This window comes from Camelus bactrianus, chromosome 9 (assembly GCF_048773025.1).
Source record: "Camelus bactrianus isolate YW-2024 breed Bactrian camel chromosome 9, ASM4877302v1, whole genome shotgun sequence".
NCBI classification, from domain to species: Eukaryota; Metazoa; Chordata; class Mammalia; order Artiodactyla; family Camelidae; genus Camelus; species Camelus bactrianus.
In genome coordinates, this window is record NC_133547.1 from 68,401,921 (window position 1) to 68,690,278 (window position 288,358).

Below are 288,358 nucleotides of genomic sequence, written 5' to 3' on the forward strand. Positions count from 1 at the left end.
TGAGGAATAAAAATCATATGATAATCTCAATAGATGCAGAAAAGCCTTCTAATAAAATTCAGCATCCATTTATGATAAAAAGTCTCCAGAAAGTGGGCACAGAGGGAACATACTTCAACATAATAAAGGCCATATATGACAAACTCACAGCTAACATCATACTCAATGGTGTAAACCTGAAAGCATGTCCTCTAAGATCAGGCACAAGAAAAGGATGCCCACCCACTCTTGCCACTTTTATTCAACACAGTTTTGGATGTCCTAGCCACAGCAATCAGAGAAGAAAAAGAAATTATAGAAATTCAAATTGGAAAAGAAGTAAAACTGTCACTGTTTGTAGATGACATGATACTATACATAGGAAATCCTAAAGAAGCAACCAGAAAACTACTAAACCTCATTAATGAATTTGGTAAAGTTACAGGATACAAAATTAATACACAGAATTCAGTTGCATTTCTACACATTAACAATGAAATAACAGAAAAAAATTAATGAAACAATCCCATTTACCATTACAACAAAAAGAATAAAATGCCTAGGAAAAAACCTTCCCAAGGAGTCAAAGGATCTGTACTCCAAAAAACTAAAAGAATCTGATAAAAGAATTTGAAGATGACACAAACAGATGGAAAGATACACCATGTTCTTGGATTGGAAGAACCAATATTGTTAAAATGGCCATCCGACCTAAGGCAACATACAGATTTTATGCAATCCCTACCAAATTACCAACAACATTTTTCACAGAACTGGAACAAAAAAAAAGTTAAAATTTGTATGGAAACACAAAAGACCCCAAATAGCCAAAACAATATTATGAAGGAAGAATGGAGATGGGGGAATCAGGATCCCTGCCTACTACAAAGCTATAGTAATCAAAACAGTATGGCACTGGCACAAAAACAGACACACAGATTAATGGAACAAGACAGAAAGTCCAGAAATAAACCTATACACTTATGGTCAATTAATCTATGACAAAGAAAGCAAGATATACAATGGAGAAAAGACAATCTCTTCAATAAGTGGTGCTGGGAACACTAGACAGCTACATGTAAAAGAATGAAATTAGAACATTCTCTAACACCTTATATAAAAATAAACAAAATGGATTAAAGGCCTAAATGTAAGACCAGATACTACAAAACTCCTAGAGGAAAACATAGGAAGAACACTCTTTGACATAAACCACAGCAATATTTTTTTTGAACCAGCTCCTACAGTAACAGAAATAAAGCAAAAATAAACAAATGGGACCTAATTAAACTTAAAAGCTTTTGCACATCTAAATATACCATAAACAAAATGAAAAGACAATATATAGAATGGGAGAAAATACTTGCAAGTGATGTGATTGACAAGGGATTCATTTCCAAAATATACAAACAGCTCATACAGCTTAATATCAAAAAAACAAGTAACCCAATCAAAAAATGGGCAGAAGACCTAAATAGACATCTTTCCAAATAAGACATCCAGATGGCCAGCCAGCACGTGGAAGGATGCTCGACATCACTAATTATTAGGGAAATGCAAATCAAAACTACAGTGAGGTATTACGTCACACCAGTCAGAATGGCCATCATTAAAAAGTCAACAAATAATAAATGCTGGAGAGGGTGTGGAGAAAAATGAACCCTCCAACACTGTTGATGGAAATGTAAATTGGTGCAGCCACTATGGAGATCAGAATGGAGATTCCTTAAAAAACTAAAGATAGACTTACCATGTAATCCAGCAGTCCCACTCCTGGGCACATATCTGAAGAAAACTATAACTCAGAAAGACACATGCACACCAATATTCACAGCAGCACTATTTACACTAGCCAAGACATGGAAACAACCTAAATGTCCATTGATAGAAGACATGGATGGACCTAGAGATCATCATTCTAAGTAAAGTAAGCCAGGAAGAGAAAGAAAAGTACCATATGATATCACTTATATGTGGAATCTAAAAAATAAAAAAAAAAAGATAAACATGAACTTACTCACAAAACAGAAACCAATTCACAGACATAAAGAACAAACTTATGGTTACCAGAGGGTAAAGAGGGGTGAGAAGGGCTAAATTGGGAGTTCAAAATTTGCAGATACTAACTACTATATATAAAATAGCTAAACAACAATTTTATACTGTATAGCACAGGGAACTTTATTCAATATCTCGTAATGAGCTGTAATGGAAAAGAATCTGAATATATATGTATATATATATACACACACACACATGCATGTATATGCAACTGATTCATTTTGCTGTACACATGAAACTAACATCATAAATCAACTATCCTTCAATAAAAAATAAGAACATTTAAAAATTACTGAAATATAAAATAATTATAATATTAATGATATGAATATTCTCACTATTTAAAATTATCTAATGATGAGTATTCACTATGTTCCAGGCACTGGGATAAATACTTTGCATTCTTTATACAGATGAGGAAACTAAAGATAAAGGAATTGTCCAAAATCATCTTTGTTAGTTGGAAAATGACAGAACATGAATTTGAGTCCAAGTATCTATGACACTACAGGTCATCCCCTTAACTGTTATTTAATATTTCCCTGGATATGCGATTCTACACAGTCTGGATCCACTTAGCTTTCCACCATGTCTTTGTGAAAACCTCTCTCCTTCAAGAAGGCCACATATTTTATTCCTTGCTACTCTGATGTAACAAATTGTTCCTGGAGTTCCCTTGTTCCTTCTTCATTCATTTGGTGATATTCTCTTACTCCTTTTTCAACATTTAGTTCAAATGTTATCACAAAGCCCAGAGTCCCTTATAAAGAATTACTAAAAAGTAAATTAATTAATCAAACTGTACCCTCCTCCCCTTCTCAAAGCATAAGTTAAATACTGGTTGGCATCATGTCTATGATCTGAATATTCTGTGTTCATGAATTGGAAGAATTAGCATTGTTTAAATGCCCATCCCACCCAAAGCAATCTACAGGTTCAACACAATCCCTATCAAAATTCCAAGGCATTTTTCACAGGACTGGAATGAATAATTCCAAAATTTGTATGGAACCAGGAAAGATTCCAAATATTCAAAACACTGTGGAGAAAGAATAACAAAGCAAGAGATATCACACTTACCAATTTAAATTATACTACAAAGCTACAGTAATCAAAACAATATGGTACCAGCACAAAAACAAATGCACAGATCAGTGGATCAGAACTGAGAGCCCAGAAATAAACCCACACTTTTATGAACAATTAATTTACAGCAAAGGAACAAAGAACATATAATGCAGAAAAGATAGTCTCTTCAGTAAATGATGCTGGGAAAACGGGACAGCCATACGCAAAAGAATTAGACCACTATCTCACGCTACACCCAAAAATTGATTAAAGATGGATTAAAGACTTGAATGTAAGACTTGAAACAATAAAATCCCTAGAAGAACACATAGATGGTCACCTCAATGACATCTGTTTTAGCAACGTCTTTCTGGATCTCACTGGAAAGGCAAAGGAAACAAAAGTGAAAATAAAGAAGTGGGACTATCAAACTAAAAAGCTTCTGCATAACAAAGGGAATCATCATCAAAACAAAAAGGCAACTTAACTTAACTGCAGAAGATATTTGCAACTCATATATCTGATAAAGGGTTAATATCCAAAATATATGAAGAACTGAGTTCTGCAATTCAACAACAAAAATCTAAACAACCCAATTAAAACTTGGGCACTGTATCTGAATAGATGTTTTTCCAAAGAAGACATACAGATGGCCAACAGATATATGAAAAGATGTTCAATATCACAAATTATTAGAGAAATGCAAATCAAAACCACAATGAGATATCACCTCACACCTGTTAGAACTGCTATTAATGAAAAGACAAAAAATAATAAATGTTGGAGAGGGTATAGAAAAAAGGGAATCCTCGTACACTGTTGGTGGGAATATAAACTGGTGCAGCCTTAATGGAAAATAGTATGGAGATTACTCAAAAATATTAAGACTAGAACTATCACCCAGTTATAGAGCTATGGCTCAGTTATTCAAATTCTGAGTATTTATCCAAAGAATACTAACTCAAAAAGCTACATAAAACCCTAAATTTATTGCAGCATTATTGATAATAGTCAAGATATGGAAATAACCTGTGTCCATTGAAGGATGAATGGAGAAGGAAGATATGGTATTATACACAACAGAACAGTACCCAGCCATAAAAAAAGAATGAAATCCTGCCACTTGCAACAATATGGACGGACCTTGAATGTATTATGCTAAGTGAAATAAGTCAGACAGAGAAAACAAATACCAAATGATTTCATTCATATGTGAGATCTTAAAAAAAATAATAAACCAACAAAATAAAACTCATAGACACAGGTTACCAGAGGGAAAGGGGGTCAATTGTTTGGTGATGAATGGTAACTAGACTTGTGAGGGTGATCATTTTGTAGTGCATACAGATGTCGAATTATAATGCTATACACCTGAAACTTATATAATAAAAAAAAAAATAAATAAAATAAAATAAAGCAGGCAAGACTGAAAAACCCACACTGAGTTAAAGAATGAGTCAGTGCTTCTACTGATTACAGTGGATCTGGAACCAGAAAAAAAAAGTTAGTATTTGCAGTCTGATGATTCAGAAATATAAAAACCCACAGAATAACCAAAGATCAGTAAAACTATTAAAATCATTCTTGCAGAGGAAACATCAGCTTTATTTTATAATTTCCTTCAAAATTTGGATACAATCATTATCATTTAAGCTTGTTGTGTAAAGATGAGAAAAACATTCATTATTTCCATACATTTTCAAGAGCTGATCAACAAATGTACTAGGAGATGCAAATATACTAAACGAAAATGAGAATTGGAGATATGCTGCTCAAATCCCACTTCAAGAAAATATTTGTTGTCCAGGGGCAAGCAGAGTGATAGGTGGCAACCTCCAGCTCTTAGTTTCACAGGGTCCTAACAGTCCTACCTACTCAAGGTCCTACTCTTCTGGGAGCACCCCTGGCCAAGGCCTAAGCCAAGTATAGTACAATTCCCACCCATTTCTAATCTCCATTCTGGAGCGCCCCATGTGTTACTACCCATTACACTTTTTGTACTACTTACTCTGTCTTGTCCGGTTTCCCAGAGAACCCAACCTGTTAATATTAGACAGACAGACAGACAGACAGACAGACACACACACACACACACACACACACACACACACACACAATCACCAGACCAGGAGACAGGAATGCCAAGATCCAGAAAATCCAGGTTCTCACATCGTAAATATTACGGGGGTTTAGGAAAACTTAAGAGAGTTTCTGTCTTTGGAAAAAAAAAAAAAAAAACACCCTAGCCCCCAAGAAATAGTGAAAATTCTATTCTTTCTATGGTCTTCTCCCCTCCACACAAGAGGCTACTTTCCTTGTCCTCATCACAGCTAGAGATCCAGATAAAAATATTTCACTTTGAATTCTTGTCCTGTGATGTGTTTAATTACTTTGCCCTCAAATTCCTTGTCTGTACTGAAAAAAAAAAAAACACTAATGCCAAATTACTTTATGTAAAGTATCTAATTATTTCATGTTAAGTACCAAAAACTAGGCTGGCATCTAGTATGCACTTAATAGAAATTAGCTCCACTTTTTCCTAGAGGAATTACTCTCATTTTTTCACTTAATGTTCAAATATTTCTATTCACTAATAACAACTTATAGTATTAAAAGTATCATATTCTATACTTTCTCCTTCTGAGTTCCAGGTAAGGGATCTGTTTTGATCATCTCTGTGACTTACCCAATTGTTCAACAAAACTGATGTAAGCTAATGGGATCTATTTTGCTCACCAGAGCCCAATACCAAGTACTCACAAAAGCCTCCCAGTTTTTCTCTCCAACTACTGGACATTTACCTCCAACCAATGGCCATTCAATCAGAGGGCTGTCAATGGGCAGAAAGATGACTCTGCTCCTGCTCTAAGACAGCGCCTGCGTTTACTTCCTGCTGAATCGGGGTCCCCAAAGAATATATTTTAACCCTGAAAGAAAACTAAACTGAAGGATCTGGGAAGTAAGCCTACACTCAGCACACTCAGCTACACAGCTGTTTCCTTTCATTTGCTTATTCCTCATGCTACTCATTCAACAAAAAGATTTTAAGACTGTATACATGCCAGGCTAAGTTAAAAAAAAGAAAGTTTTCTCCTTGACTCACCCGCTAGCCTCACTCCCCAGCTGTAGTCGTTAAAGAAATTTGGTACGCACCTGTGCCCATGAAGGTGTGTACATAGTTATACATATGTGTGCAAATAAAGATCCATCTACTTTTTACACTCAAGAATACATTATAAATGCCCTCTTTATATTAGTATATGTTTTACTTAATTTAGTTGTACAGCATTTGAGCTAGATTTCATTTCTGATCTCCATCCCCTAAACCTCTCCCCCCACTCAATCTGACACTTTCATCTGTAATAGTTTTTCCTCTGTATTAGCCTTCTATTTCCCCTCTGGCCAAAGACTCAAGTAATAATTACCTTACGGGTAATTCTGCCAAAGAAGGAGAGACTATCAAATAGTCATCTTTGCTATGTCCTTAGATTTCTCTTTTTTAAAACTGTCTGAAGTTCAACTTCTGTCCCTCGACTTTTTTGCTTCAATTGTACTCCTGGGGCAAGAAATCATAACGTCATCTCTCACAAGCAACTCATGGTGACTTGCAGAGCAGCAGAATTTGTCAGAAGGGCAAATCTGTATCCCCTTCTGACTCTCCACCTTTGCCCTGGCTAATATATCCACTGTCCCTGTTCTAAGGACGTGAGTGACACAGATGTCTTCAGTCCTGAGTGGGCTGTTCAGGCTACGCCTTGAAATAGGTGCTCGTCCTCATTTCAGCACAACTACTCCCTGACAACGGCACCTGTCCCCTGATGGGGCACTGCGGCGAGATTACGGCGCTACCCTCAGCTCCTTCGCTGTAGCTCCGCCTCCTTATTAACAAGGAAAAACAAAACGAGAAAGGAGGAAAAGAATTACTCCCTTTATTTTCTTTCCTGGGCCTTTGGAGCTTTGCTGAGCCATTAAAAAAAAAAAAAAGAAAAGAAAGAAACCATGAAAGGGAATTGCTTTCAACTCTGAAAATATTCACCTTTTAACACAAGGACTCTGCCCTTGAACTTCAAAACTGTGTCCTGCCTAAAAGATCAAAGAGTTTCTGAGGTAGACTTGGCCTCATGGTTTCTGAGCACTTTTCCTGTTGATTTACTATTCTCATCTTTACATTTTTTTCTGTGTGATCTAGAGAATGGATTGAACTGAAATATAAGGTGCCTTTATAAGAGATATTCAGAGGCATTTGAGAGGGAAACCCTCTGACACAGATCTGACATTCTCTCCATTTATATGATAGAGAAAACAAAGTCCATAAAGGTAAGAAGGCTCTGTTGAGCGTGGCTTCCAGCCTGCCCACCAGTAGGATAAAACTCAGGCTTTCTGGTTAGTGACAGATGTGTGGGAGTCATCTTTTTTTGGTTATTAGTGTTCAAGTGTACTGTGAGGTTATTGGAGACAGGCTCAGCAGATATATACAGTTCTGTTAATAATTGATACCTGAATATTAAATAAAAGATTATTTCTAAAACAAATCCAGTAAAAAAAATACTGCAATTATTAGCTTGAAAAACTCTAGCTAAAAGAAGTAGTATGATGGATGTTACCAGGCACTAGAAATATATTATTTAATATACTTGAGGGATGAAAACTGCAGATACACTATTGCTATAATACAATAGTCTCAGATTGATGATCAGTAAGTAATTGCTCATTTAAGTCAAAATAGCCTAGTACTTGCCTAACCATATAAACATTGACATAGAGTATCTAGAATACTGTGGAACTTATCCAGTCTTAAAATATCTACTCTATCGTACCATTTTGACAGCTGAGAGGCCTAACAACCAAAAACATTTCAAGATTTGCTAGATACCCTTGGGAAAATTTGAGAATTTACCAGGTAGCATTGTTCTGACATACCCACATCCCATCTTAACTAACCTTATAATTCTATATATCTACATAGAAGTATAATTATACAGAAGTACATTAGAAATATAATACACAACTTAAGAACAATTACATTGATTGACTCTGTGCAGCACTGATACCACCTCTAGTGTTTACTAGTTTTGTGGTGTTAATAAGGTAGTCACACACAGTGACTGTAAAATGGGGATCATCTGTAAAATGGGGATGTTAATTTCTACCTACAGACTTGATGCACTGAATGAAGCTAAACTCTGGATAATCAGACTTCCTGTCTGGTACTCTCTGGACCCCGTCAGGAAGGGACATTGTGAAGTTCTCCCACGTGACCTATTTCCATGTGGCCAGTATCCTTAATAAACCTGCAACAAGATGCACAATTGTAAACTCTTCAAAGCTGAAACATGGAGGAGCAGGTAAGGAGAGAGAATCCTATCTCTTAATGATCACTATTAGCATAATCCATCACTATAGTCTCAAACTGCTGTACTACTGCGCAAAGCACTGCATTGTACCCACCTTTAAAACTGTGCTAGTGGAAGTTGAAACCAAGATATCTGGAATGGAAATCCTTGTTGTACACTAACTAGTCTTGGGATCTAGAACAAGTCATGTTTTCTTACCTTCAATCTCTAACTCTGGTAACAGGTGATATTATCTGCCTAGTACAATGTCCGGGACAGAATAGGTGTTACTTATGAAAATGAAAGCCAAAATTGACTATTCCCTTTTATTTACCACTGCAGGGAGTACTTTACCGGTGGTGTCTCATTTTATCTTCACAACATCCGTATGGGATAAGTATGCCTGTCTCCTGATCAATAAAATGGGGATAATGAGGCCCAGAGAGGTTAAGTAATTTTCTCAATGTCACACAGGAGGTTAGACTACTTAGATTTAAATTTCAGCTCCAAGAACTCCAAAATCTGGGCTTTTATCTACCATATTACACTTCCATGGCTTACCGAATAAAAGGAAAAAATGAGGTTTCTATGTAACAAGGATTTGTGTGGGGGGAAAAAAGTATTTCTTTTATTTAAAAAAGCTCCATAAATAGAAGGGGTTATTATTATCACATATCTGAAATTGGGACAAAAAATGAAAGTATTTAGTTAGTGAGATAAATTCCTATATTCCCTAAAGAGTGTTGGATCTTCTTAAATAAAGGAAAAGGATAATTTCTGGTGATACCATTTGCTAAGATTTATGAATGAAAAATAAAGAAAAACTATCACACATTTCTCTGTTTCTTTAAACATCTCATGCCATTTTCTTGTAACACTTAGGACACAATTATATGACCCAGGTTCTATATGTTTTTCCATTTAATCCTCACAGTTCAATTCAATATAATTCAATTAAAAATTAATTGAGCTTTCATTATGTGCCATCCATGGTGCTATTTGTTCAAGACACACTGAATGACCAGAGGTATATGCCTGCCCTGATGGAGTATCCACGTTATAGAGTTTAAAAAAAAATCCTCACGACAAAAGCTGTAAGACAGTATTATCATCAATTTACACATGAATCTGAGGCTCAGAGATTTTCTTCATAATTATGTGGCTAAAAAGTGTTGATATTAGCATTCAAAAACATTCTATCCCAACACCCTTTTCACTATACAACCCTGTCTCATCAAGCTATTGGTCCTTACTAAAAGCAAGTGAGAGAATTTAGGGATTCAGTAGAAGGGGGAAAAAAAAGAGTAAAATAAAGCAGAACCTCTTTTATCACAAGGTATCCTGAGCCCAGAAACACTGACCGCATGACCGGCAGGTCATTTCTATTTGATGTCAGATGGAGGTGTTTAAATTCTCAGTTTCGAGATTGATTGAAAATCAGATCATATCATACTGCCTGCCAAATCTGAGCTTTCAGCTATTATTCTCCTCTTAACTTTTTTTTTAAACTTTCTCCTACAACAAAAGAGAGGTCTGCTCTTCTTATTCTTCAATTTCCAACAGCTCTTTCTGGGGATCGTAAGCAATTGACAAAAGAAACAGACACTTTTTTTTAAGTGCTTTCCTCTTAAAAATGTGTACTCTATTGAGAAGTTTAGGACAAATCATAATACTGTCATCTCTCAAATATTTAATAAAGGTATCCAAGGAATTATTTTCAAGGCTTTCCTGACCTGAGATGTTTTGGCCAAATTATACAATTTCAGAAAACACTTACAAAAACTATGACCAGATAGTAAAACATAGTAAATTTACTGCCCACTTTTATCTATCTCAAGGGAAAGGACTCTAGATTAAAGAAAAATCCTTCATTTTCTACTTCAAAAAAAAAATCTATTTTATGTGGCCCTTGTCTTCACTCTAATTTTACCTTGTCTTTTTATCGGTGATATCCACATCTTTTATTTGATTCATCTCACAATTTAATATTTACCCTATTTTAACAATACATGAGTGTTAGACAGAGGGGTGGTTCTTCCCCACTTCAGAAGTTTTGTTCCATGTGTTGGGAGCTCCTCTGGCTTCTGGCCTCCTCCCCCCGACTGAGTCCTCTTCTGGATAAGGAGCACACATTTGATTTGGGGATTTGGAAAGATAAACTGTGTGTGCATAATTCATTCCCTTGCTCTTTCCTCTCTTCCTTCTGAGCTGAAGCTCCTTACAGAAATTGTATGTTGTACTCTGTTCCTATGGGGTTGGGGTTTGTCCCAGACCAGCGTTGTGTAGGACTGGGTGATAAGTCTGTTTAATTTTAAGTTTCAGTGTTTGAAAGATATTCTTCCTAGATATATTAGGTATATTATTTAATATCAGCTTGTATTTGTAGTAAAAAAAAAAACTATATTTTGTCCCCATTCATGTTATTCCCTATCTTATAATTTGGTTGGTACCAAATGGCAATGGGGAAGAAGGTTTCTATACATTAGACCACTCAAAAAACCTAAACAGAGAAACCAGAGGAACAATTATTCACAAACAAAATAGGAGAATTCCCCCTTTGTATAAGCATCAGAATTTCAGAAAGAGTCCTATGGAAAAGGAAAATATGAGTCAGTAATCCCAAGGGAAAGCAAACTTCGATCCCACTGCATTTTGGAATATCTGTCTTTAATCTACCCCCCTAAAAATGGGTCCCTAATTTTATGGAGGTGAAGTGGGGGGAGTGAGAATAAGGGGCTAGGGGAAAAAAGGCATAAGATAAAGGAAAAAGAAGATGATTCAAGTCCAACTGGGGAGGAAAGGCTACAGAGTTGCCACATTTTGTGCTCAAAGTTGTCAGTATGTCACAAACAATGGTACAGTAAGTACAAACATTTGCTCTGAAGCCACAATGGCTGGATTCAAATCCTGGCTCTGCCTCAAAGCTGTTTGGTCTTGGGCTTTTCAACTGACCTTTCCGAGCTTCAATTCCCTGTCTTGAATAAAACGTAGTATCTACAATATAGACTAATTGAGAAAGCTCATTGAAACATATGCCATCAAGCATCATACATGAACATACTAGGGACTTCTTAAATGTTGCATGGCAGCATCATGATGTAAGGAGGATGGGTTTGTTAGAGGCTGTGTACTGACAGTGAAGGTGAAAAGGTGACCACTGTAGTGTTTGGGCTTTCTGCCCATTAGAATATGACAAATTCACGACCAAAACCAATAGTGAACTCAACACATAAGACATATCAAGAGTCTTGCTCACAGAGAAAAAAAAATGTGACAATGAGTGTGTAAATGTCCATGTATGACTGAAAAATTGTGCTGAACACTGGAATTTGACACAACATTGTAAAATGATTATAAATCAATAAAAAAAAATAGAGTCTTGCAATCCTCCTCTTCTTAAATGATACTTCAATCCCAACGTAATGAAGTAATTATGTCTGGATTAAGAGAATGTGTTATAGAACGTGACGCTATTGCACACTCCTATGACTTGGCCTGCCCGCTCCACTTCTGCCTGGAATGTTTGTTATCTATTATATGAGACCAAGTCTCTAAACTGGCCTAATAGCATTAATGATTAAATTAGAAATTGTTGAAGAAAATGCAATGCATAAAATAATGAGAGCAATATTCATTAAAGAATATTATTATATGTATCATTTTCTAAATTTTTAAATTCTTCACTGGATTTTTTTTTTATACCACCAATAGCAGTGTGTGAAAGCTTGCTTCTCCCTAAATGTAGATACTTCAGTGAACACACCTGCTAATGACTTTTAAGCTAAATTATGACTGAAAAACCAAATACATGACATTGGCCATGCATGCTATTATCTATTTAGATAAGACAAAAACAAGCCCTGGAAACTACTAGATTATGAAATAAATAAAAGAAAACATTTTAAAAAAATTTTTCTCCAACAATAGATGATTACAGTACTGCATGTGTCTGTTCCACTAGTATAATGCTGCTTCTTTCTGGTGAGAGTTAATTCTTCAGGTCCAAAGACTTTCTCTTAAAAGGATAAAGATACAATCTTGTCCAACAGACATGCGAGATAAGGGCTTCGTCCACCGACTCCTGGAAGAATCCTTTAATTCCAAGCAGGAAACCCTTTTCAGTAATTGTTAGACTTTAAAAATGCTTGAGGAAGCAAGTTATACTGAGAAAAGAAATTGGAATAAATGACTTTTTTATTACACAAATGGGTATGTAGTTAATGATTCTAGTTGCTTCCTGTGTTTTGAAAAGCATGGCTCCCTAGACCCTCAAAGATCATATAATATAGAGGAATTTTAACCTGGGGTCTGTAGATCCACAGAGGGGTAATAGATGGGCTTCAGACGGCTTATTACTCCTTCAAATATCTGATATCTGATGAGTTTGGTGTGGTTGCATTTATGAATTTTCCTGGGAATGTTTTGTGAGGAATTTGGAATATAATAATTTTTTAAAAAAAAAATAACAAAAAACTTAATAAAGAGATTAAGTACCACTAAATTACGTGCCCAGTCAGCCTACTGCTACTGAGCCCACTAGGTATAAGTGATGAAGTCCTGCAACATATTAGGTAATTCAAGTTTTTTCACAAATCACATGAGATTAATTTGCAAATCACTAGCAGGAGAATTCATACTGAAAGGCTAATACCAATGGTATTGATTTTTATCTATAAATAAGTAAGTCTTTCCTATGTTCATAAAAGTTCCCTATTCTATCTTCATGGTAAGTTGGAAGTGCTTAATGTCCTAATTCCAAAGCAAAGTCACATTTTTTCTCCTTTGATTCCATCAGGTAACTAAGTTTGATTGGAGAATTAATAGCAGTTACTATGCACATCTTTGAATTTTGGATAATGATCTAAATATGAATTATGAAAATTAACAATCCAAGTGTCTCAACTCTGAACTGCAGATGCGGCAGGCAGTATTCTCCTACAGGTTTAAGGATCTGCTTACAGTAAAGGGAGAGTGCAACTGCCTAATACTCAAAGAATACAGACTTGGAAGGATAGCTTTCCTCTCTCCCGGGAAAGCAGCGGCTGGCATACTCACTGCTTTAAGCTTCAGTGAGAATAAAATTAAAAAGGAAGTGAGCTTCAAATCCTAGGCTTCTGGTTATAATAATAATAACTACTTACATACTCTTCTTTCCTTCTGTAAATAACAATTCATGTCAGTCATCAGGACTGTGTTTGACACACAGAGTGTAACCAATATGCAATAAATGGTAGACTTTTTGTTATTGTTATAGCATTCTTAACAATAATTGTATTAATTTTTTAGCATTATTCTCATTTTATAAATGAAGAAACTGAGATTTAGGAATCTTAGGTAACTTTAAACAAAGCACAAAACTAAAAAGTGTCAAAGTCACGACATGAACCTAGGCTGAAAGAAAAGTAGCTTTAAGAGGAAGAGAAGTGGAGATTGAGGTTTGAACACGTGAAGTTGGAGATAACTGTTGGACGTCCAGGTGCAGGTATTGAGTAGATGACTGGGCCTGGAATTTAGGAAATTAAGTTGGAGACACAGACTTAGGAACAATTTTCACGTAGTTTGTAGTGAAAGGGAGATGGCTGAAATCTGAAGAGGACAAGAAGGAGATTAAGAGAGATGACCGATAATAGAGTATCAACGTTGAAAATGCTGATAGAAGAGTATCTCATAAACTAATTTAAGTAAGAAAAAAGTCAGAGAGAGAGGAGGGCAAAAAAGTGAATCTAGTATCGGAGACGCCAAAGCAAGTGCAAGTTTGAAGAAGGGACTTGAACAGCATCCAGCACTACAGGGAAGTCAAAGGAACAAGAACTGAATAGGGTCACTTGAAACGCAGATTATTTTCCAGAGCAGTGCCAGCAGGGTGGCTGAGGGAGAAAGCACACTGCAGCAGATTTAAAAGAAAACTAGGCAATTAACGTTGAGAATACTATTTGTAGGAGGAGCTTGCTAATGACAGAAAGGAGATTAGTAGGGGGGAAAGATGCGAAATACCCTCTTTGATCTTTTTATCCCCTCACAGGAAGAAAAATGGACTTCAGTATACTGACGGACTGTGGAGGAGAGGCAGATGAGAGAGAAGATTAAAAGGGCAGGACAGGATGGCTCATCAACCAAACAAGCTCCCAGATGAGATACCAGGGGTGAGTTCACGAGCACAGGAAGGCAGATTAGCCTCTGTCCAGAGACAGAGGACTTTCTCCCTGAAAGGGCAGAGAGTGATCCTACAGAAATAGAAAAGCCCATGACGTGGCAGCAGGTGGGTCCACGCTGCACAGCCTCAAGCCAGGACTTTGGCTGAGAGTACTAGAATAGGGAGTTGGAAGGGAGCATTCAAATCTGGAACGGATGCTTTGGGCATCGAAAGGTAGTTGACCAGAGGTATGTGAAGACTTGTTGAATAGCCCTTAGTGTGCATCTGAGGAGAAAGAAGGTAAGTCTGAAAATTTGTGTAATTCCCTCTCAAAGCGCAGAAGTCGATGTGTAAGAAGTGAAAAGGCAGAGAGATGTCAAGACTGGTTATTTGGTGCTCAAAACTATCCTGAAGGGAAGCATTGTTATTTCCTCCTTGCATATGGGGAATCATACTTTACCTAAGTGATGCAGAATAGGCGACGTTGAGTTCTGATCTCATACCCTTTGCTATGTGCACACTCCCTGCATGCGTGGTTGTCCACCATGAGAAGCTAAACCGACAATTTTCAATAAGAGGGCTCAGTTTGTATAGAAGATAAATATTTACCTTCAAATAGGGCTTTTAATAACCATATGTTCCAGGAAAAGGCTGGCTCTAAGGACAATGGAAACATCATGGACTTTAGAAGGTTTGCGTGTGTATCTCTCTCTGTATGCACGTGTGTTTTAACTCTTTTGTGAAAACACATCTAACGTAGTGGAGCCTGCTTTGCCTTCAATATGGACTCCTTTTGTTCAGATGTTATGGGGGCATTCGCCATTTCTCCTTATTTATAAAGAATAAAGGAGGAAATATCTTTGGGTTTTAATCACCATTTTGTGGTTAAATCCTAAGTTAATGGATTTTGAGTGCTTTTGTCTCTCAAATCCAGCCCATCTGATGCATTTTAAGAAAATCTCAAAAATGGGTTTTTAATTAGGAAAAGAAGACAGATTGTGATGGAGCCTTTTTCAAAAAGATGGAAAAAGGAGTCAATGATTTCCTTAAAAGTCAAATATTTAGTCAAAGTATTTTTGGCCACAATGGCCCCTGACATGCATAGGATAAGTGTATTAGGATATGCAGTGTTAGCTATTAAACTAAACAACTCCTGAGTCTCAGTGGTTCAGATTTATCTCTTGCTCATCCGAGAGGGAGTGGCTCTTCTCCAGTGGTGACTCCGAGACCCAGGCTCCTCCCGTGCTCTGTGAATTACACACTGCCTCCACATTGGCCACTGCATGGAAAGAAAAATCATGGAGGAGCATATGGATGAGTTTATGGCCAAACTTTGTAGTGGAATGCACTAATTCTGTCCCCATTTCATTGGGCAGAACCTAATCATATGACCCCAATCTAACTGCAAGTGAGGCTTGGAAATAACAGTAATCCTTCATGCCAAGAAAAATAAAAAAGTCCATTGTCCATCTAGTTAATCTTACCCACAAGTAGACCACTAGATCACTTTTTTTTTATGGTAAACATGAGCAAAATTTAAAGTTATAGGAAAAAATCTAACATGTATGAGTGATTATGTGCACTAAACGAAATGAATGATTATCAGTGACAGTTTTCATTACCTCTCTTATAAATTATCACCTTCCATTTCAACTTGGGCAGATTGGACAATGAGAAACAGAAGCTAAAAGAAAACTAATGTTTACTGAGAATCAAAACGAGGCAGAAAAAGTCTCAAAAAGGTTGGTGAAAAATCCAAGGCTATTAAGAAGTAGACCTTGGAGTCTACCAAAGCCTTTGGGAAGCCAACAGCCTTACACGGAATCACAAGCATTAGAATGTTTTTCTTTTTTCTTTCATGTTTAAGTAACACCTACATTTTAAAGTTTACTTTAAGGAATATTAGAGCCTTCTTCCAGCCTTCAAACATGTTGTCCTCTATATCCGGAATGTTCTTGGCTTAGGTGTATCCCATTCATCAAGTCTCAACTTAAAGAAAGACTCCCTGAGAGGAATTAATCTTCAAACCCTGTCTATGTGTCTGTCTCACTTTATTTTTGTCTCCCCCAGCATCCTTTTTGCCTACCTACATCAAGTTGTCATTTTAAAGCGAGAAAGCACCACAAAGGGGAAAGTCATGTCCTCTCTACCTGGATGAAAGTAGTGAGGGGGCTAATAGCACTCATTTACTCTTCTATACCCAGTTTTCCCACCGTAGCTAGCATGTTGTAGGTGCTTGATAAATAAATGAATTAATATGTTGACAGTTTAACACAGTCCCTGGAACACAGTATTTTTCAATAATTGTACTATAATTACCAGTTAAGAAATCAATGTTTGGAAAAGTTAAGTAATTTGTCTTAGGTACACAAATATGAGTAAATAATGAGTATCTGACTCCGAAGCCCAGGATTTTCTGCTACACAACGTGGACACGACTATCCATTCTGGTTTTCATGATCTCTTTACAAGGGTGCGCTGAATGATGAATCATGGATCACTAGTATCTTTGTTTATTAGCAGTAAATATGCCCAGACCGAGATGATTCCATGTGCTACTTTAACCTTAGCTTTAATGCTAAAACTACAAATGCAATTTGATTGATCTTTAAATTTCTTTTTAATTATACAAGGCCATTTTGGGAAACAATTTATCTAGCACATGGCTTGCTTCCACACATCAAACTAGGTGCTTTAGGTATCTTTGTAAATCCTTACAATAGCCCTTTGTGATCATTCTAAAGATGAAAAATACGAAGGCTCAGAGAATCTAACTTCATGCTCTTTGAAAATGTACAAGGTGTAGGAGAGCTAGGATTTAAGCCCAGGTCTGCATCTGAAAGCTGTAATTTTTATGATATATAAACATAGACTGTCTTTGGGTCCCTGCAACTATCTCTGATATTCATGAGGCTGAATGGTTTCATTGGTATTTCGTGATTTAAGTCTGACATAGCAGAGACTTACCCAAATCCTGACATACATGAGGACAAATACAGCCTGAGAGGCAGAGAAAGATTTATTATCTATTTCCCCTTTTTTCTATTTCTTCTCAGAAAACTTCTATACGTGTTTTCACTATTAGATAAGCACAGGTAGTTGTGTTTCTATATGTTTGTGTGGTGTTCATTGCATATTTAAGTCTTAAAGTGTGATAAAAAGATGTATGTCTTCTGTTCCAAATATTGTTACTGAAACCTCTAAAGAAACAGAGAAAAACAGAACCATTTTTCCATTTCCCTCTTCCATTTGTAGTTGGATGTTAGACAGGTGGTCCTAGTAACAAATGAGTCATTCTTATGACCAAGAACCTGAAAATCATGAGGAATTATAAACCACGAGACTGCAGCTCATGTCCCAAGGGAAAGGATACAGTGAGAGTTTTTGGAGTTGTCAAGAATTCATTTTACTCAACAGCCCCTCTCTCTTCCTTTTAGCAGCAATTTCTCTTGTAAAATGTATGGAAACAGCACGGAAGTGAGACTTATGATAAGAGGCATTAAAATAATTTAGGAAAGTGTGGTAATAAAATCACTTTTATGTGTTTTCATTACATATTGACAGTAGATTAAAATGGACTCATTGAAAAGACTATAGAATCATAAGCATAGGCGTTTTAAATGCTTCATTTTTAGAGAACATGTGAATTACATTTTTAGGGTAAGACATTTAATATGTCTCTGCTCAGCCATTTGACCGGGTTTTCACTGTTTAGTAGAATTAATTTATTAAATTTATTTATTAAACTATTATTTCATTAGCACCTGTTTCATAGGCTTCCTTTATAGATGCTATGCTTGGGGTGGACTCTAAGAATATAATTAAGTTTCTGCCTTAAGAATTTCACTATTTAATAATAACACGAGAACAGGCATGTGAACAGATCATGATTTTTAAAACAGAAACCACTTTAAACTAAATCAAGACAGTATAGTGTGGTGTTAGGTATGACTCTTGGGTCTGGGATTTACTTCTATGTGACCTTGGACGAGTAATTAAAACTTGCCGTGCCTCTGAAGTACCCTCTACAGAGTAGGCAAAGCATATTTCCCATTGATGTTAGCCTTGGTCACTTGACCTGCTTTGAGTAAAGGACTGTTAGGAGACATAACATGAGCAGAGGCTTTAAATGAGCTGTGTGTTTGCCTTAGCCTCTCACACTCTTGCCATCTGTCCTGAGGAGAACATGTCTCAGGTGGTTGCAGATCCAAGGTGAATGAACAAACAGGTAGAAAAATCTGAACCTAACCACAGCCTAGAGCCAAACTCAGCAGAGCATCTGGGGGTATGCAGATTCTTGAACAATAAAATACGCGTTTGTGCTATAAGCCACTAAGATCTTGAGCTTGGTTGTTACACGTCAAAAGATGATGAACACATTATGCATCAATATAAGAAAAAAAAAGTATTTTCCAATGAATAGAGGGGATTGGTTCTCTTTTTCTCTCCATTAGATTTCTGATGCTTACAGGTTTAGAAAGTGTCATTTTTACAGCCTTCAGTTAATGTCCCTGTGAGATTTTACCGATGCTGTCTAACAGGCGTAAGATGAAATTCAGCATGTCCAAAATAGACAGTTATCTAGCATCCCCCAAATTGCCAAAGCAGATTTAGGAGAGAAGGTTTTGAAAAGACTTTTGAAAATCTAGACATGGATCAGTAAAATTTTGTAAATACATTTTACTCCAATTGGGCACTGTCTAACACTTCAGAGATGAAGACCTTTATGAGAACATGGGTGTTATATTTATTAACTAACTGCCTCTAGGAAACTTTTCCTTGCTCATTTGGAACATTTTAATAAAAATCAAGAAGAAACAGACAGAATACCTGTACTGATTATTGGAGAAGGCTATCTGCCTGGACTCAGTAATTTTTGCCTCTGTAAATTTTTTAAACTACGCAATCTAACATGCCTGAGAGGCCCTTGGCATGTGCCAATCAAACCTCAGAGAAACTGTGTCGTTTCTCCTTCATCTTACTCTCCTCTTCCTCCTGTTATTCATACACAACAAAACATGGGGAGAATTTTTTTAAAAAGGAGAGAGAAGAAGAGATGAAACATCCCAAAAGGTCAAAAATCAATGAACCTTTTACAGATGGGACTCCTGGGAAACCCACACACTTTGCTTTTAGCCAGGGTCTCAGACAGCTTCTTGAATACTTGGTTTTTGATGATATAAATCAATAATTTCTTTAAGGGAGGTCCTCTGGGGACCAAGGGATGCTACCTTTGAAATATCAAATAATCTCCACTGGTGCAGGAAGGGCTTCTAAGCCTATTCTGTGATTATGCAATGCTACTTAATAGGCAAAAATTACATTTCAAGAATAATGACTGTCACTTTAAGACATCCTGCCTTATCCAGATTGGCAAAAGGGTGGGAAACAGGGGCTCGCATATGTTGCTGGTGGAAAAAAATCCTTGATAAATATTTTCTTCGCATACAATGTGAAAATTCAAATCATGAATTAAGAAAAAAAACCGCATACACTTTGACCACTGGATTTCATCCTAAGCAAATAGTCTTCAGTGTTGTGAGGGATGTAACCTTATGAGTCTTCACTGCAGTATTATTCATTTGGAAATAGCCAAAAGTCAAACCGAATGGTGGGTGGGGTAAAGTATCTGAGCCTGAATCAGAACGTGATACTCCAAATGATTTTTGCAGAAACTATTTAGCAATGCTGCATGGCATTTAAGGTTTAGTAGAGCAGCAAGCTACAAAATACCTTAGTAAACATGCATACAACAATCCTCTTCTTAAAAAGCATAACTAGACATAATCAAGGTTAGTAAGATAGAAATATATTAACAGAATATTAATATCTCTGGGTGTAGGATTATGAATGATTTTCATTTCCTGCTTTGTGCCCTTATTTTGTTTCTCATCAAACGTGCTATAATGACTATGTACATCTTTGTAATTAGATGGTATAATAAAGTGCTAATTTTAAACAATTATCCCTAAAGAAAGGTTTCTAACTCTCAGCGCTATTGACACTGGGGACTGGATAATTCCTAACTGTGAGGGGCAACTTGTGCACTGAAGGATGTTTAGCAGCATCTCTGCCTCTACTCACTACAGGTCAATGGGACACTGGACACCCTCGCAACACACACACACACACACACACACGACATCCAGAGATGTAGCCAAACATCACCAGATGTCCAGTGAGAGTGTGGGGCAAACTGACTCCCAGCTGAGAATCACTACTTTAAAGCCTCCATATAAGAATGAAATCCAAAAGTCCTTTATTAAAGGTTGACACTAAACTAAAGAACCATTACTAATAATTATATATTTCTGATCTTCTGATTTAAGGTACAATAAAGGCACTGCATTCAGGTCTCCTTGATGATTTTGAGAATAAGCCACTCCTCAACAGGCAGGAGCCATCCTCTGTGGCTCCCATTTTCTTCCCCATGTGAGTTCCCTGCTGTGCTCCAGAGAGCCTGCATGGCATTGTGAGGTCTTCTGTAAGTTAGGGATACTCCCATCGGGCAGTGGGGCATGAGGATGTGGGGCTGGAGCCCACAAGTGCATGAACAGCGAGGCTCTCCTCTATGAGTATTTGCTTAATTACCTATACAATGCAGTTCCTGTGTCACAGGGAAATAAGGGTATTTGTCCAAGATTCCATAGCTGGGTCTGAATTCTGATTCTGACTTATCCGGACTATTTAACCATATGAGGCTCTCTTTGCCATTTCCATCACTTCACATGAAAAACATGTACGTGAAATGATGTGCTGCCCACCACACAGGGGTGCTATGAGTTGCATACAAGTGTATGCATGGAACTCTTCCCAGCATACTTCAAAGCACTGAAGACGTATCAGGAAGTATTGTGAATAACATTATTATTATGTTTAATCTGTGGTAGAGGCATTTCTGCCTCTAAAGCTAGGAAAATGTGCAGAACTTCAATTCAATTGCATATACAGAATTAGGGAATTGGATAAGAAAGCAGTTTTCATTGAGTGTTAGTCATTGTTCCTGATAAATCCATATTTTTTGTTTAAAGAAATGTTTAGGTCAAATATCTAAAATGAACAAACTTTCCTTAGTGGTAAATGTGGAAAAATGTACAATAGGGACCTGGGAGTTGAAAGATACACAAATTATACTAGTTAACAAATGGTGGTGTAGTGGTGGTGGGAGGCTGGGGTTTCTAAAACTAAACACTATTATAACACACTGCCATTATCACCTCATTTCTGCTCTAGAAATCTATTAATATAATATGTTTGGCCAATCAAGCTACTGTTATTATAATGAGTAACCATCAGATTCAATTAAATTATAGTTATAATATCACATTGCATTTTAAGACTTTAAATCAGTGCTTTAAGCCCTTATGGTATTTCTTTACTCTTAAAACAACTCTGTGAAACACTCAGGGCAGTTCAGCTGCCAGCATGCCGGTGCTAATTCGTGACAGATACACATCAGGGGAGCATACATCTGACATTTATGTCCTTCTGCACTGTATTTCCCTCTGTGATTGCCACTGGCTGGGCAAGGACACTCAGACACGGGCCTCATACCCCAGGGCTTACTACTTATCTAAAGTGACGTTACAAATCTCCCAACACAGTGAGCTGCGTTCACTCAGCTGCACGTCTCTAACAGTCTTGCTGGCATTACCTTCACAGACCATGAGGAAAATCTAAGCAAGTTTTCCAGACTTTGACAAATGGAGCAGAACATTCCTGGACTGAGGCTCAGTGGAAGGTCACAAAAGGTGTGACAGTAGAAAGCCAGCTCTAGACCTGGCTTTGGGCTTCTTTTATTTCCTCCAGCAGACAGCCCTTGCCGTCATCTCCAGGCCTTCAAGTGTGTTATTCACTCTGCCTGGAACCCCACCCCAACCCCAGTGCTGCAGCCCTTCCCTCCACCCACCTTCACCTAAGTAACAACAGCACATCGTCAAGGGTCTGCTTTCCAAGCTGTCCTGCACTTTCCCCAGCTCAACTCCCAGGCCCGAGTTGGGTGTCCTGTCTGTATTCTAGTCTCCTCTTCATATAATATTTATAACCCTCCGGTGATTTCCTTTTCTGGAACAAACTGAAGGAATGAAAACTCTCTTGGTTTTCCAATATTTTGCACCATGTCTGTGCAATATGATAGATTTTGAATATAGATATACAGATGATTCCAATACACATCTTAGACGACTTCATTATCTGGCTTTCCGTATTTGTTAGATTTTGCTGTTTAGAGTAACACCCCAAAACCTAGTGGTTTAAAACAGCAATTATTCACTTGCTTCAGGCCTCTCTGGATCTACTGGGTGATCATTCAGGTCTGAGTTGGCTCCACTAATCCTTCCTGGAATCCGTAATAGGTCAGCAGTTAACTGCAGCTTAGCCTGGGAGTCCTCCCAAGGCAGTCGCAGGGCTCCCGGGAGCAGCAGAGGAAGGAAGACACCCACGTACGAGAAGTCACCAAGTCTCTGTTTGCACCAGAGTTGTCCCATTGGCCACGGCAGGTCACTGACCCAGAAAGCCCATGTGCGAAGAATGTGGCAACAATGAGATGTGAACAAATTAGGTGCCAACCCCGCAGCCTCACTACATTTTTGCTTCCTAATACATCCTATAAATGATAGTTACAGACACCTCCGTGTCCGCCAACATGAGAACCGTCTTTACGTTATCAGCAATAAATACAATGTGCCCGTGCTCAGTAATGCTTACAATGATTTACTCCTGAGAGAAGCAGTGGTGGAGAAGAGGAGAGGAAATATATTAAGCAAGCAGCCTCAAAATCATATTATGCATCTCCTACTAAGCCACTCTCCAGGAGCAGAAAGAACTCACTTTACAAGATTTTAAAATCCAGTTGTTTGTACCATCGAAACAAAAATATGTCCATTACTTGAAATATGTTGATTCACTCATTCCCTTGCCTCAGCCTCTTGCCTTAACCCCCGATGACATCAACCTGTGACAGTGAAGTGTACGCTTCCAGCAGTGGCTTCTCGGCCACCAAGTCCCAGTACAACTTGTTTGGTAAAGCTGATTAGAAGTAAACGTGTGTCATTTTTAACCAGCCCTCTCCCTTTCTCTACACATCCTAAATCCCTTTCATCATCCAGCTCTCCTTTCCCAAGAAATTACAGGCGGTATTTACAGCCTTAAGTCTCTTAAGCCAACTTCAACTGACCATGTCAGCCTGTGTTCTCAAGCTTCTTTCAGAGAAGGCCCTGGAACACAGAAGGATGTGTTGACGAGTATGTGGCTCCCTGGGGATGAGCCAGGCATATCTGTAATTCTAAGGAGAGTGTAATGAGGAAAACTGGTGGCATCCTGAATGGCTCACAGCTGTTCTGGAAGCTGATAAATAAGATGCTCGACAGGCACTCCCTAATTGGAGCCAGTTTTTCTTAAGTGGATGCACAATACGGTGCGGGCCTGGGTGCTGGAACGCCGATAGTGTTCACGTGTAACTTAGTTTGTCTTGTAAACAGTTCCGATTTCAAACGGTAGTGACTTCTTTGTTCAAAAGGAGGGGGGGAAAGGTTCACTCTGTCAATTTTTTTTTTTCACACTAATTAGAGGCGAGCGTGTGGTATATTCCCTGGTGTCATTCTCTACAAAAATGTCCTGAGTTTGTAGCCTCTCCCTTCCTTCTTTCTTTTTCATTTTTTTCCCTTCCTTCTTTCTCTCCCTCCCTTTCCTCCTTCTTTGTCTCTTTCTCCTCCTCCTGTCTTTTTCTCTCTCTTTTCTTCTCCCTCTTCTTTCAGCCCTTCCTGTCTTTGGAGGCACCAGTTGTCCTGTGCTGGGGTCAAAAGCCCTGAGTTCACGTTTCCCTTTAAGACTCCGCCATTCAACCCTAGTGCTGGGATTCACTTGCTTGAAGACTGTGGCCGAATGGTCCTTTTTAAAAAATGTCTGTAATATTTTAATTTTCATCTAAGAAATGTCTAAATAGCTTCTATAAGAAGGTAAGAGATATCCTATGCAGGAAAACACTTGAATGGATTCCTCCCAAAACTGTACTCTTACAAAAGCAACTGGAAGGAGCTGTCCTTTTCTGGGTGACATGCCTCCTCTGCAGGAAGGAGAAGGCATCGCCTTCGTGAGGGACTGAAGCCCCTCCTCCACTACCTGCCATGGACCTTCACCTTAGCGCCATTCTCCAGCAGACAGCTGCTAGAAAACTGGTTTAGAAACTATTCATTTTTAAAAAATAAATTTCATGACCAACACACTGTGTAAAATTCACTACGCTCTTGTCTCCTGATGTTTAAGGAGTGTGGGAGGAGGGTACAAAAAAATCTGGAACACATGCATTTTCTAAGAGAACACAGGCAGTCCCTCCACAAGTGTAGACTTTTACTAGTTCCCATCTTAATAAAGTAAGAAATCCTTCCCAGCATATAGGACACTTCTGCTTTGAGAAATATTAATTACCACACAGCAATATGTTTTGTTTTTCCTTATGGGACAGTATGCACCCATTTTATCTATAGCATTGCAACCCTTCACTCCTGCTAACGCAGTACAGACAAACCCCAGCCTTGAAACTTCATGTGACAATAAGCAGAGCTTCAACCATCTGGGCCATATTGTCCTCCCATAAATATAATTACTTGGATGATGATATGTTCACATCTCACCAGCCCTCCAAGATTGGAGTGGGAGTGGGAAGTCCATTCTTCTACACATTTACTGGCTTTCAGAATTTGTGGAGGAAGAATTAGAGTCTCCATGAGCTCTCGAACGAAGTGGGACTCATGAGAGGCAAGGATAGCATCCTCCTGACACTGATTCCTTTTTCCCAAGTTCTCATGTGAGATATTATGTGCAAAGGTATAGTAAAACTATCTTTAAGACAGCAGGAGAGTCTAATGTGTTCATCCACCCACCAGCCATCAAAGCATCACTTGTGGTCCAGGCACTGATAAAAGCTAACGATACAGAGATGAAGAAGATACTGCCTTGCCCTCAAAAGTCACACAGTCCTGTGAGCTATGGCCTGGAGACTAAGGCCAAAAGAGAAAAGAAAATGCCATCAGGTACAGTCAGATCGTCTTAATGGTCCACCTAAAAGTAGCTCCTTCTGATTTGGGAGTTAAGTTATTTTATGGACAGCCATAATTTTTAAGCAGGAAGTGCCTGTACCCCTGTCATTATACCTCATCCCCAGGGAACCACAGTAGACATTTATTTAGATTAATTCATCTTAAATACTCATCCAAACTGATGATAATTTTTCTCCCACCTGGCTCAGTTCCATGGGAAAATGTTAAAGTCTTAACAGGAGGAAAGACAGAGAGTTCTGGATCCTGATGACATTGGCATAATATTTTAGAAAACATCACATTTCCAAGGGTCATCATGGATGGAAGGAGAGCAAGCTCTAACACTGGATTAGCTAGAGCCAGTCACCAACCTGCTGATACATGGAAGTCCAGACAGGTTTAGAAAAATGTTCCTGATGAAAAATAAAGTTGTAGTTGTGACAGCCACGGGATGACAGGAAAGCCAGAGAGGCAGGAATTGTGAAATCCCTCTCCTATATCATTCGTTAGCCATAAATATACTTCCCCCTCCTCTGAAGGCTAGAGAGCATAGAAAGAGATTTTCCTTGACACACTCTTCTCAACTGAAAAAATATATATATAGTGGGATTTAGAGGAGCCAGGTGCACTTTGGCAGATTATTTTAAATAAAAACATTGCTTCATCTCTAAAATGAGAAAAAAAACATACTAAATTGCTTACCCTACAATGGTTGACTCAAATAAAATTGTCATCCTAATACATATTTGGTGGTTACAATATATCTGGTGAACCATTTCACATAATACCATCAAGAGATCCACAGAATACACATTATTATTATTCTCATTAAAAATGAGGAAACCGAAGAAATAATAACATGCATAAAGTTAACAGTTGATCAGTGGCAATACAGATATTACAATGCTATGCTTTACAAAGTTGCATGGATTGGCTACATGAGGGCCACATTCTGCCTTTAATAAAACAATAAAGCAAATGTTGGCTCCACTAATTTTAACATCCTCTGATGAGTTAAAATTAAAACAAGAACACAAGGACATTTATTATTAATTGAGTATTCATTCATTTTTCATTTGGGTAGACATAATCAAAAGCCAAGTAGTGACTTCCTTGTGCACTCAATTTTTTATACTGTGTTTATAACTCCTTGAATATTGCAAATATTTATTATGGGCATCCCTGGAGAATCAAAGGTGCTCGACGGAGGGATTTCTAAATATCACGATCCACTGCCGAGTAAAAACACCAGGATACTTCTACTGTTTAAAGGGTCAGAGCCACAGGGTCTGTCAAAGGGTCACTCAGCACAAAAACAAGGCAGAAGGTTATCCAGTTTCTGGAATAAAGTAGCAGCAGGTATAATCTTCTCCAACAGAGAGAAAGAGGAGGCAGGAGGAGAATTTCCCCAGGGTAAGCAAAACTACATCACAAGCCAGAAATGGCACCAAAGACAATTCTTACACAATGAAAAATCAGCTTTAACTGAACACTATAAAAAATCAGCTTTTCAAGTATTAATTTCCATACCAACAAGTCAGTTCCATTTTATTGAATATTTGTGGGTTTCCTACATATAATGCAACATACTAGGTCCTGGGGACTTTTTAAAAAATGAATAAATGTTGTCTTCTTGCAAAACTCTTAGTCTAGTGATAGAAACAGGCAAAGGTCAGTTCACTGAAGGACTTGTGTTCTCCGCTAAAGATCTGGGACTTCATCCTGGAAGAAATGTTACTTACGCACCTGAAAGGCCATGTTTTAAAGCATGTAATGATCTGGTAGCAAAATGGAAAACAGAATGGAATGTGCCAGGATAGACATATGGAATTCTCTTAGGAAATTATTGCAATGGTCTGACCAAAACCTCACGAGAACCACACTGTAGCAGCAGCCACAGGGATGCAGGAGACACAATGGACCTGAGATACTTTTGAGGTTAAACACAGCTAGAATTCATGATTGATTGACATGAGATACAAAATAGAAAAAAAAGAACATTTAGAATGACAGCAAGCTTTCTGTTTCAGGTGCCTGGGATGTAGAAAAAAATGGAGATAAAGAATGGAGAGGAATTAGTAAATGGTTGGTTACTGGAAAGATGGTGAACTACACGTTGGATTTGACTTTGATGCACCTGGGGACATTCAAAAAAAAGAGAGATTTTACTATAACATAATATCTGTGAATATTTGGGTATAGCAAGTTATGACTTGTTCCAAAAATCCATTCCTTTAATATTTTTTCTAATTATTTATTCTAACTTTCATGAGCCTCATTAGCAAGAGGCCCACATCCTATCTATTGAGCTTCCTCTGTTTTTTGAATCCTCTAAGAAATTTGGAAACTTAGGCCGAAGGAAATCAATTACAGTTCCATATGCCAAGTAAAGGATATGGGTGGTTCACCACACTTTGTTTCTCATGCCTGCATGATTTCCCTAGTTCCTCTTGGCCTAAGAAATGATGTTTTCCCACTGTCAAAAAAGAGATCTCAGAACGAGCCTGCAAGGTAACATGATGCCTCTTCCCAAAAGCTAAGCCTATGAAAGGCTGACGCAGGCTAGGACTTCAAAAAAAGATCTTCAGGGCACTCTATCATTCTCCGCTTATTTCCCTCCAAGCCCAGTTGCAGGGGTGACTCATTCCCAAAGAAATGATCACATGAGCTTCCTCCTCCTCCAGGACTTCCAGGTCCTTGAGCTGTTCCAGGTGATCCAGTCTATGTACCTCATGTTCTCCTGATGTTTCTCTTCTTCCTTGACAACCATCTTGGTTGGGACTATCCTTATTAACAGAGAAACAACAACTCATCATGAAGTCCAGAGAGGGGAGTGTAGGCTTTCAATCTCTTACCTCCCAAAAGTCAGTAAAATTGTTTCACAGCTTTGTATATCTGAGGTCATAGGGAGTAATATCCATGATCAAGTTCGAAGAATTCCAGATTCAACTATAATTCCACAGACAAGGACTCCTTACATTATTATCACTAAGACAGGGTAGACCTACCCCTAATAAGAAAACAGTATATACTTCCACAATGGACGTAGATCAGATGCTGTTTCAAGATTTCTTTACTTTACTAATAGACTGGACAGAGAAGAGTTCTATACAACTGGCTCCTAACCATTTGTTTATTCTCCTGTTACTTCGGCCAATGGACCTGCTGGCTAAGGAAGTTTGTGGTTTCCCAGGTATGAGCTGAACAAAACACTCCCCCAACACTGTTCTCTTGTAGCCTACCCTTCCTTTCATCAAACTATACGGATATTGAACAACTAGAGGAACAAAGACTCTCATTTAATGAGCAGCTGTAATGTTCTGGGCACTGTCCTCAGCAATCCAGAGTTGTGATAAAAGGCTTCCAAGAGATGTTTGTGTTTAAGCAGTAGAAGCTGGCTAGATTAAGAAGGGGCCCCATCCTTCCTGAAAACTACCTGAATCTTCACAATTAAGCCAGCTCCATTCTATCCTTCAGGAAAATATCCTCTTGGATAGAAAGTAGAGTAATTCTGCACAGAACAGGGGAAAATGGACTTGTTAAATGCAGAATGTGTCTCAGGAGGATATTTCTTGGTGAGGGCTTTGGATTCTCAAACTACAGAGATAAAGTACTGCAAAATAAAATTTCTAGAAGAAGGGGTTAGCATATAATGTGCATTAACATTCGGCATTTGAAGAATAAGACCTTTTCTTTCAGTAAATATTCCATAAATCATCTCTGTTTTCCTGGATCTTCTTAACTGATACTTAGCTCTTCTATGAAGCTGTGTTTATGAGTATGGACCATCTGAGAGCGTGGACTGTCCATTCAAGGAATGTCTTCTGTGTTGACTCTAATCTATCTTTAACAGAGCAACAAATTCCTATTTAAAAACTATTTAGCTAAATACCCCAGAGATCAAATACAATTTCCTTTACTTGCTCTCACACTGTCACAATTCTAATTATGACACTGTTGGGAATACTCACTTTCTTAAAAAATGCAAAATGCGACATAAAATTTTATGAAGCAAATTATTGCAGACATAACTATTCAAGGGTGCGGTGGTCCCTTTGCAACTCAGTTTCCTTGATCAGTATCCTTTTACACTTTATTTTATGGTCAATGTGATGCTTCATTGGAAAAAAAAAGTATATTAAAAGTAATTTATTAAGATTAAATTGCTTCTTTAGAAGGCACAATTTTATCTTTCTCATATTACAAGAATCCTGTCTTAATTTGCTTCCTATGCCATCCCTAGTGTGAATCTAAGGATTTAATGGAGTACGGATTGAAGGCTGGTATCGATTAAATGATTAATTTTATATTTGAAGGATTGGTTTGTTTGATTTAGGAGAAAATTTCAATGGTCAATTATCCCTGAACTTTCTCTATTTAGTCTAAACTGCTGGCCAAATAGCAATTTCCATTCCTCTCTTACCACTGCAAATTGAAAAAGACATCTTTGTGATTACTCTTGATATATTAAAGGTTAATATTGGATAGAAATACTGTTGCCCATTCCACAGAGAACAGATGCTTTTCCTAACAAAGCTAATTATTTAAAGTATTAATATCTTAAAATACAGCTCTCTGAGTATACATAGTCATGATGGCCATGTGTTCAGTCAACCCCACTTATCAATCATGCCATGTCTTATCTATTGTCTGCTACTTTCTGAGGACACTTAGAGTGCTCTGTAATTGACATGTTTTGTTTGAGGTCTTTTGTGCATCTAAGTGGCTACATCCAAACACAGAACAAGACTAGAACAGGCTTTAGTGCTTGAAATAAAATTTAATGAGATTTTATTTGAGGGTTTATTTTAAAAGATTAACAAAATTATCAGAAACAAGGTTAAAAAGGATGGTAGAGTGAATACTATGGCACACAAAGTCATAAGGTTTGGTTTTTATTTTAGTTTTTTGCCTTGACATATGCTAAATGCATGTGAATTAATTTGAGGCCATTTCCCAACATCAAAAAGTCTACAAATAATAAATGCTGGAGAGGAGCTGGAGAAAAGGGAACCCTCCTAACATTGTTGGTGAGAACGTAAATTGGCATAGCCACTATGGAGAACAGGATGGAGGTTTCTTAAAAAACTAAAAGTAGAGCTACCATATGACCCAGCAATCCCACTCCTGGGCATATATCCAGAAAAGATAAAAACTCTACTTCGAAAAGATACACACACCCCAATGTTTATAGCAGCACTATTTACAATAGCCAAGACATGGAAACAAACTTCAATGTGCATTGACAGATGAATAGGTAAAGATGGGGGGGGTGTGCACGCACGCGCACATGTGTACATGTATGTATATATAAATGGAATATTATTCAGCCATTAAAAAGAATGAAATAATGCCATTTGCAGCAACGTGGATGGACATAGGGATTATCAGACTAAGTGAAGTAAGTCAGACAAAGACAGATATCATATGATATCACTTATGTGTGGAATCTAAAAAATTATATAAATAAACTTATTTACAAAACAGAAATAGACTCACATAGAAAACAAATTTATGGTTACCAAAGGGGGAAAAGGGGTGAGGGATAAATCAGGAGTTTGGGATTCACAGATACACACTACTATATATAAATTAGATAAACAAGGACCTGCTGTATATCACAGGGAACTATATTCAACATCTTGTAATACCCTATAATAGAAAAGATCTGAAAAAAGAATATATACGTATATATACGTATATCTATAACTAAATCACTTTGCTGTACACCTGAAACTAACTCAATGTTGTAAATCAACTATACTTCAATTTTTTAAACAATTGAGGCCATTTCTAAAGTGACCTAGAATCAGAAACAGTAAGGGAAACTAATCTAGAGGGATTTAAATGGATGGCTCCTAAATCCCAGTGAGAGCAATGGATGTGTCTAAGTTATGCAGAAAATGAGTGATAAAACTGGCCCAGAACTCAGAGCAGGAAAATTTCATTTGAAAGTCCTTCCCAACTCTAGAATTCCATGCTTTTCTTTTAATGCAGGTTGAGTGTCATCACAGGGGAAACAGCCGAATAAGAAAGGTAAATTAGTTGTGCACATTACTAGGAGTTATTTAATATGCACCTGTGATTTAATAGATAAATGGGGAGAGATAGACTAAGAGAGAAAGAGAGAAGACGGAGACAGAGAGGGAAAGAATATGCTATACACCAGGCAGTGAGTCCCTGCCTTTGAAAAAGCTTACAATCTATTCAAAGATAAAACAAGCATATATGAATATAATGCAGTGTCTTAAGTGCTCTGATGGGGAAATTTAGGGTAATACAAGAGCATATGAACTGTTATCTAACCAGACAGGGTGATCACAGATACATCCGAAGAGGAAGATTTATCTCATATCTAAACTAAAACTTAACGGACGAGTTGGAGTTAACCAGAAAGGAGGAAAGGAGGGAAAAGTGTTTCACACACATGCAAAAGTCAGGGAGCAACCAAGTATAAGGTAACTTTGATAAAGTACAGTATTATGGATGAATCAGAGAGTGAAGGCAAGAAAGGCAGGAGATAAGATCAGAGAAGAAAGAAAGCATTAGATTATGAAGGGACCAGCAAACCATATTCAATAGCTTGGACATTATTCTGAAAGGAATGATGAGCCATTCAAAGATTACAGTAGAGCAGGGCATTATCATATTTGATTTTCTAAAAAATTTCCTTGTTGGAGCATGAAGAGTGGATTGCAGGAAAGTAGAAATGGAAGGCAAGTCCTAAAAGTCACAAAGATGAATTTGAAAACTGATAAAGATATACAGGCAAGAGACTGATGGTGGTCTAGAAAAATTGTGTCACTATGGAAATTCAAAAAAGGATTTGAAAATATACAAGAAGTAATGGACAGAACACAATGATGTGTGTAGTAAGGCATTATGGGTGAAGTCCAAGTTTCCTGACTATGCAAATGGAAGATGACCAGACCATCCACTGCATCCAGCATGGCTGGAGGAAGAGCTACTTTCTGGGACAAATGATGTGCTCAATAATTGCCACGTTGTTTGAGGTTCTTTGTGCATCCAAGTAATTCCATATCCAGTGGGCAGCTGGAAATACACATATGAAACTCATTACAGGGATCTGGACAGGAAGTAATGATTCAGAAATGACCAAAATCAAGTCAAGAACAACCCAAGACAGTCTGTAGATTGGAGTGAGAGGATAGCTAAGTGTAGATCCTTGAGGAACAATGCACGAGGCAGGCAACTTTAGTTATTTGGAAAAAAAACACTTTTTTTTTTAAATGGTGTTCCTTACAGAAAAGATCCACTAGAGGTCAAATTTAAAAATAAATATTTTAGCTCAATTTGTGCATTGGTCTAATTAATGATGCCTAGTCTTGTAAAATCTCTTTTTTGGAGGGAGGGGGTTAAAAACAATGCAGAACGCTGGGGTATGTGACAGCTTATAGAAGTTAAATGGCCTTCTTGAGGCTCAGCTGCCTCCTCTATAAAATGAAGAAAAAAAAACTATAACTCAGAGAATGGTTGTGAAGGTTACGTTTTGTTACAATTGGTAGAGTTGGAATCACTTCACATAGTACCTGGTGCATAATAGGGTTCGGTAAGTGTCAGTTACCTTTCTTTTCAATAGTTTATCCAGATCAGCCAAATAAACTAGTAAAACATAAGTAAGGGGCAGAACAACAAAAGCTTTTATCTAATCTGCATACATACATCAAAGTACTTTTTAAAATTAGATCCAGTCTCATTTGTTGAATTAGTGTCCCCGCACATGGCGAACATTTGCTTTCTACTCCAGCTCCAAAAACGAAATTGTCTATTTATATTCAGGGTCGACTTGGTTTCATGGAGCCACAATATAGTCAATTTTTGCAGTTCATTGACTTGGCCACTGGGTAAGCCAAATCACCCATTAAAGTACCATGGTCTGGTTATTTAAATTGCACAGATATAGTGCAACTAAAAAAAAATGAAATAAAATTGCATTCTGGATTATATAATTGGATTTGGCATTTTACATTTTGATTGTTTTGCTATAGGTTTAAGATTGGTATTACTGACAAATGAGCATATCTGCTATGCAATTTAAAATGCTGAAAAATGAAAATATGTTATTTCATGTGGTCCAGCTCATGCACAGTAAATTCAGGATAGTAATTACAAGGCTTTAAAGGTAAGAATAACTCAGGTTAAAGGTTCACTGCTTCTCAGTGACCCAAGTCTTGGATTTGAGGAAGCCATTTCCACGAAAGATATTAGTCAGTGATTCTCCCATGTTTCCGGTGATAGAGCAATTGGAAATTATGATGCTCTGCAGAACATCATAAATTATAAAATGTTAAACTTAAAAATAATTAAATACATTATTTCTATATAATTAGATACCATCTTATGTTCGTAGGAGGTGGTATGAAAGTGGTGAAGGTCACAAGTTATGAAATCAGCCTGCAATTTACAAATGGGGAAACTGAAACAGATCAAGTAAGCTCCTGACCCAAGGTTGTACAGTTATGAAGCGGCAAAGCCAAAATTCAGGCCCAGGCAAAACTAATGGCTACTCTATCAAAAAGTATTTGTAAGATTTAATAATGTAAGTCATGGAAAGTATTTAGCACAGTGTCTGGCTATTGGTATCTATTGATATCAATACCTTTACTAACATACGTGACATTGTAGATACCAATATTTTAAAAACTAAAGCAGGAAAAAAATACAAGTGAGGAAATTTCATTCACTGTATTAATTGTCCTCCTGAAATTCTGGAAAAAGTTCCTTTTGTTAATGACAGAATGGGATTTCTGTTAATGGCAGAATGGGATTGTTGTTATATTTCATATGTGGTTACCACTGTAGGAAATTTGTGTTGTTTGATTGAAAGAGTGGGTTCTAGAGAGAAACTGCCTGGAATCTAATCGTAGCACTGACATTTAATAGCTGTGTGACCTTGACAAGTTATATAACCTCTCTGTTGCTTCAGATGTAAAGTAAGGATAATTATAATATTAACCTGGAGAGGGTTAAATGAGTTAATATGTTAATGTGTGTACAATAGTGGCTGGAATTAGTAGAGACTCAATAAACATTAATCTATTGCTATTATTACTATTTCCAGAGAAGTCCTCACACAGTGTAGAATCATTATAAATACAAAAATAAAGAACTATTTTTAATACCAATATATAATACACATACATATAAAATCAGAAAACTGCTGTCCCACTGTGAATAAATCACTTTTAAAAGTCAGGCTACTTTTATATTTTTCCAATTAGACTTTAAAAGAATACACTAACTCTCCTTTGTGCAGACAATAATGACAGAGGGGAAAAAAAATCCCAAAAGGTACAAATGATGTTATAAAGAAAAAATGGAATTGCCAGTACCTTCTAACCTGAAAAGCGCCCCCAAGACACACACGCACACACACACACACACGTACATATGTCCCCCCTCTCAGGAATGTTTTCCCCTAATTCTTCACATGTCTGCTTTTTCTTCATCCCTCAAGTCTTGCTTGAGTATCACTTTCTCAGAGAGAACATCCCTGACCCCCGTTTAGAAAAAGCTTCCCTTTTTTATTCACAGTCAAACTTCCCTCCTGTTTATTTTCTCCATAACACAAATAACAATCAGTAATTATTTTATTTGTTTTTTCTTACCGTCCTACTAGAATAAAAACTCAATTAAGAGTGGGATTTCTCTGCATTGTGTCACTGCTCATTCGTTTTGCCTAATCCACTATTTGGTACATATTGGCACTTAAGAAGTATCTGTTGACTAAATTAATAAAGGGAATAATATATTTATATTCTGCTGGCATTTGGTGCTTGATCTACAGAAAGATCCAATAATAATTGGGCCCTGAATTCATAAAATACAAGCTCTGACATTTCTGATTCTTGGCTTGCAGAGAGCTCAGGAACTGGGAGGAGTGGGGTGGGGAGGCCTCAGGGGACAGACCGAAGAGCCCCCTGCCTTAGAGAGGTCATGTGATCACACAGGGGAGTTCAAACGAAAGTCTGCCGGCACTGGGTTACTCAGAGCCTCTGTCAGCTCCTGCTTGATCCTGAAATAGACTCTTAAGTGGTCTCTTTGTCTCGGCTTCCTCCACAAGGCTGCAGCCAGGTCCTTCTGAAATAGAAATCTCACCAAGGCTCTGCTCTGCAGAGTCTCCACAAGGCTTACTGAATAAACGACAAGCCTTGTGGCAGAAACATCAGGATGAACCTCCTTTGTCAGGTTGCACCATTCTCCAATCTTCTCTTTCACGGCTTTTCCATGGACTCAGAATCAGTGTGATAGAAGCACTGGGTGGAAGAACCGCGATCCCAAGAACATCCCTCTCTCTCTCATTTTTCTGTGGCTTTGCACATACTGTTCTTCCGCCTGGAATATTCACCTTGTTTAAGTACTTCAGGTTCAGAAAGGAATACCACACACAGACATCTGTCCCTATGTGTGGCTGCAGATAATACTTCCTCTCTTTTCTTCATTGCCTTCCTTTGGATATATATCAGTTGGATAACACACACACACGCACACACACAAAGTCTCAGACACCTTTATTAAAAATAAGCATTGGGCTTCTGAAAAAAGAGTCAAACATTCATATCTAGGAATAAAAATAAGGTCCTGCTACAATATAGTCTGCACCACCTTCCTGGTTATCAATTGAGACAGTCTTTTACACTACAATGTAGAGTGTTACCAATTTCCTTTTTTTTTTTTTCAACATTATGCTTTCCGATTAAACCCCGAAGCCTCTCAGTGGAATTTCTAGTGAAGTCATCTGTCCCTTGATGGCCACTCTCTAGTTAAAATATACAAAAAAATGTCAGAAGCTTCAAAATTAATTTTGTTATTGTCATCGTTGTTTCTGTTGTTCCTCATTAAGCGAGTTCAGATTCTGGGATAGGACATTCTTCTGTAGTTTCTGCAGAATAAAAAAGCTAGGCTCTGCTGTGTGTTCATATTTCAATATTCAGTTATTAAGAAACCAAATATAAGTCATTGTATTGTATATGAACCAGGAAAACTGGAGAGGGAGATGGAGTAGGAAGAAGGAATGAACACACAGAAATATACGTGATGGTGTGTGTGTGCCTGTGTATATTTATAAATCATGTTTGTGAATTGTATTAATGCAAAAACTGGACAAAAACTGCATATACAGATATATGTGTATATACATATATATACAGCTTTATACATATTTATACAGTTGATTCTTGTTGCTTACTGTAGTTATGTTTTATAAAGTTCCTGTAAACACTGAATTAGCAATACTGGACCATTGCTCTTAGGGTAAATACAAAGTTAGTTTCCTGGGAGACTCTCGTCACAACATTTTCATCAATTGATTAATACATACCTTGTTGGATGTGCATTTCTGTTTAAGGATACTTTATTTAATGTATATTGTTGATTTATTAACATTGCATGTACAACCAACAGCTCTATAACCCAAGCCTGAATAAAGCTTATCTAACGTATATTTTCTCTAAAAGGCACATCCCAGCCTTCTTGTCTTTAGGAACACTAGACAGCACTTCAGCAGTAAGCTTTGGGCAATCTTATACAGTGAAATCACCAATAAAAGGCACAAAAATGTGGAAAATGTGGCACTAAGTAGACCACGGAAAGGACTTGTTTACAGTATGAGAGCTGAAACAAGGCAGAGCTGTGGCCTTGTTCAGACTCAGCAGGGAAATGCACACTGGGTGACTCAAGTATTTTTTTGCTGCTTAGAGCATGTGTATGTCCACAAATGACCGAAAAAGCACTTCAAGTGTTGATTTGGGGTTTACAAATATATTTCAATGAGTAGGTGAATTCACAACTACGAAATCTATGAATAATGAGGATTGACATATTTGTGTATGTCAATACATAAGATTTTTCTACATAAATGAAATCTATAGGGTCAGTGTTCATCTTGTATCCTATTTGCTCAACATCTAAGAGGAGCTAATAAGTGTAATTAAAATAAAGAATGAAATGTATATGCCTTTCCCAGATAAGCTATCTAATCATGATCCTTGAAATGGTGGCTAGAGGCTTTTTTCCAAAGAGGTTAGGTTTCTATTACTTCTATTAACATCATTGCTTTTTCTAATGATAAAGATATCTATTATCATTAGTAAAATATGGAAAAGAAAGATAAAGTACAAATCATCAGTCTTACTATGATAAGATAAAGATCATTAAAAATTCGATGTATTTCTTCTCCATGTTTATTAATGCAATTTATATAGGTATGTAAACATCTTTAAAAATAAAATTGGAATTATATTGTTTTCCATCCTGCTTTTTTAAAAATTAATACCATATCACCATCCCCCTTGTTATTGTATTTCAGCTTTAGATTCCTCCCAACCTCTCTTTTCAGAAGGACATACCCATCTGAGATTGCTAAACACACCCTAGGCTCAGCAAGCTGCTGCCTTTGCTGAATAAATGCGTATGACGGCCTCTACTGGAGAGACTTAGAAGAAAAAAGTATAAACACTGTACTGCTTGACTTTTTTCTTTAATTTTTGTATTCCTTGAGAGATTCTCACTTAGATAAAATAAGGAATCATTTCCAAAGGTGCAAGGAAGCTTACCCTAAAATAGATTGCCTATATCATAATTGACCTTTGCATAAAATGCATGCATTTCAGAGCAATTCAGCTCAATCAAATTTCCTAGGCAGACATACCACACAATTTAAATGCTAGAATTAAAGTTTTAAAATGTACATTTCAGTAACTCTCCAAAAGCCAAAAAGTTCAGTCTCCACGTTCAATCTCTCAAGACATTATTGTTTTCCGATACAATGAGAGTTAATGTCTGTCGTTGTGAATTACAAAAGGTATTCTGTGCTAGAAGAAAGGAGCAATCCCCACTCTTTTGTTCCCTTAGGTGTTGCATGATTATCTTAAACAGGCAATTACTAAGCAACCTTAATCAACTATCACAGCAAAATTTCCAGACAGGCTCAACTGATACTTAAAATTCCCAATTTTTCTTTTCTAATATTTTACCCTTTCTCTTAACAAGAAGAAACTACATAGTGGCAAAACCAAAGAAAACCGAGATAATTATGAACAATTAAATGAATTAAGTCCATTTCTTAAAATGCCATAACATATACATAATTGGTTGATTATGTGAAAGGAATTAATTCACAAAAAAGTGTTACAGAGGGCAAAATTAATATGTCATATACTGTCAGATTCTGTAAATGCCTTTTAAATTGCCATGTTATCATTAAGTGATTGTAGAAATTAAGCTAATCCCAAAATATATCCAAAAAGTTCATCATTAAAAGTCATTTAGATATTAAAATGAATTAGATTAACTTGGGAGATAGTTTTAACCTTAAATTAAAGTAAATGCTATTTCTGGTCCCCCTAAAAGTGAAAAACAATACTGTTAATGCAGTTAAAAGTATTCAAAATCTTGTTGTAAGTGACACAGCCCTAGATTTTAGCACAAGAGAACTAGGTTCAAAACCACACTGGAAACTCCCACTTCAACAATCGCTGATTTCCTTTGTTTCTAGAAGCCTTCTTGCTTCTCTCAAAACACTCCTTCATCATCACAGGCTCTTACAAAAGACTTTCTACCCACTCAGGACAACTATTGGCTCCTCCTCAGGGGACATCCTTGCATAAAAGGTGGTTCTGATTCACCATCTTTCAAAAAATCAACAAACCAAACTGACGCTCCTGTGGATTCTGACTCATTGTCAGCTGTGTTCCCCCAAGTGGTATCTTCACTCCCAGAGGAACAGGCAGGAAAGCGTACACTTTTACAACCACAAGTCATAATATTTAACATTTACTAGGTTCTTGTCAAACTTGGAACCTCTCCTAAGTAGCTCATGCACATTGTCTCATCCATGCTTACAAAATCCATACAAGGAAACCATCAGCAGTGCCTCTTTGGGGCAGTAACTTAAAATTTGTAAACCTTAGTTTTCTCATATATGAAATGGGAGCTAACTAGTAAGTTACCTGATCAGGTAGTACGAAGTGAAAGAGATAGTATTCAAATCCAGACTTGCAGGTCCTAGTCCCAAGCTTGAGCTCAACCTACCTTAGTCTTTAACAGTTTCAAGTTAATGAGTTTGGGCAGTCAGTAACCTGCCAGTTCTCACATCTACACAAGAGATAATCTTACTCACATCATAGGGATGTTGACAGGATTATATTCCACGCAGTGTGTAGGTCACAAATCAGTTCATGTGGCACACCTCTGGAGTTCCCCAAATGTCAATTCCCTTACACAAAGACTTAGGCTGTTAGCATCAAGACTACGATTAGCAAACTAACTGGGACATGTGGTATAAAAAGCGTGTGTGCTCCACATGGTGAAAACACAACCAAACATACGAATTCAATAGCACCTTTGCACACTAGGTTGTGTTCAACACAGCCACTGGGCAGCTGTGAGAGGGCTGAAGTGACTAGAAATGGTTGTATGTCACAGAGCATCATGTGGACAGTAGGGGAAAATTGCCCCAGACAAGGCTGCACAGGCAAGGATGGAAGATTTCAAGGCTATTCTAACAAGGGAGAGAAGATACAGCTCAATTTGAGCTCAGCTCTAACGAAACAAAGAGTGAGAGGGTTTTCAAGTGCTAGGTGAGAGTGAGAACCTGGGCCATCTGCGTTTGCTGATTGACTTCACCCAAAAGAAAAGTAAACTTTCTCATCTTTGTGACAGGGAGCAGCTTTCCCATTTGGAGTAAGGCATCCGCTGAAGTTAAGCCCCTGCCCTCCTCCAGGACCCGGGAGGTAGGGATGTTACATCCCTTGATGCTTACATTTCAAAGAGATGGCTCGCAGGTCCTTGGGAAAGACTTTTCTGGGTTGTAAAGCAAGCAAGGGGATTTTTTAAAGATTTACATGTAGCTCAAAGAGGAAGAGAAAGAATTTACAATTACAAGTTTTTCAAAGTAAACATTCTAAGAAAAGGGAAGTCAGAGCCTACAGTTAGGAGGAAGACTGTCTAAAGTGTAGTCAAACTGTACTTTCCGGCCATCTTGGTCAGGGTAACACCAGCGAAGGTGGGATGGGTGATGGACAGCAGCTCCACCTTCTCCCCATAGCCTACAACCTCACGGCACTGCTGCCGCATACCATCTTTTCTGCTCTTGCTCCCATAACAGATACTTCTAACAAACGAGTGGAGAGAGAACCTAACAAGCAATTTCAGATGAGGAGAAAATAAACAATCTGAAGAGCTTGCTTTAGTTACAGTTACTGACGTCCTTAAATCGGTTAATTGCACAGCAAAGTGGCATCAAATTTAGGTTTAAGACATGCACCTTGGTGCCTGTTATACAATACCACAGTGACATCCATAAAAATATTCCAAAACAGCATCGAGAGATAAATGGAGTATGTATTGAATAAGTAATGGAAATTGTTAAGCAAAATGTTTTTATGATTATTTTTGTTAAACAAATCTATAGTAAATGCCTCTCTAACTAGCATGTTCATTTATGGCAATATTTAGTTTGGTGTGTAAGCTCCATCTTATTACATTTCAGTTAAGGAAGAATCTCCTAATTTTCCAAATTGCGTTGACTAGAAGTCTCCTGTGGAGTCAGTCTTATCAGTTGGTTTATTAGTTAATTAAGTGTCATTTTATACCTTATATTCTAAATTCCAGGCACCCAAAAGAGCTCACTCTAAGATTCTCTTCTCTATCAGGTATCTGCATAATTAGCCTCATTTTGAATACCTATTATTCAAGGCACAATAGAACAGAACAATTAATTTGGACCACTTGCAATTAAGCTGAAAGGTCAGGTGCTACCCATAATAAAACTCTGTTCGAAAGTGTGTTTGGGGAGAGCATCAACATGGTTATCCAGGAGACTAAGGGGCAGAAAATCTCCAAATGCAATTAAATGGGCTGTAAAGTAATCACTTGCAACTTTTCATTTTTAAAGCAGGAGACTTTTTGAATGTTGTGCAAAATGAATACTTCTAAGACCAATCAAACTTGGGAGAATTTACATCAAGAGGTGACAAATTCATACCCTAAAGGAGGAAGCACATTTCGCCTGCAACTTCCTGTGTGAGTTTCAAGTTATAAAGAGCTTTCCTGGAGCAGTTGTTACAAACCCCTCAAATACAGTTAATAATGAAAGTGCTGGCTTTATCCATCTTGGGTAATTTGAACTACACAGCCATAAAAACTACAGTTAGAAGTATGGATATGTGGATTATAAAGTATCCCCAGTACCCAAATGTCCATGAATTTATAATTCAGTGTTCTTCAACAATATTATGTTTGCCTGTTAAATGCAAATTTCTGAAGTAGATTTCACTCTGGAGGAAGTTCCAAAGATACCTCTGTCACTATTAAAGGTATATGTATATTTTACAGCCCTGGGCAGGTTTATAAAATGCTCATTACTTCCTCCCTGTAAAGAAGATTTTGCTGATAAAAGAAAAAAATGGTGGAGGGACAAAAAGAGAAAAGTACAGTGTGAATTGATAACAAAATGCTTTTCTCCACAACAACCAATGATAGCATACATCTAGACACAAACATTTTGCTTTAAGATTAAATACGAAGAAGTATTTACAACGTGAGTGATAGGAGTATCTCTATTTCTTAGCAACAAAAAGGCAGTACGTCTGGAATTTTTAGAGATTTACACTTCATTCAAGAATTGCATATGCATTAAATTAAACATGTGCTTATTATGTAATGCATTAATGGTTGTATGAGATAAAAGCGTGGTTAAGGAATAGTCATCACCTCAATGATTCTCCTTTAGAATGGAAATATTGACAGTGCATTTGCACACCTGATAATGATTTGCACTCTTAAATTAGGCAGGTCTCAATTTCAAAGTTGGTCCAATTTTTTACTAGCTCTATGACTTTGGGCAAGTTCCTGGAGTTCTGGATGCCTTGATTTTCATACCTGTAAAGTGATAATTTAGATAATACTAACTACCAGGTACTCTCAGTTGCTGGTGACAGGATAACTAACTCCCACTTACTGAAGCAAAAGGAACATTTGCTCACGTCAACAAAATGCAGAGGGAAAAGTAGAATTGTCCTGAGAAGGATTAGAACCTAGGACTCAAAATCCTGTAAATTTTGGAATTCAAAATTTTTATTGGTAATTAGTATGTTCTCAGCATGACAATTTGTCTCTTTCCTTTTCTCAACTCTAGTGGTGTTTTTAGAGCTCCTATTCCACCAAATCAAAGATCCTGTTTTTAAAAAACAAAATTAGATGGCAATGTGGATATTTATTTAGAAGAGGTCTCCACGCAAATAACCCGAAAGTTACCCTTCAATAGGTTCAGGGTAAATCTATCTCTTCCTAAATCAAAAGCTTTTTAAGAGCAGAGAATTTTGCTTTTGAATCTGTGTAGCCCATTTTTTATTTTCTAAGTCAGGTCTAAATAAATGTCCTGCAGAGTGTGTGTGCGTGTGTGTGCGTGTGCGTGTGCGTGTGTGTGTATTCTGACCATGTCAATCTCAAGATTTCAAGGTCCTTTTGACCTGCCCTAACGTCTACCTTCTCATCCTGACACCCTCTCTTCAATCACTGTTTACTTCAGTTGCATCTAATTAACTAGTATTTTGAAGCAAGCTGGACATTTCTCCATCTCAAAGTTTATTTTGAGCAGGTCCTTCTCCTTGATGTGATTTTTTCCCATTTCTGCATTTCAAAAGTCCTCCCTATCCTCTGGGGCGCAGCTCAGATATGATCTCAGTCATCAAGTCTTCTTTCTGATCTGCCTATTCATAACTTATTTGAACAGACATATTTAGTACCTACAATATCCCAAGCGTTTGAGATAAAATGATGATTATGATACACTTCTTCCTTTGAGGAACTTACAGTCTAATGGGACAGATTTTTCTACTGCAATGTGATAGGATCAGATGGAGCTATGTATAGAATACAAAGTAGCCAACCCAGTCCAGACTGGGGAAAGCACGTCCTGGAAAGGCTTCCTGAAGGATGTGCTGCCCAGTGTGCAACAGTCACTTTCCTTTTACTATATTCCTATTAAATTCCTTAAGAGAAACCCAGTGATGGTCTGCGGTGCTGCTGGATGTCCACATGTCTGGCTTTTTTTAAATTAAAATATTAGTAATAGCTAATAAAAATAACAATATAACAAGTTTGTCAGTTTTGCCAGTCGCTGTACCAATTGATTTCTATAGACTAGCTCATTTAATCTTCACGGCTGCATCTCTGTAAAGAAATACTGGGACCATCACTGTAAATTTTACTTTACGTGCTTGTTATAGGATGCTCTTAGAGAAATCATTCAAGAAGAGACAGTGATTGGCTCAAGGAAGGTCACATGAACTCAGCTGGACCAATCAAATTTCATCCCTGCAGTTGCTGTGGACTTCACAAGCCTCCAAGCCTTTTCTTTTCATTTGTCTGGAAGATCATCCATCTCTGCTTCATTAATGTGGTAAATTCCTGCTCATTTTTCAAAGTATGGCTCCAATTTCTCCTACTGTGATTTAAGCTCAGACCCTCCCTCACACTGCTCATCTCTTCCCTTTTTGACCGCTTTTGTCTCTTAAACCCATCTCCACCATGGCACTTCCCACAATGTGTTAGTTGCACAAAAACTAAAGCATGATCTACTTGAAGGTAGGGCCCATGGCTTATTTATCTTTCCATGCCCAGTGTTAATTCCAGTGCCTAGCATATATTTATTAAATGAACACACGAATGGAGAGATGAACAAATGAGGTCATAAGGCTTGGTTAGATATAATTCTTTATGACATGTATCAGTAATAAATAGGTTCCCAGCTAAATGCTGTCTCCTATTAATTTCTGAGGATGCCCCGGGTCATTTTTTTTTCATTTATTCTCCACATGCTGATATCTGTTGACTACCCAGCACTCCCATTTTTCTATCTTTTATGTTACATTTTAAAATATCACGATTGTTGGCGTATTCCTGCTGAAGTCTGTCATCAGCTCAACTCAATTTGTGAAGTAGCTGCATTGAGAAGATAACAGTGGTCTCATCCTGAGTCCCTTCACTAACTTCCTCAGAAAACATTTGAGACCCTTGGTGCCAGCTGTCTCCTCTAACAACAAACTTAGGGGATAAGATGTCAGAATCATGGGCTTTTATCCGAGCCTCATTGTTAGTCTTCCTGAGGGTGGAAGAGAATATCTGGATTATTCTGAATGAAAGACAGTGAAGTGGATGTCTCTGACACTTGAATCCACCGTATCGGAGTTTCTTAGCAATGATAATCCTGTCACAGATGTTAGAATTTATCCCTTTATCCATGTGACATTTTAACGGGAGACAAATCCAAGTTATTATAAACAGATATAAACCATTCAGTCCAAAATGGCTCATATTAGCAACTTCATCCAGCTGACAAGCCTGATTTCAGAAAATTTGTAAACACTACCCTTGCATATTTGATTTTTTTTTTCTATCTACAAAGCTGAACCTGCTTCAGGCTTTTGTCCTATGAAATTTAAAACTGCCAGCTTAAAATGTTTATTTAATTACATCCTAGGATGTGAGAGATGGAAATGTATAGCCATTTAACTAGCTAAGTGATGGAGGAAAAGGCTGGGTGCCTGCTATTTGCCTGATTTTAGTGTTCTCTCAGTACCAGTGGCCTTAGTAACAAATGGGAGAGGGAGCTGCGGAAACTGAAGAATAAATTGAACGGATATTTGGAAAAGGCATTTTAGTGGGAAGAGAGTAAGAGCTTTCAAGCAAATGACTAGTTTATATATATTTCCCAGATGACTCTGAATTCTTTATCTGAATTGATATGGGTTGGGTAAATATATTGCTATCCTTCTTGCCTGGTAAAAACAAGAAACAGACAGAAAAGGTGTGAAATTTAAACATTATATGAAGGAAAAACCCATAACAGAAGACAGCCTGCAGTTCCTAGGTCTATAACGCTGACGCATCTGTGGATACATGTTCTCAGCCCTACGTAGCACTTCCTTTGTATTCTTATTTCTCCTGCCCCTGGTGGGTAACTGCTCAGCTAATGAAGCAACTATGCTTGTTGAATGAATTGCAGGAAAGAATGGCTTTTCCCCGCCTTTGGATAGGCAGACCTGATTTCAAACCAAAATCAGAGCAATAAAAGCTGTTGTAAAGGTATAATGAAATGACGGGAGCCAGATAGCATTAGGAGGAAGAAATCCCAGTGTTGTGGGGAGATGTCATGGTAGGTATTTATTCCTGGGTACCATTTAGGCCTCCCAGGCAGGATTTGCTTACACTGAAACATAGTCACTTGAGATTTTCTGACTACATTGAGCGGAAGGATGAGCTGAACTTAATGATGAGAAAGGTGGTTACCGGGTCAATCAGCTGTCCCTTGGAAACAATGGTGTTCACCATTCCCTGGCTTAGGACTTCAGCCATATCCTGTTTTATGCCAAATCATGGACAGAAAGCAGCTGACTCCCAGTCTCTCCATGGAGACTTGTAGTGCTCTGGGGCTGCCAGCAGCCCTGAAAAGCCAGCTTATTTCAAAGAGAGGGGTGTCCAGATTAGTTGTGTTGCCATTTGATTAAACGTGATGTTGAATGTAAATTGAATGCATAAAACATATAAAGTGAAGACACGGATCTGGTTGATGCCGAGGTAAAGAGACCAACCATCCACACCTTCACGCCTTCCCTCCTCCTTGAGGGAAGCTGTGTGAACATCAGGCATATCTCAACTCCCTAAATTATATCAGCTGTGAAAAAATTTGTTGTACATAGGGTCAACATTTATACTGAAGACATATAATGAGAGAATGGCTGGACTGATATAAAAGACTTAGGAGTTTAAGTTCTGGCTCCAACATGGACTTGACAATCAACAGAAACCATCGTAAGAATCATAGATAAATATATATAAGGCAGCCATGCTGACCTTTATTTTCAATTTTTCTCTTTACCACCATAAAATTTACTCACATTTTCTCAAATGTTGAGTGACTTAGCCAAGGTCATGTAACAAGCAAGGGATCCAAACAAGACAATACTCTGTCTTGCCCATAAAAGCCAGGGGCTCATCACAGAATATACACCTACATCAGAAAATTCACAAGTGCTTATTCAACATTTATCTTGGGAGAGAAAGAACCTTGATTTTGGAGGCTCTATTTTATAAAAGAAAGAAAAATGGAAATAAGGGAGGGAGGAAGAAAGAGGGAGACAGAGGGAAGGAGACCATCTTATCCTAAATCTCCGGCCTTGTGAGCTCCTCTTGTGAAACAATTCTTTTACCACTTTCTGACACTAAGACAGACTCGCCCACTCAGTGCTCTTACCTTCCCCACCCCACTCCCAAAGGCTCTAAAATAAATGGAATAATAACAACAAAAGGGTAACAGTTACTCTTTCCATATGAATGATTCTGGGCACTCAACACATATTTTCAATAGGTTTAGGAGAAAACCAAATAAGGTGAAATGTTATCCATTTTTCAATTCAAATTGGGGCAAAAGAATAGCATTCAAGTGGCAGAGTAGACATCATTGATACTTGCCAGACCCTCTTCTCTGGTCATTGGACAGATGCTTCAGCTGTTTTGAGGGCTGGCTGCTACTAACTCAAAATCACTCTCTCCTGAAAAAATGCCTTCTGCTGATGGGAGCCACGGTGTGTGGAAATGTCTAGGAGGCCACACTCTTCTTCCAGGGCTGATCCATGAATAATGACTGATCTAGGGGTACAAATAGCCCCCTTTCTTCACAGTGAAACAACTCTGTGGTTTGTATATGGGATCAGACTTCCCTCATGACAGAGTAGGGAAGTTGACAAATTTTCTCCCAATTAAGTAACTATGAAGTTGGACAGAACAGTCAAAAAAAAAAAAAACAAAAACAAAAACCTTTTAGGCACTCTGCAATTCGACCAAAGGCAAATAACAGGCTCTTAATGTACCATTCATGCCCTGGACTATTACATCAGCCCCACCCACCACCCACATACACACTTTCTTACCTCTGTCGAAGCACTAGTTCAACCCAGCAAGGCAAGCCACAGAAACCATAGCCTTGCCTCTGCTGCTAGAGGGGGTACACTTGATTGAGAGCACTGTCACTTAAAGGAATGATCTTGGGGACAAACAGAGAGGACAAGTGTTCCCACTAGCCTGAGGTTGTGGTCCCACTAGGGTCAGTGAAAGACCAAACCGGAGAATTGAAAGAGGATGCAGTCATCAGGGGCTTCAGGAGCTTGTCACACATCCCAGGTTGATGTGTGCATGTACAGCAGAGGCTGGAGACGGGGATCCAACTCACACACACATCCTTGGCTAATGGATCTTGGCTGCACACAGAAAGAAGATGCAATAAAGCCCAGCAGAAATATAAGTAAGACCAGACTTAAATATGGCCTGATGTTTGAAAGTACTCCTGAGCCCACCCACAAATCCAATACCAGAGAATAAAAGCTTTTGCTGGTTGAAATGTTTGAGCAAAATCTCTGGCCAATATTTGATGGTTCATCAAGCTATGCATAGGGGCTCACTAAGCTTCCATAAGGGCAACCCCCAGGAAGTCAACCAAAAATAAAAGCAAGAGGAAAAAGACTGAGCAGAGGCATCAGTGGCCACACATTACAGGAAAGACTTCACACATTCAGTTAACGCAAGTTCCTAAACAAACACCAACAATTCTCAAAGGGAAAAAAGAATCCAGAGTTGTTACAATATATTATGTCAAATGTTCAGTATTCAGCAAAAGATTATGAGACATGCAAAGAAATAAGAAAGTGTGACATATTTAGAAAAAAAATCAATCAATAGAAACTGTCAGTATTTTCAGATGTTGGACTTCTTAGCAAAGACTTCAAAGAAGCTATTAAATATGTTCAACTACAGGAAAATCTGACAATAACTCAGTAAATAAAGAATAGCAATAGTTAAAATCAGTTTAAAAAAATGGAAATTCTAGAGTTGAAATCTCAATACATTAATCTACATTAATCTACAGATCCAAGAAGTTCAATGAGTGCCAAGTAAGATAAATATAAAAAGATCCGTGTCTAGACACATCATAATCATACAGAGAAAATCTTGAAAGCATTAAAAGAAAATGACTCATCAGAGAGCAAAATTTATAGATTCAAATACATATATAAGAAGAGAAGAAAGATATCAAATCTCCTGAGAAACTCAAATTAAAAAAAACCTCAAATTAAATCCAAAGCAAGCAGAAGAAAGAAAAGAATAGATTACAGTGGAAATCAATAAAATAAAACTCATAAAAATAATAGGGAAAATGAATGAAACCAAAAGCTATTTTTTAAAAGATCAATTGATTTACACAAGCTGACCAAGACAGTAAGGGAGAAGACTCAAACTACCAAATTAAGAATGAATGAAGAAATGTCACTAATGAGCCTACAGAAATTTAAGTTATAAGGGAATATCATGAACAAGCCTCTTTCAACAACTTAGACAGCTCAGATGAAATGAACAAATTCCTAGAAAGACACAAATTACCAAAACTGACTCAAGAAGAAATAGACAATTAGAATAAGATGATAACATGTAAATAAGTTGAATTAATCATTTAAAAATCTTCCCACAAAGAAAAGCACAGAAAGTTTCAATGGCAAGTTCTATCAAGTATTTAAAGAAGAAAATAATCCTTCACAAATTCCTTCACAAAATAGAAGAAAAGAAAGTACTTCTCATTTTTATGAAAGTTGTGTTAGCTACCATTAAAGTCAAACAAGCACATCAAGGAAAACCAACAGTCCCTACGAATATAAACACAAAAATCCTTAACAGTTCCAAACTGAATTTAACAATATATAAAAACGATGATATACTATGACTGAGACTTATCCCAGAAATAGATAGTTGATCTGATATTCAAATTTTAATTAATATACCATTTACCATATTAACAGAGAAACGGACAAAAGTCACATGATCATCTCAATAGTTGCAGGGAAAGCATTTGAGAAAGTTTCTGGGGAGTGTTACCTATGAGTTTACAAGATGACAATGGGGATGGAGGATATCACAGTGACTGGCAGACAGACAAATTAGGTGTAAAAGAGGTGATGTGGCAAATGTCCTTACATACGGTGACAATGTGCAGCTTTGGGAGACAGCTGGCTGAGTTGCTCCCACTCCTGGATGGCACAGTGATGGCAGATGGGGGTCCATTAAGCCTAGTCGTGGAATTCCTTCCTCATTTCACAAGCCTTTACACCTCCCTGGACACAGATCCATCCCAGAACTGTTCTCAGGTGAGGACATGCCAGAATCCCAAACACACAAGTAATTATCCTTTTTTCCCCATATCAACTGCTGAGACGGCCACCCTATTATTTTATTCTATTCCAGTTTTATTGAGGTATAATTGATAAACAAAAATTGTACACATTTAGGGTGTACATTGTGAAGACTTACTACACATACGTATTATGAAATGATTACCACAATCGAGTTAATTAACATCCATCCCCTCACATAGTTATTTTTCTGTCTGTCTTTCCTTCTTTTTTTTTTTTTTTTGTAACTGTTACTACTAACTTTAGACTGCAAACAAATAGGCTCTTCTGACTTCCTTTGTCTAGTAAGCAGAGACTGCAGAATGTCTTAGTACCAATTCAAGTTCTACCATTTATGAAGTATTTAAAGTACAAAGTCTGACTCTGTAAACTTGACTTATTACGTGTTGTGTGACCTTAAACCCTCTAAGCCTTTCTCCACATCTGTAAGATAATGATTATAATAACAGTACCGGCCTGAAAGATCCTTTGGGAAGACTAGTTGGAATAATGTACATAAATGCAGAACATGTAAAAGTTACATGTTATGTGACACTAGTGAGAGTTAAATTAGTTTTAGTTATTTTGTTATTAGGTACCATATTAATCCCTGAATGTTAAAACTTTGTGCATGATCTTTAAGCATCTTTATATTCTGCTTGGAACCTTTCTTTTCATATCCATCTCTTACTCTATATCTCCATTCAGCCTGAACCCCCGCCTAACTGAACTACTCAACTTTGCTTGGATAGTGTATAACATAACTTGTATGGAAAATACTGTGGAATCAATAAAGTTAAACAAATAGTTTCTTATGTATTACTTTGCATTGAGAAAATGTAATTATTCAAATGATTTAAAGATACCATGGATTTTTGACAGTTGTCTCCTCAGGGGGCTGGCTTGATGCGATATTAAAATAGGTTTCATTATAATCTAGCAGAAATTTGAGAGGAATGCTCTCTGCAATTCAAAAGAGATAAAAATCTCAGAATAAAAATTCATTTTCAATCCCTGCAGAGTTCATTATGAACAAAAGAGTGCTAGAAATTAAAACATTTAAATGTATTTAATAAGGTCCTGTAATAGAATGGCATTTATGTTTAGAAAGTTCCTCTAGTCTCTCTTGCTCCTTCTCTTTTATCCCCCTAAATTCTATGCTTAGGGAAAAAGTGAACTGCTGATGTGATTTAATTGGTTAATTATGACTAGATTCACGAGCAAAGTGGAGAGTTGAAGCAATTATCTAGATTATTAAAGTTTAGAAACCTTCCCCCTCCAATATCTTGATATTCCAGTCAAAGTAGGTTGTGCTTCTACATTCATTGAGGCCAAACTGTTTGTAGTTGTGGGAATGTGGATGCCTGGAGAATGAAATTGGAGTATTTAGGCCAGAATTAATTGAATCAGGAGAGGAAATTAAGGCAACTTAGAAAGTTGCTTAAATTTTTAGTATTTTCTCATCCCTCCTCATATACTGTACTTTAACTAAATTTAACTATTACTGAAAGAAAAATACTTTTGCCTAATCATCCACAGAATTAGTTTAAGGCCATTCACAAATACATTTTATGATATTTGTTTTTAAAAGTTTTTTAAAAAGGTTTTGAAAATTTTTAAGACCTTCCTATATATTTCATATATTTAACATAATTATTAGCATCAAATGTATACTAATTTTTAAAAAATCCTCAATATTGATCATATCTCATTCTCAGTGTCTTGGTATAAATGTAGACTGAATCCATTGGTCAACTTTGGGCACAAAACCTTTCTATGCCATATTCTACCTCCAAGTTATTTATCTTCACGAAACTGGAAAAGTTGAAGCATAAATCTAATTCAATGAATAAGATGTATGTACTTTCATTTCCCTGCCCTGCTTTTATTATACATCATCTGTGGTATATTATTTTTAAACAACTTCAGTCATCAGATTGACTAGAATCACTAGAATTTGAAATAATCTACACAAACTCTTTTTCCTGTTTATTTTCTTTATAGTCCCCCAATTTATGGTTTAATTAAAGTTAAGCTCGGTTTAAAGAAAAAAGAGAGAGAGACATTATCCACAGGCCTGGGAGTTATGGCTTTCCAGTTTGTAGCTCATGTAACCAAATTTTATTATTACACACACACATACACACACACACACTCTTCTATTATTGGTCGGTATTCTTAATTGTTGTGAAAAGTTCAAGGACAGATTTTAGGTCAGACTTCTGAATCATAGTCTCATCAAGAATTGTCTTTCTCACTAGCCATCTCTTGACTCTACTTGGATTGTGTTGGCTTCACATTCAGACAGGCTGCCCCTTAACGGTAGGTTCTGGAAACTCTTAAGTTTCCAAAATGTCATTTCAGTAACCCTTGAGTAAAAACAAGCGCTTAATTTAAATAATACCAACTGGAGTTCCAATATTAAATCCCACTGACCTGATTTAGGTTCCAATTTCTTATTCCTCAACCAGTCACTTGTGTCTAGACAGATGTAAAACATCTCTGACCTGGACTGGGTTATACGTTCAGTCCTAGACCCTGCATTGCACTGAGTTTCACTCAAAACCTGCTGTGTCAGTCAGATTTTGCTTGACTATCCTGTAGTAACAAAGACATTAAAACAATGACTTGTGTCAGGGAGGAAAAATTTTTCCTCTACCCTGCTAGGTTCTTCTGGCTGGTCTGAGTATTAAATTGATATGAGACAGATTCATAGAAGAAAAATCAAACAAAAGGTTAATAACAAGTACACATGGGAGAGACCCAGGAAAACTGAATAACTCACCAGAATGGCTGAAGCCCCCAACTTAAATACCATATTCAGCCAAAAACAAAAAACAAACAAACAATATTGGCAGTAGTGGTATGAGACTTCAAAGGGGAGGAAAGCAATTCACAGGGAGATGAAAAAGCAAATGTTTGGAAAATAAATGTTTGCTTGGCCCTGCAGAGACAATGGGACACAGGGTGGACCCTGATCTCTAGGCTCTGCCTAGAGTCTCCCCAACCTCCCCTTGCCCATATTCTTTCCGATATCTCCGTTGATAGCTCTACTCCAGAAACTATCTAAATTCTTTTAGACATTTAGGGGGAAGGTCAAAGTTTCTTTCTGAGTCTTTTGGACCTTGAGTGTTTTTAGCTTGAAACAATCTACATGCCAAAGAGACATTTAAGGTGGCAAGTTTTGCTCCCCTACACTTGCAACAACAAAAGATTTCTCATTCACTTTGTTTATCAGCTATGGGTGGACTATTTCCACCCATGTGTCTTCTCCATTCCAGGATGTAGGCTGAAGGAGCAACTACTATTTAGGACACAGCATCCCGAGGTAGAAGATGAAGGGAAAGACACTTCTTTCTTGTAAATGATTCTTTAATTTGAGATCTCCTTGGCACTGGCACACATTACTTCTGCTCACATTTTATGGGCCAAAGCCAGTGACATAACAAAGCCTAAGAAAAATGGAACAGGGTGGTACACTTCTCCCACAGAAAGAATCTACAATACAATCTACTACACAGTTAAAAAGTAGGCAAAGCTTCATACCCCCAGGAGAATTCCAACAGGATTACAACAGACGTCCACTGGAATCATCTACTCATAGTTTCAAGCTCCAGCTGAATTTTCAATGCACAGTTATCTCTCTATCCCAAGAGACCTAACATTCAGGTCATCTCTCTGAAAGACTAGTCAGAATGTGGGGCATACCTTCCAGACTGAATAGGGTGGTGTGCAGCTGCATTAAAACATGAGGGGAAAAGATGCACTTCTGGAGTTATTTACAAGCAAAATGCGGAAGGCACGGAGTGGATAATCGGACAGCAAAACTTAAAAGATGGGCTGAGACAGGGCAAAGAGGTAGACCAGCACGGCTTGATTTAGCAATGGGGGAAAAATAAATGAAAAATGCAAGGTGAAAACAGGAAGAGTGGCAAATTCAGGACTAAACTCCAACATGCTGTTAAGTGACTCGCTTTCAGCACTTCTTTAATGTAAACAAAACATTATTGAAAGCACCATTTCTTTTAGATTCTCTTAACACTTTTTCTTTCTCATTGCTTGTGTTTGATCTCTAATTGATCTAACTGAGTGGTATCCAAGATCTAACTGGTCTAACAGATCTAATAGATCTATGTATCTAACTGATTCAGTGCCATTTTTCATATGCAGTAGAACTTTTTTACAAATCAGTTGCATCGTAAGTCTGTTCTAGACTCTCTAATTTTTTCTGATCTTCTATTTTTTATCCTTGTACCAATGCTACACTGTCTTGTTTACTACAGCTAAAAAATTTCATCCAAAATGGCACCCTGAGGTTAATTTAAGCATTGGTCCAATTAGTTATTCCCACAAAGGGAAACTGCTCATCATTAAAGAGCTAAACAGCAGCAGGCATATCATCGCTGTATTGCCAAATAAGACACTTATGCCTAACAGCAAGCTTTTAGGAGGGCAGGAATTTGACTGCGACAACTCTCCATTTAGAAATTGTAACAACGTGACCACCACGCTCTAGGGTCACCATGTTAATTTGGTGATGAAAGGAAGCACTCTTAAGGAGAAAAACAGTCTTTCTGTTCATGCAACTGATTGCTGATGGTGCCTACATCAGAAAATAAATAAGGCTGACCAACTTGAAAAGGAAAATTTAAGATACACAAATTATTTTCTCAATGGGACCAAAAATTACAGACCCACACAGTTTGCTCTGCTACCTGCATTATCCATATTTCATAGTCAAAACATTTGAGGGCTTTTAGCACCTTTAATTGTTTTCCAATTGATCTGAAACTTCTAAGGGGTTTTATATTTCTGAGATGAGTTTTTTTATTTGTTTTTGATTGTCAACAAGCTGCAAACAGTAATACTTTAAAATACCTGAGTTAATTGGAATAGTTTTTTTCAGTGCTTATCAAGCTTTAAAGTACAAATGACTCATCTGAGGATCATGTCACAACACAGATTCTGATTCAGTAGGTCTGGAATGGGACCTAAGATTATGCTTTTCCTACAAGCTGGTCTGATGTCAAAGTCTTTCTGCATCTTTTGTCTCTAACTCATAATAAGGACTCTGAATTTTTTTTAATTTCGTGAACATATTAAAAATTAAATTCATGTAGGTTACATAATGCATTTTTACAAAGAGGGGATAGGACATACAAATAACTCAAGCCTTTCCTTTCCACACACTATTACACAGAAGAAACTTGGAAGGTCATTTTATTTAGACAGACAGTAGAAAGTAGGCAAATATAAACAAAGTAGGTACAGAATAACATAGCACAGTGCCAGGCACATACTACTGCTCAATGTTGTACTTACTGTTCTTAATCTTATGTAGTCTACAGGCAAATCTACTATATTGTCTGTATTTCTTAACTGTCAGTCTTTCTACTATTGGTACATTTTTATTTCCCTTGGACTCTATTTTTTTTTAATCTTTGCATTACCATTTCCTCCCACTATTCAATAGACAACACCCTTGGCTTTGAGCAGGTGCTTCAAAGGGTGGCTCCCTAGTTCATTTAGAAAGACATAAGAAGTCTTTTTTCTAGTTTTATTAAGAGATAAGTGACATTCATCACTCTATATGTTTAAGGTATACAGCAAGATGATTTAATTTACATATATTTTGAAATGATTACAATAGGTTTAACTAACATCCATCTTCTCATAAAGACAGAATAAAAAGAAAAGGAAAAAGAAAAAAACTTCTTCTAGCAATGAGAACTCTCAGGAATTGCTCTCTTAACTTTCCTATACATCATGCATCAGCGTTACCTACAGTCACACGTTGTAAACTATATCCTTGGTACTGATTTGTCTTATCACTGGAAGTTTGTATGTTTTAACCACCTTCCTCTGAATCCTCCCTCCCCTCTGCCTCTGATAACCACAAGTCTGATCTTCTTTTGTATGATTTTTTTTAGATTCTATATGTAAGTGAGATAATATACTATTTGTCTTTCTCTGCCTTTCTTATTTCACTCAGCGTAATGCCTTCAAGGTCCATCTATATTGTCGCAATTGGTAGAATTTCCTCATTTTTATGGCTGAATAATATTCCATTGTGTGTATATGTGTGTGTGTGTGTGTGTAAACATAACTTCTTTATTCATTAATCAATCAATGGATACTTTTAGTATGTCACAAAGACTGCCTGGGACTGACTTACACCCCAAAAGTTATCCATTGTTTATCTGAAATTCAAGTTTAACTGGACATCTTTTATCTTTATTTGTTAAATCTAGGAAATGCTGAAAGAATGCTGCCCTGGCTAACTGGGATGTCTGCTTCACCGTGTGCTGCGCTGATCATCTGTGCAGGTCACTCTTGGCAGCTGAGCATATAAAGCACATCTCAAGGTGTGATAGTAAAGTCATTGCCAATGAAGACCGGCAGGTTCTCTGACATTTTTGCAGTCTTTGAAAAGGTCCAGCTGGTACAGTAAAGAGCCTCAGCAGCTCTCTGTGGCTCTTCATCCTGCCTGCAGGATGGATTAAAAACCCTGGTCTGATAGTCCCACAACAGATGGCCAGCCCACTGCACCGAACTTCCAAGTTGCTGATGCCAAAAGAATTCAGTTTGATTTCTGTAGCTACTGTTAAAAAACTATGGACCAGTTACCTGATCTCAGGGCTTTATATTGCTTAAGTAGGTTACAAAACAGAGATTGTGGAAAGAGACTGGATAGGTTCAAACCTTGACTCTGCAGCTCAGTAGCTCTGAGCCTTAGGCAAAAAATTTACTTTTTCTGTGCCTCAGTTTCCACATCTGTAAATTATGATAATAACAATAACATAATTTTAAGGGTGATGCAGATTGAAACAGGTTAGGATGCTGTTCCTGGCATATGAAAGGGAAGGACACTTACTGTGCCTGTTCATGATGAACTGAAGCTAACTTACATCAACTGGTGACAGTTTAGGACTCCTGTAGACAACAACGGCTTTTCCCCATGCTGTTCCCTCCACCACCTATTAGACCCCACCTAACCCACTCCTCCTGACTGATTTCTATTTGTACGGCATGACCTGGTTCAAGTAGACCTCCTGCAGGAAGCCTTCCTTGATATCCTTTTTGCTACCAGCCTGATAGCCAGATGGCTTGTGCATAATAATATTGTCATGCCTGCCTGCCTTCATCCCTAACTGCAACCTCCTTGAGGACAGAGGTTGTTTTACCAGCTCTGTAATTTCAATGTGCAGGAAATTTCATGGAACATCACTGTATAATAACAGATGTTTGGTGGATGAATGACACTGACTGCCTCCTACACAGAGGTAATTAGAAGTCATAAACAAGAATGATATTAAAGATATTCACGACATCAACTTACATACGCTAGACACTGTGCTCAGAACTTCACATTTAATTCCCACAAACGATCCCATGGGACTGCTATTATTATGGTCCCATTTAACAGATAAAGAAAATGAGATGCTGAAAGGGTGATTTTTCCAAATTCCCTTAGCTAGAATAATGAATATCTAATATTAGAATAAACTGAAATGTCACTACATCTATGCCTCAGATGAATAAATTCTCATTTATTGGCATCTCAGTTCTAACAAGCAAGGGAAAGATAAAAAGGAAACCTGGTTGAAAAAGACACTGGAATCTAAACAAACAGAACAGGTCTTCCTTGCTAGCAGCAGAGAACGCCACCAGTGCCCACATGGAAGCTGCCTGGATTCCAGGTTTTGGGGACTCTAACAGATTGCCTTTCCACTTGCCTTCATATACCCAGGAGCCAAGTGACGGATGTGTTTGCTGAATCCTGCTATGTTCCTTTTCTCACTCAAACACCTACCTTTGTTTTCTATTTCACCTTTGAGTACCTTAGTGCTTCTCTATGTATCTATCAGTTTTCAAAAGGAATGCTTCCTCGCAAGTAATGCTTATCTATTTAAAAATGTACACTTTCTTCTTTCACCTTGATTATTTTGTTTCTTTGAGAAACACTTTGTGAAGTTCAAAATTCTAAGAAGAAACCAATACTCCGTCTCTCAGCCTCACAGGTGAATCGATCTGTGCTTACAGGTGGCCTCTCTGCTTTTCCTTGTAACTGGCCCTATTTTACAAGAATTAAATCACTGCCCTTCCTCCAGTTTACCCAAATTATTGGTGGACTGAACTGCAGCCTACTTGAATGATACTGCTACACCATCTTCCGGCAAAGACCCATGTGTGCACACCACACACACACACACACACACACACACACACACACACACACACACTCTTTCTGTTAATCCCCCATCACTGTTTGCTGGTAAGTCTCATGACATCCCAAGATGTCTAGTGTTATAAACAGATCTGTGATAGATGCTCAAATGTCCCCAAAGTCCCACAGTATAGATTCTAGCACCTAATTTTCTTGCAGAAAAAGTACAGCTTAGATATATATAGTATCGTAGATCTTTTCCTTGAAACCAACTGCTGAATTCCCCCATTCCATAGGGAAATAGATCTATTTAATGATCAAAAAGAAGAAAAGATGATTCAACATTTTTACCTTTCTATACCTGCCAGAACATTTCGTGGTTTCTTTTTTCTTTTCTTGTTTGTTTTTTTTTTTTTTTGTCATCAACCTTGATTTATAAATAAACACTATAAAGTCATTGCTGCTAACTTTACATGATTACAGTGACTGCGGTATTCATAATTTAAACTTGCAGGGTTTTGAATGCTTCTTATCTCCAAAGTGTTCCTTTTTTCCTCAAGACATGCCTCTGCTTGTTCTGATCTGGTGCTGAAACAACTAAATATAGGAGCAGGGAAAAAGGCAGAGCTTCATTCCTGTGCTGTAGAGCACGGCTTCTCAGCCTCAGCACTGTTGACACAGTGCACTGGATGATTATTTGTTGTGGGGACCGTCCTGTGTAAGTAGGCTGTTTAACAGTATCCTTGGCCTCTATCCACTGAATACCAATTGCATTCCCCCCAGTTGTGACAACCAAGAATGTCTCCAGATATAACCAAGTGCCCTCTGGAGGAGCAGAAATTGCGCCCGGTTGAGAATCACTGCTGTGAAGGGAAAAAATAGGGAACCAATGTCTGAAGAGCACCTAGCACGAGCCAAGCACTTTAACTACACTTTCTAGGTCTGCTCTTCCCAGCAACACTCTAGAATAGTCAGTAGTGTCCCTGCTTTACAGATGGAGAAAATGACATTCCAGGCAATGCAATAATATGCTTCATGGGCTCACCAATCAAACCCAGCAGATATGACTGAGTCTGACTCTAAATCCTCTACTCTCTGCTACCTGAAAAGTTTGCCTTCCACCTCATGATAGCTGCCCACCATCTCAGGGATTCTAAACCCAATTTTCCTGGCAGGATACACTTGGCAAGAGCTATTCCCATCAGCAGCAGCACATTTTGCTATAATTCTACAACTTTCTCTCTTAGTCAAAAGGATGTCTCAGACTTACAGTGCTAGAGCAAAATTGAAATTGTAGTAACATTAGCTTCAAGTATATAATGCAAATTAATCCTAAACTAAAATTTAGTAACCTTGAGTTCAGAAAGGGTGTGTGCCTCATCTTTATCTTCTTTTCCAGAGTTCTTGCTGAAGAAGGATTCATATTTGATACTAAACCAAATGGAGATCAACGTAGGAACTTTATCATTGACAAGGTTCCTAGAACACCCTCGTGAAGGATATTTTGAAAATCTGAGACAGTGGCTTCCTACCTTCTGCACCCCACAAACTGAACTTTCTTAATTGACAAAGTGTGTTCAGCAGAACTCTAAATTGATCCATGGGATATCACTCACTGTTTCTTTGAAGGAAAAAAAAAAGGAATCTTAGATAAGTGGTTTGGGGTAATCATGGTTGAAAACAGCAATAGTAAACACAGTTCGCCTCTTTGTGTTGCATCTACATTTAAGGGAAATATTTACTGTACTGTGTGTCCCAAACTGATTTGACTACAGATTTCCCTTTGCCCAAACTCTGAAGGAATTAGTGCTTTGAAAAATACATTTTGGAAAGTTCATAGTAGCACTATTTACAAGAGCCAAGACATGGAAACAACCTAAATGTCCATCAGCAGATGACTGGATAAAGAAACCGTGGTATATTTGTACAATGGAATATTCAACCATAAAAAAGAATAAAATAATACCATTTGCAGCATCGTGGATGGACCTGGAGATCGTCATTCCGAGTGAAGTAAGTCAGACAGAGAAAGAAAAATACCATATGATATCATTCATATGTGGAATCTAACAGAAGACAAAAGAAGACACTGATGAACTTATCTAAAAAACAGAAATAGACTCACAGACATAGTAAACAAACTTATAGTTACCAGGGGAAAGGGGATGGGAAGGGATAAATTGGGAGCTCGAGATTTGCAAATATTAACTAGTATATATCAAAAAGATAAACAGGTTTCTTCTGTATAGCACATGGAACTATATTCAATATCTTGTAGTAACCTATAATGAAAAGAATATGAAAATGTATATATGTATGTATAAGTATGACTGAAACATTATGCTGCACACCAGAAACTGACTATATTTCAACGAAAAAAAAAAACATTTTGGGAAAAATCGCATTATATTTTCTCTTCTAAAGAGTTTACATTTTGTTCTGAATGAAATCCTCTAGAGCTCGCTGTCCCTAATTTTTCCAGCTATTTTTGTGGCAATATTCTGCACTTATTCTGTTTTATCAAATATTTTAAATAATAGAACATAAATCACTTTTGACCTAGCCATAATCTGTGCAACCTTTGAAAAATCAGATATAAAGCATAGTTTATCCTTTTCAGATGAATGGTACATAATGTTCAAACTCCAGTGCCAAGCAGGAAAGCTTACTGTCATCTGTCCCATTTTTAGTTGACAGTTCCTTCAGCAGAAACCCCACTTCCACATCCCTACAAGATGTAGGGAGATACAGTATCAGCCAAAACTCGTCTTGGTCAGAGCAGATAAGCTATCAAATACATACTGCCTGGTGAAAAGATACGGAGATTAATTTTGTAAACACATTCAAATGGTTTATTACCCATCGCCGCTTACATTTCATCTTCACTGATATGAATGATAAGGGCTTAGGAAAGCTTGAATATAGAATTTACACCTCAACATAGGCACTTCTATTCAAAGAGGGTGCTAAGAGGACAACCACATTTTAGCTGCCCAAGCAGTTAGTATAAACAAGTATGAACAAGAACCACATGATGTCAGCAAACCTTAAGCCCTGTGAACACACAGCTTCATGCTTTGAGAGGTATGAACTTTGGAGTGAGCCGAAGGGTCTCAGGCTTTGGGCTGAGCCACTCACGCAGGCCTATGGATTCCTCCTCCCTGGCTGATGCCGGGTACCGAAGCTGATAATATTATTATTCAGTTCCACAGAAAGACTCTTCCAGTATGATAATACTGGAAATTCAGTTCCGTTTGCCCAGGTCTCTATGTCTTTGTCACTGCATCTTACCACCATGACCGGCTGAATGTTCACTCTGTTTGGAAGGGATCGTCTGTTTAGAATATGAACTACGTGATGTGGCAGGGGACTATTTATTTAATAAGAGTGAATTATTCACTTGAGCAAATGATTACTTGAATCATTATTTGAGCCAGTAATAGCATCACCACTGGTACACCTTCAATGATACTACTGTGGAAAGCAATAATGAATATCAAATGATTTTTTTTTTCTGGTGAGGCGCATTATACTGTGTGCATCACATATGTTTACTCTTTAATCCCCCTATGGTTATGACGATTTACTGTGTTGACCCTACTGTTCCTATGACGAAACTGAGACACAGACCTGGTAAGCGGTACCCAGCGTTACGTAGTTGTTAAGTGTCCAAGATCGGCATTGAGCCGCACAGCATCACTTTAGAGCACATTCTTTGAACCACGTCTTAGCCCCAAGAACAAGCAGTTGGATACTGTTTACGAATTTAGTGGCCAGAGTAGAATGGGGTGGAATGGCTTCATATTTTTAATGAGCAAATTTGTGAAAAGAAATAAAAGTAATTTTCAAAGTCTATTTACAAGAAGAGTAAAACACTAACACTAGAAAGAGGGAGAGAGGTGATCTGATTAGTAAAACCTAAGCTGATTTTGAAATAAAGGTTAGGGGAGGGTATAGCTCAGTGGTAGAGTGTACTGAGCATGCACGAGGTCCTGGGCTCAATCCCTAGTACCTCCATTAAAAAATTACATGTGTATTTTATATATATATTTATATATATATATTTATATACTTTATACACACACACACACACACACACACACACACAAATAACTCAAATTGTGTCTCCCATCCTTTAAAAAAAAAAAAAAGCCAAAAAGCAGAATGAATGAAACAAAGGTTAAGGATTGCAGGGAGCGGTGATTATGGCAGTTGTCAATTCTAGACCTTGCCTGCCTCTGACTATCTGTAGTATCTTGGACAAGTCACTTCCTTTCTCTGGCTGTTCACTACTACTACTACTAATAATAATAATAAAAAATTACTTTTTCTGGAAATATGTCTCATTTCTTTCCACAATGCTTTTGGACTGATACTCCTCCAGAAAGAATAATACGGGAAATATTTCATCATTCAGGAGTGATTTGTATTGCAATCCCAAAATTCAATTTACAAAAAACAACACAGAAATCTCAACTTCCATTGCAATTTTAAATTTTTCGTAACTTTGATAAGTCAAGCGTTAGTTCAATTCTTTATCGACTCAGCACTCTCTCTCCTGCAACCTCAAATCTGTTTCCCACTGTTGTTCCTTCTCAACAGTGATGAAGCAGGTCTCCTTCTCTCATCTGCCAGTCTTCTTCCTTGATTCTGATTCTTCCTTTACCATCACAGACTCTCTTGCCCACTTGTCCAAACTTCCCAGAAGAATTGTCTGCACTCACTGTCTCCACGTCCTAAGCCCCCTTGCATCCCCTGAACCTCCATCATCATATGTATTTCACTGTTGCAATGAAGCACTTTTTCCAAAGGCCACCAATGGCTTTCTTACTGATATGCCGAACAGAACTTTTACCATTCTCAGCCTCCTCACCCTCCTTGTATTAGGAGACTCAATTTCCTTCCTGTTTTTAATGGCCTCTTCTACTCCACCATCTCCAAATTCCTCAAGTCCTAGGAATGTGCACATTGAACACAGCCTCAGCGAGAGCCTCTGAAATCTATAACCCAACTCAAACCTCTACCAACACACCATGCTTACCTGACTTGAGTATTTGCTACAGGTATGCAAATGGACATTTGCAAAACCTCCCTTTTTCTACATTTTCATTTAATTTTGTCAGCTCCATCCCTCTTGTGAATTAAATCAGAAATCCAGTAGTTTCCCCTTGTTGGCTGGCTGTTACTTTCCCATGCTTCAGCTCATAAGCATTGACAATTTTATTTCCATCCTATTTTTCAAAGCTTTACCTTCCTTACCATCCTAAGTTTCATTGCCTTAGTTCAGGTGGTTGCCACTTCTTTTCCTCAACCACAAATTTTTTGTTTGCCTCCTGGCAAGCTCCTCTTTCTCTTCATCAGGGCTTCTAGAATCATCTGTAAGTCTAGAGGAGTAGAGAGGAAGCTAGAAGCTACCTGGTTTCCACGACAGATTACAAGCTTTTTTGAGAAGGTGATGAAATTTTTTGAAAGGTTCCGAGCGTTAAGAGTCATATGATCGCAGTTATCTTTTCTTCTCACCACTCCGTGCCTCACACTTCACACTCCAGCAACAGAAAATGCACAGTGATGCTTTCCATCTTCATGTCTGCGCTGCTCATTTTATTTCTGCCCCTCCAGTTTCATTCCACACCCTTATCATGCTTCAGAAGAACTGGGTTCCCATACCCTTTGGCTTTTTGTTGGGCTTTCTCCTATTGGAAACTCCAGAACACCAGTGATCTGGAGGAAAGAGAAGTCAGTGTATTTATTTCCTGGGCCTCTTCCCTACCCAGCTGTGGTGTGGCAATGACTGCTTTTCTCTAATAAAGGGCCATATTCCTCTTTGGAGCCATGGTTATGGGTCTTGCTCAGTTCAGGTCATTGCTTCTTCCTCTTGTCCCTTCAAACGTAAGAGTGCTAACAGTTTCCAGCTTCACTTGACCTGAGTATGCTTCATCATCCCTTGTTGATTTTCCTTAACCGTGTATTTAGATTCATAAATAATTCCTTAATTAAAGTCTCTTTGATCCCCCCTACTGAGTGTGCTGCCTGCTGAGACCCTGACCTATACAGGGCCTTTATATGGCAAGCTCACATCCATCCTCTGACACTCATCTTAATCCGAGAAACCACAAAAGGTTATCTGGAAGGAAAAATCTTTGAAATATATGCCAAGTGTCTTCTGCTATCTCTGTAGTTGTATTTATCACTCATTACTTTAAGATCTATCTTCTCTATTGGAGGGTGAAATTCTTTAAATCGAAGTTATAAATAGGTGGTATTTCTTTTGTATACTGTTTCTGACTCACTGTCACATACATAGCAAATTCTGGTTGATTGAATAAATGAGTTATTGACAAATGTTTGGATCAGATTCGCAGGTTGCAATGACCTCAACTGATACTGTCCTCCTGTCATGTAAAACCTCCTGCTGTTTTATCTCAGGTCTCATTAATTGGACATCTCTGGGAAGTCCTCTGTGATAATGGGCATTCATCTTTGAAACGGAAACTATTGCTGGAACATTCAGGGGATATTAATCATTTATATATTGGTATGAATTAATTTAATAAAAATCATTCTGTTAAATATTAACTTATATCTGCTCTAGTGTTAGAATTAGAAATTCAGTTGGGGTTAGGAAATAATTATTTGGTGTCACTGAGCACTTGGAAGTCTAGGTAAAGCACAGTGGAGTATTTTAGTGATGTCCAATGGTCAGTAATGAAACCGTATCTCTGAGCATTGGAATAGAAGATCACAAGAAATTGAGCAAGGGGACTAAATTTGGGGAGTTCTGACAGATAATTTAATCTTCACCTATTACAAAATACTGCAGATTTGTTCCAGGAAAAAAACAGACCGCTTACTTTTCCTCTTCCTCAACTTGAATTTTTTTTTTTTGCCTTTATACCTTCTTGCTCTATTTGTTAGTATTTAATAAAGCATGAAGCCTTTGTTCTTTCTACTGTAAAGACAGTGTAAAAAGCCCGAATTATATTTGGACTGTTTATGGATTGGACTATTTATAAATTGGACTGCTTATAGTTTTACTTGTTAGAGGAGGACAGATGGGAACTACACAACCCTCTGTCCACTTCCCCAGTCAGGTATCTTATTTTAACCTAAAGTTATCTTGAATGGATCTTTTAGCTTTGTATAGTGCGTAGGTCTTTTGGCCAGGGTAGTGAGGTGTCGGGTATTAAACCAACACCGTCTAATAAACATTATCTGAGGATATTATGTGGCAAGTAATGTGGATACAAAGAGGGAGCTACACGTGGATACACACTCCACTTGGTGATCTTCTTTTCATGTCTAACGCCTGGATCATAGGATATACTTAATAAAGGTTCAGTGTGTTTTATTGACTTCACCAGAGGAAAAAATAAAGTGGAAAGATAGACAGCTAAATATCCAGAGTCATCTAAGGACCTTCAGGAGAGGCAACCCACTTGTCAGAGAAACAGATACTCTCACTGTCCTAAGGATCCCAGGCTGCCCTCATTAAAAGAACACGGGAAATTATATGAGGATTTGGAGAATGCAAACCAGGGTTGTATAATTTCCTAGCCTTAGGTAACGGCATTGTATGATATAAGCCACTTTGTGGAACTTGATGAAACCTTTCTATTTTGTCATGGCATAGCATGTGTGCATTGTATAAAATGGACTTCTTTTTTTTTAATGTAGGGTTTGGAATTCATAGCCAGACTATAATAAAGAACATAATGCTTCAAGTCAGCTGCACTCTGTGTTATTATATTTGGGTTTGGTCACAGAAAGCTTTGAGAATCTCCATCAATTAAAATAAGTCTTTCTTTTTATGGAAGGAGGTATTGGGTAGAAGAAATGGGTAGATGATTGCCTACCGGACTATAAAGGAGGAAGAGCTAGCTATGCCTTCTAACAGAACCGCCAGAACAGCTTTTAGAAAAGACAGTATATTCTACCCCTGTTGTGCAGACCTTTGAACCTGCTGGGGAGCCCAACTGTTCAGCCCGTGTGGAGGCTGAAATACCAGCAGCATCGAATGACAATGAAGTCACAACTGGGAAGGGCATTAAAATGGGAACCACTTGAAGCAAGTGGCAAAGGGAAATCAATCAGCGTTGTTATTTTTTGCTTCTCCTGGAGAGCTGGCAAGGCCATGCATGAAGACATTGGCAAAAATTTGCCTTTGAAAAATCTCACTGTAATTATCTGTCTAATGGCATAGTGGAACTCCCATTCAAGGGAAGGGCAGCATCACCTCTGGGTGTCAGGTCCCACATTTCATGATGACTATTAATCATTATAATGGCTGTGACGCCACTGTGCATCTGTCTAGTGCTTTGGCTTTTACGCTGCATTTTTAGACATTACATCATGGAGAAGCAGTGTGGCCAAGTGGAAGAAGCACGAGACAGTGTATGGAAGACTTGGATTTCAATTCCAACTCTGCTATGTAAGCTTAGGTAACCCTGAGCAAATTGCCTAATGTCCCCATGGCTCCTTGGCTGTAAAAATGAGGAGGATGATGGCACTCATGTTAAAGGGTCCTTGTGAGGGTTATAGAGAATATCTGTAAAGTATTCATAACATAGTAGATGCTCAATAAAGAATGAACATTCATATAACTAGTATTATCAGATCCTCAAAATTAACTCTAAAGGTAGACCAGGTATATATGAAATATTAAAAAATAAATATGAAGAAACTGGTTTCTGTAAGTTAGCAGCACTTGCCTAGGAGAACACAGATTGTTAGTAAAAGTACCAGTATTCCAACATAGGATTTCCACGTCCTAGTCCTGAGTCCTTAGAAAACCAATGTTTTAAATGCCATTTCCCAGGGGGAGAATCCTGACAGAACAGTTGTTACAAGAGAATGAGGACATATGAAGTTTTTCAACCATCTTTCATTTTTGAGTATGTATTTTTTTACATTATTAGAGGAAACAAGCATACTACATATCCCCAAATGGGTCCAGTTTCCAGGTACTAATATACCATTTATCCCAGCAATGACCTTAGGAAAATAAATTTTCTATGTCTGTGTAAAGCACTCAGACACACACACAAAAACTGAAGGGTGGGGTGTGGGGAGGAAATGCGTTGAGTCTGAGCCCTTTGACCCATCTGGGAGAAACTGTACTTGTTTAGAAAAAATTATCTATAATAAATTACACCCTTTGCTAGCCAGAGCATTGTGCCAAATTAAGCCACAGAAATACACACTATCTTGAGAAGCCAAGTACCATACGTCGCATTTTCCTTCAGTTAAATAATACTTTTTTTTTTTTTTTGGTCTCAAATGGTATCAGTAAATTGAATAAGTGAAGGTGCAAACATAGGCAATAGGGTGGAGTGAAGGTGAAGGGCTGGGAGGAAGCTACTAAGGATCTTGTTAAATTATTAGTTTACAAAATCCACGGATAGCAAATCATTATTTTGTTATCTGATGGATCTGCAGGTCTTGTACAACAAAAGATCTTTTAAGCAGCAGGATTGATGCTTTAAGTTGGGAAACAGGATATCAATAAAGGTCATTGGACAATATGATTTATTCAAATATGATGCTACTGCAAGCAGTCGGTTTTTATATTCCAGAATAAATGGCACGTATTTTCTTATCTGTGTTTAGGTTCCTCACAGAAACCTTGCTTAAAATGTTTCATTATATATCGTTGCTTTTTAGAGATGAAAGGAACCAATTTATTTACCTTTCATGATCATTTCAAACTGGTAAGAGAGCATAAGGACCTACAGAAAAAATCAATTGGTTAATAAAATAGTTAATTGACTAAGAGCTTGTTTTGATGGGCCAAAAGCACAGACAGTGCACAACCAAAGTAAGGGTGCTTAATTAAAATGGGGCTGGCCGTCCTTAATGAGACTGCCGTATAGATGGAAATTAGTGCTGGAAAGACATCTGCATTTATTATTATATTACAGAGTAGAAGCAAATTAAAGTAACCCAATCAGGCTTCTGTATTAATGATCTCCACGTCGGGGCACTTGTGGCTAGCTCAGCAGTTAGAAGAAATTCTAAAAATCATTGTTTCTCAAAATATGGGAACCCATTAATTATATAACTCACATTCTAATATGGTATATGAAAACTAAACTGGAACAAATTAGTTAATACTCTAATTTTTTTATAAATTATGTCTTTATTAAAGGTAGGTAGAGATAAGGTGTTAGACATGGTGTGGGGAAACCTGTGTGTATGAAGAACTTGGCAAATTTACTTTTTTCAAAAAATGGGAGGGAGAACATCCACAAATGACAGCTGGACTTGCTTCTTCATACATTATCAGCCATAGCATGGCAATAGGACTGTTTTTTCCCTATAAACGTAAAAATTCTAATTTATCAGAAGAAATAGGACTTCTTTCTGGTTTTTTTCTTACCATGTCTGTAACTTTTAAATTTTTTAAATCAGTTTTGTTATGGTAAAATTCACATATGACACGTTTTACCAATTTGGTGTGCAACTTGAGTAAGCTGAGGTTTTTAGCAGCATTACTGACATATGACTGACATACAATTAGCTGCACATATTTAAAATGTGCATTTGGATAAGTATACATCTCTGAAACCATTACCACAATCAAGATAAATATATCAACCATGAACAAAATTTTCCTAATACCTTTTGTATTCACAACTCCGAGCCCTCACCCTACCCCACCACATTCTCAGTCAACTACCAATCTGCTTTCTATCACTATAGATGGGTTGGTACAGGCACACCTTGGAGAAATTATAGGTTCAGTTCCAGACCATTGCAATAAAGTATCTCAATAAAGCAAGTCATATGAATTTGAGGGGTTTCCCAGTGCATATAAAAGTTATGTTCATATTATACTGTAGTCTGTTAAGTGTGCAAGAGAAGTATGTCTTTAAAAAATTTAAAAATACTTTAATGCTAAAAAATGCTAACTATTAACTGACAAGAGAGGGTTGCCACAAACCTTCAATCTGTTAAAAATGCAGTATCTGCAAAGCACAATAAAGCACAAAAAAACAAAGTATGCCTGTATTTCTAGAATTTGAAATGATTGAAAACATATAGTATGTAGTTTTTGTTTGGATTCTTTTGCAACATAATTATTTTGAGATTCACTCATGTTGTTGCATGTATCAGTAGTTCATTTCTTTTCATTGCTGCATAGTATCTCATTTTATGGATACATCACATTTTTTAGCTATTCATCTAAACGGGCCTTTGGTTTGCTTTGTTTTGTTTCTAAGAGTTGGACTATTACAGATAAAACTGCTACGAATATTTGAGAATAACTATTTGAATAGATATATGCTTTCATTTCTCCTGGGTAAATATCTAGAAATGAAATGTCTGAGTCACCTGGAAGGTGCATGTTTAATTATTTCAAAAGCTGTCAAACTGTTTTCCAATGTGGTTGCACCGCTTTAATCGTACATTCCCATTAGCGGTATAAGAGTTCCAGTTGCCCACCTTCTTACCAACATATGTGCAGTAGCATCTCATTATGGTCGTTTTTCCCTAACAATTAATGATATTGAGCCTCTTTTCATGTAATTATTTGATATATGTACATCTCTTTTGATGAAGAGTTTGTTTAAATTTTTCCCATTTTTATTGGGTTCCTTGTTCTGATATTATTTAGTTTTTTAGAGTTCTTTATATATTCTGGATGCAAGTCCCTTCTTCAGATTTTCCAGTATTTTCTCCCTGTCTGGATTGTCTTTTCATTCTCTTATGGTGTTTTTCAAAAAGTAAAAGTTTTTCATTTTAATAAAGTCTAAATTACCATTTTTTAAAATTTTACAGATCCTAATTTTGGTATTGCAACTAATAAATCTTTGCCTGACCCAAGGACTGAAAATTTCCTCCTATCCGAGTCTCTAGAAGTGCTATAGTTTTCAGTTTTTCACTTAAATCCATGATCCATTTGTTGTTAATTTTTTTTTATTTGGTGCAATGTGTGTGGACTGTTGTCAAAAATAAATTGACCAAAAATGAATGGCTCTATTTCTAGACTCTGGTGTACTTAGTTGATCTATGTGTCCATTCTAATGATAGTAACAAGCTGTCTTCATTATTGTATCTTTATAAGTGTTAAAGTTGGGTAGTAAAAGTCTCCAAGTGTTTTTTTTTTCCCAAAATTCCTACAAAGAATTTTCAACATTTTCATTTAAATTTCAGAATTTTAAGTATCAATTTCTACCAAAAAAAAAAAAAAGACTTCAGGGACTTTTATTAAGGTTGCAATGAAACTATAGATCAATTTGCAAAAACTGCCATCATAACTATATTGAGTTTTCCAGTCCATTCATTTAGTTCATCTTTATCTCAGCGATGTTTTGTAGTTTTCAGCGTACAGACCTTTAACCTCTTTCGTCAGATTTACTCTAAGTATTTGATATTTCTGATACTATTATAAGTGATCTTGGTTTTTTATCTGAATTTCTGATTCACTGCTAATACACAGAAATACAACCAATTTTTGTACATTGATCCTCTATCCTGCATCTTTGTTAAACTCAATTGTTAGTACTATAGGTTTTTTACAGATTCCATTCCATTTTCTATAGATTACAGTATCTTCTGCAACAAAAGGCAGTTTTACGTCTTCTTTTCCAATATGGATGGCTTTTCAAATTTCTTGCCTTATTGTACTGGCTAGATCCTTCATACACTGTTGAATAGAAGTGGTGAGACCAAGTATTCTTGCTTTGTTCCAGATATCAGGGGAAAGTATGCAATCTTTCACCATTAAATATTATAGAACTGCAGGGCCTTTGATAGAGGCCCTTTATTAAGTGGGAAATATGCCCACTGATTTCAAGTTTACTTACAAGTTTTTGTCAAGAATGGATGTTGGCTTACTTCAAACGTTTTTTGCATGTATTGAGGTAATCATTTTTTCTCATTTGTTAAAAAGGTCAATTTCATTGCTTGATTTTTAAATGTTAATTCAAGCATGCACTCCTGGAATAAACTCCACTTGGTCATAATGTATTATACTCTTCATATACTGTTGGATTCAAGTGGCTAAAATTTTAAGAATTTTTAATTCTATGTTCAAAAGGGAGATTGCATTGTAGCTTTCCATTCTTGCAATAGGTTTTTTTCTAGGTTTGTTATGAGCATAATCCTGACTTCACAGAATGTACTAGAACATTTTCCTTCTTCAAATTTCTGGAAGACCTTGTATAGAATTGGTATTAATTCTTTCTTAACTGTTTGAATTCTCCAGTGACACCATCTGGGCCTCGAGTAATCTTTGTGAAAAAATTTCTTGTACAAATTCAATTTCTTTTGTAGATACAGGTTGATTTATGCTATTTATTTCTTCTTGAATTAACTTTCATAGGTTGTGCCTTTCAAAGGATTTTACCATTTCATCTAAGATGTCAAATTTATAGTCATAAAGGTGTTCCTAACTTCCCTTATTATCCCTTCAAAATCTGTACTACTATCTGTAAGGATGTTCTCTTATTCCTGACATTGGTACTTTTGTTTGTCTTGTTCTCAATGAGAAATCAACTCCCACCCTTATTTTCATTTCTATGTATATACATTTCTTTTTTGTCTAGCTTCTTTTAAGATTTTTCTCTTTATTACTGGTTTTAAGCAATTTGATTATCATATGCCTTTTGTAGTACGCTTCATGTTTCCTGTGTTTGGGGTTCAATGAGCCTCTTGGTACTGTGGCTTTAGAATTTTTGTTGAATATATTTAGTGTCCCAGAAAGTGAGGAGGGATAGAAAATTACTTGAAGAAATAAGGGCTACAAACTTTCTTTCTAATTTGATAAAAATTCTGTGTATGAAATTTAATTCTAAATATATAATTGTTACACACCCACACACATATCCTTGAAATTTTTCCACAGCTCACTGAGGCACTTTTTTTTAAGTTTTATTTTTCTTTCTATATTTCATTTTGCATAGTTTGCTTTACTATATCTTTACGTGGACTAATACATTCTTTCACAATTTCTAACCTGACATTATACCCATCCACTTATTTCAGACATTGTAATTTTATCTCTAAATGTTTTAGTACCATTTTTACATCTTCCATGTCTTTACTTAGTATGTTCAATCTTTCTTCTAGTTTCTCGAACATCTGCAGTGCAGTTATGCTGTTTTAATGCCCTTGTCTGCTAATTATATCTTGTCTACCACTAACTATGGATAGACTTTTCTTGGTTTTTTGCATGCCTGGTAGTTTTTAATTGGATGCCAAACATTGTGAATTTTACCTTTTTAGTGCTGAATATTTTTTATATTCTTATAAACATATTAAAGCTTTGTTCTGATACATAGTTAAATTACTCGGGAACAGTCTCATACTCTTTGGTTTTGCTACACTACATAAATTATATCACAACCATAAAAATAGTTGAGTAAGAGTGTCTATCAAGTTGGAAGCCCTGGTAAGGTTTGTGTGCCCTAGAGGGGAAAGATAAACCCTACCAAGTTGCAAGGCCCTGCCACCTGAGTAAAACTTTAGGGATCCAGTGGTCAGGAGCATGCTGGGATATCTCCACCAAAGAAAAGGACAAAATACACCTTGTATCTTATTCCACAAAAAATGGAGACCCAACACCTTATGGGCTCGTTTGGGTTCTAGAGACAGCATGTTCATTGTTTGGGAATACTACTCTTGTCCATATGCCAAGTGTCACAAATTGCTGTCATCTTTGAATGGGGACCAGAGCGTGAAAGGACTATGTAGAAGGCTGAGGAGGCAGTGCAAACAGCGCTGCCCCCTGGGATATTTGAGCCAGGAGAACATATGATTTGAGAGGTACCAGTGGTGAAAAAGATGCTATGTGGAGTTTATGACAAGCCCCAAAGTGAAAAAGAAATCACAGTAAAGACCCCCGACATTTCTGGAGTAGGGCCATGCCATCTGAAGTAAAGAATTACACACCTTAAAAAAAAAAAATCCTGGCATGCTTCTAGGAGTTGGCAGAAAGAGGGCCTGATCATGGCATAACACTGTCCATACAACCAGAACTGCCCCTCATGAGTGGGGTTCTGTCAGAGCCCCAAAGTAGTAAGATAAGACAGGCCAAGCAACACCACATTGTGATACAGAAATGATACATTCAGGATTGAGTACAAACTAAACCAGAGGCATAAACAAGCAAGCTGTCCTTCAACACAGACCTCCTGGGATTATACCATTGCTTCAGTTCCTGACCACCAGCCACGTGGGGTTTCCATTATTATGACCAGATGCATTTCACAATGAATGAAGTTTAAATGAGATAAAACAGGATAGCTGTTAATGGTAATTAAGTTATAGAAAGTTCTTTGAAAATGTATAACAAGTGTGATTTTGATTATTTGCAAGGAGAATTCTATGAAAATAACTGAATCAATGCTCACAGTAAATTAATTGAGTAAATTAATTGATTTCAGTGAAAAGGGAGATGTTCTGACATTCCAGACTCATGATGAAGCACCAATTATGTGCCAGAACCTATCCTTAGGCACTTGGTATCTCTTATCTCCTTGAATCTATAAAACAAATCCTAAAAAGCAATTATCATTACTACTCATTTGAAGATAAGTTGATTTTCAAAATAATCAACCCATCTAAATATACCTAGAACGTTGTTAAACTAGGAGGAATACTCTTTCTGCCCTTAAAATAAAATTTTCCTGTACGCCATTCTAGTTAATAATGCAAAAATAGTTAAAATACAGTATGATGTATAGAGAATAATCTACTGCAGCAAGTAAAGAGTTTGTTGCAAGATTCAGAGACCAGAATTTCATAAGACTAGGATTTCAGATGAAAGACCCCTAAGACTGAGTCCCCAACTCACTAGAAACCATCAACTCAGGCATGAACCTGATACCAACAGAAAAGAACCCTGCAGTCATCAAACAGTAGCGCCAACCATCCCTGGACTCCTGGTCACACACAGCCAAGGTGGTGACTGCATCATGGTTCTTGAGAACTCTGCCGAGTGAAAGAATATCTAAACGCATGTGTCTTCCACGCATGTGCCCATCTTTTGCGGTCTAGTCTCAGCATGTAGACCCTACCTCTGCCTCAGGAGAAAGTGGATGAGAATCAGTGTGTTCACCGGGAGGAGAAAAGTTTATAGTAGCAGAAGGCAGAACAGATTAAGAAAAGGGAAGGGGAAAGGTTTTCTGTGTATATATATGTATATACAGAATATATATATGTATGTATGTATACATTTGCAGAAAACCTTTATATATATAGAACATATAGTATTCTATTCACTAGTTGACCTTGAGACTTAGTAAATTATATATATATATATATAATAATATAAATAAATTACACACATATTTACTTACAAAGTTTTATTGGGAATGAGATAGTTCACTGCATTCTAAAGCTTTCCCATTGTCATCCCAGCCTACATTCCCCTCCAATCAGCCTAACAACTACTATAGATTATTCCTGAACAGGTTATTATTACCTTAGGATAAACACCATTACTTCTTTGTGTATTTCCCATGGAACTTAGAGCTCTGTTGTATGTGATTGTAATGCATGTTTTTAGAACAAAACTAAAGATTCTAGAAAATGAAGTCATCATATCTACACTATCTTTCTTATAGACTTTTTAGTACAGATTTTCATACTTTATGATGGTGGAGAATTTTAATTTAATTGATTTGCACAAGATCACAGAACCAGGTATCACAAAACTAATTCTGTTAACAAACATTAAGCAAGTACCGGCTGTCTAACAAAGCCTGGGATTGTAATACAGGTCTTCTATTACCTAATTTACTTCTCGTTTCAAAATACCTAGGAACTAGGTTTCAACTACTCTTACTATCATATAAGCTCCATGAGAGGAAGGGTTTTGATCTGTTCACATATATACCAACAGCAAATCGAACAGTGCTTGGCATCTGAATATTTAATGAATACTTAAAAGAATAAGTAGATGAACCATCTATTTTCAGACTATGTAAACATCTTTTGATGATCTACAGGTCACTTAAGAATCTTATCAATTCATCTTTGGAAATGTCAGTGATTACCATACAATTTAAGGATCACAGAATTCTGATGAAGTGTGTTTCTCTTACCAAAAATGTCATATGCACGGGAAGAAGAGCTTCAGCTATGTGTGCCTCATGACTGCACTCGATATAAGCACGAGTGTATTCCTTCTTTTCAGAAAACCATTCATGTTTGGGCTGAATTTTTTGTGTTTCCTTCCCTTGTTTGGGCACGGTGCAAACACAGTCAGAATCTATAATTGGCCGTGTCATTGCTGAGCCCTTACTTACCCAATGGAACATCAGCTTTATGAAAGCGGGTTTGCTTTTCATGTTCACAGTAGTGTGTTGAGTTTTCCAAAATGAGGCTCTTGCAAGCCATTATCAATGGGAAATAATAAAAGGCTAGTGGGGACCAGGTTTGCAGTGCTCCTTTTCAAGGCTTTTTACAAAAGTATACTTGGGAATGCTGTTTTTCAAAATCCTGTCCTGACAAGTTAAGTACTAGCAGTTCTTTGTTGCAAGAAAGATCTTTCATCTTTTTTTTTTCCCCTTTTCTATTTAGGAAAGCTTCCTTCCTCTGAGATAGCCACCTTTGGTCTGTAATATGCCTATTGTATGGCAGGCAGAAATTCAGATTCACTCCCCACCACCCTTCTTTATTCTGAACGTAGGGAAATTGTCAGCTATATATACCACTCGAGTCTAAAAACATGTCACATTCTTCATGTTTCAGTACTATTGAGTCATCATTCACAAACACTTCCTGAGTGCCTAACATGTGCAAAGGGACTAGAAGGCTACAGAGGTGAATCAACCTTTAAAATCACAGTATTCGTAAGTGGAAAAGACTTTTACTGCCCGCTTTGTATATTCCAAACACTGACTGAACCCCTGACAGTATATAAGTTAATATTCCAGGAAAAAAACATAAATTAGGCATTAAGATTCTATTCATAAAAAGAGGTAAGTGAGACTTAATAAGGTTAAATAGCTTTCCAAGGGTTACACAGATAGAAGTCTGTATATTCTGACTTCAAACTGGTCTTCTTGCCCACAATCCTCCTGCTCTTCCTACTGTAAAAAATATAAAGAAACTTTATGAATAAAACTTATGAAATAAATGAAATGTACAAAAAAGTGTAAAATAAATTTAATCATGTTAATTTATAAATCATACACTAAATTATTAATATGATGAAAATTATTTAATCAATCCTGATATTAAAACCCCATGGCTTTGAAGGTTTATAAAACTATTTTATATATATATATATATACACACAATTTTTTTTTTAAGAGTTTCCAGGCTTCTTGGAGAAGGTTCGTTTTCCATAGTACTTTTTTTTTTTAGTATAGTCAGTTTACAATGTTGTGTCAATTTCTGGTATTCGGTCATACATAAATATACATATATTCCTTTTCATATTCTTTTTCATTATAGTTACTACAAGATATTGAATATAGTTCCCTGTGCTCCACAATATAAACTTGCTGTTTATATATTTTATATATAGTAGTAAGTATCTGAAAATCTTGAAATCCCAACTTAGCCCTTCCCACCCTCTTCCCCTCCTGGTAACCACAAGTTTATTTTCTATGTCTGTGAGTCTGTACATATACACTCTTTAAACATTACTTAAAATCTACAGTTATTACAAAATATTGGCTATATTTCTGATGTTGTACAATACATCCTATAAAGCTACTTTTAAAGGTTTGACTAGGCAAGACTTTGGATACATTGATGAGAAAGAGAACACTGCCTGGGAGTGACATAATGGCAACCTCCAGGCTCTAGTCCTTTGTAAGCAAAGAGAATATTCTACAGGTGGTTTTCAAACTGGGCACCTGAGAGCCCTGCTTTCTGCAGAAGTGCCTCAGGGACCCAGGAGGAGATTGAATGATACAGCACTCCAAGCTCGCCCATTCTCATCCATCCCCCTCGCCCCCAAGATGCCGTCAAACAGAATAGCTGCACTTTTATCAGTCTGATACACTGGATTTCCATTCAAGGTTATCTTTAAAGAAAATATTCCAACTTCCAGCAAAAGATTTTAAAAATCAAGTTTGAGAGCCATTTGACCTAAGTTTTAGAGACTAAGGCCTCTCCAGATTCTATGATTCTAAGGCCAGTATAAGAAGCAAAATATGTCTGTTGCAGCAACGACAAGTTCATGTTTCATCAGGGGCCAGGCAGGACCAAATCACTTGGAGGAAAAAACAAATCTGGTTTGAGATTATACAGGCAATGCTATTCTGTGGAGAGTGTGTGCTCTGCTTTAAAATTTTTGAACTTTTAGACTTTTTTTTTTCTTTAACACTGTGCTGGCAGACACTCTGTATCTCTAAACATATGTCCCCCAGTCCAGAAATCACTAGAATGAAAAATTCTGTCCAAGAGCTTGGGTGATAGAAACAGTGACGGGGAGGATCACCCTCATACGGACCACCGAGGTCTGAATGAGCACTGTTCTTACTTTATTCAGGAAGAACCCAATGAAGACTGAAAATGTAACTATGTTTTGTGAACATTGTGCCCAAATATCAAGCCAAGAAAACAGACCAAAACCACAAAACTGAAGACGTTTCATTTGTCCTCTATTTCCTTATATGTAAAATGGGCTCTAAGGATGCCCAGCTGTACCACTGCCACTGGCCAGCTTGTGGGATCTCTCTCCCTAGTTGTGATCCTGGGTGGGTTGTTTTCAAGCAATAGGTCATAGACTTTCTGCACTGTCTGCTGCTAAGATGAAGAGTGTTCATGTGACACACACATACACACACAGGCATGAAGTGGATATGGTGAGACTTAATCCCTGCTGTTCATTGTTCTCTGCATCAAAAGGAGCCTGCCAGCCACTTCTCTGTGAATGCACTAGTCTCAGAGCAAGGTCAAGAAGAGTCTTCTTCCTCTGGCTCCCAGCATTAGCTGTCTTATGTTTGACACTTCGTGCTGAGAGGCCTTACTTGGCTGGAAGCTTTGCACTAACTCAGCTCAGTCTGATGAGCCACTTGGAAGAACCAAGTTGAGGCTGTCTTGAAACTGCAAAAAGAGCCAGAGGGTCAGTGTAGTCAGTTTGTAAAGAATCAACCTGGCTAATGAAGGGGCCAGGAAAGTCCAACTCACTAATGTAAGGCTGTCTTTTGATCCCGCAGGAGAAGGGAATTAACACTTTTATTTTTACAATAAATGTGCTTAATAACTCTAAATCTAATTTTTTGTCTGTTCCATTTTATCCCGCCTTGGAACGGGAAAAGTTTACACAGACCTCCAAAGGATGGATAGCATTAAACCAAGATAGTACAGCAGAACGGCCTTAAAGGAACAGGGAAACTGTGAGCAAAGCTGAAGATGTAATCAAGTTAGGGATTTTGAGATGAGATCACCCTGGATTTGGAATCCAGGATCCAAAGCCCATACTGGAGTTGGTGACAAGAGTCCATAAAAGAGAAAGGACAAGGAGATTCAAGACAAAGAGACACAGGGGGAAATGCCATGTGTATCCATGTGAAGATGGAGGCCAAGAGATTGGCGTCGTGTATCCCCAAGCCAAGAAATGCCTCCAGCCACCAAAAACTGGAAGAGGCAAGGAAGGAACCTCCCCTGAGAGCCTCCAGAGGGAGCTCAGCCCTGCTGACACTGACCGCAGACATCTGGCCCTACAACTGTGAGAGAATGAAATTCTGTTGTTTTAAGCCACCAAGTTTATGTGATTTGTTACAGCCGCCCTAGGAGACTAATACAACACAATTTGCAAAGAACTTGCATTCAAAGTATATTTTCTTTCAGCTCTATCATTAGGAGACAAACAACCAATGGAAACATTGGCAGAATACTTGAAAAAGAAATCCACATAAGATGGTACACAGGTGTCCAGTAGATATATGAAAAGATGCTCATCCTTTTGTCATCAGGAAAATTAAAATTAAAATCAAAATGTGATGGAACTACACTATACCAAAATGACACAAAAAAAGGCCGGCAACACTCATGCTAAATATATACTCTATCACTTGGCAATTCCGCTCTACTAAGCATTTTACATGGATTCTCAGTCTAGCCTCACAGTAATCCCCTGAGGCATATATAGCCACTTTACAGGTGAGGATAAAGGGGGTTCAGAGAAGGTAAAACAATTTTCCCAAAGTCTAGGATCCATCTTGCTCTAATATGCCAGTACTATGCACAAAATTATTTCTCAAAGAACATATGGGACATTTGGGACTACAGATCTGGAGAAAATGGAGCGCTCCAAATTCAGAAGAGGTAAAGCCAGAAAACATACGGTGTATGAAGTGAGAATGAAAAGTGTGAACTAGTTTTACTGGAGAAAATCTCTAGAATCCTGTTGCCGAACACTCCCCTTCACAAAACGCGCAAGCCGTCAACCACATGGCCAGCTAGCAGAAGAGGGAGGTCAAATTCCAGATCCTCTGGTTCCCAGCTCCATGTAGTCACCTGGGCCCTACACAATCTTGATTCTCCTTATACAATCCCAGTTGTCCCAACATACAGACCTTGATGAAACACCTAGTTACACAGAATTGTCATCGAAGTTTCTCCATATATTCGTCAAGATGGACAAAGCGAGCAAACGGACAGAAAAGAAGTGTTCTAATTCCATCAGCCACTCTAAAGGTCAGATTTGATGGGTTATATACAGAGGTGATTGCTTGTTAACCAGTAGTTGTTATGAGTATGTTAAAATAATTCAATCTGACCAAAGGCCCTCATTCTTTTTTAATCTGGATGCCTCTATCCGCTGCACACATCTCCTCATGACAAGTTGTATTTCTGGATCTCAGAGTGCTTTTAAAACATCACACTTCTACTCTGAGGCATTTTCATTGCATTTCTGTGGACTATTTAAATCTCTTCTAAGTTTGTCGTAAATTGAGGTGATCCAACAGTTCCAAGTAGAAGGATAAAGTCTAACCCAGTGGGGGAGGCATTAAACCTCCTGGCAAGTCAGCAAAAGCAAAAGTGACAGCCTGGTAGCAATTTAAAATTACTCCGAGACCACAACTGCCAATTAAAATAGACTTTCATGGTAACAGATGAACATCTGCTATCTTCCATTTGGAAAGAAAAATTTAAAAGAGTTTACATTTCTTAGTAATGAAAAACTTAGATATAAGCCTGCAATGTTTTAGTTTGGGCTTTGCTTAAATTATATATTCTTTCATTATGCCTTCCAACATTACAATGTTTCCTTTTTTGTTATTTTTTAAATAGGCACGAAATGTTCATAACAAAACAAACTAGGCAAAAGTCAGACTCCATGATTCATTCATAGTCATTCTAAAAGCTGCATATTACCCTCCTCTCATCTCCTGCAGAAATAGATTTGGAGCAGATTATCCTAAAGATGCTATTTTGATGAAATGTATATGATCTGAATTCTGCAAAAGTATTCCTGGAAAATCTCAAGAGTCATCAGATCTTCAGATGAGGAGACAGAGAAAGGAAGTAAAGGATGGAGGGAGGAAGGAATAGATACATATACACACACACACATTCATACAAACACACACAATCTAGACTCCTAGTGACCGAAGCTTGATTCTTATTTTACCTTTTACTCATAATCCTTCATACATAATCAAGTTTTTAAACATGCGGATTCTTTAACACGTTGTGCTAGATTAGAGGAAACTATACTTTATCTTACTTTTTAAGATAAGGATTCCAGGATAACTAATGATCCATTTAGAGAGGTATGTCTACGTTCAAATGTTACATCTTTTCAGAAATCTGTCCTTACTATCTAAATTCATCCATTACATCTACTTCCTACAACACATGCCCCCATTATAGGAATTAATATTGAATCAAATTGTTTATTGTCATGTCTTACTGTCACGTGTTCCTAAACAAACTCTGACATATTTCTCTCTACTTCTTATCCAAGACCCAAACCTAACGCAAAAATGACATCAAATAAAACTCTGATGACTAAATGAGTAAATGTTATCATGAGACTCCAATAGAAAAACTATCCTGAAGTGAACCTCAATCATTTCTGCCAATCAATTATTAATCAATGTCTTTGATTTCATACACAAACCTCAATTTTTCTTCATGCTCAAAATCTGTTTTCTATTTTTTCCATTCCTTTAATAACATGTGACCTAGAAAAGTTCATTAGTATTAACAGGAAGCATTTTCCACACTTACTTATCACATACATACGTGTACAATGTGCTCCTTTAGGAAAGCTAGACTTCACCCACCTTAGTTACACAGCATCCATTCCCCCCACACACACCTTTTGCTCACCATCTGGTCAAAAACAATTTCTGATGTCATTTCCTTCTCAGACACACAATACATGTGTCTTTATTTGTTCAATAAATTCAACCTTTCTTCACACTGCTTCCCAAGCCTGTGTTGAGATGAAGAGACACGGTCTATAAACCAGAAGAAACACCAAAGAGAAAAGCCAAAGGGCTGTGTGATGTATGATTCCCGGTGGCTGGCACTGTGTCCAGTCTATGAGGTAAATGATACAACCCCTACCTTTGCATATGGTGATATTAAAATGTAGAGAGTAGATAATTTTTCTACACATAAAAGCCTCAAAGATCTTTTAGTTCAAAGAAAATATGTATGAAAACTTATCTTCCTCTATTAGACGTTATGTTCCTTGAATGTGAGGACTATGTCTTATTTATCTTGGTATCAAATCACATCAGTTAATCTATTCATGATTGTTAAATGAAAGAGCAAAAGTGCCTAACAGAGGAATCCCCTAAGCTGCCCACCTAAAAAATTTACCTTCCCATCACCTCCTTCAAGGAAAATGAAGAATTATGATGTCTAAAGTTACGGTCTTATTATCAACTTCTCCATTTTTAGGCAAAAAAAAAAAAAAAAAAAAAGCTGAAGATCAGAGAATTTAAGCAACCTGCCCAGTGTCACACAGCTAATAAATGGCAAAGACAAGATTCAAACACCAGTTCTATCTAAATTACATAATCCATGCTCTAACCATTGTGTATTTTTCTGTTTATTATCTAAACCACTCATGCAAAACATTTATATTGCCTATAATTGTATGCCAAAACACAGGTGGACCCTAACCTTAGAGGTATACCTTACTGATCAATATAAAGACAGTTAAATTTTGATTTGTTATATCCTACTCTTTTGTGGGTATCCAACAGAACACTGCAGAAAAATTAGTCTAACCTCTTTGTTTTACCAGATGGAAATAAGGTTCCTGAGCAATCAAGTGATTTCCTCAAGTCTCTCCAGCAAGTGATGCTAGAAAAAAAAGCGGGTCCTAGTGTCTGTTCACAAGTGTAGACCTCACTCTGCCACACTACTCTGCCTCTCTTAATTAATTGCTGCTATTATTATTATTAAGTTAATATCAGAATGGCCTTGATTGAATAACTCAATGAAGCTTTTATAGCACCTTATGTGCCAGGCATTTGGATTGCTTCTAGGGGAGGCAGAGGGAAGACATGCTCCCGTTTCATACTGAACAAGCCCCCTGTAATGGAAAAGAGGACAGTCTTTGCAAGTTAGACAAAACACACACACACACACACACACACACACACACACACATTCACTCACTCACTCACTTCCTGATACCTAAGGGAAATTTCCGTTACCCTTACGTTTCTTGCCCGTGCCCACTGCTTTCCTCTTTATTCTCTCTGGCCATCGTGATTAGGTTTTGAAGCTGAGCTAATCCTATTAGTGCCGGGATGACTTTTCTCACACTTGTGCGTCCCATAGCTCTTAGAAAGTCAGAAGGAATTACTGGGCATTGAATTCACCTTGCCAGAAAGATGACAAACAGGGGGAGGGAGAGGAAAGGGAGCGTGGATGCCCGGCCGACCTGTCCTTTAACCTTTCCCTCTGGAAGCCATTCTTCCCTCTGTGGGTGTCGGTGCAGGCCAGAGGCATGGAAAACTCTGCCCTTGAGATACAAAGAGAGCAAAGTTGACGTCAGCTGTTTCTTCCTGAGCAAACATTCCGCTAATTCCACAGCCAGACAGCTTGCAAAATTGCCTCTGTAGGACTGCTAAGGTCTCCTTTCCCGTCAAGTTCACTTTGTATTTATTCAGCAGAGACGCGCCTACCGCGGAGCGCACCGGGAGACGTGGTATCAGTCGTGGCGAGCCCACTTCATGGGTGATTAGCATTTGCTGGCCCCGTCGCTGTTTTCAATCACTTGCACCCGTAGACTTCTGGCCGCAGCAATTGCTTCTATCCTTCGAAGCCTTTTCCTCCTCAGCTGCATCAGAATAAGTTTGTTAAAGCACTCTACCTCGAATGGTGCCTTGCTCGGAGCAGCTCTCTGACACAAAATCTGTATCAAAACACACGTATTCTAAAACACACTCCCCTGAAATTTGCATTCTGTAGATCCCATGCATATCCCCCATTAAGAACCACTGAATGAGCGACCACGTGCCTATTTGATTTCCAATCTAAAGCAGAATCCCTAAAATTAATTCATTTGATTTTTACTGAGCATCTACCATGTCCTAGGCACTGTGCTAGACCCAGTGCTCCTCAAAGTGTGAGCTGAGGACTGGACTGGCAGTAACAGCAGTGCCTGAGACGTGCTGGAAATGTAACTTCTTAGGCACCACCCTAGACCTACTGAACTAGAATCTCCAATGGCAAGGGCCAAGGGTTCTGGATCTGCAGGTGACTTGTCTAGGGCTTGAGAAGTTTGTGATAAACTATAAGTAGCTCAAATGTCAGTGGGAAAGCTACGTGGCTCCTTAGATCTAAGCAGAATTGTTGGAACATAGATTCCATGACTTGGGTGTATTCGTTTTCTGGGGCTGCCATAACAAAGTACCTCCGACGAGGTGGCTGAAACAACCCAGAAATTTACTGTCTCACAGTTCTGGAGACTGGGAGTTCAAGATTAGGGTGTTGGCAGGGTTGATTCCTTCTGAGGACTGTGAGAGGAGGATCTATTCCAGGTCCTTTTCTTTGGCTGATAGATGACTATCTTCCCCCTGTGTCTCTTTAAATCATCTTCCCTCTATGGATATCACCATCCAAATGTCCCCTTTCCCGAAGAACACCAGCCATATTGCATTAGGACTCAGCCCCTTGACCTCATTTTTACTTGATTACCTCTATAAAGACCCTGTCTCCAAATATGGTCACATTCTGAAGTCCTGGAGGTGTAGGACTTGAACATATTAATTTGGGGGTGGGAGGGGCACAATTCAATACATAACACCAGGGGATTTCCTAAGTTTAAGTATGACTTTTACAAATATTAAGCACTGGGCTAACACTATGGCTTTTACTATCACACTCACCCAGTATCACCGTGGGTACGATGCTAATTGCTTTCTTTGGTTCCTATGTGAACTCTAGTAACACCAAGTTTTTGGTGAACTTTGGTAGATTTTTACTGTATCTTCAAGGTGGGTGTCATGGGGAGAGGAGTGTTGCTTATGGTTTATCATCTGCCCCTTCCTCTTTCCCCTCCTCTCTTCCTATTCCATTCTTTGCCTGGTTTTCTAAGTACAAACTCTTTGCCAGCAGTTGTGCTAACAATCAGTGATTCAAAGATGGAAGAGACACCACCATGATCCCTCTCATGTACACACAGAGGCTGTGCTTTAATATTACTTATCACCCCTGATACAAGATAACATGGTTAAAATAAACGGCCGTGTAACATTTGCTTCTCAACTGCTTTAAAATTCTTGGTCCAGACACTGATAATTCTGCTATCTCATTTTAAAAATCACATTCTTCCTGATGCAAATGGTTTGTGAGCCTCTGACTTTCAGATGCTCAAATGTTGTGAATGGTCACAAATTTCTTTCTCAATGGCTGAAATATAAACCACATATTCCATCATGGCTCTGTTAATCTTTATTGTTCAGGTGCTTACTTTCTTCCTTCTTCTGTGGACATTGATCTTTTATTACTAGCTTATTAGACACCTTGTCAATGTTAGTATCAATGAAAATCTCTTCAGCTTTTTGGGGGGCAGGGACTATGGTCTAAGTAAATCCCAACGAGTCCCTTAAACACTTTATTCATTTAATAATTAAGCAGCATCCCATATCAAGCATGATGCCTTAAACTCAAAATGCCCCACCGGAACTCATGATGTCACCCCTTCACCTCCTCCCTCCTTGCCTTTCCCATCAAATGGCACCATCATCCTCCAGGCAGGCGTAGGCACCAACTTCTCACCTTTCCTTCACTTCCCACGTCCCAGCCATCAGCAAATGTGTCTGATGTTACCTCAAAAATAGATCCTAAGTTGGGTCTCGTCTCTCAGCCTCCATTTTCACCGTAGTCCTGGCCACCACATTTATTGACTGGGTACCTGAAATAGTCTCCTGGCTGTTCCATTGTACCGCTCAATCCCAACATTTCCATTAAATCACTACCGCCAAAGGGATCTTCTAAAAACTTAAAACATGTCACACCACTTCTCTAGTTAAGACCGTCCAAGGCCTTCCCTAGAGCATTTGAAGTAAAATCCAAACTCTGTGCTCTGATTTACGAAACCACTCACAGCATTTCCCTTTCTGACTTTCACTCGTACGGCGCACACTGGGCCCGAAACAGTGCTAAATACCCAACAAGGAATCATACAACACTTTGGTAGAGTATTTAATGAGAGGCACTACCAGAGCTGAGGATTGAATAGCGTTAAAGAACCTGCCCAAGTGCACGGAGCTAGTCATTTCTGCAACTGAAGTTCCTAAATGTTTAACAACAACTAGTTAGTGCATGCATGTGCCAGACCCTGGGCTAAGTCTTTTCTACATATTTACTCACTTAATATTTATACCAAGCTCTGTGAGTCAAATACTACTACCACCTTCATTTTATAGATAAGGAAACTGACACTCACATAGTTTTAATAACAAGCTTATGGCCACACAAGCCAATTATTGGCAACATTGGGATTTGAACCCAGGCAGGCAACTCCTAGTTTCATGCTGCTAACACTAGGTATATTGCCACTACCACTTCAATTCTCTACACTTCAGCTTCCTTATCTTTAAAATGCAGTTAAGCTACCTGCCTTGCAAGGTTGTTTAAAGATTAAAGCAATGATGTATACGTGAAATTCAAAAAATAAAAAAAATAAAAAGTAAGTTCTATTTAATCACGACAATGAGAAGGGGATGACCCAGGGCTGAAGTGTGTGAGATAAAAATAAGAAATAAGCTTCCATACTTCACAGTAGATTAAGACAGGGTGAAGGAAACAGAAATAACATCACCGAGAAGATAAACACAGATTCACGCACATGTATTTTTCATATGAAAGGCCCTGGGGATAAAGGTGGTCAGACTAAAGATACAGATGGCCTAAAGTCCAATTTCTTAAATAAGAAGCCCAAAGCAATTTGGTTGAAGTGAGATCATAATTCCACAATGTTCATTTTCACCTCTTCTGTGTCCTCTCCCACTCCATTAAACACCCAGCCTTCTCGATGCAAACCCAGCAGCCAGAAGAGTGGTGTGATCCCTGGAGGAAGCCACTTGGCATCTGAATCTGACATGGTGCAAAGTCCACGTCCTGCTGTCTTCCACAGTTTTATTTGGAGATGATTCACAGGATGTCTCCTGTGGTTCCTGGTCCAGGCAGAGGACACGAACATGGCAATCTGACTTGCAAGAAAAATTAATTTTTCTATCTAAGTTGGCAACTGCCACGACCAATTGGGGATTTTGCATCCTTAGCTGAATTGCATGAATCACAGACAGGAAAAGACAGAACTATCTTAGCCATCTCTCTCTGTATATCACCTAAAAGTTACTGCAGCAGGTATTAGGAGCAAAGATGAAAGAATCATCTATATTAATGTTTTGTAGTTGCCAAAAAGTTCCCTCTCTTGGTCTCCTCCTGCCACTCTTCTCCTCTGCCTGCTCCATTCAGACCACCAGTCTTCTATTTCTCCAACTCCCCAAACTCCACTCTAGCTCAGGGACTTGAACATGGGGACTTCTGTCTGAAACACTCTCCATCCAAGTTGTTATGAGTTGAATTGTGTTCTCCACCCCCCCAAAACGTATGTTGGAGTCCTAATTTCAGTATCTCAGAATATGACCTTATTTGGAAAGAGGATCTTTAAAGAGGTAATCAAGTGAAAATCAGGTCATTTAGTGGGCCCTAATCCAATGTGACTAACGTCTTTATTTAAAGAAGAGGAAATCTGGATGCAGAGACAGACACAGACACAGAGAACTATGTGAAGAGACAGAGAGAAGATGGTCATTTACAAGCCAAGGAGTGTCTAAGGCCACCAGAAGCTAGGAAGCCTGGAACAAATCCTTCCCTAGAGCCTTCAGAGGAAGTAAGGCCCAGCTGCCATGTTGATTTTAGACTTCTGGACTTTAGAACTGAGAGACAGTAAGTTCTGTTGTTCTAAGCCACCCAGTTTGTGGTGCCTTGTTACAGCAGTTCCACTGATCTTTGTATGGCTGTCTTCTTTTTGTCCTTCAGCCTCAGCTTTGCATTCCCTGACCATCCTATCTAAAGGTACCTCTCAAGAGGATGTCATGTACAGCATGGTGGCTACAGACAATAATACTGTATTGCATATTTGAGAGCTGCTAAGACAGTGGATCTTAAAAGTCCTCATCACAAGGAAAAAATGTGTAACTATGTATGGTGATGAACGTTAACTAGATTTATCATGGTGATCATTTTGCAATATATAGTTGACTCCCCAACAGCTCAGAGATTAGGGGTGCCACCTCCCCTCGCAGTAAAAAATCCACATATAACTTTACAGTCGGGCCTCTGTATCTGCAGTTCCACATCCAAGGATTCAACCAACTTCAAATCATGCAGTACTGTATTTATCGAAATAAATCTGCATATGAATGAACCCACTGCATATAAATGAGACCCATGTTGCTCAAGGGTCAACAGTATATACTGAATCATTATGTTGTGTACCTGAAACCAATATAATAAAAATATAATGCATTATAATTATACTTGCTAATATAATTTTATTGCTAAGAAAGAAAGAAAGAAAGAAAGAAAGAAAGAAAGAAAGAAAGAACAAACGAACCTTCTGAATGTTCTTATATTTGCACCTTTTTTGCTTCCTTCAAAGTACTAAGCACAACTGGTACCTACTCAGTGTCTCTCACTTGCTCTCTCCCTCTCTGATTATATATGTGTGTGCGTTATTAACATAAATTTCACTAAAGAAGAAACTGATTTTCCTGTTCACATTTATATTCTAAGCATCTGGCATGGTTTCTGGAACACAGTAGTTGCTAAAGAAATAAACATTTAACAAGTGGAGAAGAACAAGTGCAAATAATGCCGTCTGAGACACGTCCTGAAAGTTGGGTGTCCCATCAGAGTGCAATTAAAACACATGGCCCCCAGTGAAAATCTGCCCCAAACTCTTGATAAGATCCTCTCTTTCTCTTCTTATCAGGCATCTTAGAACTTTTTGACTCATGTTAAATTTCACCAGACTAGTGAGTTTATAGGGAGCCATTCGATAACTCATTTGGAGCCTCTGGGAAGTCTTGCTGAGGCAGGCTCTGTAGGTTTCTTCCTTACTAGGTGGGAAAAAATTGATCAAACAAGAGAGTGCTTCATGAGATGTCAGGGAGAGTGAAGGGAATAGGCAAAAAGCTTGGCTGTTATTTACCAGCCCCTGCTGGCACCTTCACGCCTAGAAAATCAGCATTAGAAAAGGGAGACTTATAAAAGCTGCCTCTCATTGCCCACAGCTCAAAGGTCAGAATTGAACAAATGCCAATATTGCACAGAAAAGTACTTCTGAAAAGTTCCTTTCCCCTGAGATCTATAGCCAACATGCAAATGTAGCAGCATCTTATTTTCCCTTCTTAACCTCTGAGGGTTGTAGATGTCTCACTTTTACACCAAAAATGGTGCAAATTTTTTTTAAAAATTAAACCAACAAACATTTATTGAACATCTACTATGTGTCCACACCAGTAAAGGTACTGACAATAGAGCTTTGAACAAAATACCCAAAGCCCCTGCTGTCATGGAGCTGACATTCTAGTGGGAAAGATAAATAAAAAATATGTATTAGATGGTGATTCATCATGAAATTAATTTTCTATACCCTTCCTCTTTTGAGTATAAAAGGGTTCTTTTTATAATTACCCTGGAACAACAGGTGTAAAGGTGAAGACTGGCCTAAGCAAAAGTGGACATCTGGTCACCCTAGGAATGAAAAAAATAAAAGTAGTATGTTCACAGAGTATGGTGACACATTAGCAAGAATCAGGAGACCTAGATTCTTGATCTGAATTGTTTTCCCGTGTTCCCTTTGGCTATTCACTCAACTTCTGTGAGCCATTTTTCTCCAATCATTAAATAGCTATCAGGAATCTGCCACCGATATCATTTGGGCAATTCAAGGAATTCTACCTGCAAACTACACTGTCTCCATTAGAGGAATGATACATGGTTTAAAACCTGGGTTCCACTTGTTGGGGCTCAGAGCAGTCAGCAAAATATGCAGAAGTGGCACCCTCATCATTTTGAATTAAAGTTACATAAGAAATGGCCAATGCAAGAGGGGCCCTTTGACCCGCATCTCTGTTTCCTTGAAACAAGAAATAAATCTCCCATGTGAAAGGTCCTCTCCCTGCATCTGGAAGTAGAAGGACACCCTTATCACCAGAGGGGACAGGGAATTCAGGCGAAGAAGCTTATATAAACAAACCTTCTTACCTCTTTATCTTACTATCCCAAGCCCAAACCCTGTTTAGATTCTTCACCAATTAATCGATTTAGTTTCTTTGCCCTGTCTATGCCTCACAAATTTATTGTTTCTTTGTCTAAAAAGTATAAAAGTTGCCCTCTCTGGACACTTCTTAGTTCCCATTTCTATGAGACCTCCGTGCATGTGAATTAAATCTGTTTTTTCTCCTGTTAATCTTTCTTGTGTCAATTTAATTATTAGACCAGCCAAAAGAACACAAGAAAGGTAAGGGATAAATTTCCCCCTCCCTGACACACTCCTGTCTCTTCCAAAAAGTAGCTATTTACAAATGAGGTCAGAAGCCCAGGGTTATATAGCCAGGGAGTGAGAGACAGCACATACCCCTGACTGACAGTACTGAGCTTTGCCAACTGTATCAAGATGGGTGTAGTCAGAAGAAGGCTTTCTTGAGTGGAGAGCATTTCTCGGCTGAAACCATTTGTATTACTCTCTCCTCCCAGAGTTTACAGTTGCCTTTCCCTTCCCAAGTTGGAAAAGACTGATATAGTCATGAGTTCTTATATATAAATGTCTCTAACAATTGGAGAAGATGTTTTTGTTTCTCCTTATTATGTCCACTGGTTGCCTCTTTCTTAAAACATGAAAACCACACATGTTCCATCTTCTGTTATACTGCACTAAGTTCCAAAGGCACCTGGGTTACCACAAAGTAAATGCAAAAGCAGAAAGGCATTTTCACAGCAGGAAAGGGCCAGATGCAAGGGAACATGCGACAGGGAGGTGAGTCCTGAGTGTATGATGTGTGGTCTGTTCTCTGGGTTGAAGGTGAACTGGCTGACCCAGCCTGCCTCTGAGGTTCTGTTTGCCCCACAGGCTGGTATTTTTCTCAGTTATTGGGAGGTGATAATGTGTCCTACATATGAAATTCACATCATTTGTGTGTTGGCCTCCTTTGCCATTCTAAGGGCTTCCAGGGGCACCATTTAAAAATGAACTTGTTGGGTATTCTATCTGTGAGAAACAGGAGGAGGCGAGCCTGGTCCGAGTATTTTTCAGACACATGCCACCCCTCTTCTAGAGCTAGGGAAGATGTGCTGTTAATCTTTCAAACCCATCTGTACGGGGTTCAAAATGCTGATCAAGAAGCTAAACAAGATGAGAATTTTTTTTTAAATTAGAAAAATGGCTCTGGAGGTTACCAGAAAAATCACTCCAAAGAAGGAAAGGCATTCAGTGGTGTCACTCCTGCAGGGGTGGGAGTGGGCTTTAAGTGGGGAGAGCATGGAGATTGTTTTGTGTTGGGCTTGGGGAGGTTTGTTTTGATTTTACAATGGTGTGGCCTGGACAGGGGAGAAAGCTTCCTCCCTGATGATGCATTAGCCAGAACTAGCCTCAGCTTGGACCATCCTACATGGAGTTGATCTGTGGGGTACGATGCTGAGCCACAGAAGACCAACATTTGGGTTGCAGGTTTGGATACAGACTAAAAACGACTGAGGAGCTGGATGAGGCTGGGGCAGGATGAGATGGGCAACTGAATTCCTGGCACGTAGGCTAACCTGCTAGAGGCTGAAAGCAGCTTGGGGCAAAAACTGTTACCTACCCATTAGTCTTCAAAATTCACCGGAAGAGTCCTGCACCTGGGGCTTAAAGCCATTTGAGAACCGAGGAAAAGGAAACAACAAAGCTGCATTCAAATTTTTCCCAATGGAAGAAAAAAATGACATCAACTCAACACAAAATAACCAGCAATCACATATTTCATTTTTAGTATGAAAATATTATTGGCATAATTGGTTTCTGCAGGGCTGCCATTGGGGACAACTGAGCAGGGGAAATTGTGTGCCTTCCCCCAGCTTCTGATTGTTATTTCACGGCAACATAAAGCATGACAGTTTTCACTGAAGTGGGTCGAGATAAATGGTCCCCTCTCTGCCGAGGGCTTTTTGAAAGGGTATCCCTGTTGCTACCCAAATTTCTGGATACTAGTCTCCCAGAGCTCACATTTTTCAGTCTGAGTTTTTTTACAGTTATCATCCGGGACCAGGGACCAAAATCCCACCTAGGAATAAGTGTCCAATCATGGTGAGAATTTTGATCTTGAACTCCAATTCTGGATCTCACTGTTTAAAAGGCACGTGACCGAAATGAGATACAACCAGAGGGAAGTCATCAGTAAGGTTTTAAAAACAGAGGTAGAAGAATGCAAAACCATGGAACATCCTGATGACTGAAGGACCTAATGACATTTATCCCGGAAAATAAAACATGTTATAATCTGTGGGTTTCAGGAGGAAAGAACTAGGGCCAGTGAATATGACATTAAGTTGAACAGGACTTTGGCTCAACCTGTAGAACTTCCTTAATTCTAACAAGATCTTCTACTGAGACCCTCCCCCTCTCCAGAAGCAGCGGAGCTGGCTGGGTAAGAAGAGGCCACTCCCTGGCCTGTTCTAGGGTGGAATCTCATACAGGAGTTGGGCTGGGCAGTCATAAAGAAGCATAAAGAAGAAGTGGCTACTCTTTCAAATTCTCCTTTGTCTCTCCTCTAATGTACCAATGTCCAGTCAGTCTAGAAGGCTCCAGGCAATTTAGAATCATCCTTTCTCTGACTTCTCATCATCAGCAGGGCAAAACCTAAACCTGGTCCATGAAATCTTCCATGTTCTATCATCTGCCTCCCTCTTCAGGCTCACCTGCTTTTCTCTCTCCCCTCTCCACATACGTCTATTTCTACCCTGCCAGGAGCTTCCAGAGCACTTCTGAAGATTCTGAGGTTCTTCTACAACATACAGGTTTGTATAATAAACGTGTTTTCATAATTAAACTTATCACACCAGACTTTGAATATCCTATTCCACTGTGTGCTCCTTGAGAGCAGGGCTTGAATTATTCACATCTAAATGTTCATTATCTAATATATCACCACGTACAGAGTAGACCCTCAATAAATACTTTAAATGGGTCAAATATAACCATAGTACCATGAAATTGAATATACATACAGCTTTTAAAGCCAGAGACAACAGCCTTTTTATAGATTCTAGTAAAATACACAGACCTGATAATTTTAAAGATACTGTTTACAATTCAGTAAATGGATATATTGTCTCCGGCAAAAATATTTTATTCTTCTCAAATTATATTAAATGCACTTAAGTGGAACAATGTTGTTCATTCAACAATATCAGTATTTTTGGTCAGATGTTTTGTCTTTCAGCTTTTTTGCTCTCCTTTCCTTAACATTTGCTCTTTCTTCCATTCTTCAATTTCAACCCCACTGCCCATCTCTGGTAACTAAGCTAAGCTGCTCTTCATTTCCCTTTGAAGTCTTCCTTTCTCTTCTTCTAAAACATTTTAAAAGGACATATTAGATATCAGAAATAGTGAGTTTTGTGCTGAAGACACAGAAATTAAGGAAACGTTTTTTATTTAATGATCTTATCATCTAGTGGACAGAACAGAGAAGTGAAGCAGTAACTAAAATAAAGTCCAGTAAGCGTGGGCATAGGGAGCAGTGAGGAGAAGGGCCACAGGAGCACAGAGACAGGGCACTCCCCTTGCCAGGGATAGCCTGGAATGCTTTCCAGAGGAGGTGGTGCTCAACTCCATTTTAATATCCTACCATAAGCTGACCTACCCAAACTCCATAACTGGAGTCAACATATTCTATAAATGGAAAAGTCAACTTCTATGCCCTAAATGACAAAAAAAATTCCTGAAACTGGCTGTAGGAGTTATAAGTGGCATCTTCTGCTGTAGGCTCCTATAATAGTCGTATCTCTTCATTCTCATCATCTTCACGATAGGAACTAATTGCTGAAGGGCCATATTGATCTTCTAGTAATTCACATCAGTGGTTAGGAACGGCTAGAGAGAGTGAGGGCAGATATGAACACAGACTGATTTCCTTAACTTAAACGTTCAATAATTGAAAAAAAAAAAAAAGCCTCACTGACTAAATAGCAATGTATCCATAAGATGAAATATTCAAAATTCAATAAAAATAATGGCAAAGATCTATATTTCTTGACTTGGAAACATGCTCATGACATAATTTTGAGTGGAACAGCAGTTTACAGCATACATAGCACTGTTTTAATTAGGTGAGATATGCACAATTATTAATGTGCACAAGAAGATGTAGAAAGGTATATGAGCATGCACCATTTTTCACACATCCAGCATGGAAAATCTGCATTGCATTTATCTTTCTTCTTTGTAAAGTTGTAGATTTACAGGACGTTTTGTAATCAGCATGTCATTGGAAGAGCAGCAGTAACATTTAAAAGTAGGCCTCCAGGATCTGTTAAATGCAACTCTTTTGTTTACTAACTTAGAGACCACAGGTGAGTAGCCAATCCTGTTTCTGCTTCTATTCCTCACCTGAGAAATGGGAGTAATAGTACCGAACTCAAATAAGTGGTCTGAGCTTGGCATGCACGAGGCCCTGGGTTCAGTCCCCGTACCTCCATTTAAAAGTTAATAAATACATTTTAAAAATAAATTTTAAAAAAGGAATATATCAGATAAACAACAAGTTCATACTGCATAGCACAAGGAACTATATTCAATATCTCATAGTAACCTATGGTGAAAAAGAATATGAAAACGAATATATGTATGTTCATATACAACTGGAGCATTGTGCTGTGCGCTAGAAATGGACACAACATTGTAAACTGACTATACTTCAGTAAAAAAATATATGTACAAAAAAAAGATATATCAAATAGGTGGTCTGAGGATTGAGAAACAGGCACAATGCACTTAGAATGGTCCCTGGAACATAAATGTTTAATGAAATTTAAAAATTTATTTAACAAAAGCAATAAAAATATAATTTAAGTTACATGGCTTACTTTTCTTTCTTCAAATCTTGAGTCAAATTTCACCTCACAGAGCACTTTCCTGGCCAACCTAAAACTGCAAACAACCCTGCTCCCCTGCCCCACCAATGTAGGCACTCTCTCCCCCTCATTTTTTTCCTACATAATGTCTTTCCTACTTGATTTTTCTTCTCAGCACTTACTACCACCTAACTCACATCTTATTTATTCAGTCACTCATTCATTCATTCGTTTACTGTTGGTTGCTACCCAGTAGAATCTCAAGCCCCTGAAAAGAATTGTTGTCTACTTCGTTTATCACTGTATCCTCAAGCACCTACAGCAATGTTGGCACATGACAGACATTCAGTAAATATCTGCTGAATGAGTGAAAGCTAAGAAAGAATTTGCAATGACCTGATAAGTGGTATATACTAAACATATCCATTCAATTTGTCCTTTTAGTAGAAAGTGCCTTGTCCAAAAAATACTCACTGAAACCACATCAGGCTACTGTGCCTGCATTGCCACTGACTGAACTAGAGATGGAGCTTGATCCAAACGGGGCCCATGAACAGCTAGGGGATGGCGCACAACTGGTCTCTCTTACTCAGTGAAGGCCATGGTGAATAAGTTTGCCAACCAGACTGGCTTCTTCTGGAGCTCTTTCTATAAACTATCACAAGGATGAGCCAGATGATGAAGGGAAGAGAAGATTCACAGAAGGAAGGAGAGAGGCCACAGAACAAAGTCACGAGGGTAAGAGAAAAACTGACCAATGCTGACTCAACCTCTAACAGCTCTCAATTTCAAATCCACATCAGAGCTGCCATTCAGGAATGCACAGCCTCCTCTGTTGTTTGCTTTTTGCTGGTTGGCTTGTCCTTTAAGTGAACTGAATTCATTTCTGGTCCTTAGAATCCAAACAACTAAGTTAACAACTAAAAACTGGTTAACTAGAAAAAGTGGTATACGAAATTGTACTGTGTATAATCACAGTTATTATGTTTTAGGGAAAAAAAGACTAGAATGAAGTGATCCCTCATGTCATGTCACACATGATTCCTTCTGAGTAGTGGATTAGGTTATGATTATTTTTCTACCATAATATATTTTAACATTTCTATTTCAAATTTGCCACAAAGAGTATGGTAAGAGCATTTTAGGCACTTAAATACCACTATGTAGTAAGCACTCAATACTTATATCATTGTTCATTTATTTATCAAGAAAACTCAAATGAAGTACCTACCATTTGCCACCTATCTCTACAGAATAGAAAGTTAGATAATGTCATCAGTAAGTTTCAAAAGTTATTTTGAATCATTGGCCAGAATATCCTTAAAAGTTAATATTATATTTTAAAACTATTTTGAATTCTAATAATACTTTCTTATGTGAAAATTAATTGCTTTTGAGAAGGACAAGGTGCAGAAAAGTATTTTTCAGCTATACCTACGGGGATGTTGCTCAGATTTTGATGTTTTTACCTGTAGAAGGAGATGAAGGTCAAAGTGTTAATTCCACTATCATTAATATTATGATTCTAATTATTATCATTATACATTTTGATGGTGCCTTTCATCTCAGAGTCTTGCAGTAACTTACTGCTTTGTCTATGAGCTGATTAACTTTGCACGGAGTCTGATGAAAATTTCTAGATGAAAAATAAAGTAGACTGTCATAATGGGGCTCACATATCTGCCGACGAAGTGGAATGAGACTAACGTGGTTGGTTTCACCTTCTTTTAAATTTGATATAATCTGAGCTGAACAGAGACTGACTGAAAAGTCCTGAAATCATCTCCCCCAGAATGTGAAGAGTGACAGTATCTGATCCAGCAGTTCCAGCGAGTGCGTTCAATTTTGAAAGGCCAGTTAGATAAGCGAATATTGGCACAACTCTCCAGATATCTACTCCCCAATTAACAATGTCATTTTCTGTTTTTCTAAGTGAGGACTGGGAACCCTGTCTTGGCGTTACCGGCCTCTGCTTGGAGCTTATACTTTACATAGATGGTGACTGGTCTAATTCCACAGTTTTGGAAAGATGTGAGCATTGGTGATGGAAGGTGATGGGGAGAGCAAGAATAATAAAACAGAGATAAACACCATGACCAGACTATTCTTTCAGGTCCTTGTGTGCCCAAGTTTCTGCTTTGTAGCAACCCATATTTTGATAAGAAGACATATTCCTGTCTGGGCACTCTGATAAAAGTCAGCTACACGGGTTTTCCTAGTGATTTCCTTTGACTTTGCACAGCATAATGAATAGACATCTGAGGGGGAAAAAAAAACCCAGAGAAATAAAGGATCAAAAATAAACCAAACTTTTCCGTTGCGGAATTTTAGACTTGGAACAGACTTCAGCAATCCCGTTGCCCACTTCACTGTGGTAGTTCACAAACATGTTCCAGGCACTTGGCAAATTTTAAGCTTATGTATGTATATCCATGTGTGGGGTGGGGGATATATATGTGCTAAATATTAATGTGTGTAAAGAATTTAGATGGTATATCCACCCTACTCTTTGTCCCAATAAACGCCTTTGTAACTAAGAACAGGAATGAGTTCCCAGTGTGGAAGATATTAGAGAATTACCCCAAGAAGGAAAAATCAAGACCAGGGAATATTATTAATTTACTGTGGTTCATCTGGCCTGCAGATGATACCTTATCCTAAATACCAATGTTCTGCCTTCTTGTTGTACCAATTAGTAGTTCAGACAGCAGCCCACCTCAAAGCTTACCAGCCATTTCAATTTTAGCCAACAGTTTACGTTTTCACTCCCTCTCTTCTTGACAGCTATTAGAGGAGCAAGTATACTTCATGCCTGTACTGATCTATGAGACCATGTCCCGGGGCCATTTTTGGTGACACAGTTTTTCTATTTGTAGTAAAACTCTAAAAAAGAAACCGTTGGAGTGTCCAGGGTCAGAAACTTTGACATCAATTTGCATGTAACCATCAGACACTAGCCACTAAGCCTACTTTTGGCTCTTCCAAGAAGGCTGGATGCTACACCGTAAATAACTGACAACAATGACAAGAAGATAGAGCTATCTGATGAGAACTCGATGGAGCCTGTCACAAGAAAGAGCTTATCTTTGCTGAACACATGCAGTGTTCCTCCTGTAAAATATGTCTTGAGTGAAAAGTAATCATGTCCACTTGTTTAATTGATGGGGAGTCCATGTGTTCAAATTTTATCTGGACAAACCTAGAAAAGGAATAGACACTGTCTGTGTGTTTGTACCGCAATGGGGGGTTAGAGGGTAAATATCTCTAATATCAAACAGATTGAATTTTTAGGAGCCAGACAAAAGTAAGATAAGGAGGCATTTAGAGACTTGAAAAAATATATTCAGGGCAGCTTTATATATAATACCTAAGAAGTGGAAGCAATCCAAATGTTCATTAACAGGAGAATGGCATAGTCGCACGTGAATATACATGGTATGAGTTATTGATTGATTTACATTGTATAAATGGCATGTTCACACCATTTTATATACTGTGGTTTATTAATACAATGGAACACTTCTGCAGTTTTAAAAAGTGGCAAACTACTGATACATCAGCAACACAGATGAATCTCAGAATTTTATTTTGAGGAAAAAAAATTAGAGACAAAGGAGTACATACTGTAGGATTCCATTTACGCTGTACTCCCAAGAACAGGCAAAACAAATGTAAAAACTTTTTTGAATAGTGATCTTACTTGGGGCACAAATAGGTTCTAGCCTTCATCCTACACATAATGAAAACTGAAGCGGCCAAAGCAGATTAGCAAGGTCACGAGAATAATTAGCAACAAAACTGAGATGTGAATTTCCAGACATAGGCTGTCTCCTCTTGGCTCATATTTATTCAGTCAACACATGTTTATGGAGCCTACCTTTTGTTCCACATGCTGTGTTAGGCATGGAAATCAAATGATAAAAATAAACTTGTCCTATTCCCTAATTGACAATGAAGTATAGAAGGCAAGAACACATTTATTGCAAACTGAATGTGTTGGATTCATAGTGTGTAGAATAAAACTTCTTGATAGATTCTACATCTCATACCTTTAAGCCCTCACTTTTACCCTACCCAGGAAGAGAGGAATCTAGTTTGTGACAACGTCAGTCCTTGGGTCCTAATTTTTTCTAAGAAGGAGACAGAGACAGGAAGTCTGTCCTTAAATGCCGCTATGTGAAAGGAGGCTGCCATTTCTGGCCACATTTCCAAGTCCCTCCTCCATTCCACAAGGTCAAGTCTCCCCTACTTTGGGAAATTTGAGAATTCATTTCTTCTTTCTTTATGAAAGATATAGTTGCTATTAGCTTGTCATTCGAAGCTATAGTTGTTTTAGCATCTACTTGTTTCCCTCACAATATTGTGAACTCTCTGAAGGTAGAGTATTATTTCATTCACCTCAATATCCACTGAGCATACCTACCCACCTGCCTATTGCCTGAACACTACACCCTGCCTGGCCATCTGGACCCTTTCCATCACCCACTGCTATATACTTACTCAAGTACATGTGGACCTATCTAATACAGAGTTTCTACGGTCCTGTACATCCTGTGTTCTGAAGTAATAATGGCCCCAATGAAGGCTGAGATCTATGTTGATCTTGAATTAGACCAGAGTCTCCAAACTTCAGAGGTTCTCCCACAACCTCAGAATCACCCATTCAAGTTCATCATCAGCCCTGCCCCATTTACTCCACAGATGAGGTCAAACCTCAGGCTCTTGAAGTAGGGAGATAATGTGGAAAGGATAATTCTTTATCTGATTCAGCACTTTGCCCGTGGCCTCCTGCATTCAGTCACCTGAACAAGCAGGGAAGCAAATAGCCCTCAGGGCTAGATTCTACAGTTCTCCTGTGAAATTACAAAATACAGCAGAGTGAAAATGGAAGATAATTCTTGGAAACTACATCTTGAAAGACAATATCTTGGAAGATAATTCTCATGTCAGATGCCAAGTATTGCATAAACTGTGACAAAATAGCCAGTGAAAAAACAGACAACTCAAACTGACTACTTGCTGTCAGAAAACAAAGCGAAGCCTGATTCCTGGAATGTTTTTTTTTTTCTTTTCTGTTCATCAGTGTTGAGTGTGTAAACAATAGTTCAGATGGCGAGGACAGAGATGATGCGCGTGTCTTTCCAGCCCCACCAACTCAGTATGACGGGAAAGAACACCTTCCAAGTTGCTAGTGGCCAAAACACTGACTGGAGACCCCCCTCCCATCCCTCTTCTACCATTACTTAACCGGAAACTTACACCGGAGCCTCAGGCATGACAAAACGAAGAAGGTTTTTTATATTTTCTTGCTAGTGGCCTTTGTTTTTTGCTTGTAATTTTTTTCAAAAGCGTAATACAGCATTGAGAACATATTTGAATTTCAGCCTAACCGCTGAAACAAATAAACTTTTAAACCCAGGTGTATTATTACTCTTTTGCCATGAGCATGTGTTCAGCTTAAGAATATTTATTCAGGAATCAAGAAACAGCTCTAGGCTCTTCTTTTTTTCAAGCTCAGTCACAAAGTTACAAAGAACTTTCATTATGAAAATTTAATTGAGCCACGTGGTTTTGTGTCAATATGCACTGTGAAATATTTTGCTTCTGCCAGTTGGAAAGATATTATTCTTCGTTAGGTTTATAAAATCCTACAACTTTAATTCTTCTCTACCATTCTGAAATGGATCGGGTTTCTGGCAAATTGGGTCAGTAAGTAGAATTTATTTTTTTCCCTTGTCATTCTTTTATTTTCCTAAAAAATATGTGCAACATGGAAAATGAAGCAGGACTGAAATAAATGGCTGTCAACTCAACAAACCTTAAGTAAATTTTATGCTTGGTGCTGCCATCGGTATTCAATATCACTAGATATTTTACCTTGAATAATCACTGATGGACATTGATTTTGCCTTTGCTCTTCACAGCACAGCAAAATTAATGTGAAAGTCAGACTCAAATGAGTCCCAATGGTGTCCTCTGATCTCTGCTGAGAAGCACATTTCAAATACAGAAGAAATGGCAACCAGCTGAGACCCAGTGTATCTTGTATTGTAACAATTAATGGATATGAACAGCCCTCACAGGAGAGCTCAGGTTACCTTTATATCAACTTTGGAGGTGAGAGTCTGAACAGTTCATTGAGGTTAATAGGTAGTAGGTTTATGATTTGATTAAGCCCCGCCAATTAAAACGATGATGTTTCTCTTTTCTCACATTATATTTTTGTAATTACTCTTTTGGGTATGTGGATGTAACAGTGAAATGTCAACAAGGGCTCAATAATTGGACAGGATTTAAAGTCTGGGAAAAAAATGTTTTCCTGAATGTAGGATTTTTTTTTTTTTTTAAAGAGAAAGACAGAATGTGATGCAGTGTTTAGTGGGAAAGTAGCAATGGCCCTTTACCCTTGATTCAAAAAGGCATGCTGGTGACCTGTCACGTTGACACTGTCTAAAACTGCCCCCCACCATTTATTTGGTTCAGATTAATTCAGACCACGTGCTAAAAGACTGCAGGAAACATCAGCAACCATTCTAGGTGAACTCTGGATGACAAAAGATGGTGATCCTTTGTAGACAGGGACCGTTTCTTCTTTGATTTTATATCTCCCAGCACCTACATCTCCTGGCTCACCAGGCAGAGCAGGGAGGTAAGTGCTTAGTAAATTTTGAAGTGCAATAAATAAAAGACTTGCCTGATACTATCTTTGTGTAATGAGAATAACAATACCTAATTTTCAGATGTAGTTGGTGCCCCATTCCTAAGCCCTCGGCTGTCACACCTGAGGTGCTTACTCACCAATGGCACTTTACGACAAACACTTGCAACTCCCAGCCCAAAGACTTTTCTCATCACACTAACATCCTTAGCCCCTACAGGCAAGCCATCAGTGCTACGTATTTAATATCACTGGAAACAGCACTCAGTGAATGAGAGCAGGATTTGGTGGCGTATTCTCAGGTCTTGGGTGGGACGGCTTTGAGGGATATTCAGAACGTCGCCCGGAGTTCCTTAGTGGGATTAATCCCAGGGCTCACAGCAGTCCTCATCTGACTTACGCACCCTGTATTCTCTCCCTTCTCTTCCGTGTCTCATTTTTGCCTCCTGGAATCACCTTCCAGGTGCTTCACCTTGTCATAGGTTTGATTCTAGGCTAACTCAAATTAAGACACATTGTCTGGCAACATTACTCAGGATGCTTAAAAAAAAGAAAAAAATAGTACACGGCATTCTATGCCACACCATGTTTTAAAAAACAATGCAATAAGCAGTTGTGATACTCAGTCCCGGTACCTCCAGCTTAGCACCTTTTCATTACACTGACGTGTTTCAAGCATGTTATGTTAACTGCACATGTCCTGTAGGAGTTTGTATTGTAGTTACAGCACCTGCTCTGGCACTAACACAGTGATCACGAAAACAGAAATGTTCTACGCAGTCAATCAGATTACTTCATGGAAAGGAAAAAAGAAGTCCCATCATTTACCTCCAGTGCTGTACTTACTCAATCTTACCCCACGAGCTGTCTGTGCAGCATACACTCAGGAGGAGATCTGGCAATTATTTGGTATAATTTAATCAAAATAGATGGCAAATCAGATAACACAAGGCATAAAGTTACACAGGGACTAGATTTCATCTGTTTTGATGATACGACTGCCAAATTACCACTTCAATCTCTCCTGAATCTTTACCTCCCTTAATGGAAACCAGTCGTAATATCATTGGATTTTTGTTTTACCATTTTCACATTTAACAGAGTTTTGATCAATTGGATTGCTTCTCTCGTTCTCAGTCTATCTCAGTGTTTTTGAAATGTGTTATGTCAAATATTAAGACTAGATTATCTCTATGTTTAAAATGAATGTTCCCAGTTCAGGTTTTCCAAGCACGAACCACCAGTCCTCCTTGCTTGCCCCTGAAATAAACCTTTCTCTGCTCAAAAAAAAAGAATGTTCCCATTAATAACCAACAAAAGGGAAAGAGACAAACACAAGAGATAGTCAAGGATCCTTGATGTTACATACTGTCAGTTAAACTTATTACCAATTGCGTGACCTTGAACAAAATCCTTAATCCCTCTAGGTCATTTTTTATCTATATAATGAGGATGACAATACCTAATTTTCAAGAGCTTTGGGAAAACTAGCAATAATACAGGTAATGTTGCTAGCACATTGCAAATGCTCAGAGCTGTAATTCTTGTTTTGGTATTGCTCAATCTTCCCAGGCTAATTTCTAGTCCAATTGTATTAATTGCCTCTGAAATTGATTATGCGTCTTTGGAAAGCTTTGCATTCCATGTTTCTCTCAATTCACATAGGACCGGTTTTAGCCAAGGCTTTCATATGCTTACAATTTCAATCAAGTCAACAAATAAAACTTTGCATGGGCAGCTCATGAGGCAGAATTGGAGATGCCTGTTTCCCTAAGTGAAATGGTTTCCACAGAAAGGAAATATAACTTTAAGATAAACCTAACAATTTAATTAAGAATAATGCGTCACTAATCTAGGAAGAAAAGTTAATCGGAAATTCTTATTTTGGAGTTTAGGTTTTAGAATTCAGCCTCCTAAACTGCCAGCTGTAAAAACTGTTATTATAGAACTGCAAAGATGAAATGAGATAACATAATGAAAACAACTAGCACAGTAGTTGGCACAAAAGGAACTTCTTAACAGAAGGGAAATATGAAATTGCATTACCATTCTTGCTATATCGTGGTGCAAGATAATTTGCATTGACATGTACTACTTTATCCTAATATTATATATCAGAGGTATTAAATATGTAGCATATTCTTATGCATTTAAGACCCAGAGACATTATTCTTAATGAAGCAGAATTTTAAATGCCTTCTTCACTTTTTTGCCCATAAACTGCATTTCCTTTCTGTCTTGAAACTAAACAGCTAGAATAGGTTCCCAACCATCCTCTCATCTCAGTGATTTAAGTATAAGATTTTTGTTTTAGGGAGAATAGAATAAAATATCAGGATAAGATGCATCCCATGGCACACAGCCCAATTTGTAAAAATGATCCAGGTTCACCAAACACAATTTCTATGTAGAAAGCATTCCTAAACTTCCCATTGGGGATAACTGTGTTCCCAAAAGGCATATAATACAAGAGAAGAGATCTCTTCTATCCTGTTAAATGTCCAAAATATCGTGACACTTTAGATCTGTGCCGTGAGAACACAGTTTGCACACATTCATACAAATGAACATACGTGCACAAGATTATAGCTGGCACTTTTACTTACTATGCTTTTCTTTTCATTTTAATTTTCAAACTTTCTACCAAGCAACTCATTGAAAAGTTAGCGCTATGTGCAAAGAACCTTTTTCTTTCTTTTTTTAAAATAAAGCATATTCACATCTTCATTTTGATCCTTTCAGACATGTTCTTTCGCTACTTGTAAAATGTAACAGAAAACTGGGTACAGTGTGACAGCATCCCCAAACTCTCATTTCTGTAATAAGCATCCATCAGTTACAAAGTGACCAGCTCCATCAGAACTATAGCTGAAAACATTAGCTCCCTTCTTCCCTCTTTATTCAGATGAATCCTGCCAGTTTTGTAAATGGAGAGCCTAGAATTTAGTTACTTGTTAAGCTGTGAAAGTTTCAGTATGTTGAGTGGAATATTTCAAAAAGTTTCCTGAATATCTCTGCATTTACATGGCTTATTTAAAAATTGATCTACACTGTTATTTTACAAAGCGTTTTTTTTTCTTATTCAGGCCTCCTCCCTTTATAGTCTTATTACAACTTGACAATTGTATTATAATAATATAATATAATGTAATAAATAGTGATCCTTCCCTGCTACCTACTGTTGATAATAGTCAAGAATCTCTATATGGAGAATCTTTTCTTTTCAGTTAGACATGTTCATTAAATAAACAAATGTGAAGGTTTGGGTCCTCCCCACCTTCAAATTAGCAGGCATGTTAACTAAATTTAGATGGTAAGCTATTTAATATTTCATAAGAAGATAAATATGACATTAAAAGATTATTGCAAATTTGTACTGTTTTGCTTTCCCCTCAATAACCAGAGAGGAGCATTGGCCCCGTGGGTTGCTAATGGAAGTGGAGATGAGAGTGGGGAGCTCATTTTTTGAAAGCACAATTCCTGGGCGTGGTCAGCTTGAAATTCAACACTCAAAATCAACCCTGCAGTCATGATCCTAAACTATAAACGCTCCATCCTGGAACCAGAATGGGAGTCAGGACTCCTTTCCTATTTCAATAATAACCTACTGCCTGGCACATATCAGTAGGTACCAAAGCCAAGTTCTTTGCAAGAAAATGAATATTAGGTCTCACTGCTTGAATAATAATTAAATTTGGATGGTTAACTACACTAGATATGACAGTCTGTTAGGGAATGTTCCATTAGAGAACTGAAGCATTTGGATATATTACAGTCACTGTAATATATTCAAGTCAATGGATTTGAAGGCCTTTTCTGTATGAAAATGCAGATATAATCTCAGAATTATCTTTGCAGAGACATGCATTCATAAACATGCATAAAGGCCTAAAATGTCTGCAGATAAACTAGACTGGGGGATGCCAAATAACTGTCTCAGATTTCAAACTTTTAAGAGAAATGAATTTTAAGAAAACTTAATTTTAAGAGAATTTATGAACTTAAGAATGAATTATGAATTTTAAGAGAATTTTAAGAAAAATGTTTAGCAAACATGTACTTATCTATCTGATTATCATTATATTCCTGACAAGGTATCACCACTTTAGGGATGAGGGAACTGAAGATTAAAGTATGTCAGTAACTTAATAAAAGTCACATGATACAGCAGACTGCATTTTCCAAAGATAGTCACACCAATACCTCCACATGCTCTTCTACAAGCCAACCTTGAGGTGAAGTCTATAACCTCTCTCTATTTTTCTGGGAAATCTTGTAACTGCTCTAACCAACAGAATATGGCAGAAGTGATGCTATGTGACTTCCAAAGCTAGTTACAAAAGGCCATGCAGCTCCTGCCTCATTTACTTTGGATGGAAGCTGGGAACCACGTAAGAATTCCAGCTACCCTGAGATTTCCATGTTGGAGTGGTGACATGGAGGTACCCCAGCAGACAGCCCCAGACGAGCTTCCAGCCAACAGCCAACATCAACTGCCAGTCTCGTGAGTGTGCCATCTTGGACATCCGGTCCAGTTGAGCCTTCAGATGACTGCAAGCTCAGCCAACATCTAACTGCACCTGCATGAGAGACCTCAAGTAAGAACTTCCCAGCCAGGCCCTGCTTAAATTTCTGACCCACAAAATCATGAGCAAAATGAAATTGCTGTTTTAAAGCACTAAGGTTTAGGGCAATTATAACCAAGATGCAGCTAGTAAATCAAAAAGCTCGGATTCGGAGCTAGTTGTGTCTGATCCAGGGGTATTATTTTTCCCAATTATATATTCCCTGGGGTATGTAAGTCTCATTATTTTTCACATTCAGGATGTGTAATTTCAGTGGAGAGAACATATAGCTTTGAAATCACCTTCCCTTCAATGAACTGAGTGGTCAGATAGGTACGTCCAGTGAAGACTAAGGTGCAGCAAAGATAAAAGAAAGTGTGAGGTAGGATGCTGAGACAACACTCATTAAACCATTAATCTAAACCAAAAGCGTAAAAAGAGTCTTTACAGCATTGGAATCTCAGTTCTGATGATTTAATGGTTAGTTAAGAGAGAAAAAAAGTACCAGAGTAAAAGTCTCTACCTTCTCCCCACTCCCCCAAAATATCCTCTGTTATATCTTCCAAAAATCAAATATGGCAAGTAATTGAAACATGGACAGCCAATTAGATTTTAGGTTCAACAAAATTCACAGAAGGGAGGGGACAGTTAATGGATGATGCAGAATTCTAGTGGAGGCAAGCATCTTTCATAAAGGTGAAGCAGAGCAATTGAATTTGTTCTTGTCAATCATCATCAAACAAGATATATTGAGTGTCCATGGTGTGCCGAGAATCCTGAGATAGAAAAAAAGAAAAATAGAATAGAATTTCTATCCCCAGAGAGCTCTGGCAAGCCTTCTAGGGATAAGACAAGCGTATGTGAAGTGATGACACAACTTACTTTTTACTTAAACACATGTACTTCCCACAGAGGACCGGAGGGCCTCATGAAAACAAGGAGAAAAGAACTCTGATATGAGAGAAATAATCTAACATTTTGAGATCCAAAGCAGACATTGTATTTATAGCAAAACTGTGAGATAAATTCTTTTTTTTTCTCTCATTTGCAAATAAAAGGACATGATTAGAGAAGTGAGGTGATTTGCTCAAAGTAACCCAATAGAGTTGAGGTTTTTTGGAGCCTGTCAATTTAGAGTCACACCTTCTACTCATTGTGCAATGAACTTGAAAATGGACAAAGAAGTGTAGTGGACACTGAGCACCACTCTCAGGACGACTCTTGAAAAGCAGAATTAAAAAGAATTAACAACAAACAAGAGAAGTGCACGTGCGTTAACCTGTCTCCGTATCCCCAGCATCGCTTGATTTTCTTCTGCATCCTTTACTATTCTTCCTGCCTCAGAGTTGGATTGAAGCTAGTAACCCTACTTACCCTGCTAATTCCAGAGAGCATTTTTATACCTGCTAACTTTTTGGCGTCTAACATGCCTCCAAGCCACATATGTATAACTAAATCAAATGTATTTTTAAAAAAATTATTTTATGAATTTGTCTTAATTCTTTGATGAGAGCTAAGCCTGAACAGTCCACTTCATATTCACATTCATCTGTGCATTACAACTGTTCCCTGTGCCCCCCGCCCATTAGACTTGCTCATTTAATTGTTAAGAAACCTAGACAATCACAGTAAAAGAGTTCAAAGAGAAAACTGTGCCTGAACCTGAACTTGTCAGGGATGTTTTTCTTGACTAAGCAGGGCTTGAGCTTGACATTAAAAATGGTGAGTGATAAATACGCGATATATATAGAGAGGCTGGTGTAAGGGAAGGCACATAGATGGACACAAAAGTCATACAACATAATAAAATTCATTTCTAGTAATTTTCTTTAAATGATGGAATGACTTTAGGTCAGCAGGAAAGGTGAAAAGAATGTAATTTCAAGAAGGGGTTGAGAATACAAATATTACAACATTTGATCATTTTGTCTCTCAGTAAAATGTTTTTACCCAAAAATTTACAATTTAAAATAAAAGATAAATTTATATCAGGCATCTATGCTGCCCCAGGCGTTTTGCTGTGTACTTGTATGTGAGTTACATTGATAATTAATGGGAATGGGGTTTGCATGGGAATGCTAGCTAAAAGATGGAGACTCCACTGCAGGCTTAATTTCAGGGTAGGTTAAATCCTATCTTTGCCGTTTAGAGGCTTTTTCCAACACAAGACAGATGATGCAAACCCAGCAGAGACGAAGTCTTGAAAAGACAATTGTGTATTGAAGACCTTTTCTCGTATGCCAATTGACGTCTGGGGCAGTTACCTGGATGGCCCCCCCTCCGCTTTCACACAGTACTCAGTGCTTTCTGGAAAGGTTTTCCACTCTTTGAAAAATAACATTATTGGAACTTTATTTTCACTGTCTTTCAGAAGCCTGGAAGAAAGGGCCTGGATGTTTATGGCTTTTAACTTATTTTTTAAGCCGAGTACTCTCCAGCTGTGTTGATTATAAGGGTTTTTTCCCCCCCTTTCAATGCTCCATTCTAGTTTACCCTTTGATATCAAATTGATGATGATCAACATTAGCTAAGCAAAAATCTGTCCCATTTTCCCACACTTGCCTTTTTAGCAAATGTCATTACCTGAAAGTCATTTATATAGAATAATAGCATAAGAGCCTGGCTCTGGAACCAAACTGCCTGAGTTAAATTCTCAGCTCTGTCACTGATTTCTTCACAGTCTCCCTGTGCTTCAGTTTCCTTATCTGTAAAAATGGGGATAATTATGCGCTCTCTCTCCTAGGGTCATTTAAATGATTAAATGGGGTAACGTTTATAAAGTGCTTTGGGAAATTCCTGGCACAGAATATGTCCTTTACACATGTCGGTGACTGTAAATATTGAGATATAAGATCCAAGAGGGTAGGAATTTTTGTCTGCATTGTTCACTGTTGCATCTTCAGTAACTAAACAGTGCCTACCACACAACAGATGTTCAATGCATAATCGCTGAGTGAGTATATAATTTCATTTGCCTATTTTTATAATAGCAAGGGAGACTGTGTTAGAATTCTATTATTCCAGAAAAATGTAAATAAAAGTTTAACTAAAGAAAAAATAAATTCTGCTGCTGATTGAAAAATTAGACTCAGAGTTAACGAATCTTACCACTGAAGTGGCTCTAACAGCCCAGAGAATTTCAGGGTGAGTTACAGTCCTATATGTGGTTGTAGCAAATAGTTATTAAGCATTTACTATAAACCAGGCCCTTGATATGCATTGTCTTATTGAATGCTAGCATGTCCTCATGGGGTAAGTTGATTTTTATCCTGATTTTATGGATGAGGATTTTGAAGCCCAGAAAAGCTAACTAACTTGCCCAAGGTCACACAGCTAACAAGTAGTAGACCTAGATATGGAACCGAAGGATTTCAGACTCTAAAGAACAAGTTTTTCACCACTTCACTATGTGCTAATAGATTTATTTAATAAGCAAAGCTTGAAGAGTCTAAAATATGTCAGGCTCTATCTTGAGCACCCTGCAGAGGAAAATGTGGTGGAGCAACAGTTCCAAGGAAAAAACAGCAGAGTTGCAACAGGACGATGAAAGGAGAAAGTGAGCATCTTAATCACTAATATGAAGGGATGTCTATACTAAACAGAATGATGAACGTTGAGATATTTCCACAAAAGCTGGAATATAAAGCCAGTGATTGGAGATAAAGGAAGAAAGCAGTCAGTCAGAGGTCTCAGAAAAACAGAAGGGTGGCCCTGAGCAAATCTCGTGACCTGCCTTTGGCTTCTTCCTTTTCCCTCTGACTTGGTATTTAGAAAGGACGACAGTAACGCGCGTGATGCCAGACCGCCCTCTACACAGAGCATTCTGTCTATTCACGACTCCTAGCCCTGCATATGCTGTGGCCCCTTACTATGATACATCGTTGTAGTGTCCTGAAACGTTCCTATCTCTCACTAAATACCACCACCTCGTGAGCAAGGACCATGTCTTTATTAATTGTAGTACCACCTCCTCAGCTTCCTCAGTCATAGCACAGCTGACACAGTAAGCACCCAAAACACAACTGAATGAAGCAAAAACTGTTTATTACAGGTTCAAGGAATTCTAGAAGGTGGGAGCCATCAACCCAAGAAGGCATGGGATACAGTCTGGGATTGAGACGGTGCCCTGACAAAGGAAAGCAATCACGAAAAACCCTCAACCTATGGACGAGTTCATGTGGGCACTGGAAAACCAGATGGATATGTGACGGCAAATTAAACCTACAGCAGCTGAGGTAAGAAAATATTTGTGGCTTTTGAGTACAGTTTCCCTGAAGCGATTCAGCGTTCCTTACATGAGCATTCACATAGTGCACTCCTGTTAGAGTTTAGGCCAGGCGACAGAAATCCTGATAACGTTTCAGAGGTATGCGTCCAAAGACTCCCTTTTCACACTGGCTTCCAGGACGCTCAAACTATAATTACTACTCTTAGCCTCAGCTGCAATAAATATTTTTAAGTTGAATTTCTATTATAATTATCTTTTTCTTTTCTCCATTGTTCATTTTAGCTACTTATCTTCACTCCCTACTACCCTACAGGGGAAAATGTTTTTGCCGTTTGCTTAAGATTAGAATCTCCTTCTATTTTATTAAAAATATAGTAACTATTATTCTTGGATGGGCACAAGTGCTATGAAAGAAATAAGGAAATTCCTTAAGTATATCCAAGATTACATAAAGATTAATGCCATTAGCTCTTGATCTATGTTGAAAAGCTTGATTTTTTTCAACCCTACTGAAATACAAAACTATATGCTACAACATGGATGAATCTTGAAAACATGCTAAGTAAAAGGAACCAGACACAAAAAGCCACATATTATATGATTCCATTTATATAAATAGTCCAGAACAGACAGACTCATAGAGACAGAAAGCAAACTGGTGGTTTGCAGGGGCTGTGGGAGTGGGGAATGGGTGTGGGGTTTCTTTTTGGGGTGATGAAAATGTTTTGGGATTAAGTGGTGATGCTAGTTGCACAACATTGTAAATGTGCTAAAAGCCAATACGTTGTACATTTTTAAATGGTTAATGTGGTGAATTTTATGTTATGTGAATTTTACCTCAATTAAAAAAAACACACACAAAAGTATTACCAACAGGACCTTTGGCCCACAGAAGTTCTTTTTAACTTCAATTCCAAGACCTCAGGATATTTATCTGAAGTCAAACCACTCTGAATGCTGCCAATATTTACTCTTATGGAGATCAAGAAGTGGGAGTAGAGAAAGCTGAATGGTTTACTTCTAAAATAAGAGGTTAACCTCTTTCTAATAAAAAAATTACAATAAAGGAAAAAACTCTGGGCGATTTTTCCCAACTGCTTCCAGCAGAACTGCCTTAACATGTGGTATGTCTTCATTTTCATACTAAAACCCTGAAAAATACTTTAAGAAAGCAAATTTTATATGGCACAATATTATTATAAATTATTAAGACCCCGAAAATAGCTAATACTTATTTACAGCGAATAAACCAAGAAAAGCAATTTGTCACTTAAAATACTCTTTTATAAAAATGTCATTATTTACTCACTTCACATAGGTTGGTCTTCCTACTACTACTAAGCAAATCAAACTCTTGCCAGTTTTTTCCAACTTTACCTACATCCTTCCACCTGCATGTTTCAGCTCTTTAAAGTACTTTGCAATGTTCTCTCCTTACTCCTTCCCCATCTCCACCTAAGACAACAGAGTTAGTCAGCAAAGAAGGGAAGAAAAGGTGAAGTCCATAGAGAAAAGAGAGATACGATAGGGATAGGAAATGCGTTGGCGATTATGAAGCTAAGACGTTAGAGCTTGTTGGCTGATGGAAACCAGTTGTGCAACGTGTTAGTTGCTGTTGACACACAGGCTGCTGTTCCAGAGTGGTGTCGAGGTGTGGGCTACCGTGATAAGCTTGGGTTCAGACACCCCTTGGTCTGAATCCAACTCTTTCTGAGTATGGTCAAGTTTTTAGCTACTCTTAAGTCTCAGTTAACTCATATGTAAAATGGGATTAATAATATCTATTTCCTGAAATTATCATGATGAGTAAATAAGATTATGTTAGCAAATCACTTAGCACACAGTAGAGTTCAAACTATAAGCATCACCAATGGGGAAGTGAGCACCATTTCGCTGTTAACATTACAGACCTTATTTATCTATGAACATGATCCAAGGACATTAGAATCTTTGGCTTTTGTACCAATATTTATTATATTGAGCATTCAACAAACATTCCAGTGGCTTTTTTGGCCATTTATAAATTTTATCTCCCCTATCCTAATTACTCGCTTTTCACTTACTTAAAGGACTTTTACATTTATCCCCTTTCCATCTTGTATAGCATCACTCCTTCTCCCTCTCTGTGAGCTCCCAAAATCCTACCCTTTGCCTTTAAGTAGACTGATTTCAGCTACTCTTGTTTGTCGCCCCGCAATTCCAAATCATATTAGTGAGCCAAGTATTAGTCAATTGAATAACTGAAGAAGACAGTCCTTCCACTTCCATTTGCCTTTTAGAAAAGACTAATAAGCCGATTCACACTCCATGGCTCAGGGATGAATCTGAAGAGTCTGTTCCCAGCAGGCAGGGCATATGCCTTCTGCGTAACAGCTGTCTCTTTGTGCTGTTACTTCAAGCACAGTATTGTGCTAAAACAGCACGTAATGTAATAAAAATGGGACAATTTGGCTTCCCCTCTGTGCACTGGGGCATGGGAATAGGAAAAATAAAGGGAAAAAAATCTGATTTTTCATCCACGAAATGGAAGCACTGCCCAAAAAACAGCTGGGGTAGAGGAAAGGTCTAGGGGATGACCTTTCCATTTCTCCTTTGCTGAAAAGAAACCCCAGTTATTCTATAGCTTGCCTTCTGATGTCTTGCCATTAGCATCAGATTCTCTGAAACGAAGGCAAAGAGATACTAACAGCTGAGCCCAGTGTGGTAACTGCCAAACTGTAACAGGCCTCATAGCCTGTCACCTGGCATCAAGCCAAAGGAAGATATCAGTGACACACTTAGTATGATCCAAAAACAACTCCATATCAGAGTATTTAAGAGAAACAGAGGATAGGGCATTTTGACTCCACAGTATGCTTCTTTTCTCCAAAACATAAGAACCACAGGATTTCCATGAATGTGCTAGGAGACCGGATCCAGTAACAGACCACATCACTATCCATGGTATCAAATGAAATTCAGGGAAGAAAGAAAATAATGCTTCTTAGGTAATCACAATGCCATGCTATTGCACATACATCACTCAAATGATCTTCATGCTAATCTTATGAATTAGGGAGAACTTTTTAGTTGATAGAAACCAATTTCAAACTAGCTTACACAGTAAAGAGAATTTATTCGCTGGTTTGGATTCATGAATATTAGATACCCTAGGGGATACGCCTATCAAATTTACATTATTTCGTCCTTAGAATTCTTCCTCTTAGAAGGTAGAATTGATTAAAAGAGAAGAAAAGTCTTGACTTTCTCCAGAGTCAATTCCCTCCATTCTGTTTTTGTGAACAATCACTATTTCTCCCATTGGTCCTCAAGATTTCCTGTCTCTACACTGCCAACCAAGGGTCAAAGATCCTTGTTGAAAGGGAAGGAGGAAAGAAGAATGGAAAAGAAGAAAGGAGAAATGATGGAAAGGATACAGAAGAATGAGGAGACTGTCAACGGAATGAGAAAATACATGAATGTTCCAGTGTGCTCCATTTTCTCTCTAAACATAAAAATAGATAGGATTTTATTAATCTACAGGGATATGTTCATCTATACTATCTAATATGATAGCTGCCAGCTACATCTGGTTACTTCAATTTAAATTAATCAAAATTAAATAAAACTTAAAATTCAGTTCCTCAGCTGCACAAACCACATTTCAAGTGCACAGTAGCCACATGTCGCTAGTGGCTACCATAGTAGACAGCAATGAATACAGAAAATATCCACCAATGCAGAGGGTTCTACTGGATAGCACTGATCTTTAAAAAAAGAAAAAAAAAAACAACTTGAGCTTTTTTAAGTCTTAATTTGGCAAACAAATATGAGAAACACTAACCATATTGAAAGAAAGAATTCAGAACTGAAAAACAAAAGAAGAAAATAAGCTTTCAGATGGGAGAGGGTAGTGAATAGTGCATCAATAGGTTCTTAAGGACAAAATAGTTAGAAAACCAGTAAAAGAAGAAATAGATCAGCTTTTAATGGATAAATCTTCCCATGCTAGAAAGAAGTAAGAGAGAAGGTTAAGGCTGGGAAATGAGAATGTGGGCCCAGGTGACATACGGAGTCAAAGTTTAGTTTCTTGGGGATCAGAGATATGCCATGCAAGGTAAGGAATTTTCATCTGCCTAAAAAAATGTAGTTTTTTTCTTTTTAATGAAACTAAAATAAAATATACCAAAAACTGGCAAATTGATCAGACTGCTCTATCAGCTTCACTTCTTAAGGCAACTACTAGAGGTCACAAATTTTATTTTGAATTAAGTGCCAAATAACACATTTTCTCTTAATTTTCTTAATTTGGGTAGGCAGATAGTTCACAGATACAAATAGCCATGATCTTAATGTGGAAATGACAGTATATTTTTTATACTCTAGATTTAGCAGGAAATATGACACCAGATGTCACTAAGTGTACATAACCCTGAAATTTTTGTAAATCTAAACCTCTGTGATCTGAAGCAAAAGTTGTTCTCTTTCTGACCTTCCAGATAGATTAGTACATTGACCCTAGTATCAGAAAGTCCTATGATTCTTTGTTACGGAAACGACAGGCCAGTCAAGAAACAAGCACCACTCGGAGGGTTAGAGTACTCAGATGTATTACGCCGGCGGGCTCAGAGGGGCTTCTGCTCTGAAGCTCTGAGCACCTTCAAGATGTGCACATGAGGTTTTACAGGGTAAAGTACAAGCTTGGGGGTATTCGGCCAATAGGCATGGAACAGCTTTAGCAGCATTATCATCACAAATGTGGAGGCGGGGAGGCAGCAAACCAACATTCCAAAGCCAGATATGTATCTTTGAAAATCCAGCTGGCTAGCAAAAACACATGAACAGCAAACCAACACTAATTAACCTAGATTTACAAGTTAGTCTAGCAGAACTCAGATCAGTATTGTTAGCCCAGCCCAGCCTCTCCTTCACATTCCTAGACTTACGAGTTATCTTGTCAGACCAGTCCGGTTTTTCCTTCACATCTTGATATACCAACTAAAAACGAGACTGAAAGTCGTTACTTTCACTTTTTTGCAACTAGAGTGACCAATAAAAGAAAGTAGAGGATTTTAAACTTAAAAGAAGTTTCCGATGTTCTTGACAGACATTTTTAAATGTCAGTGTTTAAAATAAATATATTTATTATTTCTACCATTATATACTCATTACAGACAAAGAGAAAACATAGAAAAAAGTAGAACAGGGATAAATATTCAAACATATTTGCACAACTTAAATACAATCCCTATTGACATTTTGATGTTTCTTATTTTTGTATTTTTTTTATTTTTTTGCTATTTGTAGCTTAAATAAATGTGCTTTTATCATACATTTAGATTTCGGATTATTTTTAAAAGTTATCAATATAAAAACTTTGTTTATATTATTTTATGTAATATAATTTACTTAACCATTCTCTTTGTATTATTTTTAACTTTCGGATCATCATAAATACAAAGGCAACGAATATTTTAGGAGATAAGATGTTATACAAAGTATTGAGGTTTTAGTGATTTTGTGTTCAAACTGATGTTAGAGCCCCTGGGGTGAAGACCTAACTCTACTGTTTTTTTCTGTGGGATCTTGGGAAGCTGTTAAAACTCTCTGTGCCTCAGCGTCCTCATCTGTAAGACTGAATTCATTCTGTTTTACGAATTAAAGGGATGATAGCACAAGGCATAAAAATAATAGCCCATTCTCTTAATAAATAATAATTATCTCCATAAGATAGATTCCCAGAACTGAAATTACTAGATCAAAACTGTAAAAGGTTTTAAGTCTATTACTAAATCTTGCCAAGTATGCTTTTTCAAAGGGTTATGTCGATGGCTATGCCATCAGTCATTTTTGAGCGTGCCCACTCACTATCCGGTCACCAACACTGTTTCTGATTGATTTCTAACTTTAAGCAAGTAATCATGCAAACAACAGCCTTTTTCAGCCAAAATAGAAAATAAAGTTCTATTTAAAAAAAAAAAAAGTCAAACTAGCTTCTTGCTCTAAAACACCTTGAAGGAAATAGGAATCTATTTTTTAATATTTAGCACCCCTTTCTCAGAGGCCTTTATTTTTAATGACATTCTCAGTGGCGAAAACAATGTCCTGCCAGCAAATGGAATATTGCTGTTTATAAGTAAAAGTAACAGTATTCAGGGGATTTAGAAGGGATGAATGGAAATGATAAACATCAAATGATAATTAGAGTTTCATCTTTCTCCTGTGTTGCAGCTAAATAAAGCTTTATAGTAGATCCCAGTCGAGGAAATCTGCCTGCAGGTTTTGACTACCCAGAATTTCTATCACATTTCCCAAGGTTAAATACATTGCCTTGAGGCAGCTGCTCAAAATGATAAAGGGGACACTGTAGGACAGTGGTGCTCTTTGTAATGTTAATAAACCTTGATTCTGATATCTGATGCAACTCTGGGGAAATCTACCAGTTCCAGACGTTAAAATCTAACTCAGTTAAGTGCACGTTATTGCAAAAAAAAGAAAAAGAAAAAAAAATTTTTTAATTTGGCAGGAGCAGGAAGATAATTTGAGCATTCCACACATATTTAGATACTTTATTTATATCATTGAATTGAATTTCTACAGGATAACATGTTGTGATACAAAATTAATGTGTTTTTTTTTCCTGCAAAAGCAGATGGTATTTTATTTCAGAATTCACATATATTTATATGCTTCTTGGATTCATTTTTATGGTATAAGCTAACCAGGGTAGTGATCTTTTATCATATTTGTAACTTATTTATTTATTTAAGATTTATGCCCCATCTGGCTTCAAAGGGGCATTAGAATGTCTGCAGATGAATGCATAGGTAAAATGAGACATAAACTCATAGTAAGTTTAATCAGAAAGAACAGAAGAAATGAGCACATTCAGAACCAGAATTAATACAGGTACCACTTTGGGTAAAAAATTGGGCCCTCTATATTTTCTAATTGCTAATTCAAATATATGTATTTATGTGTGTGTACACACATATAGAGTCATCATATAAATCTCCACCCAAACCCCTGTTTTTAAATAGGAAGCATAATGTGTATCCATCTAAAGAAGAAATGAATGTGATGGAGAGGTGGGGTGACATAGGAGCCAAGAAAAAGGAAGGAAAAGAAAAGATGAAGGATACCACAAGGAAAGACTCTTAAAAAGAAAGGAATGTGCCTTTCATGGCTATGACCTGAACTGTGGTTGGTTTGAGGAAGGTGATAGCGAATAAAATAAAGTCACTAATATTGTCAGAAAATACAAGCTCTTGTCTCATACAGAGAAGAATTTAAGAGTCAGCCATAGTAAAATGAAAGTAGATTTATTCAGGGAGACACACATTCCACAGACAGTCTCAGAAGGCAAGAGAGGCGACCCTGAGGTGTGGCGGTGGTTAGTTTTTATGGGCCGGGTAATTTCATATGCTAACGACTGGGAAGATTATACCAACTGTTTTGGGGAAGGGGTGAGGATTTCCAGGAATTGCCCCCCACCCACCCACTTTTGGGCCTTTTATGGTCACCCTGGGAACCGTCATGGCACCTGTGGGTGCATCATTTAGCATGCTAATGTATTACAGTGAGCCTATAATGAGGCTCAAGGTCCACTGGAAGTCAAATCTTCTGCCACCTTGGGCCAAGTTGGTTCTAATTAGTTATCCTGTTCTCAACTGCTGTGTCATTCTTTTAGTGGTTTTACCCTGCCCCCTTCCCTCCCATCTCATTAGCATGGGATAAGGTCTGACAAATAGGAATTGTTTAATAAACACTGAAAGCAAATGAAAGTGGGTACTTTCGCATGTTATCTTCTTCACTTAATACAATGACTGAGCTGGATTTCCTTTTGAAGACAATGAGTTAACCAATAATACACTTAACCACCATTTTGCAGAAGGCATTTTCATATTATTCAATTCACTATCACATCAGCTCAATAAGTGTTGAAGACGAAAGGAACATTTTAATTTGTATTCTGATCGTCTAACGTTTAGGATAGAATTTGGAAAAAGCTGGAGAATTTGGTAAAAGAATAACAATACTGACCTTCTCAAATATCAACTCCCTTATTAACAATAGTTTGTTTGTTTGTTTGTTTTTCCTTAAAATGATAGTGCCACAAGCCAGGGCTCATTCATTCACTTACTAATTCATGGAAAGTACTTCTCCATTCTGTATATATGCTTCATTCATGATTTTCATCTGCCTATCACCTCACCACTTGTGCATATGGCAGTGTTAATTTTTTATTTTTAAACTACAGCCATTATAGCCATTTCAGTTGTGTTTCCAGTAGTCAAATAAAATGATATCAGAAGTTTTCAAGCATAAATCGCTATTGAAGCAGAAAGTACGATGTTAAAATCTGAATATTTGTGATCCAGCAAGAGCAAAATTACAGGTCATATTTTAAAATATAAGTCAGAGCTTAAATAAAATAAAATATAAGTTAGATAACATAAAATTAATCTGGTGGTGTTCACCTCTCTTCCAGAGGTCACTGGAGGAGGAGAGTGACTTAGTGAAAGTCAAAAAAGAATAAAAGAGGAATGCTGGACTTACAACTGGGTTACGCATTCCATCTGCCCATAATCCTGACCTTTGGATTCTGCCTTTCCCCAACTCTAAGATTCTCTAGGGATTGAAATGAGGGGCCCTACTGCTAGACACAGAGATCTGCAGGTAGATCAGCCATCCTTCGGTGAAGTGTGACCCTTTATTGAAGACTCAGAGACAAAAATAGTTGCGTCTGAGGCACCTAATTGTGCTACTTTAAAGAGATGACCCATAGAATTCTGCTCCTGATGTTCCAAGAATTCTTCAGGCTGTTCTTCCTGAAATGCAAATTGTAGCATTGTGGCATCCTGTCTCTTTTCTATAAATTCCCTTTGGTCTTCAAATAGTTAGAGTTACACCTTGCAAACAAACAAACAAACAAAAATACATGATACAGAGTCTAGATTTACTAACTCCTGATTATCTTTTTCCCAAAATGTCAGAAAATACTGCATATGAGAGGTAGGTCAAGTAAGTCCACTCTATCTGGTATTTTGCTTGAATCTAAGGATGTCCTTCTTAGCTTCAACAGTAGAGTCTGGGAAAGGAGCTTGTGTACGAGTGGCTTATTTGGGAAATGATCATGGGAAGCAGGTGTCAGGACTACAAAGAATGAAATAAAGGAGAAAGGAAAGCCAATGGGGAAAAGTACATTATCAAGTAAGCTATGATGATATTGCTGGACTCTTTGGAGAGTGTACAGAATTATTCCCTTGAGGCATGAAGGCAAAAGATATCCATTGACTCCTGCTCCCCTCTTAGTGTGTATTTACCACTTTTCCACAATTCCACGCCTGCTCAACAGGCTCCGACAGGTATCCTCTGCTACGGAAAGGCACTGGGAGAAACTAATAGCTAAGGCAAGAACTAAAAAATAAAAGGAACTAATTAAGTAGGATAGTGATATACAGAAAAGTATTCTGGACTTACACATTACCTTATTTAATACTCAGGTATATTTTATTTCAATTCAGTGATGAAATAACTCACATTCTCAAAGTTTAAAGGATTTTCACATGTCCACAAGGTCCGTAAGTAATGAAGCTCTTATTTTATTACTAAAATTGAAAAGCCAACGATCAGCTTCATCATTTACTCACAAAAAATATTTTAAAATCTTAAACACACATTCTCCAAACTTTCCCACCTACAGTCTTATTGATAACTAAAGGAGTTATTTTTTTTCCCCAAGAGTCTTTAGGTAAGCGTTTTTGTTTTGTTTAACACGGATAGCTTTTTTCAATCTATTGCTGGGAAATAAAGGGGATAATAATAATAATAATAATAATAATAATAATAATAATAATAATAATAATAATAGAGCTTTTTTTAGATCTAGGCAATGCCTTATTATTTTTTATTATTATTTTGGGGGGGAGGTAATTAGGTTTACTTATTTATTTATTTTTAGAGGAGGTAGTGGGAGTTGAACCCAGGACCTTGTGTATGCTAAGCAGGCACTCTACCACTTGAGCTGTACCATCCTGCCTTAGGTATTATTCTGGTCTAAGCTATTTACATGCATTTGCTGATTTAATTTTCACTGCAACGCTATGTCATAGCCCCATTATATTTATTTTACACACTAGAAAAATGAAGCGAAGAGATGTTAGTGATCTGCCCAAGATTACCCGGGAAGTCCCATTCTAAAGTAGTGCCTTAACCACTGTCCCACCCTGCCTCATATTAGGCATGTGTCTGTACCATCCAAAGCAATCCAGTCATGAGTTCAGTCAGAGATTGGGGGAAAGCTATAGTCTTCTGAGTTCATTTTCAAAGCTATTTAATTTTTTTACCTCTGCATGATTGTTAGTATTATAAATTAACACTGGAAATAGAAACTTTCAGCACTATTTTTGAGCTCCTGTTATATGCTAAGTGCTTTACACATAGCAACTTATTTCATCTTCGTAGCAGTCTTGGAAGGTAGGATTTAGTTAGGGGATGAAGTCTGAGGCTCAGAGACATTCAGTAACTTACCAAAGGTCACACAGTTACAGTGACAGACATAATTAAATTAAAACTCTGGCCAAGACTTCAAAGCCCATGCCCTTCACACAATTCAGTCATGTCCCTCTGTAGTCTAAACATGTAAGGATATTTGCGGGAAGGATGGCTTTATTCAAACATCAAATATGAAGCTGAGTTCTGCAAGGTACAATGGTTTACTTTTTTTTCTTTCCAGCACATTTAGCAGTACTGAAAGGACCCTTTTTCACAGTGACAGGTTTTGAACAAAATGTCAAATCATTATGCTGTACATCTAAAACTAATACAATGCTATATGCCAATTACATCTCAATTTTTTAAAGCTAACTGTATTAATATGTGCATTGGTATTTAAACAATTTCACTTAATTTTTAGTTAATTTAAATATCACCACCACTCCCTCAAAGGTATTCCAATTTGTTTCCTGGCCCATCTACGTATCAAGGAGATCTTCCTAGTGTACCCACTGAAGGCTGAGGAAGGCATTATCCAAGGACTGAAGGAGTTTCCAAGAGAGATAGACAGAAATTTATTGGATACTGATAAGAGCAAGCGTCAAGTAGAATAGTGAAGGTATCTGTGGAACTGAATATTAAAAATGGGGCTATTGATACTACCTACATCATAGGTTCACTGTGAAAATTAAATAAGCCACATAGCACTTACCTCAGCATAAGCTCTATAAATTTTAAAAATTTTTTAACCTCTGTCATCATCATCATCATCATCACCATCACTTTTATCATAATCAAGCCACTGCCCACCTCCCAAATCTCACTTTCCATTGTCCCAGAATTTTTCATAGCCTTACAATGTGACATCACTTCTACTGTGAGCAAAAATTAGGGAAAATGTCATAGACTCTGCAGATCTTGGTAAAATTACATGGATTCTAATGATGAAATTATTATTTCTTAACAGAATATTAAAAGGGGAAATCTGCATAGTGCTTGTATTGGCTGACACATAGTAAATGTTCAATAAATAGCTGCTTAAGGTAACATAATAATATAAAGTGATAATGGAATTTATCAAGTGGAGTCCCAGCTGGAAACATGTGTCACTTTGAAATTGGGATATTTTGAGAAGAGTTTAATAAAGAGGCTATTTTAAAGCATGAGAAAGACGATATAGAACCCATGGAAGATATTACAGTACCCTAGAGTCAAAATAGAACGGGTAAAAAGAGGAGGGGGTTTGCTCAAAGTGGACAAGGCTGTGTACTGAGAGCTTTTTTATGATAGCTGAGAACTTCAGTTAAAAGAGAGAACAAGCCTTCAGCGAGTCACAATGAGGATCCAGGGAATTAAACACCCCAAGCTCACTGTCCACCGTCCTTCTCTCCATGGATATAGTCTACACATAGGTCAGTCTCTCATGGCACAAGATCAAAAGGGAAAAAGTAGATAGTGGATCTGGAGAGGCAGACAGAAATTGTTACACTGAGGGTGTATTTAAGTAGGTTAGCCTCTTATATGTGTATAGAAATGTATAAACACATATGTTTACTAGTGAATTAGACTAAGTTTTCTTCTGTTACATCAAATGTGATGTGTCCCTTTAGCTTAACAGTCAAATAGAGTTCATATATTTCTTTTTCTTTCTGTTAATTCCTTGATATCAAGGACTTAATTCCTTTTTGTATCTCAGTCCTCACTGCCATTCAGTAAGTTCTAGTTCAGTATAGTTACTCCATGAATGCTTATTGTACTGAATTGAGTTAAATGTTTGCTGGAGACCACTCTTTCACTAAGTAAGGAATCTCACATAGGACTTTGACTTTACATCAGAAAACAATTTTATAGGAAAGGCTAAAGGTTGTATTCAAGGTCAGAGAGCTGATGAGCTGTAATACTGCATAAGAGCTGAGGTCCCAAATTCTGATCCTGTCCTTTTCTAATACGCCATTCCCTATATGCAAATTCTTTTTCTACATGAGCTTGACAAGTCTGTCCATTCAGCACCCTGGACAGTGCTTGGCATGTGGAAACAGAACCATTTTTGCTTATTTATTTTATTTTTCACAATCATGTTCTCTGATCCTAAAACCATACTGGGAATACTGTAGGTATTCCCTCTATAGTAGTTTGTAGAAGAAGTAAAAGAATTGATTAATAAGGAGAAGAAGAGGAAGGAAGAATGTTCCAGGCAAAGAGTATATTATTTCTTCCTATTTATGAATCTGTTTCCTTAGGTACATTGTTTGAGCACCCTGCACATGCATGCTGATAAAGTACACTGCATTTGCAGCTATGTACTTGAGCAACGTTAACTGTTAGGGATACTCTCCACCAGCTGATTTCATGGCGATAGAAAACCAAAGGAAATCACAAGTAGAATTTTATGTAAAGAGACCAGTCATTTTCCTATGTTCTCTTTCACAGCATTAAAATACTATTCCCTATTTCAATACAAAAAAAAATATTTCATGTAAGAGCTCATTTTGGGCTAATCTCCCAATCAGTGGGTGGAATGACTGAAACTGGCTTTTCTCTCAATGAAATAGTATTAATGGGAGAGCTTTAGAAATCATTTCTTTGTGAAATATAAATCACTCTCTTGGAATAAAGCATTCTGACAGGCAGCCTAGACAGTACTAATACAAGGTAACAATCTACCTATACTACTGAACTTTATTTGGCTGTGAGAAAAACAGTATAAAATTCTATTATGACACATCAGAAAGGCCGGGCTCTACCCAGGCCTTTGTATTTCTTTTACAAAAACACTCACAAATCATTTTAAATCATTGACCATATCTTATACCTCCCTTTCAGCCATAGTTCAGATGGAAGCAGTGTTATACTCTAAATGAGCTTTGCTTCTCAGATGTAAAACAGAATTTATGTTTACTATTCTTCTTCAGACACCCACACTTTCCTTCTGCAAGATAAACCTTATAACTGCTTTAAATCATCCATTTTCTTCATGTGATTACTGAAAGAATGGCAGATTTACAGGCATAAGACCATCTGTGCCAAGAAAAGAAGATGGTTTTTTCCTTAATAGAAGAGATGACATTGTTTTATTGTCACTTTTATAATCTTGCTTATCTGCACACAAGAATCTTCCATATCTGACCTGTAGGTATGTCCCCTGAGTTCCAGGAAACATAGCTACCTTTATGCTAACCCAAGGTTTCTCAGACTTTCAGCACTACTGACATCTGAGAGATAGACAATTTGATAATTCATTTTTGTGGGAGAAGAAGGGATGTCCTGTGCAATGCAAGATGTTTAGCAGCATCCCTGTCTTTTACCCGCTAGATGCCAGTAGCATACCCATCCTTCAGTTGTGAAAACAAAAATGCCAAATATCATATTGCAAAATTACCCCCAGGTTGAGAACCACCGTGAAAACACACCACACCTGCTTAGTAAACTCTGAAGAAAAAAACTGAAGATAAGGTATACGTACTAATTCTACAGAATTCATACATCCATTCATACACACGTTCATCCACCCATCAACTCTTTCTTTGAGTCATTTTTTCCTGACCTTTTGGAGGTTCAGCAGATCTTGCCCCTACCCCACCCAGTAAATAAAATTCTCATGAAGAGCTGGTTTCGCAGTTATTTAAAGGGTGTGATTGTGCACAAAGTCCCAGAAAGGACTTGATTAAAAAGCTGAATAAATCTGATTTGTGACTTATGAACTCATGAATTCTGGAAAAAGAAGTCACAACACTTGTACTCGCCAAGATTTTACTTGGTGTGCTGGAGTTAAAGAAGACATAACACAACAATGAATTTTAGGGTGCTAATACCTCATAAGATACCTAATGCTTAAGTGCCCAATCTCCTAAAAAAACACTACATTTTGGTAAACATATAAGAGAAAGATGAGCATATTTTTTGAGAAACTTGGAGTAAATCATGGAGTGAATGTATGATAAAACCTGGACTACAGATGTATTTTCCATTTTCTTGATACCTTATAATTTCAAGTTTTCCTACAAGTGTGCATTTCTTTTATAATAGAAAAAAAATCAATAAGCTTTATAAGATAAAGTTTATTAAAAATTCTGGCTCCTATACGTTTGAGGTTAAGTCCGGTATAGTGAATACCTTACAGTAACTTTCGGCCTCAGGTGGGATTATTTATGGGTAACTACTGAGTACCCCTGGAGAGCAAGGAAATAAAGTTGACACGATGGCATTTTCCAAATTGCTTCTGAACACACAAAACAGCAGCAGGCCTTTGAAGACTAGGCCTGCGGTCTTTGCCCAGGGAACAATGGGCTATGTAACAAAGTCATCTCTCTCCAACCTCCTCCCTTCTCCCCCAAGTGATTTCTGCTGCGGCAGCTAAAGCCTCTGACACCCCCATGCCCAGGCCTCTGGAAGGTCACATTTGCATTGGCTAGAAGGTCAGTCCAGGTGGTACTGCCCATGGATACTGTCTGCTATTGCTCGTTTGCTTAATTACAGATTCTTCCCCTGCCAGCCTTTCCTTCCAGATCACCTCCTGCTGTGTGCTGCTTGGACATTTAGCTGGAAATAGGAGGAAAGAAAGTATACAGCTGAGGAGCGAGCTACGGATCTGTGAGAAAGACAATCTACAGGTCCATGAAAGTTGTTGTGAGATACAAATAGGGGGAATAAAGGTCTCTCAGAGAAAAATTATTTCCTTGAGGACACAAATAAAATTTCTGTTGCGGTTGTAAGGAGCCCTGGCTTGGATACCATGTTGACCTGGGTTCCAATGCAGCTCCGTCTGCATTAGCTGTGCCACCGTGGGAGATCCTGGTAAGGTCTCTGAATCCAGTTTTCCCCTTTTGAAAAACGGACTTGATAATACCTTTCACAATCTGCAAACTAAATGATAACTACTATAAATCAAGTTTAGGGTAATTTTACAAGTCATTCACATCTTCATTCAAACAGTTAGCTGGGTGCACAACAATGTGACAGAAATTCTGCTACATGTTGATTAAAACATGGTCACCGAAAGTAGGCACAGTTCTTCGCCTCAGGGAGCATGCAGTCTGATTAGAAATCTGTACCCTTAAGAAATATATACAGAAATAAGTATTTGATGATAAAGGCAATACTCACAAAAAAGCAGAAGTTCATGGAGGCCATTTGAGGGTAGGGAAGGCTATGTTGAAGATCATCAACTTGAATCTGGAAGACAGAATGCCCTTGCCCATGCCCTTCCTTTACCAGGTGAAGGAAAGAAAACCATTCCACACAGACTAAACAACACAGAAAAGTATCTTAAGATATTATGGAACATAGGAGGCCCAAATCAGTAATTCTCTTTGTGTATTCAGTACATAGCACAGTGCCTAGCACACAGAGGTCAGTAAGTGTTTGTTGAATGAATAAATGAGATTTCCGAAAAGTATTCTGTGAGTGCTGGTTCAATTATTTGCTGGAGGTACAATCTTCAGGAAATGAATCATTTCTAAGCCTTAGTTTCCTTATTTATCAGCTACTATTATTTGTAATACTGCCATCTCTAGATTATTTTTAGGGTGACATGAATTAGGATTACATGAAAAAGTGGACATGAAAGGACATAAAGTGCTGCACAAACATTACTTAAGTGTCCCAAAGATATGAATTTACCTCCACTAGATGGCAAGTCCCCTGAGCACAGGAGCCAAATTATTCAGTTCACTCCTACATTCATAGCATCCAATGAGGTATCTGGACTAAAGCAGATGCTCAGTAAATACTGTTACTGAAATACCCATTGATACTAATTATGCTTTTATTTTTCAGTGTGTGGACAGCTATGTATATGCACACATTACATTGATTTAGATTCCCGTGTCCTTTCTGTCCAAGGCAACCAAACACAAGCATATTAATCCAAATATGATTACAGTCTTTCTCTTGTGTTCCCTGCACTATTCACCAAATTTATGCCTATTGAGTGACCTGAAAAGGTCCTGAAATATTTCTAAGCAGAGCTGTTGCCTCTACTAACTGAGACTTTCCCTTTACTCTCTAACGGAAAAATGAGAGTGGGGCACAGGAAGAAGGAGGAATGGAAGATTTATTTTATAATTTATTGGAACACTAATATGGCCACCTCAAAGTCTGAAAAGCAATAGAGCACAGGAAGTGTTGAAAGAGGCCATCTGGGACCTGGAGATTGTCATTCTAAGTGAAGTAAGCCAGAAAGAGAAAGAAATATATGATACCATATTATATCACTTGTATGTGGAATCTAAACGAAAAAAGATGAACTTATTTACAAAACAGAAACAGTCTCACAGACATAGGAAACAAATTTATGGTTACCAGGGGGAAAAGCGGGGGACAAACTGGGAGTTCAAGATTTGCAGATACTAACATATATAAAATAAATATAAAAAAAAGTTCATACTATATAGCACAGAGAACTATATTCAATATCTTATAGTGACTTATGATGAAAAAGAATATGAAAACAATTATATATATGTTCATGTGTGACTGAAGCATCATGCTGTACACCAGAAATGGACACAACATTGTAAACTGACTATACTTCAATAAAAATATATATAAGCTTAAAAAAAAAAAAAGAGGCCATCTGCCATGGACCTCGAGCATCCCTGCACATTCTTGCTGGGTACACCAAGAATGCAAGACCTTGAGTTTCTTTACATGAACCATTTTTCAGGACTGTATTAGCAGAAAGCAACCTTGAGGAATGAGGTAATGTCTCTACCCTTCTTCTCCCCTAACAAAAAGCAGACTTGCTTTCATGTACTATGAAAGTGGTGAATCCTTTAATCCAGATTTTCTCTTCTGTAATGCACCCCTTAGACTTGGTGAGGGGAGTAAGTGGAGTAACCAGCACAAATGATCATGTAGCTCTGGTTACTGCTTTTGCTGTGAGCAGTAACATCCTTTGTCTCTGAGCCAAGAGTCTCGTGTCTTCAGCCAGTTTCCACGGTATGGTAGCAGACTAACTTGTTAGCTTGCTAAGTGGATTAAAATCACAAAGCTTTCACTGTTCTGGACATTGGGTAAGAATTTTGGCATTAGAATCTCATATGTCTAGGTCTATCTTTTCATTTAACTTTTCTGAGTTTCTGTCTTTTGAATCCTGAGATCATAATCCCAACCACAAGCACTGAGCCAAAATTAAAGTTTTTTACTGGCAACCATATAAGTTTAACTATTACATTGTGCTAGCAACAAAACAGTACAAAATAAAACAATCACAAACTTACTGGTCACAGGAAAATCAGAAATAGAATAGTTCTGGGTGTCTCAGACATGGAAACTCATGGGTCATCTCTGGGGTTATTTTGAATGACACAATTCCAATTACCTTCTGTCTTTATGTTCAAGATTCAAATTCCTAGAAGAGAAATATTGATTAGTTGAGTGTAGGTCATGTATTGTCCCTTTGGCCAAGGTGGTGTGATTAGGAGAGAAAAGAGAGAGGCATTTTAAACACTTGGACTGGTTGGAGTAGCAAATGTCCAAAGAAAAAGCAAAAACCACAGATATTCTTGGAATACCACTCTTGGCATATGCAAATGCTCAATACATATTAGGTGCTATTACCTTCTTTACTGTTGTTGTTGCTATTATGGTTAACAATAATAAAAATCTTGTGACAAAGCTGTCAGTTACTGATAACATAAGCTCATTAAAAAAATATCTTTCACTATTAGAAAATCCAAATCTATCAGGGAGAATGTCATAGACGTACATTTAAGAGGTATCACGTTTTTTTCAATGTTAAGTTCTCATTAGTCTAGCAACCAGTGGGTGTGAAGGCCTGGGCTAACAATTTGCCTTCAGCCTGATAAGAAAATGAAGACTGTAACCATTGGTTGGAAGTACAGACTCTAGCTGCTTTGAATCTTAGCCTACCCACTTCCTAATTATTCAATTCTGGGAAATTATATTAATCTCTCTACATATCAGTTTTCTCATATTGAATTCATAGAGTTAATTGAAGTAGACAATCCATTTAAAAAAATTAACATACTCCTTGACATCTAGTATGTGCTCAATAAATGTTAACTCTGACTATTATTCAGTGAGCTGCAGAAGTTCATGACCACTTTTTCACCTCCCTGCCCACCTCATTTAAATAATAGGTAGATCTGCCAACTCAGCCATGGCCTCTACTGGACATTTTTATAAACAAAGATAGCCAAACAATTATGAAAACGCCACGTGATGAGGATAAAGACTTAATCTGGCAAATATTTTTCTGAGAAAAAGTAAAGGTTCAGTAAGACTTTGAAATTGCTTGTATAGAAAAAGGTACACTTTAAAGAGAGATCTAATTATTTGGCAATAAAATTCTCCTTTTATTGTGATTGCTGTGTGCAATTTAACCATGCTTTCTGATCTCATGTGCATACATTTTAATCATTCAATGGTCTTAAATTAGCCATTTGTCTCCTTTGTCTTAGAAAATTCTTTATTTTTGCAATGAAACAAGGTTTTAAAAATTATCATAAATATTTGCTTTACATAACCAGTGTTGAGGAAAAAAAGAAAAAGCACATTCATTTTCATGTAATTCTAAAAGGTACACAAAATATGGTGCTTTCTTAACTCCCTGCATTATGGTTACGTAAATATGATCTGTGACCAGGTATCCACTGCACTTGCATTCACTGAACACTGCAGCAGAGCAGGACCCAGGAATTATAAAACATGTACATTTACTGATCTGTAGTATCTCTTCCCTGTTTAATCTATGCCTTTTTAAAGATGCAGAAGAATCTAACGAGGGGTTTACCAAAACGTTAGTTCCGCAATAGCTGCTGATCTCAGTCACTAGGCATGACTTCTAAAGAAAAGGGAAAGATCACTTTCTCATCTCTCAGTATAGTGTTCTTGCTGTAGAAGTCCCAGTTCTTGTGGACATGAATCCAGACCAAACCTGGACCCCAATTCTATCTCTGCCATTTACTCTCTATGTAACTTCACACTTTAGTTACCGCTGCTGAGTTCTGGCTCCTAGGGATCCTGGTCTCTTACTTTATTGGGTCTGTGGGAAAATCAGAATTCATTTTTCTGAGTTTGTGTTTGTGGTCTCAATTGTATCAGAATGATCAGAGTTCACTTCATTCTTTTTTTTTTTAATATCTTTATTGTGGTATGGTTCCTGTATGGTAAACTACACATTTCAGATGTACAATTTGATGGATTTTGATAGATGTGTACACCAACGAAACCACTACCACAATCAAGATAGCTAACATTTCCATCACTCCCCAAGAGGTGCAACTTTCAAATTCCCAGTTTATCCCTTCCCACTCCCTTTACCCCCTGGTAACCACAAGTCTGTTCTCTGTCTGGGAGTCTATTTCTGTTTGTAGATAAGTTCATTTGTGTCCTCTTTTTTTTAGATCCCACATATAAGCGATATCATACGGCATTTTTCTTCCTTTTTCTAGCTTACTTCACTTAGAACGACAATCTCCAGGTCCATCCATATTGCTGCAAATGATATTATTTTATTCTTTTTTATGGCTGAGTAGTATTGTGACTTCATTCTTAACATCTTCCTCAACCTTGAAAACCAAGACCAAACCACAGGCTTCCATAACAAATTCCTGATCTGCTTTTCTTTCTGCCTCTTTAAGTGCTCTTTTGTCCTCATCTCCATCTCCTCTTCTTCTTCCTACTATCCCACGCATGAAGAGCCCTGAACATGACTGAGCCCTTGGCCCTATGTTCCCTTACATCTTCATTCCTAGAAACAAATTTTTAAAATTCTTGTCCCACTAATAATTGATATCAGCTACAATGGCAGACATCCTAATTCTTGCAATAATTCTACAAGTTACTTCTAACATTTGCCTCTTTTACACATTGGTATTATTTCTAGCCTTTGAAAGAAAACTTAAAACCAGAGTTGCCTGACTCTAATGACCATAGTCTTTCAGGCATACACTCTACTTCTTTACGTACACCTCTAGGTTCTAGACCAGGGCCACCTGAGCTCTTGGCTTATGTATACAGCTAATCAGTTCTGAGTGTTTTTAACTAGAGGGTGATCAGTTTCCTACAGACATACTCCCCTGTGCCCATCCCAGTTTCTGTCCATCAGAATTACCACTATCCTTACAATTTCCTCAACTGCTGGGACATTAAATTACCTAATCCACAGGGTCAGTCATAAGGACAAAATAAGTGAATGGGTATAGACAGGGCAGTACTTGGCACATGGTCCTTTCTCAGTAAGTTCTCTTATTGTTGTTACTAATACCACGAAAATGCTCTAAAACCTTAAGATCTAGAAAATGAGTTGATACACAGAGTAACAATTCAATCAGTTAAGTGCTGTGATAGACATTTGAATAAGATGGCCTATGATCACAGAATAGAGTGTCTAAATGCACAGTGTCTCCACTTTTAATATTTAAGTAGCTAAACATACACAGAGGCACACACGCACATACACTGAGTATGTGTGTGCCCCATATTTTGGAGAAAGTATATTGGTAAGATTCTTCTGGACTATGCCCCACGGGATGAAATTCTTAGTGAATGCCACTTTGAAGTGAGAAATTCTATTTTCAATTACCAGGTTTGTCTCCTTAAGTAATTGAAACCCACAAGCCTTGGATATAAAGCGGCTTTGTGTCACTGACTGTAATAGAGCAATTTGAGCTGAGGTGACAATACTGTTTTTGAAATGGGAGGGGTTTGTTTAGCTGATATAAAATACATAAATACATATTTATTTAAATATATTTTTTAAAAGGATTTGTGCCTCAGTGGTGCAGCTCCTAAACCTCTAATTATATTTAATATAGTAAGGAAACCTAGTCTTAGCTTCCTGGTCCCTCCCACAAGAGTCAAGAAAACAATCAGTGAATTTCATGAAGGAAAAGCCCAACGCCCTTCTCTCTCTTTCTCCAGAAGCAACAGAGCCCGATTCATTGGTCCATGCTGCTACTAACAGGACAGGTCCTCGCTAGCCATCACCTGAAGGGATGAGAAAATAACCATTAAATTCCTGTATCTCTTAACTTACTGAGATCTGGAGAGGAAAAGGATAGGGGATGGCATTAAAGCTTACTTCCACTTACTTCTATTGTTGCCACTGAGAAAATTAGAAAATTAATCCTTATCTGGACTAAGGCAGAGGAGGAAGTAGATGGGTAGAAAAGAAACCACATGCTTCTTAATAACCTCACTGTCATTAATGCACCCTGAGGAAGGCACCAGTGTCCAGCAGTCATGAGAGAGGCAGGGGAGAGAGGCACAGTAATTGAGAAGGGTGATGTTCCAAAGGAAGACAAATGGAGGAACTCTTGAAATAGATTTGCTTGTGTTTAAATCCTGGTTGTATCATATCACACAGTTGCCACCTGTGTGACCTGGGCAAATGATTTTAACCCTCTGAATTCCAGTTGGTTCATTTGTATAATTGGGACAAATCTGACATTAAATAACTGGCGACAGAATTAAAGAAGGTGATGGAGGCAAATGGTGTAGCATGTAATGAGTATCCATTCAGTTATGGTTTCCTTCTTTGTTTTGACTACCAACTCTACTTTCTCCAGTACCACATTTAAGAGCAATATATTAATTTCTATAAAAATCAAATCATCAAGAAAAATTAAAGTGTTTTCTGATTGAGAAGAGGGAAGAAATTGGAAAAATCTTTTTGAAGTTTGTGTTGGAAAATATTCTGAAATCAAGCTAGGACCTATGTGGGTAGAGTGTTCTGACTAGTTAACAATCCCTACACGGACAAAGGAGGGGACAGTAGTTACTTGCATACTATATAGTTATGATCTCTGAACAAACATGTTTTAGAGATATTTGCAACATAATACATCAGATTTGAATCGCAAAGCCCAAAATATCCAACCACAAAGAAACAAAATTATGACTGACTTTCACCTTTTATTACATTTTATTGGGAGTATAAAGAGGAATGACACAGTCCTTGTTATCCATTAAGCAGGTAAATAAGACAGAAAAGATATTCTATAGATAGCTCAGAAACAAATCCCATTTATAATCCCAACAAAAAGAATAACATACTTAGGAGTAAATTTAACCAAGGAGGTGAAAGGTTTTTACACTGAAAACTTTAAGACATTGATGAAAGAAATTGAAACAGACACAAAAATATAAAGATATTACATGCTCATGGATTGGAAGAATTAATGTTAAAATGTCCATACTACCCAATGCAATCTACAAGTTGGATGAAATTCCTAACAAAATCCCAATGGCATTTTTCACAGAAATAGAACTAACATTCTTAAAATTTGTATGGAATCACAAAAGACTCCAAATAGCCAAAGCAACTCCTGAGAAAGAAGAAAAAAGCTGGGGTCATCATGCTTTGTGATTTCAAACTGTATTACAGAGCACTAGTAATCAAAACAGTATGGTATTCACATAAAAACAGACACATAGATCAACAGAACAGAACAGAGGGCCCAGAAATGAACCACACACCTATGGTCAATTTATCTACAAAAAAGGAGCCAAGAATATACAATGGGGAAAGGACAGTCTTCTTCAATAATCAGTGTTGAGAAAACTAAATAATCACATACCAAAGAATGAAACTGGACTACCATCTTACACCAGACAAAGAAATCAACTCAAAATGATTAAAGACTTGAACATAAGTCCCAAAAGCATAAAACTCCTAGAAAAAAACATATGGATAAGTTCCTGGACATTGGTCTTAGCAATGATTTTGATTTGACATTAAAAGCAAAGGCAACAAAAGCAAAAATAAACAAGTGAGACTGTATCAACCAGAAAGCTTCTGCACAGCAAAGGAAATTATCAACAAAATGAAAAAGCAACCTATGAAATGAGATAAAAAATTTGCAAACCACATAAATGATAAGAAGTTAATATCCAAAATATACCTGGAATTCATACAACTTAATAGCAAGGAAAAAACAAATAACCTAACTTTAAAATGGGCAAAGGATCTGAATAGACATTTTTCCAAAGAAGACATTAAAAATGACCAGCAAGTACAAAAATGATCTCAACATCACTAATATCAAGGAAATGCAAATCAACCACAAAAAACGGTATCACCTCATATCTGTTAGGATGGCTATCGTTAAAAACACAAGAGGTGAATGATGATTAAGAATGCAGAGAAAAGGGAAATCTTGTACACTCTTTGTGGAAGTGTAAACTTGTGTAGCCACTATGGAGAGCAGTATGGAGGTTCCTCAAGTTAAAAAGAACTACCATGTGATCTAGCAATCCCACTCTCTGATGTATATATCCAAAAGAAACAAAATTACTGTCTTGAAGAGATAGCTGTTCTCCAGTGTTTATGGAGCATTATTCACAACAGCCAAGGCATGCAAACAACACAAGTTGTCAGTAGATGAGTGGATAAAGAAAATGTAATTGATACACATACAGACATACACATACACATGAATATTATTCAGCCTTGAAAAAGAAGGAAATCCTGCCATTTGCAACAACATCGATGAATCTGAAGGTCATTATGCTAAGTGAAAGAATCCAAACAAAAACAAACACTGCATAGTATCACTTATGTGTAGAATCTGGGGGAAAAAAAATTGAACTCACAGAAACAAGAGTGGAATGGTGGTTGCCCAGAGATACGGAATAGAGGAAAGAGGGAGATTCTGGTAAAAGGTTACAAACTTTCAGTTATACAATGAATAAGGTCTGAGGACCTAATGTATAACATTTTGATTACAGTTGATAATACAGGATTGTACAATTGAAATTTACTGAGAGAGTGGAACTTCAGTGTTCCCACGGGGGAAAAAGAAGTGGATAAACATGTGAGGTGATGGATATGTCAACTGACCTGATGGTAGGAATTGTTTCACAATATACGTACAGTATATGAAATTATTGCATTGTTCACTTCATAGATTGTAACAGTTTGTCAATTATACCTCAGTAGAGCTGCAAAAACATAAGAGGAGTATTATCTTGTTAAAAGGTGGGAGTCTATGACCCCTACCTTGAATCTTGGTAGGGTTATACTTTTCAGCATTAATTTTCTAGAAACCAACTAGGTGTCCTACAATTCAATTAAATTCTGATACTAACTAGCCAGATTTAGCACAGACCCCACAGGTTAAGAGGCTCAGGGCCGTGAGACAGTCCCCACTTTGGACTCCAGCAACATGTCCTAGGGACAGCCACACTTTTGACCAATAGGCTTAGTGACAAATTCAGGGGTTCCCCTGACCCCTGCAGTTGCAATAATTTGCTAGAACAACTCACAAAACTCAAGAAGGTGCCACATTTAAATTATAATTTTATTATAAAAGATACAAATGAACAGCCAGTCCCAAGCATAGGAGCTTCTGGCACCATGAAGTCAGAGTATGTCACCCTCTCGGTACATCAGTATGAACACCAACCAAGAAGTTCTCTAACTCCTCTCCCCTCCGTGGAGGTCAGGGGGTGAGACTGAAATTTCCAACCCTCTCATCACAGAGTTGGCTTTTCTGTCAGTTAACCCCATGCGAAAGCAATCTAGGGGCCCCACTATGAGTTACCTCACTGCATAAACTCAGATATGATTGAAGAAGGGTCAATATGAATAACAAAACACATTGATGGCTCAGAAAATTCCAAGGATTTTTGAAGCTCTGTGCCAGGAACCAGGGACAAACACCAGACAGATTCTTTATTTTATCATATCTTGTGACTGCTTTCACAAAGAGAGGCTGCTAAGGTGATCCTCTGTGATGCACAAGGCTGGGTCATAAAAGGTCTTGCAGCTTCCAACTTGTTCAGTGGAACATTCATACTGAGAGCCCGGAACAATACTCTAAGAAGCTCCAATCCACAAGGCCTCCATGTCATAAACCAACCAAACCACATGTAGGCACTCTGGTTGCTGGTCCTAGCTTTTGAGTCATTCTAGCACAAATATGAGATGAGTCTTCACATGATTCTAGACACCAGCCCTCTAGCCATCTCAGCCATTAAATCTTCCCAACTGAATCCCCAGAATGTGGATCAGAGAAAAGCCATCCTGCTGGGTCCTACTGAATTCCTGACCCACAGAATCTGCAAGCATAATAAGGGGGCTATTCTATGCTGCTAAGTTACAGGTACTTTGTTACACAGCAATATAACAAGTCATAACAAGTGAGGCTAGAGAAGTAGAATGGGGCCAAGTTATGCCATGTTAAGAGCACTGGGCTTTTATTCCATAGAAAAGTGGTTTTTAGAGTGGGGAGGAATGCATCATAGTTGGACTTCTTTTTTTTTTAACTGAAGTATAGTTGGTTTACAGTATTGTGTTAATTTCTGGTGTACAGCACAGTGATTCAGTTGTGTGTATGTGTATGTGTGTGTGTATATATATATTCCTTTCATATTATTTTTCATTATAGGCTATTACAAGGTATTGAACATAATTCCCTGTGCTATACAGTAGGACCTTGTTGTTTATCTATTTTATATATAGTAGTTAGTATCTACAAATCTCGAACTCCCAATTTATCCCTCCCCACTGGTAATCATAGGTTGGACTTACTTTTTAGGTAACTTATTCTGGCTGCAGTGAGAAGGCTAAATTTAAGATAGTCAAGAACTGGAGTCAGGGAGATGGTAAGAGACTACTGAAAGAGGACGAAGACATTTACTAGAAAAATAATGATATAAATAGAGAAGGAAGGATAGACTTAACAAAAGACAAAACAACAACACACAAAAATTTTATGGGGTAAAAGCAGCAGAATTTGGTGGAAAATCCAATATAGAATTGGGGAACAGGAGAGAGAAGGAAGAATTAATGATGACCCTCATGTTTCTGGAATGGTTAGGAAGATGGTAGGGCTATTAACTGAGATTTAGAAAAAGAAAATCTGTGGTTGAAGGAAAAGTAATATCCACCAAGTTTTGCATGTTTTGAATTGAAAGTTCTTTGCGGTGCTAGGTGGACATATCCAGCAAAATGCTCACAAGCCTAAATCTTGGGAAAGAAGTTAAGACAGATGGTGGTAGATTTGAGAATCAACAGTTACTACAGTTAAACCAATGAAAACAGATTAGATCATTTGGAGAAATTATGTAAAATGGAGAATCAAAGATAAATCTCTACAGAACTCCAATACTTAAGAGTCTTATAATGGTAGGAATGACAAAGGAAACAAAGAAAAAAGAAAAGTAAGGTCAGAGAGGAAAGCAGGAGTGACACTGACTCCAAGGAGTAAAGAGTGTCAGAAAGTCTTTGTTGTTCTCTACCATCAAATGCAGCAGAGAAGCCCACTAACCCCATGCCAAGACCTTTGCAAGACACTGAGAATGTAAATTTGAATCCATCATCATTCTAGCCTTCACAGAGACTAGACAGGTAAACAAATATGTGACAGAGTGGGAAAAGTGCAAAACGGAACTGTTATTCAGTACAAAATAACTCCGAGGAGGGAGAAATTGACTTCTCGGTGAAAATGAAGGGAATCTTCAGAGGATATAATAAATCAGGTTTTTGTCTTGTAAAATGATATACAAGCCACTTGAATCCAAGAATCAGAATTTTTTTTCACACTCAAGCCTTGAGGACCACTTCCTGGAGTTTAGCAGGTTAGTATACAGGATGGAATACATAATGGGCCTGAAATTCTGCAACTTCTGGGAAAGCCATGCATTCTGAAACAGATAATTTGCATTAATGTATTAAAAACAAAAGCCATCCAGAGAAGGAAGAGGGTTGTCATTCACACCAGACTCCAGGGGAAGCCGGACCCTTCTCCTTGTTTGGCGTCAGTACAACTAATCCATAAACTGCCTTTCTGAACCTTGGACCTCCCAGCTAGTGTTCTGACCCTGTGCCATTATGTGGAGTGGGGTGCAACTGAAAGCAGCATTCATTACTGCCTTGAATTGAAATCCAGAAGCCGGAATTGTTCGGGAGCTGAAAGCAATTTATTCCTAAGCTTTCATTTTTGTGAAGCTGAAATGATTCCCAAGGTCCCGTCCCTCCTCCCCCCACCCCCTGGCTTTCCATCTGCACGTTCCAGGGCAGGTGTGTCAGCCTTTGGGGCTGGTTCAAGTCCAGATAGTTTCATGCTTTTGCACAAGCCTAAGAATTCACACAACCCCAAGTTTTATCTTTTAAGAAACAGCTAGCCATGTGTTTTTAGACACAGAAGAATTTCTTCCATAGTCAAATGCACAACACCATGTTAAGTATCATGCATACAACTGGTAATTTTAGTAAGAAACCTGTCCCTTCAAAGCGGTGGAGTGTGTGTGTGTGTGTGGTGTGTGTGAGAAAGGGAGCAAAAAGAGAGAACAGTGATTTCAACCAGGGGCTATTTTACCTTCCAGGAAACACCTGACAATGTGTGGACACATTTTCGGTTATCACAGTGGGAGGGGGAGGTGCCACTAGCATCTAGTGATTGTTAGAGGCCAGGGATGCTGTTGAACACGTTATAGTGCACAGGACAGCCCTTCACAACAAGGAATTTTCCAGCCCAAGATGTCAACAGTGCCAAGGTTAAGAAATCTTGAGAGAAAGGAAGTCAGATAAAACAGGAATCAAGTAGTTATTCCAATGCTTTTTTCCACACAAATCAAGCCTAGTCACAGAAGCATCGCGTCTTCGGGTCGGTAGGATAGTCTAGTCATCACGCAGTCTCATGTACCATGAAATACAGCATCAGGGTGGCAAGACTGGTTTGTGCCTTATAATTCTATTAGACAGACTTGTTGGATGAAAGAGAGAACAAGGAACACAACTCCATGATAAGGCTGAAAAACATCGCCCTTGTGCTGTGACTAAAAACAGATAACCCTTCAAGCTAGCAACAGAAGGAAACTGACTGCATGAGGAGACAACAAGACAGAAAATATGTTTGATGTTCCATTTGGAAAGAGGTGCCGGCTAGATGCAGTTCTGAGACAGTCTTGCAGATTCAGGAACCAGAAGGGAAAATGGTCTTTGACCTCCAGGGGATGCTGGGAAACAGATGCCTGAAATGCCCAGGGAAGAATTTCTGACCCCACAACAGGCTTCTTGCGTGTGTCAAATGGTATTTCTCTTTGTGTGAAAATTTGCTGCTTCTTGTTAAAATATGAGAAAATGTCCAAATTCGCATGCAGCCTCCCTGAGGCTTCAGCTCATCTGGTTGGCCACACTCCCAGCTGGAATCTCTCATACCCAGATTCTCTCACTGCGTGTTACTTAAGGATCTGCTGTTCTAAGAGATGGCATGGGGTTTCCCCTTGTCTCATGGCTCACTGGGCAGCACAAGTCTTTGTAGACATTTCAGGAAGTTAGATGTATATTCACAGTGAAAAAAGCATGAACTTGAGGAACAGACAAGCTTGAGTTTGAATCCTGGCTAGATCCCTCTCCTAGCCTGTGACCTTGGTAACATCTTAACTTCTCCAAATCTCAATTTATGAATAAGTAAATGAGGAAACATGACTTACGAGAATTAGGTGTGAAAACATATTTAATTTTGCCAGGACAACGCCTAGTTTATGGTAGGTATGCATTCAGATTGCTATTATTGTGATAGGTATTATTTCTGAAACATAAGATTTAAAAAACACTTTTCTACCTGATTATTTTGTTCTTCTGCTTACAACCTAGCTGAGGTAAATACCAAGTTGAAAAAGTTTCTTGTACTTCTTACTAATCATGCAGGTGACAAAGTGACAAAGGTATAGGCCACACAGGATGGAGATAAAGGTACTAGAAATTGAGAGAGACAGTCTGCACATGTCAGTCCATATTTCTTCTGAACTTTTTTACAATAAAGAAATGGAGTGGATGTCTAATTAGAGCAGATGGGGAGAGGTGATTCATATGAATGCACAGCCTCTTAAAAGAAGACATTTTCTTATACTCAGGTATATTCAATACCTGGAGAGACATGATGTGTATCATTTTTCCCTTCTTGTGTCCACTTTTCCCACAATGACCCCCGACCAAGTCCAAAATCAAGTCCAGATCTTCCAGAGGGCAGTGGAAGGGAATGGATATACTGCTCTGAAATACAGAGCATGAAATTTCACGCAGATATTTCAATTATGAAAAATTGTTCTAGATGCTATATCTGCTGGATAATACTGATCATTTCAATAATGAAGGCACTAAAAATACGAAACCTAGTTTTGTTTTAGTCCAGGAATTCGGTCACTCAGTATGACCTTCTAAGTTCTGAAGTTCTAACAACCCCTACCCTCAAGTATCTTTCAGAGCCAAAGGGCTAAAGGAAACACCGCAGCAGGCCAAGACAGACGCTAGAAGCAGCATGCTTGGGTGTGAGTCCTGTCACTGGCACCTACTAGCTATGGGAATTTGGCAAGATAAATTCACTCTGCTGAGTCTCAGTTTTCTCATTTGTAATATAGGAATATTCTCATCTACCTTGAAGGCTTGCTTGAGGGCGTTAAATAAGATGATGCATATAAAGCATGAGAGATAGTCCCTGATGATAGACTTATCTTTGCTACTACAGATTTCTATTTCATCTTTTTTTCAAAAAGTTGCACAGTGCATCTGCGGCTTCATCTCAACTCTAGCTGATGGCTTGCCGCTTACTGTCTCTGCCCATTCCCTAAATAGAAGCTTTTTTTTTTTTTTTTTTTTTGCACACTCCCAAGCCACTAAGGGAAATGCCACTTCATTTGGACAGACTCCCAGGTATGACTACTATCCTATTGGACTTCAAAAGAGAACCATCCTAGCCAATGTCTCATCAACTGTGATAAACCTTCTGCCTGATTATTGCAATTATCTCTAACCTTTTCAGAGCCTTTTGGATGCTTCACCCCAGTATCGTTGTATTTTTCAGGGTTCTCTAGAGAAACAGAACCAATAGGTTGTGTATAGAGAGAGATTTATTTTAAGGAATTGACCCACATGATTATGGAGACTCGCAAGTCTAAAATCCGAAGCGTAGGCCAAGAGGCTGGAGACTCAGGGAAGAGTCAATGTTTCAATTCAAGTCCAAAGGCTATCTGCCGGAAGAATTCCCTCTTATTCAGGGGAGGTCAGCCTTTTGTTCTAGTCAGGCTTTCAACTGATTGGATGAGGCCCACCCACATTTAGGAGGGTAATCTGCTTTACACAAAGGTCACCAGTATAAACGTTAATCTCATCTAAAAATACCTTCACAGAAAAATCCAGAAAAATGTTTGACCAAATATCTGGGTATGATGGTCCAGCCAAGTAAAATGTAAAATTAGCCATCACTATCCTCTCCTAGGGCAGCTGTCCAGGCAGGTTATATGATCTGATTTCCCTCAACCCCAACACAGGTTTCACTTGCTGCTGGTCCCCTCTGTCCAGGTTCTGGCGCATAGCCTTCTGTGCTGTGATACCTGTCCCTGTCAAGTAGCACAATGTCCGCAGTCATTTCAAGAACTATCAGATCACCAAAATCATAAGTCTTCTATATTTTAGGCCAGTACTCAGTATTGTATTCTTCAGACAGGAATATGTATCACAAGTATTTGTTGTACACATATCAAATTCTAGGCTTTCACGAGTCTTACATATGGGGTGGCGGGGAGGGGAAAGTCCTCCACTCATGCAAAACTGGTTTGTTGACTTCATTCATTTGGAGGAAACCTAGTCATAAATTAAGGTGATTCCCTTCATTGCACTTACTAGCTGAAATCATCAAAGCACTGTGATAGAGTCTAGAGATGGAGGGCAGCTTAGATGCAATAGTCTGAGAAGGTCTGAGAGTGACATCTGAGTTAAACTGAAGGATCAGAAGACATGAAATGAGCTGGGAGAACTTCCAGGCAAGAGAACAATAGGAAAAGGATCCTGAGATGCAAAGAGCAGTGTGACTGGAGTATCTGACTGAGAGGATAGTTTGGGAGGCAAAAGGTCTAGATCACCTAGGGTCTGGTAGGTCATGGCAGTGCTTGTGTTGTATTAAAAATGCCACAAGACATGGATGCATTTCAAGTGAGGATGTGGGACAAAGCAATATACATTTTGAAATATATTCCCTGGACTTCTACGGAGAAAATAGAATGAGAAGGTGGCCTACGATATCTGCCCCTAAATTATCTACTGACAGTCTATGTATATTTATTCCAGTTGGCAGAGTTGGGAGATTTAGTTAAATGCTTTCATCATCTTACTTGTCTTGATGGTTTAATTTCTGCCTGAATCCATTTAGTCCTACAACTGAGGCTTAGCCACAGTTTGGGATAATCCCTGAAGCTTGAACAGTCTTGGTTTCCACCTTCATCCAACCTCACCATTCTTCCAAGGAACCAGTGGCTTGTATACTTTATTATTGTTAGGGATAGATTTTAAAAGAGATATAGACAATGAAGACATTATAGTTCTTCAGAATCTCTATATTAGCATTTATACATACACTTACAATATTTATTGAATGTGTACGTTTCAGGCATTATGCAGGTTTCTAGGGGTTACAGTAACTGATAACAGGCTATTCCTATTTGAATAAGAATAAATGACAATAAATGCATCTCAAAGTGTTAAAGTCAAAGGTCACACTCATTAACAAAACTTTTCTTTAAAATAAGAAAGTATCTTCCTCTGGAAATGAGGATGACAGGATTGTTGTAAGGATAAAATTTTTTAAATTGTTTGTCACATTGACTAGCACATAGCGAGACACATTTTTCAAAAGATACATTTACAGAGCTCTGGATATCAGAAATTGAAGTGTTTAGAATTACAGCACTACTCTGATTTCCTGTCCTGTAATCAAACTTGCTTGAGCTGCAGATGTCAATGGATTTTAGGAATGGATTTATGTATTCTCTGCTACGGACAAGCAATTTCTTAGCAGATTACCTAGACCACACCAGTTGGGTGCATCCTTTAATTGTATGTATATACTGTTGTATATTAATACATGTTTTATCTATTAAAGGGCCCATGAGCTTGGCTCTAGGAACAAAATTAGCTTTAAAAGCTAATTTTTTAATATACAAAGAGAGATATCAATCTGAATCTTACCGGGAACAGAATAGCATCTAGGAACTCATAGTAGGCACTGCTTTCTTCCAGACAAGATAAGACGTGAGGTATTGTATTCTAAGCATAAAGTAACAATTGCATCATTTGTGTTATGAAAACAAATGTGAGCTTTATGAATAATAGTTTATTCTCCTGGATTGGAGATAATAATCTAATAATAATAATAAATCCCATTCACTGAACACAATAATGATAATAGTTATAATGGTATTTATTGACACTTATATATCTGTCTTAAGCACTCTGCATCTCATTTAATCTCCTAGCAGTCAAATGAAATAGTAAGCTACCTTCATTTACACATAGTAAAGCTGGGGCTTGGAAAGGTTATGCAAGTTACCGGTGGAACTAATATTCAAACCACAACATTCTAAATCCAGAGCCACTGTCATGACGAGTATTTGGTACCAATACAGTGTGGTGGTCTTGTGTAGAAATGCCCTACCTGACCAGAGGTGCTGCTTCGGACTTCCTTCTCTCGAAATGAACAAAGCAAGGCTGTTCAGCAACTACCATGCTGGAAGTGAGCAGCTTTCAGATGCCAATAGCAATGACACACTGAAATGAAGTCCACTGGTGATAAAGAGGAGCCTTTTGTAACAGCTAGCACAGGCTGCCATCCTTTTGCCAAAGACATAGTTGCAACACACTGGCTGAGAAAGCCACACTCTTTCTGTGAAATCTGCAATTCTGCACACTTTGGTTGTACTGTATTACTTCTGAGCATGCTGAATTTTAGAGCATTCTCTAGGAGGAGGGAAAAAAAAAAGCAAAATCAGTAAATCCCAGTATTTTTACTGCCTTTGCCAAATTTGACATCTTTCAAAGTAACTGTGAGAAGCAAGCACAATCTCTGCCAACTGCATGATTTAGCAGCTATAAAATCTCTCTGAATCAAACCCATTTTGAAATAAAAAGGAACCTGCTTGAGAATTTCATTGCACTGTTGGATACCTTCTCAAAGATCAATCACCTCTCTTCATTCTGTATTCCTGGTATATTTTTAAGTTTAATCTTTTTTGTAGCTTACCCATTTAGTTAAGGGTAGAATTTTAAAAGACTAAAGATTGAGAAAGGAGGAGGAGGACATGAAATCTGAACAAAGAGTTTCTTTATATTCTGCACAATAGAATTGAAAAAGATGGTCTATTTTCTTTTCAGCTTTTCCCCCAATGGTACAGTACCTAGATTCTCAAAACTTGAGTGTCCTTTCCCTCAAGGAAAATAGTATCTCTCTGCAGGCTGTCTAGTAGGATGAAACAGCTGTGTTTCCTACTCCACAGGGAATTTCTTCAGATGAAAGTCTATTTTTCAGGCTGAATATGATTGGGTGAGCAGAAGGCTAAACACATTGCTTATGGTTGGGACTCCAATGACAATTGGAAAAAATGTGTTCATAAAATGTAGTACAAAAGGAATTAATTTAACTATCTTGGGACTGAAATACACATTGTAAAATAAAATACTGACTATAAGGAATATAAAGATGTGGACATCACCAAGCCACAAAGGAATAAAAATAAAATTGTTTGAATTTAGGTTTCTATAAAAATTTAGCATGTATGAAACAGAAAAGAAAATTCTTGGCTCTCACTTTGAGTCCCACTAATGCAAACATTTCCATTATGATATATGTGCAGACACTTCAGTTACAGGTAAAAGCAACAGAAGAAGATCCTTTTTCTCACAATAAAGATGTTTATTTAAAGGACTAACATATATTGATCTGTAGAACTACTAAGAAAATACTAAAAGTCAGGGATGAGCTAAATTCTCCTTAGGGGGCAAAATCTTATGTTGGCAATACTTCATAGCCTTTATCTTCCTCTCTCCCTGAAACAAGCCCCCAAAAGAATCACACCTAGAGACCATTCATAGACTCTAATTGTCTACTAGACCATATTTTTCTGATTTGGACAATCAGTAGCATTTTATTAATAGGCCAAATTCATTTCAACAGTAGTCAACTGCAATGTGCATTTGACTATGCAATTGGTATGGAGCTCCCAACATGAGAAACAGATTTGCAACTGTGTCAATGTGAGATAGGATTTTTGAAATGGTGTATGTTCACTCTACGTAAAACCATCAAGTTGTTAAATTGTGATTAATGTCTTAGATGCAAAACACATATAGTATCTGCAACTTTCTTATAAAATCCACCATGAGCTAGAGTGGGGGTGGAGGGCATATGTGTGTGTATGTGTGTTGTTGGAGAGATTGAACCATAAGAAAATTTAGAAATAAAAATAATAATTTGCCACTAAAATATAAATTAAAATGTGAGTTATTAGTAGAGTGATTGTATAATTTATCATCTAAAATTGACAATCATGAAAAGGGGGCACTATTAATAACTGCACTGAGACAACAGGCACAAACTAGGATGTATAATGACACTATACATTAGCAAAATATCCTCCTCCCTAATCAGAATATAAAATAACAGCAGCAGGATGAGGGAGGGAGGGTGTGCTTTGGAAGCAGCTTAGCTTGGATTTAAATCTAAACTCTGACATACGTTAGTGTATCTAAATTGATGTATTGATTACAATGCACCAGAAAATATGCTGAGATATAATACTGAATAGCTTTATTTAAATCTCCTAGTAAATAAATCACATTGTTACTATTTTCCCTCTTTCAAACGTGAAACAATGAATTAAGTGAGGTTAAATGACTTGCTCATTCTCATTCAGCAAGTAAGTGCTAAGTGGCAGAGCGGAAATGTGAATCCTGCCAGCTGGTCTTCAGTGTCCATACTCTTAAGCCTTGTGATATCTTAAAGATAATTAATACCAATTTCTCAGAGTTTTGTTAAGGCTAAATGAGATACTAGATGCCAGGCACCTACCACAATGCCCAAAACATAGAAAATAAAAAAAGTTACTAATAATGGAATACAAAATTGCTAAAATGCTTTTTTAGGGAGCCCATCTGGGACTACTTTGGCAGTGACAGTTAACTTCTAATGAGGCCCTTTGGTATTCTGTGCTAAAGCTCTCACTTGACTAGAAACCTCTACTAACCTGATCTATACTGAGTAACTGTTAGTAAATCAGAGGGTAAGACTGAGGTAACAGTCATTTTGTACTCCTGGTAACCTGGGATTATGGTCATTACTGAATTTTTTTACTCAAGTCACTCAATAACTTTTGTATAAGAAGTATTTCTTCTCAAGAAGAGGAGGAAAAAAAAAGAAGAAAGAAAAAGAAAACCTCAACTCTTAATTCTGTACTAGAGGGACAGTATCCTTTAAAATGAAGGAAAATAAAACAATGAGATACCATTACATGTACGTTAAAATGACTAAAACCCAAAATACTGACAACGCCAAATGCTGGCGAGGACTGGAGCACCAGAAACTCCAATCCATTGCTGTTAGGAAGGCAAAATAGGACAGCCAGTTTGGAAGGTGTTTTGGCAGGTAATAAACAAGCAAACTGTGGTAAACGTGAAATGTACCAGATACCTAAATGTAAACCCTAAAACTACAAAATTTCTAACATAAAAACAGGAGAAAATATTTGTGACTGTGGGTTAGGCAAAGATTTCTTAGATACAACACCAAAAATCATGATCCATTAAAAATTAATAAATTGTTAAACTGGATAAGTCAAAAATCATAAACTTCTCTTCAAAAGACGTAGTTAAGAGAATGAAAAGGCAAGCCACAGGCTGAGAAAATATTTGCAGAAAACACATCTGACAAACGACTTGTATCCAGAATATATACACAGAATATTCTTTAAAGTATCAAAACTCAAGAAAGCAAACAACAAAATAAAAAAATTGCAGAAGATCTGGACACTTCATCAAAGAAGATATAAAGATGGCAAATAAGTATGTTATGATGTCCAACATTACTAGTCATTATGAAAATGCAAATTAAAAACATAGCGAGTCACCTCAGACCTGTTAGAACGGCTCTTACCAAAAAAGGTAAGAAATAACAAGTGTTGGGAGGATATGAAGAAAAAGGAACCCACGTGCACTGCTGGAGGAAATGTAAATTGGTGCTTCCACTCTGGAAAACAGTACAGAGGCTTTTCAAAAAATTAAAAATAGAACTACCATATGACACAGCAATTCCACTTCTGGGTATTTATCTGAAGGAAACAATAAAACACTAATTAAAAAGATACCTGCACCCTCATGTTCCTTACAGCATAACTTACAATAGCCAAGACGTGGAAACAACCTAAGTATCTATCGATGGATAAATGGATAAAAAAGGATGCAATTGATATACATATGTGTAATTGATATAATATATATGTTGATATAATTGATATAATATATATATATATAATTCAGCCATTAAAAAAGAAGGAAAATTTGTGATTTGCAACAAGGATGGACCTTGAGAGCATTGTAGTTAAGTGAAATAAGTCAGAAAGAGGCAAATGATCGCACTTACATGTGGAATCTTAAAAAAGAAACCTCAAAGATAAAGAGAACAAACTGATGGTTGCCAAAAGCAGAAGATGGGGAGGGTGAGAAATGGACGAAGGTGTTCAAAACGTACAAACCTCCAGTTACAAAACAAATGCCTTGGGGATATAATGTGCAGCAAGGTGACTAGTTAGTAATACTGTATTGTATATATATTTGAAAGTTGCTAAGAGAGTAGATCTTAAAAGTTCTCATCACAAGAAAAAACAAATTTGTAACTATGTGTAGTGATGGATGTTAACTAGACTTATTGTGGTGATCATTTCACAATATATACATATATCGAATCATTGTGTTGTACACTTGAAACTAATATGAAGTTATACGTCAATTATATCTCAATAAAAAAACAAAAACAAAACCCAAAAAAACCACAACGAGGTATAATATCAAGCACTGGCAAATATGCATTTGGAACTCTCCTGTATTGCTGACGAGAATGCAAAGGTACAGCCACTTTGGAGAAGTTTGGCAGCCTAATAAATTAAACATACACATACACTATAACCATTTGGTCTAACTCCTGTGTATTTACTCATGAGAAATGAAAACTTGTTCACACAAAAAAACTAGACATAAATGTTTAGTGCTTTTTATTCATAATCATCTACGCTGGAAACAAATGAAATATCCACTGGTGAAGGGACAAACCAACTGTGGTACCTCCGTACAATGGAATGCTGCTAAACAATAAGATGAATTGAACTACTGATACACACAACATCATGGATAAATGTTAAATGTATTTTGCTAAGTAAAAGATACAAACAAAGGCCATGAGGGAAATTTGCGGGATGATGAAGCTGTTACTTATCTTAATTGTGATGGTAGTTATATGACTATGTATTTTGCCAAAACTCAGAACTCTTTCATCTTATTCTTAAATTGTCTCTATTTAGCATTAAATTACTTGTTTTCTCTCAAATTCTTTAGAAACAAAGAAGCATTTGCATCTTACACTCATATTTTTACAGAACAGTAATTAAACATCGGAGGATGATGGATACCGTTTGAAATACTGTGCAAATAGAGAATTATTAGAAAATAATTTGGTTCATTATCCCCAACATTTATAAAAATACCCATAGAAGACAACCTATTAAAATGATTAACACAGCAATCATGTGACCAAGGAGCCAATAAGTTAATTAAAGTTCATTCATTCTACTAGCTCATCTCAGGAAGAAGTTAACTAAATTGAGCATAAAGATTTTTGTATCCAATTTGATTTGCCTTCTAAATAAATTTTACATGTACATATACAGATTTTTTTCATATGCTCATAGAAGATTTAATAACTTGGAAAATGTACCAAAATAACACTTAGGAAGGTATTTTAACAAAACTCCCCAATCAGACTTTTTAAACCTTATGACTATGATTTAGGATGCTAGTAGTAGATAAAATTTTCCATTACCCATTTAGAATATTTGATTACTAATTTACATAGGAAAGGCATCAGAACAGGATGAATGTATGTCACCTTTGAGAGAGAGCCTTTTCAGAATTGAAAGTGAGCACCCTGTTGCCTTCAGCCCAAGAATGCTAATGATTCAAATATATATCTGTCCTATCAGATGAAAGCACCATCAAGCACTTACAAGGCGGGAAGTTGGATGTTGGTTAATACAAAACATGTGGGGAGATGAAGCAGACGTTTATTATTTGATTATAAAGCGCCACCTTTACCCTTCAACTCTGAGTGATTTATGACAGGATGATTAAGACTATCTGTTGATGCCCAAGAGGAACCATTCTGATTTAAGACAATTTCACACAAATCACAATTGTCTTGTTTAACATTCTAAGTTGCAGCCCATGTTTCAATATAAAAAAAAAATAATTTAAAAGTTTACTGCAAACAACTCAAAATGGCCATCAGAGTTTGGATTCACAGTGAATCTTCTCACATGTTTCTCTCCTGATGGCTAGCGCACTTGTTCTTACGTAGTACAGTCTCAGACAACAACGCAAGAGCGGTAGTTTAGGCCTTGGTTATGCTCGGCTCCTAATACCACTCCCCATGCTCGGTGGACCACTGCTGCCAGATACAGTCCTTTTTTTAAGATCTCCTATCACTTTCCAGCAAACAAAAAGAGTGGCATTTTAATGAGAAATCTGTTAAATATTATCGTTCTAAATATGTATTCTATGTAAGAGGGGCCAATAGATTGAAAGAAACATTTGAATACTTGAGCTGTATTAGTCTGCTAAGAATATCTCTGTATTGATGAATCGATGATAGTATGGACTATTAACCAACTCAGATAGCTTTAAAAAGTAGTCCCAGACCCACCTTTATCTAAAGTATGCAATCCTGAGATGCAGTGCAGGCGAAATGCCTGGAAAGATGTGCCAGCTATTTGGAGCCACAAAATAAATCAGTTGGGCTTTATAAACTAGCTGTGTTTTCTTAATGTTGTTGTAGCTTGAGAAGTGGGTAGATTTTCTTGCTTCCTTTAGTTTTGTGGTTTTAATTTGTCTCTGCTTTCTCTCTTTTATAAAGTCTTCGTTTAAAGTCTCAGATTATCTCATTTTTCTCTATAAATTGAGGGGTTTTTGACACATCATCATTAAATGTTTTAAGGGGGTGGGCCAGTGTGGCAGGCAATATTCCCCAGAAAGCAGTGTGATGACAACATATCATATCTCAAGAGGGAGAGTTACAGCTACCTTTTCCATCTCACCTTCCCAATCTAAAGGATTTTTTTCTCTATCTATGTGCCATGTATTAGAATTCTTAAGAGAGAATTCTTTTCAGAACATCAAACTAAAAACTTTTATTCTAGGATTGTTAATTAGTAACAATTGTTAATTAGTAATGATAAAGAACTGTGGGAGAAAGTTTTTTTAGAAAATAAAGACTGAGTTTTTAGTTATCTGATTTGGCAGAACATCTCAAATATTCACAAGATCATAGATGCTTTTATGCTAATTGTTAACTATGACTTTGTATTAACTTAACATTTTCTCATTCCTCCTATGAGCTCAGCTCTTGATTTCAACCTTTTTACCTCTAAAAGGCAGTTTTATAGTTCAGGATGTTTTTATCATGTATTACTCACTCATAGGAGTTAGTGACCACTTAAAAGAATATTCTTTATTTAAATCAAGATAATCTCCCATATTTGAATAGGTAAACTAAGGGATTTTTTTGTTTAATTGTTTTGGGTTTTTTCTTTGTTGTTTTTGTTTTTTTTGCATGTGTGGGGTTTTCTGCAAGTAGGACATATGAGCCAAGTAATTATCATTCCTCTTGAATTTTCCTGGGTCTACAAATGTGAAACTCTGGGTGTGGGGGTGGTTCCAATATTCTGACACTAGCTCAGAGAAGAGCAGTATAATTTTGAAAGCCTCTCAACTTTTTGGCCGTTTTTAAGAGCTTCACACATTTCATCCTGTGATTTCAGAAGAGCAGAAAAGAGAAAGAAGCTCCTTTGCAGGACACACGCTCTCCTGCCAAGGTTATATTGAGAAATCAAGATCACTTTGCTTCTTTCCTCTGATCGTGTATTGATGCGTGCATGTCACCTGTTTCCAGCTGCTCAGCTATATTTTCCCCACAACATGACTGGGTGTTTCACATAGGCCAGGCTGGTCTCATACTACTAATGGGCCTTCAAAACTTCAAGACGACACAGGTCTGCATGGCATGTTGTCTCAGCTGGAATTTAACTTCTATGACTGTCTTATTGTGTGACCTTTGGCAAGTCTCTTAACCTTTCTGAGAATCTCTTAACATTTCTCCAGTTCCAGGCTTTGAAAAGTGTGGATAACAATAGACACAGTGCTTGCCTTTCAGAGGTAGCATGAGGATTAATTACCTAATGTTTGTTAAGAGCTATATAAATGCTAAGTATTATGATTATTCTTTACTCATGTTACCGTTACAAAATGTCAGCATGTTGAGTGGGAGAAGATGGGGTTATAGGACCCTGGTGGAGTATGACTCTTTTATAAGTTTCCCCGCTCTGATGAAATTATGAGAACTATGTTTAGTTACCCTGATTAATGGCTTCATTATTATCAGGAGAAAGCAATTAACTTATTTGAAGTAATACATACAACTATAACTCACAGTGTTGTATGGATCAGAAGAGTCAGAGAGGGACCTCACAGGATAATCTGCCAATCAGTGAACTACAGCAGGGCATGATTGCTCCCTGGGATCCAAAACTGACTGCTTGGAGCTAAACATGCTCTGTGTAGGACCAAGGGCCCATCAGATCCCCAGAGAGAACAGGGCTGTTCCACTAACTGACTGACTGCTTCTGTTCAAATAGTGAGCCTGGGGGGGGGGGGTTCTAGACCCACTAATCACTCATATGAAACACTCTCTTTTTTAGACATGCAGTGTGGAGCAATGAGCAGACAGAATTAAACAAATAAATATATGAATAAATTTACAAAGGCAATGGCTTTTTGCGAATAATTTCAAAAGGATACACAACAATATTTGACTCTGATGGCTCTTCCATTCCCTGCACCACTGCATACATTCTAGTCTTCACTATCTGGGCACTCAGAAGTGTGAAGACACCAGCATCTTATTTTCATAAGTGCATACGTATTTTCAAAGCACTGAAGTCTTAGTTTAAAGGAAGATATTTTATCGCTTATATTTAGGTCAAAGTAATGATTTTTTTTTAATGGATATCCCAGGGTCTGCATGCAGCCTCTAGTATTAATACACTTCCTTGAAAGTATATATTACATTATTGGCATTCTGGGACAAATGCTCCCCAACCCTGGTACACTTCTGGAAGTCACTGGTATTTTTCTTTAATTTATTTGCATTTGGTACTTAACGATCAAGGATACCAAACTCTCACTCCTTTTTGATATGTAAATAGCACTCTCAGCACCACCAAAATGGATCAGGATAGGAATTTGCACAGAGGCTCATATGGAGAAGGTTAGGAAACATGCTTTATCTGATCTGTGTTTTCTCATGCTGGTTCAGTTCCCCCACACACTGGAGAACTGAGGCAGAACATTAGACATGTGTACTTCACATTTTCACAGGAAAATTATCTATATGATCATTTAAAGCTAAATAATAGATGAAAATAGATTTCTGCAGAGACCACAGTACACTCTGATGCTGCTTTGTATTTCATAACACTCTTAACCTGACATCAATATTGTATTACTAATTGACACTAACCTGTATAAAACAATGAACAATAACCATTGGTTAGCACATAGAGAGATAAGGAATGCTCTAACAGATGCACATTAATAAGACTCCTGTGTGAGTCTGGTGAGGAAAATGAATCTGCCCTGGACTGACAGGTAATAGCATTAGCCAAGATGTCACATGACTATTTAGAAGTCAAAGACTTATTCTCAGTTTGGATGCATGTTTCTCTCACACATGCACTAAAATGTCTTTCCCCTTGCAAAAAAAAAAAAAAAAAAAAAGAATGTTATCTGTCTTTTTCTTTTCTCCCTACAGACTGCCAGATTATTATAAAAGAACATTTTATATAGGTGAGTACGGTACACCAACTGAAACACAATTGTATCATCATTTCAAGCTCAACAGGCACAAAATACGCCTCTTACTTGGCAATTCCCAGATTGTTGTCCGCAAATAGACACAGATCAACTGAAAAGCTTATATTTATTCATAGCCAAGAAAGGTTTATCTTTCAGTAACTATGTATGGATTTTTCCCTACTGATTTAAACAAAAGGAAGATCCAGAATGTTTTGGTAATTTATTCTTGTCTTCACCTGTATCTCTAAAGAAGTAGAGTTAATATTATATGGTGCCAATATATTTTGAGCAGAGTAGTACTCTCAGTACAGCTATGACCTTTTCCCCTGTAATTAGTTCCAACTGAAATTAGATTCAGTAAAAGCATGGCTCCAATTAGAGCTAAATCAAAACAAAACTCAGGGCTTGATTTCATACAGCACAAGTGTGGAGGGAAAAAAGGGGTGGAAGAAGAGGAAATCTTCCTCCGATATAGTTCAGCAGATTGAACCAGATGGTAAATCCTTTGAACTCTGGGGGAAATGTGCATTTATTTCCATACCGGACTACGCTAATATTTTCCATGACGCATATGGATTTTGCAGTCTCACCTCAGTTGACCGGTTTTCAAAAACCCTGCGTGCAAAGAGCAAATCAAAAGTCCTCAGAGTTCTGATCTAGGAAAAGAAAAACGAGAAACCTTCAAGCTTCTTTTGGGGGTAACGTTATAAAACAGAAAGCCAAGATTATAAGAGTTACTGGAATGCATTTACTACTTGTCTCACCCTACATAACTCTACATAGCTTCCTGACATACAAGTCTACAGCACAGCAGAATCTCTAAGTTCAGTTTCCTTATCTGTAAAGTCAATGTACAAATAAGCAAGCAAATAAACCAACAGGCTAGTAAGGCTAAATCTTGATTCACGAGGCATACTATAAACTGTGAGTTACATTTCTTCCCTTCCTCTTATCAAACTTGTTTGAAGCACAAAGCAGGAAAGTCCATGACCTAACCAGGCTTCGTGAAATACAGTAGTGGAAAAATTGGGCTTCAAAAAAATGAGGTTGGGACTAAATCATTGGGAGCTTCAAAGTCCAGGTTAAAAAGTTGTAGCAAACATAAGGATGTGCCCTCACAGACCCACAGGAATAGTCAACTATTCCAGGCATGAATTTGCCTTTCCTTCACAGAGAGCCTATTCCAGCTCTGTCAGCTACTATCTGGGGACTTAAGGAATTTCTGGTCCACAAGCATCAAATTCCACATAGCATAGCATCCAAAAGGGGACTCACTTTACAGCAAAAGAAGTGTAGGAGTGGGCCCGTGACTATGGGATTCACTAGTCATATCACATATCACACCACCCAAAAGCAGCCAGTCAGTTTCGCAGAATACTCAAACAGCTTCTAAAGGCACAAATAAAGTGAGAGCTTGGAAGAAACACTCTAAAAGGATGGGGTGTCATCCTTCAAGATATAGTAAACTTACCCAATTAGAGATCAGTATATGACACTGTCTCCCCAACAGGAAGAATACATGGGTTTGGGAATGAAAGGGTGAGAGCAGAAGTGGCCACACTTACCGTCTCTCCCAATGACCCACAGGGGGACCTTGTGCTTTCTGCCCCCGTAATTCTGTGCTATGCAAAGTTGGAGATACTGGTCCCAAGTGGAGGCAAACTCTTACATGCAGACATCACTAGGGTTCATGCTATTGAACCAGAATACAGCCTCCTCCAGGGCCACGTGGACTCTGTGTCCAGAGGCCAGCAGGCGAAAAGAGCAGTCACCATACCGGCAGAGGTAGTTTACCTTCATCAGCAGGAGGAGGTGGGGCTGCACAAGGGAGGCTGGGAGAAACATACATTGAACCTAGGTAACCCCCTGGGAGTGTCCTGGTACTCGCATGCCTCAGAATAACCGTGAGCACACACACGTAACAACCCTGAACTGAGAAGGGTATGATTATCAAGTGTTCAGATCATTCAAGAACGAAGGTCTGGTCACACCACCAGATAAGCCACGCAGAAGACCTGCCAAGGTGCAAGCTGAGGGTAAGGAGAATTTAAGAATGGATAATAGAGGAGGAGAAAGTGAGCACCCGTGGCAGCCCCAGGGTCACCTGCAGTGACAGGAGCCATTGTTCATCTCAGTGGCCTCCTTCCTTTTGAAATTCTCCTCAAAAAGAAAGGCCCCAGAAACCATGGCAGAGTTGCTCCCCCAGCCTGTGTGGGAAAGGAGATCTGTGCGGTGCGGGCGCAGACCCTGGCAACTGCGAGCACATTCCGTGCAGACCTCCCGTTATGAGTCTCCGAAAATGTGAGCGCCTCCAAGGACCTCAGTTTTTCAGAGGTCAGTAGACCTTCCATCTAGAAACCTGTCACTGCCCTGGCTTGGCACTCACTTTCTAGACTCTATTTTTCACACTATAAATTATCAGACAAAGAATATGATTGATCCACCTTGGACTGGGCGTCTAACTCTAGTGTAGTTCCATCATCTCTTCCCAACGAGGGAGGGTTATCCGGCAAAAAACGGCTGTCAGAGTCTCAGCCCTAGTGAAGGTGCCCTCTGAACGGACCCCTGTCTGCTAAGAAAATCAAAAATAATAGTTTAAATTGATATGACAAATATACCCTCTACAATTCCTCTGAAGCAAAAGAATCCACTTTCTTCAGAAGCCGCTTTTCCATCTGGAGATAGTTCTAAATATTCCTCTCTGCCCCTCGGTATTTGGGAACTGCATGAGGCCACTGCCTCTTAAGGTAACACAGATGATATCCACTGCCTCTCAGAATTCCAATAAGTGACCAGAAATCTGTAATCTTTTGAGCTTCTGGAAATTTCATCCTCTCTTGTGATTTCAACCACTTTTTTCTGTCATTCACTCCATGCCCCACGCCCCACTACAGATGAGGGAAACAGCTTAAAGATGTGTGTTATTCTCCAATACCTGTTTGGGTTACTCACATGCAAGTGTTGCGATGTCAATGGTTATTTCGGACAGAGCAAATCTCCATTTTACTTAAGCCAATGAGGGGTGACAGAGAAAGACAGAGGTTCAGATTTGTCATATTTTTCTGCCTGCATTTCCATTTTGTTTCCTAAACTTCAATTTCACCAGAGTGCAGTGTTTATTAGAATTCCACATCTAAAAGAAATTTCAGTGCTCAAAACTTTTTATCTTCTGTTTTACAAATGAAATCCATCTTCCCGCAGTGCAAAACATTACTTAGAGTGAATCCCTTTGGGAAAAGACATTAAAATAATATTTAAGCTTTATCATAATGGAGCTCCATGTGCAGATGTCCAACACGGAGACATCCTTCTTATCCCCCACCACTTGAGAGAGCATGCTCCAAGAAAATTGTTGGAATTGTGCCACGAACATTGACAGGGTGAAAAAGAGCCTAACTGGTCGCTGAGAAAAAACTGAGGAGTAGGTTAAAAAAAAAAAAAAAAGGGAAGGAATGCTTATGGAACCCCTCTGAAGGCCAGACGACGGGCATCCACGAGCATTACCTTATTTAACATTTACAAGGATCCTGAGAGATGGGCTTAATTCTTATTGTCTCCGGGTGGAAAACTGAGGCTCAGAAAGGGTAAACAGCTTGTCAATATGGTCACACAATATATGTCCTAAAGAGATGGGACTCAGAAAGAGATCATTCTATCACCAAAGCACATATGTTCAGAAACACAGCAGTGCCCACTCTCCAGTCTCATCTGAACACGACTCTTTCTCCTCCCTTGCTACTGACTCTAAGAAGAAATTTTAAAAGGAGAATTTGGTATGACTTCACAAGGAGTGGGCAGTTGCTGTGCCTCACAGCAATGTCTGCAGGGGCAATAAAAACAAAACAAACAAAAAGAATAGACAATGATAGTTTAAAAGCTAACTGAAGGAGTATAAAAGGCTAATAGCAATCAAGATTACCGAATATCCTACCCTTATCCCTGTCTCCGCGTGTGCTGAAACAGAAGTTTACATCCCTATGGCAAGCAGAACTAGAGTTTACTGAACAATATTATGTACTTTGTGTTTCAGATGCTCTGTCTGGTTTAATTCCAACAATCCCCTCATTCCGAGAATACAGTTCCCATTTGACAGATGAATAAACTGAAGCCCAAAGAGAGTTCAACAATTAGAATTGATCAGGTACAAGCTACAGAAAACCTGGCTAACAGTAGCTTGGGTGAGTAAAGCATTGTTTCTCATGAAATACAGAGTATGGGGCAGGCAGCAGAGGCTGGTACAAAGGGTCAACATTGCCATCAGGGACTCAGGCTCCTTCTGCCTCCCTGGTGCACTATTCCCAGCATGTGGCTTTTATCTTTATTCTTTCAACGTGGCTGCTGGAACTCTGGGCATTGTAAATACATTCCGGGTAGCAAAATAAAGGGAGGTGGCAGAGCAAAAGGTGAACAGAAAAGAACCATGCCAGCCAAATCTGTCCCTTTTTATCAAAAGGACAACAGATTTTCTGAAAGCTGCACCCAAAGCTTAATCTTCTTGCTCAGAGCCACACTGCATAAACACCTGTATCTGTAAGGGAAGCCAGTGAATTGAGCATTTTAAACTCGAAAGCAGCCATGAATAAAATCAGGGTTAGTCATGAGTTAATGTCTGTTAAGTGCCTGGAATAAGATCTGACACATAGTAAGTGCTATGGTAGGCACACAGAATTATTTAACACAGAGACAAATGAGTTGGCTAAATTACCCAGCTAGCAAATGGTAGTGATGTAGTTTCATTCGGAGTTTTTCTGATTTCAAAGGATCTTTTTTTTTTTCTTTTCTTAATATACATAACACCCAACCCAACCACACACACAGATTTTAAATTCCTATGTGACTATGTTTGGGAATGTCATATGATTTTCCTGAGTGCTGCTTAAGATATTAGGATTACAAAGTGAAGAATCCAGTTATAAGAAAATAGGCATACCAGCCTAACTGATTTCATTCCCTGGTGGGCTCCTGAGCCTTTAATGCCAGGCTGGAAAAAGATCAGAAGGAGCACTGGCATTCACAGAAGTCCAAACTTGGCTGAATAGTAACTGTGCCACTTAACCTAGAGCCACTGATAAACTGAAAGAAGTGCATGACTTCCCAGTAAATACTGACAAATGAGCACCTAATTGTAGCGTGGGGGCTGCCTTTTGCTGGCTAGTTTGCTGGCACTTCTGGTTTTTAGCCCTTACGGTGGGGCGTGATCTTATGTGCTGTGTCACCCATTGACAGTACATCCATATATCAACACAGCTGGTATCTTTCTTTCTTTGACCTTCAAAGTCCTTAAATGTCAAATATCACCCTCCGGTACAGACACAGCAGGTCAACTCAAGTTTATCCTAGGTGCCAGAAGAGAGAATCAGAGATCAGCCCTTATAAAAATTCATCACTGATGAATATTGAAATATAACTGGAAAATTAATCAATATTATTAAACATCAAGAGATTAACACTGGTTCGTTCTAGGGGAGATGGGACCAACCACTACAGAAGACCCATTAAAAGTGCTGATGGGGAATGTTTAAATATATATGCAGAGGAATGTGAAAATGACTAACTCTTCAAAGGTCAATCAAGGATAGAAAGCAAATGGAAAGGTGAGTACGAAAGGGGTCAATGGCATAGGAGATTGTCCATGGCCCTTCTCAGCAGTCCTGTCACACCCACGGAGTTCATATTGACTCTACCTGAGGTACCTCTTTACTAATCAAAGAAAGAGAATTTGGCCTTTTGCTTTCGCTGAGATCCACTGTGTATTCAGTGGATATCCACTGACTAGGTCAAGACCTTAAGAACTGAATCAAATAATGAAATCCCATTTCGTTCCCCTAAAGAAATTACTGTTTTCTTTTCATGTGGATTATGACTTGTTTAAACCCCAGTGACTATTCAGGTTTCTGCTCACGGAAGACAAGTATTTGCTAATTAAGGGTAAGAAGGGATAGAATCAGAAGGTCAACCTGTTTATTCCTTGCTAGAAATCATACAAGGAGGCTTATATCTTCTGAACTGTGTTTTAAAAAACATTTAGAAACTCTTGTCTTGTCTTCCATACATACTGACACCCTTACTGTACTTTAACCTGACTTCCTTTGTGAGATTATTATTGTAAGTCTCAGAATAAGAACAAAGGATGATTCCTGTCCTAGATACTCTTGAACTATTTCAGTCTGAGTCATGGATAATCGCCAACTCACCTTCTGGAATCAGGTTCCCTGGGTTTGGATATGAGTTCTACTACTTACTCCTAGTGTACTCTTGAATAAGATATCTCACCTTGTAAGTCAGTTTCCTCTTCTACAACATGATCATCTTGGTAGTATGTATACCACTGACTTGTGTTTAGACTTAAGATCGTACCTGTGAAGTGTTTAACCTAACTCCTGGGTACCTAATAAATACCCAATTTGTAAGACTAATTATTACTTAAAGCAAAACAAACTGTACTCTTCCAGGTAGAAGGCATCGAGTCTCCTTATAGTGGATTTACAGTGGACTCATATAATATTTTTCCCACTCCAGCCTTTCAGAAAATTAATAAACTACCTAACTATATGAATTCATTCTAAATCAAAATGTATCTTAATGCAAAGCACATTCTCCAGCACTCAATGGCTCACCATCTGATTACTGGATTTACTCCTTTCCTTTTCTTCTGGAAAGGAGCAATACAGTAGAAGGAATGCAGACCTATCATCAGAGTGGTAAGCATTAGCTATTCCAAGATGAGACGTACTATCTTTAGGGAATGTCAGAGCCCCCAGCTCATAAGCCTCAGTACATACATGGGTATGTATCAAGGTGCCTCTCATTTGCTTTAGTAAAACCTCCCTTTGAGAGGCGTTAATTAAAATATTTAGGGATCACAGCTGAGTCTACAATTTGAGTAGAAGCCAGATATTGAAAAAGGTCTCTCTTCCATTGTGTTATTTACTGTTGGTAGAAATATTCCAGCTGCTGCTCAGAATGCTAAAACAACACTTCAAGGATGTCATGCATTTAATATACCCCCATCCCATGGGGGCCAGAGAAATGAGTCATAATGTAAAATGCTTCCCTTGCAGACATTCTGGTGTTGCAACGGTGGAATGGAGGGAAAGAGACATTCTAGTCTCAAGCAATAAACCCAGACTATAAAAGGTCTCCAAAAATACAGTGACAGGCTGGTTCAAAGCCCAAATTTTTGTGCCAACAGGCCAACATCTGTGACCTTTCTAGATATCACTGTATCAAATGCATCAATAAACTCTGATGAATAATTTCACTTCCAGAATTCTCTTTTAATAAAATAATCGGAGTTGACAAACCTCTTACTCTCAAATCTCTATTCTACCCACACTCAAATCTCTCTTTTAAACTTCACATAATAAACCCCTATTCTTCAGGAATACCTCACAGCTTTTAAACCAATACTCCTCCAGATCCTGGTTCCTTTTGTGTTGCCTCAAAACACATGGCACCACAATTTCTCCAACGGACACCATCCCTGACTGCTTCTTCTCCCTCAGTTGCTGAGTAAAATCATCAAGTCTTTTAAATATTAAGTTTTTTTTTAAATTTTTGTCAATCCTAATTCCTACTCTTCTATTACCGTAGGTCCAAACATCATCATCCATACTTTGCACCATGGCAATAGTAACTAGCCTCCTTGTCTACTCTGTTCCACCAAGGCAATCCCCGCAAAGCCACGAGTCATCTTTCACAATGCATTTCTGATTATGTTGCTTCTCTGATTAAAACATTTTAAAGACTCTTACTGCCCTCAGGATAAAGAAAAAATGTGTTAAAATTCTGTAAGTCTTTTCATGATCTGGCCCCAACCTATCTTCTCAAGAAATCAATGTTCCAGAAAAACTTGTAGTTTTTCCAGCTTGTCATGCTTTTTCTTGCCCATAGGTCCTTGTACTTGCTGTTCACTACATTTAGAAGAGTGACCTTGCCCCATATTTTTATTTATCTAGTTAACTCTTATTTACCCTTCAGGTTTGAGTCTAGTTTAACTTCCTTAAAGTTTTCCCTGACTTGCAATTTTATCTAGTAATTATCACACAGCCTCAGAACTTTTCACACAATAATGTAATTGCCTTTTTAAATTCCTCTCTAGACTTCTCCTTTTCTAAGATTCTTAAATTCAGCGATTGTGTTTGTTGAGTTTCCAATGCATAAATTACAGCCTTGTACATAATGAGTCCACAATAAAGAATTTTTAATGAATACCAAGATAACTGTCGAGGTTTGATTACAAAAAGAGAAAACTAATGACTAAGCAAAATGCCTAACTATGAAAATGAGTAAACAAATTGTGGCACACCTGTAAGGTAGAAAATAGCATTTTTCCTTCTCAAAATTGAAAAGGTTTTTGAGATTTTTTCATAGATGGGAGCTTAGAAATGAGGAAATACTAAAGGAAAATCATAGATAAAATCTGCATTCGCAATATGACGTATTATAGGCAGACAGATAACTAAGATAGGTAGGCAGGCTGGATAATATATAAATATAATAATAGTTTTTATATTTGGCTTATGTGTAATACTTGCTTGCTTATTATGCCTTTGAAGCATATTTCTGATTTCCTGTGATGAGTCAAGTTAAAAAGTAGCAAAGCAAGAGGGCCACAGTGAATCCTGACTTCAAGTGGCCACTGCCTATAACCAAAGAAGTCACATCAGCAGATAGGGAGTGTCACAGATGGAGTCTCAGGACGGAGCTATTGCTGAAAGTTAGATGAGTGGCAATATTGGGGTCAGACACCAGTATCACAAGCAGAAATGAAAACCAGGGAGCCAAGAGCAAGTCTGGAAAGCAGGGCTCGATAAATGGCTAGGGACCTGCGAGAATTTCCTAGACTTACTCCTAGCATCCTAAATTGCAACAATAGCAATCGAGTCCATGGATCCGGGTGGGCCAGCAATGCTAAAGGGAAGGGACTAAACAAATCAATTTCTGGGAACACCGAAAAATCTGAACTACTAATTAGGAGCTGCAGTAGTCGTGCATTATATGGATTAGATATGCATGGTCAGAATTAGAGTAATCATAATTTGGGGGCAAGAAGATGGGGCTAAGATATTGAGATTAACTCCAATAAAACTCATACCATACCCAACAAGCTAGCAGAAATTAATTCCCCCACATAAACTTACCTTCCTTGAAATGAACACAAGACCTAGACAGAGGATAGGGAAGTACATGAAGGCATCAATTTTACGTTTAAGAAGGGTGGGGAAGCCAGAGACAGAAGGGGAGAAAGCAATTTTATGACCCCTCTTGGATAAAGAAAATGCTCCAGAATTCTTGAGTAGTTTTCAAAATGGAACCAAATAATAAATGTTCTCTTTGAAAAGAACAATTACCTAGTTAAATTAAAGAGTGTTTCCTTATGAGGGTTGCAATTAAAAATAGAGGGCAAGAGAAACTTGCTTTAGCCATTTGCCATCACCCCAGGGTTTGTTGATCAACTTTACGCTCCATTTATGTCTCCATAAATCATACCGTGGAATTAAAAGTGTGTGGCTGACATGAATATTGCCCACTTTGCAAATGAAAGACAAGGAGCAAGAAAAACTTTATGCAGAAGCATAAGGCTATCATACAAAAATTCTTTACAATTATTATCTCTGCTTCCCCACAAAAGTGAGATTACTCTCTTGGTGGATGTCAGAGAACTGAAGCTTTGAAATGGAGATGCCAAGCTGTAAATTACATTTCTGAATCAATTATGCTTCTATCAGAAAGGCTATAAATAACATGCAGAATTACCAGATGTGTAATTTTTTGTTACACTTGAACATTTGGCGCATTTAGAATGTCTAAGTGAGGGACTTGGGTTAATCTGTGAATTTCACGGATCCATCTGACAAGACAGCAGAAAAATGTGGGTGAGAATTATGATGACCTTGCTTCAAGGAGACTTATCACAACAAGGTCGACTCAGGAATTTGCCTGCTTTTTTCTTAAAAGGAACTTGGGTGGGAAATGGTCATTAAAAAGCCCCTGGGGGTTTCCACTGGCTGAATTATCAAAAGCTGAGCAAAGGACACATTGGTTTCAGATGGGTCACTTGAGCAAAATATAATTCAATGATGAGTCTTTTTATTTTTTTTTTTTTTTGACAGCTTTACACTGATTTTACTTTGTCACCTTCTTGAGACGTCTAAGTGAGAAAATGCTGGGCAGTTTATTTTAAACAGTCTCAGAGTCCAAAGCTTAAACATCAAACAGTGGGTACAGGAAAGGCCTGGAGTTTATCAAGCAGCCTCAGGCAGTGGCATTCCCAGGAATAAGTGATATTCCTGGGTCTGGTACATCGGAGCATTTTTCCCCTGTGGCAAGTTAAGCTTTTATTCCTTTTATTGTTAAGTAAGCATTGAGTTATTAAATTTAGAAGCTGTCAGTAATAAGGCTGAAGAAAAAATATGCCTCTCTATTGATGAAAATATAGTCCCCAACTTCTCTGAGAATTTCTGGGAACATGGAGCTATTCTTTGTTACAGCACTAGAGGAAATCTGGCTCCCTCTGCAGTTATGTTAATTCTCTGCAATCAAATAAATTTTATGGACCATGCTAGAGTTGACTACCACTCTTAAAGCCAGCAAATGGAATTCATTTTTTTCCCTAAGCAAAGCATAATAGAATAAACAGTAGTTTGGAATCAGCTGCAGCCCAACAGATAAAATATATCTAAGATCATAGTGTTTAAAATGCCACGCCGAGATTCCAGTCCAGTTGGAGGTTTCTTATCTATAAAATGGATATAATGGTATCTACATTCCGGCATGATTTTTAGGGTTAAGTTGGATAATGCTTGCAAAACATTTAGCATAGTTCTCTACTGTAATTAGTACTAGAGGAAGTGGTTCCTGGTATCATTTAGAGAGTTCTTTTTTTTTTAATTCAACATGCTTCTCCCCAAAATTCTTATCTTCTACCTACAATCCCGTTCCCAGGGAAGAGTGTAGCATGGTAGTTAAGAAGTTAACTTGAATCCCAGTTCAGATATGTACCAAGCAGCTTCATGAGCTCCAGCAAATTATATAACTCATCTCTGCCTCCATTTTCTCGTCTGTCAAGTGGGGATGGTACAGTAACCACCGCACAGAGATGATACTTCTCCTTACGTAACTAGTGTTTGTTGACAGGTGTAACTGAGATGAAAGAGGAAAAGCACTAGGAACCCTGGCTGACACAGTAAGTGCTGCTTCTATCGTGAATACTTTTTAATATCTGTTGAATCCATTCTCCCTCTGTTTTGTTGGCTTTTAACTTCCATTGACACGTAAGTTCTGTAAGACATGAGAAACGTATGTACTTCATCTAGTTAAAGAGGTCATCACTAACTTCAGAATAATACAATACAAAGAGGACTGGTGATTGGACCTTAAAAGGATATTGGCAGATGTCAAAGCTAATGCACTTATCCCAAGAAAAATCGGGCTCAGCTCATAATAAGATGCACCCACCCCAAATAAGGTAAGAATATGAAGGCTAGTAGCAAACCCTTCACCAGAGCAAGCAAGAGAAACAAGGAGACGGAGACCACAATCATACACACGTGTGTCCTGGAAGGGTGTTTTGAAGGCAGTGGATCTCACCCTTGGAAAAGGCCTCGTATATATCCAGACTTCCAATTATTAGAAAATTACAGCTGTGCATTTTTATCAGGCTACTAATAAGTAAGTGCTTGTGAAGCCTTGAAAGCATTGTTTTCTCTGTTTTGATAGAAGCGTCAGAACACAACTGATGTCTCCTCAACAAATACAAAGTGACCCATGGTTCTGGCCTTGCAATTTCCAAAAGGCTAAATCCTCTGAATCATTTTTTTTTAATAGAGAAGGAGAAGTTGTCACATTAGAACTTGTCAATGCACTTGCCATCATAACTGATCCATAAAGATGTGTTAAATTGAGAGTCAAGGTTTTAACCAAATCCCAAAGATCCTACAATAGTCCCATGAACATTCTGTATATGGTTACCCTCAGAATGAAGGATGTTTTTCCCTATTTAGGATAATAATAAACTTTCTGCACGGAGGTATAGTTGTCACATCATATCACATTACAAAGATCATTTACACATTAAGCATTCTTATTTATTTAAAACATGGTGTCTTGCTCCCATCTGAATGACAGATTCAGGCAACAGAAAGAGAAACATTAAAATCTTAGCATTTACTCTTTAAAGCATATAGTTATCAAAATCCGAGTTATAAAAGAAAAACTGATGGGGTCAAATCTTCTCTTATGCCAACAGTGAAGTGTGAGTAAATAAAAAGGAAAATTGCAGGATTCTACAAATAAAGTATATGATACAAGCAGAGTACAACTCACACTGATTTAAAGCATGAATAGGATAGCACAGGAAAAATTAGATATATTTGTAATTTAATGCTTATTCAAATACGGATCAATTGACTATGAAGACAAAAACAATTATTCTCACAACTTGGATATTTTAAAAGGTATGGCCTATGCAGCATGAATAGCACATGCTAGTCTATAATTTCTGAGTTAGTTTTTACTTTTATTTCTTTCATTGGATAAATAGTGCTAAATTGATTATAACCAAAAAAAAATGAAAGGACTGATCCTTCACCATTAAAAAAAATTATTTAAAAGATAGAGTTTTGGTAATATGTGAGCTTTTTTTTTTTTTTGGATAAATGAAAAGCATTCACTGTTGCTAAAAATCTGACTAATTGAGAAAACTTTATTAAAAAGTAGTTGTGATAAATAACTGTATTCTCAACATGGTTCCATGGGAGATGGTACACAAAGAAAGGAAGAGAGACATATAGATTTGAAAATAGGAGCCACTGACTGGAACATTGCTTTTAACCTGGATCTAGCTTTGATGAGGAACAGACGTGAGGCAGCTGATGCTGTAACTCAGGCAATGTTCAGGGAGAGCTGGTTCCCATGGATTTTTACAGGAAAAGATGTATCTAATCAATAACAATAGCATTCTCAATATGAAAAAGAATATTAATGCTATATCTTCTTATTTACACATTTTAATTGTTTTATATATTTATATATAATATTGTTTATATATAATATATATTATTTGTTTATAACATATCCAATATTTTCTCCCTCTGAAATATAGCTAAATCAGAAAACTAATCCAAATTCTGGCTGGCTAATTTACACTGGTAGGCCCATATTATATGACTCAAATTTAAAGAATGTTAATTAGGCTAGTAGCAGGATATGACTTTTTTTTTAATAATAATTGATTTTACAAGGTATTGACACAAATATGCACTTGTTCACCTATCACATATTCCTAACAAAACCTTTGTGAGATGCATAAGCTTCCAAATGAAGTTCTAGGCTCCTCTTGGTCCCATCCTCCTCCTCTACATTTTGAAGGATGCTGATCTGGATTGGCCAAACTCCAGGATAATGTAACGTGTCAAAGATTAAGAGACTGGGAACTTCAAAGAAGTGAAAAGACCAAGCATACCCATTGAAGACTGCCTCTCCACTCGTGTGACTAGTGGAAATGGGCCAAGGAAATATTGGGAGCCACCTGGGGCGTGCAGCCAGAGCCACCACCAGGCTAGCTCAGGTCTGAACTGCTGTCCTCCTGCCTTAGGTGGCCGTGCTCATACCTGAATGATAAGAGCCAAGGTATGTGTTTTGTTCGCAGCAGGCTGCTGAGGAATAACTTGTAAATAACTTGTAAAAGGAATCCTACGAGAAGAGTTAAAATTTGTGGTTGGAGCCAAAACTTTCTGTAGCTTATCTGTACCAGAAACCCACAAGGAAGGAAGAATTTCTAAAAGCTGCATTTCTAGAAGTTTCTACCTCTCTATGAGTATATGTTGAGACAATTTCCTATCTTTATAAACAGAGAATTCTTAGAGCATTTTCCTATAATTCCTTTTCTGAATGAAGGGAGCAGCCTTGAATTGCATTCTTTATCTTCTTTATATTTTGCTTATTTCATATTTTGATAGATGATACAAGGGACTTTAAGCAAGGTTCCTGTCATTACGTCCATGACAAAATTATTTATACAATTGAAGAACACACTTATACAATTACAACTCACAGTCTTTCTCATCCTTTGTTCATGTGGCTAAATTAGCCACACGAACCAGTTTTCAAAGCATGTAGTGACACCTGTTCATAATTTCACAACTTTTATGCAAAATATCGGCACTACAAAGAAAATGCCAAAGATCTTCTACTGAAACAATTTGGGCAAATAACAGAATGACAACTCATGAAAATAACTTAGACAGAAAATAGAGTCAAGTAAGCAAACATTTAACAACCTGTGACCAATTCATAATTTTACCCAGTAGCTTGTAGAAGATTCTGGATTTGTGAAGGGTTCGTTATTCCTTGACAAGCAACCTTTCACCACAGTTTATTTGAAAAGATAAACTATGCATATTATCACTTTCAAGGCACAAGGAATTTCTCTGCTTTTCACTCCAATAAAGGAAATTAACACTTCCTTTATTCATTTTATTTTTCCTTTCTTTGTTGTTAGTTTTTAACAAAGTGCAGTGGGATAATTTTTTTTTTGAGCTGAGATCTGAATTCAGTTCCACATGAGCTACTTAGTAAATGTTTGACCCTGAGCAAATTGCTTAATTTTTCAGATTTCCTCATCCGTACAGTAGGAATCCTTACAAAAAAATTTGTTGAGAGAATTAAATGAGCAAATACCTTTTTTTCAAGTTCTTTTGGAAAAGCAATTTTTTATTGAAGTAGAGTTCACTTACAATGTTGTGTTAGCTTCTGGTGTACAGCATAGTGATTTAGTTATGCATATATATATATTCTTTTTCATATTTTTTCCATTATGGTTTATTAGAGGATATTGAATATAGTTCCCTGTGCTATACAGTAGGACCTTGTCATTTCTCTATTTTATATACAGTAGTTTGTACCTGTTAAACCCAAACTTCTAATTTCTCTCTCCCCTATCTTTTTCCCCTTTAGTAACCATAAGTTTGTTTTCTGTATCAGTGAGTCTGCTTTGTAATAAGTTCATTTGTATCATAGTCCATATTCTACATATAAGTGATATACAGGTTTGGCCTTTCTCTTTCTGACTTACTTCACTTAGTATGATAATCTCTAGGTCCATTCATGTTGCTGCAAATGGTACTTCACTGTTTCTTATAGCTGAGTATATGCTCAACAAGTGTTGAGTCTCTCCTGCACTTCAGGGCTTGTGCAGGGCATGGAAAAGCTACAAAGATACTTAGGGAATGTCACTACCTTTAAATAACTAAGTTTAGTAAGAGAGTGTACTCAATTTTTATTATTTTCAAATAACATTATTGGGACCACAACGTGAAGACTGAATTAGGCTGCTCTTCCACCATGTCTGCCCCTTTTGTCTTCAGGTTCTTTTTTGCCCCAGCCCATATCCTAAAAAGGAACCATTGTTCTTGACTGACAATCCATGCCACCCCTGGCAATATTTTTCCACCTCAATGTACATTCCCTCGAGTATGTGTTCTTTACTAATTAGAAAACATGGAAGTTTAAAGGAACTAACTAAACACTAACATTTGTGAGAATAAAGATTATACTTTTGTTAATTATTTTACTATCAAAATATAACAGGTATTTCAATAAATTTTGGTTGCATGAATGAATATCTGCTTTGTTCCCAACACTCTACCGGAAGTTGACCATGTGCTTTTCAAGTCAATCCTCCAAACTACCCTGATAGTAAAATAAACACCACTTTGCATGAGAAAACTGAAGTTCAGAAATGTTTCCTGATTTGACAACATATCATATACACAAAGAGAACGAGTTGATATTTATTTCAAGTCTGTGTAACTCCAAAGTTCCTGTGCTAATCTATCATAGCGTCCTCTCTCCCTACATGAGGTTGAGTTAATCACAAGCCTAAAAAAAATGACTGACAGCAAGGACCTACTGGATAGCACTGGGAACTATATTCAATTTCTTGTAATAACATAAAATGGAAAAGAATCTGAAAATATATATACATATACACACATATGTATATGTGAAACTGAATCGCTCTGCTGTACACTGAAACTAACACTGTAAATCAACTACACTGCAAATAAAAATAAAATTTAAAAACTAGTGATAATGCATTAGTAAAACCCTTAATGACATTTTGCCCAGAAAATAATAATAATGCACAGAGTATCCCCACCCAAGACATGAAGTAACTATAATAACAACTGACATCCATAGTAATTGTCAATATTTTCATCTTTTGTACAGTTCCAAAATACTTTACAGGGTTGATTTAGAAATGTCAAGTGACTTGCCCAGTGTCACATGAGTAAATGATAGGGCCAAATTTCTTTGCGATTCTGAAGCCCATCCATGAAATAATTCCTTATCCCCTAAAGGGTGCTAGCAATGTTGAGGAGGCAGATACCTTGGCTGAACATTACTTGAGAGTCTTGCTACAAACTGAAGGAGGGGCTTGCTCTGAATTGCCCTCCTCTGCTCCCTTCCGTTCAGACAGTCCAGTGACATGAGTGAGCAACAAGACAACGCTTGTGTTGGCACTGAAGGTTGGCAGGAAGTCTGGTAATAGCAGTGAATACTGGTAAGGTTTACTTCCTCGATATTTGATTACACAAAGTGCTTCCCCAGCAAGAGTATCTTATAATACTCTCTCTTTTGTTACAAACATTTCAAAGGAACCATAAAATATTAAGCCTGAAAAATGTTTAAAGTACATATGTAGTCTTTTCTAACCACTTTGCAGATGAAGGATTTGAAATACAAGGTACTGACTTTCCCAAGGAAAAGTCAAGATTAAGTCAAGATTAACGGGAAAGTCAATATTAAAAACAAAGTTTCTTTCCTTCCTCCGTCCTTGCCTTCCTCCTGCAATAATTAATTGAGTGTCTGTCAAATCAATGTAGGATTCAAAGGATATAAATTATATATATGCATGGGGTGGGGGGTGAGTGTACACACATGTTTTCCAAACAGGGGGTCCTTGCCACTGAAGATACAAAGTTGATCCTCTAGGAATTCACTATTATTGGAGAAACAAAATTGTAAATAAAAAATCACCCAAAAAAAGCAGTTATAAGCGTCACGATAGTGATATTTTCAAGACAGAATATTCTTCCTTTCAGCCAAATCAGCTTGTTGGTACCTTCTGTTTCTTAGTCTAGAGCTTCTTTCTTCCCTCCAGATTGATTCTTATCACCTTGTCAAATTGCAAACCTCCTAGGAGACCAGAGTGGATGACACTGTAACTTAGAGTAGACCTTAGGGATCAGCCCCTGTAGCTGCGACTATGACACTTCCCTTCCATTAACCCTGACTGAGTACTAAAGACGGAACATTTTGGTTTACAATTCCCTAAACACCTCTTGAGTTCAGCTTGCCTCACGTAGGACCACACACCAGAATTACAACATTCCTAGCTTTGATGACTTTTACTCTGGTTAGTTCCAAGGCATTCAGGTTTCAAACCTATTCATTAAAAGGTACTATTTCAAATATTCAAGAGGTTCTATTTGATTGTTTTCTTAACTCAATGGAAGAGATTAAACCAAAATGGTTTCCCACTCAAGAAGAAGCTAGTGTAGAAGCTGGATTATAATTTATAATTAGTAAAGCTGGTGAGTACCCAACTTCTGTTTGGAAGAAGGCTTATTTGCCCACATCAGTCAACATTTATCGCCAATCTGAGCCACTGGTGTCCATTTTTGCATTTAGTAAGTGGTTTAGGCAAGAGGATTATTTAAAGGTTTAACCAACATGTTGTTCTTTCTCAAAATAACAAATCCATAATACTGAAAAGTATATAGCTATAAACTTTAGGTAAAGCAGGTATACACCAGGCTAGACTAGCTATTAGCAAAAACTTTTTAAGGAAGTAATGGACACAGAGGCACCATAATGATCAACCACAAAACTCTTTCAACATACACAAAATAGAATCAATATACATCCCCCTGAGCCAGTCTTAACATCTGACTGTTGTGCACACTTGGGCCATTTATTTCTATGAAGAATAAGATTCTGTCAGGTTTCCATTATTGACATTTTTAACCACATACTAGCTCTGGTTTCCTAAGACTCAACACGCTAAAGGCTCATGCCACATCTAATAATGGCCACTTGAACCTGGGAATAGAGTTTTCTGGTTTAAATCATGAAAACCTTTCACGTCTGAGAGAAAGATAAGTAAACAAAAAGTATTTTGGTGGTATTTCTAATTCTAAATTTTTATCCTACTTTTTTAAGTGAGACCAAGTTATTGTTGAAATGAGTGAACATTTTAGAAGAACTGTGTTAGGTAATATGCAAAAAGTACCCTCAATAAATACTTCTTTTGAAGCACTTAATCATTTATACAGTCCATATTCTACCTAATGACCGCTTTGCCGCCTTCACCGTGCAACTTCAGAGAACACCAAGGTATGTAAGACTTGTCCTTGTCTTTCTGGAGTCACTGGGGCCTCTCTTTTGGAGACTCACAAGCAAATAATTTAATGTCATTGCCAGAATAATAGTATGGATGTAAACAAACTAGCCTGACATCACAGGAGAAAAAATAAAGAACTGATGTGAGGGGAGTCAGGAAGAGGTAACAGAAGAGGTGAGATTTGAGCACTGAATAGAAGTATTTTAGGTGCATGGGCAGGGGAGAACAGGAAGAGGCAGATGCAAAGTGGAGAGGGTGGAGAATTCTAGGGGGTTTAGTAATTCACTGGTTGCCCAATGATAAGTGGAAAGGAGAGCAGGAGTGGAGGGACAGAGATAACTCTACTCCTGTTTCTGCATATTGGCACCTATTTCATATATACAGGTATTCTTCACGTTAAAAAAAAATCCTTAAAAATTAAGCTGTTAGTATTTATGGTAAAGATGATTGGCCTCTTCCAAACTAAAAAACCTCCCTCTTTCCTCTCTCGTGCTCTCCATTATCCCTCAGCCGTCTCCTGTAGCTCCTCTCTCCCAACAGGAGCCCCCACGTCCCTTCTACAGTACTTCTTATGCAGAAGGCTGAATGATGAAAAGTTATTCAAACGGCATAACACAAGCTAACCATTCCAAGCGTATCTATTGACTGAAGAGATTTGCATTATGAACTAAGTCAGTGCGAAAAGACAATGGTAAATAGCAGCAAAAACAAAGAAATAGATCATTTGAATAAAGGAAAGGCGCTAACACTGCCATGTATCTGTTTCTCCTCAGTTGAAATTTACCCTGGAGGAACTAATATGAACTAATATGAAAATATTGCTTTCATTGTTTAAAGGAAATCCAGTGGAATGGAATGCTAATTCTGTATTTCCAATAGTCAAACAGGAAAACAAGAGATGCATTCAACTGCAATACATCCAGTTTCTGCTGTACACATACTGTAAAATTCTGGAGATATGAAGATACACAAGACACAGTCGTATGACTGGGACATTATGCTTTATACCAGAGACTGGCACATTATAACTAACTATATTTCAATTACAAAATAGTAATTAAGAAACAAGAGCTGCATCTAGATCCAACAGAAAAAAAGACAGTCGTTGCTTTCAAGGATGTAACAGTTCTTCAAAGGACACAAATAAGTAATTGTCATGCAAATCAGTGAAGTGTGCAAAGGATGGATACACAAAATGTCATGGGAGGATAGGAAAGAAAGGAATCATCCTGTATATTGCGTGGGGGAGGGAAGATAATTAAACACGAAGACTTAAGAGGTTACATTCAAGCCAGAAGATTAATAAATGGAAGTGCTGACGGTGGCTGCAAATGACCTGGGAGATGGAGTGGCCTTTCAGGAGGAGGGAATGATGTGCAGTGCCTCAAGAATATGAAATAATGTGACCACAGCAATTATCTCTGCATAGCAAAGGAAAAGAAGGATCAGTGAGGCCTGATGGAAAGAAGTTAAATTATAGGGGAGTAATGATGGGAGTTTAAGCTGAAAAATATTGCACAGACCCAGTGTGTACAGAGCCTGCTTGCCACACTAAGAACGTTGCATCGTTGTCAGAGGCTTTTAAATGATCAGGTTTGCTTTTCAAGGAGAAAAGTAGGGACAAGGTGAAAAAAAGGGGATTTTAGTTAGAGAGACCTGGGAGGAAGTTATTTAAATAATTTGAGGTGGGAGATGCTGTAACCCAAATCAGGATGTATATTGATTTTTATATTTATATTAACCTTTATAATTTAGTCGTAAAACGACGACAGGATACTTAATGATGATGAGGTGCTAAGCCTTTCTGCTAGCCTAAAACACTTTTCTTTTTAAGTAAAAGCAGTAAGGAGCTCCGCAGGGACCTTGCTTTCAGGAATCCCTAAAAGCCCAATATATTTTCAAGGTCGTGAATGGTGCGTGGCAAATAACAGGTGTTTAATAATATCTGGAGAATGAATTAATGAAAGATAGATAGATAGATAGATAGATAGATAGATAGATAGATAGATAGATAGATAGATAGATAAAGTTTAATTAATTAATTAATTAAAAGTTTATTTTGCATCTGACTTAGCTCAGCTTCCCTAGAAGTGGACTTTGAGGCAGGGACTGGCGTGCCAGATGTGTTTTGGGAAGCAGCCTCGGGAACAACTCTTGTAAGGGGGGTGAGAGAAGCAAGACTGGGCAGAGGAAGAAGACAAGCCACAAAGAAGCCTCCGCCAACCCGAGAGGAAGCTCTGGATGGTTCCTCAGAGTCACCCTGTTCTGTTAGCACGCGACAGCACCGGTCATTGTATAAGGACCACCCCCTTGGCTAAGGTAAATTTTCAGAGAGGGATTCAACTCTGAACTGTTGTTAGCAGCCAAACTTCCCATCATCTAGAGAAATAAACGCCTCATTCTAAAGGAGGAGGTGGGTCTGCGTCGTGTACTGCAGTTTCCCCTACCTCCCAGTGTATATAGGAGACAACGAATGATTGACTCAGATCGATGGCAGGAAGAGGGCACAAGAAATTAAAACACCAATTCTTCTGGTTTAGGTCCCAGGGCAACATGGCGTGTAAAGCACCTGGGCTACAATTCCATACTTACCACATTCTATTTGTACACCTTCCCCAGTCTCTCTAGACATTAGTTTCCTAGTGTAGAAATTGAACATAACAGTAATGCGTGCCTCACAGTCATTCCCGAGGACTAAGTAAGATCATGTATTTCATGGTGCATGGCACACAGTAAGCACTCACTAAATGATTAACTGTCAGTATTGTTTAGGAAGCCCTTGGATTACAAGAGCGTTCCTCCCATTTTTTCCCAGTTAGTCTCCAGTCAGTTATTTTGGGAAATTAAACTTTCCAAGTCTCAATTATCTCAAGTTCAAAATTTCTTGAAGTCAGGGGCCCAGATTTTTTTCTATACAGTAAATCCCACATGTCTTCTACAGAGTGAACATGAAATAAAAATAAGTTAATGGTTACAGAGAAAGGGTTAATTCCCCTGATGAGCCTGGCTCTCCCCTTCAATCACGGCACAGGAGCACTGATCAGACCTGCGGGTTTAAAGAAGGTGCTTAGTCTCTCAGAACCTTTTTCACTGACAGTAGGCTGGTTCTCCAAAGGATGATTTGAAGAGCACATGAAAGAGCACCCAAAATGAAGAGCCAGGAGGACTGTCAGGGGGCACTATTTAAGGGCTTCAGATTCCAAATAGGAACTTCTCTTTTGTTCTTGGTCTCTGTTTAGTTTCCCACAGACCTGAACCCAGTTCTAGTAGTTAATTAGTCCTCTCACCGAGCTGTATGGGATTAAAGCCCCAGTGACTCAAACTCAAATAAACAAAATATGAAATGTCTTTACCTCATTATAAAGAGGAAAATTTCTAATTCAACAAAATAGGATAGAAAAATTGTGTAAAAATATGAGAACAGCTGTATTGTGTTGTATTAGCTGTAGTTGAAATAATGTGCCAAATTACTGGTTTTGCCGTGTCAGCTTCCCTGGACCCTAACTTTGCGCACTGCTGTACAGTCGTACTAGTATTAATGCAGCTCTGGAGGGTAGGGGTTGTAGAAACAACTTACATTCAAAACTGAGCTCTACTTAATTTGCAAAATATGCATGAAGAGCAGCATCAAAAATAAGAGTTTGTGATAAATGATAAGGCATGCAAAGTACTTAGTGCGGTCTGTGACATTTGGTAACTCTTATCAGTATAAGCAGCCATCACTTTTTGAACATCGTGCTAGTTTTTTAGAGCTGCTCATAACAAAGGGCCACAGACTGGACGGTTTAAACAACAGAAATGAGTTTACTTTCTCATAGTTCCGGAGGCCAGAGGGCCAAGATCCAGGGGCCGGCAGGTTTGGTTCCTCCTGAGACCTCTCTCCTTGGCTGTAGGTGGCACCTTCTTACTGAGTCTTCACATGATCTTCCCTCGTGTGTGTCTCTCTGCTGTCCCTTTCTCTTCTTAAAGGGACACCAGTCATATCAGATTACGGCCTCATCGTAATGGTCTCATTTTAACTTAATCATTTCTTTAAAGACCTTACCTTTAAATGTATTACATTCTCAGGTACTAGGGTTTGGGATTTCAGCATATGAATTTGGGGTGGGTGGGGAGGGAGACAAAATTCAGCTCCTAACAACCACTTACTATCTGTTACTTATTATGTGTCAGGTGCAATGCCAGGGGAAACCACTATCTTCTGAACTAGCCCCAAATGTGCTTTTAGCTTTACTTCATAAAACTTTTTGCTCTTTAAGTCAGCTCCTTTAGCAGTTTACTTACCCTTATCTTTTTTAAAAAACAGAAATTTTTCTTGAATTATTTCATATATATAACGTATGCTCATTATAAAATACTCAAACAATATAAAAATGTGTAAAGATAAAATGGAACCTACCCATAATCCCACTACAAAGAAATAACCACTGTTTCCAATTTTGTATATTTTTTTCCTCTTTACACATGTACAAGTGTGTTATTTTCCAACAGTGGGATTAAACTCTGCCTAGCTCCAATTTTTCACTTAAAGTATTTGAGACTTTTTTTTCATGTCAACAAGCATGAATCTCTATCACAACTACATAGTATTTCCACATAATATTTCATAATACTATATAATATTTCATGGTGACTCTGTTTTCCAACATTAACTCATTGATAAATTTTTGCTATTGTAAAAAAAAGTTCACTGAGCATCCTTGTTAAAGCATCTTTGCCCTGATAATTTCTTTCATATACTTTCTTAGATAAAAGCATAAAAAAAAAGTTCTTAGATTTGTTGATACATAGTTCCTCACCGCCCTCCAGAAAGATGTTCCAATTATACTCCTTCTAAGTGCTAACAGGTTAATATAATTGCCAGGAAACGTGCTGATTTCGCATCAGCCCTCTTCTACCCACTGCCTCCCCCAACCATAACCATTCTTTTGAGAAGCTCTATAACATTAATCGAACCAATATAACATGGCCCTCTCCCCTCAGAGTGAAAAGGCTTAAACAGATGACACAATTTGCAAGTAACACGTGGAAACATATATCCAAGTGCTAAATTATATGCAGTATAGATGCTAAGCACCCTGGGAGGCTCAGCTTACTTTCTTCTGCTTTTAGTCCCCAAACAGCGTTGAACTGAAAACAGATCCATGAGTTGTAATGTGTTTAATGCAATGTACCGAAGGAATACTTACTCTTCTAGCTCAACTTTAGAGAAATTAATATAAAAGCAGCCCCCATCAACCACTCTCTACCTTCACTGGGTACCATGATTACCTTACCCACTAAACACCAGCCACGTTGGTTTTCATTATGTTCCTCTAGTATCAAGTTTATTCCTGACCCAAAGGCTTGCCGCTTGCCCTCTCACTCAGATGCTCCTCCTCTGGGCCATCCCCCAGTGGCTGCTTCTCCCTATTCTGGCATCAGTTGTCATTCATCTCACTCATAACAGCCTCAGAAAGGCCAGTACATCATTCTTCCTTTTCTTCATAGTTTATACCATGGGCAAGAATTATCTTATTTTGTACTTGCTTCATATGACCTATACATACTAGAATGTAAGCTCAATGAGGACAGTAATCTTGGCTGTTTAACCCACCACTCTATAGAATCCTATACTCCTTGTCTAAAATATACCGTATTTCTCAGACTTTGAGACCTTTTTTCACATTTTAACATCAAGGTGTATGTGACAGTGTCATCCAGACTACAATCAGATATAATTGTCGTTGCATGCACATGCTCTAATTTCGTCATATCTGCTCATATTGTCATTTCCTTGTTGGAGTTTGTATACTGTTGAAAATACGTATGTCGAGTTTAATTGCCATGTAAAAAAATGTCTTTGAAAATATTATGTTATGATTTAGCATTGAATCGAAAGAAATGAACACACAGAAAGTCATAGAAACAGAGCACCAGAAACAGAGCATATGTTTGATGTTAGTAAAACAAATAATCATAGCAAGAAGAGTAATCACAGTTTCAAACTTTTCCTTCAAAACAAAAAGTAGTGCATCATGGGGCCTATAAAATGAAGATTTACCCAAGACGATTCAGCTGTGTCGCATTTTGTTACTAAGACACACACAAAAGCTGGAAAGCTGTGTCCATTACCTGCCAAGCAAAAGATTTAAAAATCATAAATATTTACACACCTAATAGTAGAGCTTCAAAACACATGAAGCAAAAATAAATGCTAGAACTTCACGTAAAAGTAGACAAATCCATAACTACAGTCAAACGTAACTGACAGGAAAAGTAGACAGAAAATTAGTAAAGCTATGTATGTCTTGAAAACCATAGACAAATTTGACTTAATTGGCATTTAGAGAACACTGCTCCCAACAACAGCAGAATACACTGTCTTTTCAAGTGCACGTGGAACACTGCAAAAGCAGGTGCACGTGGAACACTGCAAAGGCAGGTGCACGTGGAACACTGCAAAGGCAGAGCATAATCTGGGCCATACGTCTCAGTAAGTGTAAAGCAGTTCAGGTCAAACGTAATCCTCTGAACACAATGAAATTAAAACAGAAATCAACAACAGGAATATCTCCAGAAAATCCCAAAATAATTGGAAATGAAATAACACCCTTACAAATAACCCATAAAACAAAGAAGAAATTCACCCAAAAAAATTAGAATGTTTTCATATTGAATAAACGTGAAAATACAGCACATCGGAATCTGAGGGATGCTTTAAAAGCAGTAGTTGGGACAAAACTTATAGCACTGAACACCTATGTTTAAAAATAAGGAGAAGGAGGAAGAGGACAAGAAAGAGGAAGGGAAGTCTCAAATCAATGACCCAAGCATCCATCTTGAGAAATGAGAGAAAGATCAAATTAAACCCAAAGTTGGCAAAAGTGGCAAAATAATGAAGATTAAAGTGGAAGTCAGTGAAATTTTTGAAAAAAGAAAAACAAGAGAGAAAATCAACAAAACCAAAATTGGCTGTTTGGGAAAAACCAAAAATACTGATAAACCTCTACCAAGATTTTCACAGAAAGAGACAGAGAACAAATTAACAATATCAGGTATTAGAGAAGTAAAATCACTACAGAGTCTAAAGATAATGGAATATTATGAATAACTTTATGTCAATAAATTAACTTAGATGAAATGGAGAAATTTCTTGAAAGACACAAAGTACCAAAGCTTACTCAGGGAGAAGTAAATAAACTGAATAGCCCATATCTATTAAATAAATTGTATTATGGTGTTAGAAGCTTTTCCACAAACAAACTTCCAGACCCAGACAGCTTCACTGGAGAAATCTACCAAATATTTAACAAGGAAATAGTACCATTCTACAGAAACTTGCAGAAATTTGAAAATGAGGGAATACTTCCCAAACCATTACACAAGGCTAGCACTATTCTAATAAAAACCAGACAAAGATATTACAAGAAAACTATATACCAATAACTCTCATGGTCATATAAAAATTCTAAGTAAAATTTCAGCAAAATACAATAAGGATAATAAATCAAGACCAACTTCAGTTTAATCTCAAAAATGTACCATTGGCTTAATATTAAAAATCAATGTAATCCACCTTGTTAACACACTAAAAAAAAAAAAAAACCTGTATAATCATCTCAGTAGATACAGAAAATACATTTGACAAAATTCAACATTTTTTCCTGATTTAAAAAAAAACTCTCAGCAAACTACAAATAGAACTTCCTCAATCCAATAAAAGCATTTACATAAAATGTACAGCTAACATCAAACATAATGATATAAGACTGTATATCTTCCCACTAAGAACAGGAACAAAACAAGGATGTCCATTCTCATCAGTTTTATTCAGCATTGTACTAGAGACTCTGGGCAGGGCAATAAGGCAAGGACAACAAATAAAAGACATCCAGTTTGGAAAGAAAGAAGTAAAATGAAGATTTATTCACAGATGCCATGATTATCTACACACAAAAAAATGATGGAATGTGCAATAAAGCAACTAGAACTAATCAGTGGATTTAGAAAGGTTGCAGGATACAAAATCAGCATATAAAAATCAATTATATTTCTATTTATCAGCAAGAAATAATTAAAAGTTAAATTCTTAAATATATCATTTACAACAGCATCAAAAATAATAAATTATTAGGGACAAATTGGATAAAGTTTGTGCAAGATCTGAACACAGAAAACCACAAAACATTGTTGAGAGAAACTGAAGACCAGAAGTTAAATTCAAACATATATAAACAACTAGTTTTCAACAAAGGCACAAAGACAATTCAGCAAAGAAAGAATAATCTTTTATTATTCTTTAAGATGGCGGTGCAACAATTGGATATCCATATGCAAAAGCAAAATAAAAAATACTTTGATACATCCTTATATCACATTCAAAAATTAACTCAAATGGGTCATAGACCCATTGTACAAACTAAAAATTATAAATTTTAGAAGAAACCATAGCAGAAAAGTTTTGTGACTTGGATTTGGGGAAAATTTCTTAGGCATGACACCAAACTAATGGTCCATAGGAAAAAAAAAATGGATAAACTGGACTTGTATTAGTCAGCATTCTCCAGAGAAACAGAACAAATAAGATGTATATACATAGAGAAAGAAACATACTGTAAGGAATTGGCTCATGTAATTATGGCAGCTAAGGAGTCTCAAGATCTGCAGTCAGCAAGCTGGAGACCCAGGATGTGTAGTTCTAGTCTGAATCCAAAGGCTTGAGAATCTAGAGCTGATGGTTTAAGTTCTAGTCCAAAAGCCAACAAGCTTGAGAATAAAGAAGAGCCAAAGTTTCTGTTTTGAGTTCAAAGCCAGAGAAGACTGATGTCCCAGCTCAAAGCGGTCAGGCAAGCGGAGTTTCCTCTTACCAGCACAGGAAATGGGCTTTTCCCTTCTATTCAGGCTTTCAGCTGATTGGATGAGGGCCAACCAAATTAGAGAGGGCAATCTGTCTACTGATTCGAATGTTAATCTCATGTAAAAACATCCTCACAGACACACCCATAATAATGTCTGTCCAAACATTTGGGCACCCGTGGTCCAATGTATATGACACATCAAATTTACCATCACAGACTTCATTAAAAATTTAAATTACTCCTTCTTGAAAGACACTCTTAAGAAAATGAAAAGACAAGGAAAAGACTGAAAGACAAGAGTTGCAAAGCATATACCTGATAAAGGACTCGTATTCAGAATGCATTAAGAATTCTCAAAATTCAACAATAAGAAAACAAACAACCCAGTTTTTTAAAATGAGCAAAAGATTTGAACAGATGGTTCAACAGAGAGGACATATGAATGGCAAATAAGCATATGAAACAATTCAACATCATTAGTTATTAGGAAAATGCAAGTTAAAACCACAACTAGATACCACTACACATCCATTTAAATGATTAAAAACATTTTAAACAACCATACCAAGTATTGGCAAACATGTGGAGGCACTGGAAATTTCAAACATTGCTAATGGAAAGTAAAATGGTAGGATCACTTTGGAATCAGTCGGGCATTTTCTATATAAGTTAAACCTGCTGTATGATCCAATCATTCCTCTGCTAGGTATTTACCTAGGAGAAAGAAAGCATATGTCCATACAAAGACTTGTGTACAAATATTCATAACAGATGTATCTGTAGTAGCCAAAGCCTGGAAACAGCCTAAAGGTCCATCAATGGGTAAATGAATGAATAAACTGATACATTATACAAAGGAATACTATTCAGCAATGGGAAGAAATGAATTCTTAATAAACACTCAAACATCAATGAATTCCAAAACAATTAAGCTGAATGAAAGAAACCAGATCATAAATAGTACTTATTGTATAATATAATGAAAGTAAAATTATAGAAAATATTAAATTAACCCATATTGATAGAAAGCAGATCAGTGGTTGCCTAAGAACATGGCTGGAGTGAGGGGGAGGTCTGTGCAAGCTTGGAAAATGGGGATTACCAGGGGGCATGAAGAAACTTTTGGTGGATAATGGATGCCATCATTATCTTCACTGTGGTGATTATTTCATGGGTGCTGCATACATCAAAACTTATTATACATCTTAGGTATGTGTAGCTTATTGTATTTATTTATTTACTTCAATAAAGCTACTACCAAAAAAAAAAAAAAAAAGCCTGCATCCCTAGTATGATAATTTGTAAAAGAGAGTAAGTAAGCAAGAAGAGAAAAGAGAGTACAGGTTAATATGAGGAAAACAGGGCAATACAAACGCTTACCAACAAAGATGCAAGTACACAAAATATCCTCCACTATATCACTGTCTTATGATACAACTTTCTCTATTTAAAATTAAAGATCCTGTTCATAGGTTAGCAGAAGACCGTTTCTAATTTCTGATTTTTTCTAATAAAAATATTTTTAAAGTTATAAAATTAAAACCACATTGAAAATAAATAAATTCTATTTTATAAAAAGTGAAAGAGATGAATATATGAAGCTACCCAAACATGTTTATCAGTGAAATTTTTCAAATAATTAAGAAAACACATAATCATGTAAATTTAATGTAAAGTATATACATTCAAAAGCAGAAAAATAATAATATATAATTCCACATCCCAAAGACAACTACTCCTTATTTAAAAACAAAACTAGGAAAACAGATATCAAAATGTATTTAAACAGATAATTGAAATCATAAGCACTACACAGTTTTGTGTTACGATTTTTTTTCTTAATAGTGAATCAAAGTCATGGGGATGTAATGTACACTATGGTGACTACAGTTAACACTATATTGTATATCTGAAAGTTGACTTTAAAAGGTCTCATTGCAAGAAAATGTGTAATTAAGTGTGGTGATGGATGCTAACTAGACTTCTTGCAGTGATCATTTCACAATATACACAAATACCATGTATACAAACATCAAATCATTATGTAGAACACCTGAAACTAACGTTACATGTCAATTATATCTCAATTTTTTAAAATACTGAATTAAAATGTTTCCTCAATCACAACAGAAATTCTACAATAAATTAGCTATTTGGCTGTTTAATTTTAGATGGTTTTAGTAAATCCTAAGTGTGTGGCTACCACTATTTGACTTCTTTAAAGCTTTGACAGCTCTTTGTATAATAATATGGATTGGAAAGATACAGGCATGGTCTTAATTCCACAGTCTGTATGCCCCTCACCATTTAGTAGGACTAGAGAAAGTTTCCAGTATTTTCTGTGCAATTTGAAGTCTTTTCAGGTTTGGTATAAATAGTTGTAGGTCAGCATCTCAGAGACTTGTCTATAAAGCACAAAATAGAATATGTCCAAATGCTATATTTTTCAGGACTATTAAGTTCCAATGTTATTAAGCTCAAACTTGAACTAGCCCTGAAGGGTGAATTGCAAGAAACACACTCATAAATTCTCTATGAATTCAGTAGCATTCACTTGGACAGTCTGCGTGCTTCCTGAATATTCTCAACAGCTTGTTTCTGCTTAGGATTTTCCAATATACACATATTTATTCATGAATTTTATGTATTTTATGTAGATGCAAGTCCACTCATATACATTATAAATGCCAGAAAAGTTCTTTTTCAAACATGAAATAAGGATGAAATTAGCCATGTTTTTAAAAATAATTATTTTATGTATTACTGGAACAAGTATCCTTGTCATTGTTACTAAAAATGTATCACAATGATTCAAAGGTCTGTCTCTTAGTTGAACTTCTTGCAACACTGGTTTTTTCTAGCCAGTAAAACTAAACAAGCTACCTCCCACAACACAGAGATCTCTGAAAGAGGGAGAAAGAGCATTATCAGCTTGCTAAATAAGTCATGATGTTCATTTACTAATCACACAGGGTTCACTTCATGTTTTGAATATATCACTTTTAAATATCTTGCTAAGGGGATGATTTCATACAAGCTTTAGTCAACATCTCGAGGCAAAATAAACAGAATGTGGTAAATTAATAATCGTGCCTGTGAATTGTATATCAAGTCATTTTCTAGAAAAAAATTTTTCAGTCTGCTTTGACTTTATCAGCTTGTTGTTTCTGACCTCACTGTGTACTCCAACAGGCTTGTACTGGGAGTAGAAGAAATGTGACTATCATTTTCTAGCATTTTCTTTTTCCTTGCATTATTGATATAACTTTAAAATCATGATTTGTTTGCAGTAATCACTTTTAATGGCTTTATTGAGGCATAGTTGACATATGATAAATTGCACATTTTAAAAGTATACAGTTTGATTAGTTTTGACATATGCATACATTCGGGAAACCAACATCACACTGTCTTGATCATGCAACTTTATATTAGTCCTGAAACCAGGTAGGGTAAGTCCTGCAACTTTATTCTTTTTCAAAGAAGTTCTGACTATTCTAAGGCCTTTGTATTTTCAAATAAATTTTAAAATCAGATTGTCTACTTCTACACAAAAAGTCTACTGTGGATTTTAATTGAGATTGCATTGGATCTATTAGATCAATTGGGGATCATTTACAGCTTAACAATTTTGAGTCTTCTTTACCAGATTTCTGTCTATTTGTCTATCAAGTATTGAGAGAGAGGTATTCAAATCTATGACTCAAACTGTGGCTCTATTTATTAGTTGCAATTCTATCAGTTTGTAGGGTCATATATTTTGAAAATCTGTTATTAGGTACATAAATATTTAGAATTATTATGCCCTCTTGATAAACTGATCCCTGTATCATTATGAAATCACCTTTCTTCCCTGGTAAGAGTCTCTTCTCTGAAATTTACTTTGTACAATTTTAAAATAGCCATTCTAGATTTCTTTTCATTGGTATTAGTATGGTACATGTTTCCAGTCTTTTACTTTGAACTTATTTGTTATTGAGATAGAGTATTTATATCTAATGCTATTATAAATATGACTAGGTTTCAGTTTTACTATTTGTTTTCTATTAGTCCTACCTTTTGTGTTCCTTTTTTCTGCCTTGTTTGTATAAATTAAATATTTTTATGGGTCCGTTTTATCTCCTTTGTTGGTTTATTAGCCATAATTCTTTGCTTTGTTATTTTAGTGGGAGGTTTTTTATTACTTTGGGGTTTATGGTATTCATCTTTAATTCATCACAGTCTACCTTCAAGTGATATTATTCTCTCTATATAATATAATATTCTCATAATAGTATATTTTCATTCCTTCACTTCCCCTTTTATGCTATTGTTACCATATTTTTTACTTTTACACATATTATAAACCCACTCATTCTTTCCCCAGGGAGAAGCTGGAGCCTGGGGTTTCTCACCTGCTTGCTCTGCGCGGAGTGTGAGGGAGAGGCTGTGACGAGGGCACGCATGCTACTTCAGACCACCACCTTTGTTCTCACTGGCTGCCCAGGCACCTGGAATATGCTAGGTCCCAACAGTGCTCCAAGACAGATAAGAAAGAAGCCAGTATCTTGGGCAGCCCTCAGAAAAGCTGAAGTGTTGGACACATAGTCCAACTCTTTCCCTCTCCAGGAAGAAACTGGGGATTTCCTTCTGATTGTGTGGTGCTGTTTCAAAGGTAGGGGTTACAGTCAGAGGATTCTCAAATTTTCCTACTAGCTTCAGTGTGGCTGGTTTTGCACTCCCCAGGGTACAGGAGCCTCTCAGGATTTCTCATGAGGGAATTGGCCCATTTATCGTTCTTGAATCAATGTGTTCATGGAGGAAAAGGTGGTCCAGGACTTCCAATTCCGCCATCTTGCTGACATCACTCTCCTTCTCTCTTAAATGGTAATGTGAATCTTTTGGGTGATGGTCAAAAAATGCACAGAAAACATTATGAACTGAGCCAAATGCCATTAAACGATACAGCATTTTTCACTTAGAGCATTTAACCAAGGAAACTGACCATATCAGAAGGAAACACTTTCTTGAGAAAGTTAATAGATACATAGAGGGAAACCTTTCCAAGAAAAGGAAGCATTCTTCTACAGGACCTGTAACAAGAAGAAGCTGTGGAGCACTGGAACAAGAGCAAGTCTGAGGCAGGATGGGGCCAAAGAGGTGGCAGGGGCCTGATCATGCAACGTTTGAAAACCTTAGTAAGTAATTTTTGACTTTACTCTAAGAGCAATCAGAGATCATTAAATGATCTTTAGCTGAAAACAACACAGTAAGATACGTGTTTTGAAAAGTTTTTTTGTGTGTGTGTGGGTTTTTTTTTTTTTTTTTTTTTTTTTTTTTGGTTCCTTCCAGAAAATCAAAAGGAAAGGGAGGAGGCAGGATGAAAATCTAGCTGTCCTTGACATAGACTGGAAGGAGTCTCAAACAACTACGGGAAGGGAGAAGAAATAATGGATCAGCCCACAGAACGCACGGGGTGGGGAGGCCCTTGCCATGCAAGGGGGAAGGAGAACGTCAGCACGAGCAAGTATCGTATGTGGTTAAAAGTGCCCTAGACTGTAGAGTAAACAGACCTGGGTTCAATCCCTGAGGTGGCCACTTATTGGCTGTGAAATTTTAGACAAGTTAATTATTCCTGCTCTACAGATGAAGAAAGTGAATCTCAACTACTTCACACAGCTGTAATGTGATATATAAAGCTCTCAGATTAATGCTAGCCCCACATTAATGCAGTAAGTGTACATGAACAAAAATCTTAGCTCTTAGGCGTGGTGGTATTGTAAAACTAAGCTGACTCAGAAAGGTTAAGTGATGTATGCTGGAAGTCACACAGCTGGAGAATAGATGTTTTTTAAAAAATTCCCGTTTCAATACACATAGATTATTTAGCACAAGAATTATACTGATTTATATTCCCACCAAAAAAATGGCAATTTCCCACTCTGGTACTAACATTAAAAATCGTCATTTTTAAAAAATGTTATTTTATTAAATACAATTTTAAATGATTGTGTTCTATTTCTAGATTTCTTAGCAAAAAAGATTTGTTTCATACACAACTGTTCATGCCTGTTGTATTATATGACTGTAAAAGTCTAGCTCAAAGGTTATGCTGAGAAACAGAATGTAGGTTACAATATTTTAAAGTCAAAATATTCTGCAACCATGTGTTTTATTATCTATTATCATTTTGCTTTCATTCTTCGACTTGAGTTGATAAGGACTACATTGTTACTCAAAATAATATATATTTGCAACTTTAAATAGGGAGCATGGAGATTACACATACCTAAAATCCTTAAAAAAAAACATTTGTATGCATGTTTAATTGACCTACTATGTCAGTGCACAATACAGTTTTTCCTACAAACATGCTGCCCATCATCAAACTGACCTTCAATGGAAGCTTCTGGGGGATAGCAGTTTCATGTGGTGATCCTCCACACTCTGAATCTATCTCATCTCTATATAACATGGCAATTTCCTATAAGATATTCCAGAAATTGAACACTATGAAAAAAATGCTAAGAATTAAAATGATTGTCATCTCTGATTAAAATCCCAGTCAAAGTGCCTTTTAGGCAGAAAAATTTTTTGACTACAGTTATAACTGGATATTTTTTAAGTTTCTTAATTATTTACATTTCCTTTGCTTGAGCTAATGTAATGACAAAACTTAATGACAGCTAAACAGCTCCCTTTTATGTGAGTGCTAAGGATAAAATCCCATGAGGATGAACAGGGCCCAGACAGTGCCCTGTTTCTACTTCAACTCATTTTGCTGCCTCTTTAGACAAATCACATAAAGCCAAAAACTCACCCTGTTTGTAATCAACAGTTCAGCCTCTAATACCATCACAGCTTTCTCTGTAAACGTTGCCTGGGTACTTGAAAAATCATCTTAAAATATATTTTTCAAGTGGCAAGCATAATTGGTATGACATAAATTAGTCCGACTAATATTCAGACTAATGATGTTTATTTTGATCCTGTTCAGACACTCATCACACTCTTATGTGTAGCACGGATATGGAAAAAGAGCTCATTAATGGTAATGGGAGATCTAACTTTCAGTGTTTACCCTGACCCCTGAATTTTTCTTCTAGTTTGAAAAAAGTGAGTTCAGTTCTTTGAGTCAAGGTTAGGTAAAATGGGGTTATTATTTGGACTAGGTGTTGTCTAAGGAAGTTTTCAGTTGATGTTTTATGAATCCCTGAGCAAGGCCATGTTGGTAATAAGACATATGTCCCTACAAGGGGGGATATAAGTTTACACAAAGCTGAATCTATCCTTAAAGGTTTTTGTAAGCATAGGAGATACAAGTACATTAAAATAGATAAGTCACAAGGTGAAATTTGAATTGTACAGGTAATTATTTTTTTTCCTTTTATTGTTTTGCATTGCCTCAGGTTTACAAAGCTAAACTAAATACGCTCCTCAGTTGTTCTATACAAAGCCCTTCCCTTGCTTTACTGTGTTTTTGTTTTTATTTTTCCCTTTATATTCCGTGCCCACTTTCTTTCTCCTCTCTACTCAGAATCAGCTATTATGTAACTTTGTAAAACATATTATTTGATGTGTGTTTGCATTTTCAGCTTACATAAATTAAGCCTAATTTCCTTAATGTATAATTCAAAACATGTATTCAAAATATCTGATTCCAAGTTTTACTGTATGTATCCCATTCACTGATTGTGATATTTTTACTTATTTTACCAGAAATAGACTCTTAAGTCACCTCAGATTGTTCATTACCACAAACATTCTGCAACCCAATTGAAATCTCAAAGATTAACCGAGAAACCATGTTAGCAGGGCTTGGAGAAGGGACAGCACGATAATGTTGGGCACGTACCCTTTATAGACCTCTGTGACGTTTTTAATGGGGCAGATTCTTCGTCCATAAATCATGTCATTCTTCATTTCATTACTAACTGCCAAATTGCTCTCCAAAATGACTGTACCATTTTTTAATATCTCTGCCAGCAGTGCAAGAAGATTTGTGTTTGTCCTCATCTTCATCAAAATTTGGTATTTTCTGGCTTTTAATTGTTTTTTTTTTTTCAACATAACAGGTGAAACGGTATCTCATTGTTTTAATTTGCCTTTTTCCCCACGACCACAAACTTGAGTGTCTTTTTGGTGCTTGTTTATCATTGTCATAGGATAAGCTAGGCCATTCTGAAATATCAGTGCCAAAATTCAACAAACCTTTATCTTTTATGCTGGGCAATGCCCCAGGGCAACTCTCCTCCTTATGACTGCTGTAGGCGGTTTCCATCTCATGACTCACCACCTCATCCAATGCTGCCACTGGGTGGGAGACAGGATGCAGGAGGCATCCCAGATTTTCCCCACCTTCGCTCAGATGTGGCACATGCCACTCAGAGACTGTCAGCCAGAGCAAGTTATGTAATTCCAAGGAAGCCTAGGAAATGTAGAGGACTGAATGAATACTTTGTGAATATTGGCTGCCACAATGATTTAACTCTCCAACAAGTCTGTGTGCTTTGGGTTGTTACAGTACTTTTTATGCCTTTATAATAAAGAAAAAAAAATGTAAGCAATGATCAAGGAATCAATTTTGTGTGTCACTGCCAGATGTAATCACATCAGTCCTCTGTTCGCAAGCCTTCGATGACTCCCCACCGCCTAACAGGCTAAACTTCTTGGCCTAGTTTTCTCTCCAGTAATAGCAGATCAAATTTAGGATGACTTTCCAATTCTATAAATTTTTGATCAGTTTTTATTCAATCTTTGTGTAAATTGGAAGGTAGTGATGGTCCCTTAAGAATTGGTATAGAACTGAATGAAATTTAATAAGGCGCCTGACAGTTATGTGATTGTGATTTGTAGAGCGTTCATTTTATAACCTTATGCAATACTGACCTCAGACAAGACTACATAGAATGAGGGACAAAAAGAATGAATATGTTATTCATCTCTGTTCTAGTCTTCCTACTTGGGAGCTGCCCCAGTAAAAGTCTAAATTAATTTCTGAATAAAACTTGCACCAATTTTCTTTTGAGAAAGTTGATTCATTGCCAAGACATTTTATGTATAATATGCAAGAAAAGATGACGGGTAAATGGATTTTACAATGAGCACATTGACAGATACTAGGAAAGTATGGAAATAAACAAAAAATAAGTGTTATGGGGTGGTTCTCAAGAGGACAGCCTAGGGGATTTGGGAGGTTCCTTTAACATACCCGGGTTTACTTTGCACCCCGAGAGATGGCCCTGATTCTCTCAAGCAGAAAGAACACATTTTGAAATTTTGCTCTTCAATTATTTCAGTTGAGCACACAGTACAAATAGCTCTTAGGGTGAGCTGAAGTATCTGGAAGTTTGCAAGCCTGTTTTTTAAAAAATTTACCTCTGCTAGATTTTGTGAAATGTCATTTCAATTATTTTTGCACAATAGCATTGCAGAAACGTTTCCTCTGATTAGCTTGACACGTGGTAATTTCGGTGGAGTTTAACTTTATTTATCTTTGACTAAAACAAATTGTCTCTCTGCCCTTGTTTATACAAAATGCTGTTATTTTTGTTCCCTTCATTTGTATAATCTGTGGCTTGGTTTCATCTTAAATGCTTGTAATTGGTACACTGAGGTAGGCCTTCACTGCATCAAACTCACTGCAAAGAAAGCAAAATGGTGTGCAGAGGAAAGGTAGGGGAAAATTCAGCACAAATGTAAGACTTGTTAAACAAAAGCCAAGGATAATTTTTTTAACACTCTGACAGAACAATGAACTAGCAAAGAATTTCCAACTTTAAAAAAAAAAAAACAAAAAAGGAAAACTGAAGAGGAAACATTTCCAATGCAACTTGTTTCAATTCTATTTTACTTTGAAGACTGTTTCTCTCAAATTTATATCTATAAGTTTAGATATAATAGTAACTAATAATTTGATCTTGTCCTAACTGGAAAAGTTCACATGCAAAGTTATAAGTCTTGCTTAAAGAGGGTTGACACATTAAATGATATTCCAAAATGGCAATTAGCTTTGAAAACGTGTAAACACATACACTATTATGAATGTAAATGTGAATTTTATTCCCTTAATTATCCTGCATTTAATTGGATCATACTGGAGTAGATCATAGAATCAGATAAAACCTAGAGTTTAAAAGTCACCTCAGAGGCTACTTCAGCCCACAAAGCTTATTTATTTTCTCTCTCCAACACATTTTATTCTGATCCTGTTGACTTAAATTAAATTTTATTCAATGTCAATTTGGCCTTTGTATGCAATATCTAGATGAATTATTTTCATATAAGGGCTCGGCATTGAACAGGGAAAATAAAGAGAAATGGAAACCTACTGAGCACCTAAAACTGGCCAATCACTCTTTTAAGCCTTTTATAGGTATCACAATCCTCACAGTTATCAAAATCTATACCTACTTAAGTTTTATATTTATATTTTTTATTTTATGTTCTGTTTTTTGTGAAATTAATAATGTTCTTCATAGACGTGGTGGAAAGACAGAGGAAACCACAAATCGTTCATAATCTACAGTCTAGATATTATCACTATTAAGCTTCTATTCATTTTCCACATGGAAGTCTTAGTTTTTAATGTAATTGGAATCACACAGGTTATGCAGTTCCTTGCCCTTTAATTTTTACTGAAATTATATCATCAGCACTTTCCTATGTCATTATAAATTCTTCATCCATGATTTTGAAGGGCCCATTATGTTCCATCATTTGAATGTACCATAATTAGTCTAACCTCTCCAGTATTGGGGGGGGGGGGGCGGGATTTAATTTGCTTAGAATATTACTTCCTATGAATCCAGAATGCTCTACAGTAATACTGTAAACTGTTGTGGCCACAATCTCTCTTTTGAGGTTATTGCTATAACCCATCTGAAATCTAAAGGTCGGCACAAAAAGTATGTCAGCAGGAGATGAAGGGCTGGGGATAGTTTGGAGAGATAGTTACGAGTTAGCAGGATATAGAGTGCTCTGCTCGCTCTCTTATTTACTCTATTATTCCAGCCAAAATTTAAAAGAGTTAAGTTCAAGACATTTAGGCATGTGCATACTGGGCTCCAGATCTTCCTGAAGCCTAGTCAAATTTGTGCACACCTCTGTAAGCTCCTAATATAAATTCTTCTTTTTTGATATTTTTTTAAAGTTAGATTGTTTTACAATTTGCAGCTAAAAGAGATCTAATACATATTTACTAATGAACAAATATATTTAGTGTCTACAACAAAGTAAGTAACAGGCCCACTCTATTCTGAGCAGACCACATTAGGATTAAAGTAAGTTAGTTCATTTAAAATAAACATTGAAAAAGTAGGGTCCCTCTACTCCAACAAGACAAGAGACAAGGACATGGTAGTTTCCAATCCAGTTCCTACAAGGAATGGTAAAAGTAAATGGAAATAGTTAGCTTAGCATAGTGAGAGTTATCCATTAATGTTGATGTACTGTCTTGGAAGAGAAGATAGATTTGTTCTGTGTGGTAGCATGGCTTAGAATTTAAACCAATGAAATATAATTTTAAAGTAAAGAACATTCCAAAAGAGTGAATAAAAATGGATTGGACTGCCTAAGGAAGTAGTAAGTTCTCCATGACTGGAATACATAGGTATATACTTAATAATCACTTGATGGATATGTTAAGACTGGAAGTCAAGGTACTGGTTAAAAAAAAACTGTTCTATTATGTGACATTCCAACTGACTTACAAATTTGATGTTTGTTTTCTTTTCTTATTATACCATAGACTATCATAACAAGAAGTTACCTTCTTAAATCTTAAAAGTGTTTTTTGTTTTTTCACTTTGTTTCAAACTGGCTTTTCTTTGAGGGGCCAGGACAAAAGCTTGGTAGAAATGGTACCAACTGATGTGCCACCAAGATTATTTTTCCGAGAAAGTGTCATTGAGAGTGAACACAAATTATGGTGCAGAGCGAAAGAATCTGATATCCAGGAAGACAGTGTCAAATCTGAGAGTGAGAAGAGACAAGAAATGTGAGAAATAACAACATGATCAGAAAACTTTGAGAAAAAGCCAGAAACCACTGAAGGGAATGGGGCAAAGCAAATGGGTCTGGAATAGCACAGTGAACAATGAGCAAGTGTTACCTTCCATGGTGCTTTAAGCCAGACATGGGTCTTAAAGGAATAGTGGTGGTCTTGAAAAAAAAAAAGGAAACATGTTTATGGAGCCACCAGAATAGTAATATTTTTCACCTCAAACATTTACATAAAATTTTAAAAAATACGTTTAAAGAATTTTGATATGATGCGCAGGAAAAAAATAACTGAATTTCTTAAAATTTCAATGTAAGTGTGAACTTACTTCTAAAAACCTGGATGAGGAAAAACAATCACACTGCAGTAGTTAGCTCTTTTGCAGTATTTAACTCCTGAGCTCTCAATAAGATAATCTGTCACTAGAGGACATGTCATGCTGTCCTGTCATGAACTGAACTGTCATGAACAGAGGCAAAGAGCATGAGCTTTGCAAACATACAGGCACAAGGTCAAATTCCAGCTTTGCTTTTACTATGCTGCCTTGTGCAAAACGGCATGACTTCTCTGTGCTTCAACTTTCCCATTTGTTCTGAGCATTAAATGAGAAAACACATTCTATGTGTTTAGCATAGTTCTTGGAATAGTCTTAAGTGTGCCTTGTTAAGGGTAGCTATGGTTATGCGTTCTTTACAGGTCAGGTGCATGCATCTGTTTTCTTCAATTAAAAGTTTACTGGCTGTCACTTTGGACAACCATCTATTCTATGGTTGAATAGACCAGGTTGGTCTCACTATTACAGAGGCCAGAGATTTTCACAAAATTCAAGTAAAAGGTGAAATCAATGATGGCATCCAAATAAGAAGGAAACCCCAAGTTAGAATTTGGAGCTGTGATGTACTTTTAATTCTGCTTTCTGAGAAGTAAAGCCAAAATGGCCCTTGTTATAAACAGGTCTGTGTGTTGTAACGTTGCAGTGTGAAGTGAGTGATGGTGTTGTCCTAGGGTTCATGGGTATAAACCAAGAGCCCAATAGGAGAATCTGGGCTTCTCTGAACCAGCTGGGTTTCCTCTAAACCTATTACCTACAACTGAGTTAAGTAGCAGCCAAAATTTTTTAATTCAGATCATTTATTTTGACAAAATGTCTTCTAAGTTCAGCTTCCTGGGGTTAAGACAATCACTTTACTTAATTCACAGCTCTGTTAGCTTGACGGCATAACAAAGATAGAACAAGACTTGGCAGGTGATCAGGGAAATTGTGCACGTGCTGGGTCAATTTTCAAAAAATGTTTTCAAATTGCAATGAATCCATGTTGCGATTCCTGGCATATAATGATTGCAATGGACTCATAAGTAGGAAATTTGGGAGCAGAAAAAGATGAAAAATGTAGGATTAGAGAGAAAATTCTTAACCTTCCACAGAAGGGCAGAATGAAAGAGTAGATGATGTAGAAGAGGCATTTCAGGCAGAGAAAGAAGCATACAGCCAAACTCCCAGGACCTCAACCATCATATTATCTATAAATTACTAGAATGACAGAGATGTAAATCAGTTTTTTTAATATCTAGTTCAATTTCTATATGACAGATAAGAAAAAGGAAATCCCAAGAAGTAAAATGACTCACCACTTTCCAAAGTATACATCCATCTTCTGGCGGTACCAGAGACAGAGTGATGGTTTCCTGCCTTCTATGCTATTTCCATGTTACATTTTAAAAGAGGTATTACATCATGAAGAGCATACCTTAGAAATGCACCTTCAGAAAAAAAAAAATACAGCATTGACAGAGAGGTAGTAGAATCTACTCGTGAAAGCATCAACATCAGCAACGAACCAACCAAGATCTGATTCTTGTAACACTGGCAGTTGTATGGTCTTGAGTAGTTTGCTTACCTTTTGTGAACGCCGCTTCAATTTTAGTTTTCTCATTAGTTATAAAAGACTTGTGTATTAGTTGGCTGGAGAATAATGAGATACAAATACACCGATCTCATCCCGTTTTTGCTGTTATAATATTAAATTATGTAACAAATGTAAGGCGCTTAGCATAATCCCTGGCACATACAGGGCATTTTGTAAAAGGCAGGTCTTATTAGGATGGTCAGAGTTTTGAATATATCTTCCTAATCAGACCGTTAGATCTGACAGATCCACTTTATTCTGAGATCAGCACTGAAAACCTTAACTACACAAGAAGGTAAAATCTGATTACGTTCACTAACTATAAAGGGCCTCCCAAGTACAGTGTATTCACTCTCATACACAGATGAGGAGCTGAAGCTGACTGAGTCAAGTGTCTGATGTTAGGTGAAGATTTGGTGTGATTTCTTTTAAAATAGATAAAAGCAAGTCTGAGAAACAAGCTGAGGAAACACAGAAGAAAGTGCTGGAGCAGAACATGACCCAACCAGGCCTGCCTGTAAGAAGAGGTCTTAGCCACGCTTGCTGATGGCCATGCAGAAGCCTGAAGGTCAGGAGTCTTTCAGCCTCCTTCTGAGCATCCAGAGCTAAACTACTTGTTTTTAATGTCAAATAAGGCAATAGGAGTTAAGTGTTCCAGTAAAAAGAACCTCTGTCGATTAATATATTCTTGGAGGAAGTGTTATTAAGTCCAACTAGGCCACGGAATATATCATGGGTGGAGCTAAATTACAAAAGCCTATAAGCTGGGGAGAGGTTCAGAGAAACTGCTCTTGATAGATGTGGAATTTTCTCTTTTTACTATGTGGAGATGGCAGGTAAAAGAGAGGACTAAGATGTGTACAACCTTTAAAAGTTTTCTTGATATTCTACATTTTCAGAAGTCAAGGTCAAAACAGAGGCAGGCAACAAACTTATCAATGGCTCCATTTTAAATGACATTACATAATGGCTTCTGAATCCCGTCACCTCTTTGTCCCGCCTCCAAAGTCAAAGATCCATTCCCTGAACCTCCCATCTGTGTCCCTCTAACTTAGTTTCTCATAACATTCATTTTGAAAGGCTACTGAGAGAAACAAAAATTTAAAACCTCACCTCTTATTCTCTAGAAACTTGCTATTGTTGGTTGGGAATGTAAATTGGTGCAGACACTATGGAAAACAGTATGGAGGTTCCTCAAAAAGACTAAAAATAGAGCTACCATATAATCTGGCAATTCCACACCAGGGTATATAACTGGGAAAAAAAATGAAAACACTAATTCGAAAAGATACGTGCTCTTCAGTGTTCATAGCAGCACTATTTACAACAGCCAAGACATAGAAGTAACCCAAGTGTCCATCAACAGACAACTGAATTAAGAAGATGTGGGAGATATATACATAATGGAATACTATTCAGCCTTAAAAAATAATGAAATTCTGCCATTGCAGCAATGTAGACGGGCTGAGAGAATATCATGCTTAGTGAAATAAGTCAGACAGAGAAAGATAAATACTGTATGATATCACTTACATGTAAAATCTAAAAAAACTACATATGAATGTATATGCAAAACAGAAACAGACTCACAGACATAGAAAACAAACTTATGGTTACCAAAGGGGAGAGGAAAGGGGAGGACAAATTAGGGGTGTAAGACTAATAGATACAAACTACTATATATAAAACAGAGAAGCAACAAGTACTATTAGCACAGGGAGCATACCCATTCCCTTGTAATAGCCTACAGTGGAATACAATCTGCAAAATACTCAATCACTGTGCTGTACACCTGGAACTAACATAACGTTGTAAATCAACTGTATTTCAATTAAATAAATAAATAAAGTCGGCAGAACTAAAATAATTAATTAATTAAAGTGGAGTTCTTGGAATTAGTTGGCAGCTTGCCAGAAATAGATTTCCAAGCCCCACTCAGAACCTGCATTTTAACAAGATTCCCCCGGGTGATCCCAGGCACATGGAAGATTGAATAGCACTATTCTAGATATTTCCAACATCCAGAGAAGCACAGCAAAGTCTTCTGCCTGTTCCTCTATCATGTCCAAGCAGAGCATCCGCAACCTGAATTGCAAAATGATTATTTGTTAATCGTGCAGGCATTAGACAAGCCCAGCGAGCATTCTGAGTCAAATGCATCCAAAATGACTCTGCTCATCAGTTAGAGTACAATTTGTGAATTTACACCTGGCTTGTGGAAACCATAACTATTAATCATGTGTACATCTCTCCTAAGTGGAGAAACCTGCAAATGAGAGGCTGTACATTTGTGATGATCATGGTTTGATGGTCTGTTAACATCCATATTCTGAATTCTGAACTGCCCTTACAATAGCAGGCCTATTTCTCCTACAGTCAGCTTGTACCAGCAACCATCATTCTTCTTCACTAATACTAGCACCTCACTTCTCAAAACATCTATCTTATGTGATACAGGATATGTATAGGATTTGCCCGTGAGCTTCAGCCATGCATATGTTGTAAGTATCTGAGAAAAAGACATTCTGGAAAAAATTCCAATGCTTATAGGATAGAAAAGTCATTCCTCATACATTCCTACATTCATTTCTTGAATGGTAAATATTTCTTTTCTTCTCTCTTTTTTTTCTCTCTTTCAAGCTTTCTTTGAATGTAAATATTTCTTGAATGGTTTTTATATGCCATGTTGGTGACAAAACACATCCAGGCTTACAATTAACATGGGGAGAATAGGATAAATTAACAGACATTATGATGCTCAATTATATACTAACTAGCAAAAATTTAGGGTAATGTAAGTACAAAAAAAGATTCCCTAATAAAATCCTGAGAGATCAGAATGTGCTACTTAGGGAAGAAGGCATTTAGGTCAATGTGGACAAATAGGGACTATCTGATGAACACAGAGGGGAAAGGAAAGAATGTATCAGATTGGGGGTGGGGGGCAGTGTACAACAGCCTAGAGGGAAGAGGGAACATAAAACAACTGAGGAGGTAAATGGAGTAACCCACTATGTCTACAGTACAGGAGCACAAAGGAAGACATCGGAGGGGTAAGCAGAGGACACATCCTGAAGAACCTCACAGCCATATGAATGAGTGTGGACACTGAATCCAAAGGGAGCTAGAGAATCAAACTCACTTCTTGGATTCCTTTGATTGCTGTTTGGGGAATAGACTGGAGTAGGGTAAGACTAGAGGCGGGGACAGGTTCAGAGGTAAGGAGAGGCTCCTGACATCTGTCTGCAGAGCTGCTTCATAAGGCTCAAGAGACAAGATCAGTAACAAGGAAATGAAGCAGAGATTCTGAAGCCTAGAGGCATCGAACTAGAGCATCCTGTGAAAAGATTAGGCAAAGCCAGAATGGAGATGGAGAAAGACCAACAATGAAGACAGTGAAGAAAAGAGAGAAACTTGTGAAACAAGGCAATTCAGATCCAGGTCCAATCATGAACACTGACCAGGCCATTCTTTCAGGGCGCCACGCATGGCTCCAGGCCACAGCAAACCTTTAAAGAGGACAAGCAGGGATGAAGACGGAGCCTATTTAATTTTTTTAAACACTACTCGTCATCAATACCAAAAGGTAATTTGAAGCATTTAGCAAAGTATATATACACACACACACACAAACACACTGAATTTCGGATATAGTACCAAATCCGATGAAAATACATTAATCTACTATCAATTGGCCTGTCATGGAACACATAGGCAAATGCAAAGTATTGAATAGCCAGGGCTGAGGAAAGTTCTGGTACCAAATATCCAAATATATGAACCTTGCACTTTAATGTGAGAGTGGAAAAAATAAAATCCAAGCAAATTCAGCATGTGGTTTGTTAATGTATACTTGATTTTCCACAATAAAATTGTCTGTGAATTGAATTTAGGGCTATTGCCCAAATGTGAAATACATCTTATTGGCATAAAAAAAAAAATTCTGTCATTCATTAACGCTTTGGTATTATGAATTCTCTCCATTTACACCCCCCTGCACAGACTGGTCAAACCAACATATGTTGTGTGTGTGTGTGTGTGTGTGTGTGTGTGCGTACATTTTGTTTTCTTAAGAACCTCAGAATGTGACCTTATTTGGAAATAGGGACTTCATTTTGTCAAGTTAAAGTGAGCACATACTGTAGTAGGGTGGCCCCTAATCCAAGGACTGATGTCCTTGTAAGAAGAAGGAAATACAGACACAAACACATGGAACAAAGAATGGCATGTGAAGACACACAGAGAGAACACCATGTGACAACGGGGACCTCCATTGGGAGCAACAGGTCTAGAAACCAAGGAATGAGGGGGTTGCCAGCAACCACCAGAAGCTAGGAAGAGACAAGGAAGGAGGCTCCCCTACAGCCTTCAGAGAGAGCTATGTCCCCACCAACACCTAGATTTCAAATTTCTGGGCTCCAGAATTAGAACAAAACATAAATTTTACAGACAATAGATTTCTATTGTTTAAACCACCTGGTTTGCAGTAATTTGCTAGGGAAGCCCTAGGAGACTAATACAAAGTCTTTTTACTGTTGTATCAGATCAGCTGAATAGCAATCTTCCAGAGACTTCCCAAAGCATCCACTCCCTCCACTTGGAGAAGTAATCTTTCAGAGTCTGCTGAGTGGAAAACAAGGTGGAGGGGAGGACCCTAGTCACAGGAAGTCCATCCAAATAAAATTCTGGTTGAAATGTGCATTGTATTACTCTCTCCACCCTCAAACAAAATAATTATTGCTCTTAATTGGAATCTCTGAAAAGTGATCAATTGTCCAAAAAGAGTGCCTCATCCTAAAACCTGGAAAAGGGAGGTTGAAAATACCACAGAAAGATTCTTCAGTTGCCTTCAAAAGAGATCTGTATGAATTTCCTATTGCTGCATAACAAATTACTACAAATTTAGCAGCTTAAAATAATACGTATTTATTATATTATGGTTCTGTAGATCGAAATCTGATGGGCTCAGCTGGTTGCTCTGCTTAAAGTCTCAGAAGGTCACAAGCAAGGTGTCAGCAGGGCTGTGTTCCCTTCTGGGGACTCTAGGGGAGATTTGTTTCAAGATTCATTCCATTGTTGGCTGAATTCAGTTCCAGGCAGTTGTAGAACTGAGGTCCTGTTTTCTTGGTGGCTGTGAACTGGGGGCCACCCTTGGTTTCCACAGGCCGTTCTCTAGTCCTTGCACATAGCCCCGTCCACATCAGAACCAGCGATGCTGACAGATCCTTCCCACGTTGCCCATCTCTTCTGCCTCCTGGTCTTCTGCAGCTCTCTCTGACTGGCTCTTCTGCTTTTCTTTTCTACTTGCTTTTAAGGATTCGTGTGACTACACTGGACCCACCCTGATACTCCATGATAATCTCCCCAAAGTCAGCAAATTCGTAATCTTAATTGCAGCTGCAAAAATCCTTCACAGCAGTACCTAGATTCGTGTTTGATTGGAGACCCAGAGGACAGGAATCTTGGGAGATAGCTTTAAAATTCTGCCAACCACAATGTTATAAAATAACTCAGAGAGCATGAGCAGATTCCTGACATGATGAAAGCTGTGCTCTCTTGTGGATGGTCAGGCTGATGGGTCTGAATGTCCTTGGAAATTCTGGATTCCAGTAGCATTAATGCCAATCACACCATAGTGAGCCCCAGAGTTCCCTGTTAAGCACTTCAGGGTCCTATCTCGGTCCTTTTGTCACATTGCGGCTTCAAGTAATCTAACTACAAGCTATAAAAATGCAATGAACTAAGGAAATAACCAAACAAAAAAAAAAAGGAAGAGGGGGCAGCAATTTTCTGCAAAGCTAATATGATACAGTTAGGCAGCGTGCTCTCATTCCTGGATCACAAGGACAATTGCTCTGGCCCTAGGGTTCTGGTTTTCTTTCTGATACACGGGTAATAGAAGGAGCCCAGGTGCTGAGAGAAGAAGAAAACTTGATTTGTGTGCTCACGTTTGTTATTACTTAACTGCAATTATGCTTTCAAGAGAGTGTCACTTTAAGAACCGCCCATTTAATTTCTTAGACTTTGAAAACCTTCAGGTAGAGTAATTGCCTGACATAGAACACCTAAGAGGCGAGTTGAAATAAAAAGCCTTTTTACTGAGTGGCAAAAAGAAAGTATTAAATGCTTGATTAGAAGCTCAGTGCCACTAATAGGGAATGCAAGGGGAAAAAAAAAAAAAGCCAGGTGAATGCTCCTGTCTTACATCCTGTCTTGCCAAACTGCCTTTCTCTTCTCTGTCATTTTGGAATGTGCAAATTCCCATGCTACACCGGACATCCCAAACTGGCTGTGAAATACTGAAAACAAGGAAAGGCAATGGATTCAACTGGTCTGTTGAGTATTTTCTCACTAAAATCACTTCCTTAAAAGATTGCTTTATAATGCTCCAGCTTCATATTATGTAAAGACTTGGAGCCTGACATACCTGGGTTCTTCCACCTTCCACCATTATGACCTTAGGTGAGTCATGGAAACCATCGAGCCTCAGATTTCTCAACTATGATATCAGAATAAAAACATGCTTTTCTTGGACAGTTAAGGATTAAAATACAGAAAATTATCCAGCACATAGTTGATGCTCAAACATTATATCTATTTTCCCTGTTCTCCTGTCTCTGTTTATGCTCTAATTAATCTTTGGCTTGGGCTCACAGGAGTATCGCCAATAGATCACAAATCCTCTAAAAGCAGGAACTGTATTAATGGGATTCCAAGAAGAGATTCTTTGACTGACATTCAAGAGATTTAAGCCCAGGAGTGCAAAAGCGACCTTGATTAAGCCAATTGCCCTCTCTGTGTTGCAGTTTCCGCAAGTAATAAGAGGTTATTTAACCACATGGATTGCCCCGCTCTAAAATGTCATGTTAACACCTATTTTTCACCTCTTTAAAGACCCTACTGAGCAGGCAGTAGGCATTCAATTAATGCTTGCTGACTGTTGCTGAATGAAAGTACTCAATATGATAGGCTTAGGGGCAAGAGATAGTGGGTCATAATGGGAATAGATCCAAGGCAAATCATTCTTAATTTCAACCAAATATTTCTAAGAGAACCTGAAAACAAAACAAAATTTTGCTGTGAGAGTTAGAGGATAGTAAATTGTGGCTAATGCACAAGTTTCTCATAAGGTGTGTCTGGATACAGCCCTGTGTCTCCAGCTTCTTTTTGCTCCCAGTGATGTGATTGCTCATTCCTCACTTTAAAGTTGAGATGCCATTCATCATGGAGAATTATACACATAAAGAAACAATGAAGAATTCTTAAAGGTTATGAAATCTTATACCAAGTTCTTATAAATTGTGATCTCACATTAACTTCTGAAATGGTAGGTAGGAGACCTGGTGCATTTTCTCAGTTTTTTTTTTTAATTGAATTTTAATTTACATAAAATTAAATGCTCATATTTTAAGTGTACATTTTGATGTATTTTGACAATGTATACACCTTCAGTACTACCATCCCAATTAAGATATAGAATATTTCCCATCACCCCAAAGTTCCCAGTGCACCTCTCCAGTCAACCCTCCTCCTAAGGCAGCTACTGTTTCAATTTCTATCACATCAGCTTAGTTTTGTCAGTTCTAGAAATTCATATACAGACTATAAAACTGCCTACTGGAAACTTTTGTGTCTGGCTTCTTTTGCTCAACATAATGTTTGGAGATATAGCCATGTTATTGTATACATCAGGAGTTCATTCCTTTTTATTACTGATTAGTATTTTATTGTATGAAAATATCACAATTTGTATGTCCATTCACCTGTTGATGGACATTTGAGTTCTTTCCAGTTTTAGGCTTTTATGAATAAAGTGATAATGAAAATTCTTGCCCATTTTGGACATATTTTGTATTTCTCATTAGTGAATGAGCAGAACTAAAACTCCTGGGTTGTAAGGTGGACATATGTGCCAATGCACTTTTGTTCTTTTACTCCTTAGAATAAAGTTCATAAAACATTTTTACTTCTTCTGGTGTCCATTCCATTTTGAGAAAGTTCATATTAACCTCCAAAAATAAGTAATACATATTTTGTGCTCACTGTGTGCCAGAACCAAGGATAAGCTTTCTGCATGCATTGCCTCATTTAATCTTTTGTCTAAATATGTATTTCTTTTGTTTTTGTTTTGGGGGAAGATAATTAGCTTTATTTCTTTACTTATTTACTCTAACAGAGGTACTGGGGATTGAACCCAGGACCTCGTGCGTGCTACGAATGCATTCTACTACTAAGATATACCCTCCTACCATTTAATCTTAACAAAAACCTTTAATTATCATTATTTACAAGGCCCTAGAAGGTTAATAAGAAAAGCTGCTATTGATCTTGCATAAAAGTTAGGACTGAATAGAAAATAATTCCAGAATCTGCATTTTCTCCCATTTTACTGTATTACCTCCTTTCTTTCACAAAGTATTTTCTTCTCTGGAAGAACTACTGAGGGTTTTAGAGATGAAGATGGTGGAGCAGGAGGATGCCGGGCTCACCTCCCCTCATGAATACACCAAAACTACAACTGCAGATAGAGACTCGCTGAATAGACCTGGGAACTAGCAGCACAACTCTGCCACAGCCAAGGCTGTAAAAAAAAAAAGGTCCACACAGGTTCTGGTAGGAAGCAAGGAGAAACAATCTGATTGGAAGTCACACTCCTAGAGGGGGGACACAGACATGGAAAGGGCTATCACAGATTAGGGGATCCTCCCTGGAGGGCGAGAGGTTTGAGCCACATATTAGGCACCCCAGTCTTCTGACATCAGGAAGACGAGCCCCCTGGGGCTTACCAAAGGGCTGTAAGAGACCAACAGTGTTCTTGAGGAGCACACAGTACAGAGGTAGCAGACTGAAAACTGCCTGGGGCTCTGGCCAGCTTTCCAAGACCACCCCAGCACATATCCGAGACCACACAGGGATCCTGCTCCAGCCCTTCTTGCTCCAGCACTGCTCCTCATTAAGGTGGAGGCTGCCACTGCCAACAAGAGTATGCAAACTTGAAGGAAACAAAGCCTGGACCCTGGCCCTGCCTTTGACAAGGACAGAGGCAGCCACTGCCAGCTCACATGTCCATGCACACAACCTGAAGCTAGTTCCAGGGCAGAGACCACCTTTGCTGGAGGATGTGTCCCTTTACACACATGGGAAGGGGCATGGCCAGCTGGCTCAGTGATGTGGCACCAACCCCTCCGGCCCCAACTAAGCTTCTAACCAAGGCACACACACCAAAGAAAAAGTGAAACCAGTACATAAGTGCAGCCCCACGCCCTCGGGCTCTGCCATATCCCAAACCAAGGGAGAGGCTGCCATCACGTCCAGGAGACACCCAACTCCCTCAGGGCTCCTGCTCCAGCCCCTCAGCCCCCACCCTCACCCCCGATAGGGTGGTGACAACCACCAAGCATAGGAGAAGCGCCAGCTTGCACCTAGCTCTGGCTCTAGCCCACCAGCTCCCGCCCTATCTCCCACCAAGACAGTGGGTGCCAGCACTCCCCAGGGGAAGACGCAGCCCATGCTCACTTCAGCTCTAGCTCTCCCAACAAAGCCCATGGGTACACGCAGACTACACAGGGTCACTCCCACACAAGGACACATCCGCAAGACCAGGAGAGGTAACTATTTCACCTAACTTCATAGAGAAAGAAAAAATTAAACAAAATGAGAAGACACAGGAATATGTTTTAAATGAAATCTATGGGACACAGTCAAAGCAGTTCATTCTAAGAAGGAAGTTAGTAGTGATGCAGGCCTACCTCAAGAAATAAGAAAAATCTCAAATAAATCACCTAACCTACAATCAAAAAGAACTGGAGAAATAAAAACAAAGCCCAAAGTCAACAGAAGGAAGGAATTAATAAAGAGCAGAAAGAAAACAAATGAAATAGAGACCAAAAAAATTGAAAAGATCAGTGAAACTAAGAGCTGCTTACTGAAAATACAGACGAAACTGGTAAGACTTTAGCAAGACTCATTGTTAAAAAAGGAAAGAGACCCAAATAAAAAAGAAGTGAAAGAGGAGAAGTTACAATTGATATCAAAGAAATACAATCATAAGAGAATACTATGAAGAGTCATATGCCAAAAAATTGGGACAACCTAGATGAACTGGATGAATTCCTAGAAACAATTTTCCAAGACAGAATCAGGAAGAAATAGATTATCTGAACTGACCAATTACTAGTATTGAAACTGAATCAGTCATTTAAAAACTCCCAGCAAACAAAAGTCCAGGAGCAGACAGCTTCACAGGTGAATTCTACTAAACACAAAGAGTTAATACTTTTCCTTCTCAAACTATTCCAAAAATTGAAGAGGGCAGAACACTCCCAAATTCATTCTATGAGGACACCATTACAGTGATACCAAAACAGACAAATAAACTACAAAAAAAAATTACAGGGCAATATCCCTGATGAATATAGATGGGAAATTCCTCAACAAAATATTAGCAAACTGAATTCAATATTATATACACCATGATCATCAAGTGGTATTTATTCTAGGATGCAAGCATGGTTCAGTATCTTCAAATCAATCACTGTGATACACTACATTTAAAAAAGAAGACTAAATCACATGATAATCTCAACAGCTGCAGAAAAAGCATTTGACAAAATTCAACACCCATTCATGGTTAAAACTCTCAGCAAATTTTGTATAGAGGGAATATATCTCAACATAGTAAAGGCCATTTATGGAGGGAGGTTATAGCTCAGTGGTAGAGTGCATGCTTAGCATGCACAGGGTCCTGGGTTCAATCCCCAGTACCTCCATTAATAAATAAATAAATACACCTAATTACCTCCCCCACCCATCCCCAAAAAAGGCCATTTATGACAAACTCACAGTTAACATCATACTCAATGGTGAAAAACTGAAAGCTTTTCCTCTAAAATCAGAAACAAGACAAGGATGCCCACTCTTACCACATCTATTTAATATAGTATTGGAAGTCCTAGCCACAGCAATCAGACAAGAAAAAGAAATAAAAGGAATCTAAACTGGAAGGGAAGAAGTAAAACTGTCACTAATTGCAGATGATATACTACATATAGAAAACCCTAAACACTTCACAAAAAATTATTGGAATAAATGAATTCAGAAAAATTGCAGGATACAGTATTAATATACAGAAATCTTTGCTTTTCTATACACTAATAATGAACTGTCAGAAAGAGAAAGCAAGAAAACAATCCCATTTATAATAGCATCAAAAAGAATAAAATACCAAGAAATAAACTTAACCAAGGAAGTGAAAGACCTATATTTTAAAAACTATAAAACACTGATGAAGGAAATTGTAGATGATAAAAAGAAGGGAAAGATAGCCTGTTTGTGGACTGGAAGAATTAATATTGTTAAAATGTCTACACTACCCATGACATTTTTCACAGAAGTAGAACAAATAACCCTAAAATTTGTATGGAACCACAAAAGACCCTGAATAGCAAAAGCAATCTTGAGAAAAAAGAACAAAGATGGTGTCACATTCCCTAACTTCAGACTATACTACAGTTACAATAATCAAAACAGCATGGTACTGGCACAAAAACAAACACATAGATCAATGGAACAGAATAGAGATCCCAGAAATAAACCCATGCACCTATGGTCAGTTAATCTACAAGAAAAGAGGCAAGAATATAGGATGGGGGAAAGACAGCCTCTTCAATAAGTGGTGGTAGAAAAACTGGGTAGCTACATATAAAAGAATGAAATCAGAACATTTTCTCATACCATATAAAAACAAACTCAAAATGGGGAGAGGGATAGGGAGGGGGGCAAGGTAGGGAAAGGAGATTTAGAGGCACAAACTTCTAGGCATAAAATAAGACAGAAGGATGTAATATACGGCACAGGGAACATAACCAATATCTTATAACTTTAAGTAGAGTAAAACCTATAAAAACATATTGTATCATCATGTTATACACCTGAAATTAATATAACATTATAAATCAACTATACTTTAACTTAAAAAAAAAAAAAAAGAACTACTGAGTCTTTGGGGCAAAACAATGAGTGTCTCTCACCAAGCAGGATGTTTCATTTCTCAAAGCCTCCATACTGAAAGGCACTAAAGTCCACGAGAAGTGGACCCATGAAGAGTCATTTACTCCCCCATATATCATGGTTACCAAGTGAGAGAATGCTGATAACTCAGTAGGACACCCTGTTCCTTTACCAAGAGTGAAATTTACAATAAAGCAACTCTGGCTCTAAATCAAGAGCACCACCTCAGCGGGATAGATTAGTACTAACACCCAGTCTTTAGAGCGTATCAGAATCACCTGGAGAACTTGTGAAACTACATGTATCTGGGCCCCTCTACCAGAATATCTAACTCAATGGGTCTGGCATGGAGCCTGAGGTTTTTCTTTTTTAACAAGGTCACAGGTAATGTTGATGATGTTGGTCCTCAGGCCTTTGTGTAGCACTGGGCCAGATTATCTACATCACTGTAATAAATCTCTGGTGAGAAACTGAGTTTTAGTTTTAGTTTTAGAGGAAGTCACTAAGAAGGTTATCTAGCCAATTAACAGTAGGTAATCTTTGAAGTCTTGACTCTATGTCACTGGTACCCAGTACTGGGATTTCAAGAACCAGTTAAACTGCAAAGTTAAATGAGAATGATCTAGATTTTCCTCCACATTTTGGGACAGACAGGTAGATGATGATGGTCATGATAAAGATAGATAGGTAGTGACGAAATAAAATTCATCTTCTACAGCAAGACGAGAAAACTTTAAATGAAAATTTTTTCTCTGACCACTTGGGCCTCCTGCCTCCCCTTCAGTGGGTGCTGCGAACCTGCATTACTCAGACCTCCTTAGCAGACAACAGTCCTTCTTAATCTTGTAAAGGGTCAGGATGACCCATTATTCAATAACTCCTTGGGAGATAACCTTCCTTCTTAATCTTGTAAGGAACTGGGATGACCCACTCACTACTTGCTTTGTACATGCAGTTTTGGATTGTGTAAACTGCCATTTGACTCAAAAATTTATATAACTATGCTTTGAAATTCTGTCTCCCAGGTTATAATCCTCACGTTGTCTCAGATAAGTTTTTCCATTTCTTTCTTAAATCGACTACTGGTTATTTTTTTTCATGAACGATAGATAGGTAGGTACATAGACAGATAGACAGGCAGGCAGACAGACAGATAGATGGTATTATCTCAGAATGTGTGCCTTTTAAATGAAGCAAATGTCATTTTGAGAAAAACTCCCTACCCTGCTCTTACTTTTATGCTTTTACCACAAAAGAGGGAAACCTCCAAGAGGAATTCAGCATGCTATGGAAGCCCACGTTATTATTCCTTCCTGAAACACTTTTTCAGTGGCCACATGGACCCAGCTCTACATGGACCCTTCATCTGATTTCCAGATTGAGTATTTAATTTCTTTACTGAAGCAAAAGTTTGGAGATTACTTGATTAATTTAACCTCATTCTTCTTTGGCATTAGAACAAATCTAAACACCTTAGCTGACAAACACCACTTTAGAAACATCCTGATTCTGATAAATGGTTTCCTTAAATGCCTTAGAAGAATTATCAGCATAGATGCTTGTTTGATTCTGAACTCCTGCTCTCCTGGGAGCTGTGGGGTGGGCACTGGAATTCAGACTGGGAGGGGACTGCCGTGCCCTCAGGCAGACTTTGAGATTAGTATGCAGAACCTGGATGCATGACTCTGTATTTTCAAAGTCTTTATATATATATATTTTTTTTCCATTTTCAGGTTCCAAAAGGAGAACTCAATTATTCACTTTTACAAAAATGGCCATTGATTATCTTGAAAATACAGGCAAGAAAAAAAAAAAGATAAAGATACCGACTGCTCAGCTGCTTAAGCAGTCAGTTTTTGTTAACGGATATAATTGTATTTCACACCTTACTAAATAACATGAAGAGCAGAAAAGAAATAGTATTATTGGTGATTTTTAATCAGGTTTCTATAAGACTCAGGCATAAACTAATTATTCAAACAAATGAAGGAAGACAGCATAATCCATAACTGTACTAAATATCTATTAAAGGAATAATGTCTCATTTTAAGATTAAGTTCACAAGTGGTACACAATTCAAGTAAAGCATCTTGTTTATGCACTTTACCAGTTCATAAGAAACAAATTACAAGCCATTCTATTTAATGATTACATGTTATGCACAAAATAAAGCACCATTACTATTTCTAATACCTTTATCATTACATAGGATTATTATTGTTAACATTAACAATATTATTATTAACTATAACTATAGCTCATTTCATAAGGCACTTTTTCTGTGCAAAGCATTTTGCAGCCTTACTGAAGTCAGTCTACACAACCCTGGAGTTATTCTTCATTTCTTACTGAAGAAACTGAGGCTAAGAGAATTTAAAGACCCAAGTGTTAATCAGCTAATAACTAAAACAACAGCCTAGGAATTAAATTCGTGTCTGCTTGGTTCCAAAACCCATGCTTCTGGTGCCTCCCACACTACCATCAGCTCTGAGGCTCAAAGATAATACACAATATACTATGGTTCAGTGCTCAACAAGATGACAGAGGTGTTTCTCTACATGTTCTAGCCCAAAATGGCATTTGAGGGCAGCACAATTTTTGCATTCAGTGTCCTCTGCCCTCAGTTTCTTATTTTCCTTTTCCATTTACTAGAAGTAGTATGTTCCTACTTCTATATCCTAATTCCCGTTTCTCTAATTTTACTGGAATATGAAATTTTTAATTTTGTTTTGTCTGGGATTACTTATTAACCATTAAAATGCCCTTCAACCTCTTGTTCTCTCAAGAGTCTATCATAATAGATTTTGTCCACAATAGCCAGAGCTAATACAGTTACTATTTAGGGGATGCACTCAAGAGAGGAAACTCATGAGCGCCACCTTATCCAAACACCTTTCTTAACCCCTCCTAAACTTAGTTCCTATTCCTTCACCTCTTCCCTTCCAAAAGAAATGTTTCTGATCATTTCATCAATACAGGTCACTGTGGTACAATGGAAAGAAGATGGCCTCCAGAATCAGACAGACCTGGGTTACAATGCTTGTTCTATGTTTTAATAGTTTGGGCTACACCATTAACTTCTCTGAGCCTCAAATTTCATTTGTAAACTGCTAGGAAGAGGTGTTTTGAGGATTCAAGGGGCGATTACATGTAAGAATCTGGTACATCAGAAATGGAAGCTAAACTTTTGGTGATGAGCATGCTATACGGTATACAGAAGTCAAAATGTAATGTTGTACACATGAAACTTATATGTTATGAGTCAATGTCACCTCAACTTTTTTTTAATGCTCAACTAATTATCATGTGTTCACTTTTGCTCTCCATCTTCTGAAGATGTAATAAAACAAGAAGAAGCACATGCTTAACATCAATAATATCTCAAAGTACAAGAGGGGAGAGAGACCTCAGGGCAAATCAGTACAAAAATTGTGCTAAATAGGCCAGCAACTCCTCTGTCTCTGTTTCTTTCCTTTATTCAGAAAGTATTTACTGATTGTCTGCTAGGCTCCAGGCACAAATGATGCCAGTAATCCAAACATTTAAAGTAACCATTTAAAGAAGAGAGTTCCAGAAGGTGGGGGCAGTAAGTACAAGGACCCAGAGACAGAAATATCTGATAAATTCAAAGATCAGGAAAGAAATTATCACTGCTGCAACGCGGTGAACCTAGGGAGTGGTAAGAAATGGCACTGCAACCAGGCGAATGCTAGGCTATGGGAAATCTAACACAGTCCCTTCTCTCACACTGAACGGATCATTTTCTTAAATCAACATGGCTTTATTTTTCACAGAAATACACAGTATGAATCTTGCTTTACTTCTAGATGATCCTGTCCCTACTTGTTATTTGTTACAATTGTCTTTCTGGTTGTTGTTGTTGTGTGTGTGTGTGTGTGTTTCTTTTCCTATTGTTGCTACAAAGATTCTGACTTAAGTGCATATCATAAACAAAAAAGTATGACCAAGTATTTTAGACTTTTCAGGTGACCAAATCTGGCAGGGTTGCATAATGGTTAAAAGCATAACTTCCAGGAGCGTGGGTATAGCTCAGTGGTAGAGCACATTCTTAACATGCATGAGGTCCTGGATTCAGTCCCCAGTATTTCCGCTTAAAAAGAAACAAAGAAAAGAAAAGAAAAAAAAAAAGTAACTTTCAGAATAGCGGCAGCCAAGTTTAGATGCCCATCTGAGGCATGTGCTGGCTCTGGGACACAGAGCCAGCCCCTTCACTTCTCTAACCCTAGCTCCTCGTTCTAAGAATTAAATTCTGCTCCAGTGTACCTAGCACAGGACCTAACACATAAGCGCCTAGTACAAGGTAGTCACTAATATTAATACGTAGTATCATGTTTCAAAATAAACATTTCACTTTACCCTTGCTTTCAAAAAGCAGGAGATATAAAACAGTCTTTATTTTTAAGATAAGTTTATAACTGCCAATATGTTTGCCTGGGCCTTCTCTAAATTAGGTAAAATTATGAATTAAATTTAAGGAGTGATGAGTTCTCTGTTTTAATAAAGTCTCATCTTATGGTAATAGGCATGATTCTAAAGAAAATCGTGCAGTTATCTTTCAGCAGCACAACATCGGGCTAGAATAGCTCATGCATTCATTTATTCATCCCTTCATTTACATATTCATTATCATGTGCAGGGCCCTATGTCATGTACTGGGCATAATATGGAAAAGGGTAAGTCACACTCCTTATCCTCACAGTCTAACAAGTTTAACAGGCAGTAAACACACACTTCTATTAAATTGGTTATGATACAGAAAAGCACAAAATGCCATTTTAGAAGTGAAAACGAAGGTCATGACTTACATCACACTACGCTTTGGGAAAACCTTCCTAAAGGAAATCACACATGCACCAACTTTTAAAGGGTAATTATGAATTTGTAAGATAATGAAAGGAGAAAGTGTATTTCAGGTGGCCCTGGCTGGAGACCTAGCCAGAGGATGAGTAGTGATCGGAGCCGCGCTCAGGGGTTCTTGGGGTTGAACTCAGAAGGCGCGCCATGAGTGCAGGACTCACAAGAGGCGTGGGAGGGGCGGTCAGATTGGGAGCTAAGACTCCCGGGGGTAGGGGTCTTCTGAACTCAGATGTGGGTCCAGCAGGTGAAGAGCTCCATGTACCACCCACATGAAGACCAGTCAAACTGAAAACTTCCAGAGAATCCAGCAGTGGGGGGTGACTCCCTCTTCCACCATGCTTAGTTCTCTCCTTTTTTATTTTGGAGGGTCCAGAATTTGAAGGCTGCTTCCTTTCCATAGTCCAAATATGAAGCAGAACCACAACACTGGGAAGCCCTGTCTTCTGGTCTTATTTCTCCTTTTCAGGCTGAGTTCCCTTAGAGGAACATTCTAAAGTCTCAGCGTGGATTACTCATCCTCTCTTCTCAAAAATAACCCATGACACTGTGCCTCCTGATAAACTCAGGAGTATCCAGGTCAGCCAAGACGTCTTTGCCCTTCAAGGAACACTCAGTGTGCTTATGACTACACCCTGAGAGAGGCAACTGAGGTTCTATTCTTTCAGAGTTTCTGCTCTCATTGGGAGAGATCCCACAACACTTCTCTTAGATTTTCAAATTATATTGTGTATCTGGTAGGCTGTCTTGTCCTGCAGTAATTCTGGAAGACAAAACTAAAAGCATCTCAGATTGCACAGTTGCCCCTTTATGCTTTAAAATCCAAAGACTCAAGACGGACCTCATTTCTCTAATCTCTACAAGCAAATTCATAGAAGCCTTCCCTCCTGAAGACTTGTATAAGGCTGATCTATCAGTCATAAACCTGAGCTTATGGCTTATTAATATTAAAGAGAGGGGGAAAATAAAGTTGCAACTAACATTGGAAAGATTAGCCTTGTTATTTCTTGATTTACACCGCCATCTCACACCAACATAATATGCCCTAGCCTACAGAACACACATATAACAGTTCATCTCCAGGCAGTACTTTAAGGGAATTAAAAAAAAAAAAAAGATAAGCCATCTTGCTTCTAATGGGTTTCTTTAGAAAGAAATCCTAAAGTATTCTTAATTAACCCACATGACTCTACCATCCCTTAATATATCTAATTGCATTTTCCCAGAATGCAGGTTAATTGCAGAAAAGAAAATACAGTTACGCAAAATTAGTTGATGTCCCACTCTGCAGAACATTTCTGATTATAGTATCTCTGATTCTTTTTCTAAGTTGCTTATATTGACTGCCTAAACTGTCTCATCAGATAATGTGGTAGGCAGAATCATGGCTCCACAAAGATGTCTACATACTAATCTCTGGAACCTGTGAACATAAAAGAACTTTGCAGATGTAATTAAGGACCTTGAAGTGAGAAGGTTATCCTAGATTATCTAGATAGGCCCAATATAATCACAAGGATCAGTGTAAGACTGAGCAGGAGAGGAGGAAAGAAGAGTTGTTACTCAATGGGTATAGAGTTTCACTGTTTCAAGATGAAAAAGTCCTAGAGTTCTGCTGCAAAACAAATAGTACATATAGTTAACACTACCATACACCTAAAAATGGTTAAGATGGTCAATTTTATGTCATGTGTTTTTCACACAATTAAAAGGGGGTGGGGGAGATAGGAGTGGTAAGAGAAGGTAATGTGACAACAGAAGCAGAGGTTGGAGTGATACAGGGCTTAGAAGCCAAAGAATATGGGCAGCCCCTCTAAGCTGGAAAGGTCAAGGAATGGATTCTCTCCTACAGCCTCCAAAAGGAACACAGCCCTGCTTACATCTTAATTTTAGCCTCAAAAGACTCATTTTGGATTTATGACCTCCAGAATATAGGGTAATAAATTTGTGTTGTTCTGAGCTAATACATGTGCAGTAATTTGTTACAGCAGCAATAGGAAACTAGTACAGACAATAATCCCTTCCATTTGCCCACTGGTTAATACCACTTTCTTATATGTTGCACAGTTTTGTTCTTGTAACCCTCCTCTGAGTTGGGCGAAACTTCAATGATTTGTTTTTCAGATAAGAGAACTGAGCTTTAGAGGATTCAATACATGTGTCTAAGGACAGACAGTGAGTTAGGGCTGTAAGGCAAAGGACTGATTCCTTGTCCAGTCTTTTCAGTATAGCAAGAAAAGTGGTAACAGGTCGCACCTGCATCAATTCTTGTACCAATACTTCTTTTTATTACCATGTAACTCACTCAAGCTATAAAATGGTAGTAAGGGACATTCTGGTCCTACTCTTCTGAAAGTTCCCCTTTGTATATACACCTGTCATGATTTACAAGCTGTACAGATATGCCCTCATGCCCCTTCTTAAGGACTGAATGGTCACAGGTTGAAGACCTAACTCCCAATATGATGATATTAGGAGATAGGGCATTTGGAAGATAATTAGATTTAGAATGAGGTCATGAGGGTAGAGCCCTCATGGTGGGATTAGTGTCCTTAAAAGAAGAGGAAGTGATACCAGAGTTCAGCCTTCTTTGATTGGAGACAATCTCCCCAGAGGATGGAGAGGCTCACTGCATCACTTCATCTAAGTAGACAAAGGCCAATTGACTGATCACCACACAACTCTGGAGCAACACTTCAAATGACACTTTCCAGAGAGAACAAACACAAGATTGGGTGTTTCATATACTTCATTTCATCTGCTCTTCACAACCATCTGGTAAGGCAGGTGCCCCAGGGATGCTGGATTGATTGATCAAGCAACCAATTGATTTTACTATTTTCACTATGTTAAGACAAACTGCTTTTTGAGAACATCAGGTTCTTATCTGCCTTCATATATCCATGGCTTACCCATCAGCATTAGCCACTCTTGTAAGCTTTAGGCCTTACCTGCTTCAGCTTTACAGTCAAGAGTTAGAGGAATGGCAGGTATGTCTTGCAATTAGATCTTTACATCAGAATGGATTTGATTTTTGATATCGATGAACAAACCCATTTGTCTATCCCTGCATTTAAGGACTAGAAATCCATCATGGTTATCTGCCAGCTGTTGGTTCACCCCAGTCATGGTTTCTTATTCAAAAATGCTTCCGAACCTCCAGAAAGTCCTCACTACATTTGCAGTTTGCAGGCATCTGAAAGGCTTGAATTTTTAATGAATTCCTAATGTACTCGCTCAAGCAAACAAGGAAATTATAACCATGGAACATTACATTTCAGACATTAATCATAATTACTTAATAATACCAAACAAGGAGATTTTATTGCAAACTGTGACTTCTTATTTAACTTCAGAATCAGAATAATTGTCACATTTGCACATATTCTAAATGATATCACATATTTCCAAATGCCTACATTAAACAGTTTAGTCATAAAGAAATATTTTGTCAGCTAATTTAATTTAATTGCATGGCATAATCATTTCACCTATTTCTCTAAAAACAGGTATTTTAATAAGAGAACTGCAAGGAGGTTATAAAAATCTTACTTTCTCAATTGCCAGAGAAGGTCTCTGCTGAAAGTTACGAGACAATTACAGATTCGGGGAGTTTCTATAGTTCTTCAATGTATTTGTTATATACCATTAGTCACCAGTGAAGCCCTTCACTAATAGCAATACCCTTCAACAATAGCCCCAGAGAATTTAACACTGATTGATGGCAGGTCACCTGGAATTGGTTGGCAGAATTTCCAATTTTCTGTTGGGAAATTGCTTATTTCTCCAAGTCTATTCCCATTTTTACAAGTGGACAGCAAGCTGAGATTATACATTATTATGTGTCTACATATAAAATTGTGATGGATGGTGTCACACATTTAAAGTGAGTTAAGCATTTAATTTCAGATTTTAAAAGTTTAAAGAAGTTTAAAATGTATTTTTAATCTTTCTCAGGAATTCTTGGACTGATCCATACTGGGGGAAATACTGAGAGATTGCCTAAGAATTGTCATTTATATGGAATATTATTTTCATTAAATTACCATTTTGGATTCTCAAAGCAGTAGCACCATAACTTTCTTGTAAGTACTATATCTAAGGATCTCAAGCTTATCAAAAGACTGAAGGGATAAATAGGTTCTTTTCTTAACAGGACTAACACTAAATCTGGCAAAGAGGAGAGGAAAGTAAACAACCAAAACTCAAAAGCCACGTTAAAATCAGAATACAAAGGTTTCCATTTACATTAAACTGTCGTTTGAAAACATGTATTAGGTGTCAATTTTTTTTCTATTCGTTTTTTTATTTTATTTTTTAACATTTTTTATTGATTTATAATCATTTTACAATGTTGTGTCAAATTCCAGTGTAGAGAACAATTTTTCAGTTATACATGAACATACATATATTCATTGTCACATTTTTTTCTCTGTGAGCTACCATAAGATCTTGTATATATTTCCCTGTCAATTTTAAAAGTGTGTATTTAGGATGCTAAAATATCATAGGTTACAGTAATAGTATGATATACGTTTGTACATAGAAACTCAACCAAATTCTTAAATTAAGCATTAAGTAACTGGCTGCCTATATAAAGATATTAGAGGCAACAGGTAACAATCCAATGGTAACTTTGAAATTTAGGCAATATGGGTTACTCTGGAGAAACAAACTAGCAAACCCTCAAAGTTGGTAATGTTCCATACAGTTGTTTAATCTACCTGAAGATTAAAAATGTCTTTATCACTTAAGTTTTTTAATTAAAAAACTTGTAAAAAATAGAAACACAAAGAACAAAGTTTAAATTTTTATGGAAAATTCAAAGAAGAACAAATTAAACTGAATTCTCTCTACTCAGAAATAATTACTATTAACATTTTGCTTCTTTTTGAAACACACAAAGATGTATGAAGATGTATGTATATGAAGAGACAGAAAGAGAAAGAGGGAGAATACTGGACAGTGAAAAGCCTGCTTTGCAAACTATACCTTTTTTACACTCTATTCTGAACATTTTTACCACATTAAAATATACATAATTTATTTATTTCTAAAAATGACATTTTAAAGTCTCCATAGAATTTCATTATATGGATTAACTAATGCATTTGGTCAGTAACCTACTGGATGGACATTTAGCTTGTTTTGTTTCTGTTATTTATTCATTAAATGATTATTTACAGAATATTTGTTAATTGCTCAATATCTACCCTGTCCCAGATAGGGAATACAAAGCGTCTATTCTCACAGAGTTTACATTTCTGGGACTGAGAGGTAAAGACAGATAAGAAAAACAATGCACACAAATAAATCTGGCAGTTGGTGATTAAGTCCTACAATAAAACTATAATAATCATAATAAAGCAGGATGAGGAGACAGAGAGTGATGAGAAGAAATAGGTGGTCTCTATGACAAGAAGACCTCCGATCAGGGATCTGAATGAGGGCAGGCATTAGCCAAGTGGAAATGTGGGCAACAAGTCTTCCAAATTCAGTAAAATAAGAGGCAAAAAATGGAGTATTCAGGGCATGTTTATATAATAAAAAGGAGAAAACTGTATATTAAAAAAAAACAACACCTTTTGTGTCTGCATCTTTACACATATATCCTTGGGAAAAAATATTCCCAGGAGATTATAAAGTCAAAAATATGCTCATTTTTTTAATCAAAATTCTTCTCTGTATCTTATGAAAGGAAAATTTTTAACTGAAATCATTCTTTTTAAAACCCTCAGTGTTATGTCTCATTACTTAGTGAAGTATTGAGAATCTGAGAATTAGTGCACTCTCAAGAATCTGCTACGTATGTTTCTGTCATTTACATGTACAACCAGGCTATCAGTTGACATTAGTCAACAGTTGTCGGTGATAAATGTCAGCGTGCCATGATTTGCATGACAGTTATTTTGCATATGTTCCCTACCAGACTATGAGCTCAGAAAGGATAAGACCCTCCCTGTACCGCTGCACATGACAGCACTGCACATCCCAGAGATTCTGTAACTGCATGACTGATGTTGTATAACATTTCCTGTTTTGTATTAAATCCACCCCTTAAGCAGTGAGAATGGTGACTGTGTAGAGCTTGTCATTAGATCAGCATCCAGCAGAAAAGCCTACCACATAGGAGATAGTCTATATGTGCCTTGGATGAATCAATCAATAAAAACATCTTACTTACATTATAATTGAGATAAGGACTAGCTAATAGACAAAGAATAATAATTACTTAATTTTAAGTGGTCAATAGGTTATCAAAATGTACCAGCAATCCTCAGCCCCAGGAGGCTCTTTATGTGACTTCTAGTTGCTCAGTGGTCACTCAAAGACTGCACAGTTGACCCTTTAACAATAGGGGCTTAGGGAACCCCACCCCTCCACACAGTTGAAAATCCACCTACAATTTAGTTTGCCATCAGTCGTTCCTCCATATCTCAGGTTCCACAACTGCAGATTCAACCAGCCGGGGATTGGGTAGTGCCGTAATATTTAGTATTGGAGAAAAAAAATCCACGTATAACTGGAACCATGCAGTTCAAACTCGAGTTGTTCAAGGGTCAAAAGTATATTGTCTTAAGAGTCTCTAATCTTAAAATCCTTTTAATCCTATGTGCTAATCCCACAGCTCTAAGCATGCTTCATAGAACAGGGAATGTAAAATACCTCTCAGCAATTACCAATCATTTGTGTATACATGTATTGAATGCCTAGTGTAGGCCAGGAGTTGAATTAGGAGCTAGAGACAGTATACTGACATGGCTCGTGTGCATGGGAGGAGACATTTTTGAGCACATAGTTCTGGGAATGTGACACTTCTCCATACACTTTCAGAGAGATTCAGTTTTGTTGTTTGTTTTGCATGCCAGTTGATGGGTTAAATTTACTGTATCAAATAAATACTAAAATGGCCAAGTGAACAGAAGTAGGGCCTTTGGTCCTGCCTATTCTAACTCCTGACAACCTTTTCCATTTCCTCGGACACTCCTCACCCTTCCCTCAGTGACTGATTAACACTAAGATAAACCAAGCCCTTTCCAGCCTCAGGACCTTGGAATGGCTGTCTTCCATGTTCATGATCTGAGCCACCTGCTCCTCGCTTTTCAACATGACTGGTCCCTGGACTTTAAGGCCCCCAACATCAAAGTCCCCTTAGAGCTGTAGTCTCTGACCACCCTACACCAAGTGTCGCCCCTCCCCAGTACATCGTTACTTCTCCTTCACATAACCCACTTTGTTTCCTTCATAACTCTTATAGCTAGCCGTAATGATTTTATCACCAGCAAAGCCCATTAACAATTCCTGGGATATAAAAATAGACTCTGAGTAATAAAATAAAGTCCAGCCATTTTTCCCCCTTGTGCTTTGCCTAGTTTCACTTGCATATAGGGTATCACATGCAGAGGCCTTGCACCCGGCACTTCAGACGCAAGTTCCTAGTGCAAAAGAACTACACCAGACAGCCCAGCTCAGCAGGCCGTGTGCCTGAGCCCTGCACCTCGATCTGGAGCCGTGAGCAGCAGGCCTGTGCCCGACCACACTGCCCCCCTCCCACTGGCAAGAACCCCCTAGAGCAGCCCCGTCCACAGACAGTGGGGAGCACACGTGCCCGAGAGCGCAAGCCCACATCTCTCCTTCTTCGATCAAAGAATAAAGCTTTCCTTTGCTCCTGAACCAAAGCCAGTCTCCTTCTATTGGCTCCAACAACACCAGGCAGGCAGATCCTGGCTGGGGCCGGACTCGAAAGGGTAGGTAACAAACTTAGACAACCCAGGTGAGAGGGACCGTGGCCTTTTTGCCTGCACCTTTCCACAAGGCTCACCCCAGCCAGCTCCAGCAGGAGGACAGCAGAGGCTCTGGGATGTTCACGTGAGGATGACTGACTCTGGTCTCTGAGTACACCCTGACCGGGTGGAACAGCGGGGACCCCAAGGCTGAATTCAGAGCAACTCTGCCCAGCAACCCCATACCTGGGTGTGGTGCACACAAAGGTAGCCCCCAGAGTAATCTGGACTATGCCTCCTTGAGGAGATCACACTGTGGCGTCCCTGGTGATCAGAGACTGAAACTCACACGTCTGCCCCTGCCTTTGTCTGGCCTTCCTGCATTACCAGCCCCCAGGGGACAGTGGGGGACCTGTGGACAAAAAGGAGCTGTGGCAGTCTCGCCCCCTGTTTTACCGGTAGTGTTGTCCTCTTACCTCCCATCCAAGGTAGCAGCAGCCACACGAGGGCTTTTTGCCATCTTTCCCAACCAGTAGTATTCTCCATTATCACTTTCGGTTTGATAAAGGAAAGTGGCCAGAGCTGTGAGCCAAGAGATAAGATGCAGAAAATGCCCAGGTCACGAGGACCACCTGACAAAATGAAATGAGGACGCTCCATCTGAATTCAGAAAAAGGCACCAGGGATGCCCAAGTGAGAAAGGCTTCCGAGGTGGGTACATGACTGGTGACTTGACCTCTTCTGATCAGTGCTAGTTTCTCTGAAGTGGGCTGGGGAGCCCTGTGAGCCCCTCGCAGGACCAAGAACCCCATGACTGGGAAGCTTTGTGAGCTGCCGGCAAGAAAAAGAAACACCCACCCACCACCTAACCTCTCCTTCTCCTTCAGCTTCTAAGGCGAAACGAGGGTGATTCTTTATTGACTGAGGTTCCATGGGCTCTCCTCCCAGTGTTAGCACAGGAGACCGCTGCCCCAGCGATCTGGTGAGTCCCCAGTGGGGATCCCTCTGGCCTTCAGCTCTCACCCAGCAGGAAATCTGGAAAATCCTCCTTTTTGGTGGAAACGAGGAAACAGAAGATGCCCATCTCGGACAGCTGTGCCGCTCCCTAAGGGACCAAGTTGGTCTGGAACTAAGAGGGCTACGCTGCTCTGGCCCTGAGGCAGTCCCATCTAACCTCCTGTAGGACATGCCGGCTGAGGACGGACTATCTCAAGCACATGCTGTTACAAATTCAAGGGGGACCCCCACTTAGAATTCTCGCCATTCGGACAAGACCTCCTATTTAGGTCTTTTGAGGAATCCATTAACAGTGTGGTGCCAGTTCCAAATTTCCCAAACCAGAAATCTTATTTGGATCAAATCTTGTGACATTTGTGTGGCAACAAATCACTCCAACCACCCTCTCAGTAGTTAGAAATAAATCCAAAACAGAACATTAAGGTATGGGGAACCAAACACCCACCATTATCGAAGGATAACGGTTACAGTGCCTCCTGCAGAGCTGAAAGTTTTTCAGGTATCACCCCTTGAACCCAAAACAGTTAACCCTCCTATGGAATACAGCCTGGCCCCAATACCAGCTGGGAGATGGGGAAAGCTGGCCTGTCAGTGGGTCTCTAAATTACAACACCAGTTTACAATTGAACCTGCTGTGCCAAAAACAAAAGAAATGGGATGAAATTCCCTGTGTCCAGTTCTTTATGGCCTTATATCAGAACAAAGGCCTTCAAAGGAATGTGGGCTCTCCTCCACTGAGGTAATACCATCCTTGACCCTCCCCTGAGGACCTTCTTGACCTCCTCCCTAACCCTCCTTCTACTGCTCCCTCCCTACCCACTCCTTTTATACTTCCTGGTTTGGGCCACAAACTCAAGGGCCCCTCCTCCCAGAACCTAGTCCAGCAACTGCACGAAGCAGGACTAATTACCAGCCAGGGTCCAACAGGTATATGGAGGGCCCATCCAGGTATATGTCCCATATACCACTTCTGATCTGCATAACTGGACAAGTCATAATTAGGAGTAGAGGGAAAATCCAGAGGGGTTCCTAAATCTGATCAGGGGAATTTTTCAGACCCATGGCTCCACTCAGGCTGACACCCAAAGCCTCCTCAATGTACTCCAAACAGGGAGCAGGGATGGGGGAGGGGGACATCGGGGATGGGGTGGGGGGAAGTCTATTCAAAAGTCAGAGAGGAAACAGACATATAGAACAGAAACCATGCAGGTCATGCTATTTTCAGATGGAGGGATCAAATGATCCCAGATAACAAACCCAAGTGGGACTATCAAGACAGTGCAGAAGGGGGTGGAAGACAGAGCTTGACCCATTATAAAAATATCATCCCAAAGGGAATTGAGGCAGCAGGAAATAAACCAGCGGAATAAGATAAGGGAAATCAATCAGGAGACAATGGAAAGCCCTTTGGCATTCCTACAACGCTTCAGGGAATGCCTCCCAATCTATATGACCACTGCCCCTGAGTCACTAGAAGGGAATGCAATCCTGAGGTCATATTTCATTTCCCAAAGTGCCCCCAACATTAGACACAAACTTCAGGGACTAGAAACAGAACCAGATACCCCTACCTTTTGCTTGGTCAAGGTTGCCTACTGTGTGTTTAATAACCAAATACAGGGGAGGAAAAGTCAGAGGATAAAAAGGCACGGAGGCAAGCCCACCTACTGGCTTTTGCTCTCCTGTGTCAATGGGTCAGCACAGGACTCTGCACAAACCACCCACAGAGACCCTCAACTCCAGTGAGTGACCTCCAGCCCTCACTAAAGGGCAGCAAGCCAAGGAAATGAGGACCCGATTGTTAGTGCAGGCAGATAACTAGATATGAGCAGAGAAAGGGGTAGGGAGGCATAAGCCAAATGACAGGAAACCATACATCTTGTAAACAACAGGGCTCCTTGGCACTGACAGAAAAAAGCAGAAACCTCCAGAATGATAAGAGATCACACATTTTGGGATGACAAGTGTCCTGGAGGCAAGAAAAGAAAGGTGGGAAAAGGCAGGAATCTCCAGTGTCTGACTGTAACCTTTTGCTCGTTATGTCCTCTTTAAAATAAAATTAGCCTTGCAGATTAGAAGTATTCATCATGCACCGATGTTACGACACTTCCAGCCAAGACCAAGTAAGGACAAAGTCCCTCCTCCCCTTGGAAAGGTGGCGCTGGGATGAAAATCAGGACTACAACCCCAAACCCTTCCCTCCCCAATGAATATTCTGCTAGTATTCATTTTTACACCCAATGTAACCAACTTGCCAAAGAAACTCAGCACAGCTGCTCACCTGAGCCTTCCCGCCTTCCCCGTGAGAGAGTACTATCTATAGCTTAATAAATCCTAACTTTACTTTCTTGACCTGTGTGTCTCATCTCTGAATTCTTTCTGCAAGGAGACAAGAACCTAACTGCCAACAACACAATCAATGTACCATATGCAAATGAAAGGGACGCTGGAAGAGAGAATGCCCTCGCCACCACTGAAGGGGGACAGAAATGGCAAGTCATGGCCACTAACCTTAAAGGTATATGCTCCAAAGAAATGAAGAACCATGGTGCTGGGGCTCCTAAGCTGGCACTCCAATTGTCACCCTCCCAGCCCTCCCCCAGAAGCCCCAGCTGACATTGGACATAGGGGAAAAGTCTGTCAAATTCTTAGTCAACACTTGTACCATTTACCTGTTTTTGAACATCAGATCAGGCAAACTGGGTCACAAGAGTTGTAAACTTACGAGGTTATCAGGGAAGCCCCAAGAATGGGCATTCATAGAGCCAACAGAATGTAAATTAGATGAACACACGCTCACCCATTCCTTCCCATGTGTCCCCAAATGCCCTATATTCCTGCTAGGAAGAGATTGGGGGCTACTATCCGCCCAATGAGAGACAAACTAGAGACCGATGTCCCCTTAGACCAAGGGCACAATAATGATATTGGCTGAGGGCAAACCTCCTGGGACAGAGCAAGTCAAATCTCCCTGGAGTAAATCCCAAAGTCTGGGCCCAGGGGTGGGTGGGATGAGCTGTAGGACCCAGTCCAGGCCGAATAGTTCATCTAAAACCCAGACATACATAGCCCAATAGAAAACAGTACCCTCTCTACTGGGGGGCCTTGTTGGGCACTGCCCCTGTTACACAGGGCCTTATTGACCAGGGCCTAATTAGACCATGCCAGTAAGCCTATAATACCCCCATTCTTCCCATAAAGAAACCCAATGGGGAGTATCAGATGGTACAGAACCTCACGGCAATCAGTGAAGCCACCGGGGATATACATCCCATAGTCCCTAACCCCTACACCCTGCTGGCTACTCTACTGTCACCAGGGCCTGATACTCTGCATTAGGCTTAAAAGATGCCTTCTGTGTTCCATTAGCCCCAAACTCACGAGAAATTTTTGCTTTTGAGTGGCAAGCCCCAAACACACAACAACAAATCCTGCTGGACAGTCCTAACCCAGGGTTCAAAAATTCTCCCACCATCTCTGGGGAAACTTTAGCTAAAGACCTAAAAGATCGACGTCTGGAAGAGGGAACCCTCCTCCAGTATGTAGACGACATTCTGATCACCAGCCCTACCAAAGACGCCTCTGACAAAAACACTGTAACCACCCCGAACCACTTAGCCGATAAAGGACATAAGGTGCCCAAGAAGAAGGCTCATGTATCACAGACCAGAGTGACCAGTTTAGGCTTTATTCTCACAGAAGGTCAGAGAAGCCTACTCTGGGACAGAAAGAAGCCAAGTGCAGCTTCGCCCCTCTTAAAACTAGAGAACAGCTTAGGGGTTTCCTGGAGGTGGCTGGGTTTTGCCACATCTGGATCCCTAACTATGGCCTATTAGCTAGGCCTCTATATAAAAAGTTGAAAGGAAGGATGATGAGCCTTTAAAATGGAATTCAGAATGCAAAGGGGCCTTTCCAGAATTGAAAAAGTGATTACTGGGGTAGGATATAGCTCAATGGTAGAGTGCATATGCATGAGGTCCTGGGTTCATTCCCCAGTACCTCCATTTAAATAAATAATAAATAAATAAAAGCCTAATTACCTCCGCCGCCCCCCTCCCCACACCAAAATAAATAAATTAATTTAATTTAACTTTAAAACAGAAAGAAAGAAAAAGCAATTACTTCAGCCCCTGCCCTGGTCCTCCCAGATTTAGCTAAACCCCTCGACTTTTAATTTACGAGAGAAGAGGAATCGCCCTTAGCGTATTAGCTCAAAACCTGGGACCCTTTACTTGGGTGACTGCTTATTTCTCTAAACAATTAGATCAAATCGCTAAGAGATGACCTCCTTGCCTACGGGCAGCAGCAGCAACTACAGCACTGCTGAAACATTAACCTTTGGCCAGCCAATCACTATATGAACTCCCTACACCAGATTTAGGCTTTAGTTAAGTTCTAAGGGAACAGAATGGCTATCCCCTGGAAGGTCGATTCAAGTTCAGACTACGCTTTAGACAATTCAGTGGCTACCATAAAAACCTGTCATGCGATAAATCCTGCCACCCTGCTACCCACAGAAACGGGGCCCCGGGAGCATGACTGTAAGAAACCATAGACACCATCTATTCCAGTAGCCCCAACCTAGGAACTGAGCCTCTCCCAAACGCCGAAGAGAAATGGTTCACAGACAGGGGCAGTTTTATGAGAGAGGGAAAAAAAAAGGCTGGTGGGATATGCAGTGACCTCCCAGACCCAAGTAATAGAATCAAGAAGCCTACCCCCAGGGACTTCTGCCGAAAAGGTGGAGCGGATAGCCCTCACCCCCGCCTTAGAGCTTGGGATAGGAGAGCTCACAAACGTTTATACTGATCCCCGGTTTGCGTCCATCCTACACGCACACAGGGCTGTGTGGAAGGAAAGGGGTATGCTTCCTGCAGAGACTAAATAGGTGAAACACGGCTTAAGCACACTGAAGCTCTTAGAAGCAGTACATCTTCCCCAAAAGGAGGCAGTGACTCATTGTAAGGGGTCACCGAAAGCGGACGCAGAGGTAATAAAGGGAAACAAGGTGACTGCAACTGCCAAAGGGCGGCCCTAGAACCAGCCACTTGGCAGCCACCCCTCACACGTCGAAGGCCAGATCTATCCAATTATTCCCCAATCTACACAAAGGAAGAAGTAGATAAAGCCCAAAAAAATGGGGCTTCAGGGGAGACCTAGGAGGCCATGGGTGGCTAGTTAATGAACGTGGCCGCCGTACTTCTTTCCCCAAACTGCAACTAGTCAAACCATCAAGGAGGCTCATCAAGGAGCTCACTGTGGGAGGAAAGCCCTATATAACTGGTTAGTTGACGTCATGGTGACTCCTGGCATGATCAGTATAATCAGTCGGGTGGTTGAGACACGTCCCATGTGCTCCTGCTAATATTCAGGCTATGTATCTTAAACAGTCTGAGGTCGTGGTCCAGACACAGAAACTGCTTTTAACCAGAGAGGCTAGTTTTGTTTTATCAACACGATGCCACAAAGGAAAAACCAGGCTGAACCGCTGGCTCAGGTTCAGTCTGAGGCTAAAAGTTACTGCTTTCCTTGCCTTAGGTCTATCCCTGTGTTTCCATACCAACCCCTGAGAGCTGAAGGACACCTGCCCTGATTCACCTCTGTTTGCTTCAAAAGTACCTTGTGTTTGGCAGAGATTCTTTGCAGCAGTACTTGGAGAGACAGGTGTTTTGAGCGCTACACTGTAGTCAGCCGCCCCAAACCGGCTGACTTGACCACGGGAGTGCGCCTGCGCAGATAAAATCTGGAGGTATCTTGAGAGCTACCTGCCTGATTACCACGCTAAGATTTCCACCTAAAGAAGGGGGTTGTACTCTGCTAGGAACAATTTGTGCCAGGTGCAAGGGAGCCTAAGGGCTATTCCTGGAAATCTCTGCCCTTTCCCCAGTTTCTGATGATGCACCTGCCTCTTACTCCTTAAGCCCCCACTTCCCTCCCTTCGGGAACAAAGTGCCTTTAGAGCACGAGCTCCCCTTCCCCACTCTGGCCATTGAAGAAAAGCCTGTCTCACTCACACCAAACTCAGTTTCGTTATTCGCAGCATGAACCTGAGCGGAAAAGTACTCCCTGAAGGAGCGAGGTGGCGGGGGGGGGGGGGGGGGGGGCCGGGGCAGGGGGCGGCTTCAGTCCAGCTAGGACGCCAGAGGGGCTTGCACCTAATTCAGGAACATCTTTTGTCTCCAGAAAGTAAGACAAATGGTGGTCGCTCAGGGATACGAACGGTTAGGGCCGAGCCCTGGTGACAAATGGACCTAGAGGTAGCTGGGGAGAAGTTCTGCTCCTCTACCCAGGGTCATAACGATGCCCAAAATCAGCAGGAAGTAGTTACAGACGACAGATCTGCGCCCCTCAAGAATGAGGAGCAGGACAAAAGACAGAGGAAGGATTTGTCACCGGCAAAGCCCATTAACAATTCCCGGGAAGTAAAGATAGAATCTGGATAATAAAGTCTAACCTTTTTTTTTTTTTTCTTTTCCTTTGCGCTTAGTCTAGTTTCACTTGCTCGTAGGGTGCGCCGTGCAGAGGCCTTGTACCCGGCCCTTCAGACCTAAGTTCCTGATGCAAAACGACTGCGCCCGACATCTCAGTTCCCAGGCTGCACGCAGAAGTGCGGCACAGGGCGCCCCCGCTTCAACATGGCGGCGGCGGGCCACGTGCAGAGATGCTGCGCCCGGCACTGCGATCGTCAGCCTGAGCAACGCGCCTGCGCCAGACCCGCAGGCACTCCACCCCTGCCCTCTACTGACAAGGACCCTGTGAAGCAGCACCCGCCCCCTACCCCTGCTGACAGCCTGCCCCGGAAAGCCTCTAGAGTGTAAACTCGTGTCTCTCCATTCTTTGATCAAAGGATAAAACTTTCCTTTGCTTCTGAACCAGACTTGGTATCATTCTACTGGCTTGAACGACACCGGACAGGAGGACCCTCTTTGGGGTCCCAACTCAAAAGGGTCAGTAGATAAACAAGAACTTTATACTGTATAGCACAGGGAATTATATTCAATATCGTGTAGTAACCTATGGTGAAAAACAGTATGAAAACGAATATATGCATGTTCCTATAAAAATAAAAAAAGACCCACTGAAAGAGGCTAGAGGCAAGTCAGTGAAGAGATAAGAAATTATTACTGGAAAATGAAAGGAAGGAGATTCACATTATACAGCAGAAAAATATTTGGTAAAACTCTCAACTCCAATAACAAAAAAAGATTAGATCAGGCACCTAATGAACCTGTAGCTCCATGGGAGGAAAAGAAATAATACAACGTTAGTAGTACGTGTTCATTGCTACTGCTTGTGTTTACGAGGTGTTAACTAAGACAGGGGAGCTCACAAAATAACTGGATGATTTGCAAGCAGGAATGAAAAAGTACAGAGAAAATCTTCAAATTTAAGGACTTGTAGGGTTGAAAAAGGCAAGTGACTCTCAAACAGTATTAGAAATGTTTAAGAAATGCTTTGAGCAAAAAAGGGCAGATTAAAATTCAGAACTGCATGAAGGATCAAATCAAGAGTTGCTCATCACACAGATTTTTGAAACATGGGAATCGATCAGATCACCTCAGAGTAAGTATCTGAGCCTCACCATAAAGACTGCAGTACCCAGAAACTCCTTTCAGTTAAACAAAGTGTCATATTCTCACAGTACCAGCAATTAAATCCAGAAGGATAAGTACAAGGTCTAAAAATCAAAGGACATCATCACAACATAAGTAAATCAGACCATCATGCTGTACACCTTAACACTTATATTTTGATGTCTGTCAATTATTTCTCAATAAAACTGGAAAAAAAAAAAAGTCAGTAACAATGTTGTTGATCAGTTTCTTGTTTACTTGTTGTCAGGCTCCCCCACCAGAATGTGAGCTCCAGTTACCACGTCTCTCCTACTCATTTCAGTGCCCCAAACCTCACCAGCCCGGTAATAGGCTTTCAGTAAATATGAGACCCAAAATACAACTAAAGGAATGGGAGAATGCATGAGCAGACTTTGATTACAGACATCCCAGGACAGACTAGTTTCCAAGTATGACCTGCAGCATGTAACTCGAACAACATTCCATTGAAAGGAGCATTCCCTAAAGAAGTTCCTAATTCCTCATCTAGAGTTATCACATGTTTGCACACACAACCAATAAACTAAAATGAATGATATGGAATACATGATGATATGCTTTTAATCCTTTATGCAAAGCATAATATAGGATAATATTAGAAAAAAACACTTTCTTCCTTTCAAAACATCACAGTTCATCATTCTACTCAGGGCAACTGTGCACCAACCCCTGATGGCAGTATGTTTACAATTTCTTTATCCACCTCTCCTTTGGTGTACTGCCATCCACTTGCTAACTACACATCCTCAATAACATATTTAGAAGTCTAACCCTGGTCAGAAGTAGAAGTTCCCTTTCTCTTTGGCAGTGATGGCCAAGTCTCTGGTGCTCTGAGTAACTATTAACATCGTAATTAGTCACATAGATGTGCATTTTATTCAGTGTATTCATTGTTACTTGAAATTATTTTGTCTCTCCAATGACACAGGTCAGCTCCATGACAACAGAAATCTTGTCATAATTGTTCTCCTTATATCCTTCACCCTATCCAATCCCCAGTCATAAAACAGTACTGGACTCAAAGCTGGTACTTAATACATTTTTGAATGAAAGAACAAATGACTGAATAAATGAATGAAACAATGAACTGTGTCTCAGTGTTACCTATTTCATGTGTAAGATGTCTCTCTATTCTTGACTGTTTCACCAGCTTTCTCTGTACTGGGTTACCCATATAAACACAGGCAGAATATAGACATATAGCTTCAGTCAATGGTCTATATTTATAGAATAAACCCAAATTGAATGATGTTACCTTTGCGTCCCATGTTCTTCATATGCAAAGTCGGTGAAGCAGACACTGTCATTGCTCTGACACCATCTGCGCTTCTTACATACCAAGGACTGCTTCCTGTACCTCTGACTGAGGATGTTTTTGGAATATGGTAACATGATAGTGCCTAGGAATTAATGCCCCAGAGGCAACCCTCAACAAATGAGGGGTAGGAGTTGGTGGATAAAATCTCCAGCTTCCATGTCCTTCAGTGGAACAATTCTGAGGCATGTTCTATTCAGGATTTCCAGTGGCATTTGAGCCCCAGTTGCCCATGGCAGACACCACTCATTAACAGAACTTCATTTGGGTTTCCTCCCTTCCTTGTCTCATTTCTCCACTCCCTCAAAGACAATACAGAACCCAGGATTATCTCCCTGGGATTGAATCCAAATCCCTGTCTCTGGCTCTCCTTTTGGGATAATACAAGGTAAGACATTCCAGGATAACGTAAGTATCTATCACATAAAGCTGTTGAAAAGATTCATCGAGTCAATACAAGTAAAGTGATTAGAAGAGTGCCTTGGATGTAATCTGTGGTCCATAAATGTTATTTATGAGTTGTTATCTAGTATTATTTGTCTCCTCTGACCTGTTTCCCCTTAATTTTGCCAAACTTGGTTTTCTATTTTAGGTCCACACCTTTCCTCTTGATAGTTGCCTCAGTCCCCAGTCAATTTCTGAAATTTCTAGACTAAGTTCATCCTACCTCCATGTGACCCCACTTTTGATAGTTGACTTTCAACTTGCCTTTCTCTGGACCATTCCCAACAGCCTCAGAAGCTTTAGGAACATAAAGCTCAATAGGTCTGATTTAAAAGACTTACATTACTGCTGAAAAAAAGCTGAGAAGACTCAGGTTTTCCAGTTTGGCCTTTTTTCCTCTAGAGAAATATATTACTAAAGCAATTGCTAAGTGGGCATTTAAGACCAATTATAGTAGCTCCAACTGATCAAGTATACATGTTGCTGGAAAGTGCATTCTCTTGTCCTAGTGTCAGTGTTCTGAATTTCTTGAGTTTATTTTCAGCTAAGATTCACTCTAGAACAATTCTAGAACATCTGACTTTACACAGCAATTCCCTCAATGTGTTACGAGCTATGACTTCACTCTGTAAAAACCCTCAGAATATAGTCAGATAGTCACTTTCTTGATACTCATTTTTATCCCCTCTCCCAATGACCAAAGGCTGTGAAATATTGTGAATATGCAATAAATGTATCTTGATGGATTGGTATTAAATTCTCTTTTGCCCTCGATATCTGTGAGACAACCAGGTAATCTCTATTTATACTAGCTGCCCCCAAATTTATGCAGTTATAGATATTGAAATACCTTTGTGATGGATTAGTCTGACATAGCTATGATGTATATAATAAGGATAACTTCCTTTTAGGTTATTTTAAGTTGTGGTAAAATATATATAAGATAAAATTTACCATCTTAACCATTTTGAGGTTATACAGCTCAGCAGTGCTAAACACACTCACATGGCTGTACAATCAGTCTCCAAAATCCTTTTCATCTTGCAAAACTGAAATGCTACACCCATTAAACAACTCATTTCCTCTTCCTCTGAGTCTCTGGCAACTACCTTTCTTCTTTCTTCTGTCTCTATGAATTTTATTACTGTAGGTATTTTATATAAGTGGAATCATACAGCATTTGTCTTTTTGTGTTTAGTCTATTTCACTTAGCACAATGTCCTCAAGGTTCACCCATGTTGTAGCAAGCATTAGAATTTCCTCCTTTTTAAGGCTGAATAATATTCCATTGTATGCATATACCACATTTGTTTACCCACTCCTCTGTCAATGGACACTTGGGTTACATCCAACTTTGGGAGATTATGAATAATGCTGCTTTGAACATGGGTGTGCAAATACCTCTTTGAGACCTTGCTTTCAATTCTGTTAGGTATATACACAGAACTGGAATTGCTGAAATATATAGTAATTATATTTTTAATTTTTTGAGGAACTGTTATACTGTTTTTGATGGCAGTCACACCATTTTATGCTCCCACCAGTAGTACACAAGGGTCCCAATTTCTCTATAAGGTGACTCCATTTTTTAAACTATCTCTGAATGTTACATCTTGGACTCCATTTTCTTTTAAGCTTCCTCATTAATTGTAAAGATCCTATTTACACACTCTTGTTTACCTTGAACAATTTTTTAAAACTAATATTCACTGAGTTCCCACTTTTGATCTTGGAGATTTGTTTTTTAATGTGTAAGCACTAGCCCCTAACTTCTAGAATCTCTCCGATTAGTTTAACACACACAAAGATACTTGAAAATTATGTGATATGAAATTGTCATAATGTACACATGTAGAAAATACTGTAATAATGTCAGTTGAATTTTCAAAGAGATGATAGCATTGTGTTTAGATCTAGACTTCTGGGAAGGAGTTTCAAGTTGCAAAGTGTAAGGGAAAAGTGCATTATAAACTGGTAATAACATATTATATGCTAAGGCAGATGAGTTTGAGAGACTGGGACCAGATTGGTCCCCCAAATTATTAAATATCATGCAAAATTCATGTTTATGTTTGTGTTATTGCATGTAATCAAAATTTCATGAAAGTTCAAAATGGAATGGAGAGAGAATCCACCCACCAGAGATTAGTTGCCTTTTGTAAACTAAGCTCAACACAGACTCTAGCATACAGAGCTTATAAGTGTTGTCAGACAACTGCAATTTAGTCAGTCATCTGCAATTGTTGGCAGGGGCAGAAGGTAGACGTCCCGTAGCCAATCTGATATGGAGTGTTTTAAAAAATCTAATGAACCATGCTTCCATTAATTTGGTCATGTCATAGAACCACTGTTACCCTAATTATGAGCTTCTCTGTATGGGGCACCATGATAGAAATTCCTGAAAGAGAGTCCTCATCATCCTTGCATGGTTAAAATCAAAGTCACAGTAAACAGACTCCAAGGACATCTGAATCCAAAGTTCCATCAATTATAAACCCATATAAATGTGTATGTCATATATATATATATGACAGGTATACTTGTATATACAAATACATATGGGTATATATAAATACATATGGGTATATATACACATATATATATTTCAAAAATACTACTGAGAATACACACACACACCCCCGAAAGAAAGAACACATAACCGTAGAACAGAGGCTGAGTAGGAATCATTGGCAGGTATGTATTTTAATGGACTGGATCAGTGGACCTTTGGGGAAAAGTCATTACTTCTTGCATTTATCAGGAAAGTTCACTGAAGGATGTTTTAGGGAAGTTCAAATTTTAAAGATGATCTAATACTTTGCATGTAAAGAGCTAACCATTAAGGTGGTAAATCATAGATCACAGTTAGCATTACCTAGGTAGCAGAAAAAGGCATTTTTTCATATGTAAAAACTAAGAAATTTACTACCAAAGTAATGTTATTAGATGTCTGATTACTTTTACCCATGGAAGGAAAGTATAACACAAATCTTTCCATAATATTTGGATGCATATAAGCTAACCTTATTTCCTTTATCCCCAGAGCCAACACTTGTGTAATTATTTGATATATATAATTTTTTTATCAAAAGCATTGGTGCACATCAGTGAGAACTTTCAACCACCTTGAAAATGACTTTTAGAATATTTCATTAGCAAACTGTCTTTCAGAGCATGAGTTGACATTCATGTTTCTTCATACCAGTCTTTCATCCATAAAATCCTTTGTTCTGCTGAACAGTTTCCAGACAATGTGGGCAATCAAAAAAAAAAAAAAAAAAAAGGAAAGAAAAAGAAAGAAAGAAAGAAAAGACAGCATCCATTTCAGCATTTGATCAGTCTTATTCAAATCTCATCTATTAATAATTTTTTGAAATCTTTCTAAGAATTTTATTTCCTTTCCTTCAGTATCATATTATTCCCCCTCCCCCCAAAACTCCCCAAATTTAATTAAATGTAAGCTTGATATTTCATAGGAATTAGGCACACTCCTCGGCTAAATTTTATCCATTTTTATCATTTTCAATAAAGTATATGGGAAAATAACTACTGTGTTCAGTTCAAAGATTTATTTTTAATTACAGAAGACTGAATTTTCTGCACTCAAATTATTAGAGAAAAACACTTAATTACTTAAACAGCATTTTATACACAGCAAAAAACAGTATGTTCAAAATGAAATAATCCAAATAGTCAAATAGATTTTTTCAATATTTTAATAAAAATAAATGTTAATTCATTACTTTGAAGAACAACAGGTTTTTAGCACATCTTATAAATTGAGTGTGCTTTGGAACCACAAAGACTAAGAACTATGTACAATACGGAAATCCATGGCGTCTAGCCCTCACAATGTAAGAACCACGTTGACGACTTCAACTCTTCTAACATTTATGTGAAACATATTTATCATTTCAGCTGATCTACTTTGGAGCTTAAAATGAACCTGTTCCTAAACAAGTAAAATTCTGATGTGTCTTGGCATGTGAAAGTACATAGTCTGTGAAAGATACATGTTTCAGAAGAAAATTCTGCTTTTCCTGAAGACACTGTGCCTTCTAATCCTACGAAGGTAATTTAAACAACCACTTGGCAAGTTTGATATTAAAGGTTAAACACAAATCATTAAAATCAGAAAAACCAATTTCAACTTGATTTACTATGTTTGATACATAATGCTCCTGCCTGTTGAATAAAGGACCCCAGAAGCCACACTGAAAGTTGCTAGACGCCTTTTCATAATAGAGATTTTAATTTCACTTTTTATGCTAAAACTTAGAATTTCCAAGTTTCACTATATTTTAATATTTTGTTTTTCAGGCTAGTTTGCTTTTATCGCACTTCATGATATTATGTTTTGTGAATGAAATAAAAAGTAGAATTTCGGCTTCAAATTACATAACTTAGAAAAAAGAAATGAGAACTGCCAAAAAACTAAAAGGTTAGAAGAAGCAAGATTCTTTTTACACTTTTCCCTCCAAGAACATTACTAAGAATTTCTAAATAAGTCAAAATACTTCTGAAACGAGAGAACCATATCTAAAATCAACTTTCCACGCCCTTACAGCCAGTTAGATTGGGAGTATTTCTCAGTCAGTCTTAGAACTCAGACACTGTAATATGAGGTTGGAAATGACAGGAGAAAAACTTTCTAGAAAAGCCATCCAAAGAAGTGTCATGGAGAAAAAGAGCTTAGCAATAAACTTAAGTTCACATGAGAGAGGTTACAGCATTTGTATAAAGCTGATACGACTTGTCAAACAAGAGTCAAACTCTCTCCTGATACGAGGAGTTAAAATTCATGTAAGGAAAACTACTTATGGGAGGAACAAAAGGACTGATAAGAGTGAGACGTGGGGAGGGTATAGCTCAAGTGGTAGAGCGCATGCTTAGCATACACAAAGTCCTGGGTTCAATCCCCAGTACCTCCTCCAAAATTAAATAAACCTAATTACCTCCCCCTGCCAAAAAATAAATTAAATTAAATTAAATTTTTTTTAAAAGTGAGATGTATAGTATGTACTGAAGAAAGATGGGGCTGTCCTGAAGAGTTAAGTAGATTTTTTAGCTATCCTAAACATAACTGATTGTGTTCATGCATCAGAATATGCCTCTGGGATGTTTTTAAGGTTTTGAACATTTGAACATTTTTGTATTCAGTAACTTTCACTGAGCACCTACTATGTGTCAAACACTTCACTAGGCACTGAGGTTATACAGATGATGGTTAGACTTACAAAGCTGAAACTTTATGATGGTGTGAAAGCTATTCACAGACAGTAGACACCATACTTGGAATTTTGAATTTTGATCTTTTCCTGGGCTGGCAATATGCAAGATGATACTCTCTTGTGACGCTGGGCAGCGGCAGGGCCACAGCTCCTAGCCAGCCACAGGATCGCCAGGGCAAACAACCCAAACACAGCCATTCTTACCCAGACAACCATTCTGTTTTTCACCTTCAGTACAGTCTTCAGTAAATTACATGAGCTTTTCAACACTTCATTATGAAATAAGATTTGTGTTAGACAATTTTGCCCAACTGTAGGCTAATGTACATGTTCTGAGCACATGTTAGGTAGGCTAAGCTATGATGTTTGGTAGGTGAGGTGTATTAAATGCATTTATTAAATGCATTATTTGCATTTTGTTCTTGGGACATAACTCCACTGTGAGTCAAGGAAGATGTATAATGACATTTGAAGTAGAATCCGTACTCTCCAGCGGGGGGGGGACAGCAGCGCTGTCGTGCAAGTGCACGGTTCAATGAACGTGCAGTAAGGAGGACACACGTCTCCTTGCAGATTGACCCCAACGTGTGCCTCTTTATATTGATCTGTCCTTTATTGTTCTCACAATTCTGGAAAATTACAGGGAGATCTTGCAAGGCACTGGTTTGAGTCTGTGACTTTGTATATAAATGAGTGTCTTCTATCTTCACTCACGTCTGCCACCCATTACCCAAAATTTATTTCCAGTCACTCCCCAAACGCTCTCCCTTATCAGTAACTCCTCCTCTTCACTCTTGTTCCATTCTTAATTTACTCTCTGAAATCTACCTTCTGTCCCAGTACTTCCCTGACCTCAGTGAGGGGTCAGTAACCTCCTGTGATGAATTCCAATAGATATTTCTCAATCTGTGTTTCTGTGCTGTGTGTATTTCGTTTGCCCCTTTCAGATACACTCCCATCTCTCCTCCAACCTGTTCTGCACCAGAGGCTGATCTAGATGGAAACTACACTCACTGACTCCCTTGCTTCTGACCCGGGTTGGCCAACGGGGAGCACAGGCAAGAGCAGCAAAGGGAGGACGAGTCAAGGTCAGGGTAATCACTCTCCTGCCCCTCCCTGCAAAGCACCTCAATCAAAACTCAGAGATCCTTTAGCGGCAGTCTCCCACAAAGCTCCCCACATTCTGATAACCGCCCCCTCCTCTTGCTCCTTCAGGCCGAAGAGCAGTCAGGGAGTCACCCTCTTACTAGCCCTGGTGAAAGACACTATCATATGGAGTTTCCCTGCACCTTTCCCACACCTTGGTAAGCGGTCTCTTTATTAAGCTCTCCTCAAATTACCCAATTTGAGAGTGCAATCTGTTTCCTGCTGGCAGCCTGACAAACTGCAGTCCTTATCTTCCTTTCCTGCTCTCCAACATTTGATGCCAGTGTTCACTCTCTTCTTATCTCTGACTCTACTTGCTTAGTCTCCTTAATGAGTCTGTCTCAGTGTGGTCAAGAAAAAGTGACATCAGTCTTCAACAGCCCTCCCCCTGAACATTTACTCTGAGTGAAAACAATGTACTTTAATGGAAACACAGCTTCAGGACAAGTTCCCTATGCAGACACACACACACACACACACACACACACACACACACACACACACACACACACACACACACACACGAGTCCAAATTAGTTTTATGCCATTAGGCACCTCTAAAACATACATTCTGGATTCATTCTGGCTTCTCATCTCTTCCTCTCTTATTCCTTAAATACTGTTATTTTCTAGATTTACATTTGACCTTTTCCAGGCTTTTCTCTTTTTATTTTATAGATTCTTTCCGTGGAAACTGAAAGTCTACAGCTTCGAGTTCCATACAAATGCTGAACACTTCCAAATTCTTAGCATAATACCAGCCCTCTTCCCTGACCTCTAGTCCCAAATATCCTTCTGAGTACTGGGCTAGGAGTTCTCAAAAAACCTCAAACTCAACAAATTCAAAGCTGAAATATCAAGTACCCCCACAACTTACTCCTTCTCCTGTTCCCTGTTCCAATGAATGGCACTGGTCTCTGCTCAGAATTCCAAGACAGAAATCCATGAGCTGTTCTTGAAACCTCTTACTCCCTTGCCCTTCACCCATTACATCAGCCAGACAGGACTACTGGTCCTGCTCTCTTAAATCCATCTCAGATCTACCTCCTCTTCTTTCCTCAGTCTCACTGCTTCCTAATTATACTGCCTGAATCAAATCTTACCATTCTATAATCCATCTTCCATACCACTTCTTTCTGGTATTTCTAAAATAAATCTTACCCTGTTACTATCCCTTTTTATTCTTCAATGACAATATATTACATTCAGAATAATATATTCAGTCTTTTCGAAAATATATACCAGACCCCTGCCTACATTTCTAGGCTCATAAAACATACATATGTCATAAAATCCAGTCATTCAATTGTTTTAAGATCATATATACTTGTACGTGTACAGGTCTATTTTCATACTATTCTATTCCAGTGTCCTATTTGTCTATCTTTATGCCAATAACTCACTGTCTTGATTATTATAGATTTATAATAAGTCTTGCTGCCACCAACACAAATGCGTGCGTGCACGCGCGCGCACGCACACACACACACACTAGTCTAGATGCTGGCATAGCACAGATTAAGTCTGTTGTACTTTTTCATTCAGTTCAGAATATTTCTAATATCCTTCTTGATTTCTTCTTTGACCCACGGGTAATTCAGAAGTATGTTATTTTGTTTCCAAGTATTTGGGAACTTTCCAGATATCTTTTTGTCATTGGTTCATTTTTAATTCCGATATGGTCAGAGAACATATATTGTGTGTTTTGAATCCTTTTAAGTTCATTGAAATTAGTTTTATGATCCAGAATATGGTCTAACCTGATGATGTTCTATGACTTTCAAAAAAGGATTCTGCTGTTGTTTGGCAGAGGGTTGTATAAATTCAATTAGATCAATTGTTGATTGTAATGTTTAAGTCTTCCATATCCTTATTGATTTTCAGATTACTTTTCAGTCAGTTATTGAGAGGAGAAACTAAAATATGCAACTGTAATTGTGAATTTGTCTAGTTCTCCTTGAAATTCTACCAGTTTTTACTTTACATACTTTGAAGTTCTGTTATTATATGCTTAAACTTTTGGAATTATGTCCTTCTGATGAACTGATCCATGTGTCATTATAAAATAACCTTCTTTTACCCTGGTAATATTTGCTCTGAATCCTACTTTATCTGATATTAATACAGACAGCCTAGCTGTTTTTTTGGTTAGTGTTACCATGATGTATCCTTTTCTATTCTTTTATTTTAAATCTATTTGTGTCTTTAGGGTTAAACTGTGTTTTCTATAGGCAGCATATAATTGGATCCTGACTTTTTATTATCTGAGAATCTCTGTCTTTTAACTTTGTGTCTTTTTATATTTTAGTGGTTGCCTTAGGGTTCACTGCATACATCTTTAACTTACCACATTTGACCTTCAAGGTGTATTTTACCATATAATGTAAAGTATTAAAATCTCACAATAGCATACATCAGTTTCTTTCCATTCAGCCTTTGCCATACATTTCACTTGTATATGTCACAAACCCCACTCCATAAAATGCATTAGTTTATTTTTGTTTAAACAGTCAGTAATCTTATAAAAAGATTTTAAAAATAAGAAAATAATTTTGTATACTTATTAATGTAGTTCCCAATTTCAGTACTCTTCATTCCTTTCTGTAGATTCATATTTCCATCTGATATGATTTTCTTTCTCCTGAAGGGTTTCCTTTAGCATTTCCTATAATGCAAGTCTGCTGGTAATTAATTCTTCAGCTTTTGTATTTCTGAAAAAAAAAAAGTCCTTATTTCAGTTTCATGTGAGAAAGGGGTTATTTGTGGGAAGGGATTATTTGAGCCTTCTACTTTTGTGGGTTTATAGTTTTCATCAAGTTTGGGAAATTTTAACCATTATTGTGTGCCTCCTCACACCTTCATGGACACATATGTTATGCCACGTGAGGTTATCCCACAGTTCACTGTTTCTTTTTCTCATTGTCTTTTATTTGGGATACTTCCTGTTGTTATTTTGTCAAGCTCATTAATCATTTCTTCAGCAGATTCTAATCTACCATGAATCTTGTTCAGTCTGATTTTCACTTCAGACACTGTAGTTTTCATGTCTAGAAGTTGGATTTGGGTCTCTTTTTTGTAAATTCCATGTTTCCACTTAACCTTTTTTGAGTAATGGGATACAGTTATTAGAACTTTTTAACATTCTTTTCTGTTGTTTCTATTATTTGTTAGTTCTGGGTTGGTTGAACTGGTTGAGTTTTCTCCTCAATGTGGGTTGTATTTTCCTGTTTCACTATCTGCCTCATAATATTTTATTGGATGTCAGATATTGGGAATTTTGCCTTCTTAAGTGCTAGATATTTTTGTGTTCCCATGAATATTCTTGAGCTTTGTCCTGGGATGCAGTTAAGTTACTTGGAAATAGTTTGAGATGTTCAGGTTCTGCTTTTAACATTTATTGGAAAGGGCCAGAGCCATGCTAATTGTTTCCCAACACTAAGAACCTTCTTAGTAGTCTAGCCAATGCCCCATGAATTACACACTTTTCCACCTCTATTTTGTGGGTATAAACATTATTGCTGGCTCGCCCTGAGATCTAAGTATTTTTCCCTTTAATCTTTTCATGTGGCTTTTTCCACAGTCTTGGGTAGATTTCTCACCCACATATGTTGATCAATGCTTAGCTAAAAACTCAAGTAATACTCGGCAGATCTCCTAGATTTCTGTGTGTGATGCTCTCACATCTTCAGTACTTCTTCCTGATCACTGCCTTTGTCCTCCAGCCTCTCAGCCCCATCTTCTCAACTTAGGGAGTCTCCTGGGCTCCACCAGGGTTTTCCCTTTCTATACTGTACCAGGAGACTCTCAGTAAACTGGGACATTCATAGGGTTTACCTCATTTGTTTCCCATCTCTCAGGGATCACTGTCCTCCATTGCCTCATGCTCAGTGTCTTGAAAACCATTGTTTTATATATTTTGTCCAGTTTGGGTTTTTTTTTTAAATGGGATGGTAAATCCATTGTCTGTTACTCCATCTTGGTCAGAAGTGGAAGTCCCTCTGAATAACCTTATCTGAATCATTTATGACAGCCCTAATATTACTACTATTTTGAGTTCACTATGTGGAAATTTCCTGACACATTCCTTTCCATTTATTCTATTTAAATTTTCAACAACCCAGTCAGTTAGATACTATTATTGCATGTATTTTATAAATGGGGGAACAAAGAGTTCAGATTGTTCTTTATCACCTAGCTGTTGAATGCTGAAGCCATATTTCAAACCTAGATGGTTTCATTCAAATTGATATCCACAAATTGATATATCACAACACATTTTAAGACTAACCACAAACTATAAAAATCTTAATCATTACATATGAGATCTATAAAGTTATCTATTTTTCAAACTTTGGCTGTGTGATGATTAATTTTACATCATCTTGACTGGGCTAATGGATGCCCAGATAGCTGATAAAACATTATTTCTGGGTGTGCCTGTGAGGGTGTTTCTGGAAGAGGTTAGCATTTGAATCAGTGAACTGAGTAAAGAAAGATGAACCTTCTCATTGTAGGTGGGTATCATTCAGTCTGTTCAATGACTAAATAGGACAAAAAGATGGAGGAAAGGTGAAATTGCTCTCTCTCTCTCTCTCTCTGCTTGAACTGAGACATCTGTCTTCTGGCTTAGACATCAGCACCCCTGGTTCTTGGGCTTTCAGATTCAGATCAGAACTTACACCATCAGCCCTGAACCCCCAACCAGTTATCAGGCCCTTGGACTAAGACTGAATCACACCACCAGCTTTACAGTTTCTCAAGCTTGCAGATGGCAGGTTAAGGGACTTCTCAGCTTCCAGAACCACATAAGCCTAAATATATATATATATCCATATCTATATATAGATAAATCTTATTGGTTCTATTTCTCTGATGAATCTTGACTAATATAGGCTATGACCTACAATAGAAATATAGTTTATATTACCATCACCATCCAGCCCAACACACACACACACACGCACGCATGCACACACACACACATCAAGTATATAACGAAACTAAAAACAAAATTTCACAGCAAAATCCTTACTGTCATTATAGGTGCCATTATAGACTTCTTATTTTTTTCTATTTTATTTATTGCCTATGTAACTCCTTAAATTAATTTTATGATTAATTAATAGATTTGACTTTCAATTAGAAAAACAAAGCCATGTAATGTTAATTGAATCCATTTATTTGAAGACCTCCTTCTAAGATTGCAATCTTTTACCCTGGCTTCTGTTTTGATTTTATTTGATTGAAATTTTATAGTAATCAAGTAGATCCAAAGACGAATTATAAGTTAGTTATATTTTCCCAAGCCTTGAAATTTTACTTATTATTGTAGTATTTGCCATTATTATTTATTTTTCTGCTTTGTGAATTTTATCACAAATTGGTATCTGATAGGTAATGTGAATTGACTGGAAATGTTCACCTTTTATAAGAGTAGGCCACAGTCAGCCAGTACTTTCATAAGACAGAAGTTCTGATGTGATACTTCACCAATTTATGCCAACCTCCTCAAAAAGAGATTTTTTTTAAATCATTATTCAAGTTTACCTAATCAGCACAAATAAATAAAACGTAGAAATATAGTTTTCTTATTTCAACATAATAAGTTTAGATTTTATTGTTTCTGATTATGTAGTATATATCATTATTACTTTTATAAATTGATTAACTATCATTGATGTTTAATTGAGATTTGTTGATATTTAATTGAGATTCACTATTATAGCTATTTAATTATCAACAAATCAAAGAAATTATTTAATTTTAATAAGTGAAAATATATGAGTGCAGTCAATTAACTTTGCAAATAAAAGATATGCATTTTTTATTTTTATTGATAAACTATTTTCTATGTAATAGTTTTCCACTTAATGGGCTACTTGAAGAAAGATTGATGTCAATTAATGTATCTATTAAGCACCATCACTTTCAAAAGTGATCCCTAATTATTTTGCCGTAGGCTATTTTGATAAATGTGAATGAAGTGTCTGCATATTTTTATACTGCTAATACATAACAAGAATTAAATTGGGCATTCCTTGCTTATGTAGTTTGCAACTAATTATGTAGCCATTAGATATATCTCTCAAATACTCAATAATTCTGTCTTTACAATCAATTTATGTTTAATTAAAAAGCAGTGATGAACTTGCTAACTCTGCATTAACTACTCACTTGTGATATAAAATTAATAGCAGTCCTGAATTATTTTAAGTGATTTAAGGATTTCCAATATACTTTCCCAACTTCGAAGGTGATTAATTCAAACAAACAGGAAATAAAAACATCATTAATTTAAATATTTTCCTGTTAAATAATAATGTATGCATTTCTATTTATTTTATTCTTAGAATACAATACATTAACACTAAATTTACAAAACAATAAATACCAATGACTAGTGGGTATATAAAATTTATTAAGTGCTGTTTATATACAATGAAATGTAATTTAAAATAAAAAGGAAGAGGGAAGCCTATTGTGCTCTGAGTTTCTGCCAGAAATAAAGGCCCCCCTGTGTATTGGGTTATTGCACAGTTTGCCATTCTCCCTGTCTCTCTGTTCTGCTTGTCTGGTGATAGCCCACTGGGCTTTGAGAGCCAGCTGATCGAAGAAGCAGTGTAGAGAAAAAGCATGACCAACTTTAAAGATAAGAAATAGAGGCTATAAAGTTATAAGAGCAGAAAGCAATAAGAAACATTATGTAAGACACCAAAATAGAAGAATGCTGAAGTTTAGTACAAATTCTCTTACTTCATATTAACTCTCTTGGCAAATTTCAAGTGTTCAATACAGCATTATTAACTATAGTCACCATGCTGTACATTAGATCTCCAGAACTTATTCATCTTATAACTGAAAGTTTGTATCCTTTGACCAATATGTCACTGTTTCACCCACCCCTCACCCCAAGAATCCACCATTCTACTTTCTGCTTCAATGAGTTTGACTTTTACAGATTCCATATAAAAGTGAAATCATACACTATTTTTCTTTCTGTATCTGGCTTATTTCACTTAACATAATGTCCCCCAGGTTCATCCGTGTTCTCACAAATGCAAGATTTCTTCCTTGTTTATGGCTTAATAATATTCCTGTGTGTGTGTGTGATTTTCTTTATTCATTCTTCTGTTGAAGTACACAGGTTGTTTCCATGTCTTAAATGCTATAAATAATGCTGCAATAAACATAGGGGTGTGTATATCTCTTCAAGATAATGATTTTATTCTTTGGATAAATACTCAGAATTGGGATTGCTAGATCATACGGTAGTTTGATTTTTAATTTGTTGAGGAACTTCTATACTATTTTCCATAACAACTGTATCAATGTATATTCTCACCAACAGTATACAAGGGTTTCCTTTTCTCCACATCTCACCAACACTCAATAAAGTAACAAATCACAAGAAAAAGTATCATCCAATATATGTGGTTTCCTTCATTAAAAATAAAACACATATCTTAAATATCTGTTGACAAATATATAACCTAGATAAGTATTGAGGCCAACATGTTAAAAGTGCCATTTCTTAGTGGAGAAATTGTGATTTCATTTTCTTATTTTTTGCATGTCTGAATTTTCAAAATTTCATCTCTAAACATGTTTAGCTTAAATAATCAAAATAAATTAAAATTTAGAAATACGAAAGCAGTGATTGTCCCTAGGAATTTAGATTTATGCTTTTCCCTTAGTTCTTTTAATGAGCAAGTATTACTTTTATAACTGAAAAATGAATTATATTTTGAAAAACAACATAGGTATAATGTAAAATGAGAGAATGTTTGATTACACATGAGACTTTATCAGGATTATAATATACTATTGCTAGATCCTACATGAACAATTCTGTTGTTAAAACACACCACACTAGAAACACCTTCTCCAAAAAATGTAGTACAATGTAAGCTTGTTCAGTGGCTGAGATTTCCAATCACAAATCAATCTTTACAGCCTTTGTAATATACAAAGGTAATTGTCCTCTTTGGATATAAAATACAAATTCCAGGCTATTTACGGTAAATCCACCATTGCTAGCACTGCTGCCAGGAATTGCCATTTGCCATTCTCATTGAATAAATCATTCTTTCTAGCCAGAAGTTGGGTAGTAATTCAAATATTGTCAATACATCTGATTCTACTGTTGCCAACATCATCAACAGAGAATATATTTTCCTATATGGCAATACGTAATGTGAAAGTTTAATATTTAAGCAAGAAAAATATTGTTTTGGATGGCTACAGGAGTACTTTCAGTGTCATAAGACCAATCAAGGCTTTCTAATAGAAACACTTTCTAGAATTTCCAGTGGTATTTCCAGTGGTAAAATCACTTACCATGGCTTTAATACAGGGTTTTACTTATTTATCTATCTTTGTATAGGAGTCAAAAAACTCTCAGCATTATGTCTGTGCTAAGTACACCTAATTATTCTCTATAGCACCTCACAGATTTGTCCTCCAACACACGTCTATTCATTTCCAAACTCCATGGTCCATGGGTCCAATTCCTCCCCAGGCCTTTTTGATCTCTGTGTTCGATTAACTCTCAATGAGATGATATTTCTCAGTAGACTGATGTCATAAGGTTGATTCTCCAAAGTCAGTCAGTGCTGCTGTATTTTGAGGCTAACAGACTTGTGTTCTAATCATGGCCGTCCATCTCACAAATGGTGATAGTGACAAGGACCAAGAAAACCAGTACTGAATCAAAACTAGCTTTTCCCGTTTTAATGAAAAATACATTTTAGCACAGCGCCTTGAACATAGCAGTCATTCACTTATTCAACAAATACTGAGACCCAGTATGTGCCAAGCATGCTTAGAAGTTCTAGAAATACACAAGCAAATACAATGTCATTGCCTTCACAGAGCTCACATTTTGAGATTGGCTTTAAATGTTGTAAAAGCTCTAATGGTCAGAATCCTTAATTCATGCCCCAAGGCAATAATTTTCTAACTGCCCATTTGATTCTTAGTGGATTTTTAAAATACCTCAGGGGCAGCCAAAAGAGATAAGATGAGGGTCCCCATACCCTCTCTTCTCCATTCACCAACATTCAATTCTCTAAGAAACTATCCGCTTCAAGCAGGGGGACTTTATTTGGGATTCAACATATTACAGTTCAACGTAAGATTTCATTGGCCAATTAGGTTCCATAAGAGGGAAAAAGCACAGAACACATATAGGGGAAAAGCAAAACCTCAATGACAAAGATTTACTAATGAACCTCCAAAGAATCAGCTGTCACAAAGGCCACAGAGTATCACTGCTTTCTGAACTGCAAAGTTTCTTAGAGGATATATTCCTGTGCCTGCACAAACTCTAAGAACTTCTGGACAGAGGTGTGGCCAAGATGGAGGAGTAAGAAGACCCTAAGCTCAGCTCCTCCCACAGGCACACCAGAATTACAACTATTTACAGAGCACTATTGAAGAGACTGACCTGAATGCATTTTCCACAACTACAGATATAAAGAAAGAACCACAATGAGACAGGCAGAAGGGGCAGAGACATAATAGAGTCAAGACCCACATCCCCAGCTAGGCAAACCACAAATGAGAGTATAATCACAACTGCAAAGGTTTTCTCCAAGAAGCAAGAGTTCTGGGCCCCACGTTGTGCTCCTGAGCCCAGATGTCCTGCACTGAGAAAACAAGCCCCCAGAAGGTCTGGCTTTGAGGCCAGGGTTTGCATATGGGAGTGCCAGAGGGCTGTAGGAAACATAGACTCTGCTCTTAAAGGGTGCACACAAAGACTCACATGCTCCAAGACCCAGCACAGAGGTAGTAATTTGAAAGTAGCCTGAGACAGATTCACTTACTAATCTTAAAGAGCCTCCCAGAGAGGCAGGAGGCAAGTGGAACTCCCCCTAAGGACACAGACACTGACAGCAGCCATTATGGGGAGCTTGATCTACCATGAGGACGTGGGTACTGGCAAATGTCATTTTGGAGTCCTCTCTCTAGTCTATTAGTGCCAGGGGCTTACCCACCCACCAGCCAGCTGGCACCAGTCCTGGGACCCCCTAGGCCAAGTAGCCAGCCATGTGGTGGCCCAGCCTCACCCACCAGCAGGCCAGCGCCAGTTCCAGGACCACCCAGTAACCACATCCAGCTTCTCTGGAACCCAAAACCACCCACCAGCAGGCTAGTACCAGCCCCAGGACCACACCCTAGGACCCACAGCCAGCCTCTCCAGGACTCATAGATAGTATTGGAAGTCTTAGCCATAGCGATCAGAAAAGAAAAAGAAATAAGGAATTCAAATTGGAAAGAAAAAAGTAAAATTGTCACTGTTTGCAGATGAAATGATAGTATACATAGAAAATCTTAAAGATGCCACAACAAATTTTAGACCAATAAATAAATAGAGTAAATTTGCAGGATACAGATCCAGAAATCTGTTGTTTCTACACACTAATAATGAACTATCAGAGAGAGAAATTAAGAAAACAATTCCATTTACAACTGCATCAAAAAGAATAAAATACCTAGGGGTAAATCTAATCAAAGAGGTAAAAGACCTGTACTCAGAAAACTACAAGACACTGGTGAAAGACAACACAAAAAAATGAACAGATATACAACACTCATGGATTGGAGAATTAATATTGTTAAAAAGGCCATATTACCCAAGGCAATCTACAGATTCAATGCAAACCCTGTCAAAATATCAATGGCATTTTTTCATTGAACTAGAACAAATAATCCTAAAATTTGTATGGAAACACAAAAGACCCCAGACGGACAAAACAATCTTGATAAAGAAGAACATAGCTGTAGGTATCACACTTCCTGCTTTCAAGCTATACTACGAAGCCACAGTAATCAAAACAATATGATACTGGCACCAATACTGAAACAGAGATCAATGGAACAGAATAGAGAGCCGAGAAGTGAACCCACACTTATATAGTCAATTAATCTACAACAAAGGAGGTAAGAATAAATAATGGGGAAATACAGCCCCTTCAACAAATGGTATTAAGAAAATTACAAAACAATCCAACTGAACTACTTTCTCATATAATATACAAAAATAAACTCAAAATGGATTAAAGACCATATGTAAGACCTGAAACCATAAAACTCCTAGAGGAAAACACAGGCAGTACACTCTTTGACAGTGGTCTTACTAACATTTTTGTTTTTTTTGGATATGTCTTTTCAGTCAAGAGGAACAAAGGCAAAAATAAAGAAATGAGACTACATCAAACTAAGAAGTTTTTGCACAGAGAAGAAAATTGTCAACAAAATGAAAAGGCCACCTATTAAGTGGGAGAAGATATTTGCAAATGATACATTCAATAAGAGGTTACTATCCAAAATATACAAAGAACTCATATAAATCAACATCAATAAAATAACCAACCAATTAAAAAATGGGCAGAGGATCTGAAGAGATATTTTTCCAAAGAAGATATACAAATGGCCAACAGGTACATGAAAAGATGCTCGACATTTCTAATATTCAGGGCAATGCAAATCAAAACCACACTGAGATATCACCTCACACCTGTTAGAATGGCTATTATCAAGAAGACAAGTAACAACAAATTCTGACGAGGATGGGGAAAAAAGGGAACCCTTGTGCTCTATTGATGGGAATGTAAATTGGTGCAGCCACTGTGGAAAACAGTATGAAGATTCCTCAAATTAAAAAACAGAACTACCATACAATCCAGCAATTCCACTTCTGGGTATTATTCCGAAGAAAACAAAAACACTAATTTGAAAAGATATATGCACCATTACATTCATATCAGCATTACATACAATAGCCAAGATATGGAAGCAACCTAAGTGCCCATTAATAGTTAAATGAATGAAGATGATGTGGTATACATACATGCACACACACACACAATATACACAATGGAATATTACTCAGCCATAAAAAATGAAATCTTGTTCCTTGCAATATCATGGATGGATCTGGAGGGTATTATGCTAAGCAAAATAAGTCAGACAGAGAAAAATAGATACCATATGATTTTACTTATAGGTGGAATCTAAAAAACAAGTGAACATAGCAAAACAGAAACAGACTAACAAACACAGAGAACAAACCAGTGATTGCTAGAGGGGCGAGAGAGAGGGGGATGAAAAGAAAAAAATGGTAACTATATGAAGTAATGAATGCTAACTAGCTTGATGGTGGGGATCATTTCACAGTGTATTTTTATATGAATCCATCATCTTGTACACCTTAAATATATATAATTTGTTAATTATACTATAATAAAACTGAAGAGATTTTTAATAAATAAATAAAGACATAAGCATGAGCTTTTTTTTTTTGTAATGTCCTTTTTTTTTAATGAAAATATTAGGGATAGAACCCAGGACCTCATGCATGCTAAGCACATGCTCTACCACTGAGCTGTACCCACTTGCCATGATTGTTTAAAAAAAAAAATCTTCTGGATAAAAGAGAATTGATGTCTCCGACACACCTCAGCATAGTGTCCAGGCACTTAGTGCATTCACAAAGACAACCCACACTGACCTACACAAAGAGGCTCCCACAATTCTACTCACTTCTCCTACAGTATACAAAAGTTTGTTGTTGTTATTATTATTCATTTTGCCTCTGCACTGAACATCTCTTATATACTGCTTTAAATTATATCAGCGCCATCTCTTTTTCCTAACACTGAACAGATTCATGCAGATACAACCTGGTAGCGCATTCCTCATCCTTCTGCAGGTACCTCTGAGTCTGTGCTTGACACTTATACAGGAGACACCTGAAATGCACCTTTCCACTCTCTGCTACCTCAGACAGTTCTGAGTTTTGAGACACTCATTAAGATATTCCAAAGGTCCCAAAGAACCAGCTGTCTTGTATGCCTGGCAAAGTTGGTTATACATCCTTCAATTGGTGGTCCTTCTTCCCCTGTTCCACTACCTCAATCCTTCACACTTGCTCCCTGGGAACTTTCCCAAATTAACAACCTGCAAATAAGCCTTTGCTTTTGGCTCTGGTTTAGGGGAAGGTTAGCTTCTCTGCTGTCTTAGAAGGCAGCTTAAGGGGTAATGTCAGCAAGATAGAAGACTGGAAGGTCTCAAAAACAATGATTAAACAGCTATGTATGTGCTGATGAACATAGCACTGGGAGAGCTCCAGAGAACAATGAACAAGCTGCAACAAGTGGAGCACAAAACTGAGGACGGCATATGAAAAAGTATAGGAAGCATTTTACCTATGTCACCCATTCCCTAGCTCCACATAACTCGTCCTCTAATGGGAGAAAAAGAGAGCAAGAAAGCCCAGCAGTCTTCACTACTGAAGATCCAAGCAGCCCTTACCATCGCCATGGACAACTGCAGCCTTGGCCACTGAGGCACCCCACAGTCTTTGCTGATGTTGACATCACTGAGAGTTGCCTGGAGTCTACCCTGCTGCATTCTCCCCCACCACCTGCCAGAGCTAGAGCCTCCACTACATTCCCCTAGACACAGAGCTACAACACTCCACTTAGCTGGTGTCCTTGAATTCACCCATTGGTGAAGGTCTTTCCCACTGAAGCCAGTCCATTAAGTTAAGAAGAGGTCATTGGGCCTTCAACTATATAGACATCAACACAAGGCTACAAGGAACAAAAAAGTCAAGGAAACATGATATCAACAAAGGAACATAATAGTTTTCCAGTAACCGACCCAAAGAGATGGGGATCTATGAATTGCCTGACAAAGAATTCAGAATAATTATTTAAAGAACCACCATTTTAGAGGACACGGCAACAACGAGCACGAGCACCAGAAAGGCCATCTCTGCTATGGCTGACCTCGGCATGGCGCTGGCTTTTATAACCGCCCGCTTTTATAACCGCCTACGGTGAATCACAATGCCTCCCGGTGACCCCTGCGGCCCCTCCAGCCAATCACCAGGCAGCTCTCAGCAGGCCGCACCTCCAGCCAATCGCCAGGTGGCTCTCACTGTGTCCCTCTGTAACAGAAAAGAACAAATCTGACTCCATATGAGACCTATTCCTTTGGCTTTAACCCTGTGCCCTGTTTCCTGGGCTTAGTCTTGCTAGCTCTGCACCTTTTGTAAAAGAATGTTGCCTTTAGCCTGAAATACACAGGAGATCCCATCCTCAAGGCTCTGACCTTTAAGGGTATAACACTTTTGCACTTACATAAAGATGACAAGTTGCAGAATAGAAAATAACATTTGTTTTGTGGGAGGTTTACAGGACACCAAGACCTGACCCCACGTGGACAGCTGCAAGAGCGAAGGACTCTGACACCAAGAAGTCTGCACAATCAACCTCTCCCAGCCCCTTTTTAGTACAAAAGGAGCCTGAATTACGACTTGGGGAAGATGGTTCTCCAGGACATTAGCCCCCATCTTCTCGGTCAGCTGGCTTTCTGAATAAAGTTGCTATTCCTTGCCCCTCCGCCCCCCCCCCAAAAGTCTAGTCCAACCTTTCCTGAATTGTGTGACACAGCTTGTTTCTAGATATTATGTGTAGAAATCGGGGTTCAATCATCAAAAAAGTCAGGAAATGTGGGACTTAACAATAAACATGTTTCTTCCTTCAAAAAAATAAATAACCACCATTCTAGTTTCTGTTTCTGTAAGTTTAGCTTTTTTAGATTCCACATTAAGTGATATCATACAGTATTTGTCTTTTTCTGACTTATTTCACTAAGCATAATATCACCTAGGTCCATACATTTTGTCACTAATGGCAGGATGTCCTTCTTTCTCATGACCGAGTAATACTTATATATATATGTGTGTGTGTGTGTGTATATATATATACACACACACATACACAGACACATAGACACACACACAAACACACTACATCTTCTTTATCAATTCATACAACTCGATAGAAAAAAATAAACAATCTAATTTAAAAATGGGCAGAAGAACTGAACAGACATTTTTCCAAAGAAGACGTACAAATGGCCAACAGGTACACAAAAAGTTATTCAACGTCACTAATCATCAGGAAAATGCAAATCAAAATCACAGTGAGATACCACCTCACACCTGTTAGAAAGGCTATTATTTTTAAAAATAAAGATAAGTATTGATAAGGATATGTGGACAAGGGAAGGGATGGAAAGGTAAATTAGTACAGTCATGGCAAATAGTATGGAAGTTAATCAAAAAATTAAAAATAGAACTACCATGAGATCTAGTAATTCCACTTCTGGGTATTTATCAAAGGGTATTGAAATTAGAATACTGAAAAGATACCTCCACCCCCATGTTCACTGCAGCATTATTCACAGTAACCAAGATATGGCAACAACCTAAATGTCCATCAATGGACGAATGGATAAAGAAAACGTGGTATATATAAATGCAATGGAATATTCTTCAGCCTTAAAAAAGAGGGAAATCTGCCATTTGTGACAACGTGGCTCAACCTGGAGGACATTATGCTAAGTGAAATAAGCTACAATGACAATACTATATAATCTCACTTCGTGGAATTGAAAAAAAGTCAAACTCCTAGAAGCAGAGAGTAGAATGATGGTTACCAGGGCCTTTGGGTGGAAAAATGGGGAAATGTTGGTCAAAGGGTACAAACTATCAGCAATAAGATGAGTAAGTTCTGAAGACGTAATGTACAACATGGTGCGTATAGTTAACAATACTGCATTGTATACTTGAAACTTGCTGAAAGGGTAGATCTTCAGTGTTCTTCGCACACACGCACAGAAGATGGTAACTATGAGAGGTGATGGATATTTTAATTAGCTTAATTTTGATTCTTTCAAAAGGCATGCATATATCAAATTTTTTAATTTTACACTGTAAATATATACAAATTTTAATAGTCAATTATGCCTCAGTAAAGCTGGGGGGAATAAAATGAAGGCAGCTTGATGTAGACAGAAGAACATAGGCCACACAATGCAGACCTGGGGTCCAATCTTGGTTTACAATTTGTTGGTTGGATGACTTTGAACAAGGTTCATAATCTAGCTTCCTTTTAAAAAGTGTGAAGAAAAATAATATTGTTGTTAGCATCCAGATTCCCAGACTCCCCTTTCCAACTCACAATAGGTTGTAGACTCCCCAGAGATAATTAAAGTAGAAATTCAATAAAGTAGAAATTTAAGCATACAAAACATTCTTCTGTAAATGATGCTTCTTCTTTTTGCCAGAAGTTTACTTGTTTACTTTGGAGGCTTTTCTCCCTTTAGAATTAGATATCCTTACCTAATGTGCCTTGAAGACAATGTTAGTTCCAAGCAGTCGCTATTTTAAGAACATTTCAGATTCTGCAATGCAGGTCCTTTTAATTTTTCAACAGAATATCTGGATGTGGCCAAAACTCTTTCAAGAAGACGAATAAAGTAAGAAGTGAAAAGAAACAATGATTTGAGAGGCTAGCAGGCACGCAGCACTGTGACTGAGGGTCAGCAGGAAAATAGAAGGATTGCAGAGATCACTGAGGTCCCAGCTGAGACTAGCTTGCAGGTGAATTCTGGTGAATTCAATCAGCTAAGTTCTAAGAATGTGCCTTCTCTGATCCTACCAAAGCATCTTTCACTGCTTCCTATTCTTATTCTGATCATAAGTGGCACTTACCAGACTGAAATTTAATTGTTTATTTCCTTCTCTATATCATTCATTGGAAAACTCTGCAAAATATAGGGACCTTCTGCCTAGGAAAAAAATATGGCAATATTTTACATATCTTTTCAAAAAGCCTATTTACCTTAGATTAAAGATCTCTCTACTTGACTGTTAACACCTTGAAAGAAGTGCTCAAATGTTAAGCTCTCTATTGTCAATGCACAATTCCTGGTACATAGGATCTATTTTAAAGGATTAAAAGAATTAATGAAGAAATGTTTTTCAACTTGGGAAAAGAACTGCATAAATCATAAAAGGGCTAAGGTTTGGCAGAGTAGGAATCATGAATAAACAAAGGGATGAGAAAGTATTGAGATGAAATGGTTTAGGTTGTGTGAAAAGGCAGATAAATGATGTAAAGGCAAAAATGATGGTCTAAGAAGATTATGAGCATGTTCAGTATACAAGGAAGAGAATGGGGAAAATGTGAAATATTGTGGTCAGAGAAAGCAATCTCTGACAATGAAGATGTTTTGAATTATTGTCCTGTGACTGTCAGTAAGAGAAATAAATTCTTTGTGTAATAAGTAGATTAGTCTTTGTATACAAATAGCAATGTATTCTAAGAAATTCTTACAGATTCTTGGTATATAATAAGTAGATCAGTAGATCTTATTTAACCTATAAAGAAAAGACTTCAAATGAAAAAAATAATCAGAAACAAAAGTAAGACTTTATTAGCCTATGATGATTTATCAAATTATCCCTATAGAGTTTCAATCTTAATTATTTTCTGCAGATTACAAAGCTGCTACCAGGAAGCATCACTATTTACAATAGCCAAGACATGGAAACAACCTAAATGTCCATCGACAGCTGAATGGATGAAGAAAATGTGGTGTATATATATAATGGAATATTACTCAGCTGTAAAAAAGAATGAAATAATGGATGGACCTAGAGATTATCATATTAAGTGAAGTAAGTCAGACAGAGGAAGACAAATATCATATGATATCACTTATATGTGGAGTTTTAAAAAATACACAAATTTTATTTACAAATTAGAAATAGAATCACAGACACAGAAAACAAACTATGGTTACCAAAGTAGAAAGGGGAGCAGGAGTAAATTAGGAGTTAGGGATTAAGAGATACACATTACTATATATAAAATAGATAAACAACAAGGACATAGTGTCTAGCACAGGGAAATATATTCAATTTCTTGTAATAAGCTATAATGGAAAAGAATCTGAAAATATATGTATATATACATATGTATGTATATGTATAACTGAATTGCTTTGCTATACTCCTGAAGCTAACAATGTAAATCAACTACACTACAATAAAAAATAAAATTTAAAATAAGGCTGCTTACTAGGAAAATAATTGTGATGGATTTTGTTCCTATGAAATTATTGTTTAGCATTTCAAAACACAGAAAACCAAGAATATCTAGAATATAGTCATCCATCCATCCATCCAATTATTCACTAAAAAAGCATTGCTTACCAATATATCCCAGAGACTAGCACAAAGAAGTTGTTCCATGAATCAAACAATTAACAACTGAGCATTATGCTAATGATAAGTTTACAAAGATGAACACAGCACCATTCAAAGCACTGAAGCATTTACAATTTAGAAGAAAAAGTTGGAAATGCAAACAAATAGCTGTAATGCATTTTAAAGTTGGATATGTAGCTAAGGGTGCATAACTCTACCTTTTTAAAAATTATTTTATTTATTATGATTATGTAAATTCAGATTAACTTGGACAAATGTGGAGAGATACTGGCAAGAATCATAAGCGTTTATAAACAATACAATAACCAAGGCAGACTAAGTTTTAAAAGTAATTTTTACACCTATGTACGTTTAAAGACTCTTTAAAGACTGATGGGGTGCAGGGTATAGCTCAGTGTAGAGCACATACTTAGCATGCATGAGGTCCTGGGTTCAATCCCCAGTACCTCCACAAAAAGAAAAGAAAAAAAAGATGTATTTCAAATAAATTAAAAAAAAAAAGACTTATGGTCTTCCCTATCACAGCTTAGCTCTGGCTTTTTCTAATGGGGCTTAACCATGTGACACAGACTTCATTTCTGAGCAAGACATGCTGTGATGTGTTTTGAGTCAGCACTGCAAATGCTAGTCAAGCTTTTATATCAACACTCCTCCTCCCCCAGCATCTGAAGATGACTGAGAATAAGCCTTTTAACAACTTGCAAGAAATCACTTTTAGAAAGAAAAACAGCAAAAAAAAAGAATAAAAATAATACAAATTTATGACCTTGGCTTTCCAAATTTTCCTGCACCCTTCTTGTTTGAACCATGTCCCTTGGGTCTCTCTGCACAAAGGGGAATGTTTCTTTCCTCTGTATGACTAAGATACTTGCATTTCTCTCCACTCCCAGCCCCAGTAGGATATCAATTTGTGACCAACAGAGAGAACAGATCATGGAGAAATGGGCTGTTTTTCCACGTAGCATGTTTCCCCACGACTGCCTTTTTCCTGGTCCAGGAGAAAAGTTTCCATGACAACCAAGTCACTAACATTCACTCCCCACTAGCTGACTTGTTTGCCTCCCAAATGATCAGCTGGATATTGTGTTAAAATTATTTTACAGAGACTGGCTAATCTGAAGGGATTATTTGTCTGTTTATCTTTGAGAAACTGGCTTCTTGGTGAAACTTCTTAAGTGGGCCTAACTTCTTTTTCTCATCCTTTAAAAGCATAATCTCAACTAAACAGAAGAAGCTTTAGCCAATGTTAGACAATCATCTCACAGGAAATGAAGTAGGAGCGTGAGCCTTCCTTCCCTGTGAAGGGCATGTAAGTGCTTTGAGGGCAGAACTAAACTTTATTTTTCTTTGCCTCCTCATGTGCCTAACACATGGTCTGGCAGGTGGTATACATAAAACAAATGTCAAACATCTCATTACCCAAGCTTCTCCAAACAGAGTATTTATGTTTAGGTTGATGGGTTGAGGCAGAAACAACCTCCTAGTAATGTAATAATCTTTCTTTTAAAAATGTTTATGAAAAAGGTAAGAAGCTTACAGTGAAGTGTTAGTACACACCAATTGGTAAGACTGTGCCTACAAGAAAAACTGGAAGGAAATAGACTAAAATATTTACAATTGTTCTGTGTAGTAGATAGACATAATGAGAGTATTTCTTCTGATTTTTCTCAATTTAATTTTTTTTCTTCTTTGTTAACTAAACATACTTTTCTACTGAGTATTTTCTTGGTCCTTTCAGAGCTGCTATAACAAGCAGTTTATATAAAACAAACATTTATTTCTCACAGTTCTGGAGGCTAGGAATTTCAAGATCAAGGTACCAGTGTGATTGCATTTTGGTGAGGGCTTTCTTCCTGGTTCACAGCTGGCCCCTTCTCATTTTGTCTTCACATGGTGGAAGGGGTGAGGGATCTCTGTGGGGCCTCTTTTATAAAAACAGTAATCCCATTCAAGAGTGCTCCACCCTCGTGACCTAAGGGCCTCCCAGGGTAATACCATCACGTCAGGCATTAGGATTCCACCATAAGAATTTGGGGGAGCCACAAACATTCAGATCACAGCAGGTATCTACTATGTTCAAGGCACTGTACTCTCCCCCAAAACAGAAAAATTAACAAATCTCTCTCATATTCAGAGCCATGAAGGGAAGAGGGGAACAGAAGCTAGGAAGACCAGTAAAGAAGTTGCTCTAGTACTCTTGGCAGGAAAAGGTGCTAGCCCGAACCAAAGTTGGGAGAATGAATAAAGGAAGGAAAAAGGAAAATGGAGACTTCGGAGGTAGAAATGATGAGACTCAGAGAGTCATTAAACATGGGGTTAACATAAAGGAAGGGATCAAGGGAAAGCTCAAATGTCTGACTTTAGCAAATAGGCAGAGGAAATATGACCATCAGAGCAGGAGGCTTTAGTGATTTCTAGATAAGTTGAATTTGATCTGTTAAATCACTTAAATGGGACACTTAAATGGGTATATAAAGCTAGCAGTTCAATGTGTAGCTAAGGGGGTGTTTGGTGTGTGTGTGTGTGTGTGTGTGTGTGTGCAGGAGTAATAGAGAAAAAGAGCAGTGTACCTCCCTTACAGTCATATCTAGTATTTGGAAAATTTTTTTGGGCCTCAATAGTACAATACCACTCAGCACTTAGGAGACAGTCTGCTGTCTTAGAGAGAACAAAGCGTTCAAGTCAGGCACACCTCAGCTTCTAGCTCAACTCCACTACTTACCTGCTAAAAAGACTTGGGCAAGTTAGTATATTTGAGCCTCACTCCCCCTCATCGAAAATGGGACTGCTAATCACACTTTACAGAGTTGTCCTAAGGCTTAAATGAAGTTATGTATGTAAAAGCATTCGGCACACAATAGCCCTTCAGTTTTTCTTCAGTTACCAGACTCAAACAGTTGCTAGTGGCCTTTGCATTCTTTCTTCCCCTGCCCCCGCCAGTACCTCCTGACTCCCGTTTCCACTTTAAATTCTATACTGTTAAATAAAGCATTATTTCAATTACCTGATAAAGATAAAAATCCTGCCCCCGTGCCCCTGTCTTCCCTTTGTACTGTCTGGTTCTGCACGTGTTGTAATCCTCTCCTGGCCTCGTCTACATCTAATTTACTTCCTTTCAGTTGAATATTATCGCAAGTCATGAATTGTTCTCACTTCTTGTTTACCGCAAACAGATAACCATTATCTCCAATGGGCCTGCTTGGTTTTATCTTAGGTGGTTCACATTCTGCAACTTTTTAATTATTTCATTTTATTTCTCTACATTAGGTTGTTTCTCTTCTGCACTGATACTTGGATAAAGAGACGAAGACAAATTCGTAATTTAATACACCTTTTCAAACATATTACCGCTGGAAACAAGCTGAGGCCCTTAAAATTCGTTTTGATTGTAAAGTTCAATGACCATATCAAAATTCTTTGGCTGGAGAAAACAAAGACTTTCAGATTCCCCACTACAGGGAGCTAAGTTCATTTCAGCAAGAGGGCTCCTTCATTTGAGAGGTTACACAGGGCAGCTGGAGCCTGCGGGAAGCAAGGGTAGGTGTCAGGCCAAATCTAGGATGGAGAACTATGACCAGTGAAGAGAAAGCAGTTGCTTTATTCAAGGGAAAGGCATTAGGATGAAGAAAAAAAGGGAACCAATACACTGGAATTTGGTAAACATAAGAATAGATGGAGAGGGTCTGGGTCTTAAACTGTGAGCACAGGGCAGGAGTATTTTAAGTACCCCCCACTTTGGGAATGATGGTCAGATATCTGAAAATAATACAAGTCAGACTGTAGTAGATAAGGACAGGTCCTTTTTTTCTTATCCTGAGTGTGGGTTTTTTCCCTTCAGTTGACCTGAAACAAACAGACTGCCTGATATTCCCCCAGCAAAGACGGGTTTATTCGAGATCAGCAGAGAACTGCAATTCAGGGTCTGCAACCACCGCGAGCCGCGTGCAAGTCCCCCGCAGCAAGCGGGGAACACTTTTATAGAGGGGAGAAAGAAGCTGGGAGGGCTACAGGAAACAGAGTCCGTGGCTTTCATTGTCTGAGTCTTTGCCAGGAAAGAAGAGGAGTCTTTCTCCTCCCTATTGACTTAGTTCTCCTCACAGGTTGTAAGAGCTCCCCCAACCCTAACAGACGTTACTGTTCATTGATTTTTCACAATTCCCAGCCAAGGAAATTACACTAGCGCATATAGAAGATTGCCCCAACAGACAGCCTGCATTTTACCCTTACCTGCCTCACACTTCACTTCACCTTCCCATCCCCTCAACTCTCCACTTCTCTCTCTCAACTCTCCACTTCTCTCTCTCAACTCTCCAGTTTCCACGTCCCACCCCCTACAACATGGACCTAAACAATTTAGTTTTCCCCTTCTCTGCGTTGATCGCTCTGACTACAAATTTCATTTATTCCTCTCCACAGTTATAGACCCCAAACATCTCTCTGCTGATTAAGAGATCTAAAAGGAAACATAAAGACAGAAACAGCAACCTCCTTCTCCTCCTCGTTAACCATGAAAATCGAACAATGGAACTGAGAAGAAAGGGGACTCTGCATCTCCTAAGCGTCATCTGAATGCCCAGCACTTAGATACTTGACATGCCTTATCCCCCTGAATCCTCGCTATGCTTCAGTTTTACAGCTGGGGAGACTGAAATTCCCTAAAGTAACAAAGCTGGTGGATGGAAGAGTTGGGATTTAGACACTGGTCATTCTGACTCCAAACTCCATTTTTGACCAATCCTAATTTACGAATTGTGCTTTGGTGGTGCAGTATTAATGATTTCTCCCCAATGTCCTCCATCACCTAGCGATTCCTCCTCTCGCGCAGTGTCTTTCTGGCCCACCATAAGCACAAAGGGAACTAGGGAATCACACTAGAAAGCAAACAGCTCCCAACCTCTTTATTCACAATTCTGGGTCTCTGGGTTGCTTTGCTTTTTTTGCAAATACAGTGAAATATAATGTATTTTTGTGATGTTAATATTAGAGTGGCATTTAGAGACCCAAAACCTGACACTCAGCTTTAAAATCCTATCATGAGATAAATATCCCTCTTGTGTGCCAGAAGGAAAAAAAATCAAAATGAAAAGGCAATACATTTAATAATCATCCAAATGAACAGGAATGAAAGGAGCTGCGTGGCTGGTTTGATGCCAGGTCACCTCTGCCCTGTCTGAAGCTGATCCGCCACTCCTGTCTTCAGCTGTTTATTCAATCCAAGGGCCTCACTTCCTGCTTGATATGCGTGCCATGAGCTGCCAGTGTCAGACATCCTGAAATAAATTACCAAATGGACTCCTGGCAAACTTCTTGTTCTCGTTATGAATTTTGAGACGTATAAAGAACCTTCTGTGGACCACAGTGGAGTCCTTTCAGATATGCTGAGAAAAGGTCAGCTATCTTCTTTCGGGGGATGTGTCTCCTAGAGCCCAAGAGCAGTGAGCGGTAATGAGACCTTCCATGTTTATAACTCCTTTTGCAACCTGGTTCAGAGAAAAGATCATGGGCTTTGGCGTCAAAAAGATTTGGGTTCAAGTCTGAGCTCTGCCACCTACTCTAACTGCAACCTCCCAATGTATGCAACTTTAATACATATATATTACACATAATATAATGACATGTATCCACCATTAGAGTATCATACAGAATAGTTTCACTGCCCTAAAAAATCCTCTGTCCTCTGCCTATTCACCCCTCTCCCCCAACCCCATCCTGTCCACAATTGATCTTTTTTTACTATCTCCACTGTTTTGTCTTTTCCATAATGTCATATAGTTGAATCATATAGCTTGTAGCCTTTTCAGATTGGCTTCTTTCATTTAGTAATACGCACCTAAGGTTGCCCCGTGACATGATAGCCCATTTCCTTTTATGTGAACCCACTGTTCACAATGGTGAACATCTTTAAACAGAAAAGCCCAACTGAGATTTACCACATCAGAGTGTTTGCATCTATTTTAACCAGGTCCTCAAGGTGATTCTGATGCACATCTGGACTAGATAATTGTAAAGATTTCTCCTGGCTTTAAAAAGCACATGCATTAATGCCTGCCTATATTTATGTTGACTCTTCCTTTGAGGGAAAAAAAAATATTCATTTCTCTAAGATGGGCAAGTCTATGTTCCATCCCAGCATCCTCCACTTAGTCGGTGAGTCCTATTATGGGGAGAATAAAGGAGAATCTGGGCAGGGTGATTTCTCCCCTAACAGAGAAAGTTTTGCCTTCAGTTCTTGATCAGTTGGGAAGGAGGGAAAAGAGAAAGGTAACTTTTCAAGACAAAGTGGTAGAAAACAGAAGAAGTACTAAGACACCTGACATCCTTGTTTTTGACAACATGATAGGCACTCTAGAGAAACTGTCTTAACTTTATTTCTGTAGGAGCTAATATTTACTCATTTAAAGATACGGAAACCAAGAGCAGAGACTTGAAGTAACATTTGCAGATGAGAGACTTGGGATTCAGTCTAACGTCTGCCTGTCTTCTTGTACTACTTACCATTTTATCGAATCCAATACAGATTGTAAGATTTCTGAGAATAAGGACCACGTGTGTCCATTTTGACCCAAGTGCTTGAGAGATACAAGGTACACAATAAATATTTATGAAATATGTCTTAAATGAATAACTGTCAGAAATGCTGCCTCCTTTTTGCTAGGTTAACCTCAGTAGAAAATGGAGGAAATCTAGTTAATGTTCTTGTAATTTTTATGCAGTTCATTTTTAAAATACTTTTTGATAACACAGGCCTCAGACAGAGACATCTCTTAAAGCTGTAGATGATTCAATAAAGCTTGTTAAACCCCAGATTCATAATCACAGCAGGCAATGGTGGTTCATTTCCGAAGCTCAACCTGACATACTTTTTGATCAAGGAGAGCCAAGCTACTGGTGCCTGTGACTGATCACCTTTCCAGAAGAACCACAGATCCCATTTGACTGTGCCTCAAACACATTTACAGCTTCTTTAGACTAAGCATCAATTTCCTCAATGTTAAAAAAACAAAACAACAAAACAAAACAAAAAAAAACAGTCGACAATGAATAAAGATAAGGGTTTGCTTCTAACTACATAGTGTTTCTTTACAAATCCTCTGCAAGGGCTCCTAATGACATATAGCTCATATTGTAGTCATAGAATGAGCTGCATTTGCCCCTGGGCCTTCTCAGTCTAGTAACACATTAGACATTTGGGATGTGCATTAATTCTCTCATACGATTCACCACCTTATATTTCCAGAGAGCTAGTAGCTCAGTGCTAATGAGGTCAAGGTCCCAGGTTTGATTTCTCGTGGGCACAAATGATTATCTTGTTTAGACACATGAATATCACTGAACCTTGACAGCTCTATTTTTACTTCATGGACAGATTCGAATAGAGTAAAGAGGATCATTTCAACCTCTGGGTCTCAATATCCTACTCTATAAAATGAGAATAATAATAATAGATCCTGATTACCTATCTTGTAATATCCAAAGACGTATCTAAGAAAATAATGTATATAAATGTACATAGTAAGCATTATAGGAATAAAGGAGGGAGGAAGGAAAAGAGAGGAGGAGGGAGGGAAAAGGTAAGGAAAAGCTTTGGTAAGGTGGTATGAATAGAGTATCATAGTGGCCGTTCATGGTTTATTCCTACCTAATGTCCAGCTGCCATTTTTATAATAATAGAAACCAACAGCTCTCAAGGAGCTACCCCTTTCCACTTTGTGTTTATGTGGCTTGATACATACGCTAGATCTGGAGATGGGGCAGTATCACAGGTCTCACCAATCAACTTAGGTTCATTTTTTGGCCACAGTGGTTTTTTCAGGATTGAAATAGGCCCAACTCAATCCAAAGTCAATTTCAAGACTTTTCCAAAGCAACTGGACAAGGGGCTTTCTCCACAGACTTGGAAAGTGAAAAAGTGAGTTGGCACTGTCTTGGAACCATGCCTGAAAATAAAACCAAAAAGAATTACAGAATCTAGATATGTAGAGAACTCACTCTTGATGAGATTATTTGAGCACCTGGATCTAGCTATACCTGAAGCTAATATTTCAAATCATCAGCCTCCAAATTTCCCTTTTTTATTCAAAGCCAGTTTAGAGTTTGGTTTCTATCACTGAGACTAAAAGAGTCCTGATTAACACATTTACAGAAAGTTGGAAAGAGGTTTAAATACCTCAGCCCTGACATTGCACATCTTTCAGCCTATGCATGGAAAAAGAAAGAACAAAAGTTACACACAGAACTCATTTAAATCTTGACTCTACTAAGTACTAGTGTCAAGCAAATTACTTAATCTCTCTGAGCCTTGTCTTTACATACCTAAAATGAAGAGGCAGTTAACTACCATGTGGGATTACATAGCCAATTAAATATAATGAAATATGATAAGAGATGGCACATACTCCATACACTACTTCCTATATTCCTAATTGCCTCCTAGAAATCCAGAGATGAGAGGAAACTGGACAAGATCTCAGACTGTGCCCTTGAGGCTATAAGCTCACATTGCAAGTTCCAGGATCAGTTTTCCATTCACTTGGGTTCCATTGCAGTATGACTAACTAGATTACTATCTCCAACCAGCTGCAGTTATTATTTCATTCTCCATAAAAGCTTTCATCAGCATAAGGAGTTTTTAAATGAGGATGGGGTGAGGTTCTGCAGCAGAGAGAATATCTCAGGCAGTTGGAAGCACAGTGAGATGGAAAAAAGAAATACTGTGTCTAGTCTCATTCTCTGGAGAGCTTTGTAAAAGCAGGCATTTGTTAGTGAAGGTACCGATTTGGTCTTTTTTTTAATAATTTAGTCCAAAAACAAACAAGGAAATCCTGAACAATTCAGGAGGCATAGAGTATTAAAAGAAGAAGAAGGAGGAAGAGGAAGAAGATAAGAAGAAGGAGAAAGAGAAGAAGAAAGAAAAGAAAGGAAGGCAATGAGAACCCACACATATTAAAAGAGAGATCAAACTCAAAGAACATAGCTCCAAATTTCTGTGCTTTGCCTGATTTCAAGTCCACTGTTCTCAATCTCCACCAGTGCCTTCCTAGCCCAAGCCATCATCCTTGTCCTCTTGACCTTGGAGCTGGTGTCTGGCAACCTGACAATCTATGTACCTAAGAGCATTCAGAATGGTCTTAACAAAAGCAAAAAAATAACAAGTCAGATCATCTCCTACTTAAAATGACCCAATAGCTCTGGAAAATATGTTGCCAACTTCTTAAAAAAAAAAAAACAAAAAACTAAACATGCAAGTACCATATGACCCAGAAATCACACTCTTAGGCATTTATCCAAGAGAAATGAAAATTTACATTCACACATAAACCTGTATGCAAGTGTTCATAGCAGCTTTATTCATAATAGCCAAAAAAACCAGAAACAACTCAGTGGGTGATAGTTAAATAAACTGTGGTATATGCAAAACAAACTCAGCAATGAAAAGAAACTATTGATACATGTATATTGATACCAATTGATGTTGGAAAAAAGCCAATCCCAAAAGGTGACATACTGTAAATTTCATACATTTTTTTAAATGACAAGATTATAGAAATGGAGAACAGATTAGTGATTGCCAGGGGTTAGGGCTGAAGATGTAGGTAAAGGGACATGCATGTGACCATAAAAGAGCAACAAAAAGGCTCCTTATGGTGATGGAACTGTTTTGTATCTTGATTGTAGTGATGGATACATGACGCTACACAAGTGATAAGATTGCATAGAACTAAATACACACACACACACACAAATGAGTACAAATAAAACTGGGGAGATCGCAATAAAATCAGTGGATTATACTGATGTCGATAGGCTGGTTGTGATATTGCACTACAATGCTGCAAGATGCTAACATTCAGAAAAACTGAGTAAAGTATATTCAGGGTCTCTAGGTACTATTTCTTACCACTATATGTGATTTTACAATTATCTCATAGGGAGAGATTTGATTTTTTAAAAATCACTCAGTATTTTCCCATCACAGTAAGAATAACATTGCAGATCAGTAGGAGCATAGAGCTGATCCCAGAGAGCCCTGAGCAGCCCCAGCACCACCACCACCATGCCTGGTTACCATGACACCTCGGGAGGAGCCTCAGCTACAGCTGTAGGTCCCAGTCACCATGCCTGCAACCACCGCTAGCAGCATGGCTGAGATCCAGCAGCCGGGCCCTCAGCACAGGGAGCAGCGGCCCCTGCCTTCAGGGACAAGAAGGTCATTACACCAAAGGGTTTGGGAATAGCCAAATGGTTCAGTGTAAGAAACAGATGTGATAACAATAAATGTTGGAGGGAGTGTGGAGAAAAGGGAACCCTCCTACACTGCTGGTGGGAATGTAATTTCGTACAGCCATTATAGAAAACATTACGGAAATTCCTTAAAAAACTAAAAATAGACTTACCCTATGATCCAGCAATTCCACTCCTGGGTATATATCTGGAGGGAATTCTAATTCCAAAAGGTATATCACTCCAATGTTCACAGGAGCACTATTTACACTAGCCAAAACATGGAAACAGCCTAAATGTTCATCAACGAATGAATGGATAAAGAAGCTGTGGTAACTATATACAATGGAATACTACTCGGCCATAAAGAGGAATAAAATAATGCCATTTGCAGCAACATGGATGGACCTGAAAATCATCATACTAAGTGAAGTAAGCCAGAAAGTGAAAGAAAAATACCATATGATATCACTTATATGTGGAATCTAAAAAAGAATACAAATGAACTTACTTACAAAACAGAGACAGACTCACTGACATAGAAAACAAACTTATGGCTATCAGCGAGGACACGGAGGGTGGAGGGATAAATTGGGAGTTTGAGATTTGCAGATACTAACTACTATATATATATATATAGATATAGATATAGATATAGATCAAACAACAAGGTCCTACTGTATAGCACAGGGAACTATATTCAATACTTGTAATAGCCTATACTGAAAAAGAATATGAAAAGAAAGATATATATATATCCATATATATATATGGATAACTGAGTCACCAGAAATTAACACAACATTGTAAACTGACTATACTTCTATTTTAAAAAAGAAAGAAAAGAAAAAAACAGTTGTGGTTTCATCAACAGAAATGACACCAAGGAAGATGCATTTGTACACCAGACTGCCATAAAGAAGAATAACCCCAGAAAGTACCTTCACAGTGTAGGAGATGGAGAAATGGTGGAGTCTGACATTGTTAAGAAGAAAAGAAGGCGGAGGCAGCAAATGTCGCAGGCCCCGTTGGAGTTCCAAGGCAGGGCAGTCAATATGCTGCAGACCGTATCCATGATAGACACACTCCACATCGTGGGGTCCTCCAAGCAATTATCAGCAGAATTACCAGACTAGTGAGAGTGGGAGAAAAATGTGGGATGGGATAGCACTTGCAAAGACCCTGCTGCAGGTGGTGGGCCCACATTACTCCTTGTGTAGGGGCGTGGGCCACAGTATTTCAACCCTCCCATGCACGGAGCAGGGACGGAGGGTGCTGACAACCAAGGTGCAGAACAAGGTAGACCCATGAGACAGAGTATGCACCAGGTTAGAGACCACGATTCCACAGGGGCCCTCCTAGCCAGACAGCCTAGAGGAGGCAATAAGGGAGACTGTCACTCAGTTCCCAGCCTGTTACCTTCGCAGGGGCGTTTTTCCTGACCACACATTCAGAGGTACCCAGCCACCCTGTTACATCACCCTATATTAATTACATCACGGTATCTACAATCTTTTTGTTTATTTTTTCATATTGTTTATATTTGTTTCTCTCCGCTAGGAAGTAGGCTCAGTGTACACACTGACCTCCCTGGGTGTCAGGTTCTAGGCGATACTCTGTAGAGATAATAGATGAAAGAACCTAGTCTGAAACATCCATGTGGTCCCTAATGACTCTAGCTAAAAGGCCCAGCACAAAGAGGCATCATCTGAGCGACCTGAGAGACGGGCTGGACAACCTGAGCAGAGTGGCCAGAGCTCAGAGAATTCCATCTTAGAGAGGACAACCACTGGGCAAATAATGTAATCAGAGATCAACCCTGATTCTGAAACAGGTCCATTTTTATCTGTATCATTTACTGGGCTTCTCTGATCAACCCATGATCCCACAGTCAAAAAGCATTTGAAGCTACTGTGTGTAAGGCAGACCCAGATCTTGGGCTAACTTAACAGCAAAAGATCTTGAAAACATTTCATCATTTCAAGACAATATTGGCTTTAAACCTTTCCCACTTCTGTCTTTAAGAAACAGATAAATAGAAGCAATGCACTGACATTCTCATTTTCAAGTCCCCAGTGGGTTTCATTGTCACAGTCACCTGGGGTTATCAAGTTGCTTCCTTAACAATTGCTGGTCAGGCTAGGCCCGGAACAGGCTATTGCATGCTTCGCACATCCCACTCCAATTGGAACAGAGCTGTCTCATTCTTCAGAACAGAACAAAAGCTGGTATGGATTTCTCCATGAGCAACAGTATTTAACTCTTGTGCTTTCAGTCTAAGGGGGCCTGGAAGCTTCAGGTATTTTTCTCGGAAGAGAGTGGGTATCCCTCATTGCCTTGGAATGGGGATGTTTGTTCCCATCGTTTCTTAGAACTGTAACGTGAAGCACCAATCATGAGCTGAAAGGCCCTACTCTAAGAAAGCAGTATGCCGGGTATTTATCAAGTTTTCATTTTCACTCTCACCTCCCATCATGCCTTAATCTTTACCAGGATTGGCCATTCTGATTCACTAATTGACCAGGTAAAATTCAGGGGGGAAATGGTAACCTCTCAGATATGTATAGGGTTCCAAAGTTAACGTAGGACATTCTGGTCCATTCTCTGATATGGTCCTCCCAGCAGCCCTGTGATAGAGAGATGGCAGTGATTTTCATGCCCATTTTACAGATGAGAAAATTGATACAATTTCCTCGTTTGTGGGGCTCCAGCCAGCCTATTGTGCTTCTCATAAAAACCATATGGCTTTTCTTCTCCTGACATGAAGAGTTATTTGAGCCAAAATGATCAGAATGATTGTTTCCCTTAATCAGAGCCAACTTTAACCCATATTTGGTAAAATTTATGTGGAGAAAGGCCCTGATCTTGGCATAAATCGCTATTGGCCTCAACAGTTTGTTCCTCCATCCCAACGATTTTATCGGTATTGGGAAACATCTGTCAGCTTCCCCTGATACAGAAGTTATACAGTTTGCTCATGAATAATACCATATGGCAAAAAGAATAATAATGATAAATCATTTATTTAAGATTTCTTACCCTATATTTCCACACACGTCATGTTATTTAACCTTCACAACAGAGTGAAGTAAGTATTGGTAGCTTATTTTACAGAAGAATCAAAGAAATTGAAGAGCACATAATTAGTTAAATCATGTAAGATGGCACACCGAATAAAGGACAGATCTGAATGCAAGCAGTTTTACTGGCCTCTAAAATCTGGTCTCTTATCACCATCATATAATGCTTCTCAGGCAGAGAGGTTGAGAAGGAAGTACCTGTGTGTCCAGAAAGGAGAGTGTCCAATTCTTCCCTCTTTTCAAAAATACACATTGAACATCTGTTATATGCCAGAGAGTTAGTCTGCACACTGGGGCCAGAGCAGTGAAAAAACAAAGGCCCCACCTTCCTGAAGGTGATCCTCTAAATGCAAACATCCATGGCTTATAAATGATTATAAAATGATTATTATTCCTTACCATCTACTCCCCCCACAAAAAGAAAATACGATCTCCTTATACACATAGCACAAAATGAGAAATTTTACCTCTAGTAATAGTTAAATGTGAAGGAGGTGGTTCTTGATCTTTTTATTTCAAGGTGCTAGTTAAACATCTGGGTCATCACTCCATTCATGACTGTGACACAGACAAAGCGGGCTGCGTTTTCTGCACAATTCCCTGCATGTTAGCTGTATCTTAGTTGCTTTTTCTCTTTCCCAAGGAAGCACAGCAGAATGCAAGAAAGTATTCTGTTACTATAGGATAACTATGATTTGATAGGTAATTATTTGCAAACGTTAGTACTTAAACTATGAATGGTAACAAATTACTCGTGACCCACCTTACAAGTGAGGTAAATACTGAGCTATTGTATTCTGGGCCAAGTTTTTAATCACCAGGATTCCTGTCTTTGGGAAAGGAATGACTTACAAAATCATCATAAACCATACATATTTTACCATGGATCTACCTGTTGGCTATCCTATGTGTTGGCTGCTGGGCTGAAAATGTATGTAGCTTTCAGGATAATTTTTTTTTTAATTCCTCAGCCTAGCACACAGTAGCAATCAATGTGAGAGGTCAGAAATGGCCTTCCAAATAGGGAAGGAGAAGAGGGAATCAGAAGGCATGGAAAACCCTCCTCCAACCTTACAAATATGCCTTCAGCCAGCCTCATATATGGTTCATACCAGAAAGGCACATGATAGTCATTACTGAGATTCATCTAGGCTCCATCTTTATTGTCTCCAGGATGTGGGAATCAAACATCTTAAATGAGGCAAGAAGAGTGGTGCTTTTATTGGACTTACAAGATGTTTCCTCAGCTGCACACCCTGAGGACCCACCTAAATGAGTAGAGTTCCCTGTAGGAAACAAAATTCTTGCCAGATCATTCAGATGCAGATATTTTAACTTAAAGACTGCTTAGAGGAGTATAGGCATAGTTTAAGGAACAAACCAAAGATAATGGAGCAATATGAAATAATAATATGAAGACATTAATATCCCTAAAGCCAAAGCCAGGATGCTCCAAGAACCCAATGAGAGCTGAAACCACAGAGGAAAGGTCTCCAGAGGAGCTGGAGGGATGTTAACTCTTTGCTTAAGACAGGGAACCAAGTCAGGAAGGGAGTTGGAAGAGATATACCTCGACCCATTTCCCCCTCCACATTTCCACATACTGCCGTTGCATCTCACTAGTCAAATCCAACAAAGGAGCCAGCCAGCAAGGGAGTCTGGGTGATGCATCTGCAAGGGTCAAATTTGTAGAGTACAGAATAGGGTAGAAAAGGGAAAAGAACAGAACTGAGGGTACAAAAGAATAAAAACGGGTAAAGTTTACCCAACCTTCTAGCTCCATCTCAAGCCAATCTCTCCCTTCTCTGTGTCCCTCCGCTGAACTGTTGGCCCCCCTCTCTCTCCTCTCTCCCTTCACCTACTGGCCTTCTAGGCAGCTGCTCTTTTCTCCTCAGAGCTTTTGCACTTGCTGCTCCTTCTTTCTCAGGCTCCTTCTCCCAGTCCCTCTTCCTGTGCATAGCTTTTCCTCCTTCTTGGAGGCCACTTAAACACCATTTCTCAGGAAGACGTCGGGAGACCCAACATTTCAGAGTCCTAATCTATGAAGGGTACTGAAACATCATTTGCAATGAAATGAGCTGAAGACAAATTCAAACTGCCAGAGTTCTCTCTGGAGTGTAATATGCAACTGCTGGTGAGAGTGAAATTCAGGGGCTGATCAGCGAAAACCAGGCAGTAGCCTCTTCCTTGTAAGAGGGTGAACTTGGTGAACAGCAGGACTTCTATTACGCTGAATTTAGGGTCAGTGCCGAATCACTCAGGACAGGAAAGGACAGTCTCAGCACTGCCAGCACTGCTCCTCTATTCAGCCTCTCCTGCAAGTTCCCAGTGAATAAATGCTCTCACAATTATCTACTGGGGTTATGGGGGGCTCTACATTAAAAGGCTATTCAAACTTCTAAACCCAGCTGGGTCTTAGGGACACTTGTTATGTGCTACTTTAATGTCCCTCACTTCTCCACTGTTGAATATGTCACACGTGTAATGATGTGATTAGTATGCATTTTCCCTAGCCCAATGCTGAAAGATTCAGCCTTGTTCATTCTCCTTCAAGACTATGAGTTTTTAGCTCACTGCTGGGGACCTCCTAGGTAGACCCTCAAAAATTATACTGAATAAAGAAAAGAATGAGCCCAGGATTTAGCTAGATAGATAGGGGATATAGATGGATAAGGTTAGAAATACAGATATACACATATACATGGATGCTGGATCGAAAAATGTAGTTAGATTGCATTTTTATTCTATTTTTATTTTTATTCTGTGCCAGTGAGATACAATTGGCAGTTTTGAGTTTGATTCTAGGTGTCTTCATTTTAAGGAGACTTTCACTCATCAGAATAGTCCTAAGAAAAGTGGGAGGACTTTAAAAGTCCTGGAAGTCATCTGATAACCTTTGTGGTAGATTTCTAGCTCACTCTAAATCTTCTTAAATGCTACTTCTTTTCTCAATACTGTCAAATGAATTTGCACAGAAGAGGAGTTTTGCTTTTAACTGCTATAGGTAGCTTGCTTATTTGTATGTGTATACTATGCTAACCACTTTTATCCTAATCATAAGATTTTGAAACTGTGAATGTTTGCATGAGCTGGCAGGGGAGAATGAACAATAATGCAATTTATAGTTTAAAACCAACAGCTCACATTTTTACAAGTCTATTTAAAGAAGATCTGCAACCAAGGTACTACATAGGTTCATCATAAATGTTGAGCTACAAATCAATGCACTCTATCAAATCTTTATCTTCAATAAATAAAATAAGCCCAAAAAAGTAAAAATAAGGAGACAAGATAATACCTAGAATTTCATCTTTTTTCAAAGAAAAGGCCATTTCCCAAACTAAATTCTAAGAAAGAAAAACTTTTTTTAATTTCAGAGACCTTTCCTACTTTATGCTGGCAATATACAGTCCAATAACAAGTCTGCTTCTTTAAAAAATGAATTTATATTGAAGCATCTTAAGAGCATGAAGCTTTAGCTCTGATTAGATGACTAGCTGCAAACAAGAATGCAGATGGAAACAGTCTTATGCACTGTAAACATGCTGTACTCTGAGGCATAAAGGTACTGGGGATGTCACACTGAAGAGTATCCCTGAATGTGTTTTCTTCTTTCATTTTGGACTGCAGTTAGAGTCCATGCTAATATCATTTCCCATTTCCTAGGAAAGAAATTAAAAGTCAGAAACAATTTAAATTACTTGAATCCTCTCCCATGAGAGGAATTTCTATACCTCAGAAATGAATGTGGCTCTTTGATGGGGAATGCTTATTTGCTGTTGACAGCTTTTTAGTGAAAAAGATAGAAATCAGATTGAATTTCGACAGTGAGAAATTGAGAGCTTGTTCTGCCAGCAGGAGACTGAGGCCTCTAATTTTACCTCTGCAAAACAAAGATGAACCAAGAATATAATCTACCTACTTTTCAAAAACAAAACATAAAAATTCAACATGAGGCCTGCTTCAAAGTAAGAAAAATTGCACATAGGGCCAGCTCTGTTCTATCTATCTTGGTATTAATATAATAGCTGGACTGTATTCAAAAGCAGACAGAATAGATTCCAAATTCCATTATACTCTCTTTTCTGAACCTTTCATTTGAACAATGAAGTTCACAGTAACCCCATCAAACTTCCTTAAACCAAGGGTCTGACAATCCCTGAATACCAAATATCTCTAACACACAAAATTAAATTCTATTCTACACTCAAAATATTGATTGTCAAAGGTACGTTTTTTGCAATAGTGGTGATAGACAGATAGCCTTCATTAGACTCTAGTAAGCTCCTAATTATATATAATAAATCCAAACAGACAATACTTGTTTTGTAATTGAAATAAAATTTGGCTTTAGAAAGACTGTCAGATTCTTCAAAGACATTTGTTTTCTAAAACTCAAATCTGAGACAAAGGCAATGTTTATAAATTTCACATCCCAAATGAAGCCTGAGGGAGAAAAATGTCATAACAATTTTCCAAATTAGTATATTATGGTTATAAAAGAGATTTTTGCTAATAGAGATTTTTAACACCAAAGATGTTTCTGATACCATGACCTTACGTGTATTATCTCAGGGGAAAAAAAAAGGTAGATTTTATTATAGACTCAAAACAGAGTTTTATCAGGTAATATCCCCTGGGCTCTCCTTTGTCCCCTAAAAGAACAAACAGAGAAGAAGATGAAGAATAACAACTATTACTATTACTACCAAGCTGCCAGACAGAAAAGCATGTGATGTTTCAGGGGACAAAATTAATCAAACACAAAAGTAAAAATAATGAAAGGAAGTAGTATGTTAAACAAAATCCAAAGCAGATATAAGGATATAAAGAGGAAAGGATTACATAACTATAGAAAATGTAGATGTGCTATTTGATAGAGACATAAAAATAGTGTTACAGATATACACAGAATATTCTGTTCTAGGAAGCCTCAATAAACCATGTGCTTTCAACAATTTTAAAAGAGATTAATTCCCTACATAAAGCACTAACACTACATGCCAATCTAGCTGAAGAAAATAAATGAAGTCTAATTGAGCTAATTAGTTCAAAATAATTAATTTTACTAAATTACTAAATTTTCATTGAAAGTAATATCAGGATATGGGAAAAAAGAAAAGATCTGAGGGCTCATTCAGTTTAATTTGAGAATTCTACAGCAAAGAAAATGAGTCCACTGAAGAGAATCAACTGATTTCCATTTCTGGAAACAGTTGATTATCCTGAAAAATCTCCTAAAACAACCAGAAATACTAGCAAAAGATACTGTAAGCATCCTTTTAAAGTTTGTTGGATGGCAAGAAAGAAAATGATCCCAAATGGAAACAAGAGAACAGAAGATGAAATAAAGAGCAAAGAAAGGGGGAAAAAAAAAAGGTGGATGAATCTATATAAATATTTACTATAGAAAACAACAGTAATACATTACAGTATTTAATACACATAGAAAAGTGTAGGATAAGATAAGAGGTAAATAAATAGAAATAAAGTGTTCTCCAGCCCTAGAATTTTTATGGAAGTAGTAAAAGTACTAAATTATATTATATTGGAATAAGTTAAGGATACATGTCTTAACATTTAGAGGAGCTGCAAAAAGAATAGAAAAATAACAATTTAATAAGTGATGGAAATGGAATAATAATTTTTAAATGCTTAGTCAATAAAAGGTAAAAAATGAAAGAGAAAAAAGAATATGACCAGTGGAACAATTAGAGAACAAATAATAAGGCAGTTAATATAACAGTAAATGTAAATGGACTAGATACTATGCACATGCACCCATGCACACATACGTACATTCAACAACAGAGCGATGTACCCATCAACATTTGTACACAGCTAAACCTACTCTTAAATACATGTATTAGAAAAAAGGAGTGGCTATGTACTCATTTCCAAAAGAAAATATTTAAAAATAAAGAATAGAAAATCAAACCCTAGGAAAACGGGGAAAGAAATAACAAAAATAAGAGCAGAAATTAATATAGAAGACAAACATCAAATATTAAGTCTACAAATATGAAAATTGTTTCTTTGAAAAGATAATAAAATTAATATTTTCCTAAAAAATGACTCATAAAAAGAGAGAAAAAGAATGCATAAACTTCGATTTCAGTTAAGAACAAAGGGACACAGACTGAAACAGGAAGAAATAGAAAATACAAACAGAACAATTATCAGTACTGAAATTGAATTAGTAATTTAAAAAAAACCCAACAAACAGAAGTCCAGGACCAAATGGCTTCACAGGGGAATTCTACCAAACATTCAGAGAGTTCACACCTATCCTTCTGAAACTATTTCAAAGTATTACAGAGGAAGGAACACTTCCAAACTCATTCTGAGGCCATCATCATCCTGATACCAAAACCAGACAAAGATATCACACACACAAAAAAAATCACAGGCCAATATCACTTACAAATATAGACTCCAAAATCCTCAACAAAATACTTGCAAACAGCTACAATAATACATTAAAGGATCATACATCATGATCAGGTAGGATTTATCCCAGGGATGCAAGGATTTTTCAGTATCTGCAAATCAACCAATGTGATACACCACATTAACAAATTGAAGAATAAAAACCATATGATCATCTCAAGAGATGCAGAAAAGACTTCTGATAAAATTCAACAATGATTTATGATAAAAACTCTCCAGAAAGTGGGCATAGAGGGAATGTACCTCAACATAATAAAGGTTGTATATGACAAACTCACAGCTAACATCATACTCAATGGTGTGAAAAGCTGAAAGCATTTCCTCTAAGATCAGGAATAAGACAAAGATGCCCACTCTCACGACTTTCATTCAACATAGTTTTGGAAGTCCTAGCCACAGCAATCAGAGAAGAAAAAGAAACTTCAAAAATCCAAATTGGAAAAGAAGTAAAACTGTCACTGTTTGCAGACAACGTGACACTATACCTAGAAAATCCTAAAGATGCCACCAGTAAACTACTGGAGCTCAACCATGAATTCAGTAAAGTTGCAGAATCCAAAATTAATATACAGAAATCTGTGCATTTCTATACACTAACAATGAAATATGAGAAATAGAAATTAAGGAAATAATCCCAGTTACCATAGCATCAAAAAGAATAAAATACCTAGGAATAACCCTACCTATGGAGGCAAAAGACCTGTACTCTGAAAACTATAAAACACTGATGAAATTGAAAATGAAACAAACAAATGGAAACATATACTATGTTCTTGGATTGGAAGACTCACTATTGTTAAAATGGTCATACTATCCAAGGCAATATACAGATTCAGTATAATCCCTATCAAATCACCGACAACATTTTTCACAGAGCTGGAACAAAAAAATATTAAAATTTGTATGGAAACACAAAAGACCCCAAATAGCCAAAACCATCTTGAAAAGGAGAATGGAGCTGGGGGAATCAGGCTACCTGACTTCAGACTATACTGCAAAGCTACGGTAATCAAAACAGTATGGTACTGGCACAAAAAACAGACACATAGCTCAATGGAACAGGATAGGAAGTCCAGAAATAAACCCATGTACTTATGGTCAATTAATCTATGACAAAGGAGGCAAGAATATACACTGGAGAAAAGGTAGTCTCTTCAGTAAGTCGTGCTGGGAAAACTGGACAGCTACCTGTAAACGACTGAAATTAGAACATTCTCTAATACCATATACAAAAATAAATTCAAAATGGATTAAAGACTTAAATGTAAGACCAGATACTATAAAATTCCTAGAGGAAAACATAGGTAGAACATTCTTGGACGTAATTCATAGCAATATGTTTTTTGAACCAGCTCCTGGAGTAATGGAAATAAAAGCAAAAATAAACAAGTGGGATCTAATTAAAAGCTTCTGCACAGCTAAGGATATCATCAACAAAACAAAAAGACAACCTACAGGATGGGAGAAAATATTTGCAAACGATGCAACCAAAAAGGGTCTGGAGTGTATTGTATAAGGGCACTAATCCAATTTTGAAAGGTTCTGCCCTTGTGATCTAATCACTTCCCAAAGGCCCTGCCTCCAAACTCCACAGAGAATTAGGATTCAACATATGAATTTGGGGGAGACACAAACATTGAGTCTATGGCAGGGTTGATGCCAAGAGAACTATTCCTCTGTAAATTACAAGGTTTCCAAAACAGAGGATGGCAAAACCTGGTGAAGCTTTCAACAATACCTATATCAAGAGAAAAGAGAAATCCTTAAGATAGCCTCCCACCCCGCCACACCTCTTATTAGCTTGTTTGCAAAGATCATTTGTCTATTGGCCTAACTCTGGGAAAGTAAGTTAGGCTAATGGTAGCTTTAATGACCCTGTATTATGAAAAAGAAAAGATGGCAAAAGTCAACCAACTATGCATCTAGGAGAAGCTTACGAATATGTTTCCTTTTCTTCTTGGAAACGAAGCTCAGGGAAAATGTCAGGAAAGAAGACCACACGGTGGAGAGACTACATATAACTTGGGGGCAGCAGCTAAAAGTGAGTAAGGTTATGACAGTGAGAATAGAAATAAATTTATTTTCTAGTTACCTGCAACTTCTGTTTTTCTGCAGAAGTGAACACAGAAAGCCATGTGATGGAATAAATAAAATAATGTACGCTTCCCACTGTAAGCCTATGAGCAGTGGTTTATAGGAGCATCCATTTAGGAAACAACTCTTGATTTTAATTTAACAAATTATTCTCAGGATTGGGATTCACATTTGACTTAGATTAGGTCCTGTGCTGAATTTATCATTTAAAAATTATAAAAGGATATATAGATATATAGAGAGATATATGATTTGCTTATTTTTACATGCTTTCTGAATGAAAAGATTCAATGCTCTTGATCATTTCTTGGAGCAATAATATAGAGTTGGGACAAAAGGCATTTGAATTCTGAGCCTTTTCTTAAAAGTCAAGAATAAACAAAATAAGATATTTTTGAAAAACACATTGTGTCTGGCTTTTTCTCACTTTTCAATTCTCTACTTGCTTACCATAGGGCTTAGAGCATTTTTTGGAGTGGTAGGATTAAACAAAAGGCAAGCATGTTTCTCCATAGACTTCCCCATGTTCTCTCACCTCAACTTTTAATTAACACACTGTCAGCTGGGGATAAGGGTAGCCAAATACAAAGGCAATTATGTACAGAAAAAGAAAAAGCATATTTTACCACAGCATAAACTATTAGCACTTTTTAGTTATCTGATCATCTGAATGTAAAATCACATGCTGAGCTCTTGTGAGACCTCAGCCTCCAGCTCTGTGCAGAGGAGTCTACACCAAAGCAGGAAAAAGGAGCAGATGCCCTTGTGAATGAACCCAAGGCCACAGATAAGGAGAGGGTGTCAGTCGGTCTACGGTACATCCACACAAGCCTGAGCCTCATCGTGAGGGCCACCAAAGGCTACATTGATCATGGTCCCTTTCCAAAGACACACAACAGATATGAATACCTGGGAAAGCAGAAGCCCTGGTTTTATACAAATGAAGAGGAGGTGACACTAACTGTGGCCAGTGAGTCCACTGGTCATAACTCCCACTGTGTAGTTAGGATGCCATGATTCAAGCAGTAACTTAAAGACATGATGAGGAATTCAAATGGAGCAAGGCTCAGGCTGACACCATCTCCTCCATCACCTGCTCTCCTTGACACCCCCGGAGGCTTTCCAGAGAACCCTAGGGCTCTCCAGAACATTCTGAAAATCACTGATTTGGGACATAACGGTTGCCAGTGCTTAACTCTCTCTCAAACATGCCTGAGGGTTTTAACTTTCTGTCAGTCCTGCCCCTCACTCTGCAAAAGAGTGACCAGAGTCCAACTGGCTGAAGATGTCCACCTATTTTCAATCAACAGAACCAAAGGCATCTATTTCACTTCGCTTTGATTCCTTACTTTGGTTGACTTTGTAATGTTACCTCAGAAAAACATAGGTTCATAAAGGGGATTACAATAATTAGTAAGTGTTTTTAAATATCTACTCTGTGAGAAGTGCTTTAAACAAATGGCTCATTTCATAATCTACATGAGATGAGTATTATGTCCATCACTCACATGAGAAAGCTGAACTGGATCATGCTGCTTAACTTCTCTGAGCCTCAGTTAACGAAAAATGAAACAGATTTGAAATCATATACACCTCTACACACACACACACACACACACATTTACCCTACAAATGATGACCCACCAGGACCCTAGGGAACAAGAGTATCTCTCTTTAGATCTTTTTAGTAAGCAGTTAACTCACCTATAATGTTCTTCTCAAAGAGAAGCAATGAATTTGAGCTGATGATTGGGTGTAGGCTTTGATTCAAAGAGGACTTGATTCCTGTATCAGGGTTCTTACTGGCAAGCAAAACTGACTCTTGTAAATGTAATCATGAAAATCACGTACTTATCTCCACGGTTCACTAAATTTTTGTCTTCAGCAATTCACTCAACTCCTTTGATCCTCAGCTTTCTCTTCTATGAAATAGGAGTCACAGAGCCTCCCAGATAGGGTGAGCATAAGCTCTGAATTTGATGACTGAGGTGAAACACCTACACAATGTCCAGCAATGGCGAGTTCCTTTCCCTGACCCCATTGTCAATGGACAAAGAAGTCTGATCCTGAAGAGGGAGGTGGAAAGTTAGCGATGATGTGAGGCTGCCTTAGAGTACAGGTAGTTTCAGCAGAATCAGAAAGCATCTCTACAGGGAAGCTTCAGGTAATGGATTGCATCCACAGATAGTTCAAAACGTAGAAGTAACAAGCATCTCCAGTACTTTCAACATTTTCCTTCCATCATGTTAAAGGGTGACACCTGCAGATGCAGGAATCTTTTTACTGGCGATTTTCACAAAATGCCCTGAGCAGGCACAATAGCAGACCCCAAGGTGATGTAAAGTGTTGCCAGGAAATAAAGCAAGTGTAGCCCACTATCCCGAGCCGCAGTCTGGATTCTGAGCCCACTGCTGTGTAAATGGACATGGTTAAGGAAAACAGTGTAGGGCAAGGCCCTGTAGTATAATTCAAACAAGTGTCCTTGAGCCAGGACTGGATGCAATCAGAAAAGTCTGGAAAATGTTGCTAGAAGTGAAGGAGAGACATCTGAAATATTGGTGCTAGAAATTTTCCAGAGATACATGGCCCTTAAGGGAATCATTTATTCCAGGCGATGAGCAGCCAGAAGGATCACTAGAGAATCTGTGGAAGGAATCTGTAAAGATAGCTTTACACAGCCTGCTTTTCCCGTGCTCAGTCCTTTACACATTTGTCAAGTATTAATGCAGTTTCCAACTGAGCATCTCCAGTTGCCCATTCAGCGTTCTGACAGTCACAGGGGAAAGTCAGCCGGCAATCTTCTTCAATGTCATCAGAAGCCACTGTTTCTAGACCTTACTTCTAGGGCAACACAAAGGAAGACTCATTCACAACAGGAAAACCTTCCAGGTTCCTCATCCCTGAAAATGTACTACTTTGTCAATATTCTATGTAAAGGACCCCAGAAATGCTTACTTTCAGTAGATAACAAGGGCTGAGGGACAGTGGAGTTTTCACTTCCCTCGATTTTAGTACGTTGCTTCTATTAAATCACTCTATGCATTCATCAATTTTCTGACAAGCTACATCAGACTGATGATAAATTCACTGATCAATAAAGAGGGCCAGAATTTACTGAGCTCTTGATATAAGCTTTAGATGCTTTATTTTATTATTATTATTATTATTATTATTATTATTATTATTATTATTATTATTATTATTACTACTACTACTACTACTACTACTACTACTACTACTACTACTACTACTACTACTACTACTACTACTACTACTACTACTACTACTACTTTACTTAATCCTCTTTTCTACCTTGGAAAGAAAGTGTTATTCAAACCATTTATGAGTAAGCAAATTTTAGCCAGTCTAAGGCCATATATCTAGAAAAAGCTGATGCTTTTCCAAGGTCAAATCCAGGGCTGTCTGCTCGAGAGTTCAAACTCAGTATCTTACACTGTTCACGTTCAGATGAGCTACAAATGCAGCCATAGGTGTTTCTAACACAGGTTGCACTGGCTTGGTTTAATCTTTGTTAATCAACAAGGCACTACAACATACATCAATTAAAGAAAAACAAGTATGGTCTGACCTTCAAACCTTTGGTGTGCTCAGTCTCATACATGGTTCTATCAGGGCGAGAGGAAAAGGAGAAAAATTATAGTGGGGGGGATAGAGACAGAATCGGCCCTTGAGGAACTTATCATGGAATTAGGAATTTAAAATAAATCAACTTAATTCAGTTAGAAAAAATTACCAGGAATAACATGATAAAATGTTAAATAGTACAGGACCCCACACACTCCAAACGCACAACATTAACACAGAAATGAGGTCGTCTTGCAGGGCTGCATTCAAGAGTTGGAATTTAAATCAGTTCTTACAGGATAAGTCAAATAAGGATAGGCAGGCAAGAAAGTACAGAAACTGCTGTTATTCAGTCTACCGGTCAGGTTTTTTATTATGTGCAGTAGGAGCCAATTCTAATTTATACACAGACACACAAAAAGACCTTATTGGAAGGATATACTATACCTCACAGAAACAACAGAAAGCAGACAACAGAGCAAGGAAAATGAGCAGGAACCAATAAACACGGCCAAGGTCACTTGGTTGAGTGAGTCTGAAGACCACCACTGATGTGCAACCAGAACAGTCACCAGACAGCTGATGCCACTACAAATGACTCTTGACTCTGCTGCCGTAACTAGGAAATCCTACACTGTCCTTCGCTATTTCGGTAACTCCCTCAAGATTAAAAACAAAAAAGCGGAGAGAGAGAAGGGATAAGGAAGAGGAGGAAGGAGAAGGAAGAAGAGGAAGGGGAGGAGGAGAGAGGAGGGAGGAATAGGAGGAAGACAAAGAGAAAAGGTCTTTAATAGTAGATTCCATAAAACGGTGTCCTGAATGCACAAGTGGGAAGAGAAAGATCCCTCTGACTCTATACCTAACCACCTTCAGTTTCTGAAATGTGAGGCACTCCCACACTATATACAATAGAGAACTTATTCTAAATAGAAAGTTTGAAATCTGCGTAGCCTCAGAGTTTAAACTCCACCTCCAACTCCCTTCAAATAAAAGTCCCAAAGGCCCCAAGACCTCAACAGGTGTTCATTCTATTTAGTTTGCTGAGAAATTGTGCCTTTCATGTGTAGTTAAACAATACTTTTTTTTTACAGAATACACACGGAGTTTAAATTATCTGAAGTTTGATTTTCGTGTTAGGTTATATTCTATACAGAGGTTCTGTAAGGATTTCCAGGATGTTTTAAGGCTTCAAGGACCAGCATCATGATTCCATGGAGAAGTACAGCAATGCTGGGAATTCTGTCTGCGTTCCTCCTTGACACCAGTTCCATCTTTTCCAAGGGCTTCCTCACTTCAAGAATTGCCACGTGGAATACATCCATGGGAAAGCTGGAAAACATGCGGTCTTAGGAAACCAGGTTCTACTGAAATATCCCTAACATAAATAAATCTCTGTCCATGGGCTGCTGAAGATATGGAGACTGAAGCACAAAAACCAGAGAAAGTGAAAGACTAAAGCTTTTAAATCACTGAAGACTGGTTAGAGATAGCTCAACAATTCATACATAAATATATATAGTGTGGCCCTTCGGGTCAGGAGATTAAAATTATTGAGAGCCTACTATTGTACTATTGTCACTGTGTCAAAAATCTTACATGTATAATTCTGTTTGTCAGCAAATTTATGTGTGAGCCCTCATTTCTAGACATTTATTTCACCTCTTTAAGTCTCACTACTCACCAGTAACACTGGAAGCAAACACACTTGCCTGGATTATTACACTGGGTTGTTACAAAGATCAAATGAATGAGTGAATGTAAGAAGTGTTTTGGAACCTCAAATGCCAGGGATCGTGATGGTGACAGTTCCATTTGACGGCTCAGCCCCCATCTGAGCTCACCAAACATTCAGGGCAATGTTCTGTTCTTTGCTTTGCTGCTCCTCTGAGACTCTCAGGCTGGAAGCATACTTTTAAATGTAGCTCTGCTGGCTCCAAGACACGGATCTACTCTGTAAAAGATAAATTGAAGCTTGTTCCTAAAAGTACACTGGAAGCTGCCAAGGGAGAAGACTTATCAAAGAGAGGACATCAAGATGTCACTCATTCTTCCCATCTGCACCTGTGATTGAGAAAAATGTTTTCTTTAATACAACTTGATATTTGAAAGGAAAATGACAAAACGAGATCCCTTCCTTTTATCATTTACATTATGCCATAGGGGTACAAATTTCATTTAAGAAATTCTGATTTATGCCAATTGATGGAGTGTGCCCAGTGACCAGAAATAGTCACCTTTACTCCTAGGAGACATAGCTAAGATATGTACATGTATTGATATATATAGACACACATATATAGGCGTGTCTATAGATATATAAGAACACATACACGTGTGTGTGTGTGTGTGTATTAGGTCAGGTAACTCCCTTGCTCAAAGGTACCCAAATGCTTCCCATCGCATTAAGATCCAAAATTTTTACCAAGGTCTACAAAGTGGCCCTTGGTGATCTCTCCTACTGCATTTTCTATAGCTTTCCTTTGAACTGCCCCTTGTTTCTTGCTTCTCTATTATTTGAGCACACTAATTATACACCTGTCCTGGATGCTTTGCTTTCTTTCTGTTCCTTTGATGTGAAGTGCTGTTCTCCCCTGTGTCGCATGGTTCAGTCCTAGCCATCATTCATGCCTCTCCTTCAGTGTCACCTCCTCATATGTTGTTACCCAACATCTGATCAAAAATAACACCATGGGTACTCTTCCTCCTCACTCTGTCTTATTTTCCTTTATCTCCCTTATCACCACCTGAAAACATGTCATATATTGGTTTATCTGTTTGTTGTCCATCTCCTCTACCAGAATGTAAGTCATACAATGTGGGGACTTCACCTACTACATGCCAAGCATTATTCTAGGCACAAATGCAGTGAACAAAGTAGACAGCCAACAGGTATTTTGAACAAAAGAGAGGCGGCAGCATTCTAGACTGAAAAAGTCTGAATGCACATCCTCATGAGCCCAATCTCAGGTTACTTCAGTACAGGTTCTCAGAAAACCATATTCTTTTCTTTCAAATAACTTGGTCTATATGTATTTATGAATTTATTAGTGGATGAATGCCTATCTCCCACTAGGGCTATAATCTCCATGAGAATGGAGATCCCACCTCTTTTTTAATCTGTATTTGTTTCCCAGCTCCTTACAGTGTGTGTCACATACAACAAATATTTGCTGATTGAACGAAAGTGTGTACTAATGAGTATCTGACCCAGTTATGACCAACAGCTGAACCTTTGCCCTCCACTATTTAACAAGGCAAAAAGCTTCTTTGTGAAACAATTCCTGTTACTTAAAACAGTCATTTAAGTTTGGTCATATACCTCCATTCGGAATCCAGGTGGCTTGGAAACATGATATGGAAAAGCATAAGGATTGGTATTTAGACCTGGATTCAAAATCTGACCTAATATGTTATATATAACTCTCAGGATTGTCATATTTAAAAATTGAAATGCCTAAACCTATGTTTTAACATTATAAAATCAAAATAAGTTCATGTGTATATGACTTGAACTATGGCCCTTGTGGTCCAATCTCTGTGTCATCCGGCCTTAAAACTAAACTGAGGAATTATAAAGGGAATCCATTCCTTACATGCATCTCTTTTAAAAATATATTTACAGGAATCAAACTCCTGATTTACAGTTGCCTCTCAAACTCCCCACCACCAACTTTCTATTCTCAGGAATTCTGTGGCCACTCCAGACTCTCTCACAGGACTTTCCCAAACTCCCCAGTCCCCGTAATTCTTCTCTTTCTCTTTTACCTCTTTATTATTCCACTTTATTTAGGCTTTTTTTTTTTTTTTAATGGAGGTACTGGGGATTGAACCCAGGACCTCATGCATGCTAAGTATGAGCTCTACCATTGAGCTATACCCTCTGCCCTATTTAGGCTTTTTATTGTGCCCTTCCATTTTCCCTCTCAAGCCTCCTTTACTCTCCCTCTCTCAATCTATTTTGCACATTTACCAATGGAGATTCAACTGCCAAAAACAAATTAAAATGAGCAAAAAGCTCGTTCTGTTTGTAGGAATGGGGGGAGAGTAACACAAAAGATGTAATAACTCTTATTCCTCAAACTAAGGACCAGGGAAGGAAGGTACCCACTTAGACTACTCAGCTAACATACATTAGGACTAAGGTTAAAACACTGGTTTGATTCTGAAGACACACTGGACCTTACAGGGAGATTCTGAAACCACAAATCTGCCTAAAAATCAGGATCATTTGAGACCACATCCCAATCGATGAAACAGAGGGGAGGAAGTTTAAGCTGCTTAGTTCCTTTTTGCCCCTTTCTGGAGGGATCTAAGTAAAGGAACACAAGCGGCATTGACATACGTATTTATATTTATTCCTTTCAACTGGTGGCCTCCAGAAAGAGTGCTCAGTGGCACGGTTTGATTTAGCTGCAATCAGCTTGTTGCCATGTTAGCTCCGTTTAAAAAGGGCAAGCTACGTCTATCCGCTCCAGCCCGCTGCGTGGTGCGCCAATTTGGTGAGGTTTATCATCTGTCTCTAATAGCAGTGGGCCCCAGAAATGGCACAGAGCAATTTTCTGCTTTCGTTTCCGCTGCACTTGAGAAAAATCTGGGCGCAATTTTTTTAGTCTGAGGCAATATTTCTTAATGTTTTTATCTCTTAGAATTGCTACTTAATTCTCTCCTTGACTCACTTTCGTAGTTTCAGGCCGAGTCGACCATTCGGTAGCTCAGTTCCAACCAGGTGGAATAAAAGTGGAGTCTAGGGGCTGAGCAAGGCGCTCGGGGTAAAGGAACTGGGAGAGTGAGCCAGCTCAATCACAGGGCAATTTCTGGCTGAAAAACATAGCCACCTTCTCCACCCTTTTCTCTGGTGCAGATCTGTCTGCAGCATCATTTCCTTGACTAATGTGTGTTAGGTGCCTCTGTTGACAGAGGGTATTAAGAGGATGTGACTGCAAGTTGACCCACAAGCTGGACCTGGGCAATAGGAGGCTCCTCACCCCTCCCCTGTCCTTGGAAAGTGTCCTCCACTCACCTTCCCCCATGCTAGAAGCTGCCCAAGGACACAGCCTTGAGATAGCAATGTGTTGTTCAGACCAGCTGGACCATATACATGACTAAGCCCCATTAAGGCCTCTATAAAAGTTTAAGATTCTGGCGGGTGCAGAGATCTACTCATCTTGCACCATCCAACCCAAGCCTTGTATGTAAGTTCCCTTGCTTATTAAACCTGCCGCCGCCAATCTAAAGTGATTTTCCTCTTTCTTCCAACTCTCCCTTCCCTCCATATATGGGAGCTAGTTTCATATTACACCCAGGAAGTTCCCAAGTCTGCAGACTAATCATTGGCAAGCCAGCCAGGAGACCGAAGACATGCGCTTTGGGGAAAAGGCATCTGTGGGGGAAATCCCAAGTTAACCATCGATCTCTGTGTGGGGGGTGGCCCACATGTTAGATGCAGAAGTACAGGATCCCCTGAAAACACCAGCTGGTCTAATGGAGGAACTACACAGAGTGTCCCAAGGCAGAGAAGAAACAAATGGTTGCTGCAGTGGGCTGGCCTCTCCTGTGGGCACTTCAATGGCCACCAGTGCCCAACTGGAGGCTGAAGCTCAGGTTAAAAAGTTGGAAGAAGAGCTGGGGTTAGAGAAGGATGTGCAGGCATCCACTGCTCTGCTCACTTCAGGGCTGGCAGACAAGGTGGGAGATCAGGATAAGTTGGAGGCCTTAGCGTGGAGACCTCAGAGTGCAAGCTGCTTCAGATAATGGTGTGGACACTAATGACAGAGTCCAGGTGGGGCATTAAAAGGTGGAGTCCCTGGGAAAGTGATGAGAATGAAGAGGAGGATGTTATGGTGATTGATAATGAAACAGATGAAGCAGCCAGGCCGTCGGATCTCTAACACAGAGGAGAGCAAAAGCACATCAACCACAACCCCAGCCAGCAGGGCAACATGTTTAGAAAGAATATGCTCCCACTGCTCTAGCTGCGAAATCCCAGCAGAAGGACGGAGAAGTACCCCGGTATGGTTAGTGCGGCTATGGGATACAGGAGGCAATGGCACTTAAAACCTAAACAACAAATCAGACCTGCCCCACTGCTCCAGCAGAGGCATCAGGGATAACAGTCTTATTCTGAGCGGGTGTTTCCCATGCCCCGAATATAGGATGCAGGCCAAGACTGCCTCCAGGTGAGGGTTGTTGGAGGTGTTCGGAAGCCTCATGTTGAGCTCACTATTCACTGGGCCTCCAGAAATAAAAGGTGATGGCTCTGGTGGACACTGGAATTGAACGCACCTTAATACATGGGACCCCTCAGAAGTTTTCTGGTCCCCTCAGCACCACTGATTGTTAACAAGGACAAATGGTTATGGTCAAAACACTTTTGACACTGCAAATTGGGTGTTTTTCCCCCACCGCCGGCCACTGCCTGGAGAATATGAGGTTTTCATCTCTCCAAAACCAGAGAATGTACTCGGCATTGATATCCTAAAAGGTCAAACTCTGCAAACCTCTATCAGCGAATTCCATTTCCCGGTTAATCAAACCAGTGCTGATGGCAAACGCCAAATGGGAAACAGTAAGCCTGCCACCCCCAGGAAGAATGTTAACTGTCAAACAATGTAAGTTGGAATAAGGAGACAGGAGAAACGATCCAAGGACTGCACCGAGTGAGGACTGTACACTCTGCCATGGTTCTTTCAGCAGCCCAGTATGGCCAATAAAAAAGCCAGAAGGCTCAAGGTGGATGACAGTGGACTGCTGAGAGTTGAACAAGGTAATGTCTCCCATCCATGTGGCTGTGCTCATCCTTGTCACCATCTTAGATCCCTTGGCCTTGGTCCTAGGAGTCTACCATGCTATGCTGGACTTAGCAAGTGCTTTTTTCTGTACACCCCTGGCCACTGAGTCACAGATAAATTTGTATTCACTTGAGAGGTGCCAGAATGGACCCTTCAAGGGCTTCCCCAAGGCTGCCTGCACAGCCCCATTTCACGTCATGGGATTATAACCTGAGACCTGCTCCTGTTCTCCTTCCTCAAGTCAATAAAATGAACCCATTGCACTGATGATGTCATGTTGACACGCAACGACTTGCCCCTGCTGTAGGGCACTCTGCAGGCTTTGCTGGAACATCTGTGAGGGAGAGGATGAACCCACAGGAGATTCAAGGCCCAGGCACCACCATGAAGTTTTGGGGGATCATTTGGTCAGGTAAGATGTGTGTTGTCCCAGAACCTGCGGCTGATAAGATGAAAGCTTATCCAACCCCTAGGAATGTGAAGGAGACACCAGCCTTTGTAGGGGTTCTGAGGTTTTGGAGGACTCTTACTCCCAGCTGGCACAGTGCCTCCATCCCTCATATCACCTGGCAAAGAAGGGGCACACATGGGACCGGGGATCAGAGCAGCGAGCCGCCTTTGAGAAGGCAAAAATACTAGGCAAGCAGATTAAAGCCCTAGGCATCCCCCAAGCTACCCTTCGAGTTAGTCGTGTTTGTGGCTCTGAAAGGCACGGTTTGGGCACCGAGGCAGAGACAACAATAAAAGAGAGAGTACCCCTAGGTATGGGGCCCAACTCTGCAAGGGGGCAGAAACTTGCCGTAGCCCCTTAAAGCAACGGCTCCTACAGTGTACATAGCACTCCCCCAGGCACAGCCTCTCACGAAGGAATGGCACATTGCGATCAGAACTTCCCTTCCTATCCATCAGCCCACCTCTGCCATTTGGCTCAGACCCCTACTTTGACTAAGGGGCAGGCCTATTTGCAGCAGAGAAGCACCCTGTCCACCAGCCCACTGTCTCTAAAAACGTGGGTGCTGTTAGGCCCTGTAGCATATGTCATCCTCCAGATGCCCTCACCCCTATTCCTATGGCAGCCCCTGCAGCCTGAGAAGAGAGAATGGGGGAAATTCCCTTTGTTTTGTTTTGTTTTAATTGAAGTATAGTCAGTTTGCATTGTGTCAATTTTCAGTGTACAGCGCAATGTTTCAGTCATATATATAGATACATATATTGGTTTTCATATCCCCTTTGATGCCTGGTTTAGAGGTGTATCTAGTCAAGGCAACCGTCCACATGGACTGCAGTCGCTATTCAGTCCAATAATGACACCATCTGGATGGAAACAGTAACAAATAGCAGCAGCCAATGGGCTGGACTCAGAGCGGCTTGGCTGGTGATCACTCATGAGCCCTGGCTGTTAATCCTTTGTGCTGACAGTTGAACTGCTCTAAAGGGATTAACCTCATGGCTTGGACAATAGGAGGCTGAGGGGTGGATGATAATGATTAAGCCCTTGTGGGTCAGGATACATGGAAAGACATTTGGGTTCACCTGCAATAACCTGCGGCAGTCCTCACTGTTTCCCACATCCCACCTCATAAGGCTCTGACACCTGGCAATCGGCTCAGGTATGAACCCTGCCCTATGAACTGCCCTCGCTGAGGTATGAACCCTAGCAACTGACCCTTCAGTAGATACAGCAGAAAAGGTGCAGAGAAAGAATGGACACCACAGTGCCTCGTTGGAATGGGGTATTACCAAGGATGCCAGACTGCTCTTGAAATAGAGTGGCCTGGTTAAGGCAGTAACAGCACATCTTATGCATTCTCACCAATGCCTAAGGCAATTGCCAGAGGAGTCTGGGGCCATCCACTGAAGTTCCCAACAGGGGAGGGATTGGCAACTTGATTACGTTGGCCCCCTCCCTATGAGAGCGAGTTCTAAATATGCCTTGGTTTCTCTGGGCACTGCCTCTGGCCTAACCCAAGCTTTTCGGTCTCCATGCAAACCAGAATGCCACCACTGGGGGATCAGAGAAGCTGAGTACCATGTATGGAGACCCTTATTGAATAGAAAGTGATTGGGGTCACATTTCAAAGGTGCAAGACTGGGCAAAATAACATGATATTGAATAGAGGTTCCAACTCTCCTGTAACCCACAAGCATCAAGATTGGTAGAAAAGAAAAATGTAATATTAAAATAGCAGGTTAAATTACTAACAGGTAAAACCACTTGGCTGGGTGGACCAGGTACTCTCCCAGGCTTTAATACACTTGAATCATCAACCAGTAGGGCCTAGCACCCCATATGCCAGACTGGGGGCCCCCACCAAGGCACCCAATACTGTAAAGGTACAGAACTGGCAGGAAACCATCACTGCCCTGACGCTCACCACGGATCAATGAGCTATGCTGCTGAGAACGCCACGCCAACTGACGCCTGGGAAAGGAGCTACCTACTGGAATTTGCAACAGGACATCCCACCGAGTTGGATGAATTACTTCGTACCCCTGGGTGAAAGAAAATACCCAGTCTCACTGGGATCCCATTGTCCTGCTGCAAGCTGAAATACACTCTACCTGGAGTGGAACACGTGGCCTTAAAAGAGGAGAGAAAGCAGAGGTGCTGCGGGATATCCTGCCCCAGTCCACCTCTTCACACCTGACAGTGCTGCCTCCCCCGCCTCCTGCCCCGGCCAACAAGTATGCTTTGCACAACCAGGTCAAGTTCCCAAAGCTGCAGCCACATTAACATCTAAGGATCAGGCCACAAGTGTAATTCTGGTAGAAGGGGAAGATCTCCCCATACACATTCCTATTAAAGAGCTGTCTTTTTGACCTTAGACGTCTGCTACTCCTTTGCTGTCCAGTAATGGGACGGGCACCTGAAGTAAGTGCCTTTCTACAGGCGGCCCACACGTATGCCCAGCAAAGAAATCAATCCAGCTGTCGAGTGGGTGGGCAGCTGCCTGCCTCTAGCTCGTCAGGATTGCCACGGTGGGTATCGCTGCTGCAGGAAGGGGACTGGAGCGCCCGAAAGCAGTACGTTAAGGAAGTACATGAAGCAGTACGACTAGTGCTCTTAATTCAACTGATTTACCAGTACTGATCCCGAAACCTGGCCCGCGGCACGCACCATCAGTACCACGGGGCATGGGGTTCTTCTTCCGTCACACTGTTCCAGGCAGCCCATCGAACTGC

The 288,358-nt window shown here is 38.2% G+C and overlaps 1 long non-coding RNA gene and 1 pseudogene across 1 annotated transcript; one reads left to right on the forward strand and one right to left on the reverse strand.

Moving 5' to 3' along the window:
- Window positions 1-74,341: 74,341 nt before the first annotated feature.
- On the reverse strand, window positions 74,342-225,939 carry LOC123611944 (uncharacterized). The gene is made up of 3 exons (XR_006719060.2): window positions 225,575-225,939; window positions 127,668-127,798; window positions 74,342-76,054 (listed from the first exon to the last, which is right to left on the reverse strand). It is a non-coding gene; the product is annotated as an uncharacterized LOC123611944 (long non-coding RNA).
- Window positions 225,940-258,275: 32,336 nt separating this feature from the next.
- LOC105078716 (B box-binding protein-like) lies at window positions 258,276-264,620 on the forward strand (annotated as a pseudogene).
- Window positions 264,621-288,358: the final 23,738 nt, after the last annotated feature.